Source organism: Haemaphysalis longicornis, unplaced genomic scaffold (genome assembly GCF_048455015.1).
Source record: "Haemaphysalis longicornis isolate Haplotype H1 unplaced genomic scaffold, Haemaphysalis longicornis Haplotype H1 scaffold_2, whole genome shotgun sequence".
Taxonomy (NCBI): Eukaryota; Metazoa; Arthropoda; class Arachnida; order Ixodida; family Ixodidae; genus Haemaphysalis; species Haemaphysalis longicornis.
Window position 1 is genome coordinate 130,624,976 of NW_027526295.1, and position 265,721 is coordinate 130,890,696.

Sequence of the window (265,721 nt, forward strand, 5' to 3'; positions counted from 1 at the left end):
CATGTGACCGGACAACAGGAGCCCAGTATGCGGACCAGTAACCGTCGGATTAATCAATCGGATAAGGTGAGGATCTTCCTGCATGCATAATTTGCTGGCTGTAGTTGGATTTCTCATCATGACTCTGAAGAACGTGTGGGTAGTGCTGAAAAAAGTCCGGTTTCCATTGGAGGCATTGAATAACGTTTTTTTGCACCCAAGAGCGCTTTGCGGCAGCGATTTTTTCCAGCGGAGAGGTTAAGCATAGCAACTGCAGATCCCAACATAAACAAGCTTTCTAATTCGAAAAAAGCTGCAAGCACAGCTCTTTCAGCTCTCCTGGACGCGCTTCAGTGTACCCTGAGACGAGAGAAACTCTCTCTTACGAAGTACAATGCACCAGCGAGTAAAGATAAAGATTTCTTCAATTTCTCAATATGCACTGTTCATAACTGCTCCAGAGCAACTCTGTATTTTCGTCCCGCAAAATTTACATCCAGAAAGAAGTCCTGAACTGAACGTGAACTGCTTAGGGCGATAAAAGAATGATATATAAAGACCCCGAGAAATTGTAGACGTGCAAAGTTTGGTGCAATATTTTTGCGAAAATAGCTGCACTAAGTACTAAGCAAACACAAAACTGTGATTGTCAGGACTTTGAAAAGAGCAAATTGGCTTTTTCCAAAGCAATATTTAGCGTACAGGGGAAGGCTGCAGAGAAATATACAGCCTTTGAGGTTGGGTGACCTGCGTGAAAGTTTTTCGAACACAGACATTCCTTTGTGCTTCTGTCCAGCCTGAATTATACTATCGCCATAGCCGCGACAAACCTTGTGTTCAGCAGCGCGACGCCTTTGCCATTCCGAAGTCGTGGTGGGCCTCTGGTCTTGATCTAGACTAAACAGCGGAGAAGCCTGAGGTGGCACTTTACTCGCTGAGCCAAACGGTCACATGGGTATAGGGACCGGGCGGCCGTTGTATGGCGCCACCGTCACTTCACTGAACAGCGCTGCCCTTGACGAACCGCTCTTCAGTGGAATGGCTGTGGCGGTCAGCGCAGCGTTGTTGTGCATGGCTTTCTGTCGTTCTGCTGCGATGCGGCTTGCAAAGCGTTCATGAGCACACGGACTTTTTTCAGATCGTTAAATGTTGAGAGTGGAGGTGACCTTAAAAAAGGCATGCCCTGTGTGTGAATTTATGCCTATACTCAGTAACTACAAATAGCAGATAACGCTCAATGCACCAGGCTGGAAGTCAAGCTGGAAGTGGAAGTCCATTCTTCCGTGCAATTTTTTCATGGCTGCATGCAGTACCGAAGAATATAATTCAGGTATAAAGGAATATAATTCAGCTAAATGCTCCTATAAAGCCGGTGTGTGCTGCCGACCCAGGAATGCTGCGGCGCTGAGCTTTGGCAGTTGATGACGAAATGGGGTCGTGCACAAGCGAAAAACAAAGTTGGGGGGTGGCTTCTAAGATTCCCCTCAAAACCAAAATTGTGATAGACGACGCTTCCGTAACTTCTTTAGCTACAGTATAATCGTGTTTAATTTCACAGAAATGCGCTAAGTACAGTCATCAGCAATCGTTTACAGAATAAATACCGCATGATAGTAGAATGTTATTGCTTGTCGTGGAAAAGCATTGCTTTACAAGAATTGGAATGGTTGTTGGCTAGTTGATTAATGGTTTTTTAAAAACGAGTTCCTGCGTGGCTGAAGGACGAGAGACAGGAGGGCGCCGAAAACCTGTACACAGTTTCAGAGCTGAATGCTGCAGTCGGTTTACAAGGTGCCACCTACGCTTGAAAAATCATGCACTCCTCCGCCTAACGACGCTGATGGTTTGTCGCAAAGCTTTCTAGTCTGGGTTTTCTTGGATGCCTTCTGGATTTACACTTTGACTAGTTGAGCTCTGAATTTGACCAGTACGCTGTTTGGTCTTTTGATCGACCATTTCCCTTTCGAATTCGCACGAAGCAAGCTTCGCGTTCAACCATCGTCGTCGTTAAACGAAGGGCCAGATGAGTTTGATATTTAATTTTGCACTTCCATGCAACCCTCTCTACATTCTAACCGCTTCTAGCATATCGGAAATGAGTCTGTGCTGGAGGACTCGGGCTGATGCACCCTTATTTGAGGCAATTTGGTGTCTTCACAAGGCATTACGAGATTTTTTTAGGCAGTCGATAAAGAATACTTAAGCATGAAAAACCACAAGCTGAGGTTAACACTGCCACATTTTTGACAACAGGTGCCAGCCTTTATTCCACGCAGGTGGTAAAATGGAGAGGGGGGATGGCTTGTAGCTTGGGCTGTTGGGTGGTTGAATAACTGTGGCTCTCGAAAAAAATGGCCACTACAAACGTGTGAGTTCCCCTTCGGCTCTCAGGCTTTCATGCTGTTACAGTGTCGCTACCGAAAATCGAAGGCACAAAGCTCAGGGTTACAGAAAGAAAGTCTAAACTGCCACGAAGTTTCCGCGGCCACACGGTAATCGTTCTCGTGCGTAAGTTCCTTTCTCTTCAAAGCATACGTATCGAGGTATCACAGCATTAAGGCTGGCGTGGAAACAGTAGTCACTGAAATCAGTGAAGATAATTTAAAGTGGTAGAAATGAATACTAATATTAATATACTGAGACCGCGCGGAGCCATGCGCAGAGCTCTGCAACATGTTAATGTAGCCCATTCCCCAACTTTTCGTACCCCTAAGTGCATTTAAGAAGAAATGAATACTGATAACAGTAGTTTTATTCATACTCAGAACGAGTGGAGCCAAGCTAGATCGCTGCAAAAAGCGCTCATGTCATTGTAGCCCACAACCAACTTTAGGAGCGTTCGACAAGTTTACGTAGTCGTTATTGCATCTCAGAACCCAACACATCTGTCTAGACTTCGTTTCACGCACATATACGCTCACAACACCACCAAAACGTTCAAAGCACCGAAGCAAACACAGCAAAAACAACGGGAGGCTGGGTAGTCCAATGCACCGTCTCATTCCACTAAGGAGGGGGGCGCCGAGTGGTAACGCCTCCCGTCCTGTTGCCCGGTCCCTATAACAATTGGACGCATGTGTTTTCCGGTAATGTGGTTCGAGGAGGCCGCCACTGGAGGAATGAAGTACGGAGCTAGCACCCAGTAGGCGTTGCTGGAAATCCCTTGGAGATGCCTTCGTCCTGCAGTAAACACAATCACGCTGATGATGATGATCATAAATTTGCATGCACTGAAACGTTTTATGATATACTTATTGATCAGCAAAGTCCTATTATCTAACGTTTAATGGAGCGCATAACGTATTTTAAATGAGTAAAGTATAAGCCATTTACAGCACGGCGCCCAGAGCGCGGGTATGCTGGGTGATGAGATGTCATTCGCGATGCCTGGTCTTCTATTGGCGATGAGATGTTTGAGTGGCGCCCCCTGGAACCTGACGTCAGCTTTGGGACTCGCGCCGCTGTCGTCTGCTTCATCCGCTTGTGAGGGACAGCAGCGCCTGTGGACCGTTCATCGCGGGATCTTCGGACGTTGTTGCATGATCGGGAGGTAACCGAAAAATCTTTGCGAATGTGTAAGTCCTAGTAAAATATTCTGTAAAAACTAACCTGAATCAGATACTTCAGATAAGGAAGGTTTCTTCGTTGTTGCTCCGGAAAGTACATTATTGAAAAAAGCTATTGAAGCTGTGGCGAAGAATTTCGTTCCGGTGGATTTCAAGCCAGGAAAAATTAAGCTGAAGCTCTGAAGCTTTAATGCATAAGCACAACCTGAGAAACCTTCGCACTTCTGTTAAAAAGGTCGCAGGGACTTTGACATTTTTTTTTGTGGCAGAAATGCAGAAATCCAGGGTTCCTTTCCATGCAATCGTGACTGAAAGAGGCTATTGGCAGCGAGAAAGGTCCAGATTTCTGCAAATACATTTGCAAAACTTTGCTGTAGGCGACCAGTTCATCATCCCGAATTCTAATGAAATTGTTCATTTTCTTACGCTGTCGAATCTGGGTGCCTGGGATTTATTTAGTATCGATGTCCAAGACCTATGTTATTCGAAGCCTTCTGAACATTTTATGAAGAGTGTGCGGCTTCGTATCACCGAAGACAACGTTAAGATAAGGTTTGGCAGCACTTGTGATGTATCGGTCAACACGTTCCTGGATATCCTATCGTTTTATTTAAAGTCTACGTGTGTGGAATGGAAAGTAATTTTTTTCTTTCAAAAAAAGGGTGTTTACATGGGGTCTAAAGTTTTCCTGTCCTTAGAAACCTAATTCTTGGAAGAGTTGACAGACATCGTAAAAAACTTGGGAGGGGTTGCCACTAAAATTGAGGTATATTGTCACGTTGCCAAAGACGACGCAGTTGTCTTCAAGAAAAGCAAGTTTGTTGGAGCGAACTTGGCTCCCCTAACAGCTCAAAGAATATAGGGCGGCGATACAGCAATCAAGAAAGTGACGCGCGTAAACTGGTGTCGGCGATTCGAATGCCATGGCGTCTTCTCTGCAGGCTTTTATCTCTTGGCGCGAGTGTTTCTGGAACCGTCGATTTACATCCAGAACATTGTAGATCAAAGAAGATCATTCTGGGCTAGTGACGTTAGGGCGAGACAGTCTGCTTATCTCAATGTGATAGCCGTGCGGTATAAAAGTAAAGAATGGAAGACGCGCTTCGGTTGGGACGCAGAAAACACAGCCGTGCATGGCCGGGCAGCAAAAACAAACAATAAAGTTATACATGGCTCGCGGCAATATGGACTATTTCCTAATGTTTTTGGTACAGCCTGGGAGGCTCTACCAAAAACACTAAGAAATGATTTTTTTCTGTTCCCAACGGTTTATTTTTCTGTGTCGTCACAAACGTCTTATTAGGAGGTTTCGGAATGTTTGAAAGGCCTTCAAAGTTGGTGTGGATATTTTTTTCAGGCTGTATGGCATACATTCCCTGCCTCACAAACTGGCTTTGTTATGACTGCGTGCAAGAAGGTCAATATTCGCAGCTTGCGTTGTTTATTCACATGTAAATGCAATGAGGATTGTGCTACGCCATTTACGTAACAGCGCAGACAATGTTGTCCACAATACTCGAAGGCTGATTTCGTGCCCCGAATTTCCGTCGTCACCGTCGCTACCATAACGAACACGCTCTAAACTCGAACGGTTATTACAGTATTATGGTGTTGAAGGTTTGATATGCTCGCTAAAGAACGCAATAAATAGTATATTTGCCGGTTTCCAGAATAACAAGAATTGCAGCCGATTAATACGTGGAAGCAGCTATTTGTTGTTTTTCAACCACTTCAGGACGTAAAGAACAAACCCTGGCCTACACGGAATGGCGTCCCATGAATTGAAAAAAGAACTCTTGCTCTCTGTAGTGCACTTTTACCATAACTCATATCTGAATATGGAGAAGATATGGTGGTGTCAAATGTTCGGTAAATATCCCTCCAGGTGTGAGCTAACATAGTGTTACAGTATTTTTACCGTATACGTGATTTGCATGCGTGTGCGTGCGTGCGTGCGTGTTTTGGCGGAAACATGTTATGGCGGCGCAACTTCAGAAATGATGGGACAGCGACTAGCACTAGCTCCTCTCCGTACTGACTTTTTTTATGGGGAGAGAAGCAGTAACAAAAAAATGGGTGTACATTCCTAAGTCAGTGATTTCGTTTACACCTACAAATACAATACGATGTTGAAACCACGATTGCTTAATGAATGAAGCGTTAATGGCGCCATGCCCTGTGTACGAGCGTAGCCTCCGTACTTGAACCGAGTAACCTAGAAAAGTACTCGTATACCCAACGTGTTCCAGACAGCGGTTACCGGTCGGCGTCGTAAAACTTCAAAGCCAAGCTTTGGTTTTAACCCTTCGGTGCCCAAAACTTTATTAGTTTGCTTAAGCGCGTGAGAAGTTTTTTTTTATGGTCAAAAAGTGCTTCCGACCGCACAAATATGAAGTCAGAAAAAAATTTTGCTTCATTAGGACGAACACTAGGACACACTAGCAGTGGGAAACACTGGGACCTGGGTGCCCATTTATCACTTGAACAAGAGAGCAACCTTAATCACTGATTTATGGTTCAAGTGAAGGCAATGACGTAAAGTTTGCATTGCTATCATTTGTAAGAACAACGAAATTCTTCAGATTTGGTTACCTGTCACTAGCGCATTGAGCCGCCCGGGATCGACGCGGGTTGACACGCGCAAACAATATTTTTTAGATGCGACGCTCAGAGCATCTCTTGTCGGCGGCCCTGTCCTTCCTGCGTGCGTCCGTTGTTGTCCGCGTGCGTCCGTTGTCCGCAGCCACTCTCCCCCTCTCCTCTCCGATAGCGAACACACTCTCGCGAGGGGCATTGGATCGGATTCGATTCAATTGGATTGGATTGGCTTGGCTTGGATTGGATTGGGTTGGGTTGGATTGGATTGAATTGGATTGGATTGGATTGGATTGGATTTGGATTGGATTGGATTGGATTAAAGTGGATTGTGTTGGATTGTGTTGCGTCATAGCCGCGCCACTCTCTCCGCGGTCTCCTCTCCTTAGAGCGCTGCGCATATAGCCGGTGTGCCGCTCTCCGGTGGGCTTTCGGTCGACGGTTGCTCTCCGCTTGCGCTTGAACCACCCTCAGCGTCGCATCACACCAGGGTTCCCGCGAAGGGAGGTGGGCGTAATTTTTTTTAGGTCACGGAAGTACCTTTAGCCCTCTATTCGTTAACTTTTGCAGGCCCGGGATCCTTTGTCGGCCGAATAATGGTGTTAAATATCGAAAAAAACACAAAGTGTGAGAGAAAAAAATATTGTTTGAGTTGTTCCTCCTGACCCACACTGGGCATCAAAGGGTTAAGGTCTCGCGCTCGGGAGTATTCTCTTGCTGCTGATATTCCATAGGCAAATAATAAATGCCCCCTGAGTTGCACATACCCACCTCGGGGTATTGAGTACGCTGCATAAACAGAAATTCGTGCTGCTCCTCCAGAGGGTTGCTATAGACGCCACTGCGATACAGGCCAAGCAATCAACCAGTCAGATGAGCAGAAGCGTCACGAGTGTTTACCACAGGAAACGTGCTGTAGTGGGAATCCTGTGTGCGTATCCTGACGCCTAGCAATATGGCGCGCACACACAAAGTAGCATGACCGAGTTACATAAGCTGGAACGTACGCGGCTTTCGCACGATATTCTGTGGCTGGCGCAACTGAGATGCCTAATGAAAGCATTTACAACACATTTGACGCGTTCGCACCCAACCCAGGTTCATGAAATAAAACGTAAATGTAACTTTTTGCTTCAGAGTATGAGCTATATCATTTATTTCAGGTTATAAGTATTGAAGAACATCAGTGTAATCAAGGACACCTGGCAGCGTGGGGAAAACATCGCACAGGATCTCGTTCGGCAACCATGTTCACTTTAATTTCCGTTTTGTGCCAAGGACTTTCCTCCGCGTATGCGACTGCAGTAATATCTAGAGAAAGCAGGAGCGCATGCAAGGGGTGCAGGGACACGCACATCGAGTCTGCCTGTGCGTATCCGGATTTGCAAGCCTGCCGGGTCACATTGCAGTGTCCCCAAGGTTTGGGACACAGCAACCCACCTTACCCTGGTGAGGGGTCTTGGGAAGGACGCCAGAACGTTGGCATCAGGGCTTGTGTTCTGGGTTTGATACCATTGCGTTCCACACGAATTCCCGCGGTGGTATGATACCGCCCCTCTTCAGCTTTCGTACACATTGAGTAGAAATGGTTCTCCAAGGGGTATTATTAAAATAAGAGTAAAACTTCGAATCAGTGTTGCGCTCCCCATAGCTCTAACTACGAAAAAAGTTTTTCTGAATCATGTGTTCTAAACAGCCATAATTTTGGTGAATAATGCTGCTAAACCATCCAAACTGATTTACCAAATTCAAAGTTCAGCTGTAATACCGTGCCTATAACATCACAATGGGCGGTTGCCAATTCGCTACACGTTTCTTCAACTTGCGCAGAACACTGTTCTCACGTGGTTGCGAGAAACAGAAAAGGGAAGCGATTACGTTCTTTTTGCAATTTGTGAGCCACGATGCATAGGGCTGCACTCGGGAACCACCTTAATGTGGGGAAGAGGTTATGTCTGTCAATAAAAAGTATTATACAACCAATGACCATTTCCGGTGCTAACTTCTGGAGCATAACCTTGCTGGTTAAGAAATAACAAGGGAAAGAAGGCTTTGGTGGCGTGAAAGAGACACTTAAAAACCGTAGCTTCGTGGTTTGGTCGAGTTGTAGATATATTTCGTTTCAACACAAACACATGAGGACGGAGACAACGAAAAGGCGCAAATGTGCTGAACGCAACGCATTTGTGTCCTTCGTTGCCTCCGTTCTTGCGTGTATGCGCTGCAGTAAAAGACGGCAAAAAACGCTTTGATGGACAGTTTTTCGCAAATTGTACTAATAGTTTTAACAGAACAGCTGTTTAACCTTCTTTACCTTGGTCCGGTGACGTTAGCAAAGAATACCGCGGAAAAAAAAGCACTCACCATTACTATTACTCCCTAATGCGAAGTTTGTGCGCAGCGCGAACCGCAGTTATTCTCGGTCACGGCGCATATCTGCCGCGTTCCAGGAAGTGATCGCGTGATCAGCGAACTCACGGCGGCGCGCGAAACTCTGCTGTTATCGCGCAGCGCGCCCCGCCCCCTGAGCGTACAGTTGCAGATCGGGTTAGAACCTCCCACGCAAATGTCACAAGGTTCGGATGTGCCATGAACGAAGAAGGGGCGCCTAGAGAAACTAGGAGGGGGCGCTCTTCATTGCGAAAGTGTGAGGGGAAGGCAGTGAGAGAGATGACGCCATAGCATCGCGTGCCCCCCCCCCCTCCCCCCCCCCCCCCCGCTTCCCCCCACCCGTCACACTTTCGCCACACTTTCCTCCGCCGTTTTCTCTGTTTTCGCTCGCTCGGTTACAATGCCGTCGCCGTCGCCATCGCCGCCGCAAAATCACAGTAGCGCCCACCGAAGTGCTGAGCTATAAAATTCAGTCACAGCACTCGGGAAATGTAAACATGATGGAAGCAAAATTGCGGTAAAAGAACAGGACGAACTAGCCCGTCAGTTTGCTTTGCTAACTAACCAAGCCCGGTGGATAAGGGAAGGAACTGGCGAACTGGCATTGCTGCTGTTCATCATCATCACCAGCCTATCTACGCCCACTGCAGGGCAAAGGCCTCTCCCATTAACCCCCACTTATACCGGTCCTGTGCTAACTGCGACCAATTTATCCCCGGAAACTTCTTTATCTCATCTGCCCTTCTAGCTTTGTGCCGCCCTAGGGGGCGGCAGAAACTTGCTGCTGTTAAGGAAAACCAAAGTTGGGCCCGACGATGTGGCGCGAAGAGTTGAAAACCGGGGGGGTAAAGGGTAATTAAATGGCTATACAGAGTGAGATGCTGTGGTTAACACAGAGAAGACGACAGCGGAATGAGGAAAGCAGTTCGAAGGCGAAGAATGGATCCGGGAGACAATATATAGAACTGGTCTGTATTCATTGTCCTGTAGCAGTGATCAACAGGTGAATGATAGTGATGATGATGATGATGATGATTGTTATGAAAATGATGATTATGCATTCTTTCTCCTCTTGCAGAGAATACCGCCCACGTCGCTGTCCACCCAGAAGAGCAGGGAACTGCTTCCCTCCCCTACGACCCTAAGCGAAGCCACAGCAAAGCCTACGAGTTCCACTGGGGCGGTCGACAGTGTCTCTGTAACAGCTGAAGCCGAGCGCGGGTAAGGTTCTAAGTGAAATTGCCAGAGATCAGCTTTTGACTGTCCCATGTAGGTTTCCAGAACAATGTAGGTTTCCTGAACGATGCAGAACACTCGTGGTTATGCGTCCGGGACGCCCGATGATTACAAGTAGTGGTAGTGGTGGTAATAAACAAAACTGCTTGTAGGGACACCGCAGCAACCCGGTAGTGCCCCATTAGCAAGACTTAAGGGACATGTGAAAAAGAAGCACGATACGAAAATGTTTTTTTTGTGTGTGTGTGATACGCAATCAGGATTACACGCCAATTTGCGCGGTAATTTCAAATCTCGGGCCGTGCATGTCGTTCAAGGGTGCTTAATTTTCATGGATTTAGAAACCTCCTCGTTACAGTGCATGTTGGCAGCTGAGTGCACGTCATTTGTTCCCACCTACTGTCTCGCCTGGCCCAACCAGGCATTGGATACTCCTTTAGACGTGTAATTCTGAGCATAAGGACTGCTGCGCAGGAATGGAGAGGGGACTATACTCAAATTAATAGCGTCTTTCCTATGCTACAAATACCAAAACTAGAACCAATTTTCCGGAAACTTTTCCACTCTATTTGAACCCTGTGTCATATTTCGCTAGCTTCTGTCTGCAGATTCGCAATTTATGTTGCACTAGCACGTGACGGGGGTGACTTGACGGCTTCGGGCGTGGCTCGTTCAGCTCTTGCCCTTTTGCCAAGGTTCCGGAGATTTTTCGAGTGTATTCCCCTGAACGTTCTGCATTTTGGATACGTGAAGTCAAGAGGAACACTCACATACCCGAATTTTATAGGTGGGTGGACATTTGTAACTTTTATGGCCGCTTTTCTGGCGACCACGTCGTGACTGTGTGCAAACGGTAACCGCGCTCGTGCGGCGAGCCATCGCTCGCCTGCCTTTTCTCGCCGGGAGCTTTTTTCATGGACTTTGTGATGGAGTGCGAGGTGGAAGGGGAATCCTTAGCCCCCGAGAACTTTTTTAAAGACTTCGGGTGGTAACACGCTGTTTCCCGACGTTCTTCAGTGAGAAACGCGGCCATGAACCAAATTGGCGGCAATGCGATCGACCTCAAGCCTAACGCCGATTCGAACGCTCTGGGCCGCGCCGACCGCGCAGACCTTAAAAGCGAGCTCATTCGAGGGAGCAGTATGCCTGCGCTGCCCAAAGAAGAAGCGAAGATCGTCGTGTGGCCCCGGGGATGCCTGTGTATCAGCGAAGTTGGACCTACCGCCGTCGCCCACACCATATGGCAACCTGCCGGGCTCGTTCTGGCGACGCGGGACGCCGACGCGATGTGTCCCAACTTTCAACAAAATATCATAGTGATAAGCACACCCAACAGTGACAACGCTGCATGCTACGTCGGCATCGAGGGCATCTCCTTCGCCGATCGACGCTTCGTTGGGAGTGATTACGGGGCAGCACCCCACTCCACGTGCAAGGGTGTCGTCATTCGAGGCGTTTTTCTCAGCGACGGACCCGCGGAGATCGAAAAACAGCTTGTCGATTCAAGAAACCCCGTGGCGCTCGGCGCCAAAAGCATCAAGAAAACTGGTACCGCAGTGGTCCCGTTAGACGGGTGCAGTGTACCCAATTTTGTCTCCTACGGCGGCACTATGATCAGGTGAACTTTATTTCGCAAGCAAATGGACGTGTGCTACAACTTCGGCCGCCTCGGGCACCACTCCGATGTCTGCCCTTCGCCTTACGATGCCATCTGCAGGGGATGCGCAGAAGCAAACCCCGATGCTCAGCACACACGCGACCCCAAATGCAAGCTGTCCGGAGGCGGTCACCTTGCGGTCGCCAAGGAGTGCAAGTGAAGATTTCAGACCCCGTACCTCGTCAGGCGCAGGCGGGGGAACACTCCCGCGCTGCGGAGAGTTCACGACCGACCGTCACCTTCGACGACGACGATTTTCCGTTCATGGAGCCCTCCAATCAAACCCAGCGATCACCGTCCCAACGCCGATCCGCCCTCAGCCGCTCCCGGTCCGAGGGGAGATCCAGATCTCGTGGCCGCTCCCGGGGCCGTACCAGGAGCCGTTCCATCTTCATTACCCGGTCCAGGCCGAGATCGCGAGTCCGATCCAGTCCCAGGTCCACAACCAGTTCCAGAGGCCGTTCAATTTCCAGAACCCAGCCAGCATCCGGACATCAGCCCGCCTCTACACGTGGCGGGTGGCAACCTTCCCTCGTTTGGGCCGATCTGGTGCGTCCCAATCCCAGTGCCAATAATGGGGCCGCTCCGGACGCTCATAACGACCCGCTCGCAGAGAAAGCTAGGGACGCGGAAGTCATTTGTTTAAGCAAAGATAACGACGACCTTAAGAAAATGATAAACAGGGTAGTTACAAAATGGAAGAAATCAGAAAACTCGTTTCGAATACGTCGGGTAACGGTGAGGCAGTCAGGGCCACGGAGACCCCAGTCCCGGCTTCGGTATAAACGGTACTGCGACATCCTCCAAACGCAGGGCAGTGGTCGATCACACATGTGAGTCGGTAGTGTTGTTCGCAGAAGTCAGTGAGATTAAGCAAACGCTCACTGCGCTGGCAGACGGTCTCAAACAGGTCACCGCTGGCGTCAGCCTTCTCACAAAGACCGTTCGGCAAATTCAGGTTGCGCTCGGGGATCCCAACAGGGGCCTCGGAGCTCTCACAGATCGCATCGAAGCCATTCAGGCGAGAATGGCTTCACCTGCCACCGTCGTACATCCTCTAGCCGTTCCCACCATAGTGAGCGAAGCTACGCTTAAGTATCCCATCAACGCGGTGACAGAGTGTCCCATTCTTAGCGCAACCTTAACTGCCCCGCTAGGCGGTAGTCAGTTTGGTCAGCCCCATAATGGATAGGTCCAAAGAAATTTTTCACATCTGGCAATGGAACTGCAGTGCCGTGCCTTGCGAAAATAGACATCACGTGCTTGATGACTTTTTGCGCTGTCATTCTCGGAAGCAGGGCGATCTCGGGATACCTTGAATAATAATCGGTCACAAGCAAGTAGTTCTTCTATGGCAACTTTCTGCCATGGTCGATCGTGAAAATCAGACGGCATCAAGGTCTCATGTCTGTATCTCTATTCTTTAACGCACTGAGTACATCGGCTAACAAGCTCTTTGATTTCAGTCGATACACCCGGCCATCATACCGAATCTTGGGCTCTTGCTAGACACTTAACAATTCCTCGATGTCCCTGGTGTATATCGCGAGTATTTCTTTGTGCATGGGCCCAGGAATTATAATCCCTGATCCTTTCATGGGAAGGTCATCTTTAACAGCTATGTCTGACCTGTGCTGCCAATAATCTTTACATTCTAAAGGGGCTCTTTGCGGTCTGGCAATCCATCATGTCAGTAGCTGCTCAACGTGCTGCAATTTGGATCTGCCGCTTGCTCTTGGCGAATTTCCGCAAGTCTCTTGTCAGTTGACGGTAGATTGACAATTACGCTTCTAACGTGGCATGCAACTACTTCAAGCTCAGTGCTATCTCGGTGAGGTAGTGGCTGTCGAGACGAGCGTCAGCAGCAACAAGGTCCTTGCCCGGCACATGTGTCATTTTATAGAAAAAACGCATCATGCGCATTTTTAGCCTTTGTAGCCTGGGAGTGATATCCGACAAATGTTTCGACATGAAAATCGGAACTAACGGCTTATGGTCAGTTTCAATGGTAAACTGTAAGCCAGGGATATACTCCTGAAACTTCTCACATGCCCAGGTTACAGCAAGGCCTTCTTTCTCAATCTGAGCGTACATCCTGTCTGCCTCTGACAGGCTACGGGATGCGTACGCTACAGGTCGATATACGCCATCTTTCTGCTTCTGTCGCAGAACTGCACCTAACCCGAACGATAAGGCATCTGCTGAAACTACTGTCATGTTCGCTGGGTCGAATACTGATAGAACTGGACTTTCAGACAGCTTTTTCTTCAGCAGTTCGAAGCTTTTTTGTTGGGCTGAGTTCCATACCCACTCTCGTTTCGCGTTTAGAAGAGCGTTCATGCGGTGAGCTATTTCTGACATGTTCGGGACAAACTTCATCAGGTAGTTTGCTATTCTGAGAAACCTACTCAGCTCCTGAGTGTTTGATGGTGGTCTCATGTCAATGATAGCGTACACTTTTGAAGGGTCAGCATGGATTCTTTAGTTATCATCGATGTTTCCCAAGAACTTTACCCTTTGTACATTGAACTCGCACTTTTTACGGTTCAACGTGACGCCATGTTTCTGTAACCTTTCCAGAACAGTTCTGAGACGGGCGTTGTGCTCTGCTTGTGTCCTGCCGTAGATCAGGATATCATCCATGTTACGCACGACGCCTTTCAGGTTATACAAAAACTGTGACATCTTTCTTTGTAAGAATTCAGGCGCTGAACTGATTCCGAACGGTAGTCTCTTAAACCGGTATCTGCCGAATGGCGTTATGAACGGGGTCATGCTTCGAGACTCTTCCGCAAGCTCAAACTGCCAAAACCCTGAATTGGCGTAGACTTTGGAAAAGTACTGAGCTCCGGCAAGTTGCGCAAAGACATGTTCACTGACAGGCAGAGGGTGAACCTCTTGCTCTACAAACTTGTTTAGCTCAGTCAGGGCTACGCATATGCGTACATCTCCGTCAGCTTTCTGAACAATGACCATTCCAGAACACCATTTTGTTGGCTCCTCAACTGGCTCGATAACATCAAGCTCAACCATCTCTTGAAGTTTTTCTTTGGCCTTCGACAATAATGGTATAGCAACTTTTCGAGGAGTTGTCAACGCTAACGGTACAGCATGTTCTTTAAGCTTGATCTTATATGGGAGCTTAATTTTACCAAGACCGGAGAACAGCTTGGGAAACTCACCCTATGGGTTGACCGCTTCGCTTTTCTGAATGATGACTTGATCAAGACGTTTTACAATGCCTAGTTCTTCGCTAGCTTTCCTTGACAGGATAGGCACCTGAAGACCATACATTACGTAGATGCTTCCTTTCGTCGACGTGTCGCGGTATCACATGTCTGCCGCTATCATGCCAGTAACAGGAAGTTCTCGTTCATTGGGTCCCTTCAAAACCTTTTCTGGCTTCTGGAGATGAAGATCCCTGAAATATCTCATGTCCGTTTTCACAGGAACCACATTCACATCAGCTCCAGTGTCCACTTTGAAGGTAACGGGCGACCCATTGATGTCCACAGTAGCCATCCACTTGTCGTCGCAGCTGGATGAGACGGCTCCGAGAAATGCATCGTTGCTACCGACGACCTCGCGGACTGATGCTCTTCCTTTTCAGACACGGGCAAAATGTCCCCTTTTTGTGGCACTTGTTGCACGTCGCGTTTTGTGCAGGGCACTTCCCTGTAGTGTGCTGCGAGTAGTCACAGAACATACACTCCTTTGCTTCGGCATCAGGATGCTTCTTCTCTCGTGTTGCAGACCCCTCCGATTTCTTGGCGGTACAGTCGTTTTACGAGTCTGGCCGACTCTGTCCACTTTTCATTCCTTGTGTCCGTGGAGTGTAGCAGCTTGTTCTTTTACGACTTCAGACTGTCGCGCCATGTTGGTGGCCTTTTGGAGGGTCAGCTCCGCGTCCAGCTCCATTCGTTCCGACAGCTTGCGATCCCTGATGCCCCCTACTATCCGTTCCCGGATCATCTCGTCATGCAGTTTTCCGAAACTGCACAACTTGGCCAGCCGATGTAGCTCAGTGACGAACTCTTCGACACCTTCTCCTTCCCGCTGTTCTCTTGTGAAGAATGTCGCTCTTTCATACACGACATTTCTTCGAACTACGAAGTGGTTCTCGAACACCTTCAAATCGTCGTTGTAGCTGTTCTTCTGTTTCTCTGTCAACTTGAATGAGGCAAGTATGTCTTCTGCCTTTCGCCCATAAAGTAGACCAATGCGTAGACTTGTTCCACCGTGCATTTCGAGACGAGGCCACTCACGATGCGAAAACGTTAAAAACGCCGCTTCAATTGCGGCCACTCACTTGGGCTTGCGAAAGTATATTCCTACGGAGGCTTGCATTGACAACTGGACATAGCCATTTTTCCTTCCTGGGCTTGCGACCCCTTCATCAGTACCTTGGTAGCAGGTTCGAACGTACGCTGTCACCATGTAGTGTTCGCAGAGCGCGAGAAACGCACAACTGACCGGTTTGGCGTTCAGTCTGAGAGTGCCTTTATTTTCCAGCTCCCCTCCCCGGGTCGCGCCATCACAATTCCTTCGTCGGGCGGGCCCAGCCGCCGGCTGCGCGCCATCAGCTCGGGTTTACCTTTGTTTCGGCATAAACACACAGCACAGTCAGGGCTTTTCAGAATGGGCGCATAGCTGAGCAAGCTGCTCGCCTTCTTAGCGTTTGGAATCCAGATGCTCTCACGCATCATTCAATTCACTGGTTTCCCGCTCATGTATGATCTGTCGCGGGCGGTCCCCCGAACCTCAATAAGTCTGCTCACGAAGCTGCGCGCGACCTCACTGACCGCGCTTCAACTGTAAGGAGAGCTGACTCCCCTCCCCCTTGCGGCCACAGGGACGCTTCCGCTACTTATAACGAGGTCACAAAATTCTACATGTCTAGAAGGGTCTTTCCACCCCCTCACCCCAAGTTGATTAGGGCGCAAGCTGTTTCCCTCAGACTATTACAGACCGGCACATATACTTGTCTGGCAGTTCTACACGAAGTTAACTCCGACGTACATCGCGATGACGCCTGCCCGTCCTGCAAACAGACCTCTACGCTAGCTCACATGCTCTGGAAGTGCGGGTCCGCCTACCCCAAGTTAAGGAAGGAGGAGTGGGACTCTCTTCTGCGCAGCCCCGCTCTAGACAAGCAAATCCTGGCAGTCCGGCATGCCTGCGACCGGACCAGTGGGTTAGACCTGCCGGTCCCGACGTGGGACTAACCGGGCGCGCGACGAGCACGCGTCATCGCCGGATCCCAATAAAGTTCTTTCATTCACTCACTAGCACGTGACTTCGAGTTTCAAGCGGTCAATTGTCATAATTCCACCGAGTTGTTCTGCTCTTGATGTAACAAAAATTAAGCTTGTCGACTACATTCCCTGCTTTTCCCATTCTCTCTCTCTCCTCAGAGAGAAAGGCGCCAGCCCAGCGTCTGCTAAGCCAGTTCCATCACGCCAAGCGACCAGTACCACTGGCCGTTGTGAAGAGAGCGATGCGCCAAAAACAACCCTGCCCAGCTCAGTTACGGACACGGCGGCCCTGTACGAGCGGTTGGCACAGACCTGCATGGAAAAACCGTCCGCGACGCGCTATCCTGAATTGGACAGCCAGTACGAGCCCACGGCCGGTCTCAGCAGGGGAGGCACACTGAGAAGTCGCGCCCTAACTTCGGAAGGAAACAAATCTGCGAAAGATTTGGTAAGCAGCATTGCGAGATTCCCGGTTTGCTTCGCTGTAATGGACATGTTCAAAGGTAAAGGATGCGGCCGTCATGTCACTGCATGGCTGACACTGAATTTCAAATTGCTATCTCTCATTTAATCACCCTACGAACACCTTTACGAAACGGCGATATACTCGCGTACAAGTTAAGAACAGCGGCAGCTCATGTAGTGTATCACGCCACGTAAGCGACGGACCGGGATGCCGAAACGCGCGCGCTTCTTGAACTGAGACCGCGGTTTATGCGTAACGTCTAGATTTGCTCACCTAGTTTGTTTGCCCTCACTGCAGTAGTTTATAAGCAGAGTAAGTCCAAACAATCACGGAAACAACTCGCGTCACGATCAAAACACTTGCGGTAACGCAGTCTTTCCGCCACGCGGAAGAACAGTCGGATGTGGAGATGAGGTGCTGAGGCTACTTCCATTGTCGTTCTTAACTTTTATCCGAGTGTAATATGTTTTAAAAGTGCACATAAACACAAGCATCTGTACACGAAATTTATCCCTCCAAAGCAAGAAAAGGAATTTATTGCACAATAAGGGTGCAAACCAGCGAGTCGTTGGGCAATGGCCCTGCAGTCTTCGTAGTGATCCGTTTCCTACTTATTAGGGCACTGCTTTCGTGGTTGCCGTCGTTAGCGGGTAGGGAGACCAAGTTGCCACCTCGGGCTTCACTGGGACAAAATTCTTCATTAGACTTGTTTCACATGTCTCACAAAATTGTGCAAAAACCGCTAATTATAAAAAATCGACTTCAAGCCTATAATAGTTGCAGTCGGTTGGAAAAAAAAACGTTTGCGAAAGAGGATTTACCTCCCCTCCGCAACATGGGCTAATTATGCTTCACGTTTTGGAGTTCAAAGCCATGCGCAGTTTGAGTTCACGTTGGTGCTGCATAAGAAGTACTGGATTGTAAGGTGAAGGGTAGTGACGAGTAAATCTCCCTGGAGGAGGTAAGAAGCGTTCGGTTCCGAGTCAAATACTATTTCAGGATTCAAGTGCAATGTATACACGAAGCACCTGTTAGTATGTACATTCGAGATGAAAACATCCCGTCGTCATGGTGGAACCTCTACATTAGTTCAATGAGAACTGGTCCTCATGGCCGATACCACTTCTCATCCTTGCTTCACTTGGGGCTTTCTATATCTCTGATCACGATGGCTCCAGCAGCGATTGCTCTGGGTGTCACTGGTCTTTCGCTGGCCGCATCTTTTCCAACACCCGGCTGCGCATGCGATGATCCGGGACAAACCTTGTCTTTTGCAGGTGAAGGTGCATTTGATTCTTAACGATCCTGTCATGCACAGCAGTATAAGCTTTCAACTGCACTTGCTTTTCCTCCGAGGTTACACCCAGTTTAGGGGCACCCAAAGGCCTCTGATGTACTTTTGAGTGAAAATTTGTACTTAATTAGCATTAAGTGATACGAAGTCGAGCCTGCAGCGTTTTTTTATCCTGCTAGTCGTGGCGCTTCTCAAATGGGACTCCTTGGCGTTTCGTTGCCACTGTATGTTAGTGATTCAGACGTTTGGCTTCGCGTCAGCAGTTCAGTGCGCTCCATCTTCTTTAGAGGTGTCGCAATGCCGCGATTTCATGTCCCGTTTTATTCGCATCGGTGGCGATCTGATGACAATTTAGAGTGAAATAACAGTTTGCTGTCATGTGGTGGTACGTCTTCACGGTTTGCGAATCACAGGGACCATTTCTTGTAGAGGCTCCCCAACCTATTCGGGATATATTACGCACACAATTGATGTGTGATTGAAAAACCCTCACAAGTGGAGTCACTACCGAATTGCAATTCTCCAGGCTGATCACATGCAAGTGTGTTGACTGGCAGCGTTTACCGTCAAAATATTTGTTCTTTCAGCTTCCTTCAACACTTTGATACCAAAAAAGCGGGGATAAAGCGGGAATGTGGACACTCATCACTGCTGTATTTTCCAGGTCACGGCCATTGCCCCAAGCCTAAAATGCCTAATAGCCGCTCTTTGCGGCTGCGTGGTCGCAATCTTCCTGGTCGCCACCGTGCTTTCCCTGCATCGTCTCCGGAGGCTGCCACACAAGGAAGTGCTGTGCCAGACCGAGGACTGCCAGCTCCACGACCACCTCCTGCGGCAAGTCATCAGTACGAATTTCGACCCTTGCGAAGACTTCCACGCGTTCGTGTGTTCCCGCTGGCTACCGCCTTACGAGTACCAGGACCACGTAAAGTCCATGATGGACCAGCTGCGCTATGCCTGGTTTCGTGGCATCAACATCAGCCTGTACGAAGGGACAAAAATGCTTCCGGCAGGGCGAAAGGCGCGCGCTGTGTACGACCTCTGCATGGACAGTGGCTCGCGGTACGGTTCCAACGTGCCCGCATTTCTCGGCATGCTTCATGAGATCGGACTTCGCTGGCCGGGTGAACCACTTCCCGGAGTCACTGCTCTCGGCTTGCTCATCGCTATGGACATCAACTGGAATGCGCCCCTTTGGTTCACTGCAAGACTTACAAGATTTAGATATTCGGAAAGAGGCATTTTGCGGATAACCCCTGGTCGTCATATCGCGGCGCTACAACGCCATCACCTCACCGTAAGACAAGGGCACGCCTACAATCGCTACTGGTGGGCGTTTCAAACCATCCTATTCGGGAACACCACGACGGCTACGAATAGTCTTGAGATTGAGGATGTGGCTGCCATAGAGGGCGACATTCTAACACGGCTTGACAAAGCGCTCAACCTCGAGCCGAAATCACCGGATGTGTTTTCCCTTAAGAATATTGACAGTTATACTAATCCTTTGTCTGCGACCCAGTGGATCGAACAGCTCAACAAAAACACCCAATATGGGCGACTTTTTGGCAGCAATGACTATGTTTTCGCTGGCGACGTCGGCTTTCTGAAAGCCGTGGGGACCATCTTCGCCACGTACAATGACACAGACATTCAGAGACACGTAGCATGGCTTTTTGTCCAGACGTACGGTGTACTCGCGCACTACAATCTAATTCATCTGCGCTATGGAGACACACGTCGACTCCAGACATACCTTCCAATCATCTGCGCCACTTACCTCGAAGGCACCTACAAGCCACTTCTCATACCCCTGCACTACGTGGCGCAGATTCCGGAGGTCGGACGTGACCGGGTCAGCGGAGTCTTAGAGAGCCTCAAGCGTGCGTTCTCTGGCAAGGTCAACGCTTCCAGCTGGATTGATGCTCAGAGCAATCACCGGTTTCACAGAAAACTCTCGCGACTTGAAACCCATCTTTGGCCACATCCCTCCTTTCTTAGAAAGAATGTGCTCGAGGCAACGTACGCCAATTTTCCAGAGAACGAAACGTCTTTTGCAAGCTACTGGTTTCAGTCACGATATCGGCTGCGTCACATCAAGAAGGCTCCCGGGTACGAATACATGGCGTCGCTGCCTGACAATTACTCTCCGGCTTATCTAAGCTACGATTACCTGGACAACAGCCTGCAAATAGCAATCGGTGCAGTAGCGAGACCTTTGTTCTACGCAAATGGCACTGAGGCGATGCTGTACGGGGGATTCGGTTTTTCTTTGGCGCTGCAGTTGGTGAAGTTAATGAACAGTGAAGGGCTGAAGTGGCATCCGGACACTGGCAATACCGATTCTTTCTTCTCACCAATGTCAGCGGAAGCCTTTAAAGAGAAGGATGCCTGCCTACAAAAGGATAATATGTCAAGTGTGTTCCCAGAAGTACCAGCTCTAGAGATTGCTTACAACGCATTTAATCTTTCGGATCAACGCCGAGCCCAGAGCGCCACAGCCATATCTAAAGACTTCCCGGAGTCCAAAGTATTCTTCCTCACACTGTGTTACATGGCATGCGCTTTGCCCGGCATCAGACATCCTTCCATGGCCGATTGCAACAAAGCCTTACGTGGCTTCCGGCCCTTTGCCGAAGCTTTCGCGTGTGCAAAGGGTTCTAAGATGAACCCCCCCAACACTTGCGAATTCTTTTCGTAATTCGCGTAGCTTGAACCTGCCATCTCCCTTCGTATTGTTTAAGGCAACCTTAACCTAGGTTGTGTGCTTAGCTGACTTTTATCAATTAATACGAGTTGTGTAAATCACGTTGCGCTTGCATTCTTGTGTAGCTGTTTTGTATTATATTTGTATCGGTGTATTTGTACGCACACGGGTTGTTGTGAAATGTTGGAAATCTGAAAGCTATTGGAAAAACACCTGTGATCGTCTCGTCTGTCAAAAGGCATTTTCAGGTAAGTGGGTTCCTCTTGGTTTCTGTAATGGCAAAGAAGCCCGAGAGATTGTGCCAGAGCACTTGTTAATCTACGGATGTGATATTTCTTCTGACTACGAACAATGGTTGCAACGCAGTCGTTCGTTTTTTGTCATCGGGATACTCGTTATGCTCTCCGTCATCCCTGGCCTCGGAGACACTGCCGCCGCCCGCTGAAGCTATACAGCTTAAGGAAACACATCTATTGCATTCCTCATGGGGCAGTGATAGGGAAGAGAGAAAGAATAAACTTTAATTAAATCAAGAAAATGCCTTAGAGAGGCGTCCTCAATCCAGGATGCCTTGAGCTCGGGCCGCGTCGACGGCCATTTCGATCAGGCGCAGCTGATCTTCGAGGCCGGAGCTGGCCAAGGCGCTCTCCCAAAGCTCCGTGGAAAGGTGGATATTAGGGGGGTCTGTGGTACACTTATCGCAGCCGCCCATTATGTGTCAGAGTCCCAGGCTTTCCACGAATGCGACGAAGTGGAGAAGGGTGTGTCCGGTCAAAGAGGTGAAGTCTGGTGGGATGGGGGAAGGTATTGGCCTGCAGGGCACGCAATAAACTTTCCTGATCCCTCGTTAGCGATTTGTGGGGTGACGAGTGGGTTTTACGGGACAGCCGTGATTTCCTAGTAGGTGACAAGAGGTTGCATGCGCTCGGGCTCGGCTACGGCATCACCAGCGCTGGATCGGCGGGTCAAATCTCGAGCCACGAGGTTGGCGATCTCGTTGCCGGAGATTCCGCTCTGAGCTCGTGGCCATACAATCCAGACTGGTCTCGTTATTGGTCTACGATTGGTTAGTCGAAGTGTTGTGACGTGCAAGCGACCGTTGGCAAAGTTGCGGCACGCCTGCTGGGAGTCTGAGATTATAACTTTGGTATCGCTTTTGCTAAGCGCAAGTGCTATCGCCGCTTCCTCGGCTTGGATAGGGTTGTCCGGGGATTGAGATGCTGCCCCTGTGCTGCTTATTTAAAACGACGGTGGCTGCCATGGCTGCTCTTCCGGGGTAACAGGCTGCGTCTGTGTAGGCGGTAGATGGTGCATCTCCGTACAACCTAAATATTGTCCGGGCTCGGGCTTCTTTGCGATCCTCGTGATGCACAGGTTGCATATTGCGTGGTACAACGGGCACTATTAAGCGTTTTCTAAGAAGGCGTGGGTGGCTGAGTGGGGCCGACAGCGCCAGGCGTGAGGGGATGAACCTCCTCGTTTCGGTTGCTCCTAGCCTTAATCTTTGGCTAGACAGTTGCGCCTCTATTAACTTCTCGCCGAGTCGTGGATGACAAGTCGGAGTAGTAGTTTGGTTGAGGTGCTTGCCGGGAGACCCATGGCTTGCTTGTACACCTTCCTGATCAGGATGTTTATTTTCTCGAGCTGTGTGGCTGTAAGCAGGGCGTCGGTATAGCGTGCGTAATCCCAGACACGACGAAGGCCTAGACAAGCCGAAGCATGTCCGCTTCTCCCATGCCCCTGGTTTTAGTCGTGACTCGTCGTATATGAGTAACCTGGCCTGTTGTGGTTTAAAGCTTGTTGATATGAAGGGTGTTGGAGCGGCCCGTCTAGAATATCATGCCTAGGATCTTCACGCTTGGAGATGGCGCAGTGATATGGCTCTCTAGGCGGAAGGTGATAGTAGACGAACCTGGAGGGTGTGTTTTGCGCGGTGAAACCAGGAGTAGCACAGTCTTCTGGGGGGCGCAGCTGAGACCACATGACTTGGCATAGGCAGCCACCACATCCGCTGCCTCTTCTTGTCGGCTTTCCTACTCCCCGATCGACCCTGTGGACGACCAGATGGTTATGTCGTCAGCGCATAGGCCATTGCGGATCCTCGGGATGTTGTCGAGGAGTGGCTGCAGGCCTAGCAGGGAAATATAGGAAAGAATAGGAGACAATACAGCCCCTTTTTGTTTTCCTCGCCCACCGAATAAAAAGGAGCCCGTACCTTTTCCCTCGACTTTTAACGCAGCTTTCTTTCCAGGGAGAAAATCTGGAGTGTATACTCTGGCTCCACATCCCATTGTGTTCAACCTGTGCAAAATTGCTGTGTGCTTGACGTTATCAAACGCTCCTCTGAGGTCCAATGCGAGGATGACAGTGGGGATGCACGAGTCGCATGGGCCATCACATCTTCTTTAAGCTGAAGTACGATATCCTGCGTTGACAGTTACGGTTAGTCTGTAAGATACCGTAAGTAAGAGACGGTTGCAATCTGTTGAGAACCACGTGCTCTAGGAGTTTTCCCACACACGAAGTGAGAGAGATATATATCAAATTTTCAAGGGCTGGTGATTTGCCTGGTTTTGGTATGCGGCGAACCTCCGCTGTTTTCCAGTCCTCGGGTAGGGCGCCAGCCTTCCCAATTTTGTTGAGGTGGGCGGTAAGTTCTAGCAGCGAACAGTCATCGAGATTGATGAGTGCTTTGTTAGTAATTTGGTCAATTCCTGGAGCCTTATGGAGCCTCAGATTTTGAATGGCCGCGGTAACTTTGTGAAGACGGAGGTCCTCGTCGAGAAGCTCGTTTTGGCTGCCGGTGTATAGAGGCAATGGCTCCGGCGGTTGCGCAGGGAAGTACCGAGCTTTGAGAGCCAAAAGGAGATCCGCTTCACTGCCTGAGAATGGGTGAATGACTCTAGTCATGTGGTGAGATTCTGTCCTACTGCCTGTCGGACTGATCAAATACTGGAGCAGTCTACAAGTTTTGGAGCTGTTTAGTGTGCCTCGAAGCCCATCGCAAAAGGTCAGCCAATTTTCTCTCGCTAGCTTGTTCGCATAGAGCAATGCGCTTTTTGAATTTCCGATTCATGCGCTGCTTTTTCTACCTGTTCAACAGGCTTGGTGGGGCTTCCCATACGTGAAGGAGAAAGTCGTCGACGCAAGGAGTGGTTGTTGAAGTCTGTAATGTTTTGGTATGGGCCTTCACATCCCGGGATAACTGTGCGATTCATTCTTGAATGGTCGAGGAACTGTCTTCCTCGCTTTGGTGTCTTTCTGCTCGCGTTTCTCTTAGCGTCGTCCAGTCCGTTAGACGGGCGAAGCCAGTACTGACCCTGTATTCCAACCCATGTAGAGTGGTGGCCAGTAGAGCATGGTCGCTGCCATGGTGTTTGTCCAAATTGGTCCATGCAGCTTGGGGGATGTTTTTTTATGAAAATGAGATCGGGATTGGTGTCTCTTGTCGAGCTTGTGCCGATTCTTGCACTCTTCATGGGATCGATTATAAGTGTGAGCTCCATGTATTCAATAAGTCTGTAGAGCAGGTTGCCTCTGTGGTTCGCGTATTTATAGCATCATAAGTGGTGGGCCGCGTTGAAGTGGCCCATTATAAGCAACGGGTTGCTCCCTGCTTTGGAGGTGGCCTGCTCTATGACATGTTTGAGGATGTCCGGCGGGCATCTCCGACGGCAGTAAACGTTTAGGAGAAACAAGGGATTCTTCTTTCAACTTGTCGCGGTATCAGCTCTAGCAGGATAGCGACCGGTTCGGATTGCAGTAGGTGGTGCTGTATAGCCACTAGTCTTTTAGGCATGAGGGTGTAAAGGTTATCCCCTACTTCAGGGCTGTACGTGACGTATCCGGGTAGGCGAGCGCGTGTGTTCGTTGCCTGAAGCGAAGCAATGTCTGGAGGGGACGTTGACGAAGATATGCTTTGAACAAGAGAGCCGTATTTGTTTTTAAACCTCGACAGTTCCACTGCATTACGGTGGTCTTCCCTGTAGAGCCTTGGTGAGGGGTAGGCGTCTGTAGGGGAACAGTCATCCTCGCCATAATCTGGAGGTAGCTCTTGGCGCAAGTGGAGGTCGGTAGACTCGGCCGTGGTTGCTTTCTTCAGCCGCCAGAGGTGCCGGGTCTCAAGAGCAAACAATCCTTGGAACCCTCTCTTGAATGTAATCAGCAAGGTTCTGCTGCTGGGTAGCGATGTCTCGTTGCATAACTGGCAAGTGCTGCTACATCGATCGCTGCATAGCCTGCTAAATAGTAGCCTATAGGGTATAGACAGTCCTGGTTTCCATGTCCATTACACCTTGGACGGTAGCATAAGCCGCAAAACCCTGCGGGTCACCGGGTTTTGCGGCTGCCTGTTGAGTAGCCGCCTGTACGGCTTGGACAGCCCTGGTTTCCATATCCATTACCTTTTGGGCGGTTGCATATGGCGCAGGAAGGAGACCCTGCTGATCGCTGGGTGTTGCGGTTGCCTATTCATTTGAGGGGTCTGGGGATGTTGCCGGTTCGTTTTTCTCTTCCCGTTTACGTTTGACGAGGGGTGGGGATTGGGCGTCTGCTTCTTTGAGTGTTTTGTCTGTGTGACGAATTTCGCTTTGAAGCGCCAAAAGTTCGGCTCGCATATTAGCTAGCTCCTTCTTGAGGGTGGCGTTTTCTTCGTATACTCGTGCACTATAGGCACGCTCCCTAGGCAATTTTGGAGTGATTGCTATGGGGAGAGCTTTGGGAGAGGTAACCTGTGCCCAGCTCACCTGTGGGAAGGTATACGAGGCTGGCTTGCTTTTTTGCCCACCACTCGTCGACCAGTCTTCACTTGGAATTCTGTCTCGAGAAGGTCCGTTTCCTCGATCAAGTCTTCAGCCTTGGCCCGGAGCGGCGCTTAGAGATGCTCCTTCCCTGGCTGGCACAGCGCCTCGTTGATTAGCGAGAATGGCGAAAGCGCGAACTACCACCACGGAGTTCAGGGGAGGAAGAGCGCGTCTGTCGGGAGGACTGTTGCTGTTGGCGCTGAGGCTTTTGACAATTCACAGGTGGCAGGTACCGTTTAGTGCAAGACTTGTGCGCGGTCGGGTGGGTGCCCCCGCACAAGATGCACTGAGGGTGGCACTCATGCTGTGCCATTATTAAGGCGAGCCCACATTTCCCGTACCTCGGCGTTGTAGAGGGTTGCGAGCACACATCGTCCCTGTGCCCAGTCTCTTTGCTTTTGCGGCAATAGGGTACCGTTCTCTTGTAGAGGTAGCACCGAACCGGGATACCACTGTAGTTGATATAATAGGGCATGCGCTTGCCACAGAAGGGGATCACCATTGTTTCGGTGTTTCCAAGCCTTCTGCAAGTCAAAACTTCATCCTCGATATGTTTGAGGACCGTGTCGGGGGTTGTATCAAGGTCGATGTTATGAATGACCCGTTTTCAGGAGTTGTCTGGAGATGGTGCGTATGACGCTACCTCGTAAAACTTCCCATCAATGGTTAATTTCTTGATCTTGCTTAGCGTCGTAGCTGTTGTTTCAGAAGGGGTACTCCTGATAAGGACGTGTTGGTCCCCGTCTATGCGCACCTTGACGTTGACTGCTCCAACAGGTAGGTTTGCCTCAGTTGCTATAGCCATTAGTAATTTTTTGGGGCTCACCCTCGCAATGCGTAGACCGTTGCGTGGCCGAAATGCCAGTTTCAGATCTTCGGCAGGTACTGGAGGCTGTCGGGGTTTGCGCGCTGTGGGCCGGCTTTTGCGAAGGGCGGGCTTCTCTGGCGTTTTGGCCAACTGCTGCTGTGCAGTAACGAGTAGGTGATCTCGGTGGTGCTTGGCGCGGCGGGCAACGAGAATCTGGGGCACAGTAGTTGTTTTTCCTTACTCCGAATGTGGAGGGGCGTCTTGGTTGTCGCGGGTTTCAGTCTCCTCATCCTCCGAGCCGCCGTTCGACGACTGGTGGGCTTCCTGAGCGACGGGGCACGATGTAGCACTCACCATCTGGAGCGTCGTGACTGTCCAGGTGTGGGATAGGCTGCACCACTAGCGCGTCAGGCTTGGCGAGGCGGCCGCCGCTTCAGTATCTTAAACGGCCTAAAAGTGCAAAAAATGCCCTTACGGCATCGCTCTTGGTATCGACGTGCCCCTGGTGACTTAAAGGGGCCCTGAAAGGCGTTTTGAGCACACTGAATTGACTAGCGCAATCGTTAGATTGGGTCGTCAACATCATCTGTGCCAAGTATTACTCTTTTACGCGCAGCGGAAAGCTCACACTTTTGTTGCAAAGTTTGTCGCTTTTTTCTCACCCTTTCTTTCGTGTTTTTGGACGCCGCCATCTTCACATGTCTACATCATCGATTCCCAGATGTTCGTCATGAGCTAGACATCCTGCTATTGGGCGGCTTTTTCACGCACTTCCGGCAAAGAGATGAGTCGTCTGCTCAGCGTCGGCTCGCCGGCCGATCTGCCAGCGAAGTGCCGGAGTGCTTGGACATTTTACGACAACGAAACAAGTGTAAACAAACGCTTAACCGCTTGTATTGAATGCAACAGGGCCATAACACGACATGAATATTCTCTTACTTGAGTACGTTCCATAAAGAAAGCGTTGAAGCCCCGTAGCACTTCTTTCTTGCAATCGCAGAGAACGCCCTGAGCCGAATGCCCGGGTTTGACGCATACATTTTATTCAACTTCCAAACAATCCACAGATGCGTTTCGAACGAACACAACGTCACAACATGCGTTGCAAGTCCGAACCGCGATTGACAGACGATGGGTTGCCTCCTCCTGCCCCTCGTAAATTCGGCACTCACCTCGCGCGCGGTTTGCGGAGACGAACAGCAAGTCACTTAACTCTGGCGCACAAGCCGAGATGGCTTTTAGCCACGCACACTGCACATACGCCATGCGAGGTTGAGTCGTACGCCGCTTGAGAAAGATAATCCAGACCATGGGAAGCACTCCACCCGCAGAAGCACAACGTCGCATTTCATCGCGAAACAAAGGCGTCCACAACACACACCATCGCCTCCTGTAATGCCAAACGCATCTCGCACTTCCAAATGGGAGTGAGTAGTATGCCTGCAGTGCCCATATGCCGCGAGGTGGGGCCCCAAGCTGAACCGGGATTACGCAACCGTAACTGACTTCTAGAGCGGTTTGTGCCTTGTTTCCATGGGCAACCGATGTTTGATATTGTCAAAGAAATGGTGCTCGCTCCAGCGCTAGAAAGCTCAGAGCCGCGGAGGAGCATGTTTTGCCAACGTTGCCGCTCTCCACCACGCGTCGCCCCAAGCTGAACTGGCGTTTTGTGCACGGGTTTTGTATCCGTTTAAAATGTATTTTTCACATGCCGCCGCCAGGAATTACCACCGCCACAAAATAAGACCCGGCACCAGCGGCGCCACATCTGATACGGCGCTTTTTGGATAAACAGTGCGCTGTGCATCCAAGGGAGCAAGCGCAGGATCCTCCCCGTGCGGCTACGAGTTCGCCGCTGATAAAGAGTCGCGTGCCGCCGATAGCAAACCTCTGCAGCAACGTACACCGCGAAAGGGCAAGGCCAGGCCGCCGCATACATGCGGCCAGATTTTTCGTTCACTTTTCCAGCCTTGAGCGGAGAGCGGGATTCATGGTGTCAACAAAGCTTGCCCGTAGCAGACGGCTGTGTGAGCAGCGCAATAGCGGAAGTACGTCACCGCCGAGGAGCGCAGCATCATGGGAGAGAAGGCTCCCTCGCCGTCAACAGCGGAGAGTAAGTTGAAAGGAGGAGGAAACGCGGTGCGACGATAATGCGCGGTTTTTGATTTACGATTTCTCAGCTAATACTCATCGCTTCAACAAAATTTTTGCGGGAGGAGATTGCTAATACATTGCTTTATTCGGTTACATATACATCCACGCATCGGCGGAAGGTATTTCAGGACCCCTTTAAGGAACACTACAGGAGCGTTGTTTCGGAAAACTGAAGTTGATTTCCGCCAGAGGTTGATCCTTCAACCAGAGCCAATGCGAAGGACACTCTATCCTGATAGGGAAGGCAGAGCGGGAGGGGAGGGAGGAAGGAGAGGATGGAGAGTATACGGCATGCGTATTTCCAAACGCTTCACTGCACACCGCCTCACGTGACATGTCTTTTGGCCGATGCAGAACGTTAATTAAACGTAGCAGGCTGCACGCTCAAGCTAAGGCGTTATTAACAAAAACGCTACGTGTAATGTAGTTGAAAAAAATTTGCTACAATTATTGACTTTAATGCAGAGCCCGGTGGGTAGGGGATGGCAATGGGGATTGCGAGAGATGTCACAAATCAGTTGTAGTACATATAACTATGTAATGTTTAAGTTTCATCATCAAAGCAGTAGGCTTTCGAGGTTCCATTTCGGCAACACAAGCTTTAGCCTTCCCATGAGGGCGGTGGGTACCCGGCATAGTTTTTAAAGGCACATTACGGTTGGTGTGGAAAAATGGAAACGCCCCGCGGTTAATTTGTCACTGGTACACTGTAAAGGTTGTCGGTCAGCCACTAAACCATTTTATAGAGATATTGTTTTTCGGCGCCGACGCCGAACCGTGGCGCTTGCGAGTAACTGCGCACAGCCGTCTGAGAAGGTTGCGCATAACAAAATAAGGTGGAACAAGTTGGGTATCTTCTTTCGGCCACAGGGGGTGGCAGGGGGGGGCGGCACCTGCGTTTGGAGGAATGCCTTGGGCTCGGCCACTTCGATATTATGTCGGGGTTAGTAGCCGAGTAGGCGTGAATTTTGTTGGCAAAGACCTCTCTTGTTCTAGGAAAGGTCCTTAGTGAGGCAAAGAAACCACGGTGTGAAAGCTCGGCTAGCCGGTGCCGGCTGAGGGCTCAAGTTTGACGGTTTTGTTTTCAATGTGGTTCAGATGTGCTCGGTGGGTCAGATTGCGCTGAAGCAGTGTCGAGAACAATGGGAGGATTTAGTAGGCACTCCCGGGAAGCGGTGTACGCCATTCGGTTGCCGTCCGCTCCAAAGGTGCACAGGTGTGCAGACCGTGCGTATCGTTATGTTTCCCGTAATATGTAAAAGGTGCTGGTGGCCGCGGAGTTGGGCGTGACGGCCCTATTAGGAGTTGGAGGGAAAAAAATTTATTCAAACGCAACAGTAAGCGTCGGTGATGTCCCGGACCAGGTTCACCAACGCCAACTGTTCCTGCAGCTGGTACGAGGTCAGCCAAGTCCGCCACGTTGAAGGAGGAGGGTGTGGAAAATGTGGGGACTTAATTGCAATGAGGAAGGGGAAAATACAATGTTTTAAATTAGCGTAGAGTTCGAGACAATTGGGACATGCTTGGGAGTATCGGATACGGTCCTATTAAGTTCCAGGAAAGCAACGTGCGAGTCAGTGACGATGCGGAACTTCTTTGAGTGGATGGTTGAATAATGGACCTGGATGCTTTGAACGGCACCCATAATTCCAAATAGTTCCACTTCCTCTGAGGTGCCGTATATGTTTGTGATGTTGCGAGTGAGTGGGTGAGGGAATAAACTTTATTTAGACAAGCTTCGGGCTCCGATGGTTGGGTGCCCGGCCGGTAGGGGGCCTCCTCTAAACAGGAAACCAAGAGTATAAAACATAGGTATGTTAGTCCTTTTTGGTAAGATTACACGTCATCACCCTGCTACAAAGGGGAAACAATCAGCCCTGGTCCGCGCTGGCTGCCCTGGCCCTCTCCATCGAGTGCCAGGAATATCGGGGCGTGTCCAAGCAGCAGCGGCTGTTGTGTCACGGATAGCGGCATCTCTGAAGACATCAACTTCCTCTTCGGCTTTATTGAAGGGCAGGGTGGGGACTCACTGCTCCCTTGCTGCTCGTTAACGTCGGAAAATGGGTCATCGTCAAACCGTGCTAATGGCAGGTCTCTCTTAAAGTGGGATAGAATCGGGGAAGATAGCAGGGTCGACAATGCTATTTAAGGTCTCCCATTTAAAAAAAAAACAATGTCACCGGTAAGAGCGGCGCAGAAGCTCGCATAACTGTTTCCCCACGTGGTTCTTTTTAGGCGTTCGAACTTCACTCTACCAAGACACCGCTTCTTTTTGAAGTACCCTAAACGTACCATAAAACTTATTTAGGTTGGGGAAAGGCAAACAGAAGCGAAAGAGAACAAAACACTGCATGAGCCCCTATCAGCCATGCAGCGCTTATCCCGTAAACACCACGAGAAGTGGTGGCAGGCGGCACAGCGATAGCGAAGATCGAGGCGTATAAGGTATCGGGTAGGTATTAAGTAAGTGCAAATATAAAGGTATGAGGTAAGTATAAAGGGTGCCAAAAAGAGAAATTACACCACGCACCGCAAGTTTCAACCTAAAGTTTAGAAACATGGTGTTGGGGACGTGGTTGGACGACGCCCCATGGACGCTTCCCTAGATGGCACAAGCTGTCCTAAGGCACGTAGTTCAAGCCATTCGTATAGAAACGCATCGTTTGATAGGAGTGGTCCTACTATTGGCGCTATGGACTTTTCACCGTCCAAAGGTTAACGCTCCCACTCTATTACGTTCGCATCTCTTAAGGAGAAGCTTGAGGATCCGCAGGAAACTTTTCCCGCCACCTGAGCCAAGCACACGGCTCTCCTCAGAGGTTTACGGTCTCAATAGAGATAGACCAAGGCATACTGCAGTTATGGTGCGGTGTCCGGGTTCCGTATTTCCAAACGCTTCGCCCCCCAACGCCCCCACGTGACATGTTTGATCTCACTCTGCGCGATGCAAAGCGTAATTAAAATTGGTCATAGGCTGCCCCTCATCCTAAAACATCCTAAAGGATACCAAATCACCATTTCTGACAAAAAAATGCGTTAATTGATCTATCTTGGAAAATACCGTAATCGCCAGAACCGAGAACTCTAACTTGGGGCCCCAAGGATGAATGGCGGGCCCGTCTTAGCAGTTGTTGAACAGGATAGCCGGCGAAGTGGCATCACAGAATGTCACGCGGGGCGCTGGACAGCGAAGCGTTTGGAAACGCGCCTCCGTGTAACGCGTCCCTCCGGGGGAATGAGGGAGTTCGTGCTTCTGCCCTCCTGCTACCCCGGGCATTGCATGGAGATGCTGACCCGTACAGCCATGCGTAGCGTAATCTCGTACAACCGTACCAATCATACCATAACATACAACCATACCATACCGTACAACCATACCATACTCGTACAACCATACGTAGCGTAATGCCACGTCGATACAGCGGCACCCTGGCTCATTCTCGGTGTCAACGGCTAGCATTTCCCCTCGCTGACTTCAAGCTGCGTACTACTGAAAATCAATTCTTCGAAATATTGAAACCCCTTTCCCCGCAGAAGTCGACTCCACACAGCCTATACTTCCCTGTTCTTCCCAACATGATAATTCTTCCCTTGTACCTGCGCTCTGTGCCGCGTGGCGTGAACGTGCATACCCTCAGGCAACAATTTTGCCTTCTCTCGAACGGCTCAACCATCTGCCGTTTAGCTCGGAATGGTCGTTCATTCTTCCTGAACCGACTAAGCTCACGCGGCCTCAACGCTTGCGGTAACGACAAGCACAAGGCATGCACTGCGCCGTTCTCTCTTTATCGGCTGTTGCCATTATAAAAACAACGCTAAAAATAAAATCTGGTGCGCGTTATCAGCCACGAAGTGATCGGGCCTTTTACGGATACTGTTGCACACACACCCTCTTACAGCTGGACACAAATTGGTTTGTGTTTGACAATATTCACCGGGGACTACCCAAAGTCTTGGTTTCTCGATTGACGTGCAAGTTAAAAATAGCCGAAACTACAAATTTGAGTAATGCTTTACAAACACACACCCTGGAGCAAATGCACGTCCACGCCAAATTCGTGCCCTTTCGGAGGGTAATGTACCGCAATCCGAAATCCTAAACAAGCGATACAAGGTGAGCCGATTCATCTTTCAAAAGTTTCGATGCGAGCAGCTGCCAGGCAAAGCCAGAAGCAAAAATTTGCCGTGGTTGAACGAGGTTAAACGAACTTGGTCAAACCAATGCCGCCTGTATAATCGTTGCCTAACGCGTGAGAGAAAAATGGCCAAATAGCCACTCTCCTGCTGCTGCTCTCCTACCTTTCCCGCTCCGTATCCTTCCTGCGTGCTTTGATGTCCGCCAGCCAGTGCCTCTTCTCGGAAACTATGCAAACTAGTTGACAGTTTCTCTAGCATTCCCCAGGCAGCGCTCCTAAGCCTTCTTGTTTAGCACTATATATGCCTGTCTGTCTCGGTGTGTCGCTGATAAAACCGCCTGCGCCACGGCGGACCCAAAACCACTTGTGGTGCCGTAGGCTCATGCCGCTTCGCGCGCTCACCTATTTGGATCACGGGCCCCGAAATTTTCTGAGTGGGGCATCCCCCCACTTTCCCCTCTGTGTTTCGGCCTTGTTTTGCCCGCGCTTTTCGCACTCCGCATGGGTACACACCTTTAAAATCGAGGACTGTACTGTACTAGCCAACTCACAGCGTGGCTGGACCATCAACTGCTTATATTTTATTTTTTATCATCTCCTGAAATTTACAAGCACGCGATATTTTTTGGGAAGTAGTGGTAGAAGTGAGCGCTTAAACAAAAAATGTGCACGCAATTTTTTTCTTCACTGAATCCTCCAGGGAGAAATATATCGGTAATATAATGGCTGTACTATCCGAAAATATCGTTTTTATGTTTTCTATTCGTCTACCCGACAATAACATGTTCTTACACTATTTCAGTTCTGCCTACGTCAGTCGTATTACGAAAAATGCGACAGGTATGAATCGAGCGACATGTTGAACGAGACCCCAGTGCGCCCCAGAACTAGCGCCATGTGACGCCTAAGATATCAGCGAAACAGCTCTTGACACCTACCGCGCAAACTGACAGACGCACGTCGTAGAAGTGGGTGCAGCGTTCGCGACTTGCAGAGTGGCGCAAAGCGGGACGTCCGCCGGCGCGCGCCACATAGCGGACAAGTGCCTGAACTAAGCGTCTCCACTTTCCCATTGGAAAGCGGCCGACGCGTTATGCAGTGCTTATACAGGCGACGTTGATTAGGGTCACACGGAAGCAAAAAAATGTCGAAGTTTATAATATTAAAGGAAAGAGCGCAGGTCAAACTCGGAGCAATACCATGGGCACGGTCCGCCAGGCACGCTCAGCATTCCGAAAAAAATTTCGCCAAACAAGACACGCGTCAAAACCGAGGTAATTACAAAAGGAAGCATCAGTTCCAGTTGTTTCTTTCAGTTCCAGTTTCAGCCTGCTGCTAGAAGCCGGCAATCAGCTTCTCACAGGGAATTCCCTAGGAGGCGACGCGCGAGGATACAAGCCTGCTCGTTTCAACAACAAATTCCCTAAATGTCCCGAACTTTTATCCCCAACTGACATTGGTTTTACGAGCCAATCAAAACGTGGAATATTTTCCTCCTATGAGACGCATGCGTTGCCGAAGACAAGCGGCAGCAGACGTAACGAGAGAGTGGAGGTGCCCTCCACAGAGCTCCACCACAAGGTGAAACTCTGATTTATGGGCGTAGGCACGCTAACTGTGGACGTTTTCCACTGACGTTCTTCCACTGAAGGTGGTCTTCAGTAGAGAGATATTTCTTCTGACCTTCTTACAAAGATAATATCGGTGCGGTATGAACAGCTTCCGTTGCGTCGCGAAGCGAATCACCCCGCTTTTCGTAAAAATCATCCTGAAAAACCCGCCTTGACGTTTCCACCTACATCAGCGCTAGCCAGGAAGTTGCGCATTTCTTGGCGACAGGTGACAGTAGCGGCGATGGCGGCGAGACGGTCCAGCCGTTAAATGACGCGGCTGTTTTAGAGGAGCTGCGACGGGACGACACTTCGCTCTGATAGGCTCTCCTGTCGGCGCTGAATGATAGAGGCGTCTACGGCACTAATGTCGCCGGACGAAACTGGTTCCTTGATCCAGGGCGTTTGTGATGCGGAGTGGGCCAACCTGTTGCGTAAGCACATGGGCCCGGTGGTCAAATCTCGCGAGATGTTCTTTGTACGCAACAGGTGACAGTTTACAGAGCTCTACAATGTGACGGAACGCACGCCGACACACAGGCTACCCAATCCGTTGGGATGTTCGCTTACTGCTACGGCTGTATGGTCAACTCAGCTTTCGACGACTTTCGGGGCCCCACTGAGCTGAGTGACGTTTACAGCGAGGGCGTAAAAGACGACCTGCCCAGTTACTTCTTCTGCTTCTCAGCAATAGAGGAGTCATTCGGAATCGCCTCGATCGCACCCGGCTTGGCCCGAGAGTTCACCCCCGAACAGCGTGACAAGGTTGCCGCTACACTCAATGCTACCGTAGCCCGTCAGTCACCGCGACGGTGCAAGTATCAGGATCCATCTGGAACACCACGAAAGTTGCCGCAATCAACGTGATGCTTGATCAGCCTCTGAGTCGTGACAGCTTACTGCCGTGCGTCGGCCCAGCCTCGTGTGACTCGGTCATGGCCGGATCAATGTTGCCGAAAATTCTGCCAGTTCTACCGTGGACAACTTGTCCTCGTATGAACCAAACCATGCCGAAGTCTCGGTACTGAGCCGAGGTCTGAACTTTAACACTGGGCCTGCACCTGACGCAAGGAAGTTTGTGTGTGTCATGGAGGCAGCAGTCTGCCAAGTCGATCCCTGCCGTTGAGAAGAGGCTCGAACCCCCCCTTTGAAAGTTTCGTTCGCACACCCCACGCTCCCCGCTGTCTTCAGAAGAACAGAGAGCAGTTAAGAGTTTCCGCAATAACCCCGACATTGTCGTTCTCCCGGCCGACAAAGGGAACGCCGCTGTACTTCTGAACAGGGCTGACTACGCGGACAAGATGCTTTCCTTACTTGAAGACCAAAGAACGTACACCCGCCTGGCCCGTGATCCCACTGCAAAACTTCAAAAGGAGTTCCAGAAGCTGCTGTCTGATTTTTTCGGTTCGTTCTCCCACAAAACAATTGGCTCTATTATTCGCTTCTTTGTCACAATGGTTCTGCCCCTGCAATATACGGCCTTCCGAAAATTCACAAGCCCGATGTGCCCCTGCGCCCAATTGTCGACTATACCCGTTCGCCCCTTCACAGACTTTCTGGTTTCTTGCACCGTATCCTGTCCCCTCTGGTTGGAAAAACGAGTAGGCATGTGCGCAATTCTCAAGATTTTATTGAGAAGGTTCGCGGCGTGGCACTTGACGAGGCGAACGTGGTGGTTTCCTTTGATGTCAAATCACTCTTCACAAGTGTTCCCGTTGATCTGGCTGTGTCAGTTTGCAAGGACGCCATCGAAGCTGATGATACGTTGCCCGAAAGGTGCCCCATTGAAGCAGCCGACCTGACGAAACTTTTTGCATTTGTGCTTGTCGAACACGTATTTCAGCTTCCAGGAGGAATTTTTCAAGCAGGTGCATGGAATGGCTATGGATGCGTCCATTTCAGTCACGGCCGCAAATTTAACTATGGAATCCCTCGAGAGCCGGGCGCTCGCAACGTTCACTCCACCCCCGAAAATATTCGTGCGCTACGTTGCCGACTGCTTTTGTGTAATACGAAGAAGTGCCTTAACGCGTTTTACCTCGCATTTAAATAGCATGCAAGCGGCAATACAGTTCACAGTGGAAGAGGAGGTCAATTGCCAACTGTCCTTTTTAGATGTCCTTGTGAAGCGGATTGGGCCAAAGCTCTCTTTCAGCGTCAACAGGAAGCCGACGCACACTTGCCGCTACCTGCACTTCACTTCTGTGCATCCAGCCTCTTACAATAGGTCTACGGTAACCACCCTGTTGCAACAGGCCAAGAGAACTTGCACTGAGCAGAACAACCTCGCCATTGACTCTGCCAGTGTTCGCCGGGACCTCGGTGCCTGCGGCTACCCCCCTTTTTTATTTCGTCGGTGGAACGCCAGCTGTCTCGCCCGGTACTTCCTTCGGCCCCTTCAAGACCGAAACGTGCACCTGTTCTGCACGTTCCCGGAATCAGCGAGCCCTTTCCCGTGTCATGCGCGCGTACGGCGTCCAGATAGCGCACGTGCCTACTCGCAAGCTTGAGGATGCCCCGGTTAATGTGAAAGACAAATTATCAAGGGAAAAATTCCCAGGAGTGGTATACTCCGTCCCTTGTGGCGATTTCGAGTACAGCTACATAGGAGAAACCGGCAACTTCGAAAAACGGATAAAACAACATGACTACGACGTCAGAAAATGCCACGTGGCTTCAAACGCTCTCGTTGAGCATGCTGACACTTCGGGCCACGAGATAAACTGGGGCGCGGCACGCATTCTTGCAAAAGAGAAGAACCTGACGTCACGACTTCATCAGGAATAATTGATCATACAGATAACGGAGCGAATGTTGAATCGAACGCAGGGCAATCTGCCTCCAGTTTACTCCCACTGCCTACGTCACATTCTTAGACGTACATAAAACATGGTATGGTGTACTGACGAATTCATTGTGAACAAGGCTCCCGTGTGGGAGCCGAAACGTCTTTTATTTTACGAAATATATTTTTGGTCGGTGGTTTTATTCCCCGTTGTATCATGACCCACCCCGACCAGACCGGCTTCCGTCCAGCCATAGATTTCATTCAGGCTACATATTTAAATTGTTTGTGTTTGCTTTAAATTTTTTGTTTCATCCTGTGCAACACCGCTTCAGGCCATTGGCTGTTGGTGGGCACGTAGAAAAGATGATGATTATGATGGGCGAAAAGAGAAAGGAAAAAATGAAGAAAAATTAGAGCATACAAGTATGCCCTGCGCTGAAGCTCTAAACGTTAAATTTCAGTGATTGCCACTGAAGGGAAAGAGAGAGAGAGAGAGAGAAAGAGAGAGAAAACTTTCTTAGGAACAGATGGGTTAAGGAGAGTGGCCACCAGCCTGGTGGCGAATGAAGGAGCGCTCGTTCAACCAAAGAGCTCTTGGGTGGCCAGGTCGGAGCTGCCCAGCGCCTCCTACCACTGCTCGCTGCTGGTGATTGGGGGGGAAAGGGTCTTTAGGGCATTCCCACATACAATGGGTGAATGATGCATACGCACCACAAAGGGGACATTCAGGAGAGGGGAATTCTGATGGGTGAATGTGATTAAGAAGGGATCTGTTTGGGAATTCTCCCGTTTGAAAGCGTCTCCGTGTTCTTATTTCATGTTGAATTGAATTGATTTTTTTTGTTGTTGTTGTTGAAGAGAAGCATGGGCTAGTGGGTAGAGACGACGGGAGAGACGGTAGTGCTCTGTGATATCGTTAAAAGTTATTAGTTTGTCTCTGGTGGACCTGGCGTCGTGATGGGAGAAGGGATTCATGCCGACCCGGTGGGTAAGCTCTCGAGCCGCCATGTGTGCCGCCTCGTTCCCCTCTAGCCCTGCATAGGCAGGGACCCAGACGAGTTCCACAGAGGTAGTGGGGGGATTTGCTGAAGAATTTGGAGCGCATCCGAGGAGATATTGCCTTGTGCAAAATTTTGAATGGGCAGTTTCGAATCTGAGATTATGATTCTAGGTTGTGGCCGGCAAGTAAGAGCCAGAGCGATTGCCATCTCTTCCGCCTTAGCTGGAGAATCAGCGCGGATGGGGATTGCATTAACGGAGGTGAAGTGCGGGTGGTTGATAACTGCCACCGCGTAGGCATTTTGATGCCTGTATTCTGCGACATCTGCCTAGACGACATTGGCCCGGATGGGTAGCTGTCGGGCGAGGGCTCGAACCCTTGAGATTCGTCGTGGTGCGTTGTAAACCGGATGCATATGCCTGGGCAGAGGCCGAACGATAAGAGGCTCTCGGATATCTGTAGGGATGGAACATGCCTCCTGCTCCAGGTCTGAGACGGATATTCTGCGCCTTAAGTATTTTTCGACCGAGTGGTGAGTACTCTAGGCGTTCCCGCTGTGAGGAGAGGTGCGCCTCGATGAGCTCCTCAACAGTATAGTTGAAGTTCGTCGCCCGTAGAAAGCGTAAGAGTTCCTTAATCGCCTTCTGAGCGGATGACAGAGAAGGCCAGTGACACAGAATCTTCCCCTCCGAAAATGGCCGCCGAGAGTCTAGGTTCCTCAGTGCTGATGACAGCTTCTTTCTTTCAGGCGAGTGGCGTGGAAACTCGCATAAAACGTGGCGTATCGTCTCCGGCGTGCCGCACGTTTCGCACTCCTCACTTGCTGCCATTCCTATTAAAGTATGAGTAAGCATTTGTGAATGCCACCCCCAGCCATAGACGGCAAAGAAGAGTTGCGTCAGACCGTGGGAGGCTCAGTGGAAGGGGACGTTGCAGGTGCGGGTCAAGGACACCAATACGTGCACATGTGAACTCTTCTGTTGAACATTGAGAGATTGATTTTTCCCGGCCAAGTATACGGAGGGCCCTAGCTGCGTCCATCCTAGACAATGGAATGAGTACAGTCGTCGCTGTTTGATGCGCCAACTGGGCGGCAGCGTCCGCATCTTTGTTGCCGACAATGCCGCAGTGACTACGAAGCCACTGCAGGGCGACGGTCATGACCTACCTGGGCAGCACGGTCGTACACCATTCTTATTTCTGTCAGTAGCTGTTCGTGAGGTCCCCGGCATAGGGCTGACTGAAATGACTGAAGTGCAGGCTTTGAATCACAGAAGACAGCCCATCTCCGGCATGAACTTCGCCCGATGGTGTGAAGGGCGCTACAGATGGCCGTAAGTTCTGTAGCCATGGAGGTTGCAGGATTGGCTATCTTGAATGTGATGGACAGTGACATTCGTGGTATAATAACAGCGCCGGCAGAACCTGACGATGTTACCGAGCCATCGGTGTATATATGGGTTCGGTCACTGCATGTCTCGTGCAGCTACGTCAAAGAATGTAAAGGTGAAAGCCTAAAGAGAAAGGGCGAGAGAGAAGCTTTATTTTGTTAATCCCGATGGTCGGACCTCTCTAGTCTGTGGCTTGCATTGGCCGACTTGTTTCTCGCTATCGCGGTCCGCGAGCCATTTCTAGCAAGCTCAATGCGGGCTGAGCAGCGTGGCCTTCCATTGCACAATGGATCTGTTGTTTGCTGTCATGTTCTTCATATTGAGATTTTGTGTATAGTACCACATCGTGTGGGAACAATCTCCCGTGTGATCGCAGTGCGTGTCGTTGCGGCGGTGGGTAGATGTCGGGGAAATACTTGCGTATATAGGTTGCGGGAACCAGAAGTGCGTTCATGTGGGGTAATGAGAGTAACACCTCCTCCGTTCTTGTGAGCGAATGCTAAGGGGCCGAAAATCTCCACCCAAGTCGCTTCTCCAGCTGCATCTCCCTGTAGGTTGTGCGCACGGTACGGTGTGAGACGTGCGTGTTATGGTGGACAATGCTTAAAACGAGGCGCCCGATAGCGGATGGTCAGCGCTCACAGTTTGCTGTGAGTTGGTTTGGTCCCGTCACTGCCGTACTTGTCTTTTGGTAACACCTTGGATTTTCTACTTGAGAGTGAGGAGGTGTGTCACGTGGTTATTGGTATACACGCCTGGTATTGGTCGCATTTTATTGTGGCCAATCAGCGGCCTAATGCGGGCGCTCCACTCTCACCTTGTGACGTCCCTTTGGAAGGCGGGACTTTCAGATTAAAGCTGAGGTGTCTAAGAATCTTTCAGGAGAGGGGAGCCCCGCCTGATGCGGACCTCTGCCCAACCTCTTTTCTTTTATTTTGCCCTGCTTTGTAAATGCTTAGTGTAAATAAAGTGTACATAATGTATAATTGCTCATCGTAGCCCATTGTGTGCTACGTTCCATCGACCAAGAGCAAGTACCATGTGCTCATCATTTTTGATCAACGGCCGACCGATCCCCCTTAGGGTCGCATCTTCAAAATACAACTGATCCCTTTAATTGGATGGTATGCCATCATTATATGGTAAATCGGAATTTTATTTTATATTACACTGTTTCCTTTCGCGCCTGTTTTTCCTGGACAGTAAATCGAGTTACACCTACGAGCTCCAACTGAAGCGCACTCAACGCTATAGCCCCGGCCAATCCCCCTTGTGGATGCCTGCCAAAGGTATCGAGGGCATCATCCTCTCGTCATACTATTATCATCATCATCTAAAGGACCGGCGAGAACATGTCTCATCTGCGGTCAAGCTTGTCAGCGCCTGCCTTCGGCTCCACGGCCCCGAAACTGACAGGTCACGCTGCCGAGAAGGAGGAATCTGGCGAATCGACCCACGAGAACAACTCTGGGAGGGCTTCTTCCCCGACCACGGCGCTGCTGTACCATTTCTGGGCCCATGGGGCAGCAAAGAACAGCGGTCGCCACGAGCTTCCCACCAAGGCTTCGGTGTCTTCGCTATGGCAGCGGGTTGCCTCCGACGTGTCCTTAATGCGAAGCGCTACCCGAACCATTTTCGCCATAGCCACGATTGTTTGCGCCGGGCTTCTCGTAATGGTCACGGGAGAGCTACACCAGACAAAAGGCCTTAAAGAATCTCCCACTAACTTCGCCCAGCCCACCAGCCCCACGCGTGGAAGAATTGAGGATTTCCCCTTTTATTCTCCACGGGACAAGCTCCATATGAAGGCAAAGCCCGAACTACCGTCATCCACTGCTGGCTTTACCAACGTCCGCTCAACCCGAGTTCTGGAGGACTTGTCGCAAGGTCATGCTTCCCGGGCTGTTGCTAACGCTTCTGTTGACAGTCGTGACAGCAGAACACGCTTTACTTTTCCGGTGACTCTTGGTTCTGCAGAAAGAAGCATCCTTGCACCTTCGAGGAGGCACCGGGTTTCAAACTGGGGTGCTCAAATTCGTTATCGCCGGCCGTTTCGCTCGTTTTATACTGTACTGAAGCCACCTGTTATTCTTGCAAAAACTACGGGTAATAAAACAAACTAAAACGTTTCTCAGGCCACATTTTCGTCTTTCTTATGCATTCCAGGCACTACCAGGCACCCCATTTTGAACAATAAGCCGTAGTGCTTACTTTCTTTCAAGTTGTGGACAAGTTAATCTTACTCTGTCGCTTCATATGCGAGTTAACTGCTAAAATCTGCATGTGCAATAACAACGCTCTAGGAAATCCCAGTATGGAGTCTGCACCACAGTGGTTGAGAATGACCAGTCAAAATGGTTTAGCGTCCGAATTCGGTGAAGCATCATTCTCCGAGTAGTTTGGTCTATACAATACTGCTAAGTACAGTGACTTGTATTGATGTGGAGCTTCAAGCTGAGTACTTCTAGCTCGAACTGTGTGAAGTACTTGTCTGTTTTTATGTGCGATAATACGTGCAATGATATACGAACAACGAATTTCTACAGGTGTAAAATAGCACCCGCCTCGTGGAGCAAGGCTACAAGGGAGTCGCTGGTGGGGTCCCCAGAGCCAGCACTGGAAGGGTGTTCTCTGAGGATGAAGGCCTGTGCCTCGACGGTGTTACTTCACGTCGATTCTAGTGAAGGGCACCTCCAGAATAGAGAATTCGCATCAGTTTGTTCGGGAGGGTAGGTATAAACGAGGAAAGCATGGTGACCACGTCCGGGTCACCGCAGGGGGAAGAGCTATTCCAATGCGAAGTCTTCTCAGTAAGATCTCCTCCCAGCGAACAAGTTTGCTGGCGACGTCTGTACCACACGGTAAGATGAGGGCAAGTGTGGCGCGACGCTGATCTTTCTTTTGTTGCATCAAGTTTTCGTGTGGAGCAGACGTCAGCAATGGCAGCGGCCGTGGAATAAAGGTTAGACGGCCAGCTGCATTCGCCACAATGTGAGCGAGGAGCTTAGTTCGTCGAACCAACAACGTCCGGAGAAGGCAGGGGTACGTTTCCAATGTAGTGTGGATATCCCTTGAATTGTTGCTTACTCGGTGTAAATCCTTGATCATCTGCGTCCTAACAGATTTGGAGTGGAAAGACTTGGGGTGTGAAGGAGGGCCGGTGTTTGTGCCTGTAGGCCGTCCCGGGTGACTAGAAGCTCCCACAGCATAGATTGCGGGGTGGGGATTGTTGGTAGGCGCAAACTCGAGAGGCGTGTAGGTGCATGGGACACTGTATCATGTTAGAACGGCATCGCAGGCCCCAGCGTTCACAAAGGCCTGAGCCAGCTGGGGCGCGGTCTCAGGCAACAGTACTGGTATACGCTGGCACAATCCGTATGCGCTTCCGGTCGACCGAATATGTAGTCGAGTCAGTGTCCGTTTGTCGGTAACCTGGCGATAAAACCAGGGCTCGCTGGTCAGGGGTTGATCTGGTGAGGCGTTCAGTGAACGGCCCATGAACCTAGCTAGGCATCTGCCTCCATAACAAAAGTTTGTGCATTCAGGATGAGCGACGTAGTTCAACAAATTAGTCCAGCGTGTTGAACTGACCCTAAAACTGAAAAGATGGTGTCGGGGTCATTCTAGGGAGGCCGGCGTTAGTGCTCATTGCAGCGGTATTAATCGCTTCATGCCAGACCCACTCCATCTGGGCTATGTGCTGAAATTGAGTCATGTAGACCAGTCGGGACTAAAGTACTGATCGCACCAGGAGGCCGGTTATTTTAAAGCAGGACCCACCAAACCTTTAAGAAATGCATCGGATCCGATGACGCATCTGGCATTTTTGGGCGGGCAGATCTCAGCCCATTGAAGCCTACCCAGACGCGAAAATCTGCAATCCTAGCACGCCCAGTTGGCGATGGCCCCAGCACTGGTCACAAGCACAATGGCTGTCTTTTGGACATAAAGTGTTAATCCAATCTATTTACACCATTTCTGTGTTTCTTTCTGTGTTTGTGTGCGCGTGCGCGTGCGCGTGCGTGCGTGTGTGCGTGCGTGTGTGTGTGTGTGTGTGTGTGTGTGCGTGTGTGTGTGCGTGTGCGTGTGCGTGTGCGTGTGTGTGTGTGTGTGTGTGTGTGTGTGTGTGTGTGTGTGTGTGTGTGTGTGTGTGTGTGTGTGTGTGTGTGTGTGTGTGTGTGTGTGTGTGTGTGTGTGTGTGTGTGTGTGTGTGTGTGTGACTTCATCAATGCATGAAGTCTTCGAAATAAGGAAATCGAAGCAGCGCTTGATCAACTGAAGTACGCAATTGACATTATTACTTTTTCTGAAACTTGTTTCTCGTCAGATGCTGGTATCACTCAGTTTACTGATTATGACAATATGTCCTTGTTTAGGAAAAATAAACGTGGCGGGGGTGTTAGTTTATATATAAAAAAACCTCACCGTATGATGTATTGTATGATTACACTGTTTTGCAGTATGATAGAGAAACTGTCGCTGTAATCCCCCTCAACATAGCTATCTTGCTCATCTATCGACCCCGTATCGTACAATAAACATAGTTTTTGCATTCATAGTCTTTTCTCGAAAATTCAAGCACGTATAAATGGGAAGTGATAATTCTTGGTTACCTAAACACAGACCTCAAGAAAAAATTTAGGTCCATGTAAAATTGCTTGAATTATTTCGGTCATATGGTTGTAAAATTATTATTGGTACCACCAGAGGGGTTACAGAGCATTCGGAAACTTTAGCTAACGTATGTTTTACAAGTATACTGGTGGGTAGCACCTTATCAGGCGTATTCGTGTAGAAAATAGGTGATAATTTTCTCTTTCCGTTATTTTCGCTAAAGAGAGATTTCGGAGACACCAAATCGACACGACGATCTATAAATGAAGCTAGCATTGATAGATTTTGTTCTATGATGGCTTTGACTAATTGGACCACACCCCTCTGAAAACTGCGAAATTTTCTTTAAAATATCCTTAAAAAACTATTACGATGCGTTTGCACGTGTAACATTTGAAAAGCACAACAAAACCAAGAAAGCTTGGATTACTCGAGATTTACGTAAACGTATAAACGAAACGAAGAAATTATTTGCTCATTTCTTTAAAACAAAAAGACGAGACGATCTTACAGAGTTCAAAAAAATTCCGCAGTAGTCTGAATTCCGACCGTTAGAAGGCTTCATCAGTATACTATAAAAATATTTTTTCGTCAGCAATGCGCAATCCTAAGTTGCAGTGGCAATAATGCAATAAACTTGCAATTGGTAGAAAAACGCCATTACATTCAGAACTAATCCTAAATAGAATTACTTGCTCTGGCCAAATTCCTGCAACTCAGTTTAATAAACATTTTTTTAATGCCGGCGCTATCGATAACGTTCATTACTGGCAATCGTCGTAGTCCATTAAATCTTATATATTTCCTACGCATAGTGATTCCTTGTTTCTAAAGCCTACATCGAAAGAAGAAATCACGCATATAATAAATGCATCGAAAAATCCTTGTTCCCCAGGGGACGACGATATTAGACCTGTACCGATCAAAGCCTCTGTTGCGTTTATTATCCGGCCACTTACTTATATATGTAACAGAATGCTCTTCACTGGTATATTCCTTGAGAAAATGTATATTGCCCGTGTTACAATTATTTTTAAGGGAGGAAACAAAATTGGCTTCAATAAGTATAGACCGATATTTGTATTAACACTTTTTCCAAAATTTCTGGGCGCATTGTTTACAAAAAAGTAAACAACTTTTTCATGGACAAAAACGGGATTTGTAAACAGCAGTATGGGTATCAAACAGGTAAGTGAACTGTCACGGCTCTACTAGACATTAAAGAAAAATTATTGTCAAACTTCAAATAGCTGTAAAGCTGTATACGATCAGCATTTTCATAAATTTCCGGTAAGCTTCTAACTCTATCAAGCATAACATCTCTTAATTAAAAAACTAGAAATGTATGAAATTCGTGGATTGTCTGGTCAACTTGCTGCGAGTTATCTGAGTACAAAAATACAATATACACCGCTTCATAAAGTTAGGTCAGAGGCAGAAAAAACAAAATACAGAGTTTCCCAAGGATCAATTCTCGCTCGGTTGCTCTTCCTCGCCTACATTAATGATATCGTCAATATTCCCTTAACCCCGGATGTTGTTCTTTAAGCGGATGATACAAATGCTTTCATGCCCTGCTACGATCGAAACCTAATGCTTCGCTTAATTAATTCAATATATGACTGAATATTATTAAAACTGCGCTCAATGCAAACAAAACGATATTTATGATTTTTGCTCCGGAGAATGAACCCATCTCACATAATGTCAAGCTAAAGATTGACCATTCCGAACTATATTTTATGGGTTTGTTTCAAACTGACCTAGACTGGTCGGACCATGTGAACCATTCTGCTTGAAGATATCTAGGTCAACAGGTTTGATGTACCCACTCAGGCAGATCTTGCCAATGTTGTTTAAGAAACAATTGTATTTTTCACTTATGCATTCACACCTGCTGTATTGCCATTTAGTAAGGGGATTATGTAATAAACCGACTGAGATCGCCTACAGTACCTTCAAAGGAAAGCTTTACGATTTTTATGCCCGATATATCATATATATACTAATTTTTCAGGATATAGAAATTTTGCTCTTTGCTTAACTTTATAGTCCCCCCTGAACAATTTTTTATCACCAAATTAACAATAACTTTGTACTGTTCTTTTATAAATATTTAAAACTAGATGTAGTATATAATTTACATACGAACTACCTAATTGGACACAGACACCCGACAAATTATCGTAGCCAAACTCTACATAATCAAATTGTATCTCTGTAAAAGCCATTCATCTGTAATTGATGGCATAACTCAAAAGCTATCTGGCAATACAAAAAAATATAACTGCTTCTTGTAAATATACGCGGTCTTAACTGACTTTTTTTAGTTTTAACCATTGTATGTAATAACCAATTTGTTGAGGTATGCATCACCTATGTTAATTGTTTATCTTGTATAAACATACATATGTAACAATCTATTGTCTAGACGTGTGATTAGTTTTCATAGGCGCATGTATTCAACATCTTATTTGTATACCGTACCAAGCGCGCTTGCTTGTTCTGGCCTTATTATATATTCAAAGTTTTCGTTTTTCTGTTCTAGTGCAGAATTTTTGCACTGTTCTGTTCTATTTGATTGCATCCACTGCTTTCCGATCTGTACTCCCGAAGCGATGGCCTCGTCAGGAGACGAGCGAGTCTCCTTTTGCCACGCCTGGTGTCAAACATGTATGTATTTGTGTCCTAAATAAATTGAAATTGAAATTGAAAAAAGCCCACCCTCGTTTTCGTCGTTCTAAGCGTTTGCGCGCCTAGTTTCCTTTTCTTGCAGTATCCGGTGGTGATGGGTGCGCCTAAATGACCCACGTGTCTACTTTCATCCCGCTGCTCGGGGTGGTGGTATTAATCCATTGGAATGTAGATAAAACTTAAAATCGTGATAAGAAATGTATGTGCCCGCCTTTCGTCGTGATGATCACCGATCAAGGCAATGAAGAGTTTGTACCTTGGTTCAAAATTTTGTGTAATTTCAGCTCCGTTCGTCACCCATCCTCACAGAGGAGCACGACTCAATATTTTTTTACACATTTATTGTAACAGTTGGGAAGAACTACAGGAAGAGCACGCCATCTCCTATAGATGATAAACCCCGGCGTGACGAGGCGTAACCCTGCGCCGATTGGGTTATACTATACCACCGGTCGGTTAAACATCAAAAAGCAAGTGCATCTTGAAAGTTACGCCAATACACGCGTAGGGCTCCAATACCAAGGAACGTGTACCCGGACTAAAACAGGGCATGAAGAATTGCCTGAGGGCGAGCCACGTACACAGGATATAAAAACACGACCGCAATACCTTCTATGTGCGCGCATCACCCATCCAACCCATACCGCTCATGTTGCCTGCGTTGTTGATGGACACTCTCAGACAGATGAGTGTCTGAGAGTGAAATTTCAACGAGCATGCAATACCAAAACAACACTTCATATCCTTCAAACAAGCCTGAACCACTCACGATGTCTCATAGTCTGGGTTCACGGTCACAAAATATAGGGATCCTGTCCCCGGACCAGCTCGACTTCATTGCTAAACACACTTTTGCTTCCAATAATGAATCCCTCGAGGGTAATAGAGAGGCCCACGCCGCTGCCAGTGCCTATGTACACCGGGCCGTTTCCCTCGCGGGAACATCATCGCCCCTTGCTACTGACCGACATCTTCTCCTGCGCTATACACGGACATCTCGGCCCACTATTGGAACCAACGGCGAATTTTCCCCCATCCACACCCACAACTCCCCAGATATGAAGCCATCACTTTCAAACAACCCCCCAGCTAACACTTACTGGCACTACATCCTCCTCCATGCCTTATATCCAACGGAGTATGAAGCCACGTTCAGCTATTGTACATCACTTGAAACCCAATACCATCACCTACGGAAGTTCAAGTAAACGTCAGGTCTTTGACTTCTCTACAATCTCTATAATCCACACTGGACGGAGCGGTTGCACGGCAGAGACCCTGCAGCTTGTCTTTGGTGAACAGGGCCCACGCAGCCAGCAACGCCCACGGGATCCCGCAGTGAAGCTGTTGTTCATTACAGATTTTAATCCTTCCGTTTAAAGTCATTGGGAAGTTTGCGAGCATCGTTGGCTTGTTTTAGATGCGACGCATCTCTTGCTCTGAGGCATGTCCCTCTTGCGTCGTCGCGCCGTCCATCCGCAGCCCTCCTCCGCTCTTCTCTCCCACAGCTGTGTGCAACACTCTCACTCCTGCTCATTAGCATACCACAGCTAGCGCGCTTGTTTGGGCGCGCTTCACTGCGTTAACAACTGCGCCGGCGCGCGCGGTGTGCGCAAGTGCACGCATGCGCGACTCTCCTCCGCTCTCTCCTCTCCTTCAGGCGCTGTGAATATAAAGCGGGTAGCGCGCTGCGGCGGTTCAGTCAGCGCTCGCTCTCGTTCGACTCCGCGTGACTTTGCTTGACTACTCCGTGCTTGACTTGATTCTTCCGATGAAGACGTGGTGGAAGCGACGGTCCCTTCAGCGAGTGGGCTGACACAATCCAATACCAGCGTCAGCGCAAACGCTCAAAGCAACGTTACGACCAATTGAACCCCCCGATGCGTCTCATCACATCAGGGTTCCCTCGCGGGAAGATGGGCGTAATTTTTTTTCTCCACAATTTCAAGACGGTGACTTATGATCAATTCTCTTTCTTTTCTTTATTTCTTTAAAGGCGGCTTCGTACAGCAGAACAAAGAATAAGCAAGCAAATCGGTGGCCATGCGTGGCACACGTACCGTCTCCCCGAAGGAGAAGAAGAGGGAGAAGAAGAAGGAAGTGCAAGGAGTGGGCGGACATGCGTTCAAGCTTCTCAGCCCCTGTCTTCGGGTCCGGGTCCCCGATACTGACAGGCCCGTTCTGCGACCCCAGCGAAGACGTCGACTATTCTACTACTGGGCAGAACTCGGGCCGGTCTTCGCCAACGACGACGCTGCTGTACCGTATGTGGGGATACACCGCCTCGAGCCACCCATCAAAAAGAGGGAATCGCTATTTCCAGCATTTCGCCAGCACCCCCGGAGATCCACCGGAGCCACGGATTGCTGCCAACGCGGCTCTTCAGCGGAATGCGGCGACAATCGTTTTCGGGTTAACCCTAGTCGCCTGCTTCAGCCTCGTCGCCGTTGTCTCAGGACTGCTGCATCGATCTAAGGCTCTCGCTGAAGAAACTGGCAGCAACTGGACGCAGGCAGCCATTTTGAATCCCGAGGTACATTATCGCAACCAACCGCACCATCTCGATGACTTTAAGGTGGAAGGAAACTTAAGCGCCCAATTTCTGGAATCCCTCGCTGCCATCAGACATTTCAGCCTGTCACGTAACGGCACATCGGCGACAGAAGGCAAGCCAAACCATACTGCTGGCCCCGACTTCGTTGCTGGTGGTCGTCGCAGTGCGCATGCCATTTGGCAAGCACTTGTTGATTTCCCGAAGCGCACCCCCACCGGTGCTGCCACAGGCAATTAAATATAAATTTTGTCTTCGTATTTTGCCGAGTCGTACAATATTTATGTATCCTTCATTCGAGCAGGTAGTTCTTTTTGTTGACTCAACGAAAACCAGATGATGTTAATGAATCAAATAATTTTTACGGCCTGTTCTTCCTTATAGATTACTAAGCGTGGCAAAAGCCATGCAGCATTGTAGAGGCTATGTTAAAGAGAGCGCGAGAGAGAGAGAAAAGCCTTTATTGGTGGCAAGGCGAAATCTAGGCGTGTCGGGGAAAGCGGGTAAAGGATGGTGCAAGCCGTAACGGGCTCTAGAATTGATAGGGTCTCGGATAATTTGCGAACAGGACGTAGACCAACGAAGCCAAATACATGCATGTATTCCTGGCATCGAAAAATAATTAGGAGTTGGTCCACTCACTGAATCCACATGGATGGCCAGTGAAGCTGCAATTGCTGTAACAACGGTTGCCCAACAGACATATTTTTGCTGAACGGAGATTTTATTTTTAAATGACAGTAATAATGGCTTTGTGGCCATACGTACCACATACCCTGAAGTCTGCCACTTCCTTATCTGGAGAGTAGTAAGACAACACTACAATTCCACCTCTTCTCTTCGTTCCGTCTCGGACCTTTTCACGTGTGTGATCGAGAAATTGTGCCTAAGCCTAGCATTGGCTCCTCTGCAGTTATCAAGCTTGTAAGCGTGGTACTTGCATCTTTTCGCAACGTTCTCCGTTTCGCTACTTGCGTCCTCAATCCTCATGTGTGGCTTGCCGCTTAATTAATATCAGATTCTAAGCGCCAATATTCTGATCCTGCTGTTCGCTTGCCGAATGTGCTCAGAACCTTGGGTACACCGAGCGACCTGATCTGCACCATTCACTTCCTATCTGGCTTGGTACATAGAGTTCTCTTGGTCCTTAGAGTTTCTTAGTAAGTATACTAGAGAGTAAACTGCGACAGGGAGTCTATGTCGGTGTAGGGGGTTATGGGAAGATCGGTGCTGCTGGCTTGGTATATCTATCGTATTCTTAAGCGTCTTGCTGGGTTGCTTTCTTCACTGTGCATCAGTATGTCTATGAAGTAGCCAAAATGGTCGAAACTCGCTTCGCTTCTCTCGCTTTGCTTGGGAGCTCGAACTGCGCCCCATTTGTTCATGCTAAGACAGAATTGCTTCATTGTAAGCAAGTGGGAGGACTAGTGCCGGCGTACGACCACCGGTGCATATTCACATCAGTACAGATCCACAATGTAGATACGCTACCTTGTGGTAAGGAGAGTTCGCTTCCCGGTTTCTTTTTCGCAATGTTATTACATATGTAAACAGTGCTCGGACTTCTTGACTGAGCGGATAATAGTCGCCGCGAAAGTTGCAGCAGATGGTATGTGTACCGGTTAACCAAGAAGGCGATGTTTTTATAGGTACGCGCATAAAATCTTTCTGAGCTTTTCAAACCATTTATTACCCAAATATTAGCCAGATGAGAGCGTTTAATGAGCCTTCTCTCAAAAGTTTACATTATCGTTAACTACCACTTTCGTCTGCACAATAGTACCAGGAACAATCGTTCCTGCAGACTCTCAGTATAAGAAATACGCTTTACTTTCAATTTTCTTAGCTTTAAATCGGCGTGTTTTATTGTATACTTATACAATTACACACTCTGTAAAGGAAAGTTTGACATCCACCTAAATGCAGCCATACGGCTACAAAGGAAAGCTATACAGCTTTCTCTGAAACTTCGCAGTTGAAGAAAAATTCGTCCTGGTCCAGGATTCGAACCCGGGACCACTGCTTAACCGGAGCAGTCGCTCTACCAACTGAGCTAACCAGGAGGCTAGTCGTTAGTAGCGCGAAAGCGAATTGATCAACAACTCGAAGCGAAGGGCAGGTGTTAATCGACCAGATTTAGGGGAATCCCCCAAGGTGGAGTAAGTTCCTGTAAAGGAAAGTTTGACATCCACCTAAATGCAGCCATACGGCTACAAAGGAAAGCATACAGCTTTCTCTGAAACTTCGCAGTTGAAGAAAAATTCGTCCTGGTCCAGGATTCGAACCCGAGACCAGCGCTTAACCGGAGCAGTCGCTCTACCAACTGAGCTAAGCAGGAGGCTAGTCGTTAGTAGCGCGAAAGCGAATTGATCAACAACTCGAAGCGAAGGACAGGTGTTAATCGACCAGATTTAGGGGAAACCCCCAAGGTGGAGTTTCCCCTTGGGGGTTTCCCCTAAATCTGGTCGATTAATTACACACTCTTCTTTGCGTGTTTGTGGCACTGTATAAGAATCATCGATGACTAAACCGTTTCAATATGCCGCGGCTTGTGCCACTGCGGCCGCACGGCGCAGAAAGAAAAAACACCGGTGGGCGTGCGTCGTCTTCTCCGTTTCAACCCGATTCTCAACGGTAGTGTCAACAGAGATGTTATTAATCGCGAACACATTAGAGTCGAGGCATTACTTTGCGTCTGGTGGGGCAGAGTTTGGAACGTCCAACACACATTATGTGCTTAGCATGGACAAGTACCGCCATGGCGCGGAGCCCGACGTAACCAGTGACGGCGCACTCACAGGGTTGCCTGCATGCGTGCCTCGCCAGTGAATACAACCTATAGCTTGCTTAAAAAGATTGCAAGAGATAAAATACGACAGCTGAAATACGCATATCCGCGGCGCAAATGTCCATAAAAAATCGGAGATTTTGAAACTGAAATTGAGGAAAGAGTGGCCATTAAGGCCAGGCTGAAGTGACGTTCCAGTCGGCCCAGCCCGCGACCGAGCGGCGGAACGGGACAGGCCGGTCGGGGCAAGCCTGCGCGCAACAATTCACCCTCGCCGCAGTCCTAGAAGAAGCGCACCAAGCGGAGCCCGATCGGATCTCCTGGCTGGCCGTCGGAAAAAGCGCAGGGCCGGCCGCAATGTCACTTCCGCTTCATGGCTGTTTGCGCGATCCGCCGCATGGAGGAAAGAAAAGGTCCATGATCCGCCGGCATGTGCACCGTCGCCTGCTACGGAGCTATTTTAAATGGTAATAACTAATCAACAACGCGTTTCATGGGGCTACCAATCCCGTCCTAGTTGGTTTGGTGGTACGCACTGTGGGTTCAAAGCAAATTTGGCCGAGGCGAAATTTGAGCGCAGTTGGCCTTTTAAGCATGCTGCCGAAAGGAATGCGGGCAACCATAGCAGCAAGCCGCGCAGCAACATACTTTTAACCAGGCGGGTAAAGCTGGCTCAAAAATGTGTCTAAACACGGATGCCGCCATGATGCCACGCTGTAGTTGCCAGATCAGTAGTTGAAGATATGGCTAACAATTTTTCTTAAAAATGAGGCACAAATTTAGGGCCCTAAGCTAAAATTAGGCAACTCTTATGGCGATAACTGAGTTTCGTTACGAGTTTGTATGCTTTTTATTAGTTTTCTTGAAATATTCATGCTTGACGAACAAAAAAAAAATGAAATTATAAGCAAAAAGAAGGGATGAGGCGCCAAATTCAGTTTCGGTATATTGTGCGGAGCGTCAGTCGTGTGGGGCTAATTTACAAAGGTTCACTCTAACACGCCTTAGTGTCTGCTGTGTCACTTCGTTGCTTGCGAAGACAAGCTTGCGAGGACTGCCGACGATACGGAATAAAGCCGCCGCCACCTATCTTCAAGGACACCTTCTCTACATGTCCGTAGTGGCTGCTGCCGATTTGAACTCGCCGTCAGCCGGTCATATCATTACAGTGCATTCTAGGCACTATAATATCATGTTACGGGAAACATGTCTGGGCAGATCGGCTCCTTTTAATCGTATATGATTCGTAAATTAAAAACAAACAAATGTACGAACCATTTTACCATGCCTAGCGTATAACTAGGCTCTTGTTTACGGGTGCTGTTATACTTTCACTGAACGGTGTTTTACTTGAGTCGGAGATAAAACAACCGCCAACTAATAATAATAATGGTAACTTTAGCATGTTGAGGTAACACACATATGCTCTTTCTTGGGTCGCGATGGGACCGTCATGTATTTTGTGCAAGGCGAAGTCGACGAAGGATATACGTCTCCCTTGAAAAGTAAATTGATTTGAGTGCACCTATAAATTGTTATTGCCGCTCATTGTTCAATCATAGTGGTCAATTTTGAAACAGCTGCCAAACATAACCATAGCAGGTGAATCAGACTGCCTAGCATGAGACTATCAATCGCTAATATAGAGTGTTCAACAGGACGGCAAGTTGGGCGAGTTGGTGCTGATTCAACTCGAAAACAGGCGCGGAAAGGCGTAGACTAAGAAGAGAAATACACAGGACCACGCGCTTCGTCCTGTGTATTTCTCTTCTTAGTCTACGTCTTTCCACGCCTGTTTTCGAGATGTAGAGTATTCAGACACTTAATGTGCATTGCATATGGCAGTCATTAAGAAAGCCGACAATAAATTGAACTCTTAATTTGCGACAGTTACATCTGCACGTATCGGTTCAGCCAGGGCCATCTGGAGACGTTCTTCAGCTGTATACACTATATAAAAGGAAGGAATGCGATATGCGAATGCGATACGCGATAGAACGAAGGAATTCGATATGTCTAGCACAGCCTTCTCATTTATGCCAACATCAAACCGGTGGCCACAAAGGTGCCACACCAGACCTTGTAGAATTTCCACGCTTCCATTCCAGCGTGCTCACAGCAACAAGGATGATGACGAAGTTGCATTACCGAAGCTGGGTTCCAGTAATGCTGTAGCTGATTATGAAAGTTCTGGCTAATGTTCATTCAGATTGTGGTCATCAGCATTCTGATTTTCATCAAAAATAATGGGCCATCGCAATGCCATCAGTCCGTGTATCAGAAGCAAAAATAAACACAGAAAAAGCAAGAGGGTCATATGTACAAGCAATTCTTATCCAACAAATTTTATTTCACCACCAGTAATACCACCAGACCTCTAGGGAAGTTTGTGATAGTAAGAGCAAGGCTAAGATGACCTGATGTGCGACTTCAAAGAAAGGAAGAAACTGTAGAAACTTTAAACCTGCCATAGCTTTGCTGGAAATAGTTCCTCACACAATTTTCCTCTTTCTTTATTCTGGGAGAGGGAGCATGAAATTTTAGAAGGTAAAGAGCCCTGCAGCGACTAATGAACACTTTCATACTTTCTTTGTAGTTGGAAGTACTGAAAGCTATAGTTCCACAAACCCAGAATGGAAATGCGCGTTCTACATGATATCTTCTAATCTGTTTTTTTTTTTTGTCGAGATTTTGTTTAAGCTGCTATTAAATAGAATTATTGCGACCTAATGTAACCTGACAACATTAATCATGTACCTTGTGTGACGTCCCAAGCATACAATCAATGACAAATCCTCTAAGCGTACCTAGAAAAACGGAAAATCTCTTGAGAGAGTTTCTTGATGCACATAACTTAGTAATATTAGGCTTGGGTATTTCACGGTTATTGAATCTAAGCTAATGCAAGGGCCACTACCTAAAAGCATTTCAACTGGAGAAAAAAGTTGACACACGTGCTGCAGGGGCCTCGTAGACAGGCACAGGAACAGGCACAGAAAGCATGTTTGTTTAGCATAAAGTGCAGTCACAAATACGATTTCCATTTACATGCATTTCTTGGAAGCGCTGTCCAGTTCGAACTTCCATTCGCTAGAAAAGTAAGTAGTTGTAAAGAGCACCTCAATAGATTGCGAAAACAATCAGCTGACGCATACAGAAGGGGGGGGGGGGGGGGGAGGCGTGCGAAACATGTTAAAATAGCGCTGTACAGACGGGACAACAAAGAAAAGACTACACAGGACTACCGCTGCATATCAACTGAACTCTTTTAGCACACACAAAATGATATATACAGAAACAGCGCATGCGCGAATACAGGGGAAGCCACAAGAAAAAAAATCAGGGGGAAGTGATTTCTTTTTAAAGGAAGCAGGAAAATAAATGGACTGGGGATATTATTAAGCTCTCATGGGAGCTCACCTGCATTTAACACAGTCCGGAAGCGGGAATAGTGGGTGAAATAGGATAAGAGAAAGAAAAGTAAAGATGAGAAAAGTGAGGAAAGAGTAGAGAAGAGTAGTTCCACTGTGGTCGATTCCGTCGCACACAACACACGACGAACACTGTTGGCTGGCATAATGCTGCGTCCGGGAGACGAGAAACCTCGAAGGAAACAGTGAAGCGCGGACGCGAGCATGGTGCGACGAAGAGCGAAGTCTGCGGCGGTCCCGACCATAGAGTTTCATACAAATATTGTAAGAAATTTCTCTATGGTCCCGACCGCTTTGGAGACGGGTACTGGGTGGGTGGCGGGAGCTGGCACTCGACCACGGTGTAAGCCAGGCGACGTCCAACGGCCCGCGCGCGCAACGGGCCGCCGAAATGAAGCCCCTCCGAAGCACAGGAGCACGAAAAAACACGTCCGCTCAACTCCGAAGCGACGACCGAACTCCCCTGACGCACCCGCAAAAGCTACCTCTCCGAGCGTACGAAGTACCCGCTAATCTAGGCGCTACCCTTCTCAGTTGCCGAGAATGCAAAACTGCATCTAACGCGGCAGCATGGCACAAAAGTTCGCTACCTACCACAGGAAAAACTTCACACAACGTTTCTGGACAGCAAAGTTTTCACGGCGCACTCACAGCAACGGTGGCTGCCATGATGGAATGCGTTGGTTACTAGGTGAATACCGACTACTGCCGCCAACTCTAGTAGGCAAAAAGGCAGCGAGCAACGCTGTGAGGGTGGCATCATGTCAGCGCCCAGGTGTAGCACGGTTTCAATGCACGGGCTGGCCGGGCAGCTTTTGCTCTAGAGTCAGTAGTATTAACTCTATGCTTTTAACTGTGCGTGAGATGAAAAGTGGTAGTTGAAAACTTTTCCCCAGCTAGAACAACAAATACACGTGGTCTTTTCTGTTCTTTGGGGCGATTTTGTATACGCGTGGTAGTGTACGTTTAGACAATACATGGCGCCACATTTCAAACTGTTGTGTAATGTAGTTCAGTTCATGCCACCAGGTGGCGCACAATGCTAAGGTGGCCAAATTCCACCATCATCATCAGCAACCGCAAGCCCGGTTATAAATATCGTGTAAAAAGAATAAAGGCTCTTTTTTCCGTGGGTACGATGGTAGCGTCTGCGTCTCTCTGCCACGTATGGTGCGCGGCGGATACAACATAATGGCGACGAGGTAACCCTTTTCGGCTGCGGGCGGAACGCCACGTCACTACTCAAGTACGGCATACTGCAATCTTCTTCAATGGCACTGACGCCGCCGCCGCCGTTTCTACCGACGCCGGGAAAGCCCGCCATACCGTGGACGCAATGGCGTCGAATGTTCGAGAACTACCTCGTAGCGTCGGCAAGCGACGCGTACCTGCCAGCACGCCGCAAGGCGCTTCTTCTACATTGCCTGGGGGTCGAGGGTCAACGAATTTACTACACGCTACCAGAGAAGCAACCTACGGAGGACGAGGACGAATTCAAGACTGCTCTGCAGACGCTCGAGGCCTACTACGCAGCAAGTACTAACGTTGTCATTGAACGCCAGCGGTTTGGTCAACGCGTTCAGTTGCCGGGTGAGACCGCGGACATGTTCGTTTCTTCGCTGAGAGAACTTTCACTTTCCTGCGCCTTTAATGACAGGGCCGACGAGTTCATACGCGACCAACTCGTCGCCAAGACGAGCAACACCGTACTTCGGGAGCGGCTACTTTTGGAAGGCTCCTCATTGACGTTGGACAGGGCCCTCACAATTGCTCGAAGTATCGAAGAAGCTGCAGAATATTCCAAGGAGTTGTCATCAGCTAGCCCTGCAGGGTACGTGCAAAAAGTGGATAAGCGTTCGTCGCCAGGGCCAGCCGAACGTGCCTCGTCGGGACAAAATAGTAGGACTTGTTTTCGCTGCGGCTCTGCGAAACACTTAGCCAATTCTAGTAATTGCAAAGCAAGGAACAAGACATGCAACAACTGTGGCAAGGTAGGCCATTTCGAGAGAGTTTGTCGTAGCGAGAAGCGTAGCAAGGAGTCCCTCGCTGTTCAAGAAGTCCAGCACCGCGATCCAACAGCTCTCAGCGTACTGCAACTTAACAAGGAACAGAGCACCGGAGTGCGCATACAAGTACAGGTTCAAGAAACTCTCGTCGATTTCCTCGTGGACACGGGTTCTGCAGTTTCAATTCTTGCTGCTGACACGTACAGCAAACTGAGGCCTCCACCACCACTCCAGCCAACATCGGCGACGTTGCTCGATTTTTCACGCAGAAAAATCAACATTCAAGGATGCTTCGCCACTCCAGTTCAGTATCGGAACCGGCATGCTCAACTCATTTTCTACGTGGTACCACAAGGCACAAATCTCCTGGGCATCGACGCCATCAACACACTGCAACTACAGATAAATGGTACGTCACTGAGCTGCTTCCACACTTCTTGTAAACCGGAAGGGCTCTCTCCTGATCTGCTATCCCAGTTCTCTGACCTGTTTGACGGGAATTTGGGTCTTGCAAAGGGCTTCGTGCATAAAGTCAAGATACGCAAGGATATTGCTCCTGTAAGCGCTAAACTACGACGCTTGCCGTTTGCAGTGAAGGAATCTGTGGAAGCTGAACTGAATCGGCTAGAACAGGCAGATGTGATTGAGAAAATTGACAGTTCCCCTTGGGTCTCCCCAATAGTTGTAACGAAGAAAAAGAACGGGAAAATTAGGATATGTGTAGACCTGCGGGAACCTAACAAAGCAATCATTGTGGACTCCTTTCCCCTGCCCCACACTGAAGAGTTGCTACACAAGCTGCATGGTGCAAAGTTCTTTTCGAGACTGGATTTGGCCTCGGCCTATCACCAATTGACTCTTAGCCCAGACAGCAGGGACCTGACTGCTTTCATCACAGAGCATGGGCTGTACAGGTACAAGCGTGTCTGTTTTGGACTCGCTTCGGCACCAGCTGCTTTCCAGAGAATGATGACTACAATCTTACAAGGCTGCAGAAATACTCTCTGCTACATTGACGACATTGTTGTTTTTGGGTGCACAAAGGAAGAGCACGACGCCTGCCTTTGGCAGGTTTTGAAGTGCATTGCCCATGCTGGGCTAAAACTGAATGAAAAGTGCATTTTTGGAGTGAAGGAGCTTGACATTTTGGGTCACAGAGTGACCGAAGAAGGGGTTCGCCCACTTGTGAGCAATGTCGAGGCCATCCAGACAGTTCCAGTCCCCACAAATGTAGCAACATTGCGCTCTTTCCTTGGCATGGTTGGGTATTATGCAAAATTCATACCGCACTATGCTGAACTCGTTGAGCCTCTACGCCAGCTCCTACGGAAGGGAGTAGGTTTCACTTGGACGCCGGAAAGGCAAGCCTGTTTTGACCAGCTGAAGCTCCTCTTGGCAAGTAACTGCTTACAGCTTTTTGACCCTGCTCTGGAAATAGTGGTTACAACAGATGCTTCTGGCATTGGCATAGGAGCTGTACTCCAGCAACAGAAGGGTGATGACTTGCATACAATCGCTTTTGCATCAAGGCGCCTAACCCCGGCTGAAGCCAAGTATTCTGTAGGCGAACTGGAAGCACTAGCCTGCATGTGGGCATGTGAACACTGGAAAAGGTACCTTTGGGGCAGGCACTTCACGTTACGTACAGACCATCAGGCACTGGTGACGCTGCTCGGTGCAAATGGAGCGGGCCGTCAACCTTTCAGGATTGCCAGATGGCATGCCAGACTGCTGGCATACAACTACACAATAGAATACAAGAAGGGCACTGAAAATACTGTCGCAGATGCCCTTTCCCGGTTACCGCAGGAGACGTATGGAGCCCGTGCGGAGCCGGAAGATGCTGTTTGCTTTGTTTCTTCATGCTTAACTCACGAGGAATTCGTAACTGCAACTGCGCAGGATTCTCTACTTTGCCAAGTGATGCAGTGGACAACGTCCAGGTGGCCATCAGCCAAGACGCTGCCTCCAGAAGCAATGCCTTTCTACAGGGTTCGGGACGAACTGTCAGTGATGAATGACCTGCTGCTCCGAGGAGAACAGTTCGTGGTACCTTCTTCATTGGTGAGCAGACTTCTGGATATTGCCCATGAATCTCACCCAGGCATCACGCGTACAAAGCAACGACTCCGAGAAAAATACTGGTGGCCTGGCATGAACAAGCACGTCGAACAGCTGATCAAGTCTTGTGCCGTTTGTCAGTCTGTTGACAAATCAGCAAAGCCAGTTGTGCCGCTAATGCAGCCGGTACCATTTCCTTCAGCACCGTGGGAGAAGATAGGCATCGACATCGTTGGTCCTTTCGCAAGGGCTCCTCAGGACTGTCGTTTTGCCATTACTTTAGTAGACTATTTCAGCAAGTGGCCAGAAGTGGGGTTCACCTCCAACGTCACTTCAGCGACGACCATGTCCTTTTTGCGGAGTATATTTAGCCGTGAAGGCTATCCGAAGGAGATAGTGAGTGACCATGGGCCACAATTTACATCCGTCGAGTTTGAAGAATTCTTGCGCAATAGAGGTATCCACCACACATTCTCGGCAGTCTATCATCCACAGTCAAATGGACAAGTGGAACGGTTTAATCGTGTGTTAAAGGACTACGTTCAGGTGTGTCTGGAGGAACACCGCCCACTGAAGGAGGCTGTCACAGAGTACCTTGGGATCTACCGCTGCACCCCGCATGCAACTACGGGTCAGAAACCTGCTGTTCTCCTACACGGCCGTCACCCAAGGACCAGACTCGATCTCGCTGCAGGACCGACTGGAAGTGTTCCTGAGGTCGGAGGTGTGGAGCTTCAAGCCGTCAAGGAAAGGGTAACTCGGAAACAGCTTGCAAGCAAGCACTATACGGATCGTCGTCGTGCAGCCAAACATTCGTCATTGAGCGCAGGACAAGCAGTTCGGATTAAGCTACCGGGACATGTGCCAAAGGGTTCCCCATCGTATTCACGTCCTTTCACCATGGTTCGGCGCCAAAATGAGGACACGTACGAGCTGAGCGATGGTCGCGTTTGGAATCGTGAGCGGCTGATTCCATACACTGCAGCCTGGAATCCTTCGACAGAGGCAACCTGCGTTTCCCCTGGGACTCCCGGCTCCACCGCAGCACAGCCCCCGAGTGCCCAGATGTTCCAGCCACTTACTACCCCGGCTAGCACCGACAGAACGTCAGTTCCAACTTCAACTGCAAGTACTGGTGTGCCAAGTGTTGTCACGGACATGAGTGTACCAAGGAACGTGTCGGGAGGGACTGAGACAAGTGCTGAAAGTGCGGCTCCACGGCGATCCACCAGAGATAGACGCAAGCCTGCGTGGCTGGCTGAATATGACTTATGAGACAATGCAGTGACTGTGCGCGCCCAGGGGATGTTGTGTTGTGCGACGGTGTGCTACCCCTTTTTGGAGGAGGGGATATTGTGTTGTGCGACGGTGTGCTGCCCTTTTTTGGGAGGAGGGGATGTTGTGTAATGTAGTTCAGTTCATGCCACCAGGTGGCGCACAATGCTAAGGTGGCCAAATTCCACCATCATCATCAGCAACCGCAAGCCCGGTTATAAATATCGTGTAAAAAGAATAAAGGCTCTTTTTTCCGTGGGTACGATGGTAGCGTCTGCGTCTCTCTGCCACGTATGGTGCGCGGCGGATACAACACAAACCACAAAAGTTCGGTGCCAAATTAAAATTATATTCGCCAATTCATTTCATAATTTTCTGCGGTTGCTACTTAAGCAGTTAGCCCTCTTGGAAGGTTGTAATTTTCTTCAAATTACCCGAAATAAGTGATTCGTGTGCGGGGCGGATGTGTCACGTAATCCTAAGCCACCGCCTAACAGGTTTCTTTTCCTTTCCTCCCCTTCCTTGTCCCCAAGATGAGTTGTCCAACCTCTTCTATCTGAATAAATTCATTCATTCATGGAGCGCTTTGCAGTCACGTGCGTTTACGAGCGGTTTCACTTGCACACATTCTGCCGGCGCCGGCTATTTCCCAAGGTACCAGTAATTCTCTCGCATCAAAACTGGAATGCGTACCTTAATAATGATAATCGTATATAATGGCACCTTAAAAATTGAAAGTAAAGGGTGCACCATGGTACGCGGTTCCCATGCTTTTTTTTATTTTGTTGCCTTTAACCGATATTTACCATAGATTTCTTAATAGAACAAGCACTAGCCTTTGGCTAGAGGTCCAACCAGTGCCTGTAAACTTGCAATGATATAAAATGTTAATAAACATGTGAAGGAAGCGCATCGTGCAAGCCATGTCCAATCGACAATGCCGCGTGTGCAAGATGTTGAGAACTAAAAAAAAAAGAGATCAGGCACGAGCCACCGCTTCGTCGCGAGCATTATCAACATCATCAATTCCCTCGAGAGAATCAGCCGAGCTGCATCGCTGCCACCACGCATCGACCGTCCTACCATGAGCAAGGCCAGCAAGATCACCAGACACACGAAGGGAGGTGAGGAAGACGCGAGTATCACGCCCGCAAAGGATCGCCCACGCCCGCTTCCCGCCAAAGGAGAGGCCAGGAGGACAGTGCCGCGTCAGAGGTCCCTTTCCATGTCTGATCGGTCTGGACTCGAACGAACACCGACGAAATCGCGCTCGACCAGACACAAGCCCTTGCCCTTCCGCGAGATCCACAGCAGTTATACCGAGGGTGATACGCTTGAAGAAATCGCCCCTGAGAAAACCACTGGACCAGCGCTGCTCGCGGAATCCAAGGTGAGCACGCCCAGAGCTGTTTTTCAACGCTCGGTGTCCGTGCCCAGTAGCGCTAAAATGGCTCGGGGCGATAGTAAGGCAATAGAGAGATTTAGCAGTCCGTCTGTTCCGTCGTGTACAGTCACGCTCACTATGACCTACACCGCTCATTAGTATTCAGACGATTATATCGTCAAAACAACGACTATGGGCATATACGTTATAAGGCTTGATTCATTAGGACGTTGTTCTCCTAATGCGCACTTGGTCTTTAACCCCAGGTGCCATAACGGTGTAGGTCATAGTGAGCGCGACTGTACGTAGTTACCGTGATTACCGGGACCCGACTGCGCATGCGCGCGCCGAAGGGCGAGGTGGCGCACCCCACCGCGGCGAATGCACGGGCATGACGAGGGCCGGCCCGCGGAACCAATCCCCCTACCGCGACGAATGCACAAGTGCCCAGACGAGCCCCGGTCAACACGGTAACTGTACACGACGGAACAGACCGACTGCTAAAACTCTAATAGCTAGCATGAGTGCGTCAGTTTAATCGAATAGGCGACATCGTTCACTTGGGACTAAATTTGTGTGAGCACGCGCCAGGCGGAGCATTGCGATGCGCGAGACCGTTCCCTGACTCGCATGCCCTGGCTCGCGAGCGATAACGATGCGATAACAATAACAAAGGGATCTGCCGCCAGGCGCAGGCACCGCTGTAGCGGTTTGTCTTCTTTCCTATTTATAGCGGCGCCCTCCAACCACCTTGAGATTGGCACGGCATGGCGGCATATTAGCCTATTTCGTTGAAATTCTTGCAGGTCTATAGTTCGTACCACAAGCTGCACGCAGCACTGTGGAGGCTACATTGTTGTCAATACAGCCCCCGCTGAGGGCGCCTATATAACTCACCGCGAAGGAGGTTTCGAAAGGACCCTCTCGGCCGGTAGTATACCCGGCACCTATTCTCGCTTTCCTTCGCGGTGCCTCAGTGGGGGCTCTATTGACAACAATGTAGCCTCCACAGTGCTGCATGCAGCTTGTGGCACGAACTATAGATGTGACCGAGGTTGCCGCTTGGGCGGATATATTTTGTCGGTGAAATGTGTAGCTCTGCATGTATGGCACTTCATGCGCTCATAAACCATCGCATTCATTGCCAATTTTAGGCAGGCATTGTCCTTTATGGAGCAAAACAATTACATGGCGGCGCAACGAAAGGCATCCAAACAAATTTCAGGGCCTGTGATCCGAGTAGATAAGCCCGCGAAGCCGGCATCAGCCTGCGGCAACGCAAGGTATTTTGCTTCGTGACAAAGGAAGTTTTATCAGCGACAGACCAAGACAGACAGGCATGGTGAAAAACAAGAAGGCGTAGGAGCGCCGCCTCGGGAACGCTAAACAAACTTTCCACTATTTTTCATAGTTTCCGAGAAGCGGCGCTGGCTGGCGGACACGAAAGCACGCTGGAAGGCTACGGAGAGGGGAAGGGTAGGAGAGAGCAACAGGAGAGTGGCTGTTTGGCCATTTTTCGCTCACGCGTTAGGCACTGTTTATACAGGCGGCGTTGGTCAAGCTGTCTCGGGAACGGCCACCATATGATTCCACTGAGGCAATGTGACGTGCACCTATTCTTGTGGCCAAGCAATGCTTCAGCCGTCCTTTCTTTTTTCTCAGGAGAAAGAAGAAAATCGCAAAGATGACTCCAAGGACAGCAAGGCAAGCGGCAAAGCGGAGGCGGAAGCGGAAGATCAGCCGCCAAAGCCGGCCTCTCGCTCCATAGCCAAGACCTGCCTCCTGCTGCTCGTCGTCCTGGTCATGGCGCTGGTCGTTGGAATGGCGGCCACGCAGTTGGGCCGCCACGCCCACAGGTCGGGGTCGCCTCCCGACCGCTCCAACGCCTCTTCTTCGTGGCCCTTTGAACAGACATGCGACACCAAAGGCTGCCGCCGAATGGCTGCGCTGCTTCGGGACACGGTCGACCAGCAAGCCGAACCGTGCGCCAATTTCTACAGGTGGGCGGGCGCCTACGCACAGAGCGGGCCTCTCGAACGCCCTGGTGGCGTGCTCACCCGCCTAGGGGTTAACACCTACTTCTTATTACGTAAAAGAGTATCCGCAGACTTTTGCTTAATCTCTCGTTAAGCCCTGCGGTACGGCCGGATGGGGGTGAATGTGCGAAAAAATAGGAACAATCAACCGTCGACACTAAGGCAGGCTTAGGAAACGACATGAAGGCATTTAACTGTAGGGGTTATTCTAAAAAACACATAACACGAAACAATACGGCTCCCTATTGATGTAGAGCCCAGAACTTGCAGGCTAATAATGTTGCGTGCATCCTCCTACGTGCATTGCAATTGCTTCTTACATTGTATAAAACTCCTGACGCGATGTGGAAATGTTTTGCATCGTATTTACACTGATAAAAACTAAAATTGAAGCGAAAGAAAACCGGCGTTAGAGTGAATTGGGGAAATGACATTCCAGCCTGATCAAAGTCGGCCACAGTAATTCTGCCAAAAGCGATTGTTCGAGAAAGTAGTTTAAAGCAACAATGGTTCGAAGAAACTAGTTGTGTTATATTAAACACGACGAAATGTGACTGTTAAAATGTAAAAACAGGGCCTAGGATTCGTGTCAATTATGATTCATATAAGTGTGGTTAGGGTTGCTAATACTTAGTGTACTTGGCCATTAAATGTGATTGTTCGGCATAAAAGGGAAGCCAGAATTTAATGTTACGAAATCGCAACGCACTAAATGGGTTTATGAAATGACTAACAAGCTACAGATCAACAAGAAACACGATAATTATCAACTAGCACTGTTTGGACGTGGCTATTTTGAAAAAAAAAAGTATAATATAGGATATAGAAACATTGTTTTTTTTTTTTTAGTCTTCACAAATCCCGAATAAACACGATTGCTGAAAATAAGCGGGGTTACTTAAACAGCCAATGTTCAAAAACGAACAAACGAACAAATATGAATGGTAACGGGCAAACTGCAAACTACGAATTCATCACGATCGGGGCAAAATGATCGATAGTGTGGTTGTTTTATTAGAGGTCTTGAGGTCCAACAAACTAGAACCGAATTGTGGTTCGTGCACCACGAATTTGAGACGCTTAGCGAGTCACAAATTGTTAGTACACACAACTGTTGGAAAGTAAAGGGATCTTGAAGACAATCCTCGAAAAATAAATTTCGGCGCATAAGATGTGTATCTAGCAGCCGGCACATAGTCACTCCAAACTGCGGACTGGGACTTGTGCACTGGTCACAGATATGAAATAAACGCCGTTGGAAGAAACTAAAGTTGCCGGTTGAAATTACGACTCACACCCAGCGCATAATTGCGGGGCGTAAACTCTGCGTCGAACGAAGTTCTCTGAAAGGAAACTTGAATCATGCAAGTAATCCATGCCAAGTGCAATAGTTAAGCACAAAAACACACATATAAAGTAAGAGAGAAAGTTAAAGTGGGAGCATATTGACTTGAACTAGTAGAAAAGGGAAGCATTGATTAGATCACGTTATATGAAGTATGGACAACAGATCAGCTGCAAAAGTCACACAACCATAAAAAATGAAATAAGCTTGCGCGGAATTAAAGCAGGTAAAGATAATTTAAATGGGCCATCGTTTGCAAGGGGGCATCCGTCGGCTGCTGATGAGCCTGAAGAGGCAACTAAGGGCGAAGTTGGAACTGTGAAGCACCCCTTCATCCAGATGACAATACAGTAGCGCTGCCAGGAGCGGGCACAGTGACTAAAGAGCTCTTTTAGTACACATCGAGCGTACTCATGGAGTTATGATGCCTGTATTTTTTACATTTTATACCTTATTTATACACTATATGTTTATGCGTTGGCTGAAAGAAATAACCTTCGAATCACGAATACATTCTACCGCAAAAAAAAAAAAGAATGAGAAATTGATGGGAAAGACCGAAATGGTGAAACAAAAATTAAATTCACTTCGTTTTAACAGGCCCACCATGCATGGTACATGATGTAGATGTTATTGGCAGAGTCAAAACAAGCGATCACATGATGCTCAGAAGCCACCTCCACCTGGTTTTAAGAAGGGAAAGAACAACGATGCTAAAGCGGCACTCGCCTAACCTGCTCCTCCTTAGGAAGAAAAGGGGAAGAATTCAGATTACTACTTTAGAACAAATTGTATGGAGGAAAGTTTGACATTCCCTGAATGCAGCCAAACGGCTACAAATGAAAGCTATACAGCGTTCTCACAAACTCCACAGTTGAAGAAAAATTCGTCCTGGTCCAGGATTCCAACCCGGGACCACCGCTTAACCGGAGCAGTCGCTCTACCAACTGAGCTAACAAGGAGGCTAGCAATTTGTAGCACGATAGCGAATTGATCAACTACTCGAAGTGAAGGACAGGTGTTAATCGACCAGATTTAGGTGGATGCATTCAGGTGCGTTTAGGTGCATTCAGGTGGATGTCAAACTTTCCTATATAGAAACTTACTCCACCTTGGGGATTTCCCCTAAATTTGGTCGATTAACACCTGTCCTTCCCTTCGAGTCGATCAATTCGCTGTCGCGCTACAAACTGCTAGCCTCCTGATTAGCTCAGTTGGCAGAGCGACTGCTCCGGTTAAGCGGTGGTCCCGGGTTTGAATCCTGGACCAGGACGAATTTTTCTTCAACTGCGGAGTTTGTTAGAACGCTGTATAGCTTTCCTTTGCAGCCGTTTGGCTGCATTCAGGTGGATGTCAAACTTTCCTTCAAGAAACTTACTCCACCCTGAGGGTTTTTCCTAAATCTGGTCGATTGAGGACAAATTAATTCTTCGTGCGGTCCTATCAAGACAATCAAGACAATCACTGCCAACCATCCTTTCACGATTGTGGTAATTCAGTCAGCACTAGCCGTAGGGGGAAAACAGCCAAAATGTAGATCGAAGTTATCACAGAAAACTGAGGACCTTATTGAAAAGCGCCGAAAAATGTTAGTCTATGATGCGACGGGCCGAATAGAATGGGCCGAGTCGGCCAAATTGATCACCAAAAGTAAAACTGCCCTTTATCCGTGCGTTCAACGTTGCAGCAGTTGAATAAGCGCGGAAACACGGATGAAGTTTGAAAGCAACTAGGAAGAAACTTGAGCAAAAATATAATTTATGCACTCAGGGGTGGTAATGGCAAAATAACAAGCAATATAGAAGATATACTAAAAACAGCCGAAGAATTTTACGCAAAACTCGACGCTTATGACCTTGAGTCGGAGGCGAATTGGCAAGTATTGATGTCGGGCAGGTTCCGCGTGTTACAAGAGATGAGGTAGCATCGGTGCTAAAAGCAATGAAGCAAGGCAAAGCTGCAGGAGGTGGTGGCACTACACCCAATATATTAATGTGCCTTGGTGGAGAGAGAGAGAGAGAGAGAGAGAGAGAAATCACCTTATTGGGCTAAGAGGGTTAGTGTGTCCAGGGAGTCACAGAGAGAACAGTTGGGTGATTGGAACTCGGAGGGATAGATCTTATGGAGGGGCGAACGGCTAGCGAGGGAGTTGGTCTGAAGGAGTCGCCACAGGCACTCCTGAGCGTTGGTGAGGGATGTGATGGCAGGGGTATAGCGGCGGCGGGAGAGGCGCTTTGGTGAAGACACGGGGCTAACAAAGCTCGCACACCTATTCTCGCAGTGACTGAGGATTTAAACGGTTCCGAAGGCGTGGAAATACGCGAATGTAGCGCTTCTACATGAGAAAGGTCATGCGGAAGAGCTTAAAAATTACAGGCCTTTCAGCCTGCATGCTTGCCGTTACCGACAAGTTATTTGCAAAAGTAATTCCCAACCTCATAAGTTCGACTTTCGACTTTCAACAGCCACGCGAACAGGCCGGTTTTAGGAAAGGCTTCTCACCTTTAGGCCCTACTCACACTGTCAACAATGTTATCGAAGAATGTTCGGAGTATAATGCACCTTTGTATATGATATTTATAGATTATGAAAAAGCATTTGACTCAGTGCCCACTTCAGCAGTAAATAAGGCGTTACGTGATCACGGATCCACCAAGACACATATTCCGCTCTTCAAAGATATATGTACGATGGATGCACGGGAACGATACGGCTCCATCAAAGAACTCCCAATTTTCCTATACGAAAGAGTGTCCGGCAATGGACACAATCTCTCCCCAATTATTTACAAACTTTCTGGAAGGTTAAGTCGAGGAAGACAGCTTAAGTGGAGGAAGACAGGGGAGCGAAAAAATTGTGAATATCTGAGCCACGTAAAGTTTGCAGACGGCATTATCCTGTTCAGTCACACCAGTCGGAAACTGCTGAGCATGTTTCTCCGACTGTGCTAGAAAAGTGTGGTTACGGGAATTAAAATAAAACGAAAAAATGCAGTTATGTTCCGTAAGCACTCCGAGGAACGTGACTTCAAGGTCGATAACGAAATCTTGGAAACAGTCAGCGATTACGTCCGTCTTTGACAAGTCATAAGTGCTACACGCCGCGGTGGCTCAGTGGCTAAGGTGTTGTGCTGCCGACCACGAGGACGTGGGTTCGATTCCCGGCCGCGGCAGCCGCTTTTCTGATGGAAGCGAAAAGCAAAAACGCCCGTGTGTACGAGATTTCGGCGCACGCTGAAGATCCCCAAGTGGTCAAAATTAATCCGGAGCCCTCCACTACGGCGCGCCTCATCGCCTGTGAAGCGTCGGCACGTTAAGCCCTACAACCAATCAAGTCATAAGTGCTGATCCCTAACATGAAAACGAAATTACCCGCAGAATAAGCATGAGGTGGGCTGCTTTTAGATGCGACTGCATCTCATCCACTCGCCTTGTCCCTCCATACGGCGTCGTTGTCCGTCCACAGCCCTCCCCCATTCTCCTCGCCGCGCGAGCTGCGCTCTCCGCCGCTCACCCCCTCTCCTCTCTAAGAGCGAACACTCTCTCGCGAGGGGCATTGGATTGGATTCGATTGGATTGGCTTGAATTGGATTTGGATTGGATTGGATTATAGCCGCGCCACGTTGCGTCATAGCCGCGGCAGGGGGTTCACGGCACGTTTCACGCGATGGGAGAATCAACCTAACGGAAACAACAACGGAACCCCCTATGCGTCGCATCTACACAGGGGTTCCCGCCAGGGGAGGTGGGAGTAATTTTTGGTAGGAATTCTGATGTCCTGAATAGTAGACAAACCCTGTCACTCAAAATGCTCGTATATATAACCAATGCGTTCTTTCAGTAATTACGTATGGGGCAGAAACTTAGGGTGCCACTACCCGACATGAAAGGAAACTTAGATCGGTCCAACGGGCTATAAATAAAATAATGTTAGGGGTCACGCTTACGGATGAGAAAACAGCTGCGTGTATTAAGGAACAAACTCGTTTGGATGACATTCTAGTTCAAATTAGGAGAACAAAACGGGCGCGGGAAGGTCACATCATGCGTATGAGGGACAAAAGGTGGACCATCCGTTTAACGGAGTGCTGCCAATAGACCGTAAACGAAATAGGCGTCTTCCAAGGACTCGATGGAGGCGTTATTAACCACAAAAAATTTGGGGGAAAAGGGTGGACTCAGCTAGCATTTGATAGACGCGGCTGTAAATCTTTGTGAGAGGCTTTCGTCCTGCAGTGGCCACAACCAGGCTGATAAAGATGATGATATTTATAGAAGGCCACGTTCACGACACTCACCTGCCCGTCAAAAAGCAAACGGTGAATTGGAAGGGACGCCTAACCGGTTATCGTGAGGTGCATTTCGTGGGGTGCAGCATTTTACAAATTGGGGAAACAGAAGAAATTTCCAAACAAATTGTAGAATTTTTTTTTTTCATTTGGCACTGAACTTTCTTAAATGGGCCATGCAGACAAAACAAAAATTTGGTTCGTTCGAAAGATTTCCTCGTTAGAATCATACTGACACCATTTTTAACGTAAACTTCACTCCAATAAGCTATATAACTATAGTTCATCTCACAAGCTAGCTGCAGCACTGTGGAGGCTACATTGTTATCAATAGTGCGCCCACTGAGGGCGCCTAATCCGCCGTGAAGGGGGTCCTGAAAGGACACTCCCTTCTCCCCTCTCGGCAAGTGGCACCGCACGGCCCCGGTGTCTTTTGTCGCTTCCTTCGCGGTGAGTTAGGCGCCCTGAGGGGGACAACAATGTAGCCTCCACAGTGCTGCAGCTAGCTTGTGAGATGAACTATAGGAAAAAAGGGAATGGCCATGCGACCCACTAGCTCATTTCCCGCAATTGAAGGCTATGATTTCATATGTGCCAACTCTGCGATTGGCTGAGGCCGCCAAAAGCAAACGCAAATCAGACAGAGCTGACAAGCTTGCCGAACGAGCTATTTGCGCTTAAATTTAGGGCGCATTCTTTTTATAGCAATAATAATTGTGGGGTAAACAGTGAAAGTTACGAAAGCACATGTAAGCATAGAAGTACCAATGCTTACGGCTGTTGGTAATGCGCGCACTTGCTTGTTTTAGCTCCACGGCACTGCGGCGCTTTGGGGTTGTCTCAGACGACACTGGCCAACTGGTGTCAGCGATGGTGTCTTACGTGACCATATTTTTCGAGAGAACACCATGTTTCCCGAAACGATTATTTTTAACTTAACAAAAACAAGCCAGGTACAAATAGTGTCGGAAAATAAAGGCCAGTTGATAGTTGCGCTTTCCTAAGTGCGCATCTTGTGTTCCGCCGTCCTTCGTCTTGGCCAATGTCAATTTAGCGCAGTGTTTTATAAGAAGTAATGTACCAGCTAGCAAAGAAGCAAAGAAGCTCTCATTGTATCAAACTCTAAGCTTCTCCAGGTCACTCCCCACAAGCGCTGCACAAGCGCACATGCGACGCTTCGCTGACTGGTACACTAGTAGGAAAATCTGAGGCTAACTGAGGGCGGGAGAACAGTCAGCTAAGTTAATATAATCAACCGCCACTTTTATTGCACAGCGTAAAACCAAGGTTCAGTAAGCTCTTTTTGGGCTGGGTGAATTATCACAGCAGTCAGCGGCACGACCACTCATCTGCGAACGCTTTTCTGTCTAAGGAATGCAATCGCTAAACGTGAGATATTGTGGGAACTTGGGGGACGCTTACTTCACGGGCGCTATACAAGAAATAGTCATCTAAGCTACTTCATATTTCTGACACTGGCAGCGCTGGCTCGTGTCCGAGTTGTCTGGAGCGCAAGGTTTGTTGTTTTGGAAGGCGCAAGTTAGAATCCCCAAAAGTGCAGGCTTCTTTTTTTTTTTTTAAGTTGATTTCTTTGTTTTCGGCCGATGCTTTCTAGTCTGAATTCACCGTTTTTGCGCTGTAACGCTCATTGCTCCACGAGCGAGTTCGAAGAAGCGAGCAGACTGACACTGACGCGCTAGCGATAGAGTTCTGGTTGGCGTGCTGTTGTCATAAGCACCGACTGCTTGCGGGCAGTGGGTACAGTCCCAAATCAGCCGACCCTTGTCCTGGTGCGAACACAATTTTTACGATACAGGCATGAGCCAGGCCAGCTCCAAAGATGGGGAAAAAGCGCATGGCATTTGACAGCGTCTGCGGTGACGCGGAGAGCGTTCATTCACTCCGTACGCCTCGACTAGTGTGTACTATATTCCAAGCCGTGCTGGTAGGCTTATCTGACACATTTTACAACCGACAACGCGGCAAAAGTGCGGTATGCCGATTACTGAAATATCGAGAATGCCTATCCAACGATAATGTCGGATGTCAAGCACGTTGTTTCCCAAAACAGAAACCGAAACTTGTTCGAATTCCAATCTTGGACATGGTCCAATCACGTAGCACCTTTTCCTGACGTCACTGCTGTTAATTGGTGCGGCCGCCACAAACCGCGCATGGTAGTTTTTCTTCTTTCAAGCTTTATAAAATAAATACCGCCTCACCGCCCGGGTAAACCATGAAAAGTGTGTTTATTTCAGCCAGCCTACGCAGTGCAAGCAAAAATAAGAGCTTGACAAATTCACTTCCTTGTCCCTTTAAAGAAATAGGAAAGAGTTCGCTTTATTAACAGCGAAGATGTTTAGCAAATCTAATTTTTCGTGTCCGCATTAAAAATACCAAGAAATTGCCGAGCGCGCGCACGTGAGCACGGGCCTCGCGGCGACCGCCCGGCAGTTAACGAATCCAAGAAAATGCCTAGCTCTCGTGTGTGCGTGCGTGCCTCGTGACGACCGCCCAGCGTCCCCTGCGCACGTTTGTCAAGCCTAGCATACCCACTTAGGGAGATTCGGCAGATTACGGCGACCGTCCGGCAGTTAAAAAATTGGCCGCGTATCTGTTCCTTTCGTTGCAAACGTCGTCAAAAGACGATAGTCTTTGTAGACATTTGCCGAGGAAATGCCCCCGTTTGTTTTCCCGCTCACCTCTCATGCTGTTCTGGTACCGTTGCGCTCATCCCAAGTAAACACACTAAAGGTTTGCTCAAGGCGATTTGAATTTACCGCGTTCCACTGCTACAGGCCGGGTACCTCGATGTCAGCGCTGCAGTACGGCGGAGATTCGCGTGAATCGAGGCGGCCGACTTCAAGGTTTATAGAATCGCGTGGCCGGCCTCCACGTGCGTTCCAAGCAGAACGTGGAACCTAGCTAGTGGAACCTTTCGTTGCTGTTGCCGCGTGATTTTTCATATTCCGCCGGGAGGTGGAGCGGACAACAGCAGGTGGCGGTTTTCTGCAGTAGATGTAGAATATCATTTGCTATCGGAAAGCCAAGCATCCATGAATTTGTTTAATAAAGGAACACTGTAAATATCCCTTGTGTACTTAGTAAATTTCCTGTCTTATATTTGCGTAATGTCTTGTTCTTGTTCAACAAAGTTTACAAAGATGAACATATAAACCGGGCTTAGACGTTTAGATTTGGCTGTGAGTACACAAGACTATTGCGCAATATCTATTTTACTTTGGCCGGGTGGCTGAATCGAGTCACAGACAGACAGACTATCGTCTTTAAAAAACAAGAAAATGCCGAGCGCTTGTTGTGAGTGCCTTGCGGCGACCGTCCAGCGTCCCCGGCGAACGTTTGCCAAGCCAAGCAAACCCACTTAGGGAGATTTGCCAAGATTGGCCAAAAAAAAAAAAACACTAGCGTTCGCCGCAATCGTGTCAACACTTGCTCAGAACGAGAAAGACGCATCATAGCGTACGCCCTTCCAAAGTGATGTTGAATAGTTACCACTTCCAAAAAAATGAACGAAGCTCACTTATAGCAACACTGATGAAGTAAAGGTCGTTGCGGCAGCGAAGAAGAAGCAAATCGGCTGCAATCGTGGACTTAATCCTTCGTGATGGTCGTGAAGGTAGCATACAGCCTGGCTGACTTTAAGTGTTACGTGGTAGTGTGAGCTTCTTTTATTTTTTATTGTTTAGCTGGCGATAAGTTTTTTTATTAAATGGTTTATTACGTGGAGTGCAGATAAAAAGGTCAATGCAGTAGCACAACAGCGTGCGAAAACGTGACAGCTCGAACGGGCAGAGTAACGTCCTGCCCCCGAGTCTAACATTGCACTGGGACCGGTAGCAGAGAAGGGAGCAGACGTATTTTTCACCGCCTTCACCAGACGTTCCCAATAAGCGTCGAACGTGCCTCAACATGAAAAGCATAGTCAAGCACAAACAAGCAGAAGCACTCTCACTGCGCCCGGGGCACTGGTGACCCACAGGCCGCGAGTGGCCGCGCTGAGCCAGTGCGTGCTAAGGCCCCTAGGGACCTTAGTGCGTGCGCAGAGCGAACCTCGGCCGGGCGTCACTTCGTGGCCGCCTGCGCAGCAGTGCGCGCGCAGATATGGAGGGATCTTTGGTATGTGGGCGGTGCCGAGAACTGAGCCGCCACGGAAGAGCTCGCTGCTGAGTAGGTTTGCACGCTGATGAAGTGTTGACGGCGCCCCAACCGCAGCCGATTCGTAACATTTACTTGTACATGCTGATTGGCCTGGCTCAGTGCCAACTCTATGCGGGGCGCGTGTTTGAGCCCCAGGGTCTTACTCTTTCGCTCCAGGTCAGACCGTTGTAGACATACCCTCATCGTAATATCAAGCTCCCGCAGGCTTTTCCGGTGGCATGGAGAAAGCAGTGCGCTTTGTTGAAAACGCAGGTACGCTTGCGGCACATGGGGGGCCAACCACTCGGAGCCACTACAGGACGTGCTGACCCGGCAGTTCGTCACGAAGATCACTGAGAGAACGCTGGTGCTGCCGGTTCCCAAGGAAGGACAGAACGCGAAGCAGAAGGCCGCTCGTTACTTCAGCGCCTGCTACAGCCCCGTGGAGTCAGCCAAGGATCACGTGCCTTATGTGAAGCGGCTTTTGAAGGAAGGCAGAATAGAGTGGCCGACCCCGAATCAAAGCTCTGGTCTCATCGACATGATGTTTTACATGTCCAGGGTGGCGAAGGTTCCAATTCTGTTTGACATCCAAGTCAGGAACACAACAAAGGGGAAGACCGTGGCAATCACCCCTACGAGGAGCCTCCTGGAAAGTGTCGACAGGCGCCTGAAAAGAATGACCAAGACCCAGGCCTTAAATTATTTCCGCACTCTTTACCACAGCTTTTCCGGACGACAGATTAACGTAAACCGTCTATTCAATGACGTTTGGCTCGAAGAAAAAAAAATTGCCCGCATGGTAAAATTGACTCTGTCTGGTTCCCGTCCGTCTGTATCAACCAGCACAGTGGACATACACAAGCTGACGCCGAAAATACGCGGCGAAAGTTGGCTGGCTGCATTCGCTAAACATTGCAATATTTCTGAGAGTTCAAAGGTGCCGGTGATTGTAGAAAACAAAGAATATTTCAACGCTGTATTTTCGCGGTACAGAAAGCTTGGGGAAGCTAAATTTACGAATCTTTACGCTTGGCTATGCGTTCAATCCCTCTCACCTTTCACAAACAAGAGAATATTGACCGGTTACTACGCTCCTCGGGACGCATCCAGTGAGCACCAGGACTTCTGCTTCACCCAAACTTGTAGCATTTTTCCAGGGGCTCTAGAGGCCATTTTACTGGAAGACCTCACCACTGGACCGGTGAAGCAAGACGTGTCCCAAATTTCGAAGAATCTAATTCAACTCGTTGACAGGAGCCTCCTCCCCTCAGCTGGTTGCAGTGCTCGCATTGGCAAACGGGGTCTACGCCACGTGAAGGACAGCGTGAGCGGCAGAATTCTCCGGCACCTGGACAAACTCACTGCGACTTGGCCAGATATGACTCACAGCCCTCTGAGTAATTGGCGTCGGCTGCGGAACGCCCTCCCACACAATATTATGCCCGATCATCCACTACATTCGACCCAGTCTTCATATCAAAAAGGTCCTGAACAAATATTAGGTATCAGGGATATCGACTTACCCTGGTACTTCCTGGAAGCTCCGGAGGGCGTCAAGCTTGGCGGTCTAGGGCTCAAAATTGCGTCTCGTTTGGTCGATAGACACATCGCGGCCCATGAAGATTGCCGGTCCATCCTCGAAGAAAAAGCGAGAGCGTTTCGGCAATGTGCCAACTTCGAGAAACGCCGGCCATCGTCGGAGCTCAACTTTACGACAGAAGACATCCTTCGGTCGTGGTCTACTCCGTGGGCCCGGCTGCCCGACAGGGCCTCCAAGACGCAGACCTCGCGACGCATCGCGCTCTTTTCCGGGCTGTCGAGCGCGCAGCTGTTCTTCGTGGTGCAGTGCCTCCCCTTCTGCGGCCAGCCAAGCGGCGAGCAGGCATGCAACTTCCCCTTCCAGCACAACGGCCAGTTCTTCCGCACATTCCTCTGCAGTCCAGGCGCGCCCATGCGGCACAACGACCGGTGCACCATGCCTTGACAGTGTGTGCGCCGGCACGAAGATATCGCCGTTTCTTGCGGTTTATCTTCATCTAGGTCATGTCTACAGATAAAAACAGTCCCCGCAAACTGCTAAAAAATGACTATTTAGAAGTGAGCAATACCTGTGTCACGCCAATTTTAGTCGTGTTTCACCTTAAGCGTTCACTGCCAAATCGTGAGGACTGGTGCTTAACGCGTGTCACGACATCGGAGACATCCACTATTCCCGTGTGCAGCAGCAGACAGCCGTCCTTGTGGTTCCTCACAATTACACTTATGAGCTGAATAAAAAAAAAGCTTTTCTTCCAACCACAAAGAATATTTATTATCCTGGAGCCATTCTTCAGAATTATTTAAAAATTAAACCGTTCCTCTACAAAAAAGAAGCCTTCCTTAGCACGGCGGAGAGTGCGTACACATTCCTATTTTTAAGTAAGTATTGCCGCGGGCAAAGATGTGGGCCTTGACCGAACATTTCCTCCAGGAAGAATTGTGCATTTTATGTCCGCATCAGCGTTCATTTCGAGCGAGCCGTGATTGAACGGAGGCAGGCGATCCATGCATATATGCGACGCAGGACAAGACGGGGCGTCGGGGTCTCAGCGTGTCATTGGTCGGGCGCATCGCAAGTGCCGCTACGTCACGATTGCAGTGGACGCAAAGCGGACATACTTTAACGGTCTCGAGAAAGTGGTCATCTGACACATCCAAGAGCAGCTACAGATGTTTTGGAGTATTACAAGTAGATGTTGTATCTACGGGAGGTTGTACCTGTAGGAGGTTGTATTGGCTAACCATGTGCGCTATTTGCGTAAGCCTATCCGCTTCAGCAGAGGCTTAAAAGAGTTAAACATGCCACTGTAATGCCGCATTGTCTCAGTCCAATTCTCGTTGCATTTGTTCATGCTACCTGTGGTATAATTTCCGACAACTGGTAGCATGGGCAAATGCAACGGGAATTGGACTGACACAAGGTGGTCAAAACTGATCCGGAGCCCTCTATTACGGGGCGCCTCTTCGGCTGTGTATACTATTAGCGGTGAGATCTTTGAGTGGCGCCCCCTGGCTCTGACGTCGGCTTAGGGATTGGCGCCGTTTCGTCTGCTACACTCCGATTCTGAGGGGCAACATTGCCCGGGCTAGAAATCGCCCGCTTCGTTGCTGTAGTGCGTTAAAAAAAGCGTAATTCTAGCGACTCAGATATTCTGCCAGCTTCTAACGTATCTGGATAATTTGAAGCTGTATCCCCCACAAGTTTGCAACACCGAAGAGATAGAAAACAACTTTCTTCAGAGTATCGGTCAGAAGATCGTGTGTAACTCGTCCTTTCTTGCTTATTCGCGAGGATCAGCGATCAGAGCTTCTCGATAAGTATTCGAAATGCGTAGGCTTCCCTGCAGTATTTTTGAGATGCTCCTAAGAAGACTCAACAGTCTAATACTACGTACCAAGCAGCGGCCTCTACACGCTCATCGCACAGCAGGAAATAAAGCGGCTTTCTTCTGTTTCTTTCGTTGTTGTCTTGTGTCGGATTAATGTTTCTTAAACTGACGACTGGGCGAGTTGGTACATAGTCTTGCTTGTTAACAGCGCAAATAAAACAGGACACAAAAGGAAGAAGGAACGGACACAGCGCTGTGTCCGTTCCTTCTTCCTTTTGTGTCCTGTTTTATTTGCGCTGTTAACAAGTAATGTTTCTTGCTTTTTTTTCTGCCCAACGCATTAATTTTTCTGCGCCGTCACCAACTTCTTATTGGGAGGTTTCGGGATGTTTGGGAGCCTCACAAAGGTCGCGTGGATATTTCCTTCATTTTGTATGGCATACATTCCCTTCTTTACAAATTGGCTTTTATTACGGCTGCGTGCAAGAAGGTGCATATCCGCAGCGTGCTTTGTTTATTCACATGCAAATACAAAGAGAAGGTTTGTGCTACGCCACCGCGATCGCGCCCTAAACAACGTGGTCCACAGTACTCGAAGGCGGCTTTTGTGCTCCGAATTTTTATCGTAATTATATCGTTATCATAACGAACTGACTCTCAACTCGAACAATGATGACATGATTACGGTGTTGAAGGCATGAAATATTCGCTAACTAACGTAATAAATAGTATGCCTGCATATATTACAAGACTCGAAACCGAAGAAGAATTCCATGTAGCTCTCTATTGCTTTTCAACCCTTCCAGGCGCGAAGAACAAATCCTATTCTACTCGGGATGGCGTTCTATGATTTGAAGAAAATTACTTTTACTCTCTTGTCCTGGACTGAGGAGCCGGCCCACTAACCAGATTGATTTAATTGTTAAACAAAGTTTTTCCCCTCCTCACCTTACCCCTCCTCCTCCTTTTGAGTGCAGTTTTCCTATAACGCATATCCGAATATCGGGAAGATATGGCTGTGCAAAATGTTCCGAAATATCCCTCCAGGTCTTAACAAACAAATATGTGTTACTATAAATTTAACGAAGACGTGACTCGTTTTGCTCAATTAACCTCCATACTGGTTACATGCCTGGTATAGAATCAGCACGTGCGTATACACACACTGGGTTATTTGGAACTCAACCTACAGTTTTTGCAGTCTACAGTGCATGTCGGCAAACTTTCATGCCTTGACAACGTAAAGTGATGTGACAAAACGCGTTCGGGCGTTCGGCAAGGTTGCAAAAACTGTTTTACCTTACATATGATTACCGGGAATCGTGATGCCTTCTGCCAAAGCCGACAGCCCTGAAGGCCTAGAATTCGTTTTGGTCTTCCATTTTCGCTGTTGTCGGTGATTAGCAGCTGACAGTTCCTTTTGTTCGAATGCTTATATGAGAAGCTGACGCCTAACTCCGACTCTTCGCGCTCCGCACAGGACCGGCTTCGCAAGGAATGGGGTGGCGCCGGCAATGTTTCTCCCGTAGCGGTATCCAAAACTATACTTTAATTGACACCATGAGCTAGTGTATGCGATTTTAAGCCTAATATTATAATAAAAAGTTACCCACACGCCCATTCTGGTGCGGACAAGCATCAGACGTTGACCGAGCGCAAAGAAACAGCAGGGAGAGCGATCCTGAGTGAAGCAGACGACAAATGCGAGAATCCCTAAGCTGACGTCACGGAGGCGCGCTTCGCAGCGCCGCCTGTGTTCGCGCTCACCGCCAATAGCGTCGGCGCGTTAAATCTCATAATCAATTTCAGACAACTTTTTGCTGGGAGTCTTGGTTAGGGGTATACAGTAGAAACATGAAAGAAGACAGGAGCGGGCGCTATTTCCAGGCATTTATTCGAAACTCCATGCTTGTAGGTTTATAACCAACCATGCGCTCTCGGGCATCATGCATACACGGGCCATCATAACTTCCCCCAAAGCACCCGCCGCGTGGTTCAGATGCTAAGATGCTGTGCTGTTGAGCCCAGAATGTGGGTTCGATCCCGGATTCGACGGCCGTTCTTTTCGTTTTTTTTTTTTTTTTTCTAATGGGGGTGAAAAGAAAACCGTGCTTCTATATCGGCGCAGGGGCACGCCGGAGCTCTCCGCTACGGCACTCTTCATTTCCACCTTGACAACCGCGCAAAGAAGACATTATTTTTGTCCTGGGGCCCTTTTGTGGCGGCTGCGATGTGACGGCTGCGATGTGACGGCGGGTATATAATGTGACGGCTGCGATAAGTGGCTGCACCGCGGCTGTGAGGGGGTCACCATCTCCGCTTACCGCCGGCTGTCTCGCTCCCCCGAACCGTGGCATTGCGCCGTGTCAACTCCCCGCCTTCGACGACTCCCTCTTCGCCGGCTCCGCAACGTCGAGTGCCACATCGTCAGCGGTGTACCAGGCACCCAATGCGACGCAGGCACCCAATGCGACACACGTCTCGTCGCAGCAGCCGACACTCTGGTTTTGCAACGCCCGGTCAGTCCGCAACAAAATTCCTGAGCTACAAGCAACTATGGCCACGATGCCACGCACGATCTTCGCCCTCTGCGAAACATGGCTGGACCCGCCCATCCACGACAGCCAGCTCGCTCCCCCCGAGTACGTTGTTTTCCGAAAGGACCGAACGACTTCCCGCGGGGGCGGTGTCATGATTACTGTGCCAAACTCACTCCAGTGCCGCCGAGTTGAGGACCTCGAGAGGGATGGCTTGGAAGCACTGTTCATTGAAATCACAGTCAAGCAGCGGAGGTACCTCGTGGCCTCCGTTTACTGCCCTCCTGCTCTCCGTACCGAGTCATACAGCCTGCTCCGTAGCTCGGTGGAGCGCATTGCATTGCAACCCTTCGCAGCACGTATCACAACGTCTACGTTCTCAGCGACTTTAACGCCCACATCGACTGGACCGATCCTCTGTCTCCACTGCCACAAGACCCCACATCTGACATGCTTCTGGACCTGTTCGACACAAGTGGCTTCACACAGCTGTGCACAGAGGCTACGTACACAGCTAATACAGGAAAACCATCATTCCTTGACCTCTGCTTTACTCTTAATCCAACGCTCGTCCGCGAATGTGCTGCCACTGCTGGCCTGAGCAACTCTGACCACAAAGCCATTCAGGTATCGACATGCCTGTCCCTTCCTACTCGAGGGAAGCACATTCGGCTTGTCCGTGCCTTCAGTAAGCTCGACTTTGGGCACCTTCATCGGCTTGTATGCCGTGTCCCCTGGGACGCCCTGCTTTCAGAACACGACATTGATGACATGTGCGAGACCTACACATCTCTGATGACCGCCCTTAAGGGGCACTGACACAAAAATTTTGCATCTTGTTTTTTTTGTTGCGATAAGTAGCTAGTGACCTACTTATAACCTGTAGAAACCTCATTTGCTTCAGCGTGCGACGGTTGTTTAATTAGAGGCATTTTCAATGCGGCCAGTCGCAGTTTCGGTTTCAGCGAGTACCGCGAAACGATGGATTTTGTGGATTTTGTGTGAACAAAGCTGACCACGTGACCGTCGAAGGGATATCACAGAGCAGAGCCGCCGTAGCACTGTCGAATCCGCATCGACGGCAGTTTCTGCGAATGCCCCCACGTACTGATCTCGTGAGGCGCTTAATTAAAAAGCGACCGTGGATGTGACGCAGGCGCTGCGAGTGCAAATGCTACCGCGGCTAAAGAACGACGCGCGACGCTCGAGACGGTGGGTGGCAAGATGCGCGCTGGGAGCTGCCGGCCGGTCTGCCTACAGGTCCGCCTACAGATGTGTTCGGCTCAGCACTGCGGCGGATATTCGAGTGCTGCTCTCGTAAGCGGTGCAGATGACAATTTTTAATGCAAACCGCCATCGCATCATTAACTCCTTTCTCATGTAAGCCACCATGGTCGGGACTTGGGGACAATTTCGTGCAGCGGTAACAAGCTATCACTCGAGCTACCTGCGCCGGCCTGGGCCACTTCGCGGCCGTGGCCGCCGCCTCCACAGCGACCGTGCGGCTAGCTCAGTGAGCTTTTCGTGCCTCAGGCGCGTTTTCGCATCCAACGGTAATAAACAGTAATAGAAACAGAGTGCCTGGAATCGCTGTAGAACTTTGGTCGCGGCCAGCCAGCTGCCCGATTAGCTGACGAAATCATGGCGCCTCCGCCGCCAACGATCGGGTCGTTCGTTCTCGAGAGCAGAAGCTCCGCCCTCCGGCCCTCCGATTGGAGCGGCGAGCCAGGCGAACCGGCAAAAAACGCCGGTAGTGCGGAAGCGGCAAACACAAACTCGTGACGTGTTTGGATGTTGTTTATTTACAATTGCGCGTGGTCCTCTGCTGGCTGCTCGGTTGCGTTTCGCACACTTCAAAATTGATTTTAAATATGTTCTAGGCTGTATTCGCCGCTGATATTTTGCAGACTATGTATATGTGTTCCCACCAATCTATCTCCGAAGTTATCTCGCCTTCAAAATTTTGTGTCAGTGCCCCTTTACAAGCGACACTGTGCCACTCAAGCGTGCCCATCGCTCACGCCGCGTGCCCTAGCTCACACCCGAAATCATTTCCCTCTGCAAGCAGAACGATAGAATGTTCCGGAAGGCGAGACGGAGCCGCTGCCCAAAGGATCTCGCTGATGCAAAGGACATCCAGCGTGACGTCAAGAAACGTATACGTGTAGCACACCGTGCCTTCACTGAGGACATCGCTGCTCGTGCGCTGAAAGAGCCTAAATTATTTTGAGCATTTGTTAACTCGCAGCGGAAGCAGGCGCTGCACCCCTCCTTCTCTGTCGCTGGCGACTTGCTCTCGTGCCCATCCGACATAGCTGAAGCCTTTAACAAGCAGTTTGCTGCAGTCTGGACCAGTTCTTGTAATGCCAACCCGCTGGCTCCCTCTAGTACGACTACTGATGGCCCTCATGCCGCCACAACTGGTCAGCCTACATCCATTTTATCCTCCATTACGATAACTACTGACGACGTCCTTGAAGCTGTGTCCCAGCTCCGTCCTTTCCAGAACCCTGGCCCTGATGGTATCCACCCTCTTGTACTTAAGACCACAGCTCCCTTCATGGCCCCAGCCCTTTGCCGGATGTTCCAGCGTATACTGGACTCTGGTGTTACCCCTCGTTTGTGGAAAACGGCCCATGTCACACCAGTACACAAAGGACATGGCGCTCGCGCTGATCATTTGTCTTCATACCGCCCCATTGCATCCACCTCAGTCTTGTGCCGCACGTTCGAGCGAATTCTTAACTCTAAAATTCGCCTGCACCTTGACAGCAATAGCCTTCTGTCACCCTCACAGCATGGGTTCCGTCGCGGCCGCAGCTGTGAAACCGCCCTTGGTACTCTGGTTCACACCATCAGTGCGCACCTTGACGACCGCACACCCGTTGAGTTGGTCCAGCTCGATCTCTCTCGGGCCTTTGACCGGCTTCCCCATCCTGGGTTGTTAGCGAGTGCTGAGCTCAAAGGGCTGCGTGGGCCCTTGCTTCGCTGGATCGGTTCTTTTCTCACTGGCCGTTCCCAGCGAGTTATCTACCGAGGCGCTTCCTCAACAGCTGTTCCTGTTCTTTCCGGCGTTCCACAGGGCAGCGTCCTTGGCCCTACCTTGTTCACCATTTTCATCGACAGCATTACAGATAACTTGGCATCCACTCCTATCCTGTACGCCGACGACATCTCCCTGCTCCAACCCCTCCGCTCTCCTGCCGATTACGTCAGTCTTCAGGCTGACCTTGACCGTTGTCTGTACTGGACACAGCTGCACCATCTCCCCATCAATACAGATAAATGCTCAACAGTTACCTTCACTAGTTCAAGTCGCCCACCGTTTTCTCTCCAACCACCTTCTCTAAAGCTTGGGCAGCATGTAATAAGCCGAGCCAACACGGCAGTTGTGCTTGGAGTCGAGCTTGACTCTCGGCTGAACTTTTCCATGCACACCAATCGCACTTTGTCCAAGTTCCGCCGCCTGCTGGGTTTCGTGACACGTGTGACCAGTGGAATGCCAGCTAGTGCATTTCGAAGTTTGTACACAGCGCTCGTTCTACGTACCCTTGAATACTGCGCTGCCGTATGGTTGCCCAGTCCAAGGCACTTCAAACAAATCTCGCCAGCGTCCAACGTCGCGCGGCGTACACCTTTTATCGCCGTGCTACGCCGAAGAGGGAGCAACTCCCTTATGCTGGAATTTCCTCCACCAACCTGCTCCGGCATGCCTCCTGGCAACCCCTTGATTCGAGAGTACGGGCCTCAACAGTACGACTGATGTGCCGAGTTATGTCCCCAGGCCACCAAGAATTGCCCTACGGTTCGCGCCTGAGCCAACGAACAGGCAGTCTTCAGCCGCTCCTTACGCGCACACAACGCCATGGCTCATCTTGGCTGCCCCGTGCAGCAGCTCTATGGCGCCAGCTCCCATCTGACTACACTGGAACATTCCCGCCCGATGACGACGACCTCAGGACTATAATGAGGGCTGCCCAATGGACTGCGTAGTGCAGCACTGGTGTAGTCAGCAACTCTGTGGTGAACAGCTATGAACATTGGGACCCAGGCTGGGCCCGCAGGCCTATTGGTATGGGCACACTGCCTTCTGCGGCCCTTGCAGGCTTGGGTCTCCCAGAATATATGCTAATAAAGTATTATTATTATTATTATTATTATTATTATTATTATTATTATTATTATTATTATTATTATTATTATTATTATTATTATTATTATTATTATTATTCTCAGTTGGTTGTGGTACACCGACCACCGAGCTCCAAGGCCATCTTTGTTTCAAAACTGTCAGCTAACACCACATCTGCTCAACTGTTGGCCCACTTGTCAACTGTGCAAGTTACGCCATTGTCGTGCAAACGCCTTAGGACCAAGTACAATTCATATTCTTCTTTTTGCGTAACTGTTAACGAGGAGTGTTTTAGGCGCCTGAGCGACCCGTCTATGTGGCCAAAAGGCTGCCTTTTCAAGCCGTTCCAAGGCAAGGTCCACCCTGGTATGCTGCACAGCTGTGAAATAACTGAAAATGACCAGTAAGTACGAGAGTCTCGACATATACTATCAAAACACTCGAGGTCTACGAACTAAGTCCTCTGAATTTATTAGAAATATTGTATGCTCTAAATTTTCTGCTATTGTCATTAGTGAAACCTGGCTTTCCGATGATATCTCGTCTTCCGACTATTTCCCTTCTAACTATCAAATCTTTAGAAGCGACAGAAAATTAACTGGACCTAAACAAAAAGGCGGCGGGGTTCTCATTGCCGTTGATCATTCAGTGCAGTGCATGCGGCGTGCTGACCTCGAGACCCTAGACGAGTCAGTCTGGCTTGAGGTAGGCCTCACGAGGGGCGAGAGGCTACTCATCGGTGCATTCTATATATCCCCGGATGTATTACTTTCTGAATTTAATCGAACACTCACATCCATAGAAAATGTCTCAAATGCACACTCCAACCATAAGCTCATTATACTTGGGGACTTCAACACCCCAGGTATTCGCTGGAACAGTCTTTCCTTTGAGCACAAAAACCATTATGCAGCGCAGAAATGCAGCATGCTATTAGATTTTCAATCGTTCACCTCCATGCAGCAGTTTTGCCGCATAGAAAACTCTTGTGGTAATGTTCTAGATGTGTGCTTCTCAAACTTAAAAAACGTACAAGTGTGTGCCTCCGAAATATCCCTTGTGCACCCCGACAAGTTTCACCCCCCTCTTATTGTCTCTGTCTCGGTCGCGACCCAGCATCGCTCTGGCGGTGTTGACAATTGTGCAGTCCCGCGATATGCTTTCCAGCGTGGAGATTATGCTGGGCTGTATCACTTTTATTCATCTGCTGAATGGTCTAGTGTTTTGGATGTCAATGATGTTGACGAACAGGTTCGACGTTTTACCGAAATCGTCAGAAGTGGCATGGAAAAGTACATCCCTTGTTATAAGCCTGTTCCTTCCAAATTTCCCCACTGGTTTTCTAAAGAACTTCGAAGTTCGCTTAAACTTAAGGACAGCGCCCACAAAAAGGCCAAGCGTTCTGGGCTTGACAAGTGGAAAGCGGAGTTTAGTCGGTATCGCTCACTTTGTAAAATCCTCTACCGGCATGACCACCAGCTCTATATAGAATCGTTAGAGGCTGCTGCGTCTCAGAAACCGGCTGAATTCTGGGGGTATGTACGCGGCCGTTCTAAGGCGTCTAAAGAACACGTTAGCCTGCTTAATTCCGATGGTGAAGAGGTTGAGGATGGTGCCACCATTTTTGCTCAGTACTTTCATTCTGTCTTTCAACTACCAGATGGCAACGACGAACGCCTATCGTTTAATAACTCTAATTTTAACACACTTATGTTCGATGAAAAAATTGTCAATGATAGCCTTCAACAGATGAAACCATCATTTTCCTGTGGTGCAGATGGAATTCCAGCAGCCCTCATGAAGACTTACGGCAACATTTTTGTGCCTGTCTTAACTTCCATTTATAATAACTGCTTACTTTTAGGTAAATTTCCTCGTGCATGGAAGATCGCTCGAATTTTTCCGATATTTAAGTCTGGTGATAAGTCAGCCGTTTCTAACTATCGCCCGATCTCACTCCTTTGTGTCGCCTCAAAACTCTGAGTCAGCTCTGCACAAAGTTCTTGCTGCCTGCGTCAAGAACGTTGTGATACCAAATCAGCACGGCTTTTTCTCGGGTCGATCGACGGTCACAAATCTTGCAAGCTTTATGACACAGGCTTCGGCTGCAGTTTGTGAAAACGGCCAGTTGGACGTTATTTATTTTGACCTCAGTAAGGCGTTTGATGTGGTGAACCATCAGTTATTAATTAACAAGCTTGCTAAATCCGGTGTAGACGCAAGCCTTGTTGCCTTGTTGTCCAACTACCTCCTTGACCGGTCCTTTTATGTAGATGTTAACTACAAAAAGTCTAGTGTTTACCCTGCAACAAGTGGTGTACCCCAGGGTTCCGTGCTGGGTCCATTATTGTTTTCTGTCTTTATCAATGATGTGTCAACAGTGTTAACTCTTCTTTTCTTCTCTATGCTGATGATGTCAAACTATTTAGGCACATTAGCGGTGTTCAGGACTGCTGTGCCTTGCAGAGGGATGTGTCGGAATTATCGGTCTGGTGCAGGAAAAACTGCCTAATTTTAAACCCCACTAAAACAAAGGTTGTCACCTACAGCCGGAAGGAGCTCCTCTGCAAAGGGTTGAGGAGATTAGGGACTTAGGGGTGTTTTTCGACAGTACCCTCTCTTTTTCTCCTCATATTAGGCTCATCACCCGGCGAGCACTCCGAAGTCTTGGAAATGTGTGTCGGATTACAAAGGAATTCTCTTCTCCAGATCCATTTCTAATGCTATACAATGCAATATGTATACCACAGTTAGAATATGCTTCTGTTGTCTGGAATGGCATCTCCAAATCTAGTAGTGAATTAATAGAACGTGTGCAGAAGAAGTTTTTATCCATATTTAAGCACCGTCATCACAATCACAGTTTTCATCCTGATTCTGACTTACCCGTAGTCCCTTTCATCCCTTCCTTGAACTGCAGACGTATGCGTGCAGACCTTACATTTCTTCACAAAATTGTTCATGGTGACCTTTCTTGCGCAGACCTGCTTAACTGTTTAGAGTTTAGTGTACCACAAAGGCCCACCAGGTCGCATCGCCCGTTCTTGACCGCTGCGCGCAACTCCAATCATTCTCCTGTGCGCAGAATACAGAATTGTTACAACCGCTTCTTTGAACGCCTTGACATCTTTCAGAAATCCTTTACAATTTACCGTACAGCGCTGTTGAATACAGTATGTTAAACACCTATGATATGTCTGTCGTTCTTTTTTTTCTGGAATTTGCTTTCTCTGCGGTTGTGTCTATCCAACTGATAGTTGCCTATTTTTGAAACTGTTTACTGTCATTTGTTCGTCTTATCATTTGTCTCTACACTCTTGCCGTTGTTTTTGTTGTATTACTGTCAAACTTCGTTGTTCTGCCTGTCGTGTGGCCTTTACGTTAGGCAGAGCAACATAGGCATCTTCATGGGCATCTTCATAGGCACCCAGGCTCCGCCTGTGCTTTATTTCTGTCATTTTCACTACTTCAATTTGTGTGTGTCTTGTCGCTTGTTTGTTTCTTGCTATATGTTTCTTGTATTTTGTTTTCATGTAACTACCCGTGCGCCAGCACTCAGGCCTCTGGCTGTTCCTGGGCACGTAAATAAACATGATTGATTGATTGATTATTATTATTATTATTATTGCTACTGCGTAGTTGTAAAGTTCCAATAAAAACAAGCACAATACCGGCGCCAGCGGCTGGCTCATCCCGGAGAGAAAAACAGTCGGCCCTTATTAAAGTTCAGATTTTCACGCTAGGTAAGCTTTCAATCTGGAGCACGCATAGATGGCGATATTTTTAGTGACGAGAAAACCCGAAAATTTGGATTTAACGGTACGTGTACGCAAAAGCGCAAATGCGCGCTACATTTAGTGCAACCCTGAGATATTGGCCCAATCCAAAGGGTTTCCGTACCAAAGGAGATGTTCGTTCCAACGCAACCCAGACAACACAAACACATCCTGAGCACGTCCCGAGGACGTTCTATTGAGGACATTATGATGTCCTCAGTATGTCCTCTTCTGATACTCAATTGGTACTGAAAATGTCCTATTGTCCGGCCTCAGCACATCCTCAGAACATCCTTAAGAGGAATCCACGGATGATTACAGTACATTCGCAGGACTACTTGATGACGTCAGGACATTTTGAGGACTACTTTCTAGCCATGCTTTTTTGTTGCTAGGTGTTATGCACAGGGTGTTTGAGAAAGGAGGGGCCTGGGCTTGGTACTGCCATCCCCGACGTATTTGTGCAGTTGACTCTGCCAAGGTATGTCAGTGTGTACCCCCAGAATCTCCACTGGGTACAGCCTTCATGTGTAGCATTAATCTAAAACCAGTACTGCACAAGCCTCCTCGTAATGACACAAGTATGCAAAATATGCTGGTGATGGTGATTTATTGCACAAGTAAATGCATCGTAGTGCAATATGAGGCGACACATGCTGTGAATCGTCACCGGAGTCCACTGGAGAGCCTAGTAGTCACTGGAGTCCGACTGCCCCAACGACCTAGAAAAATGATACAAGCACAACAAATTAGCAAAGCATTTACACAAGAATTTTCTCTGTGCACTGGGCCCCGCCATTTTTTAACTAACGATGTGCCAGCTTCCGGGCATTTCTTGGGGACTACGGGGCGAGCAGACGATAGCACAGTCACGCTGTTGCGCCCTGCCGTGCTTAGTTATTAGACGTCCCAGCGACATCGAAACTCGGTGTCACTTATTCGGTATGTCAACAGTGTGAACTTTAACAGTGCTTTAAGGGGAATGTTCAAAGCGTCGGGGAGCAGTCAGCTTTGCCCATTAATTCCGTTCTCAACCCGCTAAGGCGGCAAGCAGGCACCCTACGCGTGCTGTCCTGATGGGGGTTGCCTGTGAGGATATCTTTCGTTGTGCCAGCAGGACGAACGCCCAACGCTTTATCACCAATTGACATTTACTTTCTTCATGTGGGCAGGTTGCCGTCATTGCCTTCACTTGGCAATGCACAACAGCTACCTGTCCGGGCGTCACAGTCGTTAGCTGAACCAACTATCGGCATAAGCGCAAAGTGCTCATACAAGAAACAAGTTAAGTGCACCACAACAAAAGTGTCTGCATGTGTGGAGACTATTCACTTTACAAATTTCCTGCATCCCTTGAGAGCCACGGTGAATGGGTCGTCGTGCTGAATTGGAAAGTGTTCGAACCTAGCAAATTTGCGAGTAAGTACGGTCCTACGCTGCTTTGGAAGCACTGTTTATTCACTGTCATGCTAAATTCTTATCGCACGTGTCTGTGCTCTGGAGGTATTCTCTGTTCATTTCATCGACGGAAAGGTGGTAAAAATCAACCCTACACCTATGCTGTCAGCTCGGGTACGCCAAAACGGCGAGCCGAAAGCGAAATAGGAGTGTCGCGGTAGCGGAGCATGCCTGGTCGTTTCGGTAAATCGCTAAACGCAAAACCTCTTTAAACGCGCCATAAGTATTTAGCATGAGGGTGAATAAACAGTGCTTCCAAAGCAGCGTACGACGGTACTTACTCTTGCAAATTTGCTACTTTCGAAGACTTTCCGATTCAGCACGACGACCCATTCGCGGTGGGACTAGAGGGATGCAGGAAATTTGTGCAGCGAATAGACTCCCCACATGCGGACACTTCTTTTGCTGTGGTGCACTTCACACGTTTCTTGTATGAGCACTTTGCACTTACGCGGATTATTGGTGCAGCCAACAACGGCATTATGACGCCCGGACGGATAGCCTCTGCACATTGCCAAGTAAAGGCAATGACTGCAACCTGCTCTGAATGAAGAAAATAAATATCAATTGGTGATAAAAGGTCGGGTGTACGACCTGCTGGCGCGGCGAAATGTAGCCTCACAGACAACCGTCAGGACAAAGCGCGCGTAGGGGGGCACGCCACCTTAGTGGGTTGAGAACGGAATTAATGGGCAAAGGGGACAGCCCTCCAACGCTTCAAACGTCCCCCTTTAAGCACTGTTAAACCTCACGCTGCTAACATACCAAATAAGTGACACTTACCGATTTTCCATGCTGCTGGGACGTCTGATAACCACGCACGGCACGGCCCAACAGTGTGTGACTGCGGTGTCGTCTGTTGGCCCCGCAGTCCCCCAGAAATGCTCGCCAGGTGGCGCATCGGTCGCCAGAAAATGGCCAACCTGGCAAAAGTCTTGTCTACAAAAAAAAAGAGTGCATTGCAACTTCGTTGCATTATTACAGGCTTCGACAACCTGACTAAAATGCTACAAAATTTGCTCACCCAGCTGCACGGCTATATTTTCAAAGTTCTAAAGGGGAAGTATTGCCGGGCATGGTGCAGTGCCTTCCAAGGTGTGCTGAATTAGTAGCCATTGTTTAATTACCTTTACCCAATTAGCTTACAATGCAGAATGTATAGACCACGCTCCAAATGTTTCTCTAAAATTTTAAGCTATTTATTTCTTCCTAAAGTGTTGACAGTGCCCTTTCCCTCACACCATCCTCCATGCCAGTTAGATGAAGTCATTGTCTATCAACATACTTGCAATTCACAGGTGGGGAAAGGCCAAGTTCTGCAGGGAGCTCTGAACAATCCTGAAGTATTTTGCATGCACAGTCCTGCTTCTACACCGAAGTGGTGGTACAGTCGAAAGCTTTATTACAGTAAACACGGGAGCACGTGCCGCTCAATACATGCAGAGCGCTCTGGTGAGAGAATGGCGTGCTCTAGCAGTTTGTGCGGTTGGCGGACGCACTCCCTGAAAGCGCTTTATCGCGCGCCTGCCTGCTGCATCAGTTAGTCACGGAGGATAACATTTTTTTATCACCCAATAAGGAAGCGAAAAGAAAACGCTTTAATCCGTTTGCGCCGTCTCGCGTTTGGTAAAAAGCCCTTCATTGGAACATGTATTCTCTGGAATCATCTCCAGGTATCTAGCATAGCTACCACGGCAGCACAATCAACCGTTGTCAGGGGGTGGATCCGCCAAATGTACGAACTGCGACAGTTCGCCATACCATCACTATATTTCTCTGCGTGTACTGAGTGACGTGCGCTCCCGTGTTTACTGTACAGTGTGTTGCCACGATTATTGGAACACTTTAAAATTTTTTCCTGAGCGAACCGCCGCTCTGTTCGCGCTGAAACTTGCCACGAAGGTCGCATTTTGTGGTCTATTTTGTTTGATACCGGGAACAAACGACGGTACTTAACTTTGTATTCTGAAAATAAATACAAACGATTTTCGCCAATGGAAAATTGGCGGCTGATTTGGACATGCGAGCCAGCGCAAGTTGATGTTGGAACGACGGAACCACCTGGAGTATGCAGAGCGAAACGACGTTTGGGATTCACGGTAGGAAGGAGCCAAACGGTGGAGCAGACGATCAGAAAATGCACCTAGGAATGAGCTAGCAGACAATCAGAAAACCTGGTTTTAGGGCTCGCACGTCCAAATCAGCGCCATTTTTCCATTGGTGAAAATCGTTTTTATTTTCAGGATAAACAGGTAAGTACCGTCGTTGTTCCCGGTGTCAAACAAAATAGACCACAAAATGCGACCTTCGTGTGAAGTTTGACCGCGAACAGAGCGGTTGTTCACTCAGGAAAAAAATTTAAAGTGTTCCAATTATCGTCGCAATACTCTGTATAAAGCTTTCGAGTGTACTTTCCCCCCTGAACGCTGCGAAGTACCACTGGACCTTGGTGTGTGCAGCAGGGCTCTTGCAGACGATGGCAGTGAAGAAAAACACGCGTGGCTGCGCAACACGCGAAGCAGTGATGTAACCGCGGCAAGGCTCGATTTAGAGTTTACCGCCCACTCCTGCAGTTTGTGCCGAAACGCCAACGTGGTGTCTTCGTCAACACAACTGTGGTCTTGACAACTCGTAATCTCCGCTGGACAGGGGCCGCGCAACGCGACTCTCAATGTGGCGACGCTTTATTACAGACACAGCAGTATGTCATGAACTTTGCTGCTGGTGGTTGCTCGGACTGGGATTACACCTACAACTCGAGCGTGTGCTAGCATTTAATTCAGTTGCTTCTAAACAAAGCCCGCGTTGTTGCGATGTCGACGGCTTGGGCACAAAGTCGATTTGCGCGCTGCCAATTAACGCAGAAAATGCATCGATGCGGCACTTCCGTACCCGCCTGAGCTGCCGCTCACTGCTTTCTGACATTTCGAATCCAGTAAAATTATACAGAGCGCTCACATTTGTTAGTTGCACCCACGGCAGGTGACTTACCTCTGTGCGTGGCTGCGTGGACGGTGGCTGCCATTTTTCTCAGGGCCGATTGGCTCGTCTTCAAACTTTCAACTTGGCTTGACTAAAATAAGTACTTGCGCATGGTGGCCAGCAGCAAAATAGAAGTGCTGAAAAATTGTTTCGCACAAAACGCATGCACCATGGAGGAAGCATGCACGAACTGAACATTTTCTCTTTTGCATCATTTTTAATTTTAAAATTTGCAGAAGATGTTTGTATTCTTCTGAATGTTGAAAATGTGCCCAGCTAGTAAATTAGAAGCGCTATTTTGTTACCTGTGTTACAAACCTACAATGTGGACGAGAACGCTAATCACTATCTGTGTGAAGTACCTGGGCGTGAAAACTATATTAGCGAGCGTTCCCATTGTCTTCTAAAGACCAAAATTAGCAAATCCTGAGAAAGTCCTCAAATAAACGTTTCTAGGACACCAAGCGCACTGACGTACTGGGGATCTCCTGAGGACATCGCAAAAGCAGTGAGGACGTTTGGACCTTTTGAGGACGTCCTGGGGACATTGTGTGTTGTCTGGGAAGTTGTTGAAGTGATCCGTCATGGCTAAGTATTCTCGTTCACTGAAGCGGCTACTTTAGCAACGCTAGCAAGGCCATCTTGATGGCGATGATGATGGTGGTGATTCTTAGTGGCTTCCCCTTTGTAACGGGGTGGCGTTGCACAGCGATAGCCGTAACGCCACCGGAAAATCACCTTGCCAAAAAAGAAAAAAAAGAACACGTTTAAGGAATTTTTGTGCTAGTCTGACTTCTATGTTCGCATATATGTCGATCTTCCCGGATTGTTCTCTGCTCTTTTCCCACCAACATTGCAACCTTCTTTTACTAACCTCTTCTGCTGTCCAATTCACTTTTCCGTTAACCTGGATGTCTTCCTCACTGTTGACTGGACAGATACCTGGCACTCCGTTACAGTATGTAGCATGGTTTCTGGCTCCCTGCCGCAACCTGCGCACAGTTCTGCCTGCGCCGGCTCGCGGATAAGCGTTTTTGCCCGCAAGCAACCCGTCCGGGCTTCAAAAAGCAATGCACTTCATTTGGTGTTATCAAGAGAACTTTTCCCTCGTGATCTTTCGCTTTAATTCTTGATTCTGTATATGTCGGACTTCTTTGCGTCCATCCACTTTTTTTAGGTCATTGTCTCTGATTCTTTCACTTCATTTTTTTATTATCTTGGTCGGTCATTTGATTGAGGAAACTCACACTACGGCACCTGTCGGTATACAAGTTAAAAGATTGACCACACATGTGTGTGTGTGTGTGTGTGTGTGTGTGTGTGTGTGTGTGTGTGTGTGTGTGTGTGTGTGTGTGTGTGCGTGCGTGCGTGCGTGCGTGTGCGCGCGCGTGCGTGTGTGCGTGCGAAGAGACGAACTGGAGAAAAATTACAGGGATGCTTGAAAAAGAATGTACAGGAGAAAGCCCATGTACGGACCTGCTGTTGATCTGCTGCTGCACTTTCTGTGGACCTTGCGGCCGCACCCGTCAGCACTTGACCAGCCCCCAGGACAGCACCTTCCGAAGCTCCTTCCGCTCACCAGCCATCTCCAGGAGCCGCCTGTTCACCCCCATCAGTGTCTTCAGCTCTCAACGTGGCTGCGTTATGCACGCGCGGCACTGCAGCCTACCCTCTTGTACAGGGAACTAGAATAGTGGCGCTGCTGCTTCCCTTTTCCAGCGCGCGCTGTGTCTTTTCTCAGAGCCCTCCCACGACCCTCATCTGGAACTTATGTTTCCGCGTGATTCCCGCCTCGCGCTGTGATTTTCGGTGCGATTCCGTGTGCCTCGATTTTTGTACCTCACGCGTTGCGGAAGGTTTATATTTGTGTGCTAGCAAGACGAAGGAGAGAGAGAGAGAGAGAGAGAGAGAGAGAGAGAGAGAGAGAGAGAGAGAGAGAGAGAGAGAGACTGGTCCTCCCACTCTAATCGGCGGACAGCAGCCCTTTTGGGCCATTTGACCTTGGCGGCGTTTTCAACCAACTGGACGGCCCAGAGTTGGACGCCTAGGTCGGATCTGACCAGCATGCACGGTTTGCTACTGCTCATCATTCAGGATTGATCGACTGAGGACAAGCCCATAGTATTTGACACGTCCGCCCGGTACTTGCATGGAACGCACAGTGTAGTAGTGACTGTATGACACAGGGTTTGGATGCTTAGCTGTTTGGAGGAGGTTCCCGACCTCGGAGTGCTTTTTTTTTCTTTAAACTCAACAAATAACCTCACGCCAATCCAATCAGTAAAGCCCAAGATATGTTGCCAAAGCTGTTCACATCGGATGCAGGCTAGCGGTTTTAGAAATCTGCGACGGCAACCCTGGCGACACAGAAAGATGGCGCCTTTTATCGCCTTGTTTGCTGGGATTGCTACCCATTTGCACCGGCGTATGTAGAAGTATTTTCATCCAGTTTTGGTCCGCGAGTGGCAGCAAAGATGGGTTTAATACGCGTGACATAAATGATGGACATTTGTTAGTAACTGCAATCTGCTACAATGCCTCACCGCGACAGCGACTCCGACACCGTTACCAGTTCCCGGCGCAAGCGTAAAAAGAGACGAACACGGTCCAGGTAAGCTTTGCCGTCTTGTCGCACAAACGCTCGCGTCCGCCTTTCCCCGCGATATTTTGTTTTCGTACGACCGTTAATGCTGTCAGCACATGCCACCGGCGTGCTTCAAGTGATACTTCGTTGCAGTGCAAGACCTGCCTTGAGCAACACGCAGCGTTACGGTTTAACCGAACTGTACCGACTCCCGTTGTTCGTGCAGTTCGTCATCCTCGGACGACCTGCCAGAACGCTACCGGCGCAAAAGAAAAGGTGGACACAGTTCGCACGAGAAGTCAAGGCGCCGCAGATCGAGGTCCAACTCATCGTCCCGCTATTCGACGAGCAAAACGTCTCGCAAACACCGGTCCGGTTCCCGGCATCGCCGATCACGCTCTTGGTCACCTGGAGCTCGGAAAAGATCCAGGTCAGTGGTCCTCATTGCTGAGATTTGCCTTCTTTTTTTAGACGTATTTAATGAAACGTTTACTGAATTTTTTTTTCTCTATTCAAACCCTTTAACGTCGCTTTACAGTCGTGTTACTCGGCGTAAATGTAAATGCGGCCTTATTCACGGTCGCCGTAAGAAAACCAAGTAAGTAACTGTTACTGCATCTCTCATAAATTCATAACTAAGTAACTGATTGATTGATTGATTATGAGGTTTCACGCGCCGACGCTACACACGCGATGAGGCGCGCCGCAGTGGAGGGCTCCAGACTAATTTTGACCACCTGGAGATTTTTAACTTGCGCCGAAATGTCGAACACACAGGCGTTTTTGCTTTTTGCCCCCATCAGAAAAGCGGCCGCCGCGGCCGGGTATCGCACCCGCGTCCTTGGGCTCAGCAGCACGCCCTAGCCACTGAGGCAGCTAACTAAGTAACTGCGCCTCGATCGATTCGTACATACATAACTGAATTTAGAAAGGGCGTGTTTATGACCTGCCAGATTATATAAACATGCTTGTGGTTAAAGTGGCAGTCCGCTTGTAATTATGGACTGCGGTATATCTGGCTCCAAAGTGTTTAGCCGGAGGGCCGAGCAAGGAGCCGCTAATGAAAAAAGTGAAAGTTAATTGATTAAATTGTCAAGCTCTAAAATGTATGCTGGCTGTTGATTTTGTGCAATTTTTTGGAGCGAGGGGGGGGGGGAACTGCCTATTTACACAATAACCACATTGTACAGGGTGGTGCGACAATAATTGGAACACTTTAAAAATTTGCCTGAGCGAACTGCTGCTCTGTTCGTGCTCAAACTTCACACGAAGGTCGTATTTTGTGGTCTATTTTGTTTGACACCGGGAACAATGAGGGTACTTACCTGGTTATTGTGAAAATAAATAAAAACGATTTTTGCCTATGTGAAAACGACGGCTGATTTGGACGCGCGAGCCAGCGCAAGTTGATCTTGGAACGACGGCGCCACCTGGGGTATGCAGAGGGAAACACACGTTTGAGATTCACGGTAGGAAAGAGCCAAATGAGCTAGCAGATGATCAGAAAACCTGCTTTCACATTTTCTGATCGTCTGCTACACTGAGCTACGTCTGCTGCATCGCCGGGCACCGGCTGTCATAGGTCCGCACTGAAGATGATAATGGAGGTGCACTGACGAACGTTTATGGCCAGCAGTTGATCAGTGTTGCTTACATTGCACGTCGCTGTGCGCGGATTCATCGCTGTCGCTTTTGCTATTCATTTCAAGGGAAACGAGAGAAATTGCTTTTTCAGCAGCCTGCTTGTGGCATTTTTGAAAATGCTGCAGGAGCTGTAGACCCACCAGTACACAGAAATACACGTTACTAGCTCAACTTTTTCGCAACGACTGCGGAATCGCTGCCCTGTACCACAGTGCCTTCGGGCTGACCAATATCCGATTGTTGACGGCACCACTGTTCGGCGGTGCTGCGCTCACGCTTGAAACACCAGCGTGCGGAGCCTATAGCACTAAAGCAAGGCACGAAGCATAAAATGTGCAAGTTTAGAAAGAAAATAAACATAAATAAAAAATAATCATAAACATAAATAACTACGACGGCTTTGAGTATAAGACTATTTAAAGGGACACTGAAGTGATTTGTAAACATTGCGGGATTACTAACGCAAATTGTAGTGCGGAATTCCTAGGCCATGTTTCGACCACTCTGGGTACGTTTACGCAAATTTATTTAGTAGAAAAAACAATTCAAAAAGGTTGTCCTCCTCTCTGCATCCTCACCAATTTTCTGTGGCGTTTTCGTGTGACGTCAGGAAAAAATGACTTAGCTTGACTGCGCTATTGCACGGCTCGCCGACCTTCCGACAGAGTCAGTCGGCCCAGTGTTTAGTCCGCCGGCCGCCGACGGGTCGTCGCAATTTCTTCGCTCAGTTGGAACTAAGCCACGACACATTTGTGAATGAAAGAATGTGCCTTTGTTTAGTTTCTTAGTTTGTACACTGTATCAAACTCCAAGTCCAGGTTGCTCCACACAAGCGCTGCGCAAGTGCACATGCGACGCTTCACTGACTGATACGTTAGCAGGAAAATCTAAGGCCACTTGAAGGCGGGAGAAGAGTCAGCGAAGTCAAAATAGGCACTACGGAAACAAAATCGACTGAAAATTTTCAGCGTAAAACTAGGGTGCAGGAAGCACTTTTTTGCGCTGGTTGAATAAGCACAGCGGTCAGCAGCACAACCTTACATCTGCGGAAAAGTCTAAGAAAGGCAATTGCTAGACGTGAGATATTGTGGAAATTTGGGGGATGCTTACTGCACGAGCACTGCACAACAGTCATCTAAGCTGCTTGAAATGCTAAAACTAAATAGAAATGTAAACTGGTTATACATTATATACCTTATATTTCCAACATCAGCAGTGCTGGCTCATGGCCGAGTGGTCTGGAGCGCTAGGTATGTTATTTTGCAGGTCGCAAGTTCGAATGCCCGAGGGTACATCCTTTTTGTTTTTGTAAGTTAATTCCTTTGTTTTTGGTTGATGTTTCCTAAACTGAGGTCACCATTTTTGGGCTGTAACGTTCACTGCTCCACGAGCGAGTTCGCAGAACGTGCTCAGACTTACACTGACTGCTAGCGAGTTCTCGTTGGTGAGCTGTGGCCATAAGTACAGACTGCTTCTGGCCAGTGGGCACAGGCCAGAATCAGCAGACACTTGACCTGGTGCAAACACGCATTTTACGATGCAGGCATGAGTGAGGCAAGCTACAAAGATGGATTGATAGATTGTGGGTTTTAACGTGCCAACGCAACGCAGGCGATGAGGTGTGCCGTAGTGGAGGGCTCTGGATTAATTTTGACCACCTGCGGATCATTACCGTGTGCCGACATCTTGCACACAAGAGCGTTTTTGCTTTTCGCCTCCATCAGAAAAGCGGCGCCCTCGTGCTCAGCAGCACAAGCTACAAAGAAGGGGGAAAAGCGCATGGAATTGGAGCGTCTGCGGTGTCGCGGAGGGCGTTCATCCACGGCGTAGGCCTCGGCTAGTGATTGCTACGATTCCAAGCCGTCCTGGTAGGCTTATCTGAGGCATTTTACATGACAGAAGCGCGGTATGGTGATTATTGAGATATCGAGAATACCCATCCAACGATAAACTGGGATGCCAAGCATGTTGTTTCACAGGACCGAAACCGAAACTTATTTGAATGCTAAACTGATTTGAATGCCAATTACGTAGCACCTTTACCTGAAGTCATTGCGGCTAGTTGGTGCAGCCACCGCAAACTGCGCATGGTAGTTTTTCTTCTTTCAGGCTTTACAAAATAAATACCGCCTTATCGCCCGGATAAGCGATGAAAAGTGTGTTCATTTGAACCAGTCTGCACAGTGCAAGCAAAAACGAGAGCTTTACAAAGTCATTTCCGTGTCCGTTTAAGACTAAGAACAGTAGTGGCTGCGGAATTCTCTCATAATGGCACAAATGGGAAAGAAAACACAGCGCGCTACACAGGAATAAGGAGGAGGGACTAATTTAAAAAAAAAAATAGCGTGGCTCACTGTCACGCCAGTAACATGGAGTAAAAAGCTCAGCAAAACAATTTAGGGTGAAAGACGGTATTCTTGTGTTACATGTTAGCAATTTCACATATTTGCCTAATTAGTAAATGGGGAAGCACGTGAAAACAGCAAAATGCTGCATAGGGCAGTGAGCAGAATGCACTTTGTTTGAATGCATGGAAATTGTGCGCTGTTGCAAAGGTGTAGGACAGTTGCTGTGACCTTTTTAATTCGTTGAACTTGGCGGCAAGCCTGGTATGCCAACAATGAGCAGGGACTTTGTGGCGTTGGTCAGGCAAATTAGCCCAGTGTCTGGAGAACACTTTCTCACAGAGGTCGGTAGTGTCCAAAATTAAGTGCAGCTGCAGGCAGATTGCTTCAAGTTTGGAAACTGCGCGTAGTAGTGATTTATGGAATTTGATTATACTTTCTTATTATGAGGGACCTATTGGTGCTTTCAGGTTGCAGCTAAATGGATTTTAGAGCATTTGTAGAGGCTTTATTTTCCTGACTCCAAGGACAGAGAATCACTGTCAGAACTGTGTGTAGATTGTCGAAGATTCTCGCCATGAATAGGAAAGGAAATGCCCTGTCAGACTCCTCACTGATCATCAAACAGCAAGGAATATGCTCCCAGTTTTGATTTTGCACCTGCCGCTTACTCGTAATTGGAGAGTAGGGGTTTGTGGCGGTCCTTTTTTCCTCAGCCCAGCCGTCGAACTGCTGTGTAGTACGTTAGATCTACTTACCGAGATTCCGTCTCCTTGTGGAATTCACGCAACTGGCACCAATTGAGTTAATCCGACTGGATAAAATTGGCAGCTGAACCAAGGGGTACAATGCAGGACATGCTCACTCTTTTCCAACGGAGGGCGTGTTGGTGAATCATGCGCCCGTGTCATACGTTTTCTTCTTCTTTTGCGTGTGCTTCTGCGCAGTTTTTCACTATGAGGAGTTAAGAACAATGGCTCTAAGACCTTGCCAACTTCAGCAGTGGTAGCCATCTTGTAATTGCTTTGCTTTTATTGCTTAACAAGGAGGCCTAAATAACGAGCGGCTTGGTCATCCAGCAATTTTCCTAATGTAGGTACTTGGGTGCATTGCAGTTGCCAGTAGATCATATGAGTTGCCAATTAGTGCTATCACAGGTGTCAGTAGCTCCGAAAAAAAGAGCTACCTTGTAATTTATTTTGTCTCAATATGCAGTTCCTCTGTAAATTGGGGGCTGCATATGACCATTGCCTTGCACTGTGGAAAGAAACTGCAGCAAAAATGTGCTGGCTGGACTTTTGAAGGTGGTGTAGTGCTGCTTGCACTGTTCCATCATTTTGCTGCTATACTGTGAAGCAGAAGTGTGATTTCCAGAAATGGTGCACTCTGCATAGATAATTTGTGTGCTGCCATAAAGTGAACTTGTTTAAATCGGCATGTAATGATGGCCAAACCCTGCCATTGCTAGATGCCTCCTTGTGAAAGCAAAAAAACAGTGATGATGGAGCAGTAGTGAAACCACACCGTTTGGCCCGATTTCCAGCTGAAATTTTTTGTTTGAACTTGGAATATAGTACGGGGTGGAAATTTACGCTGCTAATTAAGAAATCATTGTAATATATGCAGGTTTTTATGGTACTGGCCACTCCGTTCAGTCACAGTTTGGGTTTGACCCAGCGTTTCCCGGGTTCGCTGTCCCTTTCTTGCGTACTGACCCTCTGCTCTATTCCAGAACTCCGAAGCACAGACCTCGGAGGTCTCGGAGCAGCTCTGGCTCTCGGAGACGCTCGGGGTCGAGCAGTGACACTCCGCGGAGGAGTAGCAAAGCATCGCCAGCAATTTCACCAAAGTGAGTGTGCCAGTGGATTTCTTGGATGCTTTCATTGCGTGACAGCTGTAGCTGGAAAAGGTTCGGTGGAAGAAACAAGACATGTCGCATGCACTATGGCTTGAGCAAATGGCATGCCAACCTTCCTAATCAGACACCCCAGCAAACTATAATATGTGGTAATTCCTGCTACGGGTTGTTGTAACAGTATTATGGATACATGAAAACAAATTTCATCTTGAGTGTGAACTGACTCGAGCAAAAATTTTACGTAAAGCTCGTATTTAGTCTTATTTTGTTTAGCACCCACATCAACGTCTGCACTGATTTGGTTATTTTGAAATGAAATGAAAACAATGTGTTATTTGGAGGGGCAGCAACTGTAGTAGCCATCTTTACCACCTCTTGGTACAGTAAGGCATCAGAACAAAATGTGTGGCAACCATCAATGGAAAGACGAAGTGTTGCATTTCAGTGCCGTTGTTGGGCTAGTTGTTATTAGCAGTTATTAGTTATGAGACACAGGAAGTAGCCTGTGCAAAGTTTACTCGGGGCGTTACTTTTGCACTAAGCTACAGTCAAGTAGTAAAAAAAGATGTGTTCAAGGTATTCCTAGTCGTATCTGGACCACTGCACTGAACGATCTGTAGCTGGAGCTTAAAATCCCACAGAGCCCATGATATAAATCGTTCTTAACAATACCAGCATGTTCATTCAAACAGCCTTGGAGGGCTGACCTTTTCCATGGAGCCATTCTTTTTCTTAATGACTCGTCGCCTTGTAACCAGTAGTTTTACAGGTCAGCGCACGTTTGTTGGTGGCTTGTAGTCTGAAGTTTCTCTCCGTGTCCTTAGGAGAGTGAGGAAGCCCGGGGACCCTGTGGCACCCAAGACTGGGGTGAGTTGCTCGCTGACATTCCTTAGGTGGCTTGCTGAGACCACTTCCCTGTCTGTTGACTTGCATGCTGCGCTGCTTTGTGCCTGTACTGACGGCGCCCCTGTCCCCTTGCTTGCAGAATGAATCGGACCAGCTCAAGCAAAAGATTCAACAGGTGATCAAAGCTGCAGGTGTGCCTTTCATCTCATGCTCTCACGTCCCATAATGACCCCCTCCTCTGGGTGGGGTGGAGGGGTTGCAGTGGGGGAGCAAGCAGGTCACGCATGCGTGGCGGCTTGTTTCAAGGTTATGTACGCGAGGGGGAAGAGGGGGAAGAGGGGAAGGTATGCTGCAAAGAAGGTGGGGCACAGGTTATTTAGAGTTTCTCCGGTGTGGCTTTCTGACGTGCACATCTAACGTTCTGATGGGCGCTCGTATTGTTCCAACGTGCACAAACGGAATTTCGGCTTGTAATCTGGGCAGCCATTTCACTCCAGCATTCAAGGGTGCTTGAGGCAAAAACAAAACGCGTTACTCTCTTCTTAAGGTACGAGCTGACCCCGAGCTTGTAGTCTGTTGGAAGCAGAAACATCTAGGATAGCATAGTAACAGCTAAAGCATTTTCGAACTGGGATGGAAAAAGGGAAGATTGAGTGCAGTTTAAGTACCTGGCTTTATCCGTAAGGTTAATCAAGTTGCTCAGTCCCAAAATTACGATGTGAAGAAAAGGAGGGACATGGTAGGCAGCAGCAGAAAATTGTGTGGGACACTTAGTGGTGGGACACTTAGCGATGGGCCTGAACTAGTGTCGAGCAACACGAAAAATCGACGAGTCAATGTTCTTGCAATTGGGGGAAGGGGGGTTGCATGATGGACATTGTTTTTTGTTGTGCACATTCTGCGTGTCTAGTCCAGTTCTTGTGTAACCGTGATGGACTCACTTCTCCAGCAATGTCTCGAAACGGCTGTGTCAGTGAATTACAGGCTGTCTAAATTAAGCCTACACTCCTTTGCTACAGTGCTGCAAGAGGTGCGGAGTGTTTCTGTGGCACTTTTGAACCGCAGCTTGTATTGGAATGGACGTGTCTGTGTAGGTGACTGGGCACGGGCAGTACTGGTAGGTATGGGCGAACGGAATAGCAAACGGTGGGGCGAGGGGATGGGTGTGGCTGAAGGGGGGTGGTGCTGTCGTTGCAGCCACTGCCAATGCTGAACTGCGTGAGCGGGGCTTCCTGTCGGCAGGCACGAGTGGCGGCCAGGGGGCGGCAGCGGCCGGTAGCTCCCCGGGTCCCACGGTGCTGGAGCAGATGGAGCGGGCACGGCTGATCGAGGACATCAATGCCCCGTCCTTCAGCCAGCAGGCCTTCGTCTCGCGCCGCGACCAGGCCAACAAGAAGGTATGTACGCTCCTGCGATGTTCGCGAACACGATATAGAGGGGGGTGACGTGGGTAACACTCCTTATTATGTGTGCGGAAATGTAGATACAATCTAGAGGGAGGCGATGTATGTACTATCTCTGCGTAAATGTAGATGCGGTCTGACGTTTGCGTGTGTGCGTGCGCTTGGGTGACCACCTTCTTACTAGCGAAATGCGGGACACGCTAAGGAGGGGTAGGGAGGACACTGACACAGCAATGTGAGAAATTAATTACAGTAATTACAGTAATTGTTTTTATAACTTGCAGAAAGATTTCTTTTCCTTTAGGTGCTGTGGCTGTTGGTGTCTCCTGTCGTCGTCGTAATCATTGTCTCATGTAGTCACGGCGCTAAAACCCCGAGACACTCTTTTACGCCTTATGCTGGACCGCTTCGTAACACGTACTAAAAAAAACACCGGGACACTCGTTTACGCCTTGCGCTGAAACGTTTCGTGCTTTAAAGACACGAGACTTTTACAGCAAAGCTGTATATCTCCACCCCCCAATGGTTTCGTCTCCGTTGGCAAATACGCCAAGGCATCAAGAATGCACTTATACACTACATGCTTCGCCCCTCTTCAGGTTTCACGTTAGTGGAGATGGCCCGGGAGTTTTTTTTTTCTGCAATATGGAGTGTCTGCGACACCACATTCATCAGCGCAAGTAAAACTCTCCCCTTGGGAATGCTGCTAGTGATAAAGTGGGGCCCGTACTGCCAGCTCAGTTCTCGGTACCCGGTTGTTTCTGTTGTGCTCCCAGCAGTAAGTAATGAGCCCCTTTTGCAGCATGCACCCGCAAGTTCCTGTAACTTGTGTGACGATGCGGACCACAATAGAAAGGCCGTTCACTCACTGTTCACCGCACTACATGGCCAGCCCAAGTCCACTTCTTTTTCTTTACTTGAGCCATGATATCTTTTACTGTGTTCCCTGAGCCAGGAAGCTCGTTTCCTGTCCCTGAGTGTTGTTGCTCTGATGATTCTTCGTTCCTTGGTCCGTTGAACCTACGCAAGTTTTCTTTCCAGTTGTTTAGTAAGGCAGCAAAGTTTCCGCTCCATATGTCATCGCCGGCAGTATGCATTGGTTGTATATTCTTCTATTCAGTAACTAGCGGTAGTACCCGGCGGTGCCCGGGTGGGCCATTATATTAAGGACAGCAATTGGTATTTGTTAGTCGCTATATTAGGATACTTCATTGGGAAGTGCTACACACTCGAGAGCGCCTGCCTGCTGTCAGTACATAGGCTCCTACTGCAGGCGCGTCGTGGTAATGTGAAACGACTGGTACTCGTGTTTTACTCCAACTCTCGCTAAACAAATTGCACCAAGATGGCGCGTTTGAGCGAATGAGTCAGTGAGTGAAAAAGGTTTTATTGAGCCGGCGAAGTGGGAGTGGTTCCCAATTTCAGAAAGCTATGTGATGAGTGGGCAGCCTTCGCCCTGGAGGAAGTATTGTCTGTACATCCAGATCGCTGTTAGTCACCAGGTTCTCCCCAGGCTCGAGGTTTGGAAAAGTGGATGGAAGAAGGAGGAGCTTGGTTCGCTTGCACTCTTCGCGCTTTTTACTGCTACATCTTCTCTTTTACATTTATGATATATGACACCTACTCCTACGGGAGACGCGTAGTTGCCGAATGTGTCAACAGATGGCAACCGCTAAGCGAACGCGGGAAAACTCAACTGAATTTTACGTCCAAAAGGATGCAGATTAAAAAATCTCGCTGGCCTTCTTATCCGCATGTTGGGACAAAATCCTGAAAGTGGGTTTTGGGCAATTAAATGGGCAGCATTTTCAAGAAAAAACGAATGGGAGATATGAACTGGCTGGGTGGTTATTTGCGAAAGTGTAAAAACACAGTGTTTTCCTAAAATCCCGCTTGCCTCTATTGGGAGGGTGTCATTAAAAAATGTTGTATGACAGTGTTGAGATAAGTGAGTAAGTTGCCCAGCTCAACAAAAACCAGTTCGATATCTCAGATGGCAGGCAGTAAAAAAATTAATAAGTGAAAAACCATTTTACCACTCTTCACTTTCTCCATGGTGGAATTTTTAAAATTTTAAGAAATATTGACCTCCAACACCGTAATCAGAACGTGCCCTTCTAATCTGTAGCCGTTTGAAAGAGCAGTTTGGCTGCACGTGTACGTAACCTGTCAGGCCTTTTGGGCTCATCAGCCGTGTCATTTGTAAAAAACAATTTGACCCTTTTAGCGGCGTCGCAGAGCGAAATCCTTAAAAACGGTTCTGTGCATTTGCATGAGTAACATATTCTAGCAAAAATCAGTTGGATTACTGAATCGGTGAAAGATTTATTTGAGAATCTTTAGGAACACCGTTTTAGTTCCGGAATGCGGAATCACCTTGCTGGTGTAGGTTAGGGCGAAATCCAAAAACTACTTTTTAGGTATTCTTAAGGGCTACCTAAATCAGCAAAAAGCACTTCGATATGTGAATGGGTGACCGAGAAAATCCCAAATTCGCGAAACCACAATTTCGCCCTTTTCTTTGGTTAGGAGGGCAATTTCTGAAAAACTCGCCTTAGTGAGCACCTACTCAATGACGCAAATACACTCGTGAAATTTCAGGTCTGTAGGTCTAACAGTTTTGGCTGGGCGTTAATGAGTCAGTCAGTCAGTCGGGCACTTCTTTTTATAGGTATAGATAGAGGTAGCTTACTTTTCATTATTTGGGAGTGCTCGCCGAGTGCACTCTGGGCCATGCCTTTTCTGTGCCGGATTTCTCTCTCGACGGTAGGGTGAGCAGTGACAACGTGTCCGAAGTAGTTATATTTGTGTACTTGTTTTAGCATTTCGTTTCATATGCTGAAGAAGGTGCTTAACTCCTTCGTTATCACGCCTATTCAAATCGATCACCGGTGATCGATGATTTATATTGCCGATTATGTTGTAGTCGTTTCTCATACACCTAATGCAGCCAGTGATTAGTCTAGGCCAGGGGTTCTCAAGCATGTTGGTCCCAGGGAACCCTGCTAAGCTCCGTGAAGTGCCAAGGAACCCCCCCCCCTTCTCCCTGGCCATTTTTCATTCTGTTCAGGCCACATTAACGTGCAATAAATTCAAAAGCAAGCAAGAGTGTTTTTTTCCAGTCGATTTTGCGTGAGCGCGTACGCTAGCGGTACCTATCTCCAAACAGGAGAAATGCGCATGGGGGTAATATACGGCCGAGATTCAAGCGCAATAGTTTAACCACGCGGCCCGTTTTCGGAGTCTGGCTGGCTACAAGCTGCTGGCGAGATTTATTGCGCAGCTCGCGCGTTTCTGTTATGCGCCGAGATGTGCTTACTGACACTCGGGCGTGAGTTATTGGAGGTTCCTCAAATCGATCGCACCTCGGGTTCACCGTACAAGTGACTTCGCGACTGCGGAACCAGGAATTTATCAGTGGCTCGCGGAACCCTGAGGAGGGGCCTGCGGAACCCGTAGGTTCCGCGGAACTCACTTTGAGAAACCATGGTCTAGGCATTGCCCTTTTAGAATCAGTTTAAATTTTCCCGCTCCGGCGACATAGAGATTTTTGGCGGTGTTTTTTGCGAGCTGAGGTGCGCGTGTTTTTGACGAAGGGGGCGTGGCTGCTGCACTTGAGAAAAAAGGATGCAGGTCGTGGTTAGGCTGCATTACCATAATATTTTTTTTGTCAAAAGGCTCTTGGCAAGCAGTGTTGTCATCGCTGGGCGTTAGACATCCGCTAAAAAGCAATAAAAAATCCGCCAGATTCCGCTAAATTCTAAAACATATCCCCTAAATTTCCCGCTAGGGCCTATTTTATTAGAAAAACAGTGCAATCTCGTATGATGAATACCTTTATTATTCTTAGAATCTCCCCAAAACTACGAGAGCTGAAATAACACATAAAAGAGTCTTCCAAGGAGTCTAACTAGAACACTTGAGGCTTCAGTGCGGTGGTGGTCGTCATTTGTCAACCTCATCACAGATGAGGCTTAAAGTTATAAATGTTAACACTGATGAAAAAAAAGAACTCACAGGTCAACAAACAACACATCGAGGTCTTCGTCGCCGCTGTCGTCGTCTGATACCATCTCTACAGGAACGCTGGTACTTGTTCAGGGACCAGAAAGGTGACTTGGTTGCACCTACGTTGCCGATGTCCCGATGGCACTAAGAACTGCCGCGGAAAGTTCGTAATCAAAACAACGTCTCTGGTGTTGCTTCAGCCCCGATCTTACGACGAGGATGGCGTTTGTAGCTTCAGGCTTCAGCTTGTTCCGCAGCTTGAATTTTACTATGTTAAGCTGACCAAACGTCCTCCCTACTTCGGCATTTGAATACGGCAGCACGAGCATCGACATGGCAAATCCGGCCAGCTTGGCGAACGGGTTTTCGCCGCAGGCGTCCTTATAGGAGTGAACTTCACACCAGAACGACTGCGTGGACGATATTTGCTTCCAGTCCAGGAGGGTGATTTTGCTCCACTGGTTTTGAATTTTTTCGATTGTCTCAGAGCCGTTTTGAAACCTCGCGGATATGTTTGTCGGAGATAGGCGGAGCAAGTGAACAGGAATCCTCCTACCCTCTGAAGTTAAGCAATTTCTGCACTTTTAGAGGACACGGAAATGGTTTATTGCAGGGTGATTTTGAATCGGTGCACTGCGTGAGGTATCCGCCAGAAATCCGCTATGTATGAAAATGGCCCGTCAAAAAATCAACTAGCCGCTAGACCAATTTTTTCCCCGTCAGAATAAAGCGAAATCCGCCAGATTTAGCGGGAAATCCGCTAAATTGGCATCACTGCTGGCAAGTCAAATACCAAATAATGGGGTCAGCTTTGTAATCCGACAGCGTTGACAGGTGATAATTACTTGAAAATGGCCCCAGCTATTCACTAATGATCTTTGGTTCGGACAAAGGGCAGCTTTATTCTCCGAAAGCTTATTTCTGATGGTCCCCCGCATGTCTAGCAAGTGTGCCTGACATTTTCAACCAGTTTCCAGCAGTTTCGGTTTCGTTTTTGCATTGCGAAATTCATGTTTGGCGCTACTACGCAGTTACCCAACTATGCTCATTTGCCATGGCGCCTCCGTTGCCCGCTACTGCTCCTCAAAACAAGCATGCCGCTCGCGCTTCCACTTTATCTACGCCTTGCTTCTGCGATAAGAGCTTCCGCTGAAAGTCAAACGATAACACCAAGTCGTCGGGTATCAGTTCAGACGAGGAGAACGCTTCCAATTGGCCTTGAACACCGCCAGCTGTTCACCGGCCAGTTTCGGTTTCATACGAGGGTATTTCCGGAAGTCTAGTGTCGCTTCTTAGTAGTACTGTTTATTCTGATAAAGTCTCCAACAGCCTTGTATTTGTTTCTTTTCGAAATTGTTAGGTGGCGCTGCAATGTAGTAGGCTCGTAGTGCTAACTCGCTTCACATCCCGACGGCGGCTTGGTGAAAGCTTGCTGGGCATGATTCTAGCGCATCGTACCTTATTCCTGCAAGCAGGGCTACCATAGTGAGTCAGAACATGATAATAAAACGCAAATGAAAGTTCTGACTGATGAGCGATCATCAGAACGTCAACAAGCATCCACCAAAGAGTTTGGTTCTCAACTCCAAGCGGATTTTTTCACATCGCTTGCTTGCCTTCAATATTGTGCCGGTCATAATCATTGACAAGGTGTTTTTACATCACGTGGAGGCTAATTTGGGCCTTTAATAATGTCAAACCACCAGATTTCTTCTAGAGAACTATCCAAAATAGCAAAACTTGAAATAGAGGTTGGGCTTCACCACATGGCATGGGCACCACGTGGGCTAACATTTTCTTTTATATCTGACAAATTGTACTGCGCAACTCAATTTTTTTTACTAGGACGGGTTTTTGAAATGTCTACCTACAAAATGTATATTCTAAATTTTTTCTACTACACGTGGTTTATTATACACAACTTACTTTTTTCTTTTTTCTTCGACGCGCGGACAAAAATTTCGAATTCGATAATTTTTTTCGGAATCATTATTTAGGAAAACATTAATAAAACTGGTGTCGTTGGAAAGCGCGTGGAATAATCTGCATTGTATGTCACTGCAATGTGTGCCTAACCAATATGTATAGCACAAAAAATGTTTTGTTAGACCCTTCAAAATTGGTCAATTTCCCGCGGTAACGAAAGAGTTAAGGCATGTTTATTTATTGTTAATGTAGATTTATTCATACTATTTATTTTTGTTTATTTTGTACTAGTCTATATTTTGTACTAGTTTTGTACTAGGTTGTACAGTCAATCCCACATATATCGAACCCAGATATATCGAATTATTGCATTTATCGAACAGTCCAAACATCCCCTTGGAAATCCTATGCAAAAGAAAATATTTTATGTATCGAATTATCGATATATCAATCCATTTGGCGATCCCCTTACAGTTCAATATATCCGGTCCCCTTAGAGTTCGATATATCTGAGATCGACTGTACTTGTTTTGGAATTTCATTACATATGCTGAAGAGGGCGCTTTCGGCATGTTTATTTATCGTTAATTTAGATTTGTTCATACTGTTTCTTTTTATTTATTTTGTGCTAGTCTATTTCGGTTCAGGCATTTTTCTTCCTGACCTAATTGACTGATTAGGACCCTGGCATTTTACCTCGTTCTCCCTGATGTGAGGTGAGGGTGGGAAGCAACCCTATGGTGAGGCGGAATGGAAATGCATGCAACGCAGGTATCAGATTGTTGATTCGTGGCACAGCAGTACCAGACAAAAAAAAAGTGATTGCTGTACGAAATTTGGCATATCACATTAATGCTTTTTATGGCATTAGGAGGTATAAAACAGAAGCAAGCAAGCAGCCATTGTGCTGCTGCTGATCACCTGAAGGTTGTTCATTGATGCATTCCAACCTTTGGGATCTTGATACAGCAGTGCCAAACCAAACTTTCAACAGATGGCATAAATTTCGTTTGTTGAATGAGGGCAAAGCCAGTGCTTCCTGTATAATATTACCTGTTGTGTCACTCGCTCTCCAGTGGCAACAGTAGGGACACCTAGTTTAGCCGCTCATTCATTGTGTGACGTGCAAAAGTGGGCGTACCCCTTTACGTCACAACTCAAGCTTGATATGCAACTTGATGGGCAGACATCAGGAAAACATGAAGCTGTGCAGCCTTTGCGAGGAGTGCCACCTCGCAAAGGCTAGACAAGCACCTTAAATTGTTTCTTATAGTTCCCGCAAAAGAAGCACTGCCAGGCGAGTGACCGCCCAAGATGGGAAAATATGCAAATGCTAGAGCATGGGAGAAGGCAGGAGAGAGCAGCAAGTAATTTGCTGTTTGGCAATTTTCGGTTGACGCGACAGGCAATGTTATACAGGCGACGTTGGTAAAGCTAACGGGCAGCCATGCGAACATTGTTTTATCAGCTCCCACGCAACTGCATGAAGTGGTTTTTTGTTCCAAAAAGGGCTTTCATGTGTGCAGCTGCTCTATTCAGAAAGTACTAGTTTCAACAGCTGCTCGCCCCTTTCAGCTGGCATGTGTTCATTACATTCACAGGAGGCTTCCGGTGCTTCGAAGGAGGTGGACAACCATGCTGCCGCCATATTTGGGTCGTTCGAGTCCCTCGTAGCGGCGGCGAAAGAGGTGGTGCCCCTGTCCAACTGGCGGGAAAAACCCGAGCTTCTCATCCACGACAGCGTGCGTTGCTTTTTCCTCCTCTTTCTTCACCCTGCCTGAGAGTTTCCAACTTGTCTAGCTTAGCTGCCACTGAAGCAATGCGCTGTTGATACAATACACACGCAATCGATCACAGTTTTATATAGTTGGTTATTCATGGTGATACTTCGTGTCTAGTAAAACTTGTATGACCACGCTGTTACAGGAAACCCAAGAGAGCCCAGCTGTGCGACATGTTTGTGGAGCAGTGTTACTGTTTCCCTTGTCATGGTGGGTCAGGGTAGGGGCATGTTATATATGTTCAAGAGGCTCTGTTTTAGCAATCTTGTTTGAATGAGCACAACGCTTATTGTGTCAGATTATGTCAGGAGTTTTGCTATATCCAGGACACCAAGGGGGGATGCGGGGATCAGATAGCGAAAAGTGACTGAAAAATCTTTTCTTTAAGGTCACATTTTTGGATTGCACAAAGTTTTAAAGAAAAATATTTGTGTCAGCTGAGGTGACAAAATATTTCCGCAAAATGATGAAAACACAGCAATTTTCACTGCGCTGTATCTCCGGAACGACGCCACCAGGTGCCACCATTTTGGTATTGCCAGTTCGCCGAAGTCTTTAACTTCCGCTTTCTGGTAGATTTTTTTATCGTCGCTCACTCACAAACACACAGACAGCAGAAAAAGAGAAAGTGAAATGGAGCAGCCGATAGATTGTAACGTGTGATTGGCTATCTGTCCACGTTTGCTGAAACGGCTTTCCTGATTGGGCGTCACCATGGCACCAACAACATGGCCGCCAAGCGGTTGGGCTGATGCGCATTTACGCAGTGTGCTTTGCTGATTTTTTTCTTGGTTTTGGATTGGCTCGGTTCCCATTTAGTCGTTTCATCCATTGTGGTTCTGAACAGTGACGTTATTGTTATTGCAGCAATAATGCTTGAGATCGTGTGCCAGATTTCGGAAAGTGCACGGCTTGAAAGACGCATTGAAATTGTACCTGTGGCTCGCTGTGGTTCGTCCTTGAGTGGGGAAAACCGGTGCTTGCGTCTACGATCGGGGTTCGTGAAGTGAACGTTTGGACTCATTGCGATGTTATAAAGCGCTGAGTCATTGCTGTTTCACAGTGAACTCACAAGCTTCGGTAATGGAACGATCGACTCGCAGAAGTTGCAGAGCGTGCTGCATTGCTGTGATGTGTTCGAGAAGCGCTGATAGCGGGATTGGTTGCTATAGCGCGCGAGCAATAATAATTGATGAATGTGAAGTTAAATTTATTGCCAAAAGCGATGTGGCTAAACATAGTAATGTTGCTCAAATTACGATCATGCTGAATGTTGTGGGCTTATCATTACCTTATGGAATAGAATAACGCGCCGATGTTATTCTCGTGGAGGCTGCCTACGATGGGTTCGAGCGAGCCACGGCTTTTGCCGTGCATACGTCAGTCATTCCGAAGAGAAGCGATAACGTTTGTAGTACAGGGGTTTATTATGTGGACAACCACGATACAAAACACTACATTGCACTATGCACCTAACCCTTGGGGCAAACATTCGTCAGCGTCTGTCCAGCCTGGCATCGGTTGGTAGTTAGTGGCCGCCTGCTTATGCCGACGCAACGCTCGTTGAGGTAGGGGAAGGGGTGCTCACAGTGGCCGCTATACATTTCAAGCCTCTGGGCTTGACCTGGTGGAGCGCCATCGCCACCAGGTCAAGCTGTTGCAGTGCGGACGAGGGTTGACCCACCAAAAGGGGTGGAGAATGCCCGGAGACTCACCGGACATCCTATATAACAAAGTGATGCCATCAAGGCAGGTGCAAATCAGCACAATGGGTGCCATGATTCACGCTCGTGGGGAACAACGGGCCGAAATACATCACGTACCGAGTCCTGCGCAATCCCAGGGTGGTCTCCCCCATCACTTGCGCGCGTCCTGAGTGGCCCCCGTAGGGAGACGTGGGAGGATCACCCTCGCCTCACTGAGGAGGAGAGCTTCGCTAGCGCCTCCTCGCCCCGAGTGGAAGGGTTTGTGTCCCCACAACGTGCACGTCCGGTATTGTGAGGGAAGGGCTGGTGGGTGCAATAATCAGTTACCTTGCATTGAGACACTTTTGCCATGGCTCTACACTCAATCGTACAACGCAGTCTGGGGTTACAAAATATTATTTTCAGCGTTCAAATAATTAAAGAAGACACCTTTAGGTTGCAACGTTTTACAATTTGATAGTTCTGATGGCAGATTACATTGTCTATTTTGGCAATGCAGTAAGGATGACTGTTTTGCCTGAATGAGAAGAGTGTGGTATGCTAATAATAATTATGTTGCAATTGTGTAGAAAACTATATATTCTGCTTTCAAAAGCTTATTTTATGCTTGTGATGCACTAATATAACCTTTTGACACTGAACGGCCCCACGTACTAAGCTGTAGCTTTAGCTAAGTTATGACATCAAGGAATCAGCTGAAAGTCCTTTGGCACACTAATATAAAAAAAAAGACCATGCCTTACTCTTCACTTTGAGGGCTGTGCTTTAAATGTACATCACTTTTTAAGTATAGTTACCCTAGCAGCTATAATGAACTTTTTTGGTACACTAGGCGTAAAACTGGTGCTTCTGCCATCTGCAGGCCTGCACATAAAATCCTCCAATGAGCCAGGAACGCATCTTAGATGCAGGAAATCGAAGGGCAGAGGTCTATGAGATTGTCTCCAAGCAAGGACAACAAGGGCTATGCTGCTTTCTCAAAAGTGCGTTTTAAGAGTTTTGTTGTTTGTGGAAAGGATAGCATGGCAACCACTGGGTGGATTTTGACCCTGTCTGTTTTATTTTAATCCTTGAAGAGTTCTGCGGGGCATGACAGTCTCGCATTATCATTTTAGGGTCTTGTTATTCCTTTATACAAAATTTATGGCCAAGTCAGTTGTGTCCTACTGGATATGAGTGAATATGGTGTTATCTTTAAAAAAAAAAAATGAAGGGTGTTAGAGACTCTCATGCCTTTTAGTGTTCTTTTGACTACAGTTGAAAAGTATTCAGAACTTCCTACCGTTTGTCGATACCTTGCTGGGCTTTCCACGAGGCGACATGTAAGCCTCTGTAATAGAAACTACTGAAGGTGTCATGATGAAACTTTAGATTTCACTATTTGGAGTATTTTCCTGTGCACCTGCGAAATTTCATTACTCTACGCCAAAAAACAAAAAATGCTCACTCTGATCCCCCTCTTATTATAAGAGGCCACAAGAGCAAATCGCAAGTTCATTTTATTCGAAAGATTTCGTGCTTTATAGTGCCCCCAGTGCTTGTTCGAAACGATGCTTTATTCACTGAGAAATTAAACATTTAAGACAACATTTTAATTCTCCCGTTCAATCGTGTGTTTTGTGATGCCAGCGGAGATGTGTTCACGGAAGGTACCTGAAATGGAAGTTCCTATGTTGACTAATACCTGTGCTACATGGCTGTTTCAAAGGCCTTCGAAAGGCTGTTGAGCCATTTGTATATACAGTTGAACCCCTTTATAAGAGACACTTACTGGGGAGCAGTTTCTGTCTCTTATACAAGATGGAACCATGTTCTCACTGACTAATCAGACCCTAGTTCAATGTGGGTACCGTATGACTAAAATAAGCTCAAAAGAACACTACAGCATGTTGCAAAAGATTCATTCTAATTTATGTTTGGCCCCCAGAATTTATGAAACAGTTCTGAATCTGTTTGCTTCATGACTGTATTCACACTGTTTTTTACAACCGATTCTACAAGCTTTCTTTCCTTTGACTGTTTGTGGAAGGTGAATTGTAGATGTTGAGTTCACAAGCCTGATGAATAGCCGGAGTGCACAGCTTCTTCCGCTGTATGCTCAGGCTATTCACTACGCTTGCAGGACTCAACATCTGCGATGCTTCTTGATTGGGAGCTACGCGAGTGGGAGAGCCCACATGTGCGGTCGCGCTCCAATGGATGGCAGTAAGCTTCAACCACTTCTGTAAGTTGCATTTCCATTGGCAGGGCTTCTCATCGTCACTTCATAGCTGACTGAACCGCTGTGTGTTTGCTGAAGTTATAATAAATAGCCACTGCAGGCATCTGTCGTCCACCTGTGTTTCCACAACGGAAGCAACTGCAATTAGTGACTGGTGGCACTGCATCTGAAGTTAAAATGTCTGTTACAAGCGAGATTATTGATTAAAGTTCAAGGATGACTTGTCCCTTATAACCAACTTTGTACATCTGATGTCTGTTATAAAAGAGGTCAGTTCAATGGGAAAGATAGGGCAGCCAACCATGTAGGTGAATAGTGTCTCTTATACCCATTTGTCTCTTACATCCATGTCTCTTATAACGAGGTTCAACTGTATATCGAGTGCCCCATTGCAAATACATAAAGAGCAGTTATGGGTCCAATTGAAAGTTACCGTGTAGCGCAGGCATAACAAGGCAGATGTGAATGGCGAAAGGTGTCTTGTTGTCTTTTGTTTACTGTCTGCCTTCATAGGTGGTGCCACAATAGCGCCCAGATACCGCTGCCTGCACTTTCCCTGTTTTTGACGGGATTTGTACCTGGCTTACTTTTATTACGGTTGATAGTGATCGTTCGTGAGATTGGGTATGCTCGAGAAACAGGGCCATGTAAATGGCGACATTGCTTGTGCCAGTTGGCCAGTGTCGTGTCAGACAGGCCCAACGCACCCGACGGGTGAGCAGCTTTGGTTGGCATAGTGCATGCCGTATGCACTGGTGCTCCTTTGTTTCTGTGTTCGTTTTGTAACTTCCAGTGTTTACCCCGCCATTCTTACTGCTATAAAAAGCATTCGCAGTAAATTTAAGCGCCATTAGCTCATTCTCCAAGTTTATAATCCCTGTTCAATTTGTGTGAGATTTTGTGGGCCTCAGCCAATTGCAACGAGCTGCCCGTAATGAGGCGTAAGTTCAGTGCAGAAAAGGAGCTGCGGCGTCACGTGCCTGTTTTTCGTTTTCCTCGTTACATAGCTTATTTCAGTGAAGTTTTCATTGAAAGTGGTGTCAGTGTTATTCTAATGAGGAAATCTTTCGAATGAACCAAACTTGCATTTTGTCTTCATTACCCCTTCAGGATGCCCTATTCAAAAATGACAACGAAGATTTTGCTAACTACAGCTGGGGCCTGGGTACAAGCAAAATTGCTAGACTGGTTTTTACTGCTCCACTTGATTTGTTGCTTCCGTTCTAGCCCTCACTAAACTCTGCTTCGTGCAGGACTATTTTTTTGAATGGAGGAAAAGTATGGTTGGCCCACTTATCTTACCACAGCTGCGTAATTAATAAAAAAACAAAGGAACACCTTCTTGTGTTATGTAGTGCCTGCTGCCGAGTATTCTGTGTTGCCAATTCATGTTGTAGCTCTGTAGAAAAAGGAGCTGAATTTTGTGCCTGCAGGCATCGAGGGGGCTTGCATTTGTTGTGTGAGAGATGAGGCACTTCTCACACGATTGGCAAACATTGCAGGGGGCTGATTTATATAAGCAAGAGCAGCAACTGAACAAGAATTTTTTTTTTTTGAAACCATAATTATGAAACTGTTGTAATATGTACAGTAGGGCAGAAAGGTTTCCGCACCATTGGTGCTAGTGCGAGTCGTGCAAAGCTCGCAGAGGCATGACGGAGCTTCTCTCTCTCATCCCATCTTCGTTTTGCAGCTCAGGGAAGCAGCAGAAGTGAAGATGGAGCGCTGGCGGAAGAAGCTGGCTGCCGAGAGGAGAAAGCGTCTAAACGGTGCAACCGGCAGTGGCTTGGTGCGCGCAGACATGTGAGGCTTCAAGCCCGAAGCCAAAGACTTGAAGAGCGCTGTCATTCTGCGAGTCGTGGTCTGCCGTTGGACATTTGGCTGTACAGCTTGTTCCTTTTTCAATTTTGTGGTTGTGGGTGTGCTCTAAAGACAGCTGCGTGGTGGTGCCAATCTTGGCAAGGGAAGCTGTGGTCACTGACTTGCCAGTTGTTGTACATAGAAAACCTTGGGTGTGTGTGACTTTTATTTTCAGGCTGCCTGCGCTTCGTGATCATCACAGCAACAAAAAAAAATTATTTTTTTTTTTCATGCAGATTACGAGGTGCACAAAGTGGGTGCACTCTATCTTTTTGCTGTGTCATAAATTGTTGCTTTTTTTTGGAATGGTCGTCAAATGAAACTTGTGTCATGAAAGCTTCTTTTGCTGTTTGCAGTGTAGAGTCACATGTTGACAGGCTTGTTTATTGAGAGATTTTTAGTTAACACCAGTGGTGGTTTGAAGAAAGCAGGTGCTTTAATCACTGCAAGCAGTCACTGTTAATGGATTCTGTCAGTGTCAGGTGGCCACCTAATTAATGAGATTTTTAGTTAACACCAGTGGTGGTTTGAAGAAAGCAGGTGCTTTAATCACTGCAAGCAGTCACTGTTAATGGATTCTGTCAGTGTCAGGTGGTCACCTAATTAATGAACTGAATTTGTTGAAGCTTCGAAGCCATGCAATCCTTCATTTTACTGTTTGGCAGAAGTATGGGAAAGAGCTCAGAAGAAACGGAAACGTCTTATGCCTTTTACGGCCATCTCTTGATCTGTCAGAGTGACGTGGCAGCTTAGCTTGGTGCTGCCTGGGCCCCTGAAGTTCTAATTTTCACCTACTCCATGGCTAATGTAGACCTTTTCTTTGCTTATGTACAGTTTGTGGACTCATGATAAAGTTCACTCTGCCAACTTGCTCGTGTGTAATGTTAGTTAACTGGCAAGTAGGGTAATGCAAGGGAGTCTTCAATTTTTAACGGACTTTTAAAATGCCGATTGCGAAAGGACATCTGTTCTGAGCTTTCTTGTGTGCGCAAAGATTAAAGCGCATTTAAAATGTGTTATACTGAACAGTTACTGTTGAAACTTGCTGGGAGATATCTCCATATAGAAAGGAAGCCTTTTTATATAGTTATCTCAGCTTTGAAATTTCGTGTCAGTGCTCTTTTAAAAAAGTACTGGCATTTAGAATGCTAGCAATTGATAATTGGTGGTGACACGCGAATACCGAAGCTTTGAATACGGATCAATCGATGACTGAGTGCATCGTTTGATTTGAGCTTCAATTTCGCAAATAATGACCTTGACTGTTGGAACATTTTCTTGACCTCTGTGGAGGGCTGTAGGCCTGACTGGGCCAAATGGACTAGCGCTAACGACCTTTTGCAAATCTGCGGTATCTGCCACATAGCTTAATTTTCCCGAGTTTTTAGTATACAGTTGAGGCCTTAAAGCCATCGAAAGCATTAAGGGCCAAGCAATAAATTATACTGTGCTTGCGACATCTCCCCAACCGTGGCAGTTGTTCGTTTATGGTACCACTGCAATAACATGGTGGTGTTTTTAGTACTGATAACAGCGCTGCTTATCAATCACATTCCGTTCAGCTGTGGGAAGGGGTGCCGGGGAGATGTGAGGTGCATATGTGCGGCTGCTAAGCAGGTATGTTTGAGTTCTTCGGTCTGACTTGAATCGAAGTGGTGCATTTTTAGTAAGCTCAAGATGGGAACTGCAAACATAGGTATTTTTAACATATGTATTTCTTACTTCACGCGCAGGAATTCATTTGATGTAAAATTACTAATACAGTGAAAGCTCGTTAATTCAAACTTCAGTAGAATTTGAATTTATCGTCGATTTGAAAGGCACGATTTGGTCCCACCAAGCCCCGTAGAAGTCGATGTATATATAAAAAAAAAGGTAATGTATGTTCTGCTACGGATAATACGAACTATGCTCACCATGCCAGTGGCCTGGCGCCCTGTTACATGGCCAGAGAAACGCAATGGAGAGTGAAGGTAAAATGTGGCCAATTTAAAAACCCCCATGGCGGATGTTTGGGAAGACGTACTCTTTGTGGACTACGCCGATGTGGACGCGAGTGCAGGGGTGTCTGATGAGGTGGTAGATGATCACATCACTTTTCAGGTCGGAAGCGCAGAAATTGACGACGCGGAGCAGTGCAGCTGTCCGCTCAGAAGTAGTGACCGGGTTGGGTGCTATCTGTCCCTTCTCCAGTTTTTGAAGAAGGCGAAGTGGAGGCCTTCCGCTACATCCACTCATTAGAGCAAAAAGTGCTGACCGCAACAACAGGCGGACTACAATCATCGTATTTTTCAAGTATAAAATTGTTGACACGTCCCACTGCTTCCCAATTGCAGTGACTGTTTTTTTTTTTTCCTACACTTTCATTAAGTCCGACTGAGCTGGTTCAAATTAACGAGCTTTTACTGTATTCAGTAACCTTCTTTTCTGTTACTGTTTGGCGCTGTTTAATCTCAATTCAATTGGAGTTGAAATTTCACGATTCGCATGCCCATACTTCTAACAACTGGCGATGACTGGTCGGGCTGCGACCAAATTTTGTTTGTTACTGCCACATTTGCGTAATGGCCTTCCACAGTGAGGCAACTTATTGCCTTTTTGAGATTAGTATTCATCTATTAACACAGTGACCGGAAGGGCACAGACGTGACATGAAAGAACGGAATAAAGCAGCTCGCTGATGATTGCTCGAGCTTTAGAGAGAGAGAAATTGTGCTTCTATTTCAATTGGTGTTGAATGGGATCATCTTGTATCACTCAATAAAAATTGCGCAACATCGATGTGAGTCGCACTCAAGTGGCCAAGCTTTTCTCCAACTTCGTAGCCTTCTTGGCATTCCCTGTAGCATCCATCATCTTGTCTTCATGTCTCCTATTGCGGCAAGATTGAATTGCTGAGCGTGTGCTTAGGTTGTGTGAGCGTACGTGCATGTGTGTGTCGGATTCATCGTGTTCCCATCATTTGTGGGGCCCCCCATTTTATGCAAGTTATAAAAACATTCCTCGCAGCTGGTGGGGCTTACAGCTGGTCCAACAAAAGAAGTGCTGTTGGTAAATACTTAACTGTCAGGTTACTTTTTGAGCCACAAACTTCTAGTATTTGCCGGCAGGTTACTTTTAAAATGAACAAAATGGGTGGCATGCTTGCTGTAGTTAGTATTATACCTAGGTAGCCAAGTGTAGTTGGTGTGAATCCGGTTGGGAGATTTATTTTGCGAGACCACAACCCCCAATTTTGGAAGCCGTAAGAATTTGGAAAAAAAAAAAAAGAAAAAAAAAATGGTGGCGAAGGTGCTTTACACTCTGGGATTTAGCAACTTCTTGTGTGTTCCAGCCACACGTGCCAGCTGTTATGCCTTAAGGTGCATCACATAATAAAAGCTAAAAGATCAATGATTTTCTTGAAATGGCTGAAAAAAAAAAAAATCCAGAACTTGCCATGCACACTCCAGTGAGATCTGAAGTAGGCATTTATGCTAATTTACTATTCGCAGCAGTCTATGAACTTCGATTAAGTGCACAGCAATTTCCAGGGCCCTGTTGTAGCTCAAAGAATCGCTCTGCATTTGATGCACCGAGCAGAACTTTCTAGCAGGATTCTTTGGCAGTGCACAGCTCCAAACTACATACCACACCACTGTTGCTGTCATCACGAGCTGCCTCCACTGAACGTGGCAACCACACACAAGCGCTCCAACAAGTGTGAAGGGAAGCAGCAAGTTTAGTGTTCCTTTAGCTTTTCAATGCGCAAGCCACAGTGAAATTTATTTTTATGTTAGGCTCGTGGAGCTGTCAAAGAAAGTGGCTCCACATATTGCACACTGACAAAAACAAGGTCACTTGAACTTGCTCTACCACACGTATCATGTTTATATAAATTTGCACATCTGTGCAGCTAACTCTGCATGTGTCGAAAAGTAAAACGAGCATCAGTGTCAGGTCTTGCACTAGTTGTTTGCATGTGACTGCATTAAAATATCTTTGTGTAGCAAATGCACTCCTCATATTGGTGATCAGAATTTCAGATTTCAATTATCAACCTAATGTGCGGTTTGCCCGCACACAGCTGTTGTGTCGTTTTTTAAAAAGTGCCTTCGCACTTGCCAGTCAACACGTGTTATTGCCTTATGCACTCCCTTCTCCAGCAAGGTGGAGTCTGGCCTTCAGGTGAGCTAGCAAAAATCAGATAGAATAACCAAACACGCAAGCGAAACTTCAGCTACAGAAAAATATAAGGGGCAGTGCGTCAAATTAAAGGTTTGAGTTTCTGATGTTGCGTCATGGGAATCTATGCAGTCTTCGATGATATGCGAGCGCACACCTCAGCATGAGCTCGACTTAGTACACCCGGGTCAAAAAATTCGAAATAAATGTAATCTGTTCGTTGCAACGTGGAAGAGACAAACTAGGTTTTCTTAGCATAGGGAACGCACCTCATGCATGCCAATTTTTCTTGAGAGAAAAAAAATACCGGTTCTGACTTCACGATATTACCACTGAATACTTTGAAGTTTCTGAATAGGACCAATGTCTTAAAAAAGGAAAATACAATGAATATTTTCACCAGGCTAAGCCACATGACGGGCTTCAGAGGTCTCAGTGCAGCGGGGCATTGAGCATCCACTGAACTGCTGGTGTGCAACAACAAAAAAGTGCAGTGGCAACGGCTTTACCCGACTACCCTCCAATGCAAAAGCACTTCGCTTGCAAGATAATTTTGCAGCCAATTAGACGAAAGGGTTTCTTTCAGAAGGTACGCGAGAACAGATTTTGCCTCTCCTGTGAGCACGAGCTGCTGAAAACTGCCAGATAAGAGCTTCACATTTCGGTGTGCTAGCACCGTGAAGAGACCCAAGCGAGCTTGGTGACTGTGTGCAATCGCAGAAAATGTGGTGAACCTGAAAGAGGTCCAGCTGCTGCTTGATAGGAGGCCAAGGGTTGCCCATACCTCATTTGACAGCGGCAACATTGCACACGCTGGTGTAAGACTTGAGTTGATTTGCGGAGCAAGTGTCGAGCAATGCTAAAGAAAATGGAATAAGATTTTCATTTCACCTTGTTTGTGTCACGCACGTCGCCCCGATATTTTGACAGGCCCTAGAGGTTTTCACAGTTTTCGTATACATGCGGTAACTTAAAACCCGTTTGAGGCTCAATGATCTCCGCTTTTGTGCGTGTGCTCTAGCACTTGTTCGGGTGCAGTAGATATGCAAGTGACAGGCAGCCGTTCCTATTTCTAGGAGAAAGCAGCACTAGGCTACATGCGCTTGGTGGGGGCGGAAATCAAAAGGCCAAACATGTCGGTACATGGGGGAACATCCTGAGGGACTCGGCCAACCAAGCCTTTCAGACCAATGCACTGCATGTTTGCAGCCACCCAAATGCCATTTCAAGGCACTAGCTCAACTGTAGTGGCTATTTTGTTTGCCTGTGCATTTTGTGACTGAATGGAGGCATTACAGGAGAGAGAGTTTACAGCAGATTTTCTCTGAGCTTAACGGGCTATTTTCTATGCTTGAGAGCTGCGCACACTTTGTTTCCCATTCACCGCATGGAGTGTGCCTCACTGTAGCATTCATTTGTAGCGTCCGCGCCTTTCGTGTAAACCATCGCAGTCGACTTAGACAGTTGAAAACCTCCGGTAGTGGCGTCCCATATTATACTGACAAAGTTGCATTCGTTGTTCCAACATGTTGAACAGGACTAATATAATGCATAGTAGGTTAGACATGCACATTTATTTCTGTTTTAGAAAAAAAAAAAAGGAAAATGTTTGTTTTGCTACGGTTCGTAATGTATTGCACGCCAAGAAAAATTTCAATACGTATAGAAAATGTTTTCCAGGGCATAAAAAATAATTTTTTAATTAATTAAATCAACATGACAGGTTTAAGCTAAGTCAACATTGCCGCATAACTGAATGGCTGACTGATCTTGCTCATTCAAATATTCTTGGCGGTGTGGTGAAATATGGGATTATGAATTGTATGTCACAAAAAGCACGTAACGTGCAATATACACAGTTCACGCTCATACACAAAAAGATGCACCTATGCATAGGAAGGCGTATGTAATTATTAATTGCACAATGCTGCCATTAGGCACATCGCAAAAGGCACATTTATACATCTAGCACTTAAATGCCAATAGGAAGTGGGAGTTTGATTAAAAAACAATCACAAACTGAACAGCCACTATGCTTAGACAGCATAAAAGAGCCAACTGAAAATTAAAACGGCCAATTTCATCTCAATCCCACATGTAGCCTGAATCACTGCTGACTGAAAGAATTACTGCTGACATTACAAAAGATGGGTGCACGAATGACATTACTAGCGTTTAGCGTGCGCAAAATATTGCGCTTGCGCTCCGCAAACGTTCTCTACATATCCCGCTTTTAGTAGGTACAGCGCCCGCAACGCTCCGCTAATAGTGTGGTGCTGCTCATAATCGTCGCTAGCACCATCTAGGCCATGAACAGGTAACTTTATTTTGGCAAGCCAGCCAGCCCATACGAACGCGAGCCAAGGTAAACGGCGGTACCCCTCGCATCGACTGTGTTCGGCACGGCTCGGCACAGCAATACAGTGAAGTGAAGTAAATATTTTTTTTTAATAGTATTCTATGTGACCGCGGGTACCTGTCACTGTCAGCAACGTGAGATCGTAGTGAAGGAGAGGCGCGTGTGCACAGAATCATTCCGGCCGGCAGCCCTCTTCCGGCTGGCAGCCCCAGACAGGCCCTCTTCTGAAAACACGTTTCGCGGGACCAGCGGCAGCCGCGCGCAGCCCGCAAGCCCGCAACGCACCGCCCGCAAACTCTGGAAAATTGCGTGCGTCCGCAAAACGCAAATTCTTTTTTTGCGGATGGCGCATGCGCACTAGTGCGTGCGCAAAGAATAGCACATGCTAAACGCTAACTCCCGCTATACTAAAACTCTCTATTAGCAACATTAGCCACAAAGGCTTGGCCTACCTTGCTACAGTATGTATTACAGCACTTGCTGAGTGCACTAGAGAAGCAAGCAATACGCTCAAAATTGGCACAGCACTGAATGCTTGACCAGCTGGTTGATCACAGCTGACACTGCATAGCAATGTATTGCTTAGTTTACTACACCCCCCTTCTTCACTTGTATGGCATCCTTATAGAAGTGTGTTCAACAAAGCGACATCCTTTTGAACACAACTGCAGCCACAGGTGTGAAAACCAAGCTGCACATACCACGCCTGTTTTGCCACCGTGAATGTGGAAAACAGGGTCCCCTATATTACAATGCCAAGTGGAACACTGCAGGGTACATTCATTGACCAAAAGAAACTATTTTACAGTTCGTGTGTCTTCCGCACAAATCGAGGTGAACATTTCATACACCGCAACTGTGTCAAATACCATCGCTCAAGACGGTCCAAGATGCACAACACTCGTAGCACAATTCTCAACATAAACAGCGTTCTTGCATGAGCAGTCTAGAGCTGCGAGTCTGTCCTCTATCCCGGCCCACTCTCCGTGCCAAAACCCACACCACTTGAACAGCGTCTCGCTTACAAGTTGGTGAGAACATGCAAGCATGTGGCATGAACGTGTACGCCTACACCCTCAGCGACACATGTCCACCTTGATGCTGTCAATCGCCACATCTCCCTCCAAATGGGCCCAGAGCTCTCTCTTCCAAGTATTCCTCCTCCATTGCTGCCTCTCAACACGACCCCCCAGAGCTTGTCACGTGAGCCCCTTGCCGCAGTAGAGGCAGCAAGTGTCGCCCGGCCAGATGGGCGTGCGGTGCGCGAAGGTGTCGCAGGTGGTGCAGCGCCGAGGGGGCACTGAGTCGCACACCAGCAGCGAGTTCATGCAGCGGCCAAAACGGTGGCTCTGGCCGCACACCCCGTGGCTCAGCTCCCTGAGGAAGACGGCGTCCTCGCAGATGGGGCACCGCTCCACGCCTTCCGCCTCGGTGGCCACCACCACGACATCGGCCAACGGCCCCGACGCAAAAACTTGGGCTGTGGACTTGTCCGCCGGAGTGCCTGGAGAGGTCAGCCAGCGGTGGAACTGCCGCAGGGACATTTTCTGGCGGTCACTCAGTCGGGTGGGGTCGCAGGACTTGGCGACAGCCGAAATGTGCCGGCGTAGAAGCTCGGCCCTTGCCCTGGAGGCCGCTTCCTCCTGTGTGACACCAACAAAGGCATGGCAAAATGCAAAGGGGGTTCAGTGAATGGCCCAAGCCACTTGCAGAGATGTACTGCAGAAGAACGGAAAGTTGGGCTAGTTGGTAGGTGTTCATTTGGTGGAAAAAAAAAGCGCTCAAAAAACAGGAACAAAGGGAGACGTAGACAGCACGTCTACGTCTACGTCTACGTCTTCCTTCGTCCCTGTTTTTTGAGCGCTTTTGTTTTCCACCAAGATGACCACTTTCAGAGTCCAGGCTAATAAAGTTTTTTACTCCTAAGGGTCTGTATAAACCTACTTATTATTTTTTCTGTCGTTAACTATTGCACCAAAGAGATGTGTATTAAGTTCACAGTTCTGCTTTTTTGTTTAGTTTAGTTTTGAGTAAACTTGGATGCTGTTTTTGAAGTCTTTTTTTTTGTGTGTGTGAAATTCAGTTTTCCTGAGATTTCATTACATGAGACATACAATTAACGTATTTTATTTTTTTGTTGTTTCAATGTAAAGAGAAATAAAAACCATGCCCTAATACAGAGAATACCAGTCTGCCAGCTAAACACACTTTACCAGATTCCGTCAACACATCTAGTAACCCTCCACACTTCAATTTTTTAAAATTGATTCAAAAGCACAACTCGGCCTTTCTTGGCTAGATGTAGCAACTATGCGCATTTTCACCAGTGCTCTTAGCTGGCCAATATTTTCTCAAACACTTGCTCATTAAAAACAAAGTCTCAATGGTTAATCACTAGCTATTTTACCTTCTTCCCCCATATAGAGAGGGTTTGATGCTTCAGAGCAGCAACCTTCGCTGGCATCTTGAAAGGAACAGTGTCGTGAAAACAAAATCTGAAGAACAAGGGCATTACAACACAGGCGCTGAGTTGTTTTTTTTTTTTTGTTCTTTGGCCATGTTTTTATAATCAAGATGCTCAGTAACCAACTCGCTGGTACGCGCAAACCTAGTGGCAATTTAGCCGGCTGGCGACTTGCCAAGGTGCTTAGCTTTAAAGGGACCCTGCAGCACTTACCATCGACTAGTATGCATGTTTTTTGGGGTAAAGTCTATTGTCCGCCCACAAGAATCATGAAAATCCGTTCACTATCACCGAAACTACGTGCGATGTGCAATCGCACATAAGTGTTCCCTCTCAACTTGACCGCGCACAATGCAACAAAAGCTGCGCGTTTTCTCCTGGAGAGAGGGGTGGCTCGCGACGTTCTCTTCAACAGCCTTCAATATATCACAGGCCGGGGAGTTTTCTCCTTTTATCTGAAACGTGGAGGGGTCTATTTCTGGTCTGGTGCTACAAAAAAGCAGGCATGGCTGCCTGCTTGCAAGCGTGTGCTCAGGCTGGTGAGGTGTTTTTTAAGCAATTAACATTTGCTGCTGAGTGGTCTCGTGGAAAGGGGAGTATTGAATTCGTCACTCAAACTCCGCACGCACTCAAAACACAAAAGAAATGCCAAAACTGTCCGTACAGGCTCAGGCATAGAAGAGGTTGGCACACAGCGCCGACGACGGCGGATTGTCACAGGAAATGTGAGAAATAAGCCACAAAACAGCCAATAGGATGGCCATGGCTGTAATGACATCGTTTAGACCACGCTAGGGGTGCATAATGAGGAGAGTTGAAGAGACCACGGTTGATTTTTCCGCGTCTTTCACAGCGATTTGCGTGCTCACCGCTTCACGTGCATGTGTAATATCTGGCTCAGGTATTCCTAGCAGTGTAATCTAAACATCGCGAAGATTTACTTGCACTGCTCAAAGAGTGTTGCAGGGTCTGCTTAAGCACTGCAGCCCTGCCTAGCTAAGACCACTGACAGATAATTGTCATTGTATGCAAACTAAAACCATCAGTTAGCCTCCTCAGCTGTTGAAACGGCAGCAAGCAAACTACAATGTGCCAATAACTCGAAAAAATGAACACGTTTTGCCATTCAAGACACTTGCAACAATGATGGTAGCGAAGATTTGGGCTTACCAGCTCAGTAGATTTGCCAAGGAAAGTTGTTATCCTCTTGAGGAAGCTGCAAAAATATCACATGCCAGTAAACTTACTTTGCACCCAAGCCTTGAACGCTGACTGTCAAACACGGTCTCACAATCTCTTATATGAATGGCATGCACATATACTATTTAAAAATGTACGAGATTTCGGTGCACGTTAAAGATCCCCAGGTGGTCAAAATTAATCCGGAGCCCTCTACTACGGCACGCCTCATCGCCTGTGTTGCGTCGGCACGTTAAAACCCTACAATCAATCTACTATTTAAAAAGGGTCCATTTTACAAGATTTCGGGGTTGGTGTTGTTTTTGCGCCTCATTAACAACTTTAAGCCTCATACAAAAAGCTTTAACCGCAGACTTGCATAAGCCTGAGCTTGGTCCATTGATGCTGACAAAAAAAAAAAAAAAAAAAAAAAGAGAGAGAGAAGGGGGGGGGGGGTTGCGGCTTAGCTTTACTAACATTGGATATGCAAAGCAAAAGCTTGGCTTACTCTGGTTGAGTTTTGGTTTCACTTGGCTAACATTTGATTTAGCTGAATTGCCGACCACGTCTCAAAGCTGTTCGGTTCCGCGCAACGCTCATAGAGGGAGGCCGGGCAAACGTGGCATTCATTCATGGCAAATACACCGTTTCTCTTTGCCGGGCGCGAGATGAGTCGTGTTCCTCAAAACAACCCAGCACTGCATGCATGGGAGGCTGCGGGGGTGGTTGGCTGCCTCGGCCGCAGCAGCGGTGGCGACCGCTGTCGGCGCCTGCAGGCGCCAACAGCAGGCCTGGCGAATCACGCGATGCGCTTCGAGGGGTGTGTCGATGGGGCTGTGTTTCCGGTCAAAAGGTCATTTGTGCATCCTCCACGAAATTGCTGGACAGAAGTCGTAAAGCTTTGCTTTAAAAGAAAGAAAAGGCCCTGTTTTTCTTTAGCGCAAGGGGCAGCCAACCTTCACCCAGCCGTAGGCGGAGCCAAGCCTCGCCTCACTATGACATCATTGCGCGTGCCGGCACCGCTCGACCATCAAGAACACTGCCCAGCATTCGTGGCATGCTCTCTCGTGTGCTCTTTGCCTTGCCAGTTCACGCGCATTCGCACCTGAAGTGGGGAGCACAGAAAAACTTGCGCTACAGACGCCGCATTCGCGAAACCGATTCCTGCCGGTTCCAGCGCGTGCTAACGCAGTCCACTTTGGGAGAGATGCGAAAGCCTGCGGACGAAACGATCTGGGCCTGCTAGTCATGGGGAGCTTTCAGTGGCAAGTTCAAAAATAAATGTAAGGTGCAGCAGCCGGGTGTCCCACGAAGGGAGAGGGGCCACCAGCTATGCTGTTTCTTCAGCCTTGCACCACTGGTGGAAGCTGTGCCAATCTTTGTTTTCGGCAAAACTTAGAGCGCGATTTAACAAGGACGACAGAAGGACAACAAACACAAGCGCTCGTGTTTGTCGTCTTTCTGTCGTGCTTGTTAATTCGCGTGCTTTTACCAAGCATGCACCAAACTGCCCAACAGCGCGTTCTTTTTGTTTTTGTTTTCAGTACTTGAACACGAGTTCATGCTGACAATTACTAAATGTTAATTCCCCACAACTCAATCCCAGCTGCGGCGGCCGCTTTTCTGACGCAAGCAAAAAGCAAAAACGCCCTTGTGCCGAGGTTTCTTTCGGCTCACGTTAAAAATCCCCGGGTGGTCAAAATTAACCCGGAGCCCTCCATCATGGCGCGCCTCATGGTCCAGGTGTAGTTTCGGCGCATTCAACCTTGCAGTGAATTCCCCACAAGTGCCACTTTGTGGTCCACAGACTTCAATCACGGCTGTACATTGTCTTTATCATGCTTACCTATTCTAGGCTGTAAATGCGTGTTCCTGCTTTTAAAATACCAGATTTTCTCTCACTTTTACACTTTCTGTTTTTGGATACAATGTTTAATGTTGTATTTTGTAATTGTATTGTATACGTCTTGTGCTTTTATGGTATTTCAATGTCACTTTTGTGGTGTTGACTCTTTTCTTTCGCAATATCGTATGTTTTGTCGTTTTCAACTCATCCCCCCTCCCATGTAATGCCCACTGGGGCCCTTAGGGTACCTAAATAAATAAATAAATAAATATGCACTTAGTTGAAAATGTGCAACCAGAACCGGGGGGGCGGGGGAGCCTCACCAAATGAGCTGCAGACCGAACGAGGGGAGCTGCTCCAACATGTCGGGAGCCAGAGCCTCCCTGACGTACTCCGTCAGTGCCTCGGGTAGGGCTCCTTTGCTGCAGGCATAGGCGTGGACACGGTCGAGGCAGTCGGGTGCGTCTGCCAGCTGCTCTCTGGGCCCACCCCTGCGGGCGCCCTCGAGGAGGATGTTGCAGACCTCGTCGATGCCCATCCAGTTGTAGATCATCAGCTGCAGCAGCAACCGCAGCAGAACAGCAAAGTGCAGACTCACAGGGTGTGAAGTAAACTGGGTGACGGCCTCTCAAAGTGGGCACCAACAGACAGCAGCAGATGTTGCTTCGTTAGAAGATTCCCTTTCAGACTGCTACTCCCAGCAGGCGTTGCTTAGATTTGCTTTAGGAGGTTACCGTTGGTGCTCAGCTTATGCTTGCAAGGCCAGCTGTATTTTTGTTCAATAGAGCAGAAAATTGGATTAAGCAAGGTTGAAACAATAAGACCTGAACTGCCCATCATGCACAGCTGTTGACACTGACCCCCAAAATGATGAAGATGGCAGCAACATAGTAATGACGGTTTACACTTAGCTTCTTGGTCAATCTCGGTGTATGCTAAGATGACGATGATATGATTGTTTTCTTTTCAACAGAGGCCAATGGACACCAGACATAAAAAACACGAACCAGCATTGGGACAATGCGGGGTGAAAAAATACTAGTGCGGCATCCCATGTTTTGTCACCAACGAGCTAGAGGTTCCTCGTTAATGAGAAAAAACTTGAAAACTTAACAGTTGACAAGCAGTCCGATAAGCTAAGCAAGTGGTGATGGCATTAGCAATGACACCTCCTCAATCAGGCTGCAGTTCACTGCACCCAGCAAGAGTTCCCGAAGCCTGATGCAGAGTGTTCGAAAGCATGAAGTATTTGATACTTTGGATGCATGTGCTCAATTTAGGGCAAATATCGTACATAAAAGCAGTCGAATGGCTATCTGAAAGAGCTGAACCGCCACACATCTTTATTTTAGAGGCGCCTGGGCTGCCCTTGTCTATGTGTACCCAGACCACTCAAGACATGTTTAATTCCTTTTGCGCTTTTTTCAGTTCACTGGTTCAGCAATTCGAATAGCTCAGGCTTAGTGTTTAACTCCTTAACAGCACCACACTTCAGAACAGGTCTTCACATGAACCAGCCAGGCATGCCAAAAAGAAAATATAATAATTCAGGATGTACTTAGCTTACCTGCAATGGTTCCCTCACACGGTTCTCATAGACAATAGTGATGACACTGCAACAACAAGCAGAAGGACACCAGAATAAGTGATACATGCAAGGACTGGCACTGCAGCACTGCAACCACTACAGAACTGGTGCAGCCAGCACTTCTTTTTATGCCACGGACTGTCAATGAGTTCAGACCTCCAGATTGTCTGCGCTCCACAGATGTACCTCATGCCATGTACGCCACGCGACTCACTGATTCCAAATCAATGCCTTCAAATTGGCCCAGACATCAATTAGCCCGGATGCTTCCACCCTCGTGCAGATGCTGAAAACCGCCTCCATCAGAGGATGATCTGGTCAATGAAACTGGCGCCGACCAACAATTACATAACATCACAAAGATGGTGATTCCGTGCAGCGCCGCCAAGTTTTACAACTGAATCTATTCTAGTAACGTTACTTCAATTATCGACAGTGCCATCGTACTATCAATTATTGATACCATTGTACTACCATTAGTAGTACTATTGATAGTACAGTGTAGACCACTTATAACGTATATCGTGGGAGCCGTGCAAATCCGGACTATAAGTGGTGCCGCACTATAAACAAAACATACGCGAATCCAGCCACATTGCAAGCATTCTTTGTTTATCATCACTCAAACTAATACCACTTAAAAATGGAGGTATCGTCTTTATTTCTTTTTCTTTTTTCGCATCAGACACTGCTTTACTGTTTAAAGGAGTACTGACACGAAATTTCAAAGCTGAGATAACTATGTAAAACGCTTCCTTTTTATCAGGAGATATCTCCCTGCAAGTTTCAGCAGCAACCGTTCAGCGAAACATATTTAAAATCCATTTTAATTTCCGCCCGCACGAGAAAGCCCAGAGCGGGCCGACGTGACATCATCTGCTACGTGCCCCAAACTGCCGACGTCGGGGCTCCCGTGACGAAGCCGACGCGCTGGCTGTGGTTGGCGCGCGCTGCTCGGGCGTGTGTACACGTCATGGTTTTGGGACTGACGTCATGCTGCCCGGGCCTGTGGGGACGGCGAAAACCTCGGCCGGTCTGGGCGCGCGCGTGCGCTCGCTCGCGCGCGCTTCCAGAGAGGCAGCGATACGGCAAGAATGGTGACGTCATGTTATACATGCTGTCATGGCGGCCGCTCGGCGTTTTTCAGTCGAAACCGAAACTGGCACGTATAAACGACGCCGTAAATGAATGTTTACGCTGCGCTCGACCGTCTAATCTGTCATTCTATGATTAGTGGGCTGGTAGGCACGCATAGCAGCGAAAAAAACGTAACATAAAAATTTCGTGTCAGTACTCCTTTAAACCCCAAGCACTGCTTTAACTCATACTTCATGTTTATGTTTTTGAGGGATCTGCATTTATTAATGCTTAGAAGAACGGATGCCGCAGAGAGGGAGTTTATGCCAGCAAGACAACATGATAAGTATGCAAACAGGGTGTTTTTTTTTTTTTTTTTCCCAACTGCAGATAGCATTTGTGATTCCAAGGCGGTTGCTTTATCAGCCCAACATACAGGTAGTGGAAACCTCTGGCATTGCGGCTCGGCTCACTATCTCCATATGTTCAAAAAGGAAAAGGGTGGTTGCTTATCTACACCAGGTTCTAATCGCAAAAACTTACCACATCCAGTTGGGGGGGGGGGGGGGGGGGGGGGCTTGCTATCCTCAGAGGCATGCCAAGAGCAAGGGAAGTTGCGGTCATCACGCGAGTGCAAGGGGAACACGCGAACTGAACGGAGCCTATTTGTTTTTATTTTCTGTGTCTAAGTTTCGAATGGCTGAATCAACCTTTTTTTTTTTTTTTTTGCGGCCCTAAAACAATGCCCCAGCTGCACCAATCGATCAGTGGACCCACCAAAAAATCGCACTATATTGTGCGGTTTTGGTGGGTCCACTGCACTATATTGTGCAATAAATAGTGTGGGACCCGCACTATTTTGTTTGAAGCACAATACACTATATTGTGCATTGTACTTCGGGCAACTACACTATAAGAGGTACGCTTACATATTGAGTTCTATGGGAGGCCTACCGTCGACCAGAAAAATCTGTTTTACGTGCGGTCCCGCACTATAAGCGGTTACGTTATAAATTGTCTACACTCCCCAATTGAGTGTCGGAATTACCTCGGAATGCCCGCGAGCAGTCCAAGAATTCTCTATGGGAAAAACGTATGTCAGACAGCTTCCTGGGGAGTCTGCGGTCAGTCCGTAATCAATAATAGAGGAGCACCGCTACTGATAGTCTTTTTACGTTATCGACAGTGCATTTCGCTGCCTAGCAGCAGAAGGGTAGCTTAGCCGCACACAAGGGTCCTGGAAGGACGAGTGCTCACTGGTAGAAGACGACCAAGTAGACGGCGCGAGGAGAGAAGGCCAGACCCACGGGCTGCAGCATCCAGGGAAGCTCAATGTGCAGCTTCGCAGCGCTGAAGTTCAAGTCTGGCACAACCGGGCAATGGCCGACCGGAGTGGGGAGAGAGAGAGAGAGAGAGAGGAAAGTCAGCAGCCACGTGGCAAGCATAATCCTGCAGGTCACTGAAAGGGGCCCCAGGGATGTTTTAAATAGGGCCAATAAAGTCCTACTGCAGCGGAATGGCGAGCTGGGCTAGTCGGTGAAATGGCATGTCAAAACCTTCAAAAAGCCCAACACTGGGGAAAAAAAAAGCGACACAAACGAAAGGAACACAGGACGAGTGTCAGTCAGGCATCTGTTTCCTTACATGCAAAATAGATTGCATATATCGGCAGCTAGTGAGTTGCACACCTTTTGGTAGTTTTTGCTTTTGTGGGTTTTCTTGTTTTTGGGTTGTTTCTATCTGGTTTTTGGTGACGCATGCGTGGTATGGTGACTGGGAGGCTGTATGTTCTTCGTTTTTTCCTGATCAAACTTAAGTTGTGAGTAAGCGCTCGTCCTGTGTTCCTTTCGTTTGTGTCGCATTTTTTCAGTGTTGCGCTTTTTGAAGGTTTCGACATGGAAAGTCTTGCTTAGGGGAGTTACTATATCATTGGGGACATCTGAGATGAATACATCACTTTTTCTTACAGAGCCCAAAGATGGCAGTTATACCACAAAGCTTGCCACCACTTCCCTGCACTTATTCTGTATTAACACCATGCTTCGCACTGCCTTTTGATTTGTGTCGAATGGGAAGGCACATACAAACTTTGGGTGCTAGTTGAACGTATATCTTGGGCAGGTGCACCAGATTCCCGTGGTGCATCATCCACCAAGTCTGATGGAGAATACCACCTACATGTCAGTGCATTCACACAAAAGAACTCTCCCAGATGGCAGTGTGCATGCAGCGATTGCTAGGCTAGTTAGCAATCTGCTTCCAACACCTCCCTCGTCAGCAGTGCGGATAGAGTGAATCTCCCTCTGTCCATCAGGCACTTCTCAACTCTGGACAGGGCCTGCGCCCTGCTAAGGCCCAAATTCAATGTCGACAAAAACTAATGCGTGTGTTCAAAATACAGTGTAGACCGCTGACAACGTATGTCGTGGGAGCCGCGAAACTCTGCACTATAAGTTGTACCGAACTATAAATAAAATATCCGTGAATCCAACCATATCGCAAGCTATCTTTCAATCATTCTTCGCTGTGTCTAAAGGTACGTTGGACGTACCCGCAAAATTTCTTAAAGATACATTCAGCTTTCGAAACATAAATATATTCTTTTGTTATTGTTACTTTTGTGAAGCGTTTTTCTACGTTTGCTTACGAAAAAGAGGAATCCGGTCACGAGTTCAATGAATCCAATCCATTGCCAACCTTGACTTTGTCGTGTCGTCATGGCCATAGAATTAGTATGAAACTCTATGGTCGTGGCCATGTTGTGGTGTTGCGGGTTGTACACAGAAGTTGCAAATGGAAAAAAAAATGTGCACATTGTGGTGTAGTGATGTGGTGAAGTGAGAAAAAGTATTAAGCCACAGTGCGCGGAATAATTCCCGGTGCCTAGGTAGCGATTTGTGTGGGAGGGCGCTGCGCGATTTCCTGATACGTGACTAAAGGATGCATGTGTTCATGGTCCAGTTCATCGGATGCTCTAGGATGCTCTAGTTCATCGGAGCTGGCTCAGCGGTTCAAATGTTGAGCCACAAGGTTAGCGATCTTGGTAGCGGTGAGGTGGTGCCCATAACGTCCTCACTGGTCTCCTTGGTGGTCTCTGGTTATTTGAAGTATTGTGACGTGCAATTGGCCATTTGCTCAGTCAACTCTAATCTTAAGTCAAACTTGGAACTAATTGTTACAAAAATGGAGTGAAGCTTGATCTTGCATGTAATTTTAGAGCCGGTGTAGGTAGTGCTACTAAATAAGAGTGTACAGCGTGTGCAAAACGGTTTCCTACAGGCTGAAATCGGCATTGCTTCTAGAAGAAACAGGATGTGCAGTGTACATGTGCGGTAGGCGTGATGTAGGCTATAGCAGGTACATTGTGTTTTCTCTGTATTTTGGCTCGATTTAACTTTTAAGAATGATGGGAAATTTTATTAGGTACACGCGCATGGGTCTTCTTTAAGAGAAGATTCGGAAATTTAGGCTTTCCACCTTTTCGTTACCCCCTTCAGCCAAAAAATTCTCAACTCACGCCAGGCCCATTATATCAAACAGCCAGGAACACAATATTTATTGTACTTGCACTCTGCGGTGTAGTTCACAAATTTGAAATACACCTTTGGCAAAACCATGCACCATTTTTGTCCTGGCTAGTGAGGGAGGAACAAACTTGATGGAACCAACAGGCTGCGCTCGAATTTTCCCCCAGCAGATCTCTGCATTCATTGCACCTCCACTTCATGTTTTTCTTCTTTGTTCGCACTGTATCAAGCACAGCTAACCAGCTGTCTTCCGTGAAGTATTTCCGGACACTGTCCAGGTCAACCTCCTCGTCGAGGACTGTCTCGGGAACCTTTGATGGTACCATTTCCACTTGGTCCTCACCTGCAAGCAATTTAAGATACAGTCCTGAGGTGAGGCAGCATGTACTCATAGCAAGCATGGGCTGTGCGCGTAGGCACACGGGCAATGAAAACACGTGCAGTCCTAGCTTGTACGTACATGCCGTGACTATATGTATGTTAGCCTGCAGGGCAAAAGATTAGCTGATTAATGATACTGATGCTTTGAACTCTAAAAAGGCGTTTTGTGAGGTATGAAATAAAATGCAAATACAAACAGGGCTCACCAAGGAGCGCTCCGCCTTCCAGTACTCCTTTGTGCAGTCCTTGGGGAACGAGACAGAGGAGGATCCTCTGCTCCTTTTCTTTTGGTGCCAGGTCCCGGAACGGCTGCAATTTTTTGTGTCAACTTCTGGCCTCGTTGCCGTCGTCGTGGGAGACCAATGACGGTTTTCTCTGCACCTTCTGGTCGACCACGAGGCTTCACCTCGGCTGGCAGTTTCAGTTCTTTAATTTGATGCACACTGCCATCAGGTACTCGACTGGTGCTCGGGGACGGGACGAGGTTGTGCACTTCCACACCCTCAAGCGAGCTCGCAGCATTTGCGTTGGCGACACCCGCTCGCTCAGTGCTACCAGCCTTTGCCTCAGGTGCCTCTGCTTCTATCAAATCCACTTCATCAGGTACTTGACTGTCGCTTGGGAACGGGACGAGGTTGCGCAATTTCACAGCATCTACACTGTCGGCACCCCTTAGCCTAGTGCTATCAGCCCTCAGTTCAGGTGCCTTGACTCCTATAAAATCCATCAGGTCATTGCCGTTAGTCGGCTGTAGTTGGCAGTCGTCTGCTTCTGGAAATCTACAATCTTCGTCATGCTGGATGTACTCCACCTCAGCCACTGGTGGCGGGCTGTTCGCCTGTTGGGGCAGCACCTCCAGGACTTCAAGCTCGTGCCCTTCCTCCCATGCCTTCGCTAGTGCCAGCAGGGCCCTGACACGACTGAGGTACCTGTCACCAGTCTCCTCTGCAGCAAGCTGAGCTATGTGTTTACAAGTCGGAAAGACTTCTCTGTACTTCTCCTGCTGTGACATTGGCTTTGCAGGTTTTGTGGCTTGCTGCAGAGAAACACTGGGCTCAACGGTGCCGCTGCCTTGTTGAACAAAAGCCCTCTGATGAGCATAGTAATACGCTCTTGACCATCGTTCCAGAAACAACGCTTCTGTCAAACAAACTGACACCAAGCATCTGCCTCGCAGAAAAGAGGTGCCGACACGGCAGTCTCATCGCGTTCCAAAATGAACAGGTGCAACTAGTCGCTGTCGTCGATGTATTGCCTGATGATGACTTAAAGGTAAACATGTCATCCTGATGGTCAGTTAACACTACATTTGCCGACAGCTTAATTTGCTCCCTCACAAGTTTGTTAGCATACGGTGTCAGTGCCTCCTCGTGCATCCTCTCATCAGGGTCAGGTGATGGCGGACAAGGCCTCTTCAAAATGCTGGTTAGTGCCTTGTGGTCACGCTCGTCCCCTAAAGCATTGAGCACCGTAAAAAGGGATGGAACAAATTCTTCGAGAGAACTGTTCCTCTTTATGACGCTCTTCAACTTTCCATTCAGGCTTCCAATCCGGTTGTTGGTTGTATTGTTCAAATTTTCCACCATAAACTTGGGCCCAGTAAACCACTCATCCTGGATTGGACGCCAGTTCTTGTCGTAGTAACTGCGGATATCATTGCAGACCTTCGCGTCAAACTCCTGCTGCAGCTTCTCAAAGGCTTCACTTGATTTTGCGGTCACCATCCTTTGCAGCAGTTCCAAAGCCAGATCCCTTTCTTTTGGGGTTATCTTCATCTTATTGCAGGCAATTTCCCTGCGAAACGTCTTTAGTGTGTGGAATACGCAGACCAACACCCTAGAGTTTGGGAAACTCTCCTTTAGTAATTCTCGCTCTAGAAGATCTTTGTCAGCCATTATGCATTTGGTCTTGCTCCAAGATGGGTGTAGTTCCTTGAACTTCTCAAGCATCCACTTGAGGTTTGGGGTTGTTTCACTGGCCAAAATTGCTACGCAGACAGTCTCCGTCTGTCCATTCGAGTCTTTGACATGCAGGACGTACACTGGCGTTCGAATTTCTAGTAGCTTGTACGTGGCATCAATGCCCACAAACTCGGGAAACGCCGCCATGTTTGACTTCATAGACTTGCTCGACAGTAGCATGCCTCGAAAGTCTTCCCCGTCAGCTAGGACATGGTACTCAGTCCCTGTAAAACAGATTACATCCTCCAGTTGACTACATGCGCCATTCATCCCATAAACCTTCAAAAGAACTTACAACTGTCCCAAGCATGGGCAGAAGTTATGGCATGAATAGAAGCACCTTGCATTACAGTCATAGAAACTGGCTGTAATCAAGGCTTTGCTTATATGCAGTAAATAATTTATGTGTAATAAAAGTCATGAAAATTAGTAGCAGTGTGTTGTGATAAAATTGTACAAAACATGGACATATGTTCTGGCATAATTTTTTTACATGGAATGCCTGCAACTTCTCGAGATTGTTGAGATATGAAAAAAAGATGCAGGAAAGGGTTGAAAAATTTTTACAGAAGAATACACACTGCATGTGGGAAGAAACAGTCCGACTTACTCTTAACCTTTCAGTCACTGTGGCAGCAGAAGGTGATAAGTTTTCCATACTATTTACACCGAAAGCTATCTCTACGTGTAGAGCTTTATACATGCAATAGAGTACATCAATAACAGCTTACCATACTCCTTGTGTAGAATGGCTGCTGTTTCCATTAGGTCATTCCTTGTCAGCGGTCTGAGAGAGGTACCAACATTGCTGAGGTCTTTAAGGAGCACAAGCTTCCCTGTCTTCTGTTCAATCCGCGGCTTTACAAGCTTTTTGTCGGCATTCAATGCCAGAAGCTCAGAGGCCTCTTCCTTGGCACCTGGCTCCCTCAGTGCTCTGCTCTGTGGCAGGTGATCGTACAGCGCCTGCAACACAAAGCTTCTGCTTAATTCTGATAGGTGTCCATAGCACAATGGCACATTTGGGCAGCTAAAAATAAGACAGCAGTTGAGCAAACATGCATAAAAATTTGGCACTGGTATTGGAAAGTTTAATGCCAATAGAGTAAGCATGTTGCTCATGATGTGTGCAAGCTAACGTCTCGTAACTTGCAGACTTTTCTCTTCGTTTCATGCCAACTATGTCAAACCGGCGTGCATCTTCCCATTAACTGCTCCGTTTAACAAAAAATCGACGCTTGCACGTGCAAAATCAGGTCCACACAAAACCTCTTCGTGTTAACAACCACTGCAAGACAGGTTCTGAAACACGCAAACCTACTTCAAAGTGCTACAACTAAATAAATGCTGCTATTATTGCCACAAAAACAAGATGGTGTGGCCAGGGCTTTCTGAGGTGGTGGGTGGTTTTATCGGTGAGTGTGAGAGAGCCTACGCCCTGGTTAAGCTGGCGATCTCAAAGGCCATCAAGCCAATTGTTGTCATTGAATTTTGAAACTGACCTTGTTTTCCCCCATAAAACGCAACATTTGGCGCACTGTACTAACTGTTGCATTCATTAGTAACTAATGATTCATGCACCATTTAGACTGTTATTTACAGACTGGAAAAATGATTTGCTGCAATATGGCATATAGTGGTTCAGTGATTATTGAAACTGCCTGTGTAATACACGAATTATGTAACTATAGGGTGTTGTAAAAAACGAAGTGTTGGCGTACATGCTAGAACAATCGCCTTATGGGCTGGCTGCTTTGCTGTTATGAAGTGCACTTCCTAGTCCTCCTAAAAAATTGTGCCTGGAAGGATGCCACGTGACTGACCCTGGAAACGGGTGCTTGATTGCATATATTGAAGCCAGCAGGGCACTGCCGACACCAATTTGTGCTTGTGCCGTTGCCCATCACCTTGATCACTACACACTAGTTCAAAATGAGATATTAAAAAGGCAACGCCATCGCACCAATGTGGAAAAAATGGGTGAAGTGGAATGTGCACCACAGGTAAACTCGAATCAACGTCATTTCTTCGATGCGCTGCTCAGGATCTAGGGGCTAACAGGCACTCATGCGTGAGGGTCTCTATATCTGTCTAGACTCGCACGCTACGGGGTAGGTATATGTCCAATGGCAAATAAAATCCTAATGTAGCAATAATGCAAGACGTTGCAGTAATTAAAATGCACTACCTTGGATATGTCGTGATTGTGGTCCTCATTCATCTCAATGACCTCCAGAAAGTTTCCATCATTGGAGGCCCTGCCCTTTACAAAGGCAGGGCAGCCTTCTTGAAAAGTACTGAAAGAAAACCAAGTCATTCGTGAGGCAGATGTGGCATGCCTCAAGAAAATCGAATTTCTGCAGCACAAAACGAGTGTTCGACTTACCTTGTGGTTCCTTCTCCGTTGCTCCTGCTTTTGAAAGTCTTGCCGCCCTTGATGCAGCAGAACAAAATTTGATACTTTTCAAGCTTGTCGCTGATAAAGCGCTTCACCTTTTCCCTGGCTGCAGTGACTGATCTACAATCACGCACATAGAAGTGGACAAGCTTTTCTTCGCCGTACCGCTGGACAGCAGCCTGTAGGTCAACATACGTTCGGAACTGGTCCCCAACTTTTATTGTTCCAAGCTAAAACTGACCATGGGCGCAGAGAGTCGTGATGGGGCCGCGTGTGAAGCTCGGATATCACAGTTCACAGAACCGATATTTTGGCTAAAAGAACTAGTTTAAATCGGTCGAAGATCCGCGAGTGACGTGCGCGTGTGCTCGCTCGAATGACCGTGCGCGTACGTTCTGCGCTTCGGTACGGAAGGACTCCAAAGGACCACACAAGACCAAAAGCCATTTTGGTCTTCATTTTATTGTTGGTGCGCTTTTCAGAACGTAAACAAACACCACATGTGAAAGGGTCCATCCGTGTACGCGCTCGTAAAGCACCGAGCCGAGCACGTAGCTAGGAACAAGGAGGATGGTTAACTAACTCCGTATGTGAGCGTCCTCCTGCAGGCGCGCAAGCAGACCGCGGAGAGCTAAACTGGCAGGGCAAGAGCTTTGCAGCACGCAGGCCGGCCTCGCGCACAGAGCGAAACTTCGACCGACGCGCGCAAAATACAAAACGACGAAACAGGAACATATGAGGGGGTGGAAAAAAGAGAGAAATACTCGCGTTGCACATAATTTTGTTTCCCTCTTTCCCGCTCGTAATGCAAAAAGAAAAAAAGGTCTCGTGACTTAGTTTTCTCCCTCGCGCTCCGACCCGTCACGGGCATGTGGCGCCGCATGCCACGGAGGAAAGCGCCATCTAGCTGTCGCGTCCAAAAACGGTTTATAAAAGTAATACAGTTAAACCTCGATGTAACGAACCACGGAATTTTTCGTAACTTCAAGTGTATGCACACCATGTATTTTCACCCTCTGTGTAACGAAGTCCCGTATGCCGGAATTTCAATGTAACGAAGTTTCATGGAGAACTAGGCACGAAATTTAAGTTGTAGGGGTATATTTTGGGAGACACAAGCGCCGAAATGGGGTCTCAGTAAAACGCGAACGGCAACGCGGGCCGCCCAATGCCGCGAGCCACGGGTCTGTGAGCGAGCCCCTTGCCTACAAACTGCGTGGCGTGCATACACGGCTGCCGCACTGTTTCTGTTTCTGTCGGAGCTTAATCGTCTACGCGGGCATCAGCGTGAACCGCATGGAGCGTTTTCTCCTCGCAAAAACTGAAAACGCGCCCCGCAAGCCACAGGCGCGCTGACGCAGCCGCGGAGACCACCCGCGCTATGTGGGTGGCCACCAGCGACCGCTTCCAACCGCTCGTTGAAACGCAACTCGAGGGGCAAATGAGAGGGGCACGCGAGAAAAAAAAGCGGATAACGTTGGCGAAATTTTCACAGTAAAACGTCATGCGCGCCGCTTACGAAAGCGCCCATCAAACATCCCCCGCGGTGGTAAGCCTAATCGCCTCTTGCGGGGCCGCCGCCGCCGCCGCCGCATGCCGCCGTTTTGCCCTTCGTCCGAGTTCGCTCATGCTTGTTGGATTTCATCGTTCCAGCAAGCATTTGCGGATCTTTATGAGCCTTGTGCGCGCGTTTTTTTCACACCCGCGTCCGCGATTGTGCGCCGGCGGCGGCTTCTGCGCCAAGAAGTGACTCGCGCGCTCGCGCTGCACGCGGCAGTGGGAGGAGCCTGACCAGTTTCGCCAATGGGGAGGCGCGCACCCTATGGCGGGAGCTTCGAAGCGCTCGGGCATGCCGATATTTGATGGTCGCTTTCGTAAGCGGCGCGTATGACGCTTTACAGTGAAAATTTCGCCCACGTTATCCGCTTTTTTTCTCGCATGCCCCTCTCGTTTGCCCCTCGAGTTGCGTTTCTGCGAGCGGAAGCGGTCTCTGGAGCTACTCACATCGCGCGGGTTGTCTCCGCGGCTGCGTCAGCGCGCCTATGGCTTGCGGGGCGCGCTTTTGCGGGGAGAAAACGCTCCATGCAGTTCACTCTGATGCCCGCGTAGACGATTAAGCTCCGATAAAAAAAGAAAGAGTGCGCCAGCCGTGTATGCGCGCCACGTGTTCTTTTTCTGGAAATGCTTCACGGGATGAACACTTCATTAAAACCGCGAATTTCAATGTAGCGAAATTTCAATGTAACGAAGTAAATTACGAATTTTACCGACTTCGTTACATCGAGGTTTAACTGTACTAATAACTAAAGAATATATGTTCAGACAGCTGGACGTGAGTAAGATATTTTTCGGGTACGTCTGACGTATTTTCAAGATAATGTGCAGGTACACTGGCCTGCCGGACATTCCTCAGTCCTCAGTCAATTTTTTTTTTGCTTTTTTTTTGTTCAGCCAGCGATGACCCGGGCGGCGTAGGTGGCGTAACCAGTAGTGGGCCGCATTCCATCTCTGACCTCATCGCAGGTGGCGAAGGCTCTTACTACCCTTTCAAATAATGTCCAACTAGAGAACACGAGGAAAAAATACATGGTGGGTCAGGTTAGGCATCGTTAGATTCGTGGCTTATACAGCTAACGCGTGATCGTTTTGCGGTCGATGGTTCGAGATAAACACGTGTGCTAGTTTCGGGTAACACCGCTTTTGAACCACTCTGTGCACTGTACGTCCGAGTCCGACGTATCTTTAAGAAACCTTGCGGATACGTCTGACGTATCTTTAATGAATAAAGCTCCGTATAGTTTTTTTTTTTTTTGCAATCAAAGCTGGCATGCATGAAACCAGCTGATCAGACGCCTTTTGACGTTGTGTAAAGGTAACTTACGAATGTTGCATTCGCGGGTTCAGACCTCATGATGTAGTAGTTTTTTTTTTTACGTTGCAAGAGTGTTTTAATTAGCTACACTTCATGCCCGTTTTACAATTAAGGTGGTGAGAGCAACAATCGGTCTTGATTTTTACTCAAACAGCTGAACCACTACCATTCACTGGAGCCAGCTGGCCAACGTAGCCGTCATTAAAGTTACGTACGATCATATGCAATTGTTAATAATGATTAACATTAATAATTAACATTAATAGCATTAATTGTTAATAATGATTAACAACTTGCAGTGACTCTGGCCAGTCAGTGGTCGGAAGCAGTTTGGCCGGTTGGGTGAAAATCAAAAAAGACTGCTGTCACCACGCGTCAGTTGTGTTTCCTCTACACGGAACTTTAGTGACAGGTGACATTAAAGCGCCTGGATAAGCTCGCTAAGGTGGCTCAGAGGTCCGCGTGCAACTGAATACACCGACATACTTTAAAAGGTTTTGCGGGTACGTCCGACGTATCTTTAAGAAATATTGCGGGTACGTCCGACGTACCTTTAGACACAGCGATCATTCTTTGCTTATCAAGGCCCAAACGAGCGCCACTTAAAACAGAATTACAGTCATTATTTCACCTTTTTTTCCACATAAAACGCTGTTGCACGGTCTTACAAACCGCAAGAGTGGCTTTAACCAGGAGGCAATGCTTGTGTTTATGTTTTGAGGGATGTGCGTTTATTAGCATCTAGAAGAATGATGCCGCAGGGAGGCAAGCAACCCGGCTTGCGTCGGTGGGACAACGTAATAAGAACACGAGCGGGATATTTTTTTTCCATCTGCTCCTTGTGTTCACGATGCCGAAGGCGGTTTCTTACAAGCACAACATACGGTAGTGGAAACCTCGAACGCCGCGGCTCGGCTCGCTGTCTCCAGATGTTCAAAAAGGAAAAGGGTGGTTGCTTACCTGCACAAGGTTCTAATCACAACAACTTACCGCCTCCAGTGGGGGGGGGGCGCTTGCTATCTCAGAGGTGTGCCGAGAGCAAGGGCAGTTAAGTGCAAACAGAACTCACGAACTAAAGGGTGCCCATTTTTTTGCTTTTCGTGTCTAAGTTACAGAAGAGAAGGGAGCGCAGGCTGTGTCAGATGGCTGAATCCATCTTTTTTCTTTCTTTTTTTTTGTGACCCTCAAACGATGCTCCAGCTGCATTGGTCGATCAGCGGACCGGCCAAAAAACCGCACTATAAACGGTACTGTGCTTCGGGCAACCGCATTATAAGTGGTACGCTTATGCATTGAGTTCCATGGGAGGCCTACCCGTGTCCAGGAAAACCCACATTATACCTGGTACCACACTATAAACGGTTACGTTACAACGTCCACGCAGCATACAATGCTTGAAAAATGTGTTTTCACTGTTGATGCTACATTGATGCTTTCTGCGTGAAAAAAAAAAAAAAAAGTGCGAACTCGATGACTACACAGAAAAGGACACACGGGCCTTTTTTCCATGATGTATCATTAACTCGCCCAACTTACAATCCTGCTGATGCTTTTTCTCTATCGCAAACGGTATGCGATACGAGTGAACCGGTTGCATTGAAAGACAGCATTGAAAGACATTGAAGATATTGAAGACATTGAAGACATTGAACATTGAAAGACATTGAAGATAGGCCTGTCACAGATACCAGTGTTTGGCTCTGGTATACACCATGTGCGCGTATGTGGGTACAGGCCTTGATACAAGATGACCACTGTAAGAACGGCGTGTACCAATGCTAAGGTGTCCCATCAGTTAAAGTTGCTTGTCGATTGTGACAGCAGATTTGGAACCTGGGACTATGACTCGCAGTGTAGCTTCTACTGCCATGTTAAGGCCACACAGGGACAAACCACGTGGTGCCATCTCATCGATAGGTGGCCTTGACAAGTGCCTGAATGAGAAGCACTGTTTTTTAGACCTGCGGATAGCTTGCTTCAAACTTCAGCGCTCACCATGTATCAGGGCCTTTGTGCCACACATGCTACATTTGGACACAAAACAGCCGGCTCAGAAGCCAAGCGAGTAACAAACGAACTCACCACTGTCGACGTACACATTCACCATGTCCCCCTTCATGGTGCAGACAACCAAGTGCAGGCTGTGTTTGCCTGACGGGCAGACGTCCAAGGCTGTCCAGGGGAGGGGAGGAGATGCGGGCCAATAGGTGCCACATTGGTGAATTAGTAACCAGCACCAGTAAAACCTCAATATAACAAACTTCAATACGACAAAATCCTCGATATAATGAAGTAACAAAGAATAAGCAAAGTAAAGTTCATTGGAGACCATGTACAGTAAAACCTCATTACAACAGACCATGATAGTGATCATGATTTCAGTCTGCTGTAAAAGAAGTATGAAAAATCCAAATACTGTTACTACAGACTATGGTAGAATCATGGATGAGGTCTGTTAACTACTAAAAAACAAAAACAGGAAAAATGAAAGTATGCCAGAAATTTCAAAATTTAGTTACAAGCAAAACAGGCTGGTATTTAAGGGCAAGAAACCTTCAGAATGACTTGGGTTTTTCAACAGTGTCATCCTCCTGCGACGCCACGAAGCATGCCACAAAATCGCGTGCACGACGAGTCTTCTTACATTTTCTGTACTCCTGCTGTATGACACCCATTCCATCTTTTCGTTCATTCATACCATTACGACTACCCTTTCACTTCTTCAGCCTACACTTGCATTTCCATTGTCTCCACATGAATATAAGCAAAGTGCAAGTAAAAGACTCATTGCTCAGCTTGGAGATTCGGCCACCTATATTGTATGGGGGCTTACATTTATTTTATTTCTTCTATGGTAACTTTCACGTTGTAATGAATGACGTCTACCTCCCAAGCTCCCATGTTTATCCTACCAGCCCGAGCCGCCTGCTTCTTTCTTTTTTTTTCAATCAGCAGCAGTCCTCTTTGGTTTCGTAGTAGATCGGCCGCTGACTGTGCTCTCAGCTTCTGCCTTGCAACGCTTTACGCCTTTACAATATATGTACAAACATCTGACACGCTGAACTAACATCGCTAAATTTTAAGCCCTAACACTTGAGTGCTAGGACATCACACCTACGCATACTGCAGGTGCATGATTGCATAGACTAGCACCGACAGTGCTAGATTTTGGCAAGCAAAACGTTTTACTTCTACTAATTCACAATTATTCTTAGTAGTTCCAAGTTGTTTTTGTTTGATCACAATTGTAAATTAGAAACACACACTGCAAACATATGAAAAAAAAAAAAAAAAGGGTTGCCTACACTTGTGAAAAGTCCACTCTAGAGGTGCAAAAATGGACTTGCTAACCTTTCAGACCAGTCTGTTATACTCAAATGTATGCTATAACCGAAATGTATGTTATAACCGGAATACGAACCAAACACCGCAAATCGGTATGTTGTATCAGAATACCTATTGTAACGAGGTTGCGCTGTATATTAAACCTCAATACAGCAAAGTAACTGTTGCTGTAACTTCAATACAATGAAGCCTCTCTACTCCAAGGTATAGTACTTGACCCGGAAGAAAAATTTCTCCGTGACAATGACGGCTAAGGGAGCGTGAGTACCTTGGGTAATCCACTGCATGCAGGCCTCCTAAGGCCAGCGGGTGTGGCTTTGCTCCGCCGAAAGCAGTGGGAGGGTGACAACGCACGCATTCCCCCCTCCCTCTACTATCTCTACCCCATGCTGGAGCGAAGGTTCCAGCTCCTGTTTTCGGGAAACGTTGCAACCACCCACTATCACACAAAGAAACTTCCACCGGGACAGTGAAGTCGGTATGGGCATTGAAGGCCATTTTTTTTTATTATTGAAGCTTTAAAGGCCAACTGCACTCAAATTTTTTTGGTCCAAATAAGTAGTCTATGCTCTTAAAACCACCATGGCGGAATCCTTAGCTTCGTAATCACAGAGAGCGCTAGCTACCGCCGTTCACAATACCTCCGAGCAGACGACGTTCGCACCTGGTGGAGAGTCACCCGAACAAGTTCCGAGCGGCCTGTGACAGAGGTTGGGGAACCTGTCCCATGAAGCTCGCACTTCTCCGGCGACTTGCAGGATGCTCCGCCGGGTGCAGGGATGCATTCGCCCGGGGTGTCTCTGCTACACCAGTCTCTGCTACACCCGGGGTGTCTCTGCTACACTGCCGTCACCATCACATGTTTAAACTAAACGCATAGGTAGTAATATCCGCCAGTTTTTTCAATGCAAAAAAAAAAAAAAAAAGCCTACAAACTATTCACACCCTAGCGAACGTCTTGGAGTTAGCAAAACTCTTTTTACTTGAAAATAATATTTTTACTCAAAGAAAGAAATAATGCTAAACGAGGACTTGCCTTACATTTGTCATTCCTATTGCATTTATACCATACACAAAAAAAGATATTTTACAAATTCTTGACCACTTGCATTTCCGCGTCCAATATTGGCCATATTTGGGCTGGCCCAACGCTACCTCCATCCTTCAGACCTTTCCAAAAGTTTGACGACCTAAATGGAGTTGTTGTACACGTTGCTATAAACAATTGTCTGACTTTTGCCTCACTCGCGAAGTGAACCAAAATCAGCCTTTCTCGTAGTAACAAATACATCCGCACAAATATTGGCCGTCGTCTTCGCGGAGTGTGAAAACTAACGAAACTGCTCCTACCCGAAATAATATAATAGATTTTTGTTCAATTCTCAAGTGAAGTATTTACTTTGAGCATTAGATTTAGTTTATTTGAAAGTAAAATGTTTTCAACAGCACCTGTCTCTGGTTAAAGTAGAAAACAGCGGTAGATAGGAAATGTTCTCGTGCTTTTGTGCATCATTTAGCTGTGCAAGCTGGCTAATATAATTCTACCACCGCTATAATTCTAAAAGACCACTTTTATAATTCGATTCTCGATGCGCAGCAAGGCAAAAAATACTGGGCCGATACTCACGAAGCTGTTTGTACGTAATGTATAGTAGAAATAGTGATTGATCGCCGCCCGCGTGCGGTTTGTTCCCTTCAAAGAGAGCGACGTCATAGCCGAGGTGTCGGCTATAACGAAAGCTGCTTTTCGAAATCGAACGGGCAAGTAGCTTTGTAAATCAGGGTCCGCTTTTTTACTTGCACCGCCAAAAATTGCTACTCCACCAGTTATTATGATGGAAAAAATTACTGTCAGGTGGTCTACTTCATCTCGACTGATAGCAACGGGATGGCGGAATTTGGCCTAACTCCATTATCATGGGCATACGTTAGTGGAAGTTCTGCTGTGGAAATAACAGAGCGAAACGCAGCACTACCACGCACATTTGAAGGCGGCTCTGAGCGGCCACTGGTCCTGGCACGGCCGCTTCCGTTCCATCACGTACGTCACGTCCGGCCACCGCTATGGCCACCTTTTCTATTCAGTTTCGGTTACAAAAACGGCAATGTCGTGAGCCGTTTGTGTCGCGCGCGTTGATGTTTGAAGCGCAGTATTTTGCATTTCGCACCCTTTTTATATATACTATCAGGTGACATTATTTTAAATGCAATGCACTTTTTAAGCGACCCTGAACCTGCGTCCACCGGCGATGTCCGTGCACGTGGAGATGGGCGCGCACAGCCTGGCCGCTGACATGGCACATACCCACGTGGGGGATTGGCCAGGAATCGCCTTGTCTTCCTTGGCAATGGGGGGAGATGGGCACGCGCTGCCTGGCCGCTGACATGACACATACCCACGTGGGGGATTGGCCAAGAATCGGGCGTGAGAAGGGCTAATGCACCTGCTTAAAGGAGTACTGACACGAAATTTCAAAGCTGAGATCCGCTCTAGCAATCAAGTACAACGACAACACAAATAGGTGTCTGTGAATAAATGCATCTTTCTTTCTTTGTAGTTGTGTGTGTGTGTGTGTGATCTCTCTTTCGCGAACATTACCGAACCGCGCAAATTCAACTCGTGCATTCGCACTTTCACATTCTTCCCCTCGGGGAAATGCGGGGAATTTTTTTACGTTCTTGAAAATTTGAGTGCAGTTGGCCTTTAAGTTGCTCAGTAGCATCGACAATTCACTGCTTCATTTCAGCATATTCCTTCTACAGTGCAGCACAGAGAACATCTCTATTGCACATTGACAAAAGCGGAAAAAAAAAACCCGCCCGCATCTTCTCACGGGGGGAACTCGAGTAAATGCGTTGCAGAGTGGTGGGGGTATCGCGTGAATGTTGCCTAATTGGGTATGGTTTGGGAATGCTTAATTGTTATTTCATCTTTATTATTCTTATTTTTTGAATGGAGGAGAAGCGAAGGCAAGGAGTGTAAAGTTAAAGTCTGTCTTTATTGCTTGGTGCCGTCAAGCAAAGCGTCAAGCCAAGCGAAAGCCAAGCAAAGACGCCCTTGACTGAATTCCGAACGCGCGCTCCGCCGCTTATATACACACCGCCCGCGTTCGAGGGAGAGGAGTGCGGAGTAGAGACGCGCATGCGCACACTTCCGTACACAAGCGCGCGAACTTTCCACGCACCCACCATGCCGTTATCATGTGTACACGCCCTGCTGCCGTTACTGTTGAGCGCGACGCAGTGCACGGGTAGCTACGACGCATGCGCGCACAGATGCGTTCCCCCCGCACCGCCGCAGCTGTTGTTGAGAGCGACAGAGCGCACGGGGTACACGCGCTCCTCCCGCACCGCCGCACCTGCTGTTGAGAGCGAGGAGGGTACGGGGGAGAGACGCGCACCTGCGCCTCGACGCGACGTGCATGCGCAGTGAGCGTGTGGACGGCGCCGACAACATCGATGAGTGACATCGCGAGCCTAAGAAATGCTCCGCATTAAAAAAAAAAAAAAGCATTTGGGGGGAGCAGAGTAGCAGTACCTGTGACGGGGGACTCGCACGCATCGCGGGTAAAGCTGCTTTGCAGGAGCTGCACCTCGCCCCGGCCAACGTCCGCGGCCACTTGGAAGCAGAGCAGGAAGCGGCTCTTGGCCACACACACCAGGTACTTGTCCCCCTCGCCATCGCGCTGCAACACAAACATGGAAAAGGGAGAGAAAGCCTGAGTTCTCTCTGCACAGCTAGTATGGACTGTGTCTCACTACATGCTCAGCTAGTTGAGTGTTCCGGCTCCATGAGTGTTGAGTATGTACTATCTATTGCACTTTTCTACACGATTCAATATTACCTCACTTACTTAGCTGTACTGTAATTTATATCTCAGTTATTCTGCCTTAATTCATGCTAATGTAACTAACTATGGTCTTCATGTTTCTGGTGCAGATGGTAATATGCGTTCATGCGTTGTTGCTTGTGTGTGTGTGTGTGTTTTTCATAATATGTTCATGCCCTGTTTCACCCAACTGTTTGTGAAATGCTGCCAATATGTACTGCTGCAAACCGTTGTATAAGGTTCTAGGACCTAGCCAGGCACTGGTGCGTGCCTTTTCGTCCCCTTCCCTTGGTTTCTCTATAATTGAAAAACAAATAAATCTCAATTCAATTCAGTTCAAGACGAATAATTGAAAGCTTGTCAAAATGTAAATATTCAGGACCACAAAACAGATGTCAGGGGCGGCTGTGCTGACTCTTCGAGCCTGCTGTTGTCCTGGTACGTGAGCACCCACAGGTTAAAAGATGGGATAAGGAGAGAAAAGGCCCCATGGGGCACCGCAAGTTTGTTGGGAAGTGCAACCAAACACCTAACCGAACCTTTCAGAAATGGAGCAACAGCACCACCTGTCTAAAGGAGACTTACAGTTGGTTTTGTAGTGGCCCTTGTTGAGACACTTGTTGAAAACAAGCTCAGTATGCATCAGCCATGTGTGTGTGTGTGTGTGTGTGTGTGTGTGTGTGTGTGTGTGTGTGTGTGTGTGTGTGTGTGTGTGTGTGTGTGTGTGTGTGTGAGAGAGAGAGAGAGAGAGAGAGAGAGAGAGAGAGAGAGAGAGAGAGAGAGAGAGAGAGAGAGAGAGAGAGAGAGAGAGAGAGGGGGGGGGGGGGGGGGGGGGGGGGGGGGAAGGGAGGGGAGGGGAGGGGGATGGTCACGTGGCATACCTTACACACAACGTGCTGTGCAGGAATGCCATCGCTCTGCCACACGCAGAGGGCTTCCCCCAGCTGCACCACCTTCTTGTCCTCGCCGCCCAGCACCAACGTCCGCAACGTCACGCTGCCATCATCCGAGCCAGCCACCAGAAGGCCTGCAAAGGCAGAGGGGGAGACAACACACTCCGTCACGGCACGACAATGGTCTTGAGGTCATGCTTGCTACATAATTATACTTCACGTACGTTCCTGATGTTTCCACGTCCTGTGTACTTTACCAAGCTGAGCACTAGTGTGCAACCGGTCTTTGCTTACACGGCATAAGTTTGCAGTCATTCATCCCTTCGCACACGCATTCTGGGTAGTCTGCCCACTTAATACTGGAACACGTCATATGCCATTTGGACTTTGGACTACAGAAGGCAACCACAGCACAGCAGTAGTTCTGGCTTTGTCGCAAATCAAATGTCAGACCAAACCAAATATCAGGTAAGAGAAATGCTCATAATTTGGTGAAATAAACTACGCATACTTGACCATTGAAAAAATAAAAATCCTGCACTGCTATGTTGTATTCAGAGAAAAACAAAAAATTCTGCAGAAATTCAGAGAATTATCTACTAATGCGTAGCATTCTTATTCCGCTTGTTTCGAGTGTGAGTTTTTTCCAGACAAATTTTTTTGGTTTTTCCAAATCCTGTCCAGCCAATTATCCCCATTAACGCCATTATATCAATTAGAAGTGGAACTTTCGCGAAATCTGCATTACTGTGGAAATGCCATGCATTATAACTTTTGCCATTTTCTGTATTTTTAAATATTTTTTTATATTTTCGTTTTTTAAAATTTTGTCCAACCAATTATCGTATTTTCACGCCTATAACTTGCACCAAAAATGAGAAACTTTCATTGGCAAAAAAAGGGGTGCGGATAATTCGGGAATTTTTTCCTTTAGTGCAGCTTCACGGCAATGTGCGTTGTGCCATGAAGCTCCTACGCAGTAACACTGACTGACAATTGAATTTTATTAGTGAATTGTGACTTTCGCCTTGCAGTCAGCGTATTCTACTTGCTAAATATACACTTTTTCTGTCTACATTGTATGTGATGTGTTGTTGCTTGAGCAGTAGCTTTGGTGCAGCCTTTCCTGTATCAAAGTGTGGGCAATACGCGAGGATTTCTTTTTTCTTTTCCCGGCGGGCTGAAAGTGGGGGTGCGGATGATAGATATGCAGGGGCGGATTATCCGCGCGAAAATACGGTATCTCCATTTACATTATTTTAACTATTACAGGAACAACTTGCGCGAAATCTGTATTATTGCCGAAATGCAGGGTGTTCCAGGCTTTGCCGTTTTCCGCAATTTTTGTATTTTTCTTACTTTTGAGTTCGTGTGAGCAGTTATGTCTCCAGTTACGCTATTATAGTGATTACAAGTGTAACTACCGCAATATCTGCATTTTTGAGGAAATGCAGGGCGTTACACAATCCTGGCTGTACTCGGCAAAGAAGGCTACGCATTAAAAAAATCCCTCCGTTACCCACACCATTAACCGTGTGCTACAAAACCTTTTGGTGTCTATGAGATAAGGAGCAGTGTGTGTACAATTACATTTTGTTTAACTGGATAACGAAGGTGCCTGTGGTTATCCGACCTTTCTTTTTACCTGCACCTAAAAAGAGCACATTACCGGGGGGGAAAAAAATGGATCCAAAAAACCAAATCGCTGTATGTCAAGGCACATCTGCTGAGCTGAGCTGATTACTCATAGGTATCCAGGGTTCGTACAGGTTTTCAAGGAAAAAATTCAAGGACTTTTCAAGGACCTTTCAAAAAATGGAATACGGTAGATCAATCACGTTACATTTTATTGAACAGAACAAAGAAAAGTGACTTCACTTGAACTTATTGCACGTTAAACTCGATTTGACTAGATTGCAGTTTCAATCGACTAGATTAAGTTCTTAAGCTCAGGGCAGGTCTTTAAGTTTGTTTTCTATTTGCTTCTTAATGCTGCTGAGTTCTTCAGCCTTCGCTTTTGCGGTCTTTCTCAGGCTGTTTGATTTCACCACGTTCTTGATGTCAGCGGTTGCTTCAGCCTTTTCTGCATATTCATCTGCAGATGCCGTTAAATCGGCAACAACTGCCTCAAGCTTCTTTTTCTTCATCTGCAGGCCTTCAACTTCTTCCATAATTCTCTGCCTTTTTGTCTGCTGGGAGTTTTCCTGGCACTGTTTCTTTTGCGATGCCAAGTGTGCACTGTAATGCTGCCTCGCTGCGGACACAGCTACTCTGAGTTCTTTTGAGATAGGAACGTTCAGAATCCCACCTGCCCTCTCCACTGCGTCACATATGATACGCTGTGAAACGTATGACAAACCTTTCAGATTCTCTACGGAGATCTGGCGGTTGATGCTGAACCCCCATTCGACAGTGGCTTGCCCATGGCTCAAAACAAGCAACAGCCTGACTGCTTTCCACAGCTCTTTGTATGAGGCATTGAAGCCCAAGAGGTCCCGAAAAAACTCATCCAGCCTGCTTACGCTCCTTTCAAACAGATGAAGCTCGTGCTTAGACTCTTGCAGTAATTCAGTGTATTCTGCCAGTACACCTTCTCGTTGGCTGTCACTCAGTCTTCCTGCCATGGTCAAGACGTCCAACACCTTCCTTAAACCCTTAAGCCATTTGCATGATTTCACGGTGCTTTGCACTTTTTGCGTGGCTTCTGACAGCAGATTCGCCCATCGAAGCGATGTCGAACGTCTTTTTGCAGCGTGTGCATTTTGCGCAGTGAGGGTCTGATGTATCCGCCGCAACCCAAAGCTTATAATCGTCGTTGCTGAGCCAAGCGCTTTGGAACTTACACTTCCCAGGCATTATTCTGAACTATGCCATTTGAATGCACGAATCACTGGATCACTACGCGCACCATAAGCACACGAGGGAAGAAGACAGCAAACAAAGGCACCGGAGTCGCCGGAGTGGGCACAGCACAATGTGGCCAACAGACAATGCCTTTTTTAATGGGTTGCCAATAAATCCCGCTCAAGACGAAGCCAAAAGAAACTTAACTGTTATGATACGTGCTTGATTCGTGTAACTGCCTTTTCGTTACAAAAAACCATGCTGGCGCAACTTTTATTTTTTACGAGGACATCGAGACTCTTTAGCCCCATTTTGGCAACTTCTAGCTTCTGGCTTCTGGCCAACCCCGAAGTCGAAGCAAGCCAAAAAAAAAAAAAAAACGCTGCGACCGCGCGCTTGCCTTTTTTTTCGCGCAGGAAGTTTAACTGGTTTGGCCAGTTTGACTTCGCGATCCCGAAGTCACGGAAAGCGGTAAGCACCGAATTTTGCCGAATCCACGCTCAACCGCCATAAAATGGGAGCTTCACAGCCGAGCCCCGTGAAAATCCTTAGAATTCAAGGGTTTTCCAGGACGGCAAAGAAATTCCAGCACTTTCAGGGCCTTGAAAACGCAACTTTCAATTTCAAGGGTTTTCAAGGATTTCAAGGACCTGTGCGCACCCTGCGGTATCTGCAAGGTTGTCGGAACGTCCCCTCTCACTTCTGTCATGGGTGGCGCCTGTTATACTGTTACTGTGGCGGCATCTGACTTCGGAACAGCAAGCACCCTGACATTGAAGACGGGCTGATGCATGTTCAAGACTGAGCAGCAGAACTCGTTTTATTTGCACTTTTCAGAGTAGCGTGGTAAGAATAGAGCAGGGGTAACAGCTCCATTACTAATGGTATTGATGACGCATCACGGTCCAGCATGCATTTCATTTCATTTACTATACCCATAAAGGCCTGAAGGCAGTACCACATAACAACCTTTTCAGGAGTAACATAGAACACGACAATAATAAAAAATAAAAATAAAGACGTATTCAGGTGAATCTGTATTTGGGGGCAAAATTTGCGCTATTCCCGATGCATGCCTTGCAAGCAAGCTACCATTCCTGGCCTTTGCTGAGACAAGTTTTTAGGCACACCAGCTAGGTACATAAAAAGAAGAGAGTAGGAAGGAGTTAATATGTAGTTGAAGAAAATAACCTGAAGCACAAGCAAAGCCCCAATTTCAACCGTGTACACGAGGACATGCCAAGCTCATAGGCTGACTGTTGCTTGGAAGTACAGTTCCACCTCATTACAGTGAAATGGACACGACTACCGTACTTACCCGATTCTAACGCGCCCCCGATTCTAACGCGCGCCCGATTTTCCTGGCAAAAAAAAAAAAAAAAGAAAAAAAAAAACTTGCACCTCTGATTGTAATGCGCACGGAAATTCGTGACCCAGACAAACGAATGCGAGAGAAACAGGCGATTTATTTCCCAAAGTAATCTCACTCCTCGTCGCTCTCCGCTGACCACAACATCTCGTCCTCGGTGCCATCAAGCGCATTTGCGATGCCACACTTCTGAACGAATGTTCAACCATGGTCGATGGGATCGTGGCCCACGCCTCGCACGCCCATCCCGCGAGCTTCTCCAGAGGCGCACGCTTCAGCCGACCGCTCGTTTTGAACACGGGAGAGCCGCTGCTGCCATTGCTATTATCAAGCGCGCAAGTGGAATGATTTGACGATTTCTGAGAATGCCGATAGAAAAGCCTAGGCGCCTATGCTTCCTGCGTCCGAAAAATCATTGCTAAAAAGCTCTGGCGCCCTCTTGAGATAGCGATGGTGATGGGTGGGACGAAATTTCCGCTGTTTCGGCAGTTTCGGTTTCGTATCCGATTCAACGCGCATGCGATTTTTCGGGCTATTCTACCGGAAAAAAAGTGCGCATTAGAATCGGGTAAATACGGTAACCGATGAAAGCAGAGAAGTTACACTTGCATCCTTCTTTAAAGTCTGACAGAAAAGCCATAAACCTCGGTACCATTCTCATCGCCAGGATAAGCAAATGATTTCACGTCGCAAGATTGGGAACAATTTTAGGGGGTGAGAAGCCTTTTAGGGGCTGGGGCTGGATGCGTCTCCTGTCGTCATCACCGTCGTCGTAATCGTCGTTCGTCTCATGTAGTCACGGTACTAAAACAGCGGGAAACTCATTTAAGCCTCGCACTAAAATGTAACGCGTACTAAAAAAACACAGGGACACTCGTTTACACCTTGCGCTAGAGAGATTCGTGCTTCAAAGACAAGAGACTTTTACAGCAAAGCTGTATACCGGTACCCCCCAATGGTTTTATCTCCGTTGGCAAAAACGCCAAGGCACCAAGAATACACTTACACACTGCATGCTTCACCCCTCACCAGGTTTCATGTTAATGAAGATGGCCAGGGATTTTTTCACTAAATTAAACATATCATCCACAATAATTTTTTTTTAGCCCATGCTGCTTTTAATTCAAATCAAAGCAGTAAAATGTGCGTGAGCCCTGGTTGTCTACGTCGTTGAATAGGAGTGCCCTGATCACTGGACGAAGGAGCAAAAATGGACAAGGGCAAACTCACACGTCGAAATGAACGACCCCAGCATTCGTTTCAGTGAATGAAGTACCCTGCTACCAGACAAGTTTTAGAGACACGCAGCTCTCACCAGAGGTACTGGATGTCTTCTGCCAGCACAGTCGTGCAGCGCGCATGATGTTCGTCTGCTCCTCTTTCAGCAACTCCACCTGGAGGCTGGAAAATGTGTTCACGCATAAATAATGACATGGAAAAGCCAAACAGGGCAGTGTGTTGGGTTTGGTAGAGACGAGGTACAGCAATGCAGCACCAATGAAGTGAAGTAAGTGCAGAATGTTATGGGAGTCGCCATAAATATACCACGAGAAACAGCACAGACTTTTACTCGCACACGCCTCAGACACAAGAAAGCATGTTTTTCTGTCACATCACTGCAGCTAAGGTCACATACAATTTGATATAAGTATTTACTATCAAAACTTACACATGAATACACCTCTGCACTAAAAATATGAATACACTTACCTTCAAGGTAACATTTTGTCCGAAAGTACTAAAATGTATGCAACTAAGTCTCCTTAGGCTTGACTTTGAGTAGCCAAAAGCAGTTGCACATATGCAAAAGGTGCATCCTGCTAATGCTGCCTAGTTGTGTCTGTCCAATAAAAATCACCCAGTGTATGCAGATAAAAAAAGAACAGCTCCAGAAAAATTTCTAATGGTACATTACTCATTTCTGTAAGGCATGCTCAATGAACTCTTTAAGGCTCTTCACTGAGTTACCATGGCTAACAGATAGGAATCACTGCTTCCACACCTATGGTGTACACCTAGCAATCCCCAAGATTGCGTCGAAGCAACAGACAGACCAGTGCTTCAGGAGAGAATTGCACATTGGTCAACTATGGTTAACAAAGCAAACCATCTCTGGAGAAAGTTAGGAAACACCATGCAACCAGGTATCTTTTTCAGATGGTAAGCAGCCATTTTTTTCTTGTTGCTTTTCATCCTTCAAGTTCCAACTGTGCCCTCCCTTTGGACATTTCACACAGGCCTAAAAGCGCTTCTCTGACTTCTTCCATAAAAACAACCAGGACTGTTGTCACCGCACTCTGCTTCGGTAATGTCCCTTTGTAACTTCATCACTTTTTGCTTCCTGAAGGCAGCTAGCTGCATAACCTGACTGCTTCATTGCTGCACATCTCTCGAGTCAGTGAAACATTCCTGTCTCGTGCACTACTTTTTCCTAAGGATTTTTTTTTAAAAACCTTTTGCCTCTTGGGTCCCAGTCACCTAGCTTTCTCTAGACTAATGAAGACCTTGCACGGACATGTATGAAAGCAGAACTTGTCAATAACATCCACGCGGTCGTCAAAAAATCTACACGGATGTAATTCCAAACATAAATGTAGAGTTTCCGACGATGTTCTGGGAACTAGTCCTCCATTTGTCACAAGCTGTGTATCATAGTTATGCCGTACTCTCCCCCGCATAACTCGCACCAAGGATGCGAAAATTTCAGGGGTGTAGAGGTGCGGATTATATGCGAGGTGTTTCCTTTGGTGCAGCTTCACCGCAATGCGCATTGGGCCGTGATGCCCCTACAGCAGTAACAGCGGCTAAGCCACTGTTATCCCATTGACAGTGCTCATTTTGCACACACAGCTCAACATTATACCAACTGAAAAAATGTATGCGGCAAGTCATCTAATTACGTAGTCAGCTAAGTAAGTTCTTTTGCATAAACAAATGTGTAATGTTGCTTCAATAGTAGCTTTGGTCCCTCCTTTTATGTATAAAATATGCAGGCAATACGCGGAGATTTATTTTTTATTCGCCAACAGAAAGTGGGGGTGCGGGTTGTATGCAGGGCGGGTTATACGCGCAAAGATATGGTAGTGAACCCATTGGATATAATCATGAACACTTGAAAACCTTCTGTCGAAGAATCCTTCCAAAAATGTTCATGGTGTGACATGAGGACTACACCCTGCCTGAAGTTTGTACATCAATCAAACTGTCCTCTTCTTAGAGCCCTTGGGCAACTCAGAACGGAAAGGAGACAAAATGCACGAAGGTGATGCGCAGAATCAAAGACACGCGTTAGGCAGAAAACAGCCGGTAATTGACGTCAGGGAGATGCCACCCACCTCGGGCTGTCTGTCAGAGATGGAACCTTCCAGACGAGGAGTACACCGCCACGTGTGACCTCTAACAGCAGGGCATAGGGTTCTGAGCCCTCTTCCTCGATCAGATGGGACCATGTGATCTCTGGAAGGACACACAACACATCTGCACACACTTTGTTTCTGTGTGCCACAGAGCAAGATACCGATAGCACGGTCCAAAGCTTGGCGGTTAACCAGCAGATGTTAGTAGTAGTACACCTGTCGGACAACAACGAGGAAGAATATGCGGCATCCAAATTTAAAACGTCGGAGGCACATCTCAGGTAATCACGGATGCTGCCCGATAAGAAGACAGCATTCTGAAAAACGCTAAAATGGCAGCACACGCCAATTTTTGATAAAAGCTAGCTACCAACAATCAACAGCAAATGAGTTCCCTTCGTGCACCTTAATTTTTAAAACAGATGCACACCTTCTTGATTGCTGCTTCTGAACCTAAAAGCACAGAAAATAGACATGGCATTATTTGGTTAGCGACACTTCAAATGTCAACAAGCCACTTCAGCAGAAGCCCTCTATCACTGTTCAGAAACAATGCCCCCATTGGTCTGCAGCTGCCCAAAGGAACTACTTTGAAGGTGATAACAAGGACTCCTAGAAAGAACAGGGTCCTCAGTTAGAAAGAAGATAACTGCCATTACTTTTCTGCCACACATTGAAGTCTGCACCACCGGCTGTGCAGAGTTATTGCTGCACCTAGCTCCTACACTTTTCTTGAACTGCCTTCGTCAGTTCCCGTTTCAAGAAAACTAGACCTTGAGATGACCCCAGCTAATCAACCCCAGTCTTGATTGAAATGCCTTTCGTGCTTCTGTAACTAACAGAAGTGACACCTCCATGAGACATCGTGTTGGGCCTGAGAAGGGGACGCAGCTGCCAACTCTTCCAGGTTGAAGGAAGGCTTCTGCACCCTCACAGCAGTCACAGAGACCCACCCAGGGCGGCCACCGAGTAGCTTCTCTTCCTGCACTCTGCGAGGAGGTCCAGTGCCCTAGCAGTGGACGAGGTGTTGGCACTGTGCGATTCCGGGGCGGGGGGAGCCTCGGACCAGCGCTCGGTAGCCCAGTCCAGGTGCAGCTGGGAGGGCTCGGCCAGGCAGACCCAGTGCGTCTGGGACCGCTCGTTCCACACTTGGATGCGGTGGTCCCTCGTCAGGGTGGCCAGCAGGCACCTGGGAGGGGGCAGGGGAGCCACGGTCGAGTGGCATTGCGAGGGTACCCTTGGACGACTTGGCTGCTTTCCCTCAGGACAAAGGAAGAGGAGGAGGGGAAGTGCTTGTCTAGAAACTAAAGAGTGAGCACCTTGGAAGCCCCGCTATTCAGTCTTCACTAAAACTGCCTCAGCTGACCATCATGTTACCACTGGAAGCTCAACATCAGCTGGCTGCAATGAAAGGCTTGCAGAGTTTGAGCATTTCAGGGTCACATGGTGGCAGCTCAGTCTCCCAGGTATCACAGGAGTGCGGTTGAAGTCGCAAGGACCATTCTGTCCAGGAATGGGGGGGTCCGGCCACTCGGTGAGAGCACAAGGCGGGAGAGTAGAAAGCACAGGTGTGCTAACTGTACATTAGTGGGGGCAGTCCCACACAAGACAGTGGGGAGTTGCTGACATGCGGTAGTGCCGGCGGTGCTCAAGAGTAAGTGGGTGAATGTGAGTGGGTCTTTTTTAGAAGGACCAAAGAAAGTGGTGCTACAGAGAGCAGACACGATAAAGGAGGCCTGGCAATGAGCCACATGAAGCTAAAAGAAGGACGGGAGGCCGAGGGGGTTAGCCTGGCTGGCCAAACAGCTACATTCATGGCTGTTGAATTCTTGGCAGACTTTACGAGCGTCGGACTTCTTTCTCACAATTTCTGGTGCCAAAGAGGTATGGGCTGGGGTGCACTCCCAAATTATGAAAAGTAAGATACCTCTATCACTAAAAAAGACTAAAGCCATTACACTCAATATGAAATCAGTTGGAAGTGCAGAGCACGTGATTTGCCATAATGGGCTGTGGCGCTGTTATCCGCTCACAGCTACCGCCCATCACGCTTTTTGCCGCCCTGCCTCACTCCTCTCTTGATGAATGGAGCGGAGGTTTGTCCAATGCGATTCAAGTTTCCCGCCTTCGCAGTGCTCGCGCGCCCCTGACTGAAACTGCACCAGCGGGAGTTGTGTTCTTTTTGTGCTTGCTTTTCCTCCCACACATGCCGGCGTTACACTGCCACTTTTTTTCACTTGCTATCATAAAAACCAACCCCACGAGCGTTCCTAACTAAATAAACGCGGGCGCTGCCGGTTAATTACGTATATTTTGCCTCAAACGTACCTGCAGTTTTCTTTGCGCTAAACAACGGCGAGATGTATGACAAGCGCCAGTGGTTCATGAGCTTCAAACGGCTATGACTGTATAAACCGCGTGGTTTTCGAAGCCTCTGTGGGACGCCACTACGGCAGGACTCCGCTATGACGGTACGCTGTGGTGCTCTACTTGACTCCAGCCAGTGAGCTTCGACAACAAGGCGAGCCCCTAAAGTGCTCTGCACTTCAAAGAAGAGCACACAACCAATGCATACTGCCGGCAGTGATATACGAAGTGGACAGTTGGCTCCTTACTAAGCAATTAGTAAGTAAACTTAGGCCGGCTCAACAGGCCATGGAATGAAGGATGATAGGAGTAAGGCCTAGGGACAGGAAACAAGTGTCCTAGATCAGGGATTTAACTTGAGAGAGGATATCATAGTTTAAACTAAGAAAAAAAAAATGGACTTGGGTTGTGGAAGGCCAATGGAGAGGGCAAATAAATGAATTCGGGGGCAAAGAATGGACCTGAGCAGCGCAGAATGGGTGGAGGTCTGTGGGAGCGGTGATGTTTAGGTCGTTCAGTGGACCTAAATAGGCTGTGGATGATGATGATAATTTACGAGCGTCTTAAAAGGAGCGTCCTGTGAACGTTCTGTGAGAAAAAAAGAGAAACCCTGCAGCGTTTGCTTTAATTGCGGCAGCACTTGGATAGACACGTAATAGCGTACGCCTTGTTCGTTCGGCCTCGTGTTGTCGTGTGCACATGTGCTCGGTACCATAGAAAAGCCCTCGCGCACAGCAGCGTCTAAAAGACACCCTGCTTTGGAGACGACGCCGCAGCCGCTGCACTGTCTAGAAGCCATTATGGATGATTGGAGACATGGCTAGGAGTGTGCCACTCCTTCCCGAGACAACTTGCAGATCCGCCACCGCTGCCTCGAGTGGATGACGAAGAGCTGGTGGAAGTGCTGATGATGACTTTGCATCCACCACTCGCCGCAAAGAAGACGACGACCTCTTCGATGCATATGACGATGATTACAAGCACCGCAACCATGCAAATAAACAATCATACTGAAACTAAACCACGTTTGTGGCAATGCTCACCTACAACAGCTTCGCCATTTGTCTTGCACGTGAGTGCAAGTTTCCCTGAATTTTTTGTTTCCCTTGGAGCACTTGAGAATCAGTGCGAGCAGTGGCGTTTCAATTAGCACGAGGACAGAGCCGATCACATCAGAAGGCAACAGATCACTTTAGAGAAAACGGTGGTCCTAGGGTGCATATGCATACCTGCCAACCAGGGAACCTCGAAAATTGGGAGACTGGCAGTGGAGGGAGGGGGAGTAGCTTATTTTGCAGCATATGTGACCTGTCTAGCCTACAAGATCAGCTTTAATTTCAAGGCAACAATGGGTTGGACATGACTTTCTCTGACTTCTGGCTGGCTACCCAACTTATGACAACAGTTACGATGCGGTGGTACTGCTTAGCATGTTTTCTTTTTTTTTTTTTCGTGGTGCGGTTTGTGCACTTTTTCGGGAGATTTACGACCATTCCCGTGCAATTGGGAGGATAGGTAAAAAATCGGCAGTCTCCCAGACAAACCGACAAAGTTGGCAGGTATGCATAGGTGACACTGCGTGTAATGCTTTCTGTGACGCGCGAGATGCCGAAGTGATTTATGAAGGGCACATACATAGCAGTGCAGTTTGCCGTACAGCGGGAGCTTTGACCGTCCCTTCCAGCTAGGATCGCTCGGACCTGTGGTGGTTGCTACATGTGTGCATGATGTTTAAGGTACAGTGGAATAAATTCATTTCTGGACAAGGGAAAGAAGCCTGAAGGGAATGAAATCCTTCTATCTATGAAGCAGACAAATATCACTGCTTCCTTCCAAACTGCATATTTCTGGTTATCAGCACGCTGCCTTTAAATATATGCACATCTTCCGCACTCAAAAGTGGAACTAAATGACAGACACACATGTGGTGTGGCAAACTACAGGACGAAGAGCAAGTCTTCACGCAACTATGGCGCTCTTCATATTTGTTCCGGGCCCTGGTTTTTTGGGATTTCAACGTTAGTTTCCTTCGTAAAAACTCCACACCTTCCTCTGCCATAGTAACCACAGAAGTCAAAAGCAACTGCAAGGCAACGTACCACTAAAGCGCACAGCTTGAAAGGAGATGCTTGACCCCACAGGACTCGGACACAATGGGCCTACCAGGAAAGAAATAAGGGCGCAAAGGGGTCCGACAAATGTCCTACTCCGAGGATTTACCCCAATTCTTTAAGCAGAGCCCGGCGCAGTTTGAGCCGGTGCAGAGCCTAGGCTCCACCAAGCATTCAGTTTGCCAACAGTGAAAGGAATCAAACTGCCATTCCAGTTTTGGTTTCTCAGTCATGAGCTCACAAAAATAGCAGAATCCATTTGCCCTCAGGATACTCTACTTTTTTTTTCTTTTCTTTAGCTCTGTAGAGCGAAGCCCCAAGTTATGCCCAAACTTCAGAGATGGTTTTGATTGATTGTGGGGGTTTAACGCGCCGACGCAACGCAGGCGATGAGGCGCGCCGTAGTGGAGGGCTCCGGATTAATTTTGACCACCTGGGGATCTTTATCGTGCGCCGAAATCTCGTACACACGGGCGTTTTTGCTTTTCGCCTCCATCAGAAACTTCAGAGATGGACGTGATTTATTTAACTGAAATTAGCACATCAAAAACTTCATCTGCCATAAGTGCATTAAGGCAGGCCAGTTGGCTGCTAGAGCAGTGAGACATATTCAAGCAATGCAGTAAGAGCAGGAGACACCCCACAGGCTGACAAAAATTTGTGATTGTAGTTCGCAACATTCGAGCCATAATCAGCCACGTCATTCTGGTGCTTTTTTGTCATTGTTATTCATTAATTGACCGGCCATTTATCACTAAACAATACATGCGCAAGCCCTAGCTCACGTTTTCACCGCTGCTAGAAGAACAGATAGAAGGAGAGTGGCCTGCATGCGGATGCACACGTGAATGGACCCTTGAGAGAGCGTGTCAAGGCAGTCACCTTCTTTTTCCACCCAAGTGCAGGGGGGACCAGAGAGCCCTGTGGTACGTCTTGTGGAGGAGGCTGGCATTGGCACTGTCTGGAGACAGCGTCACGTCCATCATCAGGGCATGACGGCTGTCTGGTGGAAAAAAAAAAGAAGGGAGGATGCTTTTAAATACGCAGGAGTATACTGGTAGAAACCACAAGCAAACCAAAATTAATGTGAACTGAAAAGTGGAATGGACCCTTGAGCTTCTGTTAGCATTGAAGCGAGACCAAGCAGGCTAGAAACGGCATCAATGCGGTACAAAAGGGGTTAGGAGTGCAACTCTAATCTACTAATCCAAAAGCAGACAAAGCGAAACATGCAGAAGCTCTACAGCTGAGCTGTGAGGTGCACTGTAAAGAAAAGCTGCAGATGAATTCAGACTGCATGGGATCCTTTGATGTCTGCCCAGATCTTAAAACACGTATGGGTTCTTTTTGTTTTTCATCTCCAGCAAAAGAAAGAAAGAAAAAAAAACAGTGTTCACAACCAAGGCTTGAACTTGCAACTTCGCGCTTGGCAACACAGAGCCTTAGCCACTTCGGCAAGGGAAAAGAGGAAAGAACGACGTGCAAGATGAAATAAAGGAACAGAATTGGCTGCTGGTTGGCCAAAGAATCAAAATTTCAAAGAACTGCGCACTGCAGAACCTTTTCTGGCAAGGATAGAAACTTCCGGCAAGAAATGAAAAGGCCATACACTGCAGTTGAAAAGAAAAATAGAAATAACAGAAATCACCTCAATGGAACGTTAGTGTCTACACATGTGCACCAATTTGCGCTCATTGTCAATTCTGTTCTTTGCGCTTGCAATGGCGCATCTGCCATAACTGGACGCTGGAGATTAGCACCTTCCAAAATTTAGGGGTTCCTGGAGAGGTGAGATGGCCAAGGCTAGTGACCCTGCTTAACATCAATTAACGGTTACCAATAACTCTCCTTCTGCCACAAGAGATACACCAATACAGCTTTACCATCTGATTCCACCACGACAAACGGCCACTCTGCAGTACCCTCTGAAGAAATCCAAAAATTAAAACAATCGGGGGTTTTGTACAGCACACCAACTACATCCGGAAGTTAATATTTTTTGTTGATCTTTGCCATTTTCAACTTTGCTTTTTTTTTTTAACTTTTTCCCATTTATCATGTTAACCATGCCCTTTCAAAACTAACTGCACATGCCATTGGCAAGAAGCATGCTCCATAAAACTTCCCCTGCAAGTAAGGACGTCATCCACTGACTAACCAAAGTTTGGTAATGCCCGGAAGAAATTTTGCACTCGGTGTTACTGGGAGACTGCCTTTCAGTGGAAACTCCAAAAATCATTTGTTGGAACAGCAGACCCTTGAGTGGGACTGCTTTACAAAAAGGTGAGAAAGGAGATTATGAGATGCAGCTGTGTTTCTGGTTTCCTAGTTCAATGTAGGCCCACTATGAATTTCAGCCATTTTAAATATGCAATTGTTGTCATACACCTTGGGCAGTATCTGACAAATCTACTACAATCCTGCAAGCGTCTCAATAAAAATTTGGGTTGTGTAATGGAAAGTTTCCAACATGAATAAGTTTTTTCGTGAGACATGTTCACCCTTGGCTGCACTCTTAACAGTGCCATCAGTTCATGAGACACGTGTGGGGCCAAAACGCACAAATTGCGTGCATGACTTGTTGACCAGCACAAACACTTGAAATCTGAGACCAACACAGTTGCTTACTGCCTTTGTATCGTGGTTAAATCCAGCATGTAAATAAATTTACTCACTGTAAAAGGTTACTCAGTGGCATTCGAACTCCAATATGTCACTTGCGGATTCAGTTCTCAGAGTTCTCACAGTTCTCACTTCTCTCTCTCAATTTTTTAACAGGGTTGGAAGCGGGTTTCAGTCTTTCGGAGCAGCTCAAGGAGCAGGAATAATGCTGTTTTGGAGCAACTTTGGAGCAGAAAAAGGGGACTTTGGGAGCAGCTCTGGAACGCCAAAGGCAAATATTGGAGCAGTGCAAGTCAGTTTTGGAGCCGATTCTTAAAGTTAATTGTCATTTATTTGCAATTTTCTATTTCTAGTAAATACAAAAGAACAAAAATTTAAATGGCTTTTAGTCAACATGTGGTCAATACTGAGCCGCCCACTTTTTCAACAAGTTAGAAAAATATACGTTCCCAGAATAAAAGCGTCACAGCTGACAGAGCTATAACTAAGACAAAATTAGAAACAAGCGATATTTGAATAACTACATCTAACTAGACTTTCAACAAGTAAAAAATAAATCTTCCTTATATTGTAGGATGTGGACACCGTGACGATATTACAACACCATTACAGCCAGAGAAACAATCCGGGAAAACCAGAGATAGGCGAAGTGGTCTCTCTCACACCTAAGATGAAAGGTTTACTTTCATACTACACGTATTGGGACCCTAAATAATGGAAAAAAAAAAAAAAACTAACACCAACTGAGAGGAGAAAATTAAGAGAAAAACAAAGAGAAAACAAAAGATAATTTGAACTAAACCTAACAAGAGAGAAATTCAAAATAAATGCTCATGTTCACAAAACACAAGAGAAAGAATATCGCAATACCGCAATACCCGCTAATTAATACATGCTTCTAACTACGTAATACTGATCTAATACATGCTTTTACCCACGTAAAAAAAAATGCCGTGCAACTACCCCATGTTCATCAACATTTTTTTTTTCAGCCTGAAGAGCAATCTTACCAGAGGGAGCTAGGCACAAGCCACTGCAATACGGCAACCCATGTCAAGGAAGCTGATTACTTGCAGATAGCTGCTAGCTTAACAAAACCTCCACTATGGGTTCTGCAGGGCTGCACCTTTCCCCTCATCCTGTTCAACACAGCACAACGGGATCAAACCTTTGGAATGGCAAGCACGCTCACGATAAGCTAAAATGGTGACGATTCAAATGAGAAGTAAAACCGTTTTATTTTTATGCTTTCGGCACTAAGCGGAAATATTCCAATGGTGGCTGGTGACAATGCACGTTTCACCGCACAGTATGCAGTGCGGTGAAGCTGCATTTCAAGGCAAACTTAGCGTGTTGCCCGCTTGCCATTCTCGATCCCAAGTCCTAGGGTGAGACGTGCGGGTATGAAGTTATCCTACCAGTCCCGTGAAACCATACCGCCTCGCAGAGACCAGAAATTTTGACGAGTGACTCAGAGCTTTAGTCCTTTCAGGAGTCCGCCGCTGCAGCCCAACCAATGAGTCTCTACTGCTCCTTGTGCAATGCGACTGGCACTAAACATGACCTTACGGCTTCCTCACATTTCTCAGCACAGATTTGGAGCAGTTTCGCCACAATGCTGCCTTTTGGAGCAGGATGGCACAAACGGCGCAGCACTTCCGCCGCTGTTTTTAATTAAGCAGTGCCGGGATTCTCGCACGGCCAATTAGAGATCATCCTTGACACTTACCAATATCCAAGCTCTGCAGCAAGACATCATGTGGAACCGCGCTGAGATCAAAGGGCTCCTTGAGTTTCTCGATGCAGGCTTTGTCAAATTGCAGAGGGTTCCCACCCTCGCTAGGGGCACACGGGCATCCCTAGGAGACAAAAAGAAGATAGCATCATTAAATGAGCGGCTTAAACAAGACTACAGGCTCATGCTGACAACCAATGATAACTGCGGATGCTGTTGGGGCCCACGGAAGGCTTGAGCTCAGTCCTACATAGCAGAGTATGGCCACTGATGATGTGGTTGCACATACTGCCAGGTCTAGGCTGTGTTTCATACAGCAGCGAGTCATAATATACCGTTAATTGTTGAGAGTTTGGTCTACTTAAGTCGCTTGGAGTTCTTTAGCACACAACCCCAACCTCACAACATTCTTTTTTTTTTCCATGTACATAGGAGATGTAAGAGGAGTATGCAGCCAGTCATACCAGAAGTAGATAACTCCTTCATGCACAGAGAGATGGCACAGCCTATTCAAAGACACAATTAGCTGCTCCAAAAAATAGGAGCTTTGCTGCTATTGAAAATGCAGCTGTGTTCTGGTATAGGGCTGTAACATTACATTCACCAGAGCATTTAGCTATGGCACCAACAGAGCAGTCTAAAATGCCTTACGGGCTCTTTGCAAACGAAAGAAGGCAGCTCAAAAACTCATTCAACCACAGCCATCCCATCTTGCATACTATGAACGACACATAACGTGTCACCATTGTCTTTTTGCAATGGTGAAGGGTAGAAGTACAATTTTTTGCTTCTTTGTGATCCAATGAATGTCATCATAACACAAAAATTTAAAAATGATCATGTTCCAGTAAACGAGCTTGTGATTTATAACGGGACGGGACCACACAGTCAGTGTCCCTTTCAAGTGCTGCACTTTCTAAGAGACAGTCACAATGGCAGGATTTCCCAATGATGTAAGCATGAAGCCTTAGCAAATTAAAGCAACTTCATTAGTGGTCCAAAAGGAAAAAGAGACAGGTCTCCAGTGCCATTTAGTTATGTCAACCATTTCCAAGCTAATCAAATCGTTCACGGGAAACGAATAGAGCTTTTTTAGGTACAAAGCACCAGGGCGGACACCTAGTTTTGCCCGTTATTTCGCGTGACCCATAATGCGTTTTCAAGCTACTGACTTTATTCAATTGACTTGGTTATACTTGAAAGCATTAGATTTTCCAAACGCGAGGTGATGCTTAAAAGGCGCCTGTTCCCAGGACCACCCCCCACCACAAAGATCAACGCCACCCACCGAGTGGCTACGCAGAAATTCTCGCCCATTACAGGCAAACTCGCCGCAGCTTCCCACCACCCCACTGGCACCTCTCTCGAGAGGAAGCTACAACACGGGGCGAGGCCCATAGTGTCAGCCTCTGCTCGATGAATGAAGATTTATTCTATCTCCCTCCTCTCGTCTTTTAAAGAGGCCACGCAGACAAAATGTAAGTTTCCTTCATTCGAAAGATTGCCTCCTTAGAATAACAGTGACACCACTTTTAACACAAACTTCACTCAAATAAGCCATATAATTAGGAAAAAATCCCCGGCCATCTCCGCTAACATGAAACCTGGAGAGGGGCGAAGCATGCAGTGTATAAGGGTATTCTTGCCCACACAGATGAAACCGTTGGGGGGTGGTGGAGGTATACAACCTTGCTGTAAAGGTCTCGTGTCTTTGATGTACGAGGCATTCTAGTGCAAGGCGTTGGAAAAAGAGTGTCCCGGTGTGTTCTTTTAGTACACGTTTTTGCCCACAGACATGAAACGTTCAAGCGCAAGGCATTGGGATATCAGTGTCCCAGTGTGTTCTTTTAGTACGCGTTACATTCTAGCACGAGGCGTTGTAAAACGAATGTCCCAGTGTTTTAGTACCATGACTGCATGAGACGACAGCGACAGGAGACGCTGACAGTGGAGCCCCTAAGGGGCTTCACCCCTAAGAGAGGACGGCCATGCGACCCACTAGCTCATTTCCCACACTAGAACCTATGACGTATTATGGGCAGCTGTGCGATTGGCTGAGGCCAGTAAAACAAAATGCATATTGAACAGGGATTATAAGCTTGCAGAACCGGCCATTTGCACTTAAATTTAGGGCACATTCTTTTTATAGCAGTAAGAATGGTGGGGTGAACACTTGAAGCTACGAACGAACACGTAAGCATCGAAGCAGCCAGTGTGGCTCTTTGCTGGCTGACACTGCCTTACACGGCCATCAGACACATTGAACTTGTCTGGTACAACCCTTACCAACTGACGTAAGTGGCACAGCCACTTACGTGACCATGTTTGTCGGATCATAGCTTATGGTGGTGGTGGTTGTGTGGGATCAGGCAGGGTTAGCCTGGCTGGATATACCGGCAGTTGCTCTGCCCAAGCTCCTCCTAATTAGTCAATGGTAGTGTTTTTTCACCACAAGTTTGCCAGTTCCGTCTCCTGAAGGAAGCTTAGTAGAAGGTGCGACACATCTCTGCGCAGCATCCAATCTCCCCTTGGAAAGACGATGTCGTCCAGAGTGCTGTGTGGGGCTGCCATCTTTCAAATCGCTGAGAGCATTGCAGACCACTCGACATCATGCTCTGGGCAACACATTACGTAGTGGTGTACATCCCCTGTCACTGCACATGATAAACAAAAAGGCGATCGCACGAGGCCCACCTTGAATAGCCATGCTGTGGTCTTCGCTGAGCCCGTTCGGATGCAGTACAGCTATGTTGCCTCCGATCTCCTAAGTCCCTTTGTGACACAAGCAAGGCTGGTGATAGGGATTTCCCAAGAACTTGAAATGTTCGACGACTGTTCGCCTGAAGTCGTTCAAGTAATTGGCGGAAACTTTAACAGTCGGTGCAAATTGCAGTGCAGTCCGTGCCATCTGATCAGCGGTTTCATTGCCCTTGACGCCAACATGGGATGGAATCCATTGAAACCGCACATTGAAACCCTTGCTGCTGAGTTCTTGCACAAGCCGTAAGGAACACGCACAGACCCTTTTCGTGGGGATCCCACACTGCAAAAGTTGTAGTGCTGCTTTTGAGTCAGTCAGAATTACAACTTCCTGTGGCTTATACGACTTAAAGCAGCCGCAATGGCAATGCACTCGGATTCGGTGGAGGGCGCTACATGATCCAGGCGTGCTGCCCAGGAAACCTGGTCATCAGGGATGACATACGCCGCTGCACTAACCCCTCTGTGTGGATTCACTGAGCCATCCGTAAAAATTTGAAGGTGATTTGGATGAGAGTTCTCCAAATGATCAAGAACCAAAAATCTGGCTGCTTCCACTGGTGTGTTTTGCTTGACTCTCATGTGAGGAACATGTAGCTGACACTGAAGGCTCTCGTAAGACCACGGCGGCATTAAGATAGGAAGTTTCCCCGGCCGCTGATGGCACAATATTCTCAGAGTTTTAAGTGCAGTGTGCGCATGAGAGGCTGTCCTTGTTCGAAGCCGTCTTATTATTGCTCTTCCAGTACTGGTTTCCCCTAGACAGATTGCCTGCGTCAGTAATCTCTGTGACGCCATCAAGTGCAGCATAGCAGACTGGCTCTCCCATACGACTTTCTCGTTTGTCGTCCCTGAGGAACTCTAATTGCTATCCTCAGCCCTTTCCTATGCAATGCTTCCAAGGCCCTCATACTGGGATTCTGAAGGGGAGATCAGAGGCAAGTGGTAAAGAATGCGACCCACAATCAGAGCTGAGTGCAGCTTAATCATGGACACTCGGTGATTCCCCCACTTAACTCCAGCAATCCGCCTCAAAATGTTCACATGGGGAAGCAGAGCCGAAACACTCATGTCGACTGCCCGTCGCCAATACAGTCTGCTGTCCAGGGTGTGTGGGGGTCGCGACTTGCACGCGAACCCCTTTCTGGCTAGCTTCCCATCGTGGCCGGCGTTGCACAATGCACCTCGCTCGCGCGACGAGCCATATGGGAGGTGCGCCAGCGACCGGAGGGTTAGTTGTCGCCAGGGTGGAGGCGTTGACCCTTTTCCTCTCTGCCTTACCCGAGAACCAGTTCTTTCTCCCTACAAGCGCCACCAAATGGCGAGGTCTGGTGGGTTGTCACATGACGAGAGGCCAGTCTCTTGTCTTGGGGATTGCGGTAGCGCGCGGACGTTTCGGCACGCTGGTCCGGACCTGGGCAACGCGCCACAAAGAGACGCATCCAAGCGAGCTCGCAGACTGCGCCCGCGCTCGCACGTGCAGCGCCCCGCTGCTCCTGTATTCCATCGGTGAGTCGAACCATTTCGATCTCTAGCGTTATTTAGTCTCTCGCTCCCAATGTTACTGTATGGTCTACGATCAGTCTGCATGCAGTGTATTTGATTTGCACGTTGCAATAAATGCTGCCATTGGTGTTTTGCCCTTGTCGCCCCTGCCTTTGTCTGCCTCCGCAAACAACGGACACGTCCGCAGCCGGCGCTCGCAAGGCATGTTTGCTGAGCGCGGATGGCTGCGGAGTGGGAAAAACTAGTGTGTTAAATGTAGAATCCCACAGGTGACACCAAGGAACCGCACGTGGGTGGCTTGACGGATAGACAGGCTGCCCAATGTTAAATTAACATGGGTGGACCGTCGCCGGTTCCCAGGGAAAAGAACAAAACAGGACTTTTCAACCAACACTGTCAGTCCAACGGAGGACAACTATTTCTGCATGGAGTGAACACTCCACTGAGTCATCACTGCCAGTCGCTTATGTTGATATCCCGGCAACCAGATGCAAACATCGTCAGCACACATGGATACTTGAGCTCGTTGTCAAACTTCTTTTAGTGCTGCAGGTAGCCCAGCCATAGCCTCATGAAAAGAATAGGGGACGAAACACTACCCTGGGGAACCCCCCTCGAGATGCTTCTTTTTTCGCTCAGCACACTCCCCAACTGTACTTGCATGTTACCGGTCTGTGAGAAAGCCATGAACGAAGCGAAGGTGTCCTGACGCCCCCATTGCATGTAGTCTGTCTACTATTGCTTGTCTCAGGACACTGTCATAAGCCTTCGAAACGTCAAAAACTGAGCTATAGTTGAAAGTTCATGCACTCGGTTATGTTCGACATGGCTGATAAAGTCCAGAACACTATCCTGGGCACTTAAGCGTCATTGAAACCCAGTCATGCAGTATGGTAGTTTTTTATAACGATCTATCCACCAGGTTAGTCTCGCACAAACCAGTATCTCCATCAACTTCGCCAAACAAGATGTAAGGGAAACAGGCCGGTATGAAGACACCGCCATTCGGTCCTTTCCAGGTTTAAGAACCGGCACCAACCAGACGAGTTTCCACGAAGAAGGAATGGCACCAGTCTCCCAAATGTGGTTGAAGTACCGGAGGAGATCGTTTTTGCGTTCTGCAGGCAAATTAAGCAGCATTTGATTGATGATTTCGTCAGGCCCTGGTGAACATCGCCTGCGTAAGGAACTTAGCGCGCTCTCGATCTCCCGAAGCAGGAATGGGGCATCCAACGCTGAGGAGGACATGGGGGCTAACAGGGAAGGGAGTCAGTCCCCCATACATGGTACAAGTGTATGCGTCCACAAATTCCTCAACCAATTGGGAGATTGTCACATCCTTTCGTAATGCCAAGGCCGCAAATGGCCTTATCGAACGTGACTGTCCAGACAACGAGTTCATGATGCCCCAAATATCATAGCTTATGTTTTAGGAAATGATTAGGATTATGTTTAGGAATACGGCAGGTACAGAAGTCCGGCCAGAAGCAAAGTGCAAACAATGGCACTTGAGCGGTATTGCAGGGCCATCTATGAAAGCGGGCCATAAGGTAACTAAGTGGCCACCTGTGTAACTGTTGGAGCCTCGGTTAGCAGAATGTTTTTAGTTTTAAGGCTCTGCTCTGGATACATCATTACTAACGTCACGAAATAAGATTTAGCGGGAGAATTGGAACGCTGGCTTAAAATGCTTACTTTCTCAGTGAATAAATCATCGTTTGCTGCCGGACAAGCGCTGAGGACACTATAGAACCACAAATCTTTCGAATAAAGCAAACTTGCATTTTGTCTGCATGGCCCCTTTTAAGCCCTGTCGTCCCTTTGTAAATTCTGCTGACTCATAGGCACAAGATCTCCAGTTTAACCTGTGTTGTGCCCAATATGCAAATGGCACGACTAGCACTTAAATACCGATTATGTAGCGACTCCAAGAAACAAAGCTATCACACAAGATAGTATACAAGTGCATGTGAGCATTTAGAAACCAATTGACTTCACTTTTTACGCTCAAAGTCTTGAACCTCAAAGTTTATTTTGGGTAAGATCTGAAGTGTTCTTTGGCATGAGCTTTGACATAAAAGTGCAGAAGGAAAAAAAAAACAGAAAAGTTACCTAAGGAACTAAGAAAAAAAAAAAAAAAAACCAGGGAAGCTTGCACGCACGGTGCAGGCGGCCACAAAATAAAACAAACCAAGTGAGCAGTGCACGAAAACTATCGGTGCGACACCTTCCGTGCCAGCACCTGCTGTCGAGATAGCTCAGTGCACATGTGAGCCCTTTGATAGACAATCCCTGCATGTCAATTTTCTTGATTTTGGCAGCAGCGCCTCGTTTCAGTGGAAGAAGAGACCCGGCGGCACCTCTTGCTGCACGCCGAGTGACTGGCATGATTCTTTACGGCGGGCGGCAGCCTGTGGCATGTGCCAAAACTGTGTAATAGTTCGTGTTCAGTTTTGAGATAATACGTGCATCAGTAGCTCGGTTATTATTGTTTTGTTGGCGTGCAGTAGATTGGCGTTAGGTTCGACAATAAAGCTCGGTGCTTGACTGAATAGATGCCGGTTAGCATGCAATGCAAGAGACAGATAATCAAGCGGTATTGCGCTGTTTCTATTCATCCAGTTTGTTTCCCTCACCAAATATTTGACATAATTACATTAATATAAGAATAAAACTGGTTAACTTCGCCAATTACGCACTTTTGTGTGTACGCAGGGCGTGACAAGGTCGGTGGGTTTTCATTAAATGTTTATTCTTTTTTCGATTTTTTTCTTCGGGGGCTTTTTATTTTAGACTTTGTCCTGCAATGGCAATGTATAAGAAACACTTTTGGTTTGGTTAGTCCTTTTTATTTTTAATTTCTTGTCTTTACCCGTGTAAAAAATTTTATTCGACCCTGTTTAAAATGGTTTAGTGCACATGCTTCGGTGGTGTGGGTATTCGGCAAAGAATGCTTACCAGTTGAAAGAGCGCCTGACTAACATATTTCGTTCCTGCACGGTTCTACAGCGCTGCACGCCGTTCTCGCTCGTCCTGCCGCGTGATAACGCACCGCTGGGTGCTACTTTAGAGACAAACGTAGTGTTGCGGCTTCGTTCCAGAAAATTGATACTCATTGACAAACGAGGGATCCGCATGTGCAGTCAACTGTCTCAACAGCGGGGGCTAGGGTGGTAGGTGTCGCGCCGATAATTCTTGCATGCCAGTCACTTGGTCCTTTTTATTTTGAGGCCGCCTGTACATGACTCGACTCGGGAACAAGGCGGTCCAAACAACCATTACTTCCATATCTGAACTTGGGTTGTCTGCCCACTCGGTAATGTGCTGGTATCTTAGCATCCAGTAAGCAGCCCTTAGCCATGTAGGGTCGTGTGAAATTCATGCACATCCACGACCGCTTGCCTCACCAGAACCCGTAATGCTTCGCTGCTTATTGCGCACAGTTTGTTGTGAGGTGACCAAGAGACGGCTGATAGGCAGTTGACGGCTCCAGAGAAGTTGGTGACGTAAGCAGGCTCGTAAACGTCCATTGTTTATGTCGATGGTACGTCCGCAGAACACCAATTAGATTCTTGTCGCACCTAGTTGGCACCAAAACGTAGGATTCGACACAACCACATGGCAAAGACGCGTAGAAACGCACGACGAACTTCCCCGCAATTTTTTTGCACTGATTCGGCGACTGCGACAGGCTCACTTTTTCTATCAGTTTCGTAATTATTATATGCTTTTGTATACCTTTAAAAATATTAAAAAATTTATAATATTCACGTTTATAACTATTCATTTGTCACATAAATATAAGCAGACAGCTTTAAAAAAACTGTTACGCGACGTGTGTGCAGGCTCATTGCCGTACTGGCAGAAAACATGGCCGCTGCCTTGTGTCCTCCGTAGAATGTCCGAAGAGAAAGATGCGCTGGAAAATGAACAATCCCGTGCAAACTGTCGTCGTTCTCTTGTGGCGTGGTGCGTGATACTGTGTGTGACAGTCGTCCAGCATGGAGGAAGAAAGGCAAAAGAAGGTCTTGGCAGGCAAGGAAATGGTGAGTGCTCGTTGCAGCGTACAACTCGAGGGTTCCAAAATAACCCGCCGCGCATATGTGCCCTGTGATGCAAGAGGGTCCCGCGCTTCTCTCGAGCCGAACGAGCTGATAGATCACATAATTGGCGCGGCCCGTAATTCTCAACTTGTCCCTGAAGACGTGCGTAGTGTTTGTTGAACCCGGACTTTATTCGGGGAAAGAACTACTTACTCGCCGATCGGAAACCGCGAGCGTAGCCCACATGTTTTGGAGACCAGATTGCTATTTCGGTCTACCGTATTAGCCACCGCTCAAGTTTACTGCGCTTCCCTATGTTTACGAAAAAGAACCGCGACCGTAAGTAAACATCGGCGCTTCTAACGGTCACAGTTCTCACGCTACGCCGGCTGCCACATCCGCACCGACGAAGTGCAGAGCCGTCGCGCGTAGCTTGGCGTTTGGTTTCTGCCGGTTCTCATCACGGTTATTTGCCGAAGAGCGCTGAATGGAGTCCGTTGTGGAGCACGCCTCAACGACGTGGCTGCCTCCCCACTATCGCCACGATTTTCTCTTGTTTCGTTTATCGTCTGCCCACGCACACTCCCCTCTCCTATTTTCTTTATTTTATTCGCACGCTGCCCGAAGCCGGGAGCTTCTCGGCTCCACCGCCCTTGGTTATTGCGTACGAGTGTCCCGTCCCCTCGTCCGTCTTTTGGGACGTGATTACTGCGCGCTCTCTTCTGTTTGCTTGGAGTAATCGCCTCTTCTCTTTCCGCTCCCAGACGAACCGCGGTTTTCAGAGCCGAGAAGGGTCCCGTTTTATTTCGTCCTGGTGGGCTTGTGGAGAGAGGTCTATGCGCGAGCGGTTACCGTTGGCCCCGTTTAGCTTGTCTCTTACGGGGTCGTCGTCGGAACGCTCTATACCGTTGTCTGTGGAGCGCCGTCGGGCGACTCTAAACTACTACACTGGCGCCAGGTTCCCCGCAGAGACGTGTTGTGTCGGGGCTCGTAAATTATGAGCTGAAAGAGCGCTCATCCCGACGCGCATCGGGCCGTTTGAGCTCCCTCGGCTCAATGACGCCGGCCGGTTTAATGGGGCGGAAAAAAACAATGCCGCGCCGCTGACAAGTGACGCCGACCGACGAGCGGGACTGACATCCCTTCGTCAAGAGCGGCGGTGTCTTGGGCCTTTATTGTCGCGTTCCGACGTGTCACAGTGCGCTAAAAGCAGCCTGGGAACTCACAGGGGACGAATGTGCTCCAATTACTACGCGCTCGCGTAAAGTTTACATTCGAATTCTGTCTGGTCAATCACATTCGGTACGAATGCCAGCTCATTCGAAGGGTTTCAGTTACGTTCTTTTTTTACACCGCTTTCATATATCCTAAACCTTACGGTAGGAAGAATACGCTTTTCAGAACGGTGTGCTTGTTGTTCTCCAGAGTTCTCGGCCGTCAGTATCTCTTTCCTGTCAAACCGTCTGCACTGCTCAGAAGGTTCTGTTTTTCGGAAATGTTGTACTCTTGCAAATAGCTCGGTAACTACTGAAAGCTTACTTGATAATGCCAAGTGGAATTAGCATGTAAAAATATTTGCCTTGTTTATTTATTAGTGCACAATTTAGATTTTGTTTCAGCCCTTAAACCGGTACTGGTTCACTTGGTTGCAGTCTGTGGCAGTATGACCTCAAGGTGACTTCGAATGTTGCCCCAACATAGCGCTGTGTGTGATACGTCAAGCTTGCAGGGATTTCTTATCAGACACTTACCTGTGAATGCTGTTCCGTGCCTCAGTTTCTTATCAGTACTTTTTAAGTGCAATGAGAAGGGTGGTGTGGAATTTGTAGGAAAAGAATTTATTGTGCAAAGGAGTAAATTCTTTGTCGGGAAGTAATTTGCACATGCAGCCAGCCGCCTTTGTCGATTGCTGCGCCGTAACGTGGCTTGCTAGGAATTGCTTCTGCACCTTTGATTCTGCTTTGATGGTTTTTTTTTTTTGTGGCTGCTATTGAAAAGGGGAAGATATCGTTTAGTCGCTGTATTTGTTTTGGACACTTGCATGGGGCATCATTCATTAAATGGCTCAGCCGAGAGTTTGAAATAAATTCGTGTTTCTCATTTTGAGCTTGTAGTAGTAACACATGCAACTGGCAGGTCACATTTTCACGGTTGAAATGAAAGAACCAAGGTGACGTTGGAGAACGACTGAAATTAAGGAACCAAAATGCAATATTTGTTGTAAGATCGCATGCTTCTTTAAGTAAAATTTTAGGCTTTTAGGGGTTGGTAGGTCACAGAACATGATTCTGGATAGTTACAATAGAGATGTCTGTGTTTTGACGATGAAAAACAGGAGGTGCAAAGGAAACTATGCAAATGTGTACTGGTAGTGTTTGAACAGTGCAAAAAACAGACAAACATAGAAAAAGCAAGCACACAAGACACGCACTTTGCAGTAGGGCCAGAATGTCTCAGATGCAGAGGTGCTTGGCATAAGAGGGCCATTTTTCAGGATATTGAATCACCATGCAACACATGTTCTCACGTACCTTTGATGGGTGCATCTGTTGTATTTCAAAGCTCAAAACTTAAGTTCGCTTAGGTGAGACGGCAGGTTCAAGATGTGTCATCATTTATTATGTGTGTGCTGCACTAAGTCTGACATGCTGACTTTGGCCAGGACGTTGATAAAACTCACAATGTGGCCATGGACAAATGCATTTGTCTCAAGAGGTTAACCCTGCATACTGCCCTGCTGCTTCATACTGGCTGGATTTTATAGCGTAATGCTTCTTACATGTCTTCACTTGTACATCCAACTGAAAATACGTTATGTTCCTTTTGCTTCCCTCACTTTGTAGATTCTCGATAACCCTTGTAGCGAACAGGTATGCAATGCTCGAATGCAGCTAATGACTGTTCTGGCGCTGTTGGTTGTAAGCGTCAAGTTGTGTAAGGCTGATTCTCTGAAACGCAAAAGAAACAAAAAAAGTTGAGTTTCTTGTGAAGAAAATGGGCTCTCCTGGTATCTTAGCGAGCTGTATCTTTGGTAGGCTGCGGGAGAAGGTTTTAGCTGTAGCATGACCACAATGCGTGGAGAGAGGAGTGTGCGAAGGCTGTGTTGTCAGCACTTAACGCTTGACTGTGACAGGAATGGGTGACCTTTGTGCCTAACCTTTACCGCACTTCTTTTAGCCAATGTCATGTGGAAATACAGTACACAAGTGTGTTCATGCAGGCGCATGAAAAAAGACTAGCGAAACTTTTTTTTTCTTGTATTGTAATGTAGGGATATACCGGTCACTTGCCTGTAGTTGAGGCTTTTGTGGACTGAGAGCAGAGGTGCTGCAATAGGGGATGAGAAGTTAGGAAGCAGTATCGCACGTTGGCATTCCCTGTCTTGTCTAAAATTCACTGTTAATTTAATTTCCGTTCTTGCGAATTAAATGCCACACTCGTTTCATTCCTTGCCTTTTTAAATGCTGCTGTTGTGGGTGCAAAATCGACACGTACAACTGGGCACTGCGTTTATGCAATTAGTACCTTGCGAGATTTTTTTTGTTTGTATGCACAATTCATAATACATTTGCAGTCAATTTGTTTTGGGCTGTTTGAAAATCTAATAGTTGGTAACTGATCATTGTCAACAAACACTGGTGGTCCTGGCAGCGAGGGATTGATATCTGGATTCTTCAACTGAGTATTTTAATCGTGCACTCATTGCTAGTAAATGGAACCATATTTCCTAAATTGACAGTGGTACCAACCAACGTACCAAATCACCAGTAAGCCGGATTCTAGGCTAACTGGAAGTCCATTTTCACCACTTGCCTCTCCTGTTTATTCTAAACTGAAACATGGAAGCTCCACATGCATTTTGTCCTTTCGGCAATCCGTTGTCACATTGCCTTCCTTTCAACCGTGCGGGAAAAATAAACAAGGGTCGCCCTGCAACTGTATGGGCGTCGAAGCTGATTTGCGGCGAGTGTGACGATGAGCGATGCCGTGAAAAGCATTTGCGTGATATCAGCTTGGGGACTCTCGCATTTGTCGTCTACTTCAGTGGGGCTTACTCTCGCTGATGTTTGGTTGACATTCCAATGCCAACTCACGTGGGATCTTGCGTGTGCTTAAAATGAAAGCCTTCAAACCTCTAAGCCTCCAAAACGGCATAAACCTCCAAATAAAGATTTGATGATGATACATCAAAATTATTACAAACAAAGCATTGGGCTCAGAAATAGGGTTCATCTGGTACAAGTCAAGAGCAAAACGAAAGACAGCCATTTTATTTCCTTCTGTTCAATGCACTTGTCGGCGCCCGCCGCTTGGTGCGCAGCGTTAGAGGCTATGAACTGCCCTGTCTCCCTGACAGCATCTCAAAAATGCTTTAAGGGACACCTACACACTTTGAATACTTATTAGGGAGCTCTGAGCTTTGCAAATAAGCTAGCAAAGACAAGTTGCACTGGTGTACTGCTAAATAACTTGTTGCAGGATTCAGCTTGAGGGGGCTTGGGAACGTCAGAAGCTCATAATATAATTGAACTAAAACAAAAACACTTTTCAATGCACTTGAGCTCAGAAGCTGCTGCCACTCCCAACAACAGTGTGAGTCCCACAGCTGCTGTCATATCAGGGATGCCACTCGAAACACCTCACCACCACTAAGAGTTAATTTGCGTGTTCGTGTTCACACAATTAAATAAAAACCACAATTTGCCTCCTCACGTGAATCTTGTTGCACCCTAGAGACCTCCCATAGTAACATTGGGCAGCACTGTAGATGCAGCTTTCCGAAAAATGCATTCCGTGGGTCTGCTTTGGTATTAAAAGCGCCTGTATAAGAGGCAAAATATGTAACATTTAGCCAGCTTTGGATAGTGCACGTCAGTTAACCAGGAGCTACCAGCACAAATGGAAATGGCGGAAGATCCGAAACAGTCTATTTTTATGTCAGGAGTCCTTGGTCCTCTCGCCTTAAAATTCTTTCGCTCGGTATTCTCAAGACAGTTCCCCACGTCAACAGCAAATACCTTTATTCATTAAAATGTCAGCGCATGCAAGGCTTGAAGTCCACCCGTGTGATTTCATGTAATGCCTGTAAAGCAGTCAATGCCGCACCAAAAATAAAGGAAGAGAAAAAAAAACCTTTGGCATGCACAAAGTGGCCTAAACTTCCGAAACAAAAAGAAGTAGCTGCACCTCGTGGCTGCCGTAAAGCTGGTAGCAGTGCAGTAGCGTTCAGGGGCAGGCAGGTTGGCTAGGGATTCCTCTGAGCAGAGGCAGAGATGGGGGATGGAGGTTGATGGAGGGGGTTTCAGCCTCTTTCATCCTCCTGTTCTAAACTCCTTGTGAGGTCACAAAAATACGCGGATGGACGCCCTGAGCCCGTAGTGCAGACTTCTGTCAATTTCGGATCAGTTGTGCTCAACCCAGGGTGTGTTGGACCTTTTATGGATTGGTCAAACCGGTAAGGACGCGCGAGAGGAGCCGCTGATGCTTAACGTTATCTAAGCAATGCTTGCACGTCGTGGAGTCTCTCGTGCACTTTGCAGCAGTAAATGAAAGATGAGGACAAGAAAACGACACCACGAATTCCAAGTTCCGACAGGATGTTTTGTGGAGGGGGAAAGGTCAACGTTCCCCACTGGATCGCACTGCACGTGTGCGCACTTCTCTTCCAAAACACAGGCTTAGAGCGACTCACATCACCCTCGTCCTATGTTTAGCGCTAGACGGCTCGGAACGAAGTACCAATAGGGCCAGAAGCCTTCCTGCACCGGTTTCAGGCACGTTTTTATGTCTCGCTTTCCTGCAAGGCCTCGTCGTCGTGCAGGAAAGCGAACACGGTGGCCTTGGTGGCAGCGTCTTGCATCGCAAAACTTTACACTGCACATACGGGGGCGAAGAAAGGAAACACACTGACAAACGTTTTTCCGTGTGATCCTTTCCTTTGCCCCCCTTTGTGTAGCGCATAGTTGCACGATGAGCCAACTCCATCTAGGCCGGTTCGCTGTAAAGTGCCTTCTAAATTATCCGCGTTGATTGATTCATTGTGGCATCCTCTTTGTACCGGGGTGATGACGTGCGTTATGTAACTGCGCAACAAAAACCAGTTTCCCGCATTCATTGATTTATTGAATGATTGTGGAAGCTTGTTTATACCGGGTTGATTACACGCGTCATCCTGCCGCCCAACAAATACCGAAGTTGGCTTTCCAGCATAGCTTGGGCTGTTGTGCGGGAAAGCCAACTACTATTTGTGTCGTGCGGAGAAGCCACGTACAAGTACGTGTCTCGCGGCAAAGCCAGCCCTCTGCACAACTGCCGAGGTGGCGCGAAGGGTGCGGTTACAGGGTATTCGTTGAAATGGAAGGGCGTCACGAACCCTAGATTTACCTTTTTGGACGCTGAAAGGTCCGCCTACGATCACGTATATACCACTGACTCGGATCGTCGAAAACCGCTGAATATAATATTTGTAATGGCACTACTGATTATTGATGCTTCATTCACGGCTTGCATAATTCGCTGCCTTATTTGTATGGTTAAAGCAGCTTTTTTGGAGGAACTAAAAGTACAGATAGCGACAAAACCTGCCCGACCGGGGGGTACCTGGCTGGCGCTGAATAGCAGAGGCAAGGTAGATTCTCACAGCATACTTAAATAGCGAAAACAACATTTTTCCACGCAACCACTCAAGTTCATTCATCACTGACAAACAGGCCTGCCGCTTTCGCTCAACGCAGCAAATCTGTACAGGTGAGCACACTCAGTATTCTCCTCACAAGATGATCAGCAGGCTTTAGTATTCTGATGAATAGCATGTTTTATAAATACGAGCACGTTTTAGTGGCAGTTCGATGGCATGGAAGAAAGAGAAGAAAAAAAAAAGCACCTAGCATCACCACCAGTGGGTTCGCCACTGCGCAGCACCTAAAAGATGTCCTCGTCGCTGAAATGCAGTAACGTTCTTCTCGCGCGTCACCATGGCTGTTCCGGGTGAACACTGCACGTTGCACATTTCACACACACCCACCCTGTTCCGGCCTATGGCTCCGCCGAGCTGAGCGCACAGTTCGAGATGGAGGCCAGCGTGCTGGAGGAGTACTTTTTGGACAGGGTGGGCTTTACTGTCCTCCGTCCGCAGCAGGTGAGTCGCTGGCGCAGCTGCGCCAGCGTCTTCCGCTTGAAGACGAAGATGAAGAACAGGTAGATGCCGTGCAGCGAGTTGAGCATGCCGGCCAGGCCGTAGAGCCGGTAGTAGCCCGTGATCCAGGGGATGAACTCAAACACCCAGATGACGCCCATCACCACCGACAGCTTCACGTACAGGTAGAACCTGTGGGGGAGATGAGTGAGCGACGGTCAGATGCTTTCGGCAAGGCATGCTCACATCGCAGTAGATGTACACAACCATTTCTGGGTGATCTCACCTTTGCAGTTCTAATTACCGATGTGAACAATAACAACACTTCCTGGCATGGCTTGCATTTTGGGGGTGGCGCCGGCGTTTCTTTTTCGTGATATATTGGCTGATATCATTTTCAACTTTAACAGTGTTTCAGTGACGTTGCTCGCGAAGATGCCGATATAGTTGGGTTGCTGCTGATATGAAGCCTACAGTTACAAGTGATAATACTTGTTCTTTTAATTGTGAATACCGAGTTCAAACCACTCAGGTCAAAATCATTAACAGCCCTTTTAATACTGACAAAAGTCAGTCCAGCTAACAAAATTTTGCTGTTGCAAACAGATGCTGATCGACTGAAACTGTTTAGCACCATAGAAAGGTCAGGCCATGCGGCCTTGTCCGGTGTCCTGCTGTGGACCTCAATGTTTGCTACATCACACTGTTCCACTCTTAGATGAAAACACTGCACTGTTGTTGACACTAAAGTACATTTGAGGCAGTTGTGTGCAGACCAAGAACATAAAAGCTGAGTACTTATCACGAAAGGATTTCAGTACTGAGGTCGAGTTTCCTGTGTGCCAAGAAATACAGCCAAAGTGACCTTTCTCCGCCTAATAAAATGAAATGAGGGAGGGGGAGGGGTATCCCAAAGTGCGAGGCCTAAGACGCTGAAGGAAAGCCTCAAGCTCGGAAAGACGCATGCATCTCCTGTCGGCTGCGTGGGAGCGGTGAGTGGCGTGATTGCCGTGCAACAGAGCCCGAGGTCAGGGCCTTGGCGCCGCAACAGCTGATCCACCACATGCTCCTCTGCTGGCCCCCTATCCCCTGCGGACAAAGCAGGCGTGCACACACTCACATCTTCTTGTGCTGCTTGGCCTGCAGCGTGACCCTCTGCGCGTACTTTGCGCGGTACAGGGCCCACGCGGTGAGCCCGAAGATGACCACGTTGCAGAGCAGGATGATGCCCACGGGCAGGTTGAAGTAGAGCGCGTAGGCGAGCTGTCCGCTGAGCCAGCAGCGCACCTCGCCGAAGCGCGGCCGGTACGCCTCGGGCACCAGCTCGCTGAAGTGCAGCACGAAGGCCGGCACGGACACGGCCGCCGTGGCCGTCCACGCGTACACCGCGTACTGCCAGTAGTGGTCCTCGCGCAGCCGCGGGTTGCCGAGCGGCCGCAGCGTCACGATGGCCTGCCACACGTCGAAGGCCATCACGTTGGTCCAGAAGAAGACGGCCAGGAAGGACGTGTGCTGCACCACGGCCACGGCCAGGCACAGCCGCGGCGGCAGCACGGCGCGCATGGTGAAGTCCACGATGAGGCCCACGTACAGCACGATGAAGCAGCCCGAGAGCGAGAGCAGGTTCTTGCCGTGCGTGCTGCGCAGCTCGGGCAGCACGCAGTAGGCGGCGCAGATGAGCGCCAGGAACATGAGCGACAGCGCCATGGCCACGGCCAGGTACGGGTAGAGGGCGCTCAGGCCGTGGTCGTAGTACGAGCCCCCGGCCGCGCGGCTGGCGTTGCTCACGCGCACCGCGTAGTCCTCGTCGCCGCCGCCGCTCGAGTTGCCCAGCAGCGCGAGCCACGAGTGGTTGTTCTGCAGCAGCTGCAGCACGGGGTTGCGCGCCAGGTACGCGTTGAGCGGGCTCGTGCCGCCCACCCCGCCGGCCGCCTGCAGCTGGTCGTCGCTGGGCAGCGAGACGCGCGCGGCGCGCAGCAGGCTGCGGGCCTCGGGCGTGACGTTCTGGAAGCGGCGCTGCACCCAGTTCAGGTAGATGCTGTCCAGGAACATGCTGATGGCCATGCGCCTGCTCGGCCGGCCGGCACCGGCCGCATCCGGCCGACCCCGAAGGAGGGGGCTGCGCGCGGGCCCCCCCGCTCGGCTGCTGCTGCTGCTGCGGCAAGGAACGGAGAAGGAATCGTCGGCACTTGTAACACCATCAAGGCAACAACTTCGCCTCGTTGCTGTATACAGCATGGCAATGGTACTGTTACACCCATCTGTGCTCAACCGGGGTTATATGAAGGGAAAAAAAAAGAACTTGCGCCTGCTTCTGCCAAGAAAAGCGAGTGGTTACTCTCATCATTACGCCCTTGTATATTAAGTATACAGTGTCGGTCAGAATTGGTTGGGCTGAAATCGTCGCGGCTTTCCACGAACGTTTTTTTGCGCTTACCTCCTCCGAGGTGTGCTGCTAAAAAGATGGCGTGAGGTGAGAGGACTAGTCTTTCCACGCACAAGGCCCCCCGTGGCTTTAATTATATAAACGAGGCTGCACATTTGAGTTGGGGTACCCTCGCACCTCGGCCAACTCACGGCGGGGTCTGGGCGAGGGATGCGATCGCAGTGTCAGCTGTTTCTAGCGGCCGCCGATCTACAGCGCACACTGCGTGGCGGACAGTTCAAGGGCGCCACCTTCCGCGAAGCTCCGGTGGCGGGGGAGCATCGGGCGGCCGTGCTTCGCCAGAAGCCGTTCCTTAACGGGCGGCAGTTGTCACGGGTTCGGGGTGCGTAAGCCGCGGTATTTAGTTTCACCCGCGCACTCTTTATGGAGGCGACCCCTTCAGTGACCGCTTTACGTTCGTTGATTTTAGAGGAAGGATCGGGCAACGCCCGTCTGATGAAGTTTCCATTCGGCGCCGTCCGGACGGGCGCCGGCCGTGCGGGCGTTCTCGTTTGTGCTGACAACTGGCGTTTACGGGCGTCGCCCGCGCGTCACGACGCTGCTTCCCCGACTGCAGGCTGGAGTGCCGCGTTCTGAATGAGATAATAATCTGCTTGGCAGCCGTGGGTCGACCACCCGGAGCTCTTTCCCAGGTCTTAGTAGCAGAGAGGGGCAACCGCCCGCGGTCCACGCACTCCCGTTCCACGACCGTGCCTCGTCCTGGCTGGTTTGTGGCTGTTTACCAGTCCAGACAGCACAACGATTGGCAGGATTGAGAGTCTCGTTGTGTACAAGCTTCGAACTGCGCATTTTCGAGCCCGGGGCGCGCATTGTTTTAATGCAACACGGTGAGACACTGTGAAACTACGGCGGCGATTCTGGAAGCCCGCGTTCGTCGTCTGTGACGTTCTCCCAGCAAGGAACATCGCCTTACACAAGAGAATGCGTACTAGCGGTGTCTGGGCTGCTTTGACCCGATCACCGCGCCAGCCGCGCTGTGTTGTGTGCGGACGACGTGCCTGCCGGCCACAGGTGTAGGCGCCAAAACGCCGCACGCGGGTCTCGCGTGGCGTGTGAGGCGCCTGCGGCCAAGGAATTACCCAGGCTTTCTTTCTTGGGTCGCCGACACGTGTTGGCTTTCTTCCGACACGTGTCGCATTCCTTACCCGCTGCAGGCACTTACGCGACCTTTGCTCAGTGCCTCGTTACGTGGCTTGTTTCCTTGCCGCGCGCAATGGGCCCTCAGAACGCGCGGCATCTCCCCCTGCGGCGGCGATCAGCTGCCTCGCCCCGCTTGAGGGCTCATCGTACGTCGATCTCCCTCGCTAGCGTCCGCGCAGATTGGTTCGGCCCCTGTCCGTACTCGGGCAGCCAACCGTCCCGAGCATGCCGTGCACCGTATCGCTTCGGCACGCGTAGACATGGGACGAGGAAAGTGCGTGCTTTTCCTCCGACCGTGTCATTGACTATCCATAAGAACACAGGCGGTTTGGTGAAGCGTGTCGAACGCTCCTCCGCACGATTTGTCTGCCGGAAGCGCGGTGTCCCTCGTCCCAGCTTTTGCGCTCGGTTGAATCATCTGATATCCTTCGTGTACGTGTCCAGAGCAGGCCCAGCAGGCCGAACCCGTCGTCTGCCGAGTGGTTTTGCGTCCTTTGGTTACTGACGTCACGTGCGGTGCATGCGCAGCACTCGCCAAGCTCAGGGCGTCGGGTGTAAGGCTCGAGTGGCTGCAAACATGGGCTGTGCGCTCAGAGCTTAATTCGCGCAGTCGGAGGCATGTCGTTCGCCACTATATGCGCGTACGACACTCGTTACGGATTTTATATGCGGCGCAATTTTGTGAAATGTATATATAGTGACACGGATTTCCCGGAGCAGCTTGCGTCAATTGGGCCGTTTAGATCCGTGGCCAGCAAGTGGTTGCGCCTTGTTCTTGCAACGCTGCTGTATATATACATATATACGTCCGCCCAGTGTCCTCCGTTTCGCTGGCGTGTCGTTCTCGCGAGAACCGGGGCGATTCCGTTGGGAAGAGGGGTCTGCGGAATCACGCAGCTGACGCAACTGCTTCCACGAAGGCGCGCAACTCGACTGTCGTCGTAGTGTGATTCAATGACGTCATCATCATTACCGCGAGCGCGTCAGCTGGGGGCCCCGGGATTGCGCGCGATTAACCCTGTCCGCGCGTCGCTGTAGCTCGGCTAAAGTGACCTAAAAGAGGTCTCTTCTACGTCGCCGTAGCTCGGCTGGGTGCAGAACGATGCTGTCGCGATGCCTCGCGTGCAAGTCCCGCCCTCCGCTCCAACGGTCGTCGCCTGTGGACCAGTTGGCGCGACCTTGCGCCAGCGCGCATCATCACAATACCAGCCGGCGACAAGCCATTGTGCGCCCAGGCCCTGTTTTTCCGCCGACACTTATGTGGAAGCTCGAGGAAGGAGGCCGTGGCGGACAGCGCTAGTTCGACGAAGATGGGCGCGGAAAACGTAGGCGCCGCGTGGAAAACTACGCGGCAGTTTGCTGCGCGTCTCCTTTTTTGCTCTCGCTTCGCACGCAGAAGGGGGGGGGGCGGCGAATTCGAGCACTCTGCTTCAACCGGCCGTCGTGGACTTCTACCCGCTACTTCTCTTCAGAATTCTATAGCGTTGCTTCGGGGACTGCGCAGGGCGACGTGTCCTGGAGCAATCCTGGAGTACGTACGGGCGTCGTCTTTTGTTCCTCCTCCTTGCGACAACAAGGAGGGACAAAGGACACCTGTGCGGATGATGTGAGGCAGGGCAACGAGTTTTGCCCGAGGAACGGTCGTAGCGAGACGCCGCAGAGTGCCGGTAAATGGCTCCATTTGCCGCAAACAAATGCCGATGTCCATACGGGGATCGCGTGCGTGGCAGGATCAGTGGCCCAGTTGTGGGCGGATTGCTCTGCTCTATCGATCGCGCTCGGTTCTCGCTTGGGGATCACAAGGGGCTAGCTAGCCTTCACATCGAGCTCATCCTGACCAAATTGTGTTACGAGCGCTGTGGGCTTCATGTGGGGCCAGAAATGTATGCATCACAGCTATATAGTGTATACCTCACAGATAAGCATTGGTCGGACGTCCGGAGGCGTAGGCCGCAAACTTGTCAGTTGGCAGCCTACTGTACCTCCAGGATTAATTAGAGGACCACAACTGCGCTCAAAACCATCAGTAGAGAAAAAATTCTATTTTTTTTTTCACAAATGATCCTTCCCCCACACACACACGCACACACAAAAAGAGAGGCCGAAATGCTTAGAAGAGGTTTTCTCGAGAACAACAAACTGGACAAGCTCTGCGGTGACTGTCTTCGTCAGAGACAAGTGAGCACTTCCACTGTTACATATGTGGCGAAAGGAAAGCACGCTGCTTAAGACTGCAAAAATTGTGGGGGCAGTATCTAATCCTGATTTATGGAAGCTCGTGGCGAGGTTCCACATGTCATCACTTTGGTACGCTGATGACGCTATAAAACTAATCGATCAGTCAATCGATGTACACGTGACGTATGATCATGACGCGTTGATGTTTGGAATTAACGCACGAAAAAAGGAGGATGGCAGGGGAGATTCAAACCCGCTTACATACCCAGAAAAACCTCGTGCCTAAAAAGTCCGACCATGTCCCCAGGGTACGGTTGCTCAGCGTAACGAGGAAAAAAAAAAAAAAAAAAGACAGGTCCGTCCGCGCTTGAATTAAACTGTACAGAGGTCGAGCAAAAGCATCCGTTCGTGGTCAACTTTCTGCTTCATTCGAACCATGCTTAACATTGAAGCTTTGTGTATACGAACCACTGTTGTTACCTTTCGAAGCTTGGCTATGAGACGCGTCGTAGTGGACACATGTAGGCACTTAAACCATTTGGCGACCGTGAGAACTGTTCAGTATGACTGTTCCCGGAACGTTCTTTTCAGTAAATATGGACGCTGTTTGGTGTCACATTCGGAAGACGTAGACGACACGATCAGGGCTGTGGCTTCTTGTAAGCGTTTTCGTTTACCGATCAGATCTTTGTGTCCTGGCGCGGTACACCGACGGATTTAGCGTAGAAGGAGGCGAGGAGGCCGTTGTGTTGCTTCCTCCCTCTCGGCCTAACCTTGTTCCCGCGTGATAATTCGAAACTTGGGCCTACTTTCCGTCCTCATCCGGGTTTCCCGCGCTGTTTACGCTTTTGAAGGCCACGTACGAACCAAGCTTTCCCCGCCCTGCTTTCCGATGACTAAGCTTGATATCAAGAGACGCAGCGGGGATTTTAACTCTGAAAAGTTACAAGAAATTCCTTCGAGAATTCATCAACACCCTGCGGTTCAACTTCACCACAATTCACCCGATTGTCACATCCATGCAGCCAGCAACGATGTCGAACGTGTACGACTCGACTCACAAGTTCGATCCGAGCTGCGGCATAGCTCAATGCTAGCGTAACGTTCCGAACTGAGCAGTGCCGCAGGGCAAGTCACATTTTGGATTCAAATAGCGCGCACGTTGCTGTCATTCGCCGAATCCGCTTGGCCGGCGGCGTCGATAGGTCAATCGAGTGCAGTGCGGGGAAGCTTAAAACCATGGCATTGTCTTGGAGTTAAGGTATGCAATCGAGCTCTTTTGAGGTTTGCAACATTCCCAGCTTAGCCCTAGACGGCTACACTAAGTGTAGCAGCCAAAGGAGATGTAATTTCCACAGTATGGCTGTCGCGTAGAGTAAATTGGCGTCTCTTTTGCGATCAGTGAGCAGCATTTTCAAACTACGATTGTAGGTACTTGTATAACCCAACCAGCCAAACGAAATTTCGCACTGGTAGTTTGGTTTAACGTCTTCGCGTTACAGCGATAGTTTCAACCGCTTTCTGCAACCGTATACGAAAACTGATTGATTGAAGGGTTTAACGCGCCGACGCAACGCAGGCGATGAGGCGCGCCGTAGTGGAAGGCTCCGGATTAATTTTGACCACCTGGGGATCTTTCACGTGCGCCGAAATCTCGTACACGGGCGTTTTTGCTTTTCGGCTCCAACAGAAAAGCGGCCGCCGCGGCCGGGAATCGAACCCGCGACCTCGTGCTCAGCAGCGCAGCACCTTAGCCACTGAGCCACCGTATACGAAAACTAAATAAAACCACACATTACGTGTTGAAAATAGCACCGAAAACAAAAGTGCAAATTTACAGATTCTTGCGTATCGGTTGCTTGCGAGAATTTTTGCACTGAATGTGCCCGAGGTTTCCAACGCAATGAAAAAAGCTGGCACGCGTGTTCTTTTCCTCACTCGAGCGTAGGGCGATTTGGTAGGGGTGTTATACTCTTCGCTTGTAGTTGGCACACAGAAGTCTCATCGCGAGCTCGCAAAAAAAAAAAAAAAAATGCAAAGCTGAAACACTTGCGGGGCTTCGCCAAGCAATGCTTCGCGCATCAAACGAACAGCAATAACAAAAAACTACAACCCTGGCCTTGGAAAACAATTATCTCCGCTAGTTTATCCGCTTGTCCCTAACGCGCGCGCTTTTGCTGTGGCCCGAACGAGCGTGTACCCGGGTGCGTGGTTTAGCGAAGAGTACACGCCTGACGAGTCAGAAGCGAGAGAGGTCGAGTGCACTTTTGGCCTGCCAATGTTGGTGAATTGTGCCACCCGCGTCGTGAACGGAATAATCGGGAAGAGTCGGTCGACCGTTTTCCAGCTATTCCGCAAGAAAGACCTTGCGGGACAGAGCTGTGTCTCCGCAACTTCCACCGGAGTATAAAAGACCGTAGGTCCAGGGAAGCTCGTCAAAGAGGGACATAGCGCAAAATCGCGTCGCCCCATTGGTTTTCGCCGCGTGACAACACCTCAAGAACCGATCACTTAAACCGTGGCTGCACCGCTAACCCCTCTCGATAGGCTGATGCAGCGATGACTGCAAGAAGGTTGGAAGGCTGCGGTGTGCGTGTCCAGCGGTGTGTACGAGCGAGCGACAAGACCGTTGTCAACGGCTGTAAGGCAGCGTCCGCACAGACTTCCGTAGAACAATCCCGGGGTGGTGTGCGAGTCGGAACACTGCACGGGGCGTGCCGAATGTGGTTTCCGCGCATTTTTCGTCGCTGTCCGCTCACCTGTTTGCTGGAGGACTCGGGACCAGTCAGTATCCAGAGGCACGCCGGCTGCGAGCAGCGTGTTTTGTTTGTCCGGCGTTGTAGCGCAATCGTCACACACACATACACAAACACGCACACGGCGGCGAGTAGGGAGCGAACGAAGAAAGCGGGGCCGTGCGCGTTACATGCTGTCCTCTTCTCGGTGGGTCCTCGGCGGCGTCTTTGGCCTCCGGTGCTTCGGCGGTCGTCCGCGCTGGTCTGCGCGGAAGAACTGGCCGGCCGCGACGAGGAGGCAACCTTGGCGCGTTCCCGCTCGCTCTCGTCCCGTCCGTCTCCCCCCCAGCGGCGACGTGGCCGGCGGCAACGGGCGCTGCCGCAGCGTCGTCGCCCTGTAGCGGTATGCCCACTCTGGGAAGACCCCTCCCCCCTTTCCGAAAGCTGAGTTGCAGGGGTGCGGGCACCCTGCCTCTCTTCTGCGACTCCGGACGGTCATCACTGCCAGCTCAAGACGCGTCGCCCGGTGGGAGGCTCACTCCGGAAAGTCGACTTAACGCGGCCAGGAACATTTTTGGGCAACGTTCGCCGGCTTGCACGAATGGTGCTCGTCTGACCCTATTGCTAAGGCTGAATTCACAAGTTGTGCGCAGCTCTTTTTCTCAGCGTTCGCGCTAGCTCTTTACTTGCGGGGGACCGAAGACTCTATCACTTCTTGGCACTGGGCCGTATTGCAGTGAACGAGAGCTGTAACGGTATCGCTGGAACAAAAAAAAAAAAAAAAAAAAAAACGATCAGTGGGCGCAATTTCCAATCGCTGAATCTTGCGACTATGAAGCTTGTCGATGTCTCAGCATTTAGTGTCAAGGTGCTGGTGTGCCTTAGGAAGAACAAGATTCGCGCGCCTGATGTCAACTGGTTGCCGATGATATATGGATACGCTCTGCGTGCGTATGTTAACGTGCTGACCGAGCAGATCTGGAAATGCTGCGCCCCGCTAAAAAGGCGCTCAGCGGTGTTGCCGTCAGCATAATTTGGCGGAATGTTGCTGAATCTGCGAATGGCGCACCCGCGCCGTTTAATTAACCCGTCACGCGAACGTATCCGCGGCGGCGGTCCGGAGGTCCCGGCTTGTTGCTGAGTGACAGATGCGTGCGAAGCCACGGGGAGATAAGTGGCTTCGTTCGGCGACGTTTCGGCACGCCTTTCTCCAGCGCGCATTCCTTGGGCGGGGGGGTATTACGCGGCGACGGGCGTGATGCAATTTGCACAACACTACTGGTGCTGCCGGTGCAAGGACCCTCGCGAGGAAGGGAGCGAGAGGAGGAAGGAGCGGCGGCGATCTGACCGAGAGTGATCGCCGCGAGCGGCCGACAGCTCGTGTGTGGGAATGCGGCGGCTACCGGTCGCGAGGGGCTTTTCTTTGCTTTCTCTCTTTTCGCCTCAGACCAAAGCCGGATAAATTGGTGCTGTCCATCTGGGAAAAAGCGGGTCGCGTTCGGAATGCGATAGTGGTTACCGGCACTGTAGTTCGTGCGCCCTCGTCTGCCTCCGATTTGGAGTCGATGGTCAGCGGAAATTGACCCCGTTTTCGGGGATTAGAGTTGGGGCTGGGGCGCGCCGTGCCATCGTCGTCGCGACTGCAGGGTTGCGTGGCCCGATCAGAGGGCCCGCCGGCCCCCCCTCTGGGTGTGGTTTTGCATCGCCTGTTGCTTGGCGCGTGTTCGCCGCCGAACTCGTATAAGGAAAACGTGTATTTTGCGTGCAAAATATGCATGCGTAGCGGCTGGGTGCCAGCTAGCACGAAGGGGCTAGCCAGAACAGTCTGGACAGTGAGCTATGGGAGCGAGCGTTGGAGGTGACCCGGAGCAGGGTTTGTGGAAAGTTTGCGGGAGCGTTCTGTTCGCAGAGCGATCAATCATTGAGCGGAAGAGGGAGGAGAAGTTGCGCTGTTTATGACCATGCGAGCGCTGTTTATGATCACTGCAGGACGAGGACGTCTCGTATGACCCACTGTTCATTGCTTCGGAGTGGTTGCCGCGAAAGCACCCCAGCCCACAATAGAGAGTCATAGCTGAGCGGAGAACCGGTCCCGGCACACCTGCGCATGCGCGGAACCGGTTCTGCCTCCTATGCGTACGCGCAATAGCGCTGGTCTTCTACCAGGTACTGTACCGGATCGGTTGTCCGCTCTGCTATAACTCTAATAATTCTACACCAGATTTCTCGGTCGTGTTTTCCATCAGCGTTCGAAATTCGTCCAAGATGGTAAAATTTACCCTCCTGTTCTAGTATTTCATTACTGATGCCAGGCAGGAGGCTTTCCGCGTGTCTGTTTCCTTTCCATTACCAGTCTGCATTACTAATAGCTCGCGCCATGGCTGGCCTCTTGCGGCGCAGTGCACGCAGAAAGCCTGAAAGAGAGCAGTTAGATGGCGTGAATGTTATCCATTGTTATCGCCTTTCCTACCATTCCAACCAGTTGCCTGGGTTGTTCACAATATAGAGTGTCACTTTATGGTTAGCTATTCGATGGGTCTGGTCTTCAAAAGACATACAACCGATTTTCGTCGAGTATATACTTTCTAGCCCAAATGAGCATCCCTTAAAACACCTTAACGCGAAACGGTTTTGCTGATAGCGCCCTAGAACTTTTTCAATCGAATTTTTTAGATCCACGAGGCGTACGTGTCCTCCCAAAAAGGCTGGAAACCGTGGCATACGGTAGCGCGGCAGCGTAATTTTTTGTCTGTATGCGAGATGAAAAGCGATATTAAAAAAAAAATTCCCAGCTAAAAAAACTGAAATTGTAAGCTTGCTTATTCTTTCGTGTTTTTTTTTTTTTTTTCTCACCAGAAGCATCCAGCTACATATACTCTAATTTGCACGAAGGCGCTTTTGGTGGGATGGACGAGAGGTAGAATGCTGGCTTTATGCTGTGGAGGTCGGCAGTTCGATTCTCTCCCGGCGCCCTGGCTTCCCCTCCCCTTTTTGGGCTGCCGTTGGCGTTTTTGGAAACTGAAAACAAATATTTCGATAGAAGGAACGCCCGTGACTCAAGCAGAATCGTGGAACAACGTGCAACACAAGCAGGAGGCACCTTCGCTGTGTCTGTAACGTTGCTGTTGATTCTTGACATGGAGGTTCAGTTAGCCTCACTGAGAGCAACCCAGCGGCGGCGGGTGGCGTGTCTCAAAATTTCAAAAGAATATTTAAATACATATACAACTTAAGCTTATACAAACACTTGTGTTAAAATGTTTTCAACAAGTGAATAAGCGTTTCAGCAGTTTCAGTGGCTGCAAGGTTTGCATGTCACGTGACCAGGACACGTAATCTAGTGTCACGTTTGTACACTATACGAATTGTTACCTTTGAGATTTCGGAAAGTTTAGTGCCAAATTAAAATTATTTCCTCCAATTTTTTTATAAATTGCTTGCGGTTACCGGGCTTTCATTCGAGCTAGAGAACATATACTCCACAAAAATCGGTTGCCCGTCCCTTTAAAAGTGTCCGTTCAAAACGAAAATACTCTATGGGGATGGGCCATAGACTCACATGCGCACGTGTGTGAGCCAGATGTCCTTCCAGGTATTTCTGGTCAGTTACTAGTCGATCTCACGTGTAGATGTTTGTCGATACCCGTATGGATATAAATCCCCCGTGTGGGCGCGCCTGAACCAGCAACGGCTCTTTTTAGGTTACGGGGAAATCTACAAGTCGTGGCGAATTGCTATTCCCCTCTCGGGGCCTTGAAATTGAACCTTAAAGCTATAATAGAAGATCCACATTTGTACCTTGTTATCGGCGAAAGTGGCGGGGTGGTTTCCATTCCCACCCCGAGAGTGGGAAGGCCCGAGTTCGACCCCCGTTGATATCCTGACTTAAAAACTGACAAAAACATTTTGCTTTCCTCATCTGTGCTCTGCGACACATGCGCAGTGACTCAGGCGACGACCGTGCGCCAAGACAGTGGCGATGCATGCGTATGCATACATGGTGACGTGACAAACACGCTGAGCAGAGGGAGAACCCTTTTCTGTCGCTGTAAAAAAAAAAAAAAGTAAATGATTTGAATGCGTGTGCAGTGGTAGAAAACCGCTGCGGCAAATGCGAGGGCTAACGCTGATGTTATCACTTTATTGCATGCCGCGACGCCCGTGTAAGTTCGCAAAGAATGCCCCGTTTTGTTAGTGTGAGTGCATTTCTGAACCGTAGGAAGTTTGAGACGTGAGCCGACGCTTGTTTTGGTATCTTATCGGGGCTGCGCGGGGGCACAGTGTTCGAATTGAGTTCTATCGAGTAAGTTTTCTCCCGAGGCTTGCTTTCTTCCTTTTCTCGGAATGTTCGGAAGTGTTCGGTCGGTGTTGTGTTGGTGTCTTCAAACTTTTAGTTCCGCCTGAAGTAGCTTATTTTTTCCCCTCGTCGAAAAGTTCTTTCTTTGCCCCTGGCACACGGGCCGTTCCAATCCTGTTGACCGTACAGCTTGCAGCTTAAAAGCAACCTGAGTCCTAACTGCAAACAATCGAGCTAGCCCGACAGTGCCTGCAGACTGTAGAGTATTTGATGTCGTAGCCGAAGCAAGAGCATCGACTTCAGCCCCGTACATGAATTACTTTTCCGTCCGTTTTGGTGTCGGAGATTGCTTGTAACGTGACCTATTGCTTGTCGACAGCCAATTGAACTCAGTTTGCAGCCTTCTGGAAGCGAGAAATGCTATTCGAGTCGGCCACCAACCGCAAATCGACCCGTTGGTTCTGTATGCCGCCTTGGCTTGCTACAGGAGCAAGATATGGGAGATGGTGTGTGAGGTTGGAGCGGCCGACAGGACGCGGAGAACCGAACGGCAGGGCTGGACTGCAGCCAGACTCCGCGGTCCTCGCGGAAGGACCGCGTTCGTCGTCGGCAGTGACTAGAGTGTTTGCGCCTCGCGTTCTGTTTCGTCAGAAGCCCTGTTTGCCTTCTTTCCGAGAGGACAACGCAGCGTCGCACACAAGGGAGCCTTTGGCAAACGCCGGAGCCTGTCGCGCGCTCGCGCCTGCAGGAATCTTGAAGGAAGTGCAGGCTCCCGAAGCGCGCAGAGTATACGTGTGTGCACGCGTGCACGCGAGCGAGCGGACTGGCGGGGGGCTTGGTGCAAGCAAGCATGCCGGGCCTTAACCAGCTTATCATATATCCTGGAACGTTGTATGCGAGCTTCCTGACTCTTTCATTCACCTCTTGACGTGGCCCCGTCGCGCTTTGCGGGCATCTTGATGCGTGCCGAATTCGGGGGGTCGAGAAGTTCCGCACGATCTCGTTGCGCAGCCGTGAAGGAAGCAAGCGTCAGGAAGGACCACGTGAACCGGTGGTCTTCGCTATGCACTCCATCGCGAACTCGTCTGTGCAGGGTGTGCCTTACACGGGGGCCTATTAACGCACGTGACGGCGAATAGCGGGCACTCGACTGTATATTGTGTACCACTTGCAGCGTAGCCTTCTTTGACGGAAAAAGTGGATAAGAGCACACGGCATGAGATCATTATCAATAGTTGTGGTTCGATCGGAGAGAACAAAGCACAGTTGTTTCATCGGGCACTGGGTCCTCGACTGGCACCAGCCCCTGCGACGTACTATAGGTAGGGAAAAAATCACGCCATATCCATGGAATGAATGATGATAAGTGGGGCGAAGCTCGAGAGGGGGAGATCATCGGTAACCGTAACTCTCCCGTGAAAGTTCGCCCATTACATCATTAAGAAAGACGTAAGACTGTGTGCGTACGTTGTACAAATCAACTTTTATTTTGTTCTTTTATTTTGTTCTTGTTCGTTTGTTGTTGCTGTTGTAGGGTTCGTGAGGCTGCAAGCAAGCGCTCGTATCGGCAGGCAAACCCCGATGCAGTGAGAGCTCGCGAGGCGGCTGCAAAACGCATCAAGCGAGCTCAGCCCGAAGCTGCCGACGCGCTGTTTAAGCGCGACTTTCTAGACGAGATATTTAGGGCGAACTTGTGCCCGAACAAGACGAGAGGAAACGAGCAAAGGTCCTTGCGTCTCGTTCGATCTCCGAGAACGACTGCCTGCGTTCGTGGCGTGATCTCTTGCGTGATCTCCCCCTCGCAGTGCACGTGCGCTCGCGCCTCCGTTAGCGAACACAGACAAGCTCGTGCTCCCGGTGCCGAGTTTGCGCTGCCGGTTGCAGCTGGTTCTTGCGCGTGCAACGCGGCCCATTTTGCGACATCTCCGAAAGCATGCGGCGGTCACGTACCACGAGACACAAGGGATGGACAGACCCATGGCTTTCGGAGCTTCGCCCCTAAAAATATTCTGGCAAAATTCCGGGCATGCACGGCCTGTGTGTTGCCTCCGGCAGCGCAGTCCAGGGTCGCGTAAACATCTTCACAGAACTGGGGCATTCGGAGCCCTGCATGCACGGCTTTGCGATAGGGAGGAAGCGAGGCTGTTGGCGCTCGGCGACGACCTCTCTTCGAGGCTGTCGCGGCGGGGACATCTTTGGGGCGTCTAATTAAAACGGCTTCTTGTTTTGCAGGGCCCCGCGACGTCACGTGCGAGGGGGGTTTATACACCGCTCATTCGGAGTCGTGGGCTGGCTTTCGCGGAATATGTATGTCTCTCTTTCGCCTGTAGGGAGACAATGGGAACTCGCGTGGGCTCGTTACCCTGCGCCGTGTATCGCGAAGGGCGCCTCCCTGGAAGGTCTGGAGCGCGCGCTATGGTTACGGCTAAGTTGCACTGGGTATCTCGCGTGGCTGCTGCTGCTGCCGCGATGTGGTTCTCGGTCGGCAGCGTGCAGTGGCAGAGGCCACACTGTGGCGTCACGTTGTGTAATGGGTTGTATACTGTATTCCGAGGTCTCTCACCACCTCTTTTTTTATGAACTGAAGTGGCCGTGACGGCGTTCCTTGGCTGGGGGGGTGGTGGCAGAAACTCGCCGCGATAGAAATCTGCAGCGTACAGTGGTAGCCCGTGTTTATTTACCCTTGCGTAAATAACGTAATTTGCATTTAGCTCCTTCTTAAGATCAGGTTTTCCTACGCCGTTCCGGCGCTGCCTTTACAGTGGGTAGGACGGGACGGGAGTATCGTCGAAACAATGCCTTCCTGGTCGTTCCGTGTACCGCGCCCAGCCGTTAATTCGCGTTTACGTTGCAAGTTCTCTGCGCTGCGAGCTGCAGGCGTCGTCCGTTTTAATTAAATGAAAAAGAAAATGATGCCAGTGACTCGCTTAATAAGCCTCTGGACCGGCTCCTTAGCTACGCTTCGTACTCTCCCGTTTCACTACGCCATACCCCGCATTGCTCCCAACTTTGGTGGGGGGGTATAAAGAAAAAAAAAACTCATGAACTGTAACCGTAATCGTGGGGTATACATGGTGGCAGGAATGGATAGTGTCTCGCAACTCCCGAAACTGTCGCCTGAACCTTTGTCGTTTTCCAGAGGCGGATCCGAAGTGGTCAGTGAAGTAGGGTAAGAGAGAGAGGAGGGATTGGAGAGGATATACGGTGGAATGATGGGGAGGAGAGCAGGGAATAACACGTAGTGCCATTTCCGAAGGTTGTCTAAATCGTGGTACCTGGATCCGCCATTTATACCGTCGCGGTCTCGAAGCGCGAGAATGGGGACAATGACAATTGAGTACTGCACGTCGGTTCGTGGGCAAAGGGTTTTTGAAAAAAGCTTCTGCTCGTATAATGTGCACAATTTTGCCACCTTGTGAACCGGGAAACAGTTCCTTCTTGCGCTGCCGTCCTTTGCAAGCGAAGTGTTTACGCGTATACGCTAAATACGTAATTGGGTGTTTGCTTGAGCCTGGTTGCGCGCATCGAGCGTTTCCTTCGGATCAAGGCCGGGGAAGTAGTCGTGGAACTGATGGGGGCAGGATAGCGCTTGTGATCAGATAAGCAATGATGGAAAACACGGTGAAGGAAAGGCCGTGAGACGCTTGCGGAAGGTTGTCGGATAGCCTCCGCAAGTAAGCGTGCCGCAGTCGGCGGCCGTGCAAGCGCTGTTTCAGCGTATACGCCTCGAGCGCGGCCTGTAGGGGCGCCACTGAAATCCCCCTAGCGGCCCGTTTCGAAAGCAGGCGTGGGAGTCTCCGCCCTGCTCCTCACTGTCGCCGCTGCTTTTGCGGCATGTTCACGACTGAGATTTATTGTTTGCGGGCGTTGGAAATCCATGTTTATTTTGAGCAGTCACTCTTTTCGCAAATGGGGTGTTTTTACGTGTGTTTAGTGTGGTATATTCGGTCTGTATAAGCGCCAGGTGTGTGTCACAGGCCAGCGTCGCGGAACCGGCGTATGCGTGGACCTGATTGTAGTTACACTACCCTGAATTTACTAGCAGCGTCTCCGTAACCACCGGTTCCTCAGATATTCATGCTACGGGTATACACTACAATGTAAATGAGTTTTGTGCGCTTACATATTCAGCGGAACACTGATACCTGACAGCACGCCAGTTACGTTTGCCAATATCATACCTCATATATTGATCACCACCATTTACAAGCCAGTGTGTGTTAATTTCGGGAATATTAAACGTAAGTGCGACGGATAATGCAGAATTATACTCGGGGATCAGCACACTATAAGTCGTCTTGTCGTGATGGGAGCGCCCGCAAACGTTCATCTGCTACGTATATCCTGTGCGAGCACCGCGCAGACGGGCTTAGAATATAATCCGCGTCCGCGACTAAACGCTTCTTCGAAATATCGTCACACCACACAGGGAGCCTGAAGAATAAAGGAGAAACTGAAATCAGAGGGCCTTATCACATACCACACTCTTCCAACGACACCTTTCATCGCTTGTCCTGTATACTTTCAAAAATGCGTCCGCCGAACGATCAGCTGTTCGTTGAAGTCGAAAAACAAAAGTAAAGTGAACGCGACATTTGTGTGTGTGATTACTAAAACGTTCATTGCTTGATTCCGCTCTGCATTTGTACCAGCGTCCCCCACCCCTACCCCTCACCCATGTCTCGCGAAAAAGCAATGCATTTCGCGTATGGTCTAGTGAGCCCTACCTGGCTTAAGTTTCGACGAACGTCTTTAGCATGTCAGAAGCTGCACTGTGTTTTGTTTTCATTTCCGTTAGAGCTATTATGTTTCTTCTGCACTTGCACAGCATGTATTTTTCCGTGGTTTCATATTAGGTTGCCTTTGTTCTTGCTATAAGGCGTGTGTGGGCGCATATTTAACGACGTACAGGCTTGGAATATACTTAACATTTTCGCATGGTTTATATTCTTATAAAAGGCATAGGTTATTGTCCGGGATTGGTTAATCACATCCCCGAAACATATTTTTCTACGACGTAATATATTCGAAACGAAGCCGCATTCGTTGCCCGTGCACGCTGCAAAATGAAGCCAACCTCTCCCTATGCCAGTATCAGGTCTAAACGAGGCGACAGTAGAATTAATTTGTGCCTGACGTATTTGGAGGTGACAGGGGGGATATGCTGCTACCGTCGCCGACGGCCGGAAGAGCGGCGACATGTGCAGAACCGCGTCGCCGCGTACCTGCAGTCGGCTCTTTCAGGCGATCGCGTGCTCTACGAAGACGCAGCTGCTTTTTAAGTGACCTAAACGTACTCTTTGATTATAGGCGTCATCATAACAAGTTTTTTAGGGCTCGGAGAGGCGAAAAGAAGCGAAACAGAACCAAACCACTGCACGAGCCCCTATCAGCCACGCAGCGCACATCCCGTCAACGCCGCGGAGCAGCGGCGGCAGGCGGCGCAGCGATCGCGAAGCTCGAGGCGTGTACGCCCGCCATATGTGCTAGCCGACTTACCTATTGGCCTCGAGGACATACCGTGGCGCCACCTACGAGTGACGTCACTTGTAGGACGCCGAATCGTGTTGTCGTCTTGTCGTCTGCTACAGCAGATTTCCCGGGCGTATACGGAAGCGTGTTTTTTTTTTTTTTTTTTTGTGGCCACTGTCTCGCCCGCTTCTTGTGGATTTGATGCAAATTACCAAAAACGTTATCTGTAAACCAAATAATTCGGGTAAGCAATCAGCGACTCGCTTGTTCCCGGCGACACCGACGCGTTTATGTAGTTGCTACCATCGCGACCCACAACTCTTACATACGCAGCCAGCTAACGCCAAAGACGATGCAACTGATGCCGAGAAAAGTACGCTGTAAATTCATTATGAAATACTTGTGACGGGACATGTGTGTGCAAGCAAACACCTTGTAACAGCGACGGAAACGCGTCGCTCACTTATGATCTCACCGCGCGAACTGCTCGTATTGCCTGGTAAATGAATGACGTGAGAACGCTGATCAGATTGCTTCGCCGCACATAGTTAGAAGTATTGTTATGGTTTGCAGTTTGGCTTAATCAGTGCCTATTTCCCCTACGATGTTTTTATAGTCATGCCCGGATTTGATTAACGATCACTGCCGTAGCCTGTACTCTGCACGGCTCATGTTTACTTTTCGCGACTTCTCCGCAATGTATGAACGGTATAAACGCGAGTTTTCAACGCCTTCGAGCGGGTTCGGACAAGGCTATATTTAGTTTTCATTAGGTGCTCGGCGGGGTAATTTATAATTGCAGCGTGTTTTGTATGTTTGCAGTAAGCAGGCATTTCTCAAACATCAATTTCGAAACTCACGACTGCTCACAGAACGCGAGGCTGCGTACGAGGAGAAACACGTCGTTAATGGTTTCGGGTAATGGGGATATTTAGAATAGGAGAACCGAGCGTTGCGGGCCCCCAAGAAGTTAGAGGAACCCAAACGCAACACGCGCGTGCGCGACGGGAGGGCCTTCGCCAACAGCTCGCAGCCGCGGCTTCGCGTGCACGTAATCGGATGTTGGGAACTTTAGGCTTGGCGCCGCAGCAGATATTTCATCGCAGTTAGAGTTGCGAGTGACAGTCCCTAACAGAACGTTTCACCGCGCTGGGAACTCTGTAAGCGCGGTGATTTCCGTTGAAGCGATCGACGATCAGGATACCTTCACGGCCTCGGCCGATTCTTGCGCGCAAGCATAGCCATCCTTCGGCCGCTCGCCGCACCGTGCGTGAACGGGCCGGCGCTGCCGGGACCGACCTCCGCGGTCGGTCGGCGTAAATCGCGGCAGATATTTGAGCATCGCTTTGAAAACCACAGCTGATGACACTACCTATCAGAATTTTTCACCACACTAACATCCACTTTCACCAATCTGGAACTTCTTTTCCACGACTTGTGTGATTTTAAAAAGCGGCGACAAGTTGTTGCTGCCGCGACCTGCGTCGGTTCGAACCGCACCGTCGGCTGTGCGGGCAGGCACGGCGGGTGCGTGTGCTTCTGCGAGCAGTTATCGCTTCACGATTTCCTGCTTTATACATTCTTGCAAACAAGGGAAACCTAGAAACTTCACTCGGCGATCGTCGTAGCCCGCATTGTTGATCGGGGAAACAAGCCGCTGCTTATGCTTCGGTCGCATGCGTAATACACCACCACGCTCATGGCGTTTGCGGATAATCTACCACAGTTGACACGGTTATACAGTCACCATTAGGTCGAACTGTGCTTGACGCACTGAGAATTAACTTCACACGAAGGAAATTAACACGAAAATACTTGTAGAACGCGCTTCCTATGCGAAGTGTCACGCGCTTCAAGCCAATACGCAGCAAGATAGGAACGGTGATCCTACAAGTGACGTCAAAACGATCGCAGCGCCGGCCTCTCCAGTGGTGGGCCTCGCGGCCAATACATGCGTATTGTCGACTCTGATGTGGGGAGCACGGTAAAATGTGCACTTGCTACGCATGTTCTGCACGCTACGGCGTGCGAGACATGCCGCGCACAGCGTACAGAACGTGCACACACACACACTTGTCCAAGCTGTTTTCTTTCATATTGCGCGCAAATAGAATGTGCAAGCCGTGGAACGCTACGAGGGCTTGGTGCATTGTATCCAAGCACGCGTCCACGCCTGAATCCTTCAGCGGACGCAAGGAATGACTCCTCGCGCTGCAGTCCATCGTCCTTGGCGAAACTCACACTTTCGGCAAGCCTGATTGCTGCATGTATAGACACGGTGGTGTGTACAATTGACCTGTAGCTGATTGCAAATGCCTTTACAAGCTTCTCCGAGATGGCCACCAGATCGTTGTTGGTTGGACCGCGAGACGTCGTAAGCGTGTTCTTGCGCAATCTGAAAACCTAGCTGAACAATAATTTTCCCGGCCCTGTGAAAAAGCGAAGAAAAGGTGGGGAAGTGTACAGAAGGGGTGCGGTTAATCCACTTTCTCTCTGTTGTACCGGCGGTCTTTATGGGCGCATGTCGCCAGCTGCGTGATTTGAAAGCTGAAACAACGGGGAAACAAGCGTGCCCCATTGGGCATGCAGCGCGCATGTGCCGCGGTGAGCTTCAGCCACCGGGGAGGCGGACAGGTGAGAAGAGAGGGAATTCATGCCCGCGCTCATCCGAGTGTCGCTGTCTTGCAGATCTGCGGTCTTCTAGAATTGAAGGCGATATAAACACGTGGCCTTGGGCTATGAGTACTTCCAGCAGAAAAAAAGCCTCCGTAGCCAAGGTTGCGCGTGCGGTTGGGATATACGAAGCCGGTTGTTTATTGTACGACTGGTATACGGGGGCAGAACCGGCGGGAAAAAGCTCCGTTTAAACGGGGTGCACACATTTCGCGTAGTTTCTTTTCGGGCATGCGTGTCGTTCCATTAATTCATCGGGTAAGAAGAAAGCAATAAACGAGGGCTTTATTGTGAGGCACTGTCTGTGTTACCCGCTCTATATAGAGCTGAATTGTGGGAGTTCCAGCGTTGTAGTTGCATTTATGGAATCGAGCGTTCTTGGGCACTCATTCGTCGCGTTGTATGTAACGCAATGTGCACGAAAAATAAACCGCGACATAGCGTGAACAACATTTCTCTTGTGACCGTGTTCCAAGGATGATTTGGAAAAAACTTAGCCCACTTTCCTGCCTTCTTTCACTTCCTCACTCCGACTGTATTTTTTTTTTCCCCATTTTGATGCCCCCACACCCGCTTAACTCGTGTCGTTTTGTCCAGAAAAAAAAATTGCCGAAAAAAACTTCGGTTTAAAATGCTTGTTTGATTAAATCAGCGCACATGGCTCCAGCGGATTTTGAGTCTGAACTTTGGAGAATAGTGTGCGCTCGCAGTTTGAACACAATGCACGTTTTCTTCGCAGCGACTGATTCTTCGTGCTTCTTGCTTATCTTATTTTTTATTGCTTATCACGCAGGCCGATCGCGTAGCCCGAGTGTCTTCGCTGTGACTTTTCTTTGTATTTACCGCTCCGCAGCGGTAAATACAAAGCATCGCTTTCAAGAGAGCCCGTGCAGCTTGTGGTCGGTCACACAAGCGACTGTTGTAACGCAATTGGCGCCGCGCTTCCACTGCAGGATCGCTTGTATAATAAGATTCGTGCTTTGGGGAAAAAGTGCGACTTTGCGGGCGTTCCAGTTTCGCAGCTCTTGTTGGCAGTGGTTGTCGTGCTTGGGAAGAGTAACAAGGTGGCTTGTGTGGCCCCAGTGACACCGCGGCGGTCTACAGAAGAGTTCCAGAGCTGCAGGCCGTTCTCTTCTGGTTCTCGTTCGAGGCCCGGCTTTCACATGCGCGTCACGCGGGTGCCACTTTGTGGCCTGGGGGGAAGTGGAGGCAACCGGGGGGCAAGGCGGCAGGCCTCCGCTGTTTCCGGTGGGTTCATTTAGAAGGGCTTCAATATCAGTTCTGCTCTGCTGCTGCTGCTGTGGTTTATTTCCCGCACTGCAACAGCGTGCGGGCGAACGAATCCCTTTGGTGGGAACCGACCGAGCGGGCTGACTTCCTTGCGTGCGAAACGTCGATAACGGCGTCACAATTGGGTCGATCTTCCTGAACTACTTTTTGAGGCTTTTGTCGCTGCTCACTTCCTCCTGGATTAGTTCTTTTCGCGCGAATCGGTTCAGACGCGCCTCCGTGAATCGTCATTATAAGAACGGGGGACATTTTACGGCACACCCGCACGCGGTGGCTCAGTGGCTAAGGCGTTGCGCTGCTGAGTACGAGGACGCGGGTTCGATTCCCGGCCGCTGCGGCCGCTTTTCTGGTGAAGGCGAGAAGTGAAAACGCCCGTGTGTACGAGATTTCGGCGCACTGTAAAGATCCCCAGGCTGTCAGAATTTATAGTCTGGAGCCCTCCACCACGGCGCGCCTCATCGCCTGCGTTGCGTCGGCGCGTTAAACCTTGCAAACAATCAAATCAACACTTCACTGCTCCCTTTAGATTTATTGATTTGTTTGTTTCCTTTATTTTCCAGAACAACAGCAGGACGGACTCTTGGGCAAAAAGCTGCGAGCTGCAGGTTGACTAAGCCCAGGAGGCGTTGTTCATGAAAGCAAGCGATGTACAGACGTGTTACATAGTATTTGCAACAAAACTGAAGAAAATAGCACCTTCAGTCCATGAAAAGCAAGCGTTATGCAAGTTGTACAAGTCATACAAGCATAAATTGCCAGAGACCCCCCCCCCCTTCCCCCTTTTTTTGCCCTCGTTTGCTGCTCGCGTCGCGGTCTGAACGGAACATCGTATGGCATGCGATGCCCAACCCTTGTTGTAGTCCGTCAGTTTTCTTATCGAGGAGGAGGAAAAACTTTATTAACGGCAAAAAAATAGATCATTCTCTTCCCAAGTGAGAGGAGCTCTCATTCCAGAGCCCCTGTAGCTTTGGCTGTCGCCCGGGCCCTCTCGACCAGTCTGCGCTGATCATCCAGCTAGGGCCGAGCTGGACAGCACGGCTTCCCATTGTTCAATCGTTGGATTGTCGTTCACGGGCACTGTCTTATTTTCGAGACAGGCCCATGTGACGTTGTAGAGAGTAGCTTTTTCTCTCCCGCATAGTGGGCATTGATTTGACGGGTAGACAGCAGGGTATACATCGAGTGCGGGAGGTTGAGATTCGGGGACGTGTCTGCAGCAGGCGCCATTCTACGGTCTCTTCGTTTAACCCGCCGCGGTGACTCAGTGGCTAAGGCGTTGTGCTGCTGAGCACGAGGTCGCGGGCTCGATTCCCGGCCGCGGCGGCCGCTTTTCTGACGGAGGCGAAAAGCAAAAACGACCGTGTGTACGAGATTTCGGCGCACGTTAAAGATCCCCAGGTGGTCAAAATGAATCCGGAGCCCTCCACTACGGCGCGCCTCATCGCCTGCGTTGCGTTGCGTCGGCGCGTTAAACCCTACAATCAATCAATCCTCTTCGTTTATGCTTCGGAGGAAGAGAGCGGCCACTTAAACGCTAATGTTGCAGAAATGTCATGATGTGTCAAAGGGATTGGCGCTGGAACTGTGCACGGCCGGTCGCCCTGCGGGGCCCGGATAACCGTATCTCGGGCTAATTAATGCATGCGCTCGTTCGTTCCCGTCCAGGGCGCTGTGTCCTGCTGATCAGATTACTGAAGTTGTGCGGAGTTGACTGGGCGAATGTTTGGTCAGTATTTGATGAGCGATTCTAGATATTCGGCCTTTGCTAAAGCTGCGACAGGAATTGTGAGTCGGGTGCTGCTGTTAAGTGTTTGGTTCGCAGGGCATACGTGATCGCTAGCGCTATAGCCGTTTCCTCTGCTTCTAAGAACGGGGTGTATTCACTGTCGCGGTTGTTCGTTCTCGCATGTCCTCATCAATAACGCTGATGACCATAGCTGACCTCATTGGGTAGCTGGCTGCGTCGGTGTACCGCACGTCTTTGGATTTTTTGGAATTTGATTTGGAGGTCACGGGATTTTTGTCGTGAACGTCTCGCGACTCGACTCCGTCGAGATGCATCGAAAGCCTGTCTGTAGGTTTTGCGCTGTTCGAATCCAGATTTTTATTTTATTTATTTTATTTTTGGCAACCCGATTTTCTTGTCTCATCCCTCCATGAAGTTGTCGGTCTCCGCCTGTCTTCTGGATCCGCCTTTCGGTAGCCACTCGGTTTCTGCGGTGGTCCCAGCAGAGCGCCGGCTTCGCTGGACCGTCCTCTTTACTGGGTGGAGGGGCTGTTGTTGTCTTAACAGCGGAGCTGTTTAAGCGCTTGGTTGCGCCGTCCATTCGCAGAAAAAAATACCGAGAAAACGCCGAGCCCACGTACACCCACGTGGGGGACTGATTCGCCAGGAAACGGGCGTAAGGAGGACTAGCGCCCGCTTCACAAAACTGTAAATTAGAAACTTCAGCATTTGAACGAAGAAAGAGCACATAATCACGAGGAAAAAAAGTTCAGAAGTAGAGGTTGGAACAAAAGGATGAGTCTTTTAGTAAACAGGAAAGGAATAAAATCTAACAGGACAGGCGCCTATAGTCCCAGGTACGTATCCAGGCTTGAGCGTGGGCTTGCGTCGCGTGAGGGGCTCGCAAAAAGAAAAGAAAAATACCGAGCGCGCGTGCCAGTCGGTGGTGGTGGTGGTGAACGTTTATTGGAGCAACAGGGGAAGGGGAAGGGGTGTGGGAGGCCTCCTTAGTCCAGAAGGCCTCGTGACCGCGCTGACTGGAGAGCCCGGGAGACCAGGGCCTGCTGGCGGGCTGGGTCCGGGCTGGTCAGCTCAGTCTCCCACTGCTCCAGGGAGGGTGAGGGGAGGGGGTTAGGTGAGTATGGGCAGGAGAATACTAGATGGTAAGTGGTGAGAGGGGTATTGCAGTGCTGGCAGTGGGAAGGGTAGATAGTTGGGGCGATATGGTGTAGGATGGCGTGATTGAAGAATGTGCCAGTTTGTAGTCGGCGGTATGTGTAACATTCGTAGTTGGTGAGCGTGTGATGAGGAGGAGGGTATGTTCTTCGTGTGTGGGTATAGTGAGATAGAAGGGCATTGGAAGTGGTGTCGAGGGGTGTGAGTAAGTCAGGTGAGGATAACTGAGGTGTCCGGCTCGCCGGCTCCTTGGATGGGAATGCCCGGGAGTGAAGCGCTCGGGCGGCAGCATGCGCTGCTTCGTTCCCTGGGAGTCCAGCGTGACCAGGTGCCCAAATGAGTGTGATGGTAAGATCTTCGGGCAACCGTTGTAGGAGAGGGATGGCCTGGGGTGGGGCAAGGCCTGCTTGGTAGAGGCGGCAGGCCTGCTGGGAGTCGGAGATGATTGTTAGGGAGGGAAGGCCTGAGTGGGTTGTTGCGGCGTGGGCGATTGCTAGGGCTTCGGCAGTGTCGACCTTGCATGAGCAGTATGTAGCCGCAGTTGCAATCTGCCCTGTGGAGTGGAGAGCGACAAGGGTGGTGCGAGTGGATGTTAGGTCATGGGCGACATCGGTGTAACGAACCTGAGGGTCGGCTTCATATTTCTTATTCATGTAACGGACTCGTGCCTCCCGCCGGCCTCGGTTGTAGGTGGGGTGCATATGCTGTTGTATGGGAGTCACGCGCAGTCTTGTCCTGATGGTGGGCGGGAGGCGTTGGGGCTGCTCCACATGATTCGGTGATGGCCAACCCAGCGCTTGGAGCACTGCCCGGCCTGCTGGGGTGAGCGCTAGCCTTCGCAGTTGAGAGGCGCGTTGTGCCTCAATATGCTCAGCAAGGGTGTTATGTAGTCCCAGCTTTAGCAATTTATCATTTGATGTATAGGTGGGCAGGCTGAGTGCCACCTTGTAGGCCTTGCGAATTAAGGCATCAAGCTTGGTGGTTTCGTGCTGCTGAAGGTTAAGATACGGCGTGGCGTATGTCATCCTGCTCAGTAGGAGAGCTTGCACTAATCGGCATGTGTCCGGTTCCGTGAGGCCGTGATTTTTACTGCGTATCCTGCGTATAAGGTGAGTCAGCTGTGTGATGGATGCCTGCAGTTGCGGGAGGAGTGCTGCTCCGGTGCCGTCATGATGAAAGGGTACTCCAAGGATCCGGAGAGTAGGCACTGTGGGTATTGGTTGGCCTAATATAGTTACTTGAGGGTCGGGGGTGGGTAGGAGAGCGAGTCCTCTGGACCGTGCCCTGAGGATGAGGAGGGCGGATTTGGCTGGTTCACAGGTGAGGCCTCTCGGACGAAGGTAGGAGATGGTTTCGTGCACGGCTTGTTGGAGAGCGTCCTGTTGTTCGCCGCTGGAGCCAGAGGTGGTCCAGAGGGTTAGATCATCCGCATATAATGCGTGTCGGAGGTTGGGTATCTTCGCTAGTTTGTCCGGTAGTTGTAATAGAGCGATATTAAAGAGCAAGGGGGAGATTACCGACCCCTGAGGCGTGCCATTGGGGGGCGTGTTGAGAGTTGGTGAGGTGAGTGAACCGAGCTTGATGGTTGCCGTGCGTTCGCTGAGAAATGCCTTGACATAGTTATAGGTTCGGGGGCCACAGTTGGTGCTGTTGAGGTTATCCAAAATTGCTTGGTGTGTAACATTATCAAAAGCTCCTTTTACATCAAGGGCTAAGATGGCCCGCGGCGTTGTACGGCTCAGCTGGTCGAGCACCTGTTCCTTGAGTTGTAGAAGGACATCTTGCGTGGACAGCTTTTGTCGAAATCCAAACATGGTAAGGGGATAGAGGTCGTGTTCTTCGAGGTGGTTTGTAAGTCGTTGGTGAACCAGGTGTTCAAGCAACTTTCCGATGCATGAGGTCAACGCGATAGGACGGAGTGATGTTGTCGAAATGGGTTTGTGCGGTTTGGGAATAAGTGTTATCTCCGAATGTCGCCATTGCTCTGGTAGAGTTCCCGTTTCCCAGTGATAATTAAAGAGTTGTAGCAGCGATTCTAAGTCTGCAGTACCCAGGTTGCGGAGGATGCGGTTTGTGATGCGATCCTTGCCTGGTGCAGTATTGCGTTTGAGGTTGGCGAGGATGGACTGCAGCTCATCCATGCTAAACGGGGCATCAAGAATAGAGTTGGGGCAACCAGTATATGCCTGGGTGGGGGCGGGAGGATGGGTTGTGGGTGAGCCAAAAAGGTTGGTTTGGATGGTGTGGAGGAGCTCGCGGGGATGGAGGGAGCTGTTGCGTATGAGTCGCTGTATTTGGTGATTGCTTTGAGTACGCGAATCGGCACCGTCTAGCAGGTGCCGGAGTAGGTGCCAAGTCTTCTTTGTGCTTAGAGTGCCTTTAAGTTGGTCGCAGAATGAGTGCCAGTTTTGCTTGTACAGCGTGTTTGCGTACTCTTGTGCTTGGCGGGAGAGGAGGGCAATACGTTTCCGGAGTTTCTTGTTGTGCCTTTGATGCTTCCACCGTTTGGTAAGGCTTCTGCGGGCTTCCCAGATGTGAAGTAGGTGTGTGTCGGCTGCAGGATGGTCATCGGTTAACGTTATGTCTTTAGTGTGTTGTTGTGCTTTTTGTTCTAGGGCCTCTGTCCAAGCGGCGAGATTTTCAAGAATGGGTGGCAGTGCAGCTTTATCTTTCCGGAAGGATGGCCAGTCGGTCAGTTTGGCCGTTCCTCGGCGTGCAGGTCTCTTGCGCATGGGAAGTTGCAGCGTGATGAAGTAGTGGTCACTGCCGAGATTTGGCGTTTGAGTTAACAGCGTCGCCGACAGAACGACTGTCCTCTGCTTCTGACGCTACTCGCTCGGCGTTGCTAGGGTCAGCCACCTACGCTCGTAAAACTCGGACCCGCGGCGGTGACTGCGGCGGCGGCAAAGCTCTCGCCGACTCTGTGCCACGCACATGGGGAATGGGGCGACCAAGGAAAATCCGGACGCTCAAAGAGGCGGTTTATCAGGAAGCGCGTCGCGCTGTCAGGCGAGAATGGAGTCGCTAAGAAGAACAAGTAGTGCCGTTCTTCAACGCCGAGGGAGCGCCCTCGACGAAGACTGCGGCGGCGGACGATGACGTAAACGAAGACTGCAGGAAGCACTGTACAAGTAAAGCACTTATTACTTCACTTTGCGATTGATCTGCACATGGGCTTCTGCGGTAAATGGTTCTCTGAGACTTTTATGGCGCTCGTTTGTTTACCTTAGTGAGACGAACACATCTGTGCTGTGACATCACGCTTGCACCGTTGTGCAAGCTGGCTGTGTTTTTTTTTTAATGCCGAGCCGGCCTTGGGCCGTTATTAAGCTCGGCGAATGCATCGGGCACGTGCACGCGCCGATTCCTGCTTGCCTTTACTCGCTGTCACCTTTTCGCGTGAAGGCGAGTTCTAAAAGGAAGCGAGAGACCGACTCACTGTTAACCGCGCAAACACACGCGTGGCGCGGTTCAGCAGAAACGTTTAACCGCGTCCCGCGCCAAGTGTATGGAAGGAAGCCCGTGCCCGTAGACAATGTGGCAGCTGCGGCACTTTGTCTTCGGATGGACACCCTGTTCCTCCTCGCGATTTTGCGCCGCCTCTTCTTCCCTGTCGGAGTCGTTATTGCGCGCCCCGTTCGCTGGGGTCAACCGGTCTGCCCTTTCATTTGATTTCGGACGTTTTCCCCGTGCGCGCTTTGGCGCATGGCTTCGTCCGGTCCGTGCAACCGACCGAGCTCTGTTTCGTAACAACCGTTCACCGGCGGTGAATTTATGGTGCGATGGATGCCACGTTTTCTCACTACCTTCTCGGGCGAGGATATATGCCTCTTCTCGATGTAATTTCGCCTCTATTTCACGCTCTTCAGGGTGCCCACCGTTCTGTCGCTTACACATACACACGCACGCCTGGATGATGTCCGACCGGGAACCGCAAGGACCAGAATGGCGGTGCCGCCGAAATCGTTTTCCTGATGGGCATGCTATAAGCGGCAAAGACGCACGTGTTTGCGAACGAAGTGGGACCAACCTGTGTGCATGCACCGCCTGTTTTGCACCCGGAGCTATTTTGACGGCAGTTGCTTCCGACGCCACGGCCGGAAGGCGTGAAGTTCTTCGGCCTCCACTATTCTGACGGCAGTCGGTATACCGATGCCACTTCCGACGCATTTGTGGGGCGCCGCGATGTCATGTAGGTTTTGCCAGAGGTGCGGGTGTGTTTCATCAGAAATGAGGCTCCTTCCATTGCAGAGATTCGAACTCTTGTGATTTCGCGCGATATAGCCGCAGAACGCGTTAGCTGAGTTTTAGATACCCGGGCTAGCACAATAGAAGCGGGATCATGCTGTAGAGTTCGGATCTACTGATGCGTATAAATAAATTTTAGTCTTTTACGCGCCCACGCTACACCCGTTGTAGCAAAGGGCTGCGGCTTAACTTCTAGACCACCGGTGCTCCTTCTTTAACTCGCGCCGAAATCTTTACAAATGGGCGTTTTATTTGGCTTGCCTTTTATGTGGCTGATTGTTTATTTCCTGACTCTTCCACCCTTGCGGTGTATGATACGCGTGAGAATGGCCGTGGGCACGTGTGGCCTCCGGTGCACGTATGAGGCGCACTGTTTTCGTGGACATGTTTTCTCCACCTCTTCTCTGAAGAGGTTAAAAACGGCACAGAGTGGGTAGGAGGTTCGTGTTATTTTTCTCTGCTAAGGCGGTTCCCGTGTTCATAGGTGACATTCTAATTGGCGTCCTGCTCCGCTCTGTCGGCGTGGACCGCCGCATCGGGCACGCTGCGCCATGGTGACCTCGAGACATCAACGAGACACAAAACGATGTCGGCGACTGTCTTCGAGGAGGAGGAGCGTGCGAAGCGCATTAGGCGCACGTGGATTAGGCGAATCGGGCCTTCCTTGTGTTCGGCCTCCGTGGCTTGCCAGGAAAACGACTCGTCGGGGCATGGCATGTGCTGGGAGGGCGGAAGCTTGTTGCGTTGTGCTTGCATGCTGATCTCGGGAAAGAGGCAATCGGAACGACGCATAAAGCCTTCTGCGCGCGCCACAGCTTTTGCAGCGAAGGTGCTGGCCTCTTGCTGGCCGGGAATTTTTTTGTGAAAGCGAAGAGGAGGTGGAAGCGAGCCGAAATCAAATCCCCAAAACAGGCCTAAGAAGAGAGTGAACGGGACACAGCCGCTCACGTGTCCCCGGACAGCAAGAAAAAAGAAATGCTGCAGAAACTTCCAAGGGAATTTTCGGAACAATGCCTAAACTGGTGTATGCCATGCATCAAGCCCGTGTAATGTCAGTCAGTGTCGCTATTATACTCAAATACATTGCTGGGTAGACATTTTTCCAGGGGCAATCCGCTATCGAAGTATAAATGCCCTAGCACCTTCTATTAAACACATCCAAGAACCGCATGTATCTCTAGAAGCGCTATACATCCCGCCCCTTCAAAGTCGGCTTAACTAAAAACAAATGTATTGCATGGGAGACACCCTGTAGGGGAAATCGAGGCGGTCTTACGTGAAAATACAAAGGCTGTAAGGGGATTCCTGTGCGGCGAAAGTCTCACACATCAAGCTTACAGACGGGTTTCCTCATTGAGTCTACTCAGAAATGCTTACGTATTTAAAACAAGCCAATGAGAGAATGAACGGGGCACAGCCGCTCACGGTCAAGGAGGGCACCTCACCTTTGGCCTGTCGGGAGAAGACTGAGTGACCATTTGAAACGCAGCACGCCGAGAATCAACACGTGCACACCCAGCTGCCGACCACGTGGACACAGCCGACCGGCACGATGCAGCGGGTGTAGCGCGGAGGAAGAACGGGAGAGCGTGGGACGAGCGGCTCGGCACCTCACAGCTTCGCCGTCAATCAACTTCTGTAGGCCAGGATGGCTTCTCAGTTTTTAACAGCAGAGTAAGCTTTTAGTCCTACCGTCGAGTGTTACTAAAAACTCATCCCAGCCGTAGCGCACGTGAGCGTGCGCCTCGTGAGGAGCGCCCGGTCCTCGTCCAGGCTTGCGCGTGGACTTGCGCCACGTGAGGAGCTCGCAAAAAATACCGAGCGCACGTGACCGTGCGTCTCGGGAGGAGCGGCCGGCGTCGGCCAGCTTAACCTTCGAGAAAACACTGCCAAGTGTTCGTGGCGTGATCTGTCGCGTGCTGTTCTTCTCGCCAGTTCACACGCGTAGGCGCCTGAAGTGGGGAGCTCAGACGCCGAGCTTGCGAAGCCGGTTGCCGCGGGCTTTCGCGCTTGCTAACGCGGTCCACTGTGGGAGAGATGTGAAAGGCTGCGCACAAAGCGATCCGGGCCTGCCAGTCATGGAGAACTTTCAGCGGCGAGTCGGAAGTCCATGGGAAGGGCAACAGCCGGGTCGACGACGAAGGGAGAGGAGTTGCCAGCTCCGCTGTTTCTCCAGCCGTGCTCCACTAGGCAAGCGGCGCCAATTTTTCGTTTAGGTGGCAGTTTGCTACCTTTCGTTAAAAAGGGAACTCACGAAAATTTGTCAGGTCCTTGATAGCGGTAGCACTACAGCCGGTGCCGCCAGCGGCGCCAGTGTCGTATACGTTTAGGCGATTTGCCTTGCAGTTGTGCGTGCTTTGCCTGTAACGTCCGGCATTTTCTTGACGTCGGATGTGGTTATCGTTTCTAACGGTCTCTTCCTCCCATGTTTCATTTTATCGCGGCGACACTAATGGTGGTAGTTTATGACCGGCATGTTCGTCACCCGGTGACGGTGACACTTTGTGCGCAGCTGTCTGCCTCTGAGCGGGCGTTTTCACGTATCCTTGTTGTCCTGTTTGTCTTCATCCATAATCAGCCTGTCTATAGTCCACTGCAGGGCAAAGGCCTGTCCCATAAATCTCCAATTATCCCGGTCCTGTGCTAACTGCGACCAATTTATCCCCGCAAACTTCTATAGATCTCATCTGCCCATCTAACTTTCTGCCGCCCCCTGCACCGCTTGCATTCTCTGGGGATCCACTCTGTTGCCCTTAATGACCAACGGTTGTCTTCCCTTCGCATTACACGCCCTGCCCACGCCCATTTCTTCTTCTTAATTTCTACTACTATGTCCTTAACTAATATGTTCTCTGACCCACTCCGCTGTCTTCTTGGCCCTTAATGTTACACATATCATCTCCCGTTCCACTGCTCGCTGAGTCGTCCTCCATTTAAGTTGAACCCTCTTAGTGGGCCCCCAAGCTTCTGCCCCGTAGTGGGAGTACCGGTAATATGCAGCTGTTATTCACTTTCCTCTTAAAGGACAACGTTTGTCTTAGTGTTCCCTTAATTGCTTCTGCCCGCGATCGATGTAGCCCGAGCGTGGCGGCGGGCTGAGATGGACGCACGTCTTTTCCGTGCACAAAGCTATTCTGGCGCGCTGGCCGTTGTCGCCCCTTGTGCATTTTATTATTTCCCCGGTTCTGCTCGTGCTGATGCGGCCGACCTCCACCGAGCCCTCCCGCGGTTTTCCTCCGTACGTGACCGCGGCGAGCGTTGTATGTATACGAGATGTCTGGCCCCCTGCCAAGTGGAGATCTCCCGCTTTGGCCGTTCGTTTGTATACAGTACGCGCGCTTTCCGTTCGTCGATAGTAACCGCCTCGTTCGTTCGATCTCATTTCAGCACCTCCACGTGCTTCCGCGATACTCGTGATTTTTTTTTTCTGCTGACAAGGTCAACAGTTAGAAACGCGATCCTGCTGACCAGTGTCCTGGATAAGATGCGGACGATATTGTTTTTTTTTTTTTTTTTTTTTTAGGGGTGCTTTGGTTGATGACTTGTAGAAGCGGTTCTGGCCACCTGATCTTTCCAAGCGCGGTCAATTCTGCAGGCGTCGTGAAGCGGGCGTTCAGGGTATTTCCTTGGGAATATCTGCCGTTCCTGCGTGTGCGTACGTGCGTGTGTCCGTCTGCGTACACGTACTCCAGGAGACATGCTCCCTGCCCCCGTGTCCTTCGAACTTGCTTGCCCCCGTCGTCAAGCGTGTTTCGTTCAAAGAGATAAGCTGATAAGGTCGTGTGGATGATTGGGATGTACACCGTCCAAGTCTTGTTAGGCAACCTACGTGCTCGCTTACGTGAACGTAGAAAAGAAAAAAAAGTTTAATGTTCTGATCGCATCTTTCAAATCATCGTATGGTTTCCCAGACTCCTGTACAAGGTTGTAGTAGCCCAGCCGCAGTCTGAATTTTCGGTTTTAGAACGAGACCGCGGCGGACTGCGTGTACGCGTCTAGTTCACTGTCCAAGTAGCACTTTGCCCTTTACGGCATCTTCCCCGTGGTGTACGCCGGGTCGGGTCACTTATATCGCTGCCGACCTGTTTGCTGTTGTCCCACTTATTTTTTTAAGTCAAAGCTTTCTAGCTCTACCAGCCAACGGTTCTTTCGTGGCGTGCGGGACAACAAACTCCCAACGCGGCGGAGGCGGCGGCGGGGGCAGGGGGCAGGGGGTGGATGGAGGGTTTCACTCACGCAGCACCCTAGAGAGACATGGCGAATTTACCCAGCGTTCCCCGCACGGAAGTGCCTGCTCGCCGGTGGCGGCGTCGGCGGTACGGCTTTGTCGTCTGCTTTAGCGACGGTTGTTTTGGGCCTGTTTAGAGCAGCTTCGCGTCCATTGCGCGCTGCCTTCGCATGGCTTGATTAACTTGTTCGACAGCACCTCCAGGGTAACCCGCACCCGACGGAATTAAGTGGTCGTACGGCAAACATACGTTAAGGATTGGTTTGCAGGGCGGGAAAACAAAATGTACAAACCACACACAGACGTCTGGCCGCTACAGAAACGCAGCCTTTTGCGCACTGCTTGCCACGAATGGGGCTCCATTTTTTAAATTGGTGAATACCGATTCCGTTGTGTTTTAAGAAGTATTACAAAAGGGGAAAGTAGCAACTGGTTCTGATAAATAGCGATTATAAAAGTTTCCTCGGCTTTCTCGCAATTCTCAAACTTACTGAACTAACTAGTTTAAATCGGTATAAATGGGAATCACTAAGCTCACATGCCGAATTGTTTCGCTGTCTGCGCTTGTGTCGAGGGCTGGTGTATCCCAAGCTAGCACATCAGGATGGCTAGGTTCAGCTGTCTCACCTTTCGAAAGACGCTCCTCCGTTTTATTTCTCCCGACTCACGGCCGGGCTACAGCGGCGGCGTCCGCTGCTCTAGCCCTGCCGTGGCCGACGCTGCTGCTGCGTTCGGGACGCCGCCCCCGAAATCTCTGGTTTCACTCTTTCCAGAGCCACGTGTGTGAATTCAAGTGACGTCGCTTGGGCAATTGTTGTGGGTGTCGTTTAAAGCTTTGCTTTCCAACCACCAAACAGCGGGGATTGGAGCCTCTTTTTTTTTCTTTCTAGCCCACAAGGAATCGTGAACTGGGCGAGTTTGATCTCTACTGACTTCGACTAACCGCTTGCAGGTTTTGAAGCTGCGGTGGAATCTAGGGCTGCGGGATTCCCAAATCCGCATGCCCCCATGACATCTTGTCGTAAAGTAAAACCGCGAGCCTGTTTCAGGTTGCAGCCTGTTTCAGAATGGCGGGCCGCTGAATGCTGAATACTGTGTCGAGTAGAAAGCGATTTTTTTTTCTTAGAACACGCAGTGGCGGTTGTCTGAATCCAGGCAAGAAAAAAGTGCTCGTGAGTACGTCGCGAAGTTCCTCCGCCACGACTAGTCTGTGTCGCCGCCATGCCGCAACTTTATTCAGCACGTCATATCGTGAAGCCGCAGCGACAAAGGGCAAAAGCATCGAAGACTGATGAGGTGTTATGCTGTGTGTAGAATTTCTGGTGAATCTCGCATATGTCACAAGTATGCTCGTTTGTGAGTTGAAGCATCTTCACCTCTCTTGCTGTAAAAACAAAATCTTGCTGGCGAATGCACGCAGGCTATAAAAATCTGCCCATCCCCAAGCATCGCGAGCTGTTACTAAAAGTTCCTTGAAAGTGCTTTGAATGTGAGTGGCTGGCGGTAGTTATAACCAGCTTCTTTCCCGCTACATCGTGTATGCGTCTGTTTCTGCGCTTCCGTTTTTTTTTTTTTTTTTCCTCTTTCGTCTCACGGTGCAAGTTACGTCAGCAAGCAAACTGGCACTCGCCACAGCTTTCCTAGAGTCGTATGGCTCTGCGCGGCTGGTGTGCACCTGTTCTGCTCACGTGCCACCGCGTTCAGTTTTCACGCGGCACGCACCGTTCTAAAACTTTTACGTCTCCAATTGGCAGTTTTGGGAATTTCCCAGTTGTGAATTTCCCGTGGCACATGCCCCATCCCCCAGTGGGTATGTGGCCACGAAGGAAGCAGCGACAACCACCACATTTCCACCGCTGTGGAGGCCCGGGCGCAGATACCATCGGATCACACACGCGGCCATTTTCTTGACCGGACAACTCTTCGACAATTACTACAACGACGGTTCTTCGCAGAATGGGGGAGGTTGTCACCTTGCATAAAAAATAAAGCCGTTCCACTCAATGTGAAAGCTGCCGGAAGTGAAGAGCACTGATTCGCCGTAATGGGCTGCAGCGCCGTCATCCGCTCACTGCTACAATGCAATGCAATTCAAATTTCCCGCCTTCGCAGTGCTCGCGCGCCCCCTGCCTGAAACTGCGCCAGCGGGAGTTCTGTTCTTTTTGTGCTTGCTTTTCCCCCCGCACGTGCCGGCGTTGCACTGCCACTTTTTTTTTTTTTTTTCGCTTACTGTTTATTGTAAAAACCAACGCAACGAGCGTTCCGAACTAAAAAGCGGGCGCATGCCGGTTAATTACGTACATTTTGCCTCAAATGCACCTGCAGTTTTCTCTGCGCTAAACAACGGGGAGATGTGTGACAAGAGCCAGCGATTCACAAATTTAGAACGGTTATGACTAAATAAACCGCGTGGCTTTCGAAGCCTCTGGGTTACGCCGCGACGATAGCCTCTACGACGGAACACCGTGGTGGCCCTACTTGCGTCCAGCGAGCGAGTTACGACGTCGAGGCGAGCCCGTAAAGTGCTCTGCACTTTAAGCAATTGTAATTCGGTCCCGTTCGGGGCTTAAAAAGGGAGGCCCGCGTGAGCCTTGCAGAGGCCCCTGCGGACAGACGCGCTCTTGCGCTTTCCGCTCCGTGTCCAACGGCGTGCACCCGAGCGTCACCGGCCTGCACGGACGCGCGGACGCACGTAGTCGGCATGCCGACTACGTGCGTCCGTGTAAACGCGTGCAAGGTTCCTGTCGTCCGTGGCCGTCCGTTTTGCTCTGCCTGTGTCCGCGCATGCATCGATCGAGCGTCCATTTGCTGCTGCCCATATACCATACGTACCACCAGCAGCACATGCGCAAGGCACATGCGTCAAGCGTGGCTGCGTCTCGGGCCCGCATCGGGACGACATGCTAAGTGCGCCGCTACTGTGCGCCACGTGCGGGGAAGTCGCCGCTTCGGGGGGATGTCGTGGTCGTATGTGCTTAGGCCGATCGCTTGCGTCACAGGGAGGGGGTAATTGGACGCTGCACGCCTCCGTCGCCACTGGCTTCCCGATCAGCCGTGACCGCATGCAGTTGCCCTTGCATGTCGGCCGGCACGCGCGTCTGTATGTATAGCAGGCGCTACAAGGAAACATGGTTGCTTGCATGTTGTAAGTGTTCGCCCCCTTTTGGTATATGTGACACGGAAGGAAGTTCCCCGAGTGCATTTCTCCAGCCTTCGCTCGCGTCAGCTGAGTTGTGCGTGCGAGGATAGACGCTGACGCCCGTCGCTTCGCACTGGGCCGCTGCCCTGAAGTTGGCTTTGAGTTGGAATGTGCCGTGTATCATTGTAACCGCACGGCCGTATATCACTTCGGGAAAGTCCGCCACTGTATCGTACGGGCAGTCCACCGTTGAAGCGGCCGTTTGCTCGGGAAAAAAAAATAAAAGGTGGTTTTGCGCGCCGAATATACTCCTACAGACTATGAGGCGCTCTCTAGTGGAGGACTGCGGAGCAATTTCACCACCTTGGGATCTTTTAAGCAGTGCCGTTGTAAGACAGTGAACCGATGGTGAGGTATGCAGGGCCTGGATGCCAGTGATGTCGACATGCAATCGGACATGGGCAGCAGGGTCCTCAGTGTCCCTCGTTTCCACTTACACCGAGTGCGCACGCGCATACACGGCCTGCTCAATCTTGCGACGTACTCTCAAGGAACGCTGCGCCCGTTAGTACAACACGCAGACGTCCGAGCGACGGGTGCTGTGGGAAAGAGCTGTCAAATCTCGCGCGGTAACTTCGCTTGCCTCTCGCGCGATCATGCTCTGACCGTATGTGGCGATGATAACTGCATGCGGTCTGCACAGGGCCGGCCTGGAGTGCCCCGCTTTTTTGAGGCGAAAGCCTTTGGATGTGTTATCAAACGCGAAAAGCGTCCGTCTTCGTCAACGCGAATGGTATACCAAAATGGCCGCACCCCGCCGCGGTGGATCAGTGGCTAAGGCGCTGTGCGGCTGAGTCCAAGGACGAGGGTTCGATCCCCGGCCGCGGTGGCTGCTTTTTTGATGGAGGCAAAATCGAAAACGCCCGTGTGTTGTCGAGATTTCGGCGCGCGTTAAAGATCCCCAGGTGGTCCCACTTTATCTAGAGCGCTCAACTACGGCGGGCCCACGCGTAGCTTCGACGCACTGATCCCCACAACCAAAATAGCCGCCTCTGTATAGAGAAGTTAAAACGAAAAGGTCGCGTATGTGCTCACTTTGCTGCAAATGTCGTCGAAAGACGAGAGTCGCCTGCCGCCCTAAATGCCTCTTTTTTGTCACGCTCTTCCCCCTCCCATTTCGATCCCCCCCACGATAATCGCGGAGGAGGGAGGTTTGCTAAAGTCAATTCAATTTTCGCGCGTCCCACTGCTCGCGCGCCGTCTAGTGGAACCTCTTGTTACTGTAGAACACACGGCCCGAACTCTTCGCATGCTCAATAAACACGGGCGCGAAAAAGACAACAGACACACAGGAAGGACGAGACGAGCGCTCGTCCGTCCTTCCTGTGTGTGTTGTCTTTTTCGCGCAAAGCCCGTGTTTATTCACCAAGATGCACCAACTCTCCCAACAATAAGTTCTTCTAATCTTCACACGCTCTCTTCGTATTTCTGGGTCAAAATATTTTTGCAACGCGTAACCTATATTGCGTCGCCAAAACCAAGCAGGCATGTATGTTTAGTAAAGGAACACTGAAAATACGAGCTATGTATTGATGTTGCTCCTCAAATATGCCTTTTTTTTTTTTTGCTGAACAATGTTGGCAAGTATGACGTGTTTCATTTGGAACAGTTAGGCCATTTCATCTTAACTTTTGGCCAAGCGTCTGAATCGATAAAGACGATAGTCCTTAAACACATTCGGGCTCGTGGGAGATTTGAAGCCTGGGTCTCCCGAGCAAGAACCGGGTGTTTTACCGCTGCGCTGAAACGATTGATTGTGGGGTTTAACGCGCCGACGCAAACGCAGGCGATGAGGCGCGCCGTATGTGGAGGGCTCCGGATTAACTTTGACCACCTGGGGATTGATCTTTAACGTGCGCCGAAATCTCGTACACGCGGGCGTTTTTGCTCTTCGCCTCCATCAGAAAAGCGGGCGCCGCGGCCGGGAATCGAACCGGCGTCCTCGTGCTCAGCAGCACAACGCCTCGGCCACTGAGACACCGAGGCGGGTGCGCTGAAACGAATGAAGAGCCGCAAACACGATGCAGCAGTACAAAAATCTGACAATCGCTACGTCCTGGCCTTGAGAGCACGTGATCACGCTTAAGTTACCGAGGAAAATCTGTTTTATTACGGTTCATCATGTTTATCGCCGTATACTTCGTTTAACTGACGTGCGGCAAATTGGCAACCAGCAGGCCTCTATTTCCGATCGGTTCCTATCAATAACTCTAAAACCCTAGATATCAAAACTGCAATCTTTCTGCTCGCACTTGTTTTGAAGAGCATTCATTTGCCTTGACCATGCAAAAGTCGTGGCCCGGGTATACCTATATATTCGACTGCCAGCCATGCTGATTCGTTCTTCAATTGTTCCCACTTTTCGTTCGGGATTCCTTTCCTTTCCTTCCTTCCTTCCTTCCTTCATTCCTTTTCTTTTCTTTTCTTCCCTCCTTTCTTTCTTTTCTTCCCTCCTTTCTTTCTTTCTTTCTTTGTTTCATTTTCTCTTTCTTTCTTTCTTTAATTTAGTGCGAACACTTGACGGAACCTTGAAGCGCTAGGACACAGGGACAAGCGAGTGGGACACACAAGGCGCTATTTCCAACAGTTTTATTAGCGGACGAAAACACACATATATACACATGACCACTGGCCCACGTCATAATACAAATTTACACGTCACACTCCATTAAAAAATCACGCTCTTTCTTCGATAAGGCAACAGGCGCAGTGCTAACACACTCGTGGTCCGCTTTCGCTATCATGTCAGCTTCTATTATCTCTCGCGTAAGCTGGTTCTTACGCTTGGCAACAACTCGAGGGAACTGTCACGCCCTTGAAGCAACGTCGCAGCAGTGGTGGACGTATACCATCGGTCGCAAACGATGGCGGCGGAGGAAAGCGTTGCCCTGCTGATTAGGACAGAGTAAAGAATGTTCCAGTTCACCTCCCTAGAAGGGATTAATATATGCAATGCAAGCGGTTACTACAGCAGAGGGGCCACCAGTGCTCCCTTTTGTAGCTGGCGACCGGCAGTGGCCCCCCGATGCTATCTTAGCTAGGCCGAGAAAACGCTTGAATAATGACGAAAATATAAAGAACGAAGACGTTTCGCGCTTCTGAAGCCCGCTGCAAAAGCAGTCTTCTGTACTCTTTCAGTGCTCATAAGAGTTTCAGGGTCTATTCCGTGGCACCGAAGCTTCTTACCCGCCGTATATATAATTGTACCCCGATGAGATGGGCGCGATTTACGCTTAGTAAATCGTTGTTTTGAGGTTTGCCTTCGCCCGGCCGTTCAGAGTGCAACCTTCACCCTCGTTATTGGAGTAAAACAAACAAAAACAATTTCTGCGTCCAGCGTATACGTGTCTCAGCCTGGGGGGCCCTGCACTGTTTCGCGCGGACCTAGGCGATTCTATAATCGGCAAAACCTGTTGTCCACTTACTGTATTTTGTTACTTTTTGTAACGGCGGTGATGAATAGTGTGTCTCGAACCGTACGTTGTACCGCGAATGTAGCGGGTATGCCCGCTACGTGGTTATATATAGCCGCGCCGCTCCTCAAATCCTTATCGAATGCTCCGGGCGCAGCTAGTCCTGCGATGTACACGATGGGGTATGCTATGCGCTTGTTAACCTCTTGTCGGCGACCGGCTTCGTTTGGCAGTTATGCTGCGGCACCGGGGTCGAGGTCGCGACAAACTTTTGTCTCACGTACATCAGGCTGTTCGGTATCTTGGTGTATACGAGGAAAAGCGAAGAACGTAGATTGTTATCGACACGGAGATGATCATCTCTGTGCACATCGCACAGTGAGCCGTAGGTTAGACTGTGGAGCTGATCCCATTGGTGCCGGTATAAGGTGCTCCCTTTTGAGCAAGTCGCCTTTTCTCGAGGTCATCTTTCCATCTTTTTGAAGTTTGCCAGCGTCCATTGACTTGACGTTCCGATCTATAGCGTGCATACGACGAGCTCAGAGGTGTACTCCCCGTGGTTTGATGCGCTTACGGTAGGCGTCGAGCCCGTGGTAACCATCTCTGTTTTAAAGCGAAGCTGCTTCCTATGCCTGACTGATGGCGACCGTCCCGTCACCAAAACACGCTGCAGGAAATCCAACCTGTATACACATTCGGTTTCACAAAACAGACGATTATGATGATAAGCGAAGCCATTGCAAAATCGAGCGCATCGAGAAGAAAACGCTTTCCGCGGTCGGAATCCACACCCAAGTCCCTCGCGTTACGAAGCCGACGTTTATCTGACTAGCCATAAATACCGACAAGGTCGAAGCAGTTTGAATTTTGGACTTTGACGCATGTCGCATGGGGGAAAGCTTCGCATTTTAACCATCTTTCTTTTTAAGAAGGGTGCTTTAATTTTTTTTTCGTCCCCCTTGGAGCCTTCCCCTGCCCCATTTTCCCTCTTATTGTATTGGGTGACCAGATCCCGTGTTTGACGCTGCTTCGAATGTGCCCATAAGGTTCATTCATTGTCGCCCCACATTCACGCAAAAGTCGCGCAACAATTTGTCCGCCTCGCCCGACCAACAACGTCTATCGCTTACCTGCAATTCGGCGCCTGTGAAGAATGGTACCCGCTGATTCCGCTGCTGCAGTGCCTAAAGAATGTTATCCTAGGCACTACACCGCCGCTGTAGCCAATGTCTCAGCGTTGTGGACGCGTCGGCTAGGTCGTCCCGAATGCGCCGTTCTCCGCGAAACGGGTATACATGTGCGACACTTGCGGAAGATGCGTGTAGGGCAAACTGGACGCGGGTAAATATAAGAGGTGTGTCCGTGTCGGAAATCCCCCGGGGCGGGATCCCAATATCGGCCTGTGCGCATCTTCTGCTGCCGCGCATATGCTTCCCGCCATCCGGTTCCTTTCCGCTGCCTCGACAACTGCCTACAGCGCGGACACGATAGTGCACTTCCCTCGGCGCGATAGCACGCGCATGTTTGATACGCTTGCGGTAGAGGTTCGCCGATTTGGTTGCTGAGTGGGGCGTGATTGCGTGCGACATTGGTAATGCGCCACGAAGACTCCCCCCATTCTAACTTTCGCCGCGGTTGCTAAGGCCAAAACGCATCGCGGACTGTATACGCAGATGTTCGTTAGGGATCGCGGTCGCCATTAGCCGCTAATGCACCGGCACGTTTTGTGGAGTGGGATTCTATCACAGAATGCGATCAGTGTGCTGCCCGGCTCGAACGAGGAGATTTCTTGTTTCCTTTCTTTGTTTTTATGGGGAAAGAAAGAAACATGAGATGCATTTCGCACGTGGTTATGTATGCACATTTGGATGTTTTTCGAACGGAGCTGTTGAGGTTACGGCAGAAGGGGCTGCCCGCCGATTATGAGTGCTGGAAGCCTCTTGGTGCTGAGCAGGAATTTTCTCTTTGAAATATCAGTGTCCGTACGCACAACGCGGAAGCGGTCAACTAAATAGACAAGCGTTAAGTGGTCGTTACAACCTGCGAGCGAGAAAGACACAACACGAGTTGGCTGTTTTTTTTTTCCGCATTCTCTAGGCGTTCGTACCAGGTCAGGTCAGTTTTTCTTTGGGATATATATAGCATCGAGCCTTCTTTGTTGTTTATTTGCCTTTGCTTTTTGTACGGGATGGGAAGGCCGGTAATCAACAGTTACCTTGCTCCAAGTTCACGTCGTGGCCTAAAATTTATACCCACGGCTTCCGGCCTTCCCCTAGGCTGGCTTTATAACTGTTTAACTAAACTGAAACTACTTATCGTTGCGTTGTTTAGCCTTGGCGCTTTGATGGTGCGCTGACCTCTTATTTTTCTTACGATTTCTCGAGTATACCATATTCATAAGGAATCCTGGGCCTCAATGTGTCGAACATGGCCAGACGCAGCTCGAGCTATACTGTGTTCGCGTTCTAGAAATGTAGCAGCACCGCGCGCCGCAAGTGCGGAGGATGAAAAAAAAAAAGCAATCTATTCTTACAAGGGTTTTGTTCAAGCTGTTGGCGCTGGTGGCGAATCTTGAAAATGTGCGCCGCACCGTGGCGGTCAAAGGGGTCTGCGTTGCTTTTTCTGAAGAACCACCCATTGCATTCCGCGAACGTTTGTATACCGACGGTGAGATGGACATTTATTGCTGTCGCGCCACGCATTCCACGTTCTGTGGCGGGAGTTTAAAAACATCCCCTCCTGAGTCCTGCTGTGATCGCGATATGCGACTTCCCCAGCCGTGAATAACAAGTTAATGCCTCCGCTTTCGCCTGTACACACTGTGTAAACGTCATTCTTCGTGCGCGCGCTTTTTTGTGCGCTCATATATGATCTTCATTTCCGTTATTTTGTTTATCAGCGTCGCAGATTTTAATGCTGGTAGATGCGGACCCCCCAACCCCCCGCGTGTTTTATGCGCTGCATTCTTTGCCGAATACCCCCACAGCCGGAACCGTGCGGAAGTCCAATTGGACGCGGGTTCGATTCCCGGCCACGGCGGCCGCTTTTCTGATGGAGGCGAAAAGCGAAAACGCCCGTGTGTACGAGATTTCGGCACACTGTTAAAGATCCCCAGGTGTTCGAAATTAATTCGGAGCCCTGAACTACGGCGCGCCTCATCGCCTGTGTAGCGTCGGCGCGTTAAACCTCTTGATAAATCGATCGGATCTGGCGGAAGTAACACGTACCTGTAATCATTATAATAGCTTAAATGCAGATAATTGGTCGGAAAAAAATTTGAAAGACAAAAAAATGAAATAATAGAAAAATATGTTCACAAAAATGGCCTGGCAAAAGAAAAAAATATGCATCTTATACATTTGCCCCCTCCCCCCAAAAAAGCACTAAAAAAATCTGCGAAAGAACGTTGGAAGTATAAAAATAGCGTAAACGGACCGACTCTGCAGTGGACGCTTTGCATCTTCAGAAAAAAAAAAAAACGATGTAATGGCACTTCATTTACATCAATGGCGAAAAGATACAAAAAGAAAACTTAAAAAGTAGCAGATCCCAACCATGAGGCAGAGATAATTAGAAGGATCAGAATGGGGTGGGGTGCATATGGCAGACATTCTCAGATAATGAATAGCAGCCTACCATTGTCGCTGAAGAAGAAAGTGTATGACAGCTGCATCTTACCGGTACTCACCTACTGTGCAGAAACTTGGAGGCTCACTAAGAGGGTTCAACTTAAATTGAGAACGACTCAGCGGGCAATGGAGCGGAAAATGATAGGTGTAACATTAAGGGATAAGAAGGGAGCGGAGTGGGTCAGGCAGCAAACTGGTGTTAAAGACATATTAGTAGAAATTAAGAAGAAGAAATGGACGTGGGCAGGGCATGTAATGCGAAGGCAAGATAACCGCTGGTCATTAAGGGTAACAGAGTGGATCCCTAGAGAAGGCAAGCGTTGCAGGGGGCGGCAGAAAGTTAGATGGGCAGATGAGATCAAAAAGTTTGCGGGGATAAATTGGTCACAGTTTGCACAGGACCGAGGTAATTGGAGAATAATGGGAGAGGCCTTTGCCCTGCAGTGGGCGTAGATAGGCTGGTGGTGATGGTGATGAAATAATTGGTCTTCGGCTACTGACAGCCATATTTGGCCGTAGAGAAAGAACTAACCCTCTAGACAAGCGGCATGAGAATGCTATGCATTAATCGACAATTGTCTGAATATTTGCAGATTTTTCTTTTGCCCTATTCTAGCTCGAGCCAGGCCGCTCGAGACTGCCCTCTCCCGCGAAATTCGTCCGCACTGGAATTACAGCGGCCGCCGTCTTCGCCTGGTCGAAACGACAGGATATGCAATAGTGTCCTCAGCCAGGTGCACCCTTGCATTCTTACGCGACACGGAGGTTCTCATCGCGTGCCGCCGTGCACAACGCATGCACGGGCGCTGGTCACAGCTGTTAAGCTTGCGGTTGACTGCCCGCCGCGATTCCTTTCGCGTTTGCCATTAATTGTGGCGCGTAATAAGGTGGCAGGTTGCGTGCGCGACGACCGTCGTTCGTGCCCTCACTCACCCTCTATCCTCCCTCCATCCATCCCGTGTTAAGTTGACGCGGGCGAAGGAAACTGTGCGGAGGCGAAGCATAAGTCCGAGGTCGTGGCCGGCCGTCTCTCCTTCCTGTCATACACAAAACAGGCAGCTCACGCACGAGTGCGTATAATGCCCCTAGATACCTGGGTCAATTATGTATTCCGTGCTACAGCGGCGGCGGCGGAGGTGGCACCACGGCTGTATAAATACGCACACTTGGCTGAGCGGAGAGCACTTCGCGGTCGTGCCTCTCCCCTTTGCTCAATTCCCCGCACTTCTGACTTTCTTTCTTTTTTTATGTGCGTTCACTGCCACGTTGCGGCCGTAAACTCCTCAACCTAACACGTGTCCTTGAGTCACGCTGCCGAAGAGCGGTTTTTTCTTCAGAGACGTTTCTCGCTCTTGTTTCGGACATTGTGGCTCAGCATGACACCGGACGGAACTGCGCGTGTGCGCGACTATATTTGTGGCGGCGGTTCTTTCTTAGCTCTGCCGCTCATGGTTTCTCCCTCTCTCGGCCTTCGCGACTGTCGCGCGTCGTATACGTACATTCATTGCGCAACAACGGGCTGTGGCTATATACGCAACAGGACGAACGGAGGCGGGAAGCCCCTGAGGCGTTTGCAGCGTAATTATAGTATATCGCAAGTTGCGTCGCGGCCGCCGCATTGTATAATACGGCGCGCAATCCGGAATTTATCGCTCCGAAGCTGTATGCGCGGCGTTTATTTTCTTGGGCAACTGTGTCACGTACCGTATGTCGGCGGGGTGCCTCTCGTATTTCGCGTGGCCGGTTTCGCATTGCGGCCGCACCTTGCGCATGTAAAATGAGGCAGGCTTGGAGCGGGGTGAAGCCCATTCGGTATATACGGTGATGTTTATCGTACACGCGTTTAGATGACTTGACTTGTAGACGTTTATTTTGGGGGGAGGCGGCCGTGCGCTTTCATATTCGGGATGAATGAGAGGTGTTTGTTGCGTAATCCTGAAATATTTGTATATCATGTAACTTTGAGGTGTCAAGTAAGCTTTCACGATTGTTCTGAGGCATCTTTTATGTTAGAGTAGGACGTTACCGAGGGTTTATTATAAAACGAAAAAAAAAAAAAGGTAAAGTAGACGCATATTTATTGAAGTTGCTGTTTTCTAAGAAATCCGTGAAAGAGGTTTCCGTCAAGAGGTCGTCCTCAGTTTTGGTAGACATGTCACCATTGTGCAGGCGTGTATTTGCCAGACATGGTCTCAAGAATGAGGTGTAACTCAGGGCTGCTGGTCGCTTCCGCGCGACCTGCCCCGCCGGTTCTCCACTGCTATGCACAAAATGCCCCCTGGGTGTGGCCGGGCTATAGTAAGCTGCTTTCGCGCCGTACTGTTTAGGGTATACACCGAAGGACAAAGTAGCTTGGCTTTTTTTTTTTTTTTTTTTTTGTGGGCTGTGGTGCACGTGTTGCTTCGAGGGTAGAAAACGGGGTTAATTCCCCCTTTTGGGAGATTGTTGAAAACGTGGAATAGGGTGGAAAGAAATAACTACGTATTTATTTGCGAGCGACCTCCTCTGTTCCGTTCCTCAGTGACGGGAAGTTGGGATGCCACGACGTTGTCCTCCTCGACGAGAGGCACTGAGGGAGGAGGGTGCGGGGTGCTCATCCACGACTAGGACGTGCGCCCGCGCGCGTGTACGTTTAAAATGGTTAGTCGAGTCGCCTAGTAACAGTTAGGGCTCCCCGGGGGGCTTCGCATTCTGGTTTCCGCCACATCTCCCTTTAAAAGGAATGGTTGTATTTTTCTTTTTTCAATGCAGAATCGTTTCTGAGACATGTGAGAAAGGTTCTTTGCAGGCTTTGTTGAAGGAAATTTAACGGGGAAGAAATTAGAGGAGCGCATTGTTCACGCTGCTTGCTTCTGCGTATACCGTATTCTCCCGCGCTTTTTTCCGCCATGAATCATACTACTCGCTCCACCAATTTTCTCCTTTAAGGTTCTGCAAAGTGTCTTGGTAACTGTTGCGATGATTGTTCAAGCAGTTAGCAACAGACTGTTATGTCGTCCCATGATAAGTAATAGTAGTTGACGTCCCCGGTAACACCGCTATAACGCGGGGATCTTTATATCGCGCGCCCAGGAGCATCTCAGACAAATTTTGCGCCTGGGCGTGCACTAGGAAACTCGTGAATGGCCGTGAAAGATGCGAGAACACTCGACTTCGTCTCCTTTGCTTGCTGGAAATTTTCCGTGACATTCATGGCTCGAGTGCCGTCACTCGAGCCGTAGCTGTCATACCTGTTGCTGGTTCTAGCTCGGAGCTTCTAAAAAAAAAACCTTGGTTGATTTCTCTGTCATGGGAATCGGTAAAACACGAAAGTGAAATGTGCAACGAAATCTGAAGCTGAGCATGATTTGCGAGTCGGCGGCTGTCTTGTGGATGTGCCTGGCGAGCGGCGTCCTGCTGCCGGGTCGCTTTGGCAAAGGTGTACTGGCGTCACTTCCGTGACGGATATGACGTCAGTGAAATCTTGGTGTATCGCGGCATAAAACACTGTTGTGTTAAAATATAAAACCCGAAAAAGAACAACCCTAAGTGTGACGTACTTTTTAGTACTAAAGGTTGCTTCCCCGCAAGAAGACTAGGTGTGCAGGGGTGCGCCCTTTACAGGCCGCTTGCTTTGTTGTACTGGCGTCACTTCCGTGACGGATAAACATCGGCGAAATCTTCGTGTATCCGGGTATTAGCATAATTAGCACCCAGTATTAGCAAAATGGGGCTTGTCTGCAAGATCGGTGCGTGACGAGCAAGCGTTATCAACGCCAGAATTCTAGCGGCGCATTCCATTCCATTCGTAGCTCCCGTGGCTTGCGCAGGGGGACCGGGGATGTGCGATAGCTTTTCTTGACTCAAATAAGGGAGCTGTGGTTACATCGCTTGTAGCACTAGCATTATTGTCCTCAGCTCCAAGATCGGTGCGCAGGAAACAAGCGTTACCACTGCTGAAATCTCAAATACGACCAAAAGAAAGCAAACCCGGCACTATTCGTGGGCAGCCTCGGTTGGTACACCGAAGTCTCCTCGCGCGGTCGAGCGGTTGAGTGCCGGACTTATGTTTTGAAAGTCCGTGGTTCGAATCCTACAAAAGCCCCGGTGATTTTTTTTTTTTTTTTTTTGCGGCGAGGGTTTGATTAGTGATTTTTTTACGGAGTACAGACAGGGTGCCAGAGTACCTTGCCTTTTAACCTACAAATGACGTTCGATGGTAACCTCAGTATCAAGGCAGCGCTGAAATTTGTTTTGCTCACACTTTGAATTCATGAACGTGCAGTCGGTACGTGACACGAAGGTTAAATCAAGTAGCAAGTAAAGCAGTTGTGCGAAGTGCGTCTTCGTTTATCATCCCATCTTATTTTGTTCAGATTTGACCGTGCTGACTGGGATACATTTCCCAGCATTTCAATATTTGCCCGCCAACATACTTGCCGCCAACATACTTAGCAATGAATAAAGACGCCAAGTGATTTTTTTTGCCTAAAGCTAGGGTCTTGATAATTGCAGTTCAAGAAGCGACAATAACTGCTCATAAACGACTTCAACAGGGTGGCATACGTGTCCAGCAACGCCCGCCGACGCAGCGACTGGCGCGCGACTTCACCGGTCTCATGCGGTTACTCGCCCTCTCCTGCGGGCCCGCGCGTAGCCGCCGAACGACGCCGACGCTCGCGCGACGCGTGATTTCGCGTCCATGTGGTTAGGGCTTCATTGGAACCTTGATGATGAATATTCTTTCGCTTCCTGGGCTGGCACGACGTAAATCTTGGACACGAAGGCCTCGAAATTACATTCTTATCAGCAGGAGAGTCGTGACTGAGGGGTTTGAATTCCCCATTCGAACGCCATGGTGCGTGGACTCGAAGGATGCACAACGGGGTTTTATTTTTAAGATACGGGCTAGGATTTATTAAGTATGGTTTGGTTGCTGTGAGGTCATCTTATGCCTGACAAAATTGTGAATCAACTCTCCGTTACCAGTAAGTCAACAGGTTGATTATTCGTCATTAGGGGAATTTCCCGTGTATTTCGTTGGACTTAATGCGCAGGTCTAGGCCCAGGATTCGATCGACGGACGGACTAAGAAAATTCGAGGGCGAAGATTGAACTCGGCTTGCTTTTGATAGACGTGGCTGAGGGAGTCGTTCGTCCTGCACTGGACAGAACAGGCTGATGATGAGTGGTGGTAGTGATGATGATGATGATGATGATCAATCTGCAGAAAGGCGCGATTTACACACAACAGGCCTCGTGATCAACAGTCGTAACGCGGACACATGTATAGACCTGTTAACTATCGCACGAAGTGCATCAGTGCGTGACTATTCGGCGCGAGTGGAGTTGCAGGTCGTTTCCAGTGTGGTGCAGGCCCCTCCAGTGTAGTTGGCCCTATAGAATCGGCATGAATGAAGAAAAAATTAGAGGCAGGCGCAGTGGCAGTTAAGCGAAGCGTACTCCGTCGTGCCTAATCCAAGCCTTGAAAAAAAAAAAAAAAAAAACCCTTCCCTGGCGTTTTGGCCGTCCGCAACGCGTCCTTGGAAGAAGTTACGCATTGCCATGGAGTGGTTGACAGCGTGCGATTGTCGTGTGTTTTGTGCCGCGCACCCTTCCGCGTGAAAGACATAACTCTTGGAGATGTTATCGTCTTTTGCCGCGTGTGCAGACCTTCTGAACGGCCGTAATCTAGCTTTCCTCGGCGTCGTTATAGCGCATTGAAATATACGTTGGACGAGGACGGTGGATAGAGCAGGAAACACAAACTAGCTTGGTAAGTTCTTGACCGAGTAGTCGGAACACCGCATTGTTTATTTTCATTTTTTTTAGTGCTTTCGAGTGATTTTTGAGAGCTCTGCGGTGTGGCTGATAAACGCTTTGTCTTTTCGTTGCCTCTTTCGCAGCACTAACGCAGAGCGGAACGCCTTTTGATCGCCGCAGCAGTCTTCGCTTTGCTTTCGTTTGTTGCAATTTTCACAGAAACGGCAACCGAATGCATTTATTGCTGCAAGGGGAAGCCGGCCAATAGCGGCGGTATTGCTTCTGTGACGTCGGCATAAGCACATGAACAATGCCCGACTTTGAGGTTCACAACAAAGGGAGACAAATTTTTGAGCGAGTTAAGTTAGGTGACTTGCGCATGGGGGTATATTTGGCTTGGAACTAATCTAAGGACTAATCGCGCGTATTGATGGTGGTGTAAAAGCGCTTGATGCGGTGAATGAAATTTAAATTGTTTCAAAGGGCGCTTTAAAGGACCAGAATACCGCGCTTTATTTAAAAAAAAAAATAACTAGGCATTCATAACCTTCTCAATTCCAGCTTGATTCCGAAAGGCGCTTTTTTTACAAGAAATAAATATCGAACATTTTGACAGGTTTTCATACCTAGCCCGGTTACGCAACATCATCAGTGACGTACGCTAAAGGAAATTTATTAGCGTGTCAACTCCACGAATCTGCACGTTGCATCAGAACAGGACCAGGGGCACACAATTGATCGATTCTGTTTGTCGGCCATGCCTGTTTTCTGCTACCGCAAATCACACGTACTCCCTGGACCCTGTAAGGAGGTCACAAGGGAGCCGCTCTTTGAACTATTTTCCTTATTATTCGCTGAATCGTTTAACTTTGCGTTAAAAAAATGGCGTGGCCGTTATTCCTTGCGTTATTCTTACATTCTTTCGAATCAACCATGCATGTATTTTGTCATTATGGTCCTTTCGAAACACATCACGGAAGTTCTACAAACGTAAAGTGTTGTTTGGTCGTTTTTTTTCTTTTCCTTTCTTTCTGTCTCTTTTTATTTATTTGATTGATCGATTGGTTGGTTGATTGGTTGATTAATTTGATTGATTGGTTGGTTGGATTAATTGGATTGATTGATTGACTGCTTTATTGATTGATTGATTGATTGATTGATTGATTGATTGATTGATTGATTGATTGATTGATTGATTGATTGATTGATTGATTGATTGATTAGCTCCTATGGGATTGGGTAGGAGTTCTGCCTCATAACTGTCCGGGTAGAAATTCAACTTCTCGGTGTATGCTTAATTTTCCCTCGAGGAGCTTGAGGAAAGGGGACGACAGCATGAATGCCTCTCCCTTTGCCTCCTGAGCTGCAGGAAGGAACTTGGGCCAATGAGGTGTCCTGTTGAACCGTTTAGATGTGGTTGGCACGGTTGTTTTGGCGGCTTGCACCGATCGGAAGGTCGCTTGCGGTTCTAAACGCGGTATACTTTAAGTGCGTACAAACCCAGGCCGCCAGATAAAGGCGTCGGTATCACAAGGACTTTCCCCACCCTCGCTTTGGGGGCGACCACGCCGCCCTCGCGGATAATCTCGAGTGTCTCGTGGCCCCAGACTGCAAAAAATTAAGGCCACGAAGAGAAAACTTCGTCGGGGACATTCCTGCGTCCACGTAGAGCGCGCGCCCGAAGTTATGAGCGCAAACCGCCTGGAAACCGAGGCGAAATATTACGCTGCTTTATCCGATCGGCAATGGTGAAGCTTCACTTGTCAGGCTGAGTTATCGTTGTACAGTCTGGTAAGGCCGGTGGTGTCCTTACATCACTCTGCAGGTCTATGTTACTCGCCGCGGTGACGTAGCGGGCAGCCGCAGGTGACTGTGGTGGACGCGTGTTTACGTTCCCAGAACGCGGGAGCACAAACACGGAAAGGCCGAGCCGCCACCTTCTTGTTTTTTTTTTTTTTTTTTCTCTTGACGCCGCGGCAAGAAGCCGTTCACGAAGCGCCACTTCCCGTTCTCGCCGTGTGTTTACGGCGTGTTGGCGACCGCGCGAACGCATTTCGTCCACCCCCGCTTCTCAGAGCGAGGGTGCCGCTCGTTGAAAGACGAACGAAAAGATGGTGAGGGAGCGAGCGGGGGAGTGGAGTAGGTGATGGAGTTAGTGAAATGAGCAAGTAGAGGGAATGAGTGGATGGGTGAATGAAAGAGTGAGTGAAACGAGTGAATAAAGTGAGCGAGTTCGTGGGTGAGAGAGTGAGTCAATGAGTGGTTTATGGAGTGAGCGAGCCACAGAGGAGGGAGGGAGCCATAGTTACCGTATACCGTTAACTAGCTAGCTACCTAGCTAGCTGTAGCTTTGGCTTCCGCCAATCTGTCTCCGATTTGGCCCTTAATCGATCAAACGTCGATGTCGAGGTGTCAGTAGAGGCGCGAATCAGTTTTTCGCAACGACCCCAATGTTTGTAGCGCCTGCACACCAGAACGTCGCATGTAAAAACGGAGTCTTTCATATCAGTTCTCCGCAGAATCACCGCTGAGTGTAACTCCTCGCGGCTGTTTCCCACAAACCCTCAGGCCTTAAGTTTTGCTTCGCAGAGCTAAACTAGGCGGATTTCAACTTGAAAATTTTTTTATGGGTCGGTTTGCTTGTAACGTGAAGTGTTGTGCGAACACAACAGCACAGCGCAACAACAGAAGAAGAAACATTCCTTTTATTTTGTTCTCGTTGCGTGAAAAATCTAAGAATCTGCCATATTTTCGTATTGATTAAACAAGTTCGAATATTTTCACGACAATAGTACCGTTTTTACGTCCATCGAGCTTGTTGCCGAGCCATGCAGCTGTCCACGATGTCACGCTTGGTGAACTGCGGCACGCCTATTCGCCGCGAGCTCGACATGTAGGTGGCGACAGCGTCGCGCTGCTAGTGTGGATGCTCCGCTCAGCAGCCCGTAAGAATGCACACTGTGGGCGCGCTTCGTGCCTTTTTCTCGCCGTATGTGCGCACGAAAGGTGCAAAAAATAGTGGTACGCTGTAGTTCGGTTCCTCAACGTTCAATATAGAGCATCGAAGCGGCAGTCAGTTTTCATTACTACGCCAAAAAAAGCGACGACTCATCGGGAATCTCAGAATGGCCGTAATTGTGACAATGAACTTGTACGCTGTAGCTCGTAGCAAGCTCGATCTTTCCAGACTATGGCTTTGAGCCTTCAATAAAAGCATAAATAGGAACATATCAGGAAGCCTCGATCTATGAAATTCAGTTTACAACGGCAATCTCAATCGCTTTCACTGGTAGCATGACGCATTCTTGCATTTGTGGGATGCCGTGAAATGGAAACACTACTTAACTGCCACGAAATTCTTTCTAAGAGCTTACGATATCTTTGTGTGTTCGAAAGGCAACTTAAAATTACTGAATTTTGATCAGCGCAGAGATATAAATGTAACCGCTCTAACGGGTCTTTTAAATGAAATTTTAGCGACTCTGAAGGAAGGTTTGATGAATAACGGTTTCGGATCACTTATTTACGGCTTTCGTCGCAAGTGAACTTGCGAATTGAATTGCAAACGCACGCAGTGCAATCAACATATCATGTTTAGCTAGGTTTTCGCAAAGTGACAAGCAGGTTTACAGTGTGCAAACCAAGCTTCTGGGACCTCACAGTGAGCACAAATTTTCTGTTACGGTGCTCTGTTGACCATTTGCGTTCCTTTTAAAATCTAACAGGTGCCTGCAACAGCGAGATGTGTTTGTATTCTTGCGTATAAGGTCGCTTACGAACCCTAGAGATGGCAATAAATGAAGTTGCGCTGTTGCAGATGTAGTAAAACATTTCCTTTTTATTTCTCGTTGCGAATCAGCGCAACGGGTTCCCGGTCACTACTTTGTTTTGTAAACTGAATATCGCCTTTGTCTTGGCATTTACTTCTTGAAGATTGGTTAAAAAATAAAATTCTGTGCATATCGTTTTTTTTTTCGGGAAGTGGGGGGGGGGGGGGGGGGGAGGTCCTGCCAACGTTGCAAGAGCAGCGAGAAGAGAACGTATGTAACGCGAAAAGCCAAGCCAAACTATGGGCCAAACCCCCCTTTGGTCCGAGATTGTCCAGGAATTGTGGCTCGCCTTTTTCAAAATTGTATAGAAAGCAAGCATCGTGGGAAAAAATTTAAAAAACAGCGAGTGATGGCACACACCCCTCACATATGTGGGCAACAACGTGCATTATAGTACGCGTTTTCTCCTCTTTCTTTAAACTTAGGTCCACCTTAAGAGGTTAAGACGTGACCATATTAGGCATTTGGTTATGCTGAGTGAGACACGTTTCTGGACAAGGTGATTCATGTCGGATTTGAAAATGATATTATGAAAATGACACACGAAATGCCACATGACAAACGCAAACTCACAGCTGCTTTTAATTTTACCGAAAAATCCCCCTAAATACTTTTGCACATCCATAGAAACGTATTTTAAATAATACGTAAAATTAGCAACTCGATACAGTTGGATAAATGTTTATTCCTCCTCCTCAGTATAAACAACGACTGTCCAAAAATGGTATTTATTTTAGAAAAGGTACGGGAAGGACACGATCACACAGGCGCTTGCGGATGTAAAATACGTGTCCGGTAACGTATGGGCGATAGCGCACGGGTCGTGTGCAGTGTAAATGTTTTTGTTTGTTTCTTCTTTCTATAAGGACACAGCGCAATTTTACAAGGGTGTGGAATTTGCACGCATATGCACAGGTCTTGTCGCTTCTTACCCATTTCGCGTGCTAAACTTTTATCCTTTAAATAATCACCACGCCACCTTCAAAAAGCACCCTTCGACGTTCCCGAAACGGCAGACGACTGCACTCAACAATAATAAATGTTCAATGTGTGGAAGCAATGTTTATAACAAGTTTCACACTCAAGCGGTGACCAGGGCGAAGATGTTTCGTGGAATTAAACCAGCGCATTAACCCACAATGGCCGCTGATTATTGCGTTTCTAGAGGAAATGTGCAAGCAGAGGTAACTATGCCATTGCTTACTGCCAGACGAGCACACATATTGGTTGTTTTGTCGTGTGCAGCACGCGTCTTGCGCCGCACGCAATGTGAAAAAGCAGACGACGCGAGAGCGCCATCCACACTAGGAGCGGTTCGTCCCGCCGCCGCCAGGGGCCGACTGTGTTCGCGCTCGGGGCGAATAGACACTAGGACCAGGTTTCCCTTCGCATGAAATTCTCTGCGAAGGGGGCAGCACGGACTTTTTGAAGCTAAGGGAGTGCGAGACGCGGGTAGCAAGTTGATAGCGCCGCGCTTAACGGCGTGATAAAGACAAAATAAAAGGTTGTTCATTGCCAAGACCGCTTTGTCCAGATAAATATAATACCAGTTTTATCGCAAAGCTTAAATAAGTAATCCAGATAATAAAGGTAACGTATTGTCACGAAGCCAAAGACGACGCAGTTGTCTTCAAAGAGAACACGTTTATTGGAGCGAACTTGTGCTCCCCTAACAACTCAAAGAATACACAGGCGGCGAAGCAGCACTCAATAAAGTGACGTGCGCAGGCGAGCGTCGGCGAGTCGAATACCGCGGCGTCTTCTCTGCAGGCTTTTTATCTTTCGGCGCGCGTGGTTCTCTAACCGTCGATTTACATCCAGAGTATTGTAGATCAAGGAAGATTATTCTAGGCTAGTGACGTTAGGGCGAAACAGTCTGCCTATCTGAATGAGATAGCCCGTGCGCATAACAATAAATAATGGAACACGCGCTTCGCTTGGGACACATAACAGAGCCGGGCGCGGCGGGGCAGTAAAAACAAATAAATAAACACACTCATACATGGTTCGCGGCAATATGAAGCAGTGGCGACTGCTCAGCCACTTTCCGGCGATTTCTCTGTGACGTCACAGAACTTTGTGCGACAGGAGGCCGCACACCTAAGCCAGCGCCAAAAAAAGAAAACGTGACTGGGTGAGTGTAGTGGGCTCCGTTTGATCTTGCCACTCGAATGCTAACGTGCAGTTACACACTGGCTACTATATTCTTAGTGTTAGCCCATATTACGTCACTGTAGCACAAGATTTGAAAGTTTGTATATTTCTTGCGTATTACTTTTGAAGAGAAAAAAGACTTCTTTCGTGACTGGGATGAAGCTGAGTGAGTTACCAAAGGCTAGTTCTTTCAAATTGAACAAAGTTCATATTTCGTATGAACTTTGTTCATATTTCGTATGAACTTTGTTCATATGAAATATGAACTTTGTTCATATGAAATATGAGCATATTTTCATATTTTAATATTTTCTTTAACGCAAGCAAATAGGCTCGCGAACGGCACTCATTGTTCATTGACGCCCTTGTCGGCCGCGCGTGTCAGGCGCTTGCAAGCGCCAAGCGGCGCATTTGAGGCGCCCTTCTGTCTTCGTTAAGTCGGCGGCCTGATGACTTTGCGCGGACGCCGGCCCGCGCGCTGTCAGCGGCTGCGGACTTCTTTCTCGTCGAGAAGGAAGTCCGATTGTGTACACGCTCGCCAGGCGGGCACCACTTGGTCGCCCTGCCCCGGGGGTGTCCCAGTGTAGAGAAGAAGCGGTGGTGATGTGCCTATTGTCGGAGGCGCTCTCAGTGCTGGCAAGCAGGGAACGCTTCTGCGAAACAGCGCGCGCCCTTTTCAGCCGCTCGCAAATTTCGCCTTGCGAGTTTCTCCAAGAACGGTGGCGTGGCCGAGCTCGACGACAAGGGAAAGTCCCGACTCCTGCAGCTGCTGGGAAGCGGCTGTACACAACTTCCAATGCGGCGCGTTCTTATTTATGGACACGTGCGCGGTGATTCTAAGGTCTGATTGCTAATCGAAGTTTATCTTCAGTTTGGCAGTGGCTAAGTTGGCTGCATTCGGCTGGGACGAGAATGGTTCAAGCAGCTTGGTGGCAACGCACGATGTTTTCCTCTAGCGGCCCTGCCGTGGCTCGCTCAGCTGTTCAGCCGCTCCGTATTGGCCGGGAATTAAACGGAGGCGGCCGAGAGAAAGTCATACAACGGCGTTTGCATGAATGCACCGGATCCTCTTATTCTGAAAGGAATTCCTCGGAGAGTGCACATGATGATACCCAGTGCACTGTCATCATGATGACAGTGCAGTGTGTATCATCATCGCCGGAGCTGCACGAAGCTGAGAGAGGCCATCTGCGCCGACAGCTGACGCGGGAGAGAGAGGGGGGAGCTGTGGGCCGGCGTAGCTTTAATCGAACGAATGTTCGCACTCGCGTCAAAGCGGTGCTTTTTATTGCGTGGGCAATATACAGGGTGGCACAGCTATAATGCACCAAGATTAAAAAAAAGAGCAATGACGTTACTCGAAGAAAGCCAAGTGGATGATGTTTGCAGTACTGTGGAGAAGCGTGCAGCATTTTTTGGGGGGGTAATGAGACTTAACTAATTCATTGTAATCAATCATCTAACTGGAGAAGCACTGTCCTAATCACTAAAGTGTCAATGAGGCACTTGTAGGTATCCACGAGGGGCATCTAACTGCGGTATTTTCGGCGACGAACTAATTGCGTACACATTCATTCTGACTGATAAAGAAAACCCGCGAAATAGGAAAAATACCACGTGACGGCGCCTCCGCGCGCATCGTAAAGCAGCGGCCCCAAATAAGCTGATTGAAAGCAACTGCTTCGCCTGTCACCCGCCCGAAGAGACAGCCCATCACCTTGACAATGGCATGCATGGAAGGAACAGCAACAGCAAGATTCGCGGGGCGCGTGTGTAGATAAGGCACAAACTCAGTCACGCTTTCTTCTTTCTTTCTTTTGTTTGTTTCACTCTGGCTAACTCAGAGGCAGCCTGTTTGAGTTTGAGGGCATTGCTTTACGATGCGCGCGGAGGCGCCGTCACGTGGTATTTTTCATATTTCACGGGTTTTCTTTATCAGTCAGAATGAATGTGCACGCAATTAGTTCGTCGCTGAAAATACCGCAGCTAGATGCCCCTTGTGGGTACCTACAAGTGCCTCATTGACACTTTAGTGATTAGGACAGTACTTCTCGAGTTAGATAATTGATTACAATTCATTAGTTAAGTCTCATTACCAAAAAAAAAATGCTGCCCGCTTCTCCACAGTACTGCAAACATCATGCACTAGGCTTTCTTCGAGTTACGCCATTACTCTTTTTTAAAATCTTGGTGCATGATAGCTGGGACGCCCTGTAGAAGGGGCATATCGGCACAATGTTTCGCCGTCGATCCGCGGACAGAGGGCGACTGCACAAGACCGGGGAACGAGAGGGCGCCTGTCTTCGGGGGCGCTGCGTCGCCCCGCTGCCGACGGTGCAGCGGGGAGATATGTCAAGTCGGAGACAGGACGGGTTCCGTGACTCCCGTGAGCGCTTGTAGGCGTTGTGAAATAATGCGTGGAGCCAGTACAGTGCGTAGAACGAGGATTGAACGGGAGTTTCGGAGACGAAATGCTCACGCATCCAAGGTCCACCAAGGCATCTCCTTAGTTGTTTTTGTTGTTCGCTCCAACGTACAAGAGCCAACGCACGCGGTATGCGTTGGCTCTTACTGTTGTCGAGTGCGATAACCCCGAGCACAGAGATCCGCGGAGTTGGCCCCATGGATGGCTGGTGCGTGTATTGGCGATCTACGCTGGACTGTGATAACAGGTCCAGACGGGGACTTCTGCTGCTGTTTACTACGGTTCTCGGGGCCAGGCTTAATTTTGCCCCGCCCTTGGCGCATCACCGGGTTTGGTGTCGTCCCCCGATTCTTTACGCTTCCCACGGCGCCACTTGTTTACGCGTCCCGCCCTGTAATTGTCCCGTTCGGCGACGGCCTTGTGCTCGACCCCCTCCCCCCAACCTGACGCGCGCAGGCCGGGGTAGGTGGACGACTTCTTTTCCGACCGACTGAACTTGGCCGCTCTGTCCACACATTATTCCGCCGCTGACGTGACGTGTATACCTCGGAGAGACCACCGCGCAGTCTTAGAGACCGTGTGCCGATTGTTTTTTTCGAGACAATGAACCACAAGTCGGACGCGGGTTATAAAGCGCGCATTTCGCCCTTCGCGTTGGTCATTGCCACCTAACGACACTCGCAGGGATTATATTGCCGTGTTTTGTTTTTTTAACAGCAGAGCTGTTTCAACTTTTGGTTCAGACGTCGAGCGTTACCAGAAAAAAAAAATTCCAAGAGACAATACCGAGGAGCGTGCGCCTCTTGAGGAGCCCCCGGCCAGCCCTACCTTCGAGAACACACTGCCCAGCGTTCGGGGCGTGATCTCTCCGGTGCTGCTGTTCTCGCCAGTTCACGGGCTTTCGCGTCTGAAACGGGGCCAGAGACGGCGAGTTCGCGAAGCCGCTTGCCGCGTGCTCTAGTTGGGGGAGATGTGAAATGCTGCGGACGAAACGATCCGGACCGGCCAGTCATAGAGAACTTTCGGCGGCGAGATCGGAAATCCGTGTGAGGTGCAACAGCCGGGGCTCCGCCGAAGGGAGAGGGGCCGCTGCAGCTCTGCTGTTTCTCCAGCCTTGCACCACTGGTGCAAGCTGCGCCATTTTTTGTTTTCCTTATATGGATGCTACGTTTCCTATAGCATTCAATTCCGGGAGCGTGCGGGTTTCGGGTTTAGTGAAATACAAAAATCAAAACAAAAAAACAACGTGCCTGTGCACCGACCTTTCCTCTCATTACCCGTGTACACATAGGTTGCGGAGATCTTTTTTTTTTTTTTTTTTTTGCAACTGCTTCAGCTGCACATTATACGCTACCCGTCTCTCGTCCGTGGAGTGGTTGAGCAACACAGCGCGAAAAGAGACCAGGCACGAGACGAAGACTACAAACAAGCGCTGTTTGTATACTCTTCGTCTCGTCCCTGGTCTTTTTTCGCGCTGTGTTGCTCATGGATTACCAACTAGCCGGAACCCTCACGCTTTTGAGTGGTTGTTTGTTTGTGATGCTGGGCACTTGAAGCTTCGCCTGTAGCGGAAGTGGACGAAAAAAAAATACAAGCAAAGCAGACGCGTATCGGTGGTGGTACGTGGCCTCGCTCTCGTGACGTCTCGTTTGGCGCTGCCCTAGGCGCGTCGTTCGTGACGCACACGTTCAGCTGGCCAGCTTGTCTACGTCTGCAGGGCATTATTATGCGGCACTTGGTGTGAGACGACGCGTCCGAGGAGATTTGTCGCGGGACAGGTTATTTGGGTCCTCGCGATTCAACTGCTATGAAACCCTCGTTGTCCTCTGGACGGAGAGCTGGCTTCGTTATAAGCGACACTTCGCTAAAAGTGGGTATGATATGCTCTCTGTACACAGCAGCGGTGACCATGAACCGCTTAGCATAAAGCGAGATTTTGAATAAATTGATTTTGTTATGATCAGGGTTTAATGTATGTAGTAAGGCTTGTGTAACTCCGTTGGAATATCGGACTGAGTGGGTGCGGTCGTCGAAGTCTGCACGACATTGTGCAGTACTCCTTAATACTATTCCCAGATTTGGAAACTGTGGCGCTTACGACGCCTCTGTGGGATTAGAGGGGATGGAACGTCGCAATACGCGGAATTTTCTTTCTGAATTTTCTTTCTTAAAAGGGCCTGTGCTAGCCTCATTGCTTCTAATGCAAAATGCGCTTCGTTTCTTTCGGGAAATATGCGCACTAAATCGCAGCACGAAGGCACTAAAAGAAGTAACATACGGACACACCTTGCGGTTTTAACCAGTGGTTGAAGTATATAGACACATTGACTAAAGGGCTAGTTCAGTATGACGGAGCATCTTAAGACAACGTCGACATTGTTAGATGCGACGCCGGGGCGTTTGTATGCGTTGTACCCACCGCAATTGTCGTCATCGTCCTATCTGCCTCCTTTTCGGGTCGAAGGCCTCGCCTCTCCCATGTTCCTCAAGTAGTTCCTGTCTTGCGATCGCTCCGCCGGGTTAATGGTCTTCCGCTACTTCTGGTCCCGCCTCCCGGTAGCCTCTCCGCTAACCCGACGGTTCCTTAGTCCACCTCTGAACTTTGGCTATGATGCCTCTCACCCGACCTCCTTCTCTGATATACCACGCAGTTTCCACATTAGCTTTCCGGCAGCCATGGCAAGCGTATACCGTATACGTGGTTACGGTGTATTGGCCACGAAACGTGCGCTTGAACGGCTCTGTTTGTTTGTTTTTTTTTTTGTTTTTTTTTTGTTTTTTTTTTTTTTTTTTGCTGAAGAGCGGATGAAGTCTGCGTATGGGCGGTAAATGTCAAGAGCCCAGGGTCAAGATCAGGTCAAAAGTCAGGGGCACGTGGCTGATTCTAATATTCTTTCGGAGACCTGTCTGCCGCATAACCTGCAGTTACGTGGCCAGTAATGCCGTGACTGGAAGCAGAGGGGCACGGCGGAACTGGTGGGTTGCGCGGCCTGGGAGACTGTGGATTGAGCGGACGCACAAATCGTTCTTATCACACAGTCAACACTTAGATTCGTTGACACTAATGTTTTTGTTCCGAAAGGGGCTCCAAATGTTTTATTTTTTTTATTTTTTTAACAGCGAAGCTGTTCTTGGTCGATGCTTTTGTTGGACGAAATGTAGTAACGCGGTCGCAGCGATGTGCAGAGCGCATAGCCTAGCGAGGAAGAGAGTAAGCGCCAAGCACACCTGCAACAAGTTAGGAGAGGGCTTGAAGGAGACGCTCATATAGGCAACGCTTTTCTACACTACCAAACCTGGTGGCAGCGTTTATACTTGTCAACGTGGTTGAGCAAAAAGAAAACATTAAACATATCTGACGCAAGACATCAATACATAAGTGATATTTGCGTTGTTCTTTTAATTAAACGTACATGGCGGCTTGATTTTTAGAAAAAAAAAACACGCCATGAAAAACAAGGAGCGCTCGCGGCTCTCCCTCGAGGCAGTGTTCCAAGAAGTTCCAGTAGGCGGCGCGAACAGTGAAGCACGCTAAAAATTAAGTGGCGTGAACGGGAATCGATCTGCTGGCTTTGAGAAGTTCTATGAAACTTGGCTTTGCGATTAGTGAAAGACAGGCAGCGTCGCTTTTAATATCAGCATTCGCGACGTTAACTCAGCGAAGCTTGGCTAATATATATATTTTTTTCCTTTTCGGGCAGGACGTTACCGCACGGTGTATGAGTGCGTGTGTGTGTGCAGATACGGTTATTGAAAACAAAACAAAACAAAAAAAAATCATGGGTGCGCTTAAGTCTGCTATATGCGCTATAATGCGAGAGCATTACTGCTTTCTCCGGCGATTTAGGTCTAAGGTAGGCTCCCCTGATAATTTTTTGCTGTTTGTATTTCATTTGCCATCGTATAAACGCAGTCACCCTTCAACAACAGTAGTTCGTGGCTGGGTTGCTCCTGTTCTACTCAAGTGCCGTCGCCCCCAGGCGCTGCGCTTTTCGAGGATGCCTTTTAATAGAGTTTTAGCAGTCCGTCTGTTCCGTCGTGTACGTAGTTACCGTGTTGACCGGGACTCGTCTGGGCACTTGGGCATTCGTCGCGGTAGGGGGGATTTGTTCCGCGGGCCGGCCTTGGCCATGTCGGTGCATTCGCCATGGTGGGGTGAGCCTCCTCACCCTTCCTCCTCGCCCTTCCGCGCGCGCATGCGCAGTAGGGTCCCGGTAACCACGGTAACAACGTACACGACGGAACAGACGGACTGCTAAAACTCTGTAATACCACCCGCTGTGGATGGTCAACGACGGCGGATGTTTGTGACGACTCACGAGACTTTTGAACGCGCCCCGTTCCGCTGGGATTCACCCTCTGTGGGCGCGCACCACGACGCACTTGAAAACCGCTCTCGCGCCAGGCCGCGCGACGACCTTGATGATCTGCGCGGTTCGCAGAAGATCAAAACGGCCGGCGAAAGAGTTGCCCGTAAAGGAGCATGTTTGTTCGAGCTTGCGCCTGGTCTCGTTTGGTTACGCGTTGGTTGTTTCGCTCTTCATTTTCGCTGCGCAGCGCCGGCTGAAGCGGTATTTCCCTGGCGTGTAAACAATAAGTGTTGTATGTGTGTGTGAGCGGCGTCTTGCGCAACCGCGGAGAAGAACGCGTGCTTTGTGACGCGGCGGAGTGACCCTTGTGAAAATAATGCCCGCACCCCCGGTTGGGGAGGGTGTAATTGTTCTCGAGAACGGCTTTCGGCGGATTCTCTACCGCGCTCTTTGTTTCTCTCTTTTTTAACCATTCTGGTGAGGCCATTTCCTCGCCGCGCTGTTTTTACGGCCTCGGGAGAGGAGCTCTTTCTCCGCTCGGCGGTGCCGGCGGCCGTCCGATTGTGAGCGCGCGTAATTGGGTGGTATCCTCGGTCGTGAATTTGAGATTTCTCTGCCATTATTCGCCGCGCGCCCCCTTGCCTCGTCGGCGGGGATTGCGAATAATTGCGCGTCTCGATGGCGCTCCCCCGTCGTGTGTTGTGGAAGCTTTGGTGGAAAAACACTTGCGTGTCTGACGCGGCTTCCGCGACAAAGCCTGCAACGATCGCCGTGTTCTTCCTTCCTAACCTTGTCGCGCTACGCTGCGGCAATGAGCAGCCCGAGGGTACGTAACTCCTCCCTTGCCGCAGTACGGGCTCCTCAGCTGGAGGCGGCTTTTACGGTGTCGTTGGTCAAATTGGCAACATTCGGCATGCTGCAACTGCCGGCGTTGCAACTGTCAGCATGCTGCAACTGCTGCAAATGCCGGCGTTAGGACACACTTGACGGAGCAGGAGGTGGAACTCATTGCGCAAGGGCTGGAGGAAAGGCCTGAGGTTGAGTACTCAAAGTTGATCAAGCAGGTCCAGGCTGCCAAAAAGATGAAGCAAGGCCGAAACCAACGTGGCAAGCATGGTCCAACGATCTGGTGGAACACAGCTGTCCCAACTGCACTACAGGAGAGGAAAGCGGCATGCAGACAACACCGTACGGCAGTACGGGCTCAGCAACCTGGGCCAGTTCGCAAACAGCTGTGGGACACCTGCAGAGAAAAGAAGAATGTGACTGATTGTAGGGTTTAACGCGCCGACGCAACGCAGGCGATGAGGCGCGCCGTAGTGGAGGGCTCCAGATTAATTTTGACCACCTGGGGATCCTTAACGTGCGCCGAAATCTCGAACCCACGGTCGTTTTTGCTTTTCGCCTCCATCAGAAAAGCGGCCGCCGTGGCCGGGAATCGAACCCGCGTCCTCGTGCTCAGCAGCGCAACACCTTAGCCACTGAGCCACCGCGGCGGGTGAAAAAAGAAGAATGTGGCAGCCTGCACCATTCAAAACAACATCCGACAAATAAACAAGTTCATTGAGGTATTGAAAAGGAGATGGGGGAGGCACCCCAAAAGTTCTGACAGCATGTCCAACGCTCGCACAAACATGCCGAGTCCAAACAGCAGCCGCGACACCCAGAGACGCAAACAGCTTCTGTCGGAGGAGGACAGCACGGAGCTCATTGTGTCTGTCGTTGCAGCCCTATTTAAGGAAGAACGCCCGGGTGGCGCCTCAGAAGTAATCGAGCATGGATGCACCATGCAGGACTGCGCAGAGACGAGCACAGATGGGCAAGGGCAGGATGGAGGGCCTACAGCGCAGGAGTCACGTGGCTTAGGTCGGTAGGCGAAGCAGAGTTTAAGCGCGCTCTAACATATGCCGGCCCGAATAGCGACAGTTCTGGGCGGCTTCCCAGCGACCCTTCTGAAGTGTCTGGGCCCAACCAAGACCGTGCCACGCATTGCGTGGCATGCTCGACACCGTGCTAATGACCGGGCAGGTGCCCAAACAGTGGAGATACAGCCGGACTGTGTTCATCCCCAAGGGAACTGGAGATCGCGGCAGCTGGAAGGCCTACAGGCCAATCACGGTCGCAGCGGTACTGTACCGGGTCTTCGCCCAGATCCTTCGGAGACGGCTGCAGGCATGGGAAGAACGAGAGGGGGTCCTGGGAGAGCTTCAAAACGGCTTTCGCACGGGCAGACGGCTGGATGGTAACCTTTACGTCCTGACCCAGTGCATAGAGGTGACCCGCTTGCAAGGGCGGGAACTGTGGGCTGCTTTTCTGGAGCATGCGACAGGGTCGGCCACACCTTACTGTGGAAGAAGCTACAGGACAAGGGCCTGCCAGTGGAGGTAGTGGGATTATTGACACGCCGGTATGCGGGAACAGAAGTGGTCGTAGAATGGCCGGGCGTGTGCTCCCAGCCGGTACCTGTCGAGCTTGGCCTCCGTCAGTGTTACCCTCTGTCCCCTCTGCTATTCGTGCTGTTCCTGAGCGATCTGGAGGCAGAGCTGGGGGAAAGCACAATAATTAGCTTTGACTGGACATGTATGGAGGAGGGGAGGGCAATCCACCAGCGACTACCCGGTGTCATGTACGCTGATGATATTGTCCTTACAGCTGACTCTCGTTCGGACCTCCAGCGACTCCTGAACATTTGCACCAAGCACGCAGAGCTGTCGGGGCTAAGGTTAGCGCGTCGAGGTGTGCAATACTTCGCTGGGGTGACACGGGCGCACTACCAGAGGGAGAGGCGCTCGCAGTGCGGGGGAGGCCTGTCCCTTTTGCAGCCACGTATTGGTACCTGGTTGTGGTCTTGACCACCGAACCAGACTACTTGGCTGCACATGAGTGTGGGCTCATCGGAAAGGTACTGCGCAGCCAGAATATCCCGAAGGCCCGAATCCTCTGGTCCTTACACAGGGTGGAGGTTGTCAGGAGCCTCTGGAAGATGGTGCACGTTCCGGTACTCACGTTTGCCAATGCAGTGCTTTGCCTATATAACCTCGGCCACCCAGGAGTACTTGGAGAGACGACAGAGGGAGGTGGGACGACTGGCCCCGGGTGCCCACCGATCGGCACCAAACGAGGCAGTTCAAGGGGATGTAGGCTGGTCCTCATGTGAGGCGAGAGAGGCCGTGGCCAAGCTCGGTTTCGAAATCCGCGCATGCTCGCTAAGCGACACGCTCTGGGTACACCGGGTTCACCGGTGTATCCTGCTCGCAGGCGACGCCACAAGGTGGAAAAGAAGGTGCGCGCACTGGCCCACAAGAGCGAGGTGCCGCTACCGGTCTGCAGTAGCACCAAGGAGACCAGCCTGAGCGGGAAACAGCTGCGGAAACGAGAAGATGGGCGGAAAAGGCCGTACGCGTCACACAAGCACACCATTTTCCAGGAGAATTTTTACCAATTCCTTCCACCGGCGCGCCTTGGCCCCTGTGACAAGAGGGAGACAATCTTTCTGCATGCCTCGCCCCTCCGCAAGTTTCACGTTAGTGGAGATGGGCCGTTTATTTTTTTTCTCCCTGAAACCCCTCGTGAGCAATTTGAGGGTAGCTTCACTGCAAAACTTCGGTGTGATGGGGCGTAGACGCCGCGGGCAAGGGGAGGATGCTTTTCGAGAGAGCACATTCTGGGAAATGGCGTGGATGACGAGATCGTTGTTGAAAACGATATCGTCTCCATTTCCTTTACTTTTCGTTATTTACGGTGTTTTGCACCGTGTTAGTAGGTTGCGGCACGTTGCGTACGCGCTGCTGTGTCACGTGCGCCCCCCTTTGGGCGCATCCTGATACACCTGTGGTTGGTGCAATACTATTTGCACGGATCGTTCCGCCGTTGAGTCGAGACGTGCATGGGGTGTCGTAACCGTCGTCATGTGCGTACACTCATACCTGCCAACTCTTCCGAATTTTCCGTAAAATGTATGAATTTCGACCAGTCTTACGATTTTACGAATCTTGCCCGAAATTTTACGGAAAATATTTTGATTTTCGAAAAAAAAAAAGGATTATCCATTAAAACGACACTGTGCCACCTTGCGCCGCCACGAAAGGGCAATACGTACTCTTGTTATCATCATCAGCAGAAGCTGCGACTTTGTCACCTTCTCGGGGTGGGCGTACGCATCCATGTCCGGAATTCGCTTCCACCTCGAACAGCCTGTTTAGAGCGCGTCGTTCGGGGGCCGGTTAGGACCTCCGTGTTCCCGTCGCTCTTCGTATGACTGCCGCGACCAAAGCACTACGACCTGTGGTATGACCGCAGTAGGTGCTTGGCAGTGCAATGACGTGAAGCCGCTACAATACTGTACTGAGTGTTTGTAAAATCTTACGCGACAGAATTTGCTCCTCCTGCCTTGTTGCTCATTACTCTTCAAGACTTGCGAATTTCACGTATGGTTGCGAAAACGTGAGAACGCTTGGCACAGAACGTTAATCCTTTTAAACTTGTAAAAAATTAGTGCGCTGCCCCCCTCCCCCGACCGCTGGTTTTACGAATTTCCAAGTCACCAGGTTGGCAGGTATGCATGTGCGTACACTTGTCCACGACGTAACCAGTCCGCTCACTCGCGCGTCTGTTGCTCTTTCCGACCCCTCCGCAGCGGTGACGCCGCCCTAGCACAGAACACTGGCTTCGTTATAAGCCATATCTCGTTAAAAGCGGGACTTATTTAATGTTCACGCTTTGGACCGGGGCCCAAGAAACCCACAAAGCGACATTTCGTTGTGAGGAGGTTTACCGTACTTTCCTCCAACAGCTTACGTGGTTGTCTTTCGTCTGCTACTGGGTTTTCGATTCCGCTTATTGTAGTGACCTTTCCTTTCCGCGTTATTCCCTGTCCGCACGGTCTAAGTGCTCACTTCTGATCATCTATCACTGAGGCGTGCGTCCTCGCTATCGCAACCTTAGCACATATTTCGGAAAACTTGTAAGGCCTCGCGCTTTGATTAAAGTGTGCGCGATATGTCGGCTCCAATATTGCGGGTCGTAATCGTTCGCCCAATTGCGACGTGGTTATCTTTGGGGGGATTTTGAAGTCCATGTTGTTCTAATTTCATCTCTCTGTCTCTCCCTCAGTTCGGTTAACTTCATATTTTAGCCTTCCGTCTGTCGTCCTCTCATTCGCAATTTCGCGATGTTTTTGGCGGCCGCCGAAATGCCGGTCGTGATGCGTGCGTCGATATTCGGCTGCAATCTCGTGCCGGCCGTCCTTCGCGCGAACGAATCACCTCGATATCGGCAACCGGTCATCCCGGCGTCGGCAGCGCCTGGGAGCGCTTACGAAAAAGCTTCAGGTGGAGGTCATGCTTACCGCAGGGGTGCGGGCTCATGACCTATGCGCGTAACCCGATTGCACTGGATATGCATCTTTACGCAAGCTCAATCTAAAATGACTGCGATTGCCTTTCCGTTTTGTTTGTTTAGTTAATTGGCTGGCTGGCTTTTTTTTTTTTTTTTTTCTGAGGCACTGCGTTCTGGGCGCTGCAATGTATTCCCCAGTGGGCGAACTTATCTTTCTCGCTCTACTCCAAGCTTGGCATGCGGCTGTGACTCGTCTTCCGCCTTCTCGGTCTTTTCGGCCTACCATTTTGTCCGTCACCTGTTCCCTCTCCCGCTTTCACGTGAGGAGAGGGAAATTCTTTCCCTTTCCACGGCAGTGCGCTTGCTCCGTCTGTGGTGATGCGTCGTTGAGGTCCCGACACGTTTGCCACGCTCTCCCTCCTCCTATATCGCCATGTTTTCTTGCGGTGGTTGGTGCAAGGCTTGCCATTAGGTAGCACTCGCTGGTGGCCTTGACCTGCAAAAACAATCTCCGCGGTCATGAGTCGAGACAGGCAATTATGGCTGTTCCAGTGGCATCCTTCTGGGCCACGATACTGGTGGTCAAACTCGTAAGGGCGTGGAGAAGGTGTGCTTATAATAAAGCATTCTCCCTCCCTAGCTCTCTCTCTCTCTCTCTCTCTCTCTCTCTCTCTCTCTCTCTCTCTCTCTCTCTCTCTCTCTCTGTTTATGTACTTTTTCGTACAGATGGGCCCTCGTCTGGATGATAATGATGGCGGTTGTGGTGGTGGTGATGGTGATGATATTGTTGCCACTTTCTTTTTATTGGGCGATCAACGGAAATTCCGGATCCGGCGTAAGCTCGAGAGCCCGCCCAATTTTTCTGAAGCACTGTCGCGACTGTTGCTGCACGGAGACACAGCTGTTTGGGGTGTTCCCGTACCGATGATTTTATTTCGCGGAGCGTAGCGCCTCTTTGGCTTGTTGTCGTAAGGGACATGCAGTAATACGTCGGTAATTGTAAGTATAGCTGAATTATTCAAACGGGCCGGCCACGTTTGGGCACAAATTAATAGTAGCCGCGGCCCGGTCCTATCTGTATACTGCGGGGCCGGACAGAGGGTCGTTGAGTGTACCCGAATACGGTGGGTGTTACGCACGGTTCCGCACTGTTGCCGCTACTTTGCTACGGTGCCGCTACGATGTCCCGGGGTTTAAAATTCACCATTTACGCTGACAACGTGACTTTATGGACACTCCCGACCGACTGCGCGTCAACAGTTTTTACCGTCGTAGGGAATGTGCCGTTCACCTGAAAAAGCGACGTGTTAGCGGTGTGTGTTGTCAGCGCAGTTAAGTAGATTGGACCGGACGCTGATCCTGACATTCGTCGCCTGGGTATGGGCCTGGTGCAAAGCACACTCGTGGTTTCAGCTAAAGAGTCGGGACTTTCGCACCGTCTGGGACCCCTACTAACTGTCCCCGAAATTTTTAGACCAACGAGTGACCTCCTGTGGCAAGCGTTCAGTCATCATCATGAACATCCGTTTGCAGTCGTATAATCTTGCGTGTATGTCTAAGTAACTCTCTGTATCGTTAAAACGTTGCTTTGTTTGAGCAAGTGTATTGATTTCGTCGCTTTTCTCTGAACTAAAGTCATTGTGGCGTGCTGAAGACATTGAAAGAGCCTTGTCGCGGCCGAGATTAGGGTCTGTGCGTGAAGGCAAAATAGCTCATGGGCTGGTATCAAAAGGGCGCAAAGACCTGCATTTGTTGTTCCTTCTAAAGGCATATCTGGAGCAGGCGGTATACATCGCGCCTACAGTCGTAGCCGCGCACAATTCCTGTACGCGGGGGCGGGGTTGATGTGAGGTTCGCGTGTCTCCGCAGTTTTTTTTTTTTTTTTTTTGTTTCTTTTTCACTGAGTTAATGAGGTCCTTAGGGGTGCGCGGATTGCATGCTCTTGTCGTGTATTCGCACCGCGATGGAAGAAGGTGGCTATACTGGCGCGAAATCACCGCTCTTCGTTCGCGTGTTGTGTTACTCTTCGTGTTGCATGTTTATATACGTATACATAATGGGATAACAGCCGTTGAGAGCGCGTCAAATTGCGGGAACTGTACTCCTGTTCGCACAGTCGTAGTGCAGGTTGCAGCATCCGTACGTTGCTATGGTTCTTGGGATGTAACCATGTGTAAAATGGGTGAGGAAAATCTATTTTGCGCGCATATTTCAATATTTCAATTCTTCGTAACGCTAGATGGATGGTTGTTGCAATTGCGCGCATTCGCGAGCGAAATATGAACTGAGGAGAATGTCTGTCCCGACGCTCGGATGAACTGAGGAAACGATTGCGCTTGGGTGGAAAAGCGCCGCCGTATATCGGCTACTGCGGAAAAGCACGACTTAGTTTTCACGTAAAGCGCTGTGCCTCCTAGAGTTATTAAACCCCGTGTGCTGTCTGAGGCGGAGTTTGGCGCTCTAATCTATTTTTTTCCACTTTGTTCTGCGGTGGCCTGCGGCAAAATATATGCGCAAAATATATGGCCAGGGTGTTTTGTTGACGCCGTGAATTCGATTCTAGCAGCAGCGGAGGCTGTGGACGTCTCCTTCACTGTGATTCTTCCGCGCGTCTACAAGGAGAGAGCGAGAAGGAAACTCGTGGAACCCCTCATTAAGCCTTGGCGTCCCAAAGCTTTAACGCTCGACCCTGTACTCGCACTCATTTGTACGTGAACCTTTTCCCTCGTCTCGGCCGCTCGCACCACATCTGTCTGATGTGGTGAGCTCCCCCGAGTGTCCGGACCGCGGGCTACGAAAATAGGTAACGTGGGTGCGGGCGCGACGAACTGTGAGAACTATTCGTGAGGAATAGCGAGTCTTTTGCAGATTTTTGTGTGTGTTTTTTTTGCTTAGGATTTCAGTTGGAGATAGGTAGTTGTGACGTCACCAGACGGGGGAGAGAGGTGGTGTGCCCACTTTCTTTTACTCCAAAATCCGGACCAGGCTGGGATTCTCTGCGCAGCTAGCACAAACCCACCGACGCCTGTGACACTGCCCTACGCACGTAGGCATGGCGTCACGTGATACGCGAGGTGGTTGAAGACGCAGGCGGCGAAAACAAGAGAGAGAGAGAGAGAGAGAGAGAGAGAGAGAGAGAGAGAGAGAGAGAGAGAGATGTTTTAAGGAGCCATCCACACCGATGGGCGTCATTCTTTTAACAAACACTCGTGTGGTGCTTGCCAGCGTTGTTTGGCCTGCATGTTCAAGAGAGGCATGCCACAATGGAAGCTTGATGCACGCATTCTGTTATTTGGCCGGCGAGTGCAGCGGACACCGCAACCGAGATCAGCGTGAGTATATACTGGAAGGGACAGTGGACCGAATCGGCCCATGGTTGCAGCCCTCAGTTCGGACGAGAAGCACGAAATAAAGATAAAACGACGCAGGGCTGGCGCATGATCTTTTCTGCTGTCGAATGCAATATTCAATATGTGGCATGTAAAAGCAGTGCGATGGATTTCGCGCCGCCTACGGGCTACCCTTCGAGCTGTGCTTTGCGGCAATTTTACGGGTGAATCCAAGGTCTAAACGCTGGTTTTCGTTCAGAGAGAGTGGTGCATAGACTAGGTCATGCTGGTACCCTCGAGTGTACCGTTGCGAGCACGTACCGAGGTGGCGCCGGAGGTAGGTGTTATGGTATTTAATGTATATCGCAGCAGTGCGTAACGAGGCGAGAGGGCTCAAGGCGGTTAGAGCTGTGCGCGCCTGGCGCACTGTCTTCGATTCTCATCATTACCCGAGGGGGCGGTCACCTAGGCGCACCGTGTAGCAATTAGGAACAAGGCGCCACGTGTACAAAGGGTCCGTCGTAAACAAGCGCCCCCCCCCCCGAGAGCCACTTTCCCCGCTACTGGAAGTTCCCAGGGGGGTGCCACACCCCCCTCCATCCCCGCCGGGGCGATCTGGGCTGCAGTCACGTGCACGCAAGACCCCTGACCCCTGCCGACCCGTGTGTTGTTCGTGCTGTCAGTGTGTTGCACCCAAGGAGGTTCATACAACCTCCTTGGTTGCACCCCCGGACGGCTTTCCTTCGTCTCTATCGCATCCCTCTCCGGGTGGAGACGGGTCGCCGACTGCGCATGCCAGCCAGCGTGGAGTCTGCGCGCGACCCAAGGGCGCCCGAGGGGCAAGCGAGACACGCGGGGTCCCGTTTGTTGGTGATGGCACAACAGCAGCCCCAAACTCGGAGAGAGCGCAGCAGACGGCTCCGGACGCTGCGAGAGAGGGGGCGCGCGTTTCGAAAGGGTGCAGATTGCATCTTTCTCCACGCCCCAGACTCTGATCAAGCTCTTTCTTGCCCTGTTGCCTGCAATGGGGCCGGTGAATTGCGAAGGTGATCGGAATGTGGGGAGTGGGGCTTCGACCCTTCCGAAACTGCACTGGTACGACCGCAAGAATGCGTGTGTGTATGTGGGTGTAAGGGGGGGGGGGGGGGCGCAGAGCGCTACTGTGGAGCTTTCGGTACGTTTTTCTTTGTCTTGCAGCACGCTCCTTAGGGGAGCACGTGGCGTAAATTACCAATTTCTCTCTCTCTCTCTCTCTCTCTCACGCACATTGGCACACACACACACACGCACACACACACACATACACACACACACACACACACACACACACACACACACACACACACACACACACACATTCTAGCGCGCCCACAGTGTTTACGAAAGTGCGAAGGTTCGACTCATCCCGCTGTAATTGCTTCACTCAAATGGCTGACATTATTGTGGATGTTCGATTTGGGAAATTGTGGGGGCCAAATGCAAATAGCGTCGTTATAAATATCCCGAACCTGTCTCCCGCGGAGAGATACGTTGATACGTTTGCGGCACCCCCTGATGCATTCTCAACATTTTGCCAGCACAAGGTTGGAAACTTTCCTTTGTGCCGTGGCGCGGGCAGAACGAATGTAGATATAATTTGAACCGCCCAATTCATTCGCTTTTTTAAAGCTGCCTTATTTGTTACAGCGCGAGGAGCTGTTGGCGCCATGTTCGGTTGCTCGTTCACTATAGTCTATTTTCTACCGCATCACACAGTGGTTTAGCAATGAATGCCGTGCCCTGCTTAAGAACAGGAGCGTCTTCGCAGCAGTGCATGTCGGTGGTTCGGTTCGGTGGTTCGATGCGAGCCACAGTTCGGTGGTCGGTCATTTCTAATACTGCGTTGAATTGAAGCAGCAGCCATGTCGTTTCGACGGTTATCCACGCTGTGCAGCGTGTGAGGAGGGTTCGGCCTAATGCGCTTACTGCGGGCATCGAAGCGATGGTCTCAGAGATGAGATCGGGCCCGGGGGCCATCGCGGTATGGTTACACTGCAAGGCGATTAACGTTCCATCCGGTTTGCCAGCGTCTCCGTTATGCAAGCGTCAGCGCAACTCTCCGCAATCTCGCAGTGAGCTTCGGGAGGGGCTGTTGGTGCCGCTGCGGCGTCGTCCTCCCGGCTTCGTGAGCCCTCCATCCCCGCACTTGTGGAACTCGGTAAAAATAGATCCATGCCCGAGGGGTAGGATGGCGCATCAAACGCCCGGCGGTGTTGATGCTGTTTTGGAGGACCGGTCCACTCGGGGAGGGCACGGGGCGGGTCGCAGAGAAACTGCCACAAGGCGGGAATTCCGAGAGGCGCGTATTTCGGTCCCGAAACGGCCACAGTCCGCAGCTCCTCTCTGGAAATGGCGTTGGCTGCGCAGGTCAGGGCCACGGCCGCGCTTGCCTAGGGCTCCCCCCCCCCCCCTTCCCCCCCGGTGCCTTTGTGGTCCGTTTGCCGACACTCGCAGCGCGAAATCGCGACGTGGTGCGTGCATGCGCGCCCCTGTGTTTGTGTGCGCGCCCCTGTGTTTGTGTGCGCGCGCCTGTGTGTGTGTGTGTGTGTGTGTGTGTGTGTGTGTGTGTGTGTGTGTGTGTGTGTGCGTGCGTGCGTGCGTGCGTGCGTGTAATTGTCCGTTCGTGCCTCTGCGTACGTGCCTGTCTGTGTGCGTGCGTGCCCCTGTGTGTGTGCGCGCGTGCCTGCGTGTGTCTGTGCCCGCGTGTCTGTGCGTGTGCGTTCGTGCCTCTGCGTGCGTGCTTCTGTGTGTGTGCGTGCATGCGCGCCCCTGTGTGTGCGCGCGCGCGCGTGCCTGTGTGCGTGCGTGCCTCTGTGTATGCGTGCGCATGCCTTTTGTATTTTCACGGAGAACCATCCACTCCGGCGTGCTTTCGGGGAGTCCTTCTTCGATCTCGCGGAAAGTGTATGGCTAGGAATGACGGACGAGAAGGAACTCGCGCCCCCCTCCGAACGCTCCTGTTATCTCGGAGAGCATTGAACCCACTTCCTCCGCTCAGCAGGCAATCGTCCCTGCTATTGTGCCGTCGCATTTGAAATTGCCGGGCAGTGCAGCCCGTTTTTGCGCGCCTTATCTCGGAGGGCCTTCGTGGAGGAGATCGGGGTATACACGTGGCGCGTGCGCATGCACAAATCCAACGGCCGTTCGCCGCATGTGTCATCACCGGTAATGGGGGGCACTGCAGCAGTGGCATTAGTTTGGTCGACAACACCTCCTCCCCTCTCTACATCCACCTCATTAGATGAGTAACCGAGGGTGTCTGAACGCGACCGCTCGTGGACGTGTTCTTTGTGTCTACTTCAGTTTATGGAAAGATACTCGGAAGATATTCGTAAGCATCGCCCGACCACTTAAGTTGCTCCGGTTCCTCGCTTTCGCAGTCCGGCTGCAGCTTCACAGGCGGCGGGTCACGACGAGCAACTCGTACAGTCGTCCACATGCTTAGCTGGCTGGGGCATCGCTTTTCCCTCTTATCGTTTCCTCCTGCTTGGTGTAAGGTAATTTCGTCGCAACTGCTGGATTTCTTTTAAGTTTAAGGGCGCGCTTAACTCCTTCACATTCGTTTGAGCAGTTTTTTGTGGGAACTTTTGAGATATTCCATGCTAAATTCTAATGTGATGGAATGTTCCAGCTAAGCCTACACCGGGGGGCCACCGCAGACAACTGCGTCGTCTGATAGATATTATCACGTGACCAGCTGCAGGCTATAGCACGCGCAGAGGCCGCAACGCAAAGCACGCCGGCACGCAGCCGCAGACAACGCGATGTGGTAACATACTGTCGCGAAGCGGAGGTCTCTTGATGTTTTCTGGTTGTTTTGAGTTTTGTTCCCGTCGCTGGGGCTCTTCCTCCCAAGTGTTTTGTGTGAAAGCGCTTCGGACGCGGCTGGGCCCTGGCACCGTTTTTTTCTGAGAAACAGCTCCGGCGCGTGGTTTGCCCGTCGGCCGACCAGGAAACGGCCTGTCTCGGCTTGTGTTGCCGCGGCGTACCATACCCCCCGTGGCGTGTGCGCTGGTCGCGTTCGGGCTCCGTGTCCTCAGTGTTCTTCAGACGACCTTCCTTTTCTTTCTCCTGTTTACTTTAGTGCGTTTTGTCTGAACTACTTTCGTTACGCCCATAATTCTCCAAGCACGCGTTTTCAGGTTCGGCCTTGTGTCTGTGTTTGATGTTTCCTTTTCGCTTTGGCGGGAACATGTCTGATTGGAGCTAAGAAGCGTCTCTCCGATTGGCTGCAGAAAGCCTTGCTCCCTAGCGTCCGCACTCTCCAGGATGCACTTTTCCCCCCAATACATCCCCCACCAGACCGCTTATGCGAATATAACGCGGCCCCTCTGGCTATTGGGGGCGACGGGCGGCCTGCACCAGGACTCACTGCGGAAACTCTGCCGCTTGTCGTCGTGCCCTCCCGCCGGGAGAACGAGATCCAGTCAGCCATGTCCCGCTAAGTACTCTTGATCTATTGACTGTCTTTTTCATTTATGTAACCAGCGTATTCGTTCTGATTGTTATGTGCTAAATGACATCAATGTCACCCGTAAATTAAACCAGTTAACTTTAAAACTTCGTCAACGCCTCGACTTTTTCCCTCCGAACGGCATGCTACCGTAGCGGCAAGTGCTGGACCAAAATACGCCGTTACAAAACGACACAATCGGGCATCCTACATACACTGGCTACGCAACGCACAGGTGGCGCCACGCTATGTCGTCGTTTATTTTATTTTTTTAACCGGCGAGGGCATCTTGACATCGCATTACTACTTTATTGCTATTTTGTATATACTTAAGAATTGTATGTCGATTTGGGGGTATTTGCCAAGGTAGTCGCATGCCGACATTTTTTTCACGCAAACATGTAGCTGTCAAGGTTGAGCCCATGGCGACTTCCGCGAAACCCTCGCAGGACGGCACGTGTCGTTCTTGCAGCGCGTGGCGCATTCGAGGCTTGTTTTTGAGAGCTCCTCGCCCGCAGTACGAGGCGGCTCCACTCCGGTTCTGAGCGAACCCTCGGAGCGGCCGCTGAGGGCGTTCCCTCTTGCCGCCGTGGCCATCGTCGCGCGAGGCGGCGTCGTTCTACAGCACACCTCCCTGTGTAACGGGGGGAGAACCCGAGGACGATGAGGCCGCCGCCGCGATTCTGCGAAATTACCGGACTGCGCGGACTGAAGTGTGGGGAATTCGAGCGAGAGGCTCATTATTGCCTGCCGTGCTCGTCGGTCCGTCTCAACCCGCTGCGACGATCTCCGTTACAATTACGCGGCCGCGGTATCCGGCCCCATCGGACCTGCAGGCAGCAAAAAATGAACCAAAGCGCCGATGCGGGCGACGTTAATTGGGGCCCGCTGAGTCGACTACGCAGGTGCTTCTTACTCCCACGTCTTATTCGTTGATTCATTTTGTAATGCCGTACCTGCGCTTGTGGCGGTGGTTTTCTGTTCGAACGCCGTTATTGACCCCCCCCCCCCCCTCCCCCTTTCCTGGGTTTTTAACGGCATAATTTCAGTCTTTTAGTCCCGCCGTTGAACGTTACCAGAAAAAAAAAAAAAAAAAAAAACGCCCAGCTGAACGCACGTACCGCGCGCCTGGTGCGGAGCGCCCGGCGTCGTCCAGGCTTGCGCCACGTGATGAGCTCGCAAAAAGAGCAATAAATGTCGAGCGCGCTTGACCGTGCGCCTCGTGAGCAGCGGCCGGCGTCGGCCAGCTCGACCTTCGAGGACACTGTGCCCAACGTTCGTGGCGTGATCTCTCGCGTGCTGTTCTTGTCGCCAGTTCACGTGCGTTCGGGGCTGCAGTTGGGGAGCACATGTAGACGCCGAGTTCGCGAAGCCGGTTCCCGCAGGTTCTAGCGCGTGCTAACGCGGTCTACTTCGGGAGAGATGTGCAAGCCTGCGGCCAAAATGATCCGGGCCTTCCAGTCGTGGGGAACTTTCAGCGCCAAGTTCGGAAATCCATGTGAAGGGCAACAGCCGGGGCTCCGACGAAAGGAGAGGGGCCGCCGGCTCGGCTGTGTTTCTCCAGCCTTGCACCACTAGTGCAAGCTGCGCCAGCTTTTTGTTGTAGTTGTTTATTTCATTGATTAGTATACTTTTGAAGGGTAATATTTTTTTATCACGCGGGAAATCTATTCATGACACATTTGTGCATTATAAATGGGATTTTGGGTAAATTCGTTCCCTTCAGGTCAGCTTCAGGCACTGATGTTTGTACGTTTTGGTGGTTTCGTCTATGCCTGTTTCACACACCGTGGTTATTTCCGTGTTTGGTGGGTTTGGTTCGCTTTTTTCTTTCAGTTCGGCTGGTTCTGTCTTTTTTAAATTTGTTTCGGCTCTTCAGATGAGTGAGAAAGGCTGGCTAAGTAAGCGGCGGTAAGTATTTTTGTACATGACTTTTTACAGCTGGGTTTGGTTGGTCTATATTAGATTCGTTTTTGCTGTTCGGGCGGTTTTGTGTGCTTTGGGCAGGTTTCTGCTGTGATATAACCCCCGTAGCTATAGCTCAGATGACGGCTGGCCGTGCTTACTATAGGAAACGTGCATATGCGCCACTGGAACATCCCTGATAATTCCGTGGTGCATCATTTGGGCCTTCCTTCGTGCTAAACTGTTTACGTTGCGGCGTCGTTGCACTCGCTTTCGTAAAGTCGGTGCGCGAAACGGCAATACGCGAGTAGAGCGGCTGGGGGACATTTGTCCCATTGTTCTCGACCCGCGGGCGCCTTCTTTGACGGCCCACCGAGGGGTACACGAGTGATGCTCAACACGGAAGCCAGCTCCTCCAGCAGTCACTGCGGTTAAAGGTTTCGCGTGGGTCGGCCGCAGCGGCTGCGAAAGATAGTGGCGATGCCGCCCTTCAAGGCTGGCTGGCAAGAGGAGGCGCGAATTACGCGCCCAAACAGCTGGTTCACGCCTGCTTGAACGCGGCCTCCCTGGCTGGTCGCTGGGCTGTCCAGGGCTGCACGCATTGTTCCCCCCGCGAGGATATTATAAAGCCGAGCGGAGACGGCTCGAGGTGGCGGCCCTCCCGCTGAAGGTCGGCGCGCGAGGGCCGTGCGTCCTCCGTGTGCACGTACAGTATGGAAACCCTGACGACGAGCTGCATTGTTTTTTGCAACGGCGACTTTCCGGCAAAGCTGCGTGTGCGGCCTTTTTTTTTTTTTTTTTTTTTTTGTCTTCCTGCCGGGGTGGCTTGTCTGAAGAACGAGAAAAAGAGGTGGGTGGGGCTGTGGATGGAGTGAGAGTTCCCAGGGAGGAAGGGAGGGGACTTTTAAACGTTCCTCTAGACAGTCAAGGCTGCGTATGGCTTTCCCTGACGGTGCTTATCGAACACTGCTTTACTGCTACATATATATATATATATATATATCCCTCGCTCTCATTTCTTCGTCTTACCCGCCGCGGTGGCTCAGTGGCTAAGGCGTTGCGCTGCTGAGCACGAGGTCGCGGGTTCGATTCCTGGCCGCGGCGGCCGCTTTTCTGATGGAGGCGAAAAGCAAAAACGCCCGTGTGTACGAGATTTCGGCGCACGTTAAAGATCCCCAGGTGGTCAAAATTAATCCGGAGCCCTCCACTACGTCGCGCCTCATCGCCTGCGTTGCGTCGGCACGTTAAACCCTACAATCAATCAATCATTTCTTCGTCTTTTGGCGCGCGACTTACTTTGACGGGCAAAGTGGCGGCATTTCACCCGCTGCTTCCCCGCATTCACAGTTCTTCGTGACCGAGGTGCACCTGTTGCAATCGCGTGCCGATTCGCTCGACTGTCACGCGATATGACGTCATATGACGTCAGCGCCAGACGCCAATCCTTCAGTTGGCTGATGTGACGAGCCAGTGGCGTACGCATGATTTTGTTTCGGAGGGGACTGGAACCCCTCTCACCCCAAAAAAGAAAACGACGGGGAGAGCACTGAAAAAAGTAAAATCAAAACAAAATGAAAACAGGGCAGAAATAAATGAAAATTGAAAAAGGAATTTATGGAGCGCGCTCTAGTTAACGTTCCGATAATATTTCTTTTCAGTACATTGCAAAATGGTTGGAGCACACGACGAGTTTCCATAAATTTTATAGGTGCGTCACTTGCGACAGAAAAATAATTATCAGGCAGAAGAAGAATATTTCCATCTCCCCTCCCCCCCCCCCCCCCCCCCTCCCGCCTAACTAAAAATTTCGCAGGGAACCGTGGCGCGACCCCGCCCCTCGCGCCCTTGCGTACGCCACTGTGACGAGCTCATGATCAAAAGTCATTTTGGCAAGAGGAAAACGTAGTAGTTGTGGTCGCACTTGGTATGTTTGACAGCTAGCGCTCAAGAATCAAAACAGCGCCCCTGTCATTGGCCCGTCCCGACACCTACATCGTCGCGAACAAAGCAAGCCGTACCATACACAAAGCAAATTCCTCGCTGCAGTCCCCTTTGATGGGATGCGGTTTTAAGTGCGAATGCACTTTATAAGCGACCCTGAATTCCGGCGACCGCCGTCCGTCCACATAGCAACAGCTGCGGGTGCGCGCGCTCCTCGTCTTCCTTGGCAACGGGGGGAGATGGGCGCGCGCTGCCTGGCCGCTGACATGGCACGTACCCACGTGGGGGATTGGCGAGGAATCTCCTCGTCTTCCTTGGCAACGGGGGGAGATGGGCGCGCGCTGCCTGGCCGCTGACATGGCACATACCCACGTGGGGGATTGGCCAGGAATCGGGCGTGAGAAGGGCTAATGCACCCGCTTAAAGGAGTACTGACACGAAATTTCAAAGCTGAGATCCGCTCTAGCAATCAAGTACAACGGCAACACAAATAGGTGTCTGTGAATAAATGCATCTTTCTTTCTTTGTAGTTGTGTGTGTGTGTGATCTCTCTTTCACGAACATTACCGAACCGCGCAAATTCAACTCGTGCATTCGCACTTTCACATCCTTCCCCTCGGGTAAATGCGGGGAAATTTTTTTGTCATTAGTGTCGCGTTTAAAGCTTGCGATTTAAAATTCGTCCATTTCTTCACCTTGACGGTGTGAATGATTTTGACGCCGGCATTCGCCGTTGCGGAACGTTTAACTGCACGTGAATTGGCGCTGGTAATATGCGTGCGGGGAAGCGGAAATGAATAGCTTGCACTCGCGTGCGCCCGGTGGAGTCAGCGCTGTGCGATATGTAGCTGGTTCGGAAACCGGAGCAACACAAGTCTCTGCTCCAGCGACGTTTTAAGGTAGTTAATAGGGAGCATGCGCCGTGCGTATCGTCATGCGTTCGCTGCGCAGCAGGAGGCGGCCTGTGGAATTTCTTTGCGTTCTTGTTAGAGCGCGTCTGCCGGGATCGGTAGGGGGCTGAAGTTTTTTCGTCTGTATTTTTGTAGTTTTGGGCACTGCTGTGTTCTAGCAGATGGCAAGAAACAAAAATCCCTCCTTGCAAGGAAATTATCTTGACAGAGAACGGACTGCCTTATAAGTGTTGTTTTCCTGAAGGCGAAAGGACATCTATGTGCATGCACTGCGGACCACACACGCGCGAAAAAAAAAAAAAAAAAAAAAAACTCGAACAGAGAATCGAATAACTTTGGCTGTTTTCGTTTCCCTGCCGTTAGTGCACTAGCAGTAAGCAGCAAGTCCCCCGAGATGCGTTCTTTTCGCGCCGACATTCTTGATAATTCGGCTGGGAACAGGAGCTTCAGACGGCGCAGGCGAACAGGCATCAGCATTCACCAACTTCAACAATTCGCTCGGAAATATGGTAGAAATAAGGTTCTTGACGTTTGGTAGGGAATGAAGGAATGAACGCTTTATTTAGAAATAGGTCTGAGGCCCTGGGGGGTTATTGGAAGATGAGGGAAGGGGAGTCGAAAGCCTCAATGAAAATCTCATGTACGCTATTAAACACATATTGTCCGTTTGCAGGCCCTATGGCTGTCAGACCGCTCTACACTGCTTTGTAAATACCACTGGCAAGTGAATAAATTCCTACGCGTTCGAGAAGACTATCATCGGAACGCAGGCGCTGCAGGTGCTCCGCATTCGTACGTGGTGGTGGGCAATTGGCTACCAGCTGTTCTCGGCCGCTTTCGAATGTCGGACAAGACCATATTAGCTGAAACAAGTTCGGGAGGATATTAGCGGCACCGCAGAAATTGCACGTAGGGGCGGATGAATGGTAGGGAAAAAAATGATAATGTGATCGCTGATGTGCTCAGGGAACTGAACTCTAGCGCTTGTTGGAGTTGTGGACTTCACATTTACGCATCCTGATGCATACATCCGCTGAGAGTCATGTATGTAGGGGTGGGGGATCATATATGTGCCATCGGAGTGACCAGTTTGCGAACTACAGCAAGGATAATTAAAAAAAAGTGATATGCTGTTTGCATAGTCACCTTGCTCTGCTTCCTGAGGTGGGCTTTCCCGCAGTATGAGTACGCTTGCAGTGAAGCATCCTTTGCAGCGAGTTTTCGGCTCGGACCCGCACAAAACCATGGTGGCTCCCTCCCATATACCGAGGATAAAAAAAATCTTGTAATTGTTTTGCGTATGCTGGAAGCACTCGAGGGTGCGATTCCGGAGAGATAAGAATTCATTTCTGTCGGTTTCTCCCTAGCTCGCTCTCTCTCCCTTTCTTGTATTGGTTGTTTCCGTACGTTGAAAGCGCTACGAGGTCAAAGCCGGAGAAGAGCAAACTACGCGCCCAGGCGGTGTACTTCTCTCCGCCTGGCCCCGTATAACTCCTGAATTAACTATTACGGGCTCAGTGTATGCGTTGCTGGTGCGCTCGTGTATATACTAGATCACTTAAAATGTCGATTAGTAGTGATATCAAAAAGCGCTATCAGCGCTTCTTGATATCACGGGGAAACTGCATCACTGCAGTTTCCCGTGAAGGCGGGATGCTAGTTTTATGGCTTTCATTCAATCGCACGTGAGGGTGTGAGTTTAAGCACCTGCTTTCTACTTCTGCTTCCAATGGAATTTCGATCGGGAAAAAGTGGAATAGGCTTCGGCTATTCTCCAGTGCAATTGTACGGCAGCGCCCGAGCCCGATTGAGCTTTAAACGACCACTGGAAGCGCTCTTGAGACAGTGGACGTGTTATGCTGCATGAATTCGTACTGATTTAACGGCATATATACGCTTTCGTTCACCCTCCTCTTTGCCGCTCTTCTCCTCATCTAATGAATATGTACGAGGGGATTGTGTCGAGGTGGCCGTGCGTGTAATGCGTGCATGCGTTGAAGCGGAGGAAGCCGTCGTTCCAGCCGCCGCGTTCACGAGCTTTTCCTTGCCCCAGGAAACGCGAGTGAAAACAAAAAACTCCATTACGGCCGCCATCTATCGTACTCGCGACGGCGTCGGTAATGTGTGTGTAAATATTGCGGGTGTTATACACGTCGGCGATGTATCCGCCACGATCGGTATGAGGAAAGTCAAGGGCCTTGTCGAGAGTGCATGGTTAAGGGCCGTTTTCCTGCTCGCGCAGGGCCTTCTATGCGCCCCCTCTCCTTTTTGCCGCTTTCCTGTCGCCTCTCTTTATTCCCCACTCCTTACCGCATTCCTTGCCCCTGCAATTTGCTCTCGGGTTACGCAAACAGCGGCGATTATGGGGTCGGCGACGTGGTTTGCTTGTGTATCGGTAATTTATGCGCAGCTGTATGCGCAAGGGCGCAGGTCAGGAAAGCGCTGTACCCTCCGTTTACACTTGTGGCGATGACCGCCGGCGCCGTGTTACGGAAAGTGTGTGTCGTGAGTCCCGCAGCTTTGCACGATTGTTCGGTAAAGTTCCACTGACTTAATTTGGTATGGTGCGCCGTGTTGCAGTGCGCGTGCGCTGTGAAGGGCGCCGACGTGCGAGCCTCTTGGCGTGTACTGTCTGTCGGGCACACTTGTTTTACTGCGAAAGCGTGGGTAGATCGGAAATCTGGCGTCGTGGCCAAGAGACGGCCAAAATAGCCGACGGCTCAAGAGGTTGATGAGGGGGGGGGGGGGGGGGCGAATTTGGTTGAGGGGGGAGGGATGGCGAATTTTTGGGGACTTTTTTTTTTGGAGGGGGTGGGGAGAGGGGGGGGGCGAATAAAGAACCGCTCCCCTCTTTGCATCAGT

The 265,721-nt window shown here is 49.2% G+C and overlaps 3 protein-coding genes, 1 long non-coding RNA gene and 1 pseudogene across 10 annotated transcripts; 1 reads left to right on the plus strand and 4 right to left on the minus strand.

Moving 5' to 3' along the window:
- Window positions 1-88,471: 88,471 nt before the first annotated feature.
- Window positions 88,472-92,779, minus strand: LOC144167383 (uncharacterized). Its single transcript, XR_013321978.1, has 3 exons — window positions 92,732-92,779; window positions 90,524-90,679; window positions 88,472-89,004 (listed from the first exon to the last, which is right to left on the minus strand). It is a non-coding gene; the product is annotated as an uncharacterized LOC144167383 (long non-coding RNA).
- A 2,292-nt stretch (window positions 92,780-95,071) lies between these two features.
- On the plus strand, window positions 95,072-119,685 carry LOC144169213 (uncharacterized). 2 transcript variants are annotated; one of them, XM_077698254.1, is made up of 8 exons: window positions 95,072-95,333; window positions 95,533-95,736; window positions 101,028-101,144; window positions 101,978-102,020; window positions 102,139-102,190; window positions 103,197-103,396; window positions 110,938-111,078; window positions 116,738-119,685. In XM_077698254.1, the coding sequence occupies exons 1-8, from the start codon at window positions 95,257-95,259 to the stop codon at window positions 116,849-116,851; spliced, it is 948 nt and encodes a 315-aa protein (XP_077554380.1). In that variant the 5' UTR covers window positions 95,072-95,256; the 3' UTR covers window positions 116,852-119,685. The 2 variants fall into 2 exon arrangements, with proteins under 2 accessions (XP_077554380.1, XP_077554381.1); XM_077698255.1 differs by having other exon boundaries at window positions 103,242-103,396.
- Window positions 119,686-122,207: 2,522 nt separating this feature from the next.
- Window positions 122,208-175,133, minus strand: LOC144169215 (uncharacterized). The gene is made up of 14 exons (XM_077698256.1): window positions 174,863-175,133; window positions 167,184-167,313; window positions 163,715-163,835; window positions 159,308-159,543; window positions 158,334-158,454; window positions 156,314-156,399; window positions 150,774-150,919; window positions 149,601-149,748; window positions 144,800-144,889; window positions 132,839-132,944; window positions 130,484-130,529; window positions 129,240-129,472; window positions 127,062-127,107; window positions 122,208-125,070 (listed from the first exon to the last, which is right to left on the minus strand). Exons 1-14 carry the CDS (start codon window positions 174,983-174,985, stop codon window positions 124,627-124,629), a joined length of 2,076 nt encoding a protein of 691 aa, XP_077554382.1. The 5' UTR covers window positions 174,986-175,133; the 3' UTR covers window positions 122,208-124,626.
- LOC144169216 (uncharacterized) lies at window positions 135,620-137,808 on the minus strand (annotated as a pseudogene).
- A 4,575-nt stretch (window positions 175,134-179,708) lies between the features above and the next one.
- Window positions 179,709-224,184, minus strand: LOC144169217 (G-protein coupled receptor Mth2-like). 6 transcript variants are annotated; one of them, XM_077698261.1, is made up of 3 exons: window positions 223,985-224,184; window positions 183,754-184,782; window positions 179,709-182,825 (listed from the first exon to the last, which is right to left on the minus strand). In XM_077698261.1, exons 2-3 carry the CDS (start codon window positions 184,695-184,697, stop codon window positions 182,534-182,536), a joined length of 1,236 nt encoding a protein of 411 aa, XP_077554387.1. In that variant the 5' UTR covers window positions 184,698-184,782; window positions 223,985-224,184; the 3' UTR covers window positions 179,709-182,533. The 6 variants fall into 6 exon arrangements, with proteins under 6 accessions (XP_077554387.1, XP_077554388.1, XP_077554389.1 ...); XM_077698262.1 differs by having other exon boundaries at window positions 183,754-184,785; XM_077698263.1 differs by lacking the exon at window positions 223,985-224,184 and adding an exon at window positions 191,157-191,787 and having other exon boundaries at window positions 183,754-184,779.
- Between the last annotated feature and the right edge of the window lie 41,537 nt (window positions 224,185-265,721).

Bases quoted from the DNA above. Each gene is read 5' to 3' on its own strand.
- LOC144169215 (XM_077698256.1), bottom strand. From the start codon at position 174,985: ATGGACGTTTACGAGCCTGCTTACGTCACCAACTTCTCTGGAGCCGTC. The intron at 163,836-167,183 runs GTAAGTGTCAAG...TTTTTCCACCAG, and splicing joins GCTGCAGAGCTTGGATATTG to ACAGCCGTCATGCCCTGATG. The intron at 132,945-144,799 runs GTGAGTTCGTTT...CGGTTGTGCCAG, and splicing joins GAATGTGTACGTCGACAGTG to ACTTGAACTTCAGCGCTGCG.
- LOC144169217 (XM_077698261.1), bottom strand. From the start codon at position 184,697: ATGGCCATCAGCATGTTCCTGGACAGCATCTACCTGAACTGGGTGCAG. The intron at 182,826-183,753 runs GTGAGTGTGTGC...TCTCCCCCACAG, and splicing joins GCCAAGCAGCACAAGAAGAT to GTTCTACCTGTACGTGAAGC.
- LOC144169213 (XM_077698254.1), top strand. From the start codon at position 95,257: ATGCCTCACCGCGACAGCGACTCCGACACCGTTACCAGTTCCCGGCGC. The intron at 95,334-95,532 runs GTAAGCTTTGCC...TTGTTCGTGCAG, and splicing joins AAGAGACGAACACGGTCCAG to TTCGTCATCCTCGGACGACC. The intron at 102,191-103,196 runs GTGTGCCTTTCA...CTGTCGTTGCAG, and splicing joins ACAGGTGATCAAAGCTGCAG to CCACTGCCAATGCTGAACTG.